This window comes from Staurois parvus, unplaced genomic scaffold, assembly GCF_062004578.1.
Source record: "Staurois parvus isolate SC_StPar_1 unplaced genomic scaffold, SC_StPar_1.0 ptg000967l, whole genome shotgun sequence".
In the NCBI taxonomy this organism is placed as follows: domain Eukaryota; kingdom Metazoa; phylum Chordata; class Amphibia; order Anura; family Ranidae; genus Staurois; species Staurois parvus.
Genome location: NW_028318763.1, coordinates 175,980 through 464,337, shown reverse-complemented (window position 1 = coordinate 464,337; position 288,358 = coordinate 175,980).

The window sequence follows — 288,358 nt, the reverse complement described above, 5'->3', positions numbered from 1 at the left end:
GATTTTGCTACTCTCCTGTATTTAATGTACAAATAAAGGCTCTTGTTTGACAGTCTATACCAGCCTTTCTCAACTAGGGTTTAATGGGGCCCTAAGGTTCCTCCAGAGGTTGTTAGGGGTTCCTTGAGCAATGAGCAACTTTTGCCTTTCAGATGAGTAAGCACTGACAAGAATGGCCTTTTTAGGTATTTGTAAGGAGGATAATTCTTCCCAATTAATACAAATGTAAGGCACAATCTTCTTACTGGCCACCAGGCTAATGTACTGCGAGCTGCAGATATAAAAATTAGCAGGGGTTCTCTGAGCCCAGAAAGTTATTTCAAGGGTTCTTCCATGTATAAAAGATTGAGAATGCTGATGTAGACAGTTGGTTTCTGTTATTATGGCATGCATGCGCCTCATATACTAAACAAAACACTCACCTTTACCTAATCTGACTGCATAAAGTTCTCCTTCATTTTTGTTTCACGTGCTCCCCCTTCCAGGCATTGCAGCTCTCAGTAGGATGATTTCGAGGCCTAGCTGTCAATCTAGAAAGCAGTTTTAAGGACTAGGTGTGGTCAGGTGCTGACTGACAAGCTAGAGGCTTGTCAATCAGCTTGACAATGATGACAGCCGCATTCCCAGCAACATTTTCTCATCAGGTAGTGCAAGCAGGCACTACATACATCAGAGTGGCAATACTGTTGTAAATTCAGGAGCAGTGCAGCATTGTTGCCACACGATAACAGAAAGCTGAATTAGGTGGGCTTCAGTCACAGGATCAACAAGTATTTATGTGACTTTGCAGGGGGACTGCAAGAGGAAACTGTAAGTACTAATGCATTTATAATTAAAGAGGAACTTCAGCCCCCCTCTTTTTTTCTTTTATACCCACCTATTATCCAGAGTTGTCCTCCATACTCACCTGTGCAGCAAATCCAGAATTGTCTTGCTGCCATCCTCTGATTGGGTGCAACAGCCTGGGTTCCACGGTGGCATATTGGTCCTCCTCAGGCATCAGAAGCCAATTGTCTCCTCCAGGTTCATACAGATGGCCCCTGATGATTCATGCCAGCTCCACCTGAAGGTCACTGCATGTCCCTGCAGTCTCCTGGGATATGTGATGTCCTGTCAGCCTGAAGGATCATTCTCGTCTAGGGGAGAATATTGGCAGGAAAGGGAGTGGGAAATGGGCTGGACACATATAGTAAAAAAAAAAACATATTCATATTGCAGGGAGAGGAGGAAATGCAGGTAGCTAAAGCAGATCTGAGGAGTCAAGGTCTGCTTTAGGTACTGTAACACACATTTCCTTTTGAATAGAGGGCCATAGTTATACTTTAAAGCAGTTATTAACAGCTTTTTTTCCTTAAAATAACAAACATGTTATACTTACCTGCTCTGTGCAGGAATGGAATTGCACAGTCCCCTGCTGGGTGCCCCTGCTGGTGCTCTTGTCTCCTCTTCTTCAGTGTCTTCCTCATAGCAAGCTGCTTGCTGTGGGTGCAGATGTGCATGCTTGCTCCTGAGCTGGGCTGTGTGTGCCCGTAGACACACACAGTGCAGCTTGGCCCTGCTGCTGCTATGTGCTAAAACAATTTGATTAGCAGCAGCAACCAATTTGAATAACAGAAAATGTATATTATATAGGGCGCTCTTGTTGGAGCCCAACCTCTGTAGCTGTAAGATAAAGGTGCCAGATGGATATCAGGGATGGATGGATGGGAGCAGTAACACTGAGGCAGCTCTTCTTAGAGTGGAAGCAAGGCTCTAATGCAGTAACAAGAAAAAGAGAGGAAGGCGCCTCTAAGTGCAGTATTAACAATTTATTAGTAAACAATGGAAAATTTGCACTTACAAGATAAACGGTTAAAAAGACTCATCGTGTGGTAATTGGATCCAGGTGGGACATCCAGCCGTCCAGCAGCAAGCTATGCCTATAGGATCAGATAGTAGAGTCCAGGATGTGCCTGTGCATCAAAAATAAAGCTTGGAGAGCAGAGTCAGATGTAGCAGGTGAAAGGGGCGGTAATGCATTTCGGAGCATGCTCAATAGGCTCCTTTCAGACCTCTGAATCCTATAGGCATAGCTTGCTGCTGGACGGCTGGATGTCCCACCTGGATCTAATTACCACACGATGAGTCTTTTTAACCATTTATCTTGTAAGTGCAAATTTTTCATTGTCTACTAATAAATTGTTAATACTGCACTTAGAGGCGCCTTCCTCTCCTTTTCCAATTTGAATAACAGCAGCATCTAGGCAGCCAATGGCTCCCACTGCTTTCTCTCTGTCCTATGAATGCAGGGAGAGGGAGCAGAGAGCCACTACAGATGGGCATAGTGCTGGATTGAGTGAGGACTCAGGTAAGTATTTAGGGGGTGAGGGTGCGATACCACTATTGTGACATGGCATTCCCTGCATTAAGGTAAAAAAATGTCTTGGCTTTAGAAGCACTTATGGAAGTAGGAGTAGGCTTTTCAGCCAAGCTATCTTGTACAATGGGTTGAGTCCCTCATATCACCAGAACTCCAGTAGAGACCCCATTGTACAGTAGTGCTGTATGACATTCCATCTAATGGATTCCTGACAGTAATACTTAGAAAACACATGGTGAAAAACACACTACCATCCTCGAATGGGAGTCAAAAAACCCTGCATTCACCATATATAGCAGGAGATCTTCCCAAATGGAGAAATCCTGTGAAATAAATATTTAACTAAAAATTTTGTAACATTCATCTGTTGCCATTCTAGGCATATCCAGGTTGCAAAGAATAAGTGTTGATTATGTCTTTTATTTACATGACAAATTGGAAAATGTCTGCGACTGAGAATCTCGTGTTCATACTATGGATGCCTAAAGCTGACTATTTTACCATAAAGAGCTTTGTGAATTTCTAGTACACAGAGGTACAATCCCAGCAGCCAAACACCAGTACAATTATATTAAAATGTTGACAATTATGTGACTGTAACAAGCACCCTGGGAGTAGCAGTATACATATATGCTTCCCCAATGGAGCAGCGTGTTTCTGTGCTGATCTTTCATAAAACAGCAGCCAGAAATGTTGTCAGCCATCCAAAACGCTCTCATACAAATCCGGCCTGACATGAAAAGTTAATGTATTATGTGAATAATGGTCAGTGGAGCTTAAGTGCTGCTGCATGTGGCAAGCTGCCTCCTTTTGTTCCTTCTTTTCTTTTAGAGGCAAACTACGTTGGAGTAGCAATTAGTACATGGAGAGCTTATTGTGACAAATGAACAGGGAGGCATTTCTCTAGTAATTTTCACATAATATAGCTGCCTCCAAGCACTTTAAAACATTTAATTACTGAAACATAATGCTTAAAGGACGGTGCTGTTTAGGTAAATCTACTTAACAGCATACTGCCTCGAGCAGTGGGCAAGTGAATTCTGGTTGGCTTTATGATATTTTTTTAATATTGTTTATTGTTGAGGGCATTATTATTACTATTATTTGCAATTATTATTTTTAACAATTCAGAAAAAAATGCAGGCTTATTTAGCTATAGCGCTTGATGTAATGGTGTGCACAGCAGCCCCTAACAATCAATGAGAAATCTGCTTTCAATAGTCGGCTGGGAGCGGATAAATGAAAGCTGGGCTATGGCTGGTTGCTATGGCTACCTGCTCCCATTTAATAAGTCTATGGGTGGAATAGGTATGGAGGAGGTGAATTTAATTTATTTTGCACAGAGAGCCCATACAAAGCAAGGGCAGCATCCAATTTTGCAAAAGGGCAGAACTACCTGAGAGAATGTTCAGTCATGCTGCTGAGGCTGCTGAGCAATCAGCGGTCAGCTCATTTGGAAAACATTGATTTGCCAATATTTGTCATACATTTGCCAACAAATACTTCACCTCTTTGTTCAAAACACATTTGCCATCGTTAATACCTGATTCAATTACCACTTCAATTAACGATTTGCCAACATCTAGATTTGTTCTCGTTTTCTTCGTATTTAAACCCAAAAGCGAAAATGTAATTTACTGTACTCCATAAAGTGGAACTTTATTCAGAAAATGAAGTCCTGGTAGATCACTTCAGGGTGGCCACTTTTGTTGGTATAGCTATGTAAAGCATTCAAAATGACTGCCTATACTGATTAAAATCCAGTAATACACTGTTTCACTCTGATCTGCACATGCTTAGTTGCTCTCTATTTGTAGGTATTGTGTTGAATTTATAGAGGCCAATTTGCTGACAGTCTAAATATTTACTGCTGTTCAGGGGCTCTGGGCTTCAGCAAAATGGCAGTCTCCAGTAAGAAGAAACAGGAGCAATGCTAGAGGCAATTTACAGCACACACAAAATTTGGTAGCATAATTATTAATGTTCCTTGCTAAAGAACATTATTTTATATCAAGTTGTTATATGTAAAGTTCTGCTTTAAAGAACTCTGGGATAGGCAAAAACATTACCCATTAGAACACCCCCTACACAGAACACTAAACAGTCAATACATTTGTAAAATGCCTTACCACTGAAGAGAAAAGTCTAACTGAATTTACAGGAAGTCATCTCTATAGTTCAAAAGATAATAGCATCTACTCTGCCAAGGAGGAGGTGTAAAAGCAAGGATTGCATCATATACTCTCTTCTCTCTCTACAGTAAAAGGAAACTACAGTTCCCATCAGCCTCTGGGAATTGCACTGAATGTGAGTGGGTACACTAGGCCTGTACATGTTGAATGTGTCTGAGAGTCTTGGTCTGCCCACCACTGCAAGTGGGGTTGAATAACATGACTGCGTCCTGGAGAAGGAGCTACAGAAGGGATGTGCCAAGACCAGTGGCTGGGGGAATAGGAGGTATAGCAGCCACTGGTCTTACAAACAGGAAACCAAAGAGGATTAACGGTTTGATTTGAAAACAAATAGGCTATTTCAGAGCAACTGCTGAGTGAACCAGATGATGGATGACATATTTAGTGAAGGTAGGAAATCAGCAATAAGGAAATGTAAAATAGTTTTTGCCTGGAGTTCTGCTCTAAACTTGAAGTAAAGGCTAATATACAGTAAGACTGGTCAAAAATGTTGCCTCCCCCCTCCTCCTATTCTGTGTACCATTTGTAAAAGAGAGAAACATAAATACTTTTTTTTTTTTCTTTCAACTTGGGTATGGTCACATGATCCAAAAGCAGTAGCTCCTCATATCAGGGAGCGCCTAACAGGGCTGAAGTCACAAAGCTGGCTGTCAGTTTCAATTGCCCCTTTTTTGACAGAACTCTCTTCATTTACTTGCAGCAGCTGCTCACTTGAATGGGTCACGCTCGGCAGGCACTATTGCCAGCTGAACGAAATAGAGGGGACCATTTTTGCAGCACTGCAATGCAAGGGATTGCAGCTGCAGCATGTGTTTAAAAATACCTTTGCAGCTTAGGGGGGCAAACACATCAAGTGAAATTATGAAAGTGAAAGTTAAAGGCTAAGTTCACTTTTTCGGGAAAAAATAATAAATGCACATATTTTTGCAGAAAAAAATGTGCTTTTATTATTTTTTCTCCACTGGTGCCTGCAAAGCATTTTACCCATGATCAGTGGATCAAGGGTGCAATGTCAGGCACCTGCAGACAAACAAGACACCTTTCAGCCTGTAACTCTGTACCGGCTGTCAGTTTGAAAACTGCAAGGCTTGTGAATGAACTCATCAGTGTCCTTGCAGTTTATTGTGAACTACAAAATGTCTGGGTCTAAATATGTGTGTAACGTGTAACATGCTCCAAGAGTTGAACATCCTTTAAAGGGGATCTTTACTCCCAACAAAAATGTTGTTTCCTTCAAACACCCCCTTACCCCTTGGTATCTTAAAAGCCTTTGTTAATTTACCTTTTTTACATTTTTTGTTCTGGTCACCTCTGCTCACCTGGCGTCACAATAGTAGGGGGTCAGCTGCAGGAACCAGGAAGAGACAACTGGCTCCCAGTGACAAAAAGAAAGAAGATGGTTGCTTGGGACCTGATGTGCAATGGCAGAGCAATAGATTACTACAGGACAATGCTGAGTTTACTGGGTGTATGAGTATTTTTTTTTTAGTATAAGGGTGCTTTCACAGTGCTCCATCAAAAAAAAAGCGTTCAAAATGCAAATGCGTTTTTATGCATTTCCAGTGCATTTTCCGGTTGCCATGCATCTGTGGAACATGGACATGTGACTTAAAAAAACCCACCAAAAATGGAATGTGATGTGTTTTTGATGTATTTTTCATTTATTTCAGTGGGGAGCTGTGATTTTGGTGCAATTTTAAAAAGCACAACAAAGAGATAGCATGCAGGAGCTTTCAAAATGCACCGAAGAGCAGCGGTGTGATGAACACCATAGTATTTAAAAGGAAATATTTTTAATGCATTTTGCTTGCATTTTAGCAAGGTTAAAATGCAGCAAAACTCATTAGTGTGAAAGGGCCCAAACCCAATAAAAAAGGTAGGGGTTAAAAACAAAATTGATCCAACAGACGATGTGAAGCTCCCTTTTAAGATTTGTTTTAATTTGCAGCTATCATTTGAAATTAATTGCTGCTCTATTTATACTGCTCCTGTTTAATAAGTTCTCCTTTGCCTTTTTGGCTTGGAAGAATCAAAAGTTCATGATCGTAATGTACAATACCAATATAAGGCTTTTGTTTAGAAAGCTCAGTGTGAAACATGCTGGCAGAACATTTTCATTATATCTAAAAGCTTAAAGTGCATCAAGAGGAATAGAGCAGGCAAACATTTCTTGGCTTCTTTTCTGTTTACTTGGAAAATGAAAGGCATTGATGCAATATTAATTCACGGGCTTCATTTAGTTTTTGGCAACCATCTTTCAGCTATGAAAACCTTGATTGTAACAGTTTGGATGGCATACAATGGAACAGCAGGAAATAAATCCTAACCTGTAAGGCATTAAAATACAGATTGCCCAAAGTAAAAACATTTATCAGAGGAATAAAAACTGTGAATAAACCCGCTTATCCTTTACTATGCAGAACCGTAGGCACATAGATTTGAATTGAAAGTGGCAGTTTTCCAAAGGGCTGAGTCACTTTTCTTGAATTTAAAGGGCAACTCCAGTCAAACTGGTAAATACACATAGTGGAGACACATTGGGGGAGATATACTAAAAGTGAAGAGCGAAATATCTGGTGCAGCTCAGCATAGAAACAAATCAGCTTCCAAGTTTTATTGTCAAAGCTTAACTGAACAAGCTGAAGTTTGAAGCTGATTGGCTACCATGCACAGATGCACCAGATTCTAAGTGTTTTGGTAACCCCTCCATACTGCACAGTATATACAATTATTCTACTTATCAGAATACTCATTAAGGGTCTGTTTAAAGCCCACTCCTTTTTCACTTACATTCACCTTTCCCACACTTCCCCTTGGGTGTGCTGCTGAATCTGATGTGAAATACCCAGACTAAACCCCAACTAAAAGTAACAAATTAAAAAAGTGACTTATATTTGCTAGTCCTGGCTTTTGGAGTTGTGAAAAAGACTATAAAGTCATTATGAGAAGTCTCATGTTGACTTTTCCAGGCAAATCAGCATACCATCTACTTTATATTTGTTATACTCTATACTCCAATTTACAGAGCATAACTTAAAAAGAATATTTAAAAATTGCTGCTTACATTTTTATTGGCTCTTTTCTGACAACTCCAAATTTTTTGCACTGCTATTCAATGTTAAGGAGGCTAGGGAGGTAATATGTACCATAATTTACCATGTCTGTACTGTGCTGGCAATCTCATTATCAGTTCTACAGTAGATGTGGACAATGTCTGTCCTAACAAAGGGTTAAAGATCTCAAATCTTGGATTCTGCATACTATGTTAATAAGGGAAACAGAGTCTGTCCCCACTTAGTCCCTCCATGTTCACTTTGAAATTGATCAGAGTAGCTTGCTGTCTTCCCAAAAGCCTGTTCAACAGAAACATCTAGAGAGCAGGGGCGGACTGACAACTCATGTGGCCCCCGGGCAATAGGGGATCATGGGGCCCCTGTGTCCTTGCCCAAACTCAAAAAAGCCTATGAAAAAGGTACCAGGGGCGTCTCATGGGGCCACCTACTGACCCCGGGCCCTCGGGCAGTGCCTGAGTTTCCAAATGGTCAGTTCACTCCTGCTAGAGAGGAATGACATGGTAAAAACATTTATGTGTATATACTGTGTGTGTGTATGCAATGTACTAAAGGTAATTATAGTGCACATATATTATCCAATTTTTCATTAAAATATAAAAGATGAGGTTGTGCCTTATCTTACGCTACATATCAAGCCTAAACATTGAGCATACTTATGAAACTTACTAGCTAGGGGAGATCATCGAATGGACATTCACTGATCTCCCTCACCCCTGTTAGGGCAGCACCTGTCATGCAGTTACTGAGCTTGCAATTAGGATAGCAGAACCATTTACTCCTATTGCTGTCAATCAAAACTTGTGACAGGGAAGTGGGGGAGCAGGACCAAGCCATACTCTGTGCATCGATAAACACACACAGCAAGGCTCAGGAGCAAGCCTGCATGTGGGCCCCTATTGAAAGTGGCTTCCTATGGGGGCCCCTGAGAAGGGAAAAAGCAAGGGGGACCAATTACAGGAAGCTCTGGGCCACTCTGTTCCATACAATTACATATAGCAGGTAAATATTCTATATTTATTATTTTAATTTAAAAAAATAACTTTTGCAACAACTTTAACTGCCTCCCGCCATATAAGGAAATGACAGGTGGGCGGTAGTTCTCTCGTTCTGGGAGGACATCATACGACATCCTTCCACTCTGACTACGCATGTTCCCCCCTTGTTCTCAGCGGTGTAGTGTGTCCCTGGGACACAGCGGATCACCGATCACACTAAAGAGCTGATGACATCGGCTCTGTCATGTGATCAGCTGTGTCCAATCACAGCTGAAAGCATGTAAATAAGGAAATGTCGATTATCTTCAGTCCTTTCCTCACGGTGACAGCGTGTGAAGAGAGGAGAGCCAGTAATAAGCATTCCTCAGAGGGGACATCTACACTGATCATCAGGGCACTGATGATCAGTGTAGCCCCGTCAGTGCCACCTGTCAGTGCCCATCAATGCCAAATACAAGTGCCCATCAGTGCACATCAAAGCCACATATCAGTGCCTACCAGTGCACATCAGTGCCACATATCAGTGCCCATCAGAGCTGCCTTTCAGTGATGCCTATCAGTGCCAGTCAGTGACGCCTGGCAGTGACACCTATCAGTGCTGCTTATCAGTGCCAGCCAGTGCTGCCTATCAGTGTTGTCAGTGCCGCCTAACAGTGCCAGTCAGTGCCGCCTAACAGTGCCGCTTATCAGTGCCACCTATCAGTGCCATATATGAGTGCTACCTTTCCGTTCCCATCAGTGACACCTGGCAGTGGCACCTATCAGTGCTGCTTATCAGTGCCAGTCAGTGCCGCCTATCAATGTTGTCAGTGCCACCTATCAGTGCCATATATGAGTGCTGCCTTTCAGTTCCCATCAGTGCCACCTATCAGTGCCATATATGAGTGCTGCCTTTCAGTTCCCTTCAGTGATGCCTGTCAATGCCCATCAGTGCTGCCTATTAGTGCCTCCTCATCAGTGCCCATCAGTGCAGCCTATTAGTGCCCATCACTGCAGCCTCATTAGCGCACATCAATGAAGGAGAAAAATTACCTATTTACAATATTTTATAACAGAAACTAAATGAAAAACCCCAGTGGTAATTAAATGCCACCAAAATAAAGCTCTATCTGTCTCAAAAAAAGGATAAATATTTTGTTTGATTACAGTGTTGCATGACTGCACAAATGTCATTCAAAGTGTGACAGCACTGAAAGTTGAACATTTGCCTGGGCAGAAAGGGGGTAAAAGTGCTTGGAGTTTGCATGTTCTGCCTGTGCCTGCGTGGGTTTCCTCCCACACTCCAAAGACATGCTGGTAGGTTAATTGGATCCTCTCTAAATTGGCCCTAATATGTGTATGTATGAATGTAAGTTAGGGACCTTGGATTGTACACCCCTTGAGGGTTAGGGACTGAAGTGAATGTACAATATATATGTATATATGTGTGAAGCACTGTATAAATTGACAAAAATAGAGCTTTCTTTTGGTGGTATTTAATCACCTCTGGGTTTTTTATTTTTTGCACTATAAACGAAAAAAGAGCAAAAAATTTTGAAAAAAAAGAGTTTTTCTATGTTTCTATTATAAAATTTCACAAACAGGTAATTTTTTGAGGCTGCACTGATAGGCAGCACTGATAGGCATGGATAGGCAGCACTGATGGGCACTGATGAGGCTGCACTGATGGGCACTGATAGGCTGCACTGATGAGGTGGCACTGGTTGGAATTGTCAAGGAGGTACTGATGATGCTGCACTGATATGCAACACTGATGGGCACTGATAGGTGGCACTGCTGGGCACTGCTGGGCACCGCTGCTGGGCACTTTTGGGGCTGCACTGATAATCAGGGTACTGATTATCAGTGAAGATGTCCTCTGTGACACTTGCCGGTTATCGGCAGTACTTTCCACATGCTGTGACAGCGTGAGGAAAGTGCAGCCGATAACCGGCAATTGTATTTACTTTGTGATCAGCTGTGTTATTGGACACAGCTGATCACGTGGTAAAAGGCCGCTGTGATTGGCCTTTTACTCTATCATGTGATCAGCTGTGTCCGTGAGGTTACCCTTTAAATAGCAACATGACCATTCTTTACAATAAAGAATGTTGTATTTGAATATTATTGTATTGTGTCTTTATTATTGTATGTAAAACTCCTTTGCGCTATCCCATGTCTTGACCATGTGCATGGCATTATGAAATCTGAAGACTACCAAATAGTAACAATGACCCAAAACACCTTGAAATGGTTTCAGACAAAGCACTGTAGAGCACTGAACTGGCCAGCAATGACTCCAGATCTCAATCCCATAGAGAACCTGTGGAGAGATCAGAAAACAACAGTTGGAAAAAGGAACCCTTCCAATCTGAGAGACCTGGAGCAGTATGTGAAATAAGAGTGGTCCAAATTTCCAGTAGAGAGGTGTAAGAAACTCATTGATGGTTACAGGAAGTAATTGATTTCAGTTATTTTTTTTCCAAGAGGTGTGCTACCATATATTAAATTGAGGGTGCCAATAATTTTGTCCAATCCATTTTTGGAGTTTTGGGTGGAATGTGTCAGATTTGGCTTTTTGTTTCTCCACTTTTTTGTGTCATACCAATACAAACAAAAGAAATAAACATGAAAATGCCTAAACATTTGTAACTGCAACATTTTTCTGGGTGAAGTGGTGTATTATCTGACAGAAATGCAGGGGTGCCAATATTTTTGGCCATGACTGTAGATAAGGACAGTCTATGCAAAAGTCCAATGAAGAGTATCACCTTCTAATGAAGACATTACTACACTTACCAAATTTCCAGCTGCTAATGCAGCCCACAGCGCATTTCTGTCCATCAATCACTGCCTTTCCTGTATGGACCTCCAACTGCATCCACACTTGTGTGGTTTCTTGATGCTAACAACACATACCATTTAAGGATGCTGAACCATGTGAGTGGGGTGGAGCTTATGTTATCTTTGTAAGTGCATTGTGATTTGTTTTTACTATTTTGGCATCTGGATGCTAGATTTTACCAGGCAGCACAGTGGCTAAGTGGTTAGCACTTCTGCCTGGCAGTACTAGGGTTGTTGGTTTGAATCCCAACCATGGCACCACCTGCTTGTATGTTTTATGTATGTATATGTTTTAAAGGATAAAGCACCATTGTGTTTTGTCTTTTGGCATGTATGCTGAGTGGAGGAGGAAGGAGTAAAGGGATTGTGATCTTTTGGAGAAAGAGTCCATTTCCAGGATACAACTGCCACTTTATGTCCATCTCAAGGAACACATGCGTTTTTTGACCAAACTATATAGTGAGGTCAAAAACTCCAGGTGATGGCACATCTGGTGTTTGTGGTGGAGGATGCATGAAGACATGAAATTGTGAAGTTTTTTTCAAGTTCAAGAAATAAGTTATATTTTAGAGACTTTTTTTACACCTGTGCATATATTTTTTCACGGCTGTTCACTATACTTTAATTTTATTTATTAGCAATTACATATTGAAAGAAGGCGCAGCACTGTATGTTATATATTTTAACATTTTTCCAAAAGCATTTTGGCTTCCTCAGATAAGTTTTGCCAAACTCCAATCTGGCTTTTTTATGTTTCTGTGACAGCAGTGGGGTCCTTCAGGGTCTCTTACTATAGCGTCCTTTTTCATTTGGATGGCGACGTATAGTGCAAGCTGACACAGTTGTACCCTGTGCCTAAAGGTCAGCTTGAATTTGTCTGGAAGTTGATTGAGGTTCTTTATCCACAATTGGAACAATCCTTCATTGCAATGTTTGGTCAATTTTTCTCTTTCATCCACGTCCAGGGAGATTAGCTACAGTGCCATGGGCTGTAAACCTTTTGACAATGTTGCGCACAGTGGACACAGGAACATAAAGATCTCTGCAGATGGACTTGTAACCTTGAGATTGTCCTTGCTTTTCCACAATTTCTGTTGTGTGCCTCAGACAACAGAGACACACAACAGAAAGGTTGAGTCGATTTTCCACCATTTTAACTTGGTGCTGATGTGATTTCAGCACCTGTTAATTGCTACAAGTGAGTTTAATTACAAATTACAGGAGCATCACAAACTTGGAATGCAATTATTTCTTACAATTTTGAGAAGGGGCCAATCATTTTGTCCAGTCCATTTTTGGGGTTTTGTGTGGAATGTGTCAGATTTGGTTTTTGTTTCTCCACTTTTTTGTGTCATACCAATATAAAAAAAAGAAACGAACATGAGACTGCCTAAACATTTGTAATTGAAACAATTTTCTAGGCGAAGTGGTGCATTATCTGACAAAAATGCAGGGGTGCCAATATTTTTGGCCATGACTGTATTCATTATATACACTTATTGTGCACTTTATTTAAGCACATTTTATTATATTTACTAGCTGTGATTTACTTATGTTATATCACTTTGAGATCATATTTATTTATAGGAGCTGCACTTAGCCGAGAAAGCCCCTCCTCCAAATGAAGGAAAAAATGCCTATAAAGACCCCTGGGATGTATGATATCATTTTGTCCTGAATCAGAAACCAGGAAGAAACTGAAAAAAAAGGCTAAAACATGTAAATATAATATATTGTACCTTTTTATCTAATTACTAAGGATAGAAGCTTATCTTAAAACCAGCGGATTGAGATAGTTTAGTTCCACTTTCAGGAAGATACAGCTCTTGCCATGATTTTTGCTTATTTTAACTTTTTACAGCTCACTAATTCTAAATTTCACAATGCATAATCAAATTACTTTGCTGCCAATATAGCTTCCCAAAAAAATCTCACCTCTCCTGTACTTTTAAATAACATACGGTGTGATAGCATGTTTTACGCTTTAATTGCATGCAGTGCCATTTCAGCTTTTAGTACAAATATTTTATTCCTTTAGTCTGGAACTCCATTCAAGGAAACAAGAAGCTTAAATTAGTTAATACATGAGAGAAGTTTGCCGATATTAACCACTTGCCTGCAGGGCACTTTTACCCCCTTCCTGCCCAGGCCAATTTCCAGCTTTCAGCGCTGTCACATTTTGAATGATAATTGCGCGGTCATGCAACACTGTACCCATATGAAATTTTTATAATTTTTTTGTGACAAATAGAGCTTTATTTTGGTGGTATTTAATCACCTCTGGGTTTTTTATTTTTTCTTATACAAACCAAAAACCACTGAAAATTTTGAAAAAAACTAGAGTTTTTTTCTTAGTTTTTGTTATAAAATTTAGTAAATAAGTGATTTTTCTCCTTCACTGAAGTGCGCTAATAAGGCTGCAGTGATGGGCACTGATAGGCTGCACTGATGAGGAGGCACTGGTAGATGGCACTGATGGGCATTGACAGACATCACTGATGGGCACTGAAAGGCAGCACTAATATATGGCACTGTTAGGTGACACCGACTGGCACTGTTAGGTGGCACCGACTGGCACTGATAGGCGGCACTGATGCGCACTGATAGGTGGCACTGATTGGCAGCACTGATAGGTGGCACTGACTGGCACTGACAGGTGACACTGAAAGGCAGCTCAGATGGGCACTGATATGTGGTATTGGTGTGCACTGGTAGGCACTAATATGTGGCACTGATGGGTACTGGCATGTGGCACTGATGAGCACTGACAGCTGGCACTGATGGACACTGACAGGTGGCACTGCTGGGGCTACACTGATCATCAGTGCCCTGATGATCAGTGTACATGTCCCCTCCACGGAATGCTGATTACCGTCTCTCCTCTCGAGCTGTCAGCATGACAGCTCGAGAGGAGAGAAATGTCGATAACTGGCATTTCCCTGTTTACATGTGATCAGCTGTGATTGGACACAGCTGATCACATGACCGAGCCGTCATGTTCGGCTCTTTCCATGGATCGGTGATCCACTGTGTCCGAGGGACACAGCACACCTCCTATCGCCGCGCTGCGTGCTTCCTGAGCTGTGCATGGGCTGTGAGAATGGGAGGACGTCACATGACGTCCTTCCAGAACGAGAGAACCACCTTGCGTCCGTCATTTTACTATATGGCGGGCGGGAGGTGGTTAAAAAGGACATTCCTAACAAATCAAAATAGGATCCGAACAGACTGCACTACTACATGTATATAAATATTATGAAAGTATACCATTTATTAGAGGTATCTGTGCTGCTCCCCTAGCTGAGGACAAAACTATTGAATGTATCAACAAAATATCCCCATTGAACACAAATGGATACAAATGTAACACACTACAACACTTTTCAGTTCAGTAATAAGTCACAGGTTACTAGCAGCATGCAGGTCTAAAAGCATTTGAAAAAAGGCCATCAATAGAAAAGGTCCAAAGGAGATCACTCTTGCAACTCTGCAAAAGAAGTGGAATGCTTTTATTCTACAGAACAAGAAAGGACAGCAAAGGTATTGTTAAGTGATCTTCTTTAATCCTGAAATATAAATGTATGTAGAATAAACTCAAAAGTAAAATCCTTGTGTCGATTGTATGTAGCTGAAATCAGACTGCTTCTCCGTTCTGGTGCACATGGCCACTGGCATCAGGAATTCACCTAGGCGAAAAGCCTAGCCTTCCTTTACATGACCAGGGATTCTGTTCTTCTGTATCAGATGTTCTTCATAGATGGGGGTTAATTGGGCCCCCCACCAAAAAAAAAGGCCTTGTGTTATCCCATAATTCCTACCAGGCCCTAATGTCTGGTAGGTATTTTAAGGAGAGCCCTACCAAAAAATTAAAAGTGAGGTATCACCAAAATTCCATATCAGACCCTTATCCAAGCATGCAGCGCCCTGCCCCCATTCCTGAACCATATCAGGCTATATGTCCTAAATATGAAGGGTTATTTGCAAAGAACTTAGTGCCCCTACTCATTCACAAAAACAAATCTAAAAATGTAAATAAGCACACATTTTTTGACCTTTATTAAAAGTCCTTTATTAAAAAATGTTCTGCGATGTATATCTGCATCAATCACAATGCTCCAAAACTGCCAAAAGAAAAACTATGACACGCAAAGGTGATGACACTACTAGCCGAATGGCAGCTCCTAGAGCTGTCATTGGCAATGTAAGGGAAGGGCAGTGATAATGATGACATAATTGTGTAAATATTGCCATGGCTATATTTAGGCAATGTTATGTGCACCCAGTTATGGTCAGAGGACTCTTCATACCCTCTCTCCTCATTGCTGAAATCAACTTGGCAGTACGCTGTGACTGTGGGAACATCACTGCCAATCAGTTCTCCCTGTCTGGTGTCCCCTCCATCTAATCTACTATTACTCCCCCCCTCAATCTCAGAACCCGTTAATAGCTGCACATCTTCTTGAATCAAGTGGCTGTTGTTATGCTCAAATAATTCAGCAGACTTCTCACAAGAGACAGACAGTTGGGGCAACAACATGAGTTGTGTCCCTCCAGACTTTTTCAAAGGTAGCAACCCTTGAAAGAGTCTGGAGAGATGCAATGTGCGAGTTGGGAAGAGCCTATGATATCATCACTGTAATCCCACTCTCAGACAGACTGAGCTAACAGTCTGGTAACAGGGAGTGTTTTTCTGATGCACTTTTTTACTTCATGTCGATATGAGTGCATTTTAAGAGATTTTTTTTATCATAAATAGCCCGTGAGCACTATATAGTCTCTCTGTTTTTTTATGAGTAAACAGGATCTTGAGAGTTTTTTTAAAAGTGGACCCTGACTCTGGACAAGATCAGAGAAAGCTATGATATGATGATCTCTCTAACAGTGAGGTCCATCAGATGAGGTACAGGTACATCTGATTACAGTTGTGTTCAAAATAATAGCAGTCAGACATCACTAACCTGATCAACCACTATTTTTGGTAGAAATGATATTTCTACATGGCAAATAATTTACTAGTAGGTGTAGTAGAGTAATAGAAATCCAACAGACCCAACAGTCATGACATGCATGCTGCTGATTCTGTGTAATTGAATCACTAATTGAAAGGGGCATATTCAAAATAATAGCAGTGTGGAGTTCTATTAGTGAGGTCATTCAGTCTTTGAAAAACAGGTGGTAATTATTGCCCTTATTTAAGGAAGGAAGGCTGTACATGCTGGTTACAATGAATTTCTCTCTGAAATTCTGAGGAAAATGGGTAATTCCAGACATTGTTCAGAAGAACAGCGTACCTTGATTAAAAAGTTGATTGGAGAGGGGAAAACATATAAAGAAGTGTAGAAAATGATAGGCTGCTCAGCTAAAATGATCGCAAATGCTTTAAAATGCCAACCAAAACCTGAAAGACGTGGAAGAAAGCGAAAAACTACCATTTGAATGGATAGAAGAATAGCCAACATGGCAAGGACTCAGCCAACAATCAGCTCCAGGAATATCAAAGAAGGTCTAAAGTTACCTGTGAGTACTGTTACAATTAGAAGATGCCTATGTGAAGCCAAGATATCTGCAAGAAGCCCCCGCAAAGTCCCCCTGTTGAAAAAAAGACGCGTTGAAGAGGTTACAATTTGCCAAAGAGCACATTGACTGGCCTAAAGAGAAATGGTGCAACATTTTGTGGACTGATGAAAGTAAGATTGTTCTTTTTGGCCGGAGACAGTTTGTCAGACGACCCCCAAACACTGAATTTAATCCATAATACACTGTGAAGCATGGTTGCGCAAGCATCATGATATGGGGATGTTTCTCATACTACGGTGTTGGTCCTATTTATCGCATACCAGGGATCATGGATCAGTTTGAATACATCAGAATACTTGAAGAGATCATGCTGCCTTATGCTGAAGAGGAAATGCCCTTGAAATGGGTGTTCCAACAAGACAACGACCCCAAACACACCAGTAAACGTGCAACATCTTGGTTCTAGACCAACAAGATTGACGTTATGGAGTGGCCAGCCCAATCCCCAGATCTTAATCCAATAGAAAACTTGTGGGGTGACATCAAAAATGCAGTTTCTGAGGCAAAACCAAGAAATAGAGAAGAACTGTGTTATGTAGTCCAATCATCCTTGGCTGGAATACCTGTTCACAGGTGCCAGAAGTTGGTTGACTCCATGCAACACAGATGTACAGCAGTTTTCAGAAACAGTGGTTATACAACTAAATATTAATTAAGTGATTCAAAGGAAAGCAAAATCTTCAAACATTTTTCAGTTTATATAGTGAATGTTTGAGTTTGTAAAGAAGAATACAAACGCTGCTATTTTTTTGAACAGTCTAATATTCACGAATCTCTGAGGAAGTGTTTTTACACTAAACATGTCAGGGAGGTGCCCCTGACCTGTGTGCATATACCGCAAGGCCATCCTGATTGGTTGACTTATCAGATCTGGATGTAAGTTTTATTTCTCTGTTTATGCTGGAATTTTGACAATTAAAGACCTACTACACTATCAGAAGCTTTCTTGGGGCTCATTATTTCCATGTGAGCCCGTTTTTGAAGGTTCCTGAGGATTTGGAAGATATATGACTTCCCCTTTTCCCCTGCTGACGATGGCCCTGGTGGAATGTTTAAGAATACACCTAGACTGATGACATCTAGTGGCCGACTTGCTGATGACATCTGCCTGGTATCACAAGTCCAGAGCACCAGGAGCAGGTCTTAATTGCTCCATGCGCAATTTATGCGCTATCTGGTTAGGGCATTATTTGTACATTCACAACAACACAAGAGTCACGGTTTTCTTGATCATGGACTGTTGGAACACCTGTACTTAATTACTTTATTATAAGGACTGAGTTATCTAACATATTTAACATATGTTATTGTGCATTATTTAATTATTCATTACTTAATTATTCATTTTTTCCATCACTTTATTATACATATATAAGCGCTACATACTTATTTTATATAGACACCCTAAGCTATTTGCCGAGAGGCATGTTGAGTCCATGGAAGATTTATTTTTTTCCACACTTTTTTTTATAAAATTGCAAACTTTTTTTTTTTTACACATAGTTGTCATTTAAATGGTATATTGCTCACACATGCCATGGGCATATTTGGAATTACACCACAAAATATATTCTGCTACTTCTCCTGAGTATGGGGATACTTGTGAAAGACTTTTTGAGAGTCTAGCTGCATACTGGAGCTCGAAATCCAATGACCCCTTGGAAAGCCTGAACGTGTGTAATTTCCTCATTTCACTTCCTCACTACCTATCACAGTTTCAGAGGCCCTGAAATTCCAGAATAGCACCAACACCCCCCGCCATGATCCATTTTTGGAAAGTATACTTGGAATAAGAGAAAATAAGGAGTGCCCAATGAGACAAGTACATCAAGCCAATGTTTTGCAGGAGAAAAGACTCCCTTCTTCAGGGTGAGGAAAAAATGAGTGAGAGCTGTCATTCCAGGGGAAAAAAAATTTTTTGGAAAGTAGACACCCCAAATAATTTAATAAGAGGCATGGTGAGTATTCTTGCAGATCTCATTTTTTTTCTCACAAGGTTTTGAAAAAATAAGTAAAGAAAAAATACATTTTTGCTTTCTTTCTTCATTTCCAAAAACTTGGCAACAAACAAGACCTGCAAAATACTCACCATGCCTCTTACCAAATTCCTTAGGGTGTCTGCTTTCTAAAAAACGGTCATTTGGGGGGGTGTTGTACTATTCTGCCACTTCAGGGCCTCCAAAAGCACGGGGTCCTGTACATGGTTAGACTGCCAAAAAGTCTCTTACATGTGGTATCCCCATATTTGGGAGAAATAGCAAAATGTATTTTGGGGAGCAATTCCACATTTACTTATGTCATGTGTGAGCATTATATCTATTAAGTGACAACTTTGTGTAAAAAAAAAAAAAATATTTTGTCATTTTCCAAAAACTTGTAGTAAACAATAAATTATTCTATTGACTCAACATGCCTCTCAGAAAATAGTTTGCGGTGTCTACATTCCAAAAATGGGTCGTTTGGGGGTGGGTTATCTTGGCATTTTATGTCCAGCATTAGAAGCTTAAGCCACTTATCACCCACTCTTCTAACCACTTGAAGACCAAGCCTTTTCTGACACTTTTCTTCAAATGAAAATATCTGTATTTTTTGCTAGCAAATTACTTTTTTTTTTAATGCAGCCTGTGAAATGTGCAATCTCATCCAGCAGTACTGCACCCACTGATGCATATCCCCCTGTTGCTGTCAGAATAAACAGATTGGTGCTGCAGCTGAGTGGCGTTCCTGCAAAGAAAACAGCAACAGTTAACAATAAAACAATAACTCAATAAAATGACAACTATTTTTGTTTATTTTATTTTATTTTTTTACGATTTTTTTTACTTTATTTTTTTTTACTTTTTTACCTTTTCCGGAAACTTTCCAGGATGTTAGGGTCTCTCAAAATGCAATAACCAGTTTCCTGACTACCTAACATCTTTCGAGATGATCCTGTGTAAATATGTGCCCTAGACTGTGCCGTGCTGTACCCTATAATAATACTCCACTAGTGTGTGGTAGCAATGGAAGCAGTCCGTGAGGCAGAGACCAGGTTGGCCAGGACAGGAGGGACAAAAAAAGCGAGTGGGGATACCAGCAATGGCATCAGGAAAATGCCTTGGGTTGGGGATACCAGCAATGGCATCAGGAAAATGCCTCTCATGCAGCCCGGTCACTGCATTTGGGTTGGGGGTTTAGGCCACAGCACCTTCTGGATACAAAAGGGTCATGATGATCTCTTCTTGAAATTTTAGGAAGGATCTACTTCGTCCAGTTGCTTTGTGAAGCGTTGTACAGAGCCAATTGGAATAAATATACAGACACTTTTTTGTACCTGCATCTGGCTTTATGGGAAATTAGGTACGGCTTCATCATCTGGTCGTTGAAGTCCACTCCTCCCGTGTTAAGATTATAGTTGTGGACACAGAGGGGCTTCTCATCAACATCAGCTGGCTTGGAAATTTGGATGGTCGTGTCTGCGTTAATGGAAGAATGGAAGAAAACATCCCATTTGTCCTTAATCTTCACTGTGAGCAATTCATCATTTTTCAAGCAGGCTTTCTCCCCATTCTAAGTCAGGTATTTAGAAGACATTGGGAGAAGCCCCGGTGATTAGGTTGCACTGTAACATATGCGCCAATTCAAAGATTGTACAAATGTCTAAATAGTAGCATGCTTGTAAAAAAATTGTCCACGTATAAGTGGTACTCCATATGGAAAAAGGGTGACACCAAGTCCCAAATTATGTTGCCACTGCTTCCCATGACATCTGGGCATCCGGGGGGGGGGGCTCCATGTGACTATCTTTTCCCTCAGTCCAAAAATGACATGTATTGCCCTCTCACAGGTCTTATACATTTTGATATATCTGGCATGCTGGCTGGGGAGAAATTGTTTGAATGCAAGGTGGCCATAAACATTAATGAGGGACTCAGCAACACAGATGTTTTGCTGGGGAGTAAACAGATCTGCAAATTTCTGGTTCAGGTAATTTACGAGGGGGTGAATTTTGTGGAGCCGGTCATATTCAGGGTCACCACGAGGACGACAGAGTATATTGTCATTTAAATGAATAAATCACATTATAGTCTCAAATCTATGCCTGGCCATGGCAGCAGAGAACACGGGCATATGATGAATCTGGTCTGTGGACCAATACAACCGTAACTCATTCTTATTAGTAATGCGAATGTTGAGGGTTGGGCCCAAAAAAAATAAATTCAGAAATCGTAATAGGTTTCCATGCAAACGGTCTGGCAAGGTTTGAATTTGGGTTGGCAGCAATAAATTGTTGTGCATATAAATTGATTTGATCCACAATCAATCCATACAGATCTTCCATGAAAAACAGCTCTAAAAAATCAAGGGAAGTAGTTAAATTTGCTGTTTCCACCTGAATTTCAGGATGGGCAGTGAATGGGGTAAGTACAGGTGCTGCAGAATTTGTGGGTTGCCAATCAGGATTTGCAAGCGCATCCGGAAAGACACTATGGACACTATGGGCCTGTGTTTGAATTCTTGGTGGCTGCAGGACAACAATTGTGTTAGCCACTGCACCAGCTTCTACTGCACTTATGGGACTCGTCACATCACCATATGATACTGCAGTGTTGGTATGTAAAAGACCAGGATGTATTAGGCCTCTGGTGTTCACCACTTCAGCAATATGTAGAGCGGCACTTGTACTGGCACTCTGCTGCATATGAGAATCATCATGCAATTGTAACACCTAAGCAACCTGGGAACAGGGTCAGGTACGCCTGACCTTAGCAGGGATCTCTAATCCAATGTCCGAGCTATCTGTCAGGGTGCCGCTGCTCTCTACCGATTCATATTCTGAGCCTGATTCTGTCAGTGAGGCTTCCCCTTCACTCTCATCTGACATATTTAGAATCCTGTAGGCTTCTTTACTAATGTACCTTTCATTGGACAGTTGGCCACTAAATGTATAGGTACCTAGTGCGACTCATGTGAAAAAGAGCATGCCTGGCTTGAACTGCTACAAAAATAAAAATGATCTGCTAGTGCTAGCAGAGATCAGGTCTGATCTTGCTAACCCTGCAGTTTTGTGTATAATATATCAAGTGACAGTGATCTACTGACACTGAACTTGCTGGGGGAGAAGGGGGGGTTAAGCATAGGGGCTAAACGCAGGTGCTGGCAGGTGTTGGGGCTGATCCTGCTAACTCTGCATTTTTAGATATACTATACTATTGTGAACGCTGGTATAGATATTGGACACTATACTAGCAATAGAGCTTTATTGTGTAGTTGAGAGTGTTCCTCACAATCAAAGGGTTAAATGTGATGAATTATGTAGTGACAGGCAATCTGAAGCTATCTGACGTTGCATGTGACTGTACAGTAAAATAATCTGTACACTGTGCTAATGACACTGGTGACGGGGCAGAGAAAGTGTTAAGCGGGGGGCGATCAGGGGGTTAAATGTGACCTAACAGTGCTTTTACTGTGTAAGTGTGCTGCTTTTATTCACGCTGATCTGCTTTCTTCTCTCTCTGAAACGGAATATGCTCCAGGGAGAGAAGATTACATCATTTTCTGTGCTTATGTAATGTAAAACAAAGGAACAGGCTGAGCTCTGATTCAGTACACCTGATTAGCAGGTCCAGGCCAAACATCATTGTTCAAAATCAAATGAGTGACTGGTGCTGTACCAAATCACAGCCCTGACGGGCTTGGGCGCGACCCCTGCCCGTGTGCACAGTGGGAGTGTCAGGGATCTCCTCGATCCCTGCCGCGATGGTCCCGGCGCAGGCGCACTGCTCCGCCCTGTACACGGGCACTAGGTCCGGGCCGGCTGCGGCGTTCGAGTTCGCGCATGCGCAGTAGAAGCAGCGGCCGCCCGCTGGGCACCAATGGCAGCGCAGGGCGGGATATTTAAAGGTCCCTGAGCTGTCATTTCCTTGCCTTCTGGTCTTTCCTGCTCCCTGTGATCCTGTACCTGTGCCTAGTAAGTTTATTGACCCGGATTGTTTATTGACCTGCTGATTTCTCCTGCCCAGACCCTTGCTTGCCTGACCTCTCTCCCTGGATGCCCCCCATTAGATCTGACCTCCTGTTGCTGACCTGGCGTGTGACCCGACGATTCTCTGCCTGCTCCCTTGTACCTTACCGTCCTCTACTTTACCGACTCGGCCTGTCTGACTACGCACTTGCTCAGCCATCCATCCATCCATCCCATCGGGGTCACCCGACCTCCTCACATCTGGCTCTCCCTGGTTGGAGCCCCTGGCGAACACCCCTACCACTGACAGGTGTGCTCAGTAGAGGCGACCTGGTCTCGGGGTACTACAAGTCCATCCCCACCATCAGGGGCCCTGGTGAACAAGTACCCCGGGGCTTAGACTCCGCGCTCTGGGCACGCCTGACCAGTGGAGTGCTAGTGGTGCCGCTCGGCGGTCCCTCACAGTACCAGAAGGCCATGACTGAGCCTCGAGGAGGACTCTCCCCGTTGGACGAGGTTTGCAGGCACCTGGCTACCCTGACGCAAGCAGTAAACACATTACAGGACAGATGTCTGCAGATCGAGAATCGGTTTCAGGCCTGCACCATATCTGTTCCTGTTTCACAGGCCCCGGCTCCTGCACCACCGGTCGCAGCAGCCCACGAGCCGGCTCCTGGGCCTTCCACATCACTCCCTATGGCGGAACCCCGAGTACCCTTACCCGAGCGCTTCCATGGGGATCGCACACGCTTTCGGTCATTCCGTGACTCCTGTCTGCTCTATTTTGAACTGCAGCCACGGACCTTTTTGACAGAATCGGTGAAAGTGGGGTTTGTTGTCTCCCTGTTGCAGGGTGAACCCCAAGACTGGGCCCACCGACTAAGGGGAAACAATGATCCTCACCTGGTTACGGTCGACAGCTTCTTTAACGCCATGGCCATCTTATATGATGACCCACAACGGGCGGCATCGGCCGAGGCCACATTATACGCACTCCGACAAGGTCGGCGGGCGGCTGAGGAATACGCCTCTGACTTTAGGCGCTGGATGGGTGACACTCGTTGGAACGAGTTCGCACTTTTGCACCAGTTTCGTATGGGCCTTTCTGAGGCTCTGAAAGACGAGCTCGCCCGGGTGGAGGTGCCCGAGACATTAGAGGACTTGATTGCACTCACCATTAAAATTGACCGTAGGCTACGGGAGCGCAGATTGGAGAGGTCTGGCCAGGGTCGCGGAAATCCCTGGGGGTCATTTCAGGGATCCGGTCAACTTGCTAAGCCAAGCATCCAGAACCTGCCGTTTGAAGATGCTCCCGAACCCATGCAGCTAGGCCTGGCACGGCCTAAACTATCGCCTGAGGAACGCCAGCGCAGACGCTCCCAGAATCTGTGTCTGTACTGCGGCGAAGCTGGTCACATGGTGCGTTCCTGCCCGCAGAAACTGAGTAAGTTCACCTCATCTTCTTTATCTGTTGGCAATATGAATCCATCCCAGTACTTAGTTGTTCCCCTCTCCTTTCAGCTTTCAGAAAGGACCGTGGAGGTGACGGCCATAGTTGATTCGGGGGCATGCAGCTGTTTTGTGGATATCAATTTTGCTCACCAGCAGTGTATCCCCCTCCGCCCAATGGAGAAGGGGTTTCACATCTTTTTGGCTGATGGTTTCCGGATAAAGTCAGGAGTAGTTAACCAGGAGACCCCTTCCATTGTGACTTCCATTGCCGGTCAGCACCGGGAACTCCTCCGCCTGGATGCTATTGCATCACCCCTTTTCCCAGTCATTCTGGGGCTCCCTTGGTTGCGGGCCCATAACCCCCAAATTGACTGGGAAACTGGGGTTGTCTCGTTCCCTTCCCCATATTGTCGGGAACTGTGTCGAACTTCGGGCCCGGAGGTCCCCCAGGTCCTCCTGTGCTCTGAAGGGGATGACAGTCTAAAACAAGTGATTCCTGCAGCCTATCATAAGTTTCTTGATGTGTTCAGTGAACGGAGAGCAGATGCTCTACCCCCCCACGAATTTTTCCCCTTTCTGAGCTAGAATTAGGGGCCCTGAAGGACTATATTGAGGACAGCCCCCGAAAGGGATTCATCCGTCCCTCCACTTCCCCAGCAGGTGCAGGGATCTTCTTTGTAGAAAAGAAGGACAAGACTTTGAGGCCATGTATTGACTATCGGGAGCTGAATAGGGTCACCATTAAAAATCGTTACCCGTTACCACTGGTACCTGAATTATTCCAGAGCTTAAAAGCTGCAGTAGTATTTACCAAGCTGGACTTAAGGGGAGCCTACAATTTGGTTCGCATAAGGGAGGGGGATGAGTGGAAGACGGCCTTCCGCACCCGTTTCGGCCATTTTGAATACCTGGTCATGCCTTTCGGGTTGTGCAATGCGCCAGCCACCTTCCAGCACTTTGTAAACGACATCTTTAGGGACTTCCTGGACATCTTTGTCATCGTCTACTTAGACGACATTTTGATTTTCTCATCCTCCCTGGGGGAGCACAGGGTACATGTAACAAAGGTGTTGGGGCGGTTGCGGCAGCACGGGTTGTACGCTAAAGCAGAGAAATGCTGCTTTGAACAGGCTAGCGTTACATTTCTGGGTCTGATTATCTCCACCACGGGGGTCGCAATGGACCCTCAGAAGGTCTCAGCGATCCTAGATTGGCCTGAACCCACGGACAGGAAAAGCGTCCAACGTTTTATTGGGTTCGCAAATTTCTACCGGAAGTTCATCAAGAACTTCTCGGGTCTGGTCTCCCCCATCACTCAGTTAACTAAGCTTGGGACGCGATTCAGATGGACGCCCGAGGCACAGGAAGCTTTTGAAACACTAAAAAGGTTATTTACCTCGGCACCCATTCTGGGTCATCCCGACGCCTCCCTGCCCTACATCTTAGAAGTAGATGCATCAGAAAACGCGGTTGGTTCCATCCTTTCCCAGCGGAAGGGCGCCAAGGAATTACTTCACCCAGTAGCCTTCTTCTCACGGAAACTTACCCCTGCGGAGAGGAACTACGACATTGGGGATCGCGAACTACTGGCTATCAAAACCGCTTTAGAAGAATGGAGGTACCTGCTGGAAGGTGCCTCCCATCCCATCCTGATATTCACGGACCACAAGAACCTGGAATATCTGAGGACGGCCAAATGTCTACGCCCACGACAAGCAAGATGGGCATTGTTTTTCTCGAGGTTCCAGTTCCACATCACATACAGGCCCGGTTCGAAAAACACGAAGCCTGACGCGTTGTCGCGCATGTACGAGGACACCAAGGAGATCCCAGTACCCGACACTATTCTTCCTGCAGGAAATTTCTTGGCCCTCCAGACGAACCTTCGCTCCGAGAACCTGAGAGCGTCCACAGCGATGTCTACCTCCGATGGGGCCCCCCTCCAGAACAAGGAGGGACTCCTATGGAGGGAGGACCGGATTGTGGTGCCGGAGGATGCCCGAACCTTAGTCTTGGGACATTGCCATGACCATCCACTGGCAGGACATTTTGGGCCAGTCAAGACCCTAAAAAACTTCTCCGACGTTCCTTCTGGTGGCCGGACATGGCCAAGGATTGTAAGAACTACGTGGGCTCCTGTGCCATCTGCCAGCGGAACAAGCCTTCAAGAAATAAGGCGTGGGGCCTGCTACGTCCATTGCCCATCCCTGAACGGCCCTGGCAGAAAATCTCTATGGACTTCATAGTCGAGCTTCCACCTTCACTGGACCACACAGCAATTCTCGTGGTCGTGGACCGCTTATCCAAGATGGCCCATTTCATCCCTTTACGGAAGACTCCATCAGCAGCCGAGACGGCGCAAGTCTTTATTCGAGAGATCGTTAGACTGCATGGGGTTCCCGAAGACATCGTCTCGGACCGAGGGGTGCAGTTTACCTCGCGGTTTTGGAGGGCGTTGTGCAAAGCCCTGGATATCAAGCTGTCCCTTTCCTCGGCATTTCACCCTCAGACCAATGGTCAGACCGAAAGGACCAATCAGACCCTGGAACAATACCTGCGATGCTACACATCATTCTCTCAGGACGACTGGGTGCCACTTCTCCCTTTGGCAGAATTCGCGTACAACAACGCTTGCCATTCAGCAACTGGGCAGTCCCCGTTCTTCGCCAACTATGGGTTTCATCCTGTCTTCCTCCCGGACTTAGTCCCGGAATGCCCGATTCCAGCGACACAGGATGCACTGACCTTCTTCACCTCCAACAATAAGAAACTACAGGAAACCATCCGTCAAGCCCAAGAAGACTATAAGAGGGCTTTTAATAGGAAGCGAAGAGGGGACCTGGTGTTGCAGCCCGGAGAGAAGGTTTGGCTGGCTACGTCAAACTTGAAGATGCTCTGCCCGTCAAAAAAGTTGGGACCTAAATTTATAGGCCCTTTTTGCATCAAACGGATGGTCAATGAAGTGGCCTATGAACTTGTTCTCCCTGAGACACTCAAGATCCACCCTGTCTTCCACGTGTCCCTGTTGAAACCGGTAGCCCCTGATGCCTTCCCGGAACGGGAATCCAGGCCCCCGGAGGCCGTAACGGTTGAAGAGGAAGAAGAATTCGAGGTGGAGGCAATCTTGAAGTGCCGACGAAGGGGGGGCCAGACCCAATTTCTCATCAAGTGGAAGGGCTACGGCCCTGAGGACAATTCGTGGGAACCAGCCCATAATGTCCATGCACCTAGACTTGTCCGGAGGTTTCTTTGTGATCACCCGTGGTGGAGAGATCGGGTGGGCATCCGGAGGTTGCCCGTAGGGGGGGGGCAATGTCAGGGATCTCCTCGATCCCTGCCGCGATGGTCCCGGCGCAGGCGCACTGCTCCGCCCTGTACACGGGCACTAGGTCCGGGCCGGCCGCGGCGTTCGAGTTCGCGCATGCGCAGTAGAAGCCGTGGCCGCCCGCTGGGCACCAATGGCAGCGCAGGGCGGGATATTTAAAGGTCCCTGAGCTGTCATTTCCTTGCCTTCTGGTCTTTCCTGCTCCCTGTGATCCTGTACCTGTGCCTAGTAAGTTTATTGACCCGGATTGTTTATTGACCTGCTGATTTCTCCTGCCCAGACCCTTGCTTGCCTGACCTCTCTCCCTGGATGCCCCCATTAGATCTGACCTCCTGTTGCTGACCTGGCGTGTGACCCGATGATTCTCTGCCTGCTCCCTTGTACCTTACCGTCCTCTACTTTACCGACTCGGCCTGTCTGACTACGCACTTGCTCAGCCATCCATCCATCCCATCGGGGTCACCCGACCTCCTCACATCTGGCTCTCCCTGGTTGGAGCCCCTGGCGAACACCCCTACCACTGACAGGTGTGCTCAGTAGAGGCGACCTGGTCTCGGGGTACTACAAGTCCATCCCCACCATCAGGGGCCCTGGTGAACAAGTACCCTGGGGCTTAGACTCCGCGCTCTGGGCACGCCTGACCAGTGGAGTGCTAGTGGTGCCGCTCGGCGGTCCCTCACAGGGAGTGTGGATCACCTATATATGTGATTTTGAGCAGGGAGTCCTCTCTGTAGCAATAAAACTGCAATAGAGCGGAGGGAAACTGGTTAATACATTTATGTAGAACATCTTTAAAAACTATAATGTATAGGAAAATATTATATTGTAAATATAAATAAATACAATTGTGAATAGTGTTTTTTATAGAGCATATTAAATAACTTTAACAAAATATGGTAAAAAAATTGGTATTATAAAAAGCTATAAGTAATAAATATAACAATTAATATATTACAATAGTGGACTGTAGCAGATCTAAATTAAAAATATTATTGTAAAACTGAAAGCTAGAAGGGGAAAATTTGGGGAAAAATCAAGTGTGCTCTTTTGCCAGGCCAATGATGGGGAATGCTTCTCTGAATCACGTCCCAGTAATGGAAACCAATGATGTGTGGGTGTAAGGCGGAGATTGTTGATTAGGGTTGCCACCTCATCCCTTTAAAACTGAACATATTAATTTACACAGGTTCTGTGGCTAATGTAATGGAGTTAAAGCACTAAGTGATTTTAACCGCCTCCCACCTGCCATATAAGGAAATGATGGGAGGGGGCGGCAGTTCTCTCATTCATATGACGTCCTCCCACTCTAGCTGCCCATGACTGCCCCTGGGGGTGCGCAATGCAGTGATTGGTGGTGCGCTGTGTCCCTGGGACACAGTGGATCACCGATCGCAGTAAAGAGCCGATGACATAGGTTCTTTCCTGTGATCAGCTTTGTCCAATCACAGCTGATTGCATGTAAATAGGAAATGCCGGTAAGTGTCATTCCTCAGAGGGGACATCTACACTGATCATCAGTGCCCTGATGATCAGTGTAGCCCCATCAGTGCCACCTGTCAGTGCCCATAATTTCCACCTGTCAGTGCGCATCAAGGACACATGCCAGTGCCCATCAGCGCACATCAATGCCACATATCAGTGCCCATCAGAGCTGTCTTTCAGTGCCAACTATCAGTGCCAATCAGTGCCACCTATCAGTGCCAGTCAGTGCTGCCTGTCAGTGCGCATATCAGTGCTGCCTGTCAGTGCGCCTATCAGTGCCATATATGAGAGCTGCCTTTCAGTGCCCACCAGTGATGCCTGTCAATGTCCATCAGTGCCACCTATCAGTGCCTCCTCATCAATGCAGCCTATCAGTGCCCATCACTGCAGCCTCATTAGCGCATATCAGTGAAGGAGAAAAATTACTTATTTACAAAATTGTATAACAGAAACTAAGAAAAAGCTTTTTTTCTTCAAAATTTTCAGTCTTTTTTAGTTTGTTTAGAAAAAAATAAAAAAAACCCAGTGGTGATTAAATAACATCAAAAGAAAGCTCTATCTAAAAAAGTGATAAAAATTTAGTTTTGGTACAGTGTTGAATGACCGCGTAATTGTCATTCAAAGTGCGACAGCACTGAAAGCTGAAAATTGGCCTGGGCAGGAAGGGGGTAAACATGCCCAGTAGGCAAGTGTTTAATTACCACCTTAATCAGTCACAGAACCAGGAAGGAAGGATGGAAGGAAGCAAGCACTCAGTTCCTGCTGCTTAGCTCAGCCCTGATGCTGGTGGCCATGTTCTTCAGGATGGTGAGCCATTCTGGGTTTACCTACATGTGATCCACACAAAGTTTTAGCTTGTGAGTGTATTATATAGTTTTATTCTAAGAATAAAGAAGGTCATTGCACAATGCCAGCGCGCTCTGTTTTCTTTTCCTGTTTTCAACCATTTATTAACTCCACAACAAGAAAAACAAAGTGCACTCAATTGTGTAGAGCCCTGGTGCTCAACCTGTAGTCTGTGGGCCACATACAGCTCTTGGGCACTTATTGTGCAGCCATCAGAGCCCCTGAAGACAGTAGTCTGCACCAAGTGCTAACTTAGAACAGAGAGGAAAAGCATTCTCTAGACTGGAAATAATATATTCCCTACAACCCTGCTGTCAACAAGTCAAGCATCTGTGATTAAATGAATTTAATATTATATCCACACATGCAACCATCTCTAAAGTTCAAATATAGGCTACAAATAATAGATACAATGTTGTAAAGGCAACACATTTTCTTTGTTCCTGTGGTTCATTTTGCACACAAAGAATGGCCTTGGAAATGGATCCACTGCATTTAACCAGGTAAATTATCCACCTGTATTCTAGACTCCATATTAAATGTGCTCCAGCTGTGTTATGCATCTTCACCTTCTGAAATACTCACTCACCAGATGGGAAGGATCTCAATTTGTAAAGGTCAGATCTGCATTTTCACCTGTATCTCCATATCTCTTAAAGGAAAAAACATTTGACTCATACTTAAATTTGGCGTGAGAGACTTGTGATCCGTGCGCAATTCCAGCACCACATTCAAACAGCACTGCCCTTGTGATCTGCAGCAGGTGTCAGTGCAATGTTAACACAGAAATGCAGGTCACAAACGCAGTGCGTTTACCTACAGCAGGTACAAAAAGGACCATGCATTCCGGATTGAGTGCATTTCTACAATTGGTCCATGCATGACTTTGGTGCAATGCTATGTAATTTGAGCACATTCAAAATGAATGGGTTCAAATTGCACCGCATTGAATCTCATACAAATTGCACAAGAATGCAGTGCGCTTCCTATGTGATTCATATGTGATTAATAGTGTGAACCAAGGCTTGGGAATATCCAATTATTTCATAAAGCATCTTTTTCCATCATTCCAACTCTATCTTCATAAATTTTCGCAATGTTTGAAGGAAATAAACATAAAGTACAATCCAATAAATACTATTTATTTAAAAATTATTAAGAAAACATATGGTTATGCTTACAATATACATAAGTATATACATAATATACTATGATAAATATACTATGATAAATCACATGCAAGTATTGAATGATTGCCATCTGTATTGGGCTCTTTTAGCAATAAATCCCAGGCTTTTCCTTATACTCAAGTTAGGTACTGTGAACCAGCTTGATGATATCACCTGCTTAACATCATTATATATTGTTGAAAGAGGAAGTCATCATTCAGTCTCTGACCATCACCTGTTGCATGACAGCTTTATGTAGTATTACTTTCACTGAATATACAGATTAGGAAAGTTGACCACCACTGGTAAAGATTACTGTAATATAGAGTAAATACAAATTTATTGCACTTACATGTAGAAGGTGAAATATAAATATGCATAATTCAAAGTGAATAGTCATGCTACCCTTTAGGGAATTAAATCATGGTAACTGGTTTATGCGCCAAAGGATTTATAATTCTTTTCAGCTAGTCTTGTGCTATAAGCACCCCTGCCAGATAGTATATCCAGGTCCCTGACCTTCACTGCAGCAGCATCATAGCTTGATTACACTCAGGTCCTTCTTAATGGATAATGAATGAGTCACAACACACCAATGAGACATGAAATCTGCATATTTTCTCTCCCTCCTCCATCAGTGTTATCTCTGTAAGCACATATGCACTTCAACAGAGCCTTAGCTAGCTTCTACTGTTGGTTCTCACTATTCCAGCTTGATTTGTGCTGTGCATGAGATTTCAAGATACTAGGATCAACACAAATTCAAGTACTTAGACTAATGGCATGCAAATGGAATTTATAGTATATTTCCAATGAGAACATACAGTATAATGAGTTTTTATTGTAGGATTCACTTTATTGTCGTTCTGTAACATGACATTTTACACGTCTGTTCTTCCATATATTTTTAATTATATTAAAAATAATAGATTTCTTTGTCTCTCAAAGGCCCTTTTAACACAAAGAGTACAATCAGGTCCACCTGTCAGTTTTTCAGGCAGACCTGACTGGATGGTCCATTCATCCCTATGGATTGGCGGGTGTAAACGGACTTGTGTTGGTATCAGGGGTGGACTGACAACTCATGGGGCCCCTGGGCAATAGGGGATCATGGGGCCCCTGTGTCCTTGCCCAAACTCAAAAAAGCTTATGAAAAAGGTACCAGGGGCATCTCATGGGGCCCCCTACTGACCCCGGGCCCTCGGGCAGTGGCCGAGTTTCCAAATGGTCAGTCCGCCCCTGATTGGCATACACTCATCCACCTACCAATCTGATCCATTTTTTTTTTTTTTGCAGATGAAAGGGGATCTGTCTTCCATCTAGGTGGATCAGAATCAGGGCAGTCGATTGTAAATGGACAGCAGAGTCTGTTTACACATGGCTGCCCATATAGCAGAGTGGGCTCAGTCCATGTCCGCTCTGCAGAAACTGAGAGGAGACAGTCATGTAAGCCACCCGCGCTGCTCTGATCAGCAGTGAGTGCAACCACATGGAATGCCTTAATTTGATAGAAAGTGTGAGAAACTTCAGTAAAGCACTGAAATATACACTATATTGCCAAAAGTATTGGCACACTGGCTTTTACATGTACATGAACTTTAATGGCATTGCAGTCTTAGTTCGTGGAGTTATAGATTGAGTTGGCCCTATAACAGCTTCAGCTCTTCTGGGAAGGCTGCCCATGAGGCTTAGGAGTATGTCTATGGGAATGCTTGACCATTCTTCCAGAAGAGCATTTGTGAGGTCAGGCACTGATGTCGGATGAGGAGGCCTGGCCCACAGTCTCTGCTCTAATTCATCCCAAAGGTGCCCTATCGAGTTGAGGTTAGGCCAGTCAATTTGCTCCACACTAAACTCGCTCATCCATGTCTTTAGGGACCTTGCTTTGTGCACTGGTGCACAGTCATGTTGGGATAGGAAGGAACCATCCCCAAACTGTTCCCACAAAGTTGGGAGCATGAAATTGTCTGAAACGTCTGGTATGCTGACGCCTTAAGAGTTCCCTTCACTGGAAGTAAGGGGCCAATCCCAACCCCTGAGAAACAACCCCACACCGTAATTTCCCCTCCAGCAAACTTTACACTTGGCACAATGCAGTCAGGCAGGTACCGTTCTCCTGGCAACTGCCAACCCCAGACATGTCCACCAGATTGCCAGACAGAAGCGTGATTCATCACTCTAGATTACATGTCTCCACTGCTCTAGAGTCCAGTGTATCCAACGCTTTGCATTGCACTTGGTGACGTAAGGCTTGGATGCTGCTACCCAGCCATGGAAACCCATTTCATGAAGCTCTGTATGCACTGTTGTTGTACTTTGAAGGCCACACAAAGTTTGGAGATCTTTAGCCATTGACAGTTACAACTGTGTGCTTCAACATTCACTGACTCCGCTCTGTCATTTTACATGGCCTACCACTTTGTGGCTGAGTTGCTGTTGTTCCCAGTTGCTTCCACTTTGTTATAATACCACTAACAGTTGGCAGTGGAATATTTAATGGCAAGAAAATTTCAAGGATGGACTTATTGCACAGGTGGCAACCTATCACGGTACCATGCTTGAATTCACTGAGCTCCTAAGAGTGACCCATTCTTTCACAAATGTTTGTAGAAGCAGTATGCATGCCTAGGTGCTTGATTTTATACACCTGTGGCCATGGAGGTGAAAATCCACTGAGTGGGCAACTCTTCTGTTTCAAAACTTTTCTTTAAGTTTGTTTAATTAAAGTGGGCTGGCAAGTCTTAAAACTACAGTTCAGATTGGTGTTGACTCATTACAAATGCTTCTATCATTGAGCTGAATTCCCCACATATCACAAATATTACAAATGTTCAATTCCTTTAAATAACATGCATAGATTTGTGTCCTAATCCTGCCTGTAAAGTGCTGCATCTCTGTGATGTACAGAAGGTGCTTCAGCAGCAGGGACATTTACAAAAGAAAATATAGTTTTAAAATTGTCAGCAAATTACTTTGACAGCTGTCATTGCCAGCTTCTGTGTTTAAAGCACCTGCTGCAGAAAGAATGAAAAAAGAAAATATAGCACAGAGTCCCTACCAAAATGATAACCAGACCATTAAATGTGTGCAGTTCCCCAGGAAATCCATGCCATTAAAACTGGGGGGGGGGGGCTTGCTGATGAGGACAAGAGCCTCACCCCCACAACTTTTGCCTGGCTGTTTTACGGATCTGTGGGTGAGGAGATCATTAGAATATGGAAGCCCCTACTCATTCAGATAAAAAAAGCCTAGAAATATATACTCAGAGGTTTGACAGGTCTCTTATTAAAAAAAATAAAATCCCAAAAAGCATCTCTTTTTGTAAACCCATCATCAATCATGATGCCCTCCCCCACCAACTGGATGGAAAAAAAAAACTGACAACCTGAAGCACACAACCAAACCCTGATGGTAATGCAAACTGAATGAAAATGAATGAATGTACAGTGAGGCAGGTATCGTGGTGACATATTTGGCCAAATATTGCCATATGGCCATATTTTGGCTATTATGCAAGTGTCCTTTCCCTGCTTATTTTCTTATGTGGCTGGTGGTTACCAGCCATGTAAGTGAACAGGCCACCTGACAGTGGCTGGCAAGGACCTGGCAGTTGCCGGCAGGCACTGTTTCCTTAGCAACCATTGACAGACGGAAGCTGTTATGTTTGTCTGTGCTGAATGCTCTAAACGTTCAGTGTTCAGACGACATTTGGACTAAACAATGAGCTTATCTCTAATAGTGAGCAAAGAGCATTAATTCAGTGGTATCTCTAGGGTTGGTGTCACCTGGTGTTACCCTCCCCCCCAAATATTCATTCCCTGTTTTCCGAAAGGGCACCAAAGATGCAGCTCATGGGACTTTTGGTGTGCTTTCAGAAAAAGCAGAAAAATGCTCAACCTAAAAGAACTGCAGGACTACAGCTATAACTGCGGGTAAAATACAGGAAAACCCCCTTTACATTCCACATTCCCTGAACCTCTGACCCCCCCTTACATTCCACAGCCCTCTGCACCTCAGGACCCCTTTACATTACACAGCCCCTGCACTTCTGTACCCCTTTACATTACACAGCTCCCTGTGTAAGCTGTGTAAGTAGCAGACATGGGTGGCATGGGGGAGGGCTTGACAAGTGTTTCCTAGGATGGCCTATGTAATTGTGAGTTAGTATTGATGTTTGATTTTTTTTTCATATTTGACAGATCATCACAGGAGACTTTATACCAACTTGATTGGCAAACTGTAAAAATCAAGCAAGAAAAAGGGACAAGGTACAGTAGATTACAATGAAGATTCCCTGTTATCAGGACAATACCTGACACACAAGTCCTTTATTGCTATGACTGTAATCAAAGAAGCAAGGTTCAAACTAATGGATCACCCTCTCTTCTCACCAGACCTTGACCCCAGTGACCACTACCTCTTCATATAGAGGTAGTGGTCACTGCTCACTTGAAAGGTCACTTGTGAAGAAGGAGTTTTTGAATGATGATAAAGTAATGGATGCTGTTGTGAATTGGTGTCAGCATCATCTGAGGATGTTAAATTGAAGAAAATATGTTGAAAAATGAAAGTGGAATTCCAGACTATAACTATCTACACTTATAGCTGCTCCCACACTCCTTCTAATTTATTATTCTAATAATAATCCATATTCTAACTACCCTGTAGAAGGAAGAAGGTGATGATCGTCCCATGTTTAACAAGGTGTAAAGGTAAAATCAGTAAGCCTTCAGACAAGTGTCCAATAAATGCACCTCCTTGGGTGGATGATAAGGGTTCCTGCTTCTTAGGTTCCCATGGCCAGTCTGACTGGTATATGTGATTTTTAATGTCTATACTGTTTGGGCACATGAAAAAATATGATTTTTTTAACAGCGGTTTTGGTCTTTTACTTTCTAAGAGGGAACACCTTTAATGTCCCACTTTCTGTCCTTTCATTTTGTATATATAAAGCTTCAGCTTAGACCCACTGCATCCTTATTAAGAGAAAGGTGGGAGCAACTCTACTTTTAAAGAAAAAGTTTGGATTTGCATGTAAGGCTACATGCACATGGGTGTAAAAATTAATCTATGTATGTTTATGAATCTACGTACGTGCATTTATGTGCATTTACATACACATGGCATTTAGAAGTGCATATATTAATTATATTGGCTAGAATATTCATTTATTCTAGCCACTGGAATACATTTGCGCATACATGCATGCATTTATGCACTTTTAGGCATGTTTATGTGCATATAGGTATAAAATACACAAGGGGTCTCTAAACTTTACAAACAAAGGGCCAGTTTACTGTCTTTCAGACTTTAGGGGGGGCAGATTGTGGCCATTGGGGGTAGAAAATGTCCTTGGCTCAACATCAATGAGAATAAACATTGCTACAGGGTTGGTAGTCAGTTACATAGCACATGTGGTCAGTAGGAGAAGGAATAGTGGCCCATCATTGGTATTACTGGGAGGAACAGTATCCCATCAGTGGTATCAGTAGAGGAAATAGCACCTTACTGTTGGTGTCAGTGGGAGGAATAGTGCCCCAACATTGATATCAGTGGGAGGAATAGTGGCCCATCATTAGTATCAGTGGAAGGAATATTGGTCCGTCATTCGTATCAGTGGAAGGAATAGTGGCCATCATTGATATCAGTGGGAGGAATAGTGCCCCAACATTGATATCAGTGGGAGGAATAGTGGCCCATCATTGATACCAGTGGGAGGAATAGTAGCCCATCACTGGTATCAGTGGGAGGAATAGTAGCCCATCATTAGTATCAGTGGGAGGAATATTGGCATGTCATTCGTATCAGTGGGAGGAATAGTGGCCATCATTGATATCAGTGGGAGGAATAGTGCCCCAACATTGATATCAGTGGGAGGAATACTGGCCCATCATTGGTATCAGTGGAAGGAATAGTGGCCATGATTGATATCAGTGGGAGGAATAGTGCCCCAACAATGATATCAGTGGGAGGAACACTGGCCCATCATTGGTATCAGTGGGAGGAATAGTGGCCCATCATTGGTATCAGTGGGAGGAATAGCGCCCCACTATTAGTGGTAGGAATTATGCCCCACTGTTGGTGTCGGTGAAAGAAATAGTGCTTCAATATCAGTGGGAGGACTATTACCCCAAGTGCCAGATAAAGGCTAGTAAAGGGCCTCAATTTGGAGACCACTGAAATACACTAAAATGCTGCTCTTTGAACACAGGTTTGGAGCATTTTTTTATGCCCCTGAACGCTGCTCTTATATACGCCTTTAAATGACACAATGTGTATATGCACATTAGATAACCTAGTTCTGCTTTTAGGGGCATACAAAAATTACTTGTTTGTTACATATTCAGGTTGAAACAGACACATCCAATGATCTATTTTGACGTGTGGTTTTCACTGGAAGCAATCTATGTTTATACATTTCTATGTTATATGCATGCATTGTGTTTAATTTGAATGTGGTATGCCTCGATCACCTAAATCTGTGCGATAGATGCATTTCCTCCTTATATGTCGTCCACTATGATTTTTATCTGGCAGTAGCTGAATCTTCTCATTTACACAGTGAAAGCTTCTATAACTTCACAGTGGGAAGAATGGTACGAGGAGCTGTGTGCTTTTTTATTATGTATGCTCTGAATGGCTCAGCAGTTACATAGCAAGCTGTGAAAACATTAAACAGTGAAATGCATGGCAAGAAATTGCAAGTGAAATGGATGTACACTAATCACTGTTGCTGTTTTCGGGGGCTTCCTCTGACTTTTGTCAGTTGTCAAAATTCTGCTGTGACAAGCCAGGAGAGGAGAATAATGAAGCATCCAAAAGTCCTAATTTTCACCTATTTATACATTAGTTTTCTAACCTGCAACATACAATATACACATTGGCTTTAATACCCTGCTTGCAGAATGGACCATCATTGATAAATCTATAAATCTATGTTCCAAGGAACAGCCATTGTTAAAGTAAAACTCCAGGCAGATATAAAAGACACAAATAATGCACTGGTGTAAACAGTATATTTTTAAGAACAAGCAGTGTTACCTGAATTTGACTTCCCTTGCAATCCCCTGTACAGCAGAGCTCAGCACTAGATAAACCGGACATCATTTTTCCTTCCACTTGCAATGAAAACTGGGCATTTGTTTTCTTCATTTGTTAACCTTTTATTATACGTATTTTTAGGGTTACACCGATACCGGTATCAGTGCCACTTCTAAGCACGAGTACTCATGCAAATGCTCTGATGCCTGAAACTAAAACCTTTGCAGTGCAATTTGAGCCTGTTCAAAATGAATGGACTCAAATTGCACTGCAAAGGATCACATGTGATTTGAAGGAAAACCGCCCTACTTCAGCTAAATTAGCAGTGCGATTCCTGTGTGAATCACATGCGATTTCCCTGCAAAGAGGTGCGATTTGAGCCATTTATGTTGTATGGCTCAAATTGCACCCCCAGGGAAACCGCAAGTGATTCGGCAGGAATCTCATTGCCTTCTTATTCAAATCACATGTGATTCTTTGCAATGCAATTTGAGCCCATTCATTTTGTATGGGCTCAAATCGCACTGCAAACGTATCGGTAATTGGTAATAGCAAGTACTTGAGAACCAGTTTCAGTACTCTTATTTGCAGATAAAAAAACAATATCGGTGCAACCCTACTTTTATTTATTAACTTCCCATTCCCCAACCACCATTTTTGCCTAGGTGAGAATGATATCTCCTCTGCTCTGGAGCCTCCTGGGATATGAATGTCTCATATCCTAAGATGCTTCCCATTCCACTCACTGTTGCTGGAGAAGGTTGGACCCAGCATGTCATCAGGGTCCCAGGGTGCCTGAACCAGCTGCCTCCTGTTATTCTCAAAACAAAGATGGCAGTTTAGGACAAGGCACGTGGCAGCAGCGTAGCAGATCACAGCAGGATATTTCTATTTTCACTAGCTGGATAAGAATGTTAATTGTGCATAACACTAGAGAAAAAAGGTAAAAGGGGAAAACTTCATGGGCAGGGGATGAATTCCTCTTTAAAATCAGCAAAGAAAAATTAGGATGACTGCCTCCCCAGACCATTACTGACCCACCACCAAAATGGTCATGTTGAACAAGTGCTCAGGGTGAACCTGCTCTTATCTGTGAAAAGCACAGGGCACTAGTGGCAGACCTGACAATTCTCGTGTTCAATGGGAGACATAGCAAACCTTCTGGCAATGGTGCAAATTATTGTGCCATCCTGGAGGAGTTGGACTGCCTGTGCAACCTCTGCAGGGTCCAGGTATTGCCTCATGCTAGCAATAGTGATACTGACCAAAAAATAGTAAAAAAACAGTCATAAAAGATGAGTAGGGGAAAAAAATGTCAGTGACTTCCACCTGTAAAATGATTCCTGTTTTGGGGGTTGTTTCATTGTTGCCCATCTAGTGCACCTGTTGTTAATTTAATTAACACCAAAGCAGCTGGAACTGATTAACAACCCTCTCTGCTACTTAACTGATTAGATCAATATCCCAGGAGTTTAATTGACTTGATACTATACTCTGATTAAAATGTTTCCCTTTAATTTTTCTGAGCAGTGTAGTTTGATGCTGGAAGAGTCATGTTGAAAGAGACTACCAAAGACCATCAAGGAATTGCAACAGATTACCGGAGGCCAGTAACATGGTAAAATGTAAATAGAGACCATCAATGTGTTGAAAAAACACTTTTATGTTGAAAGAGAGAATTAAAAATCTTAAGACTTACTCGACCAAATGGTTAAAATAATGCTGCTGGGAATTGGAGTTCAACAGCAACTGACTGTTTCCTCCACAGCTATCGGATAGTTTGTGAAGGTTGTCTAAGGCTGCCCTGTAACAAGCAGCATAATAATATACTGCAGAAAATGAGAAAGTTAACAGGAAATAAAGATGAGATGACAGAAGAGAAAAACCTTTAACTTTGCTGCAATTAATTATTATTCTATGGCGTTAGATGGCATTAGACAACCTCAACAAACAATTTGCAAGCTGTAAAAATAGCACTTATTGAAGCCACAGTAGCATAAGTAAAAGTAAATTGTGCTATTACAACAAACGATGCCAAGAAAAATACATCAACCAGCAACAGAAAATATCACACCACAAAAGCCTATGAAATCCTCATCCAGAAAGAACATATTATTCTACAAAAGAAGTTTATATTAATTGGAAGTCCTTTTTGGAATTATGAAAGTAATTAAAATGCAAAAATAATACTAATGATGCCGCTACTAAAAAAGGTGTAGCTGTCTAATCTTTTTCAAAATGAACATTTGATTTCTTTAGGATCTGTCATGAACATTTATAGATGGGACATAATGGGGATGCCATTAAACTTCTGCTTGACAAGGGTTAACACAACTCACATTGCTACCTGAACCAGAAAGTATCCTGGAGGTAGGGGGTCACCTGCTTCTGGTTATGGGGTAGAGCATGCTTGTGAATTGCAAGTATGCAATGGAGAGCTGATGGCAAAATGCCAGCCAAGTGTGTTTTTTATATTCAGGCTTGATGATGTCACAATGCATGGCACATCACCTTAGATCAGCTGATCTTGAATTGTACATGTGCAGGACTATATATAGTAAATAGAGAGAGTTAGAGAGCCCTGAGCATCATTCATATCACATATATCAAGGCCTGCGGACAGCCGAGACTAATATGAGGTTTGATTGGTAGGTAAGATCAATGGTGCATTTAGGCTTTGTGCTGCCCTAGGCAACACAAAAATTGGCTCCCCCCATGGAGAGACCTTGACACCGACCAACACCCCTCTCCCCCAAAAAGAAAGCCTGACATTGACCAACAACAACCCAGTCCCCCCCCCATCACCCGAGAGAGCCTTCCACTACCACTGCCCCCCATAAACTGGCAACCCCCGACACAGTGACAAGAGATAAGACACTCACCTTCACAGCTCCAGACATCCCCAGGAACAAGAGTCAGGCTCTGCATACACCATCAAGCAGCCCGCAGCCTCTCTCAGATGCCACTAGGTCCCCATGCTGCGTGTGTCCCTTCTTCCTTTCCTTCTTTTGGGGGATGGCTCTGCCCCCCCTGAAAAATGCTGCCCCCCTGAAAAATGCCGCCCTAGGCAAATGCCTTGTTTGCCTTGTGGTAAATACACCCCTGCGAAAGATATAGACCTAAGAATGAAGGCTTTATCTCACCCAAAGCTATCCAAATTGTCTAGGCTCGAAGAACAAACTTATTTAGATCTGAAAAACACAAAGCCTATTTTTTCCACATCAGCCATAAACACTGGAGCTCCTTCTCACCATCTGCTTGTGAGAAACCTAGGTGACACATGCATATAAACATATTCAAATGTAATGCTGCTCAAAGGTATAATAGAGTTTAGCCAGTTCAGTTTTAGCACAAACCTGGAGCATCCCCACTGTGCACGAATGACATGCTGTTCTGACCTGACTACGTTTTTATAATGTAAAACCTATAGGTGCCTAACCATTTCCTACACAAAAATGTTGGCCAAGAAGATAAGCCATCATTATGTAGTCAGGGTCAGAGCTTTTCTCTTCTAAAACCGCTTGGTATTTGGCCAGAGTAGAAGGCACCTCTACATCAGCAGCATTTTTTTAATTAAAGTGACAGAGTAAATTTAAGATACAGGGAACCAAGGCTATGGTGACAGATATAAAAAAAGTACTTACTATATAACAGTCTTGAGACTTGTCAGGTCTTGTAAACCGCTTCATATTTTAATTCTTAGAAGACTCTTCTTACTGGCCGCTAGAGCAATTATACTAAAACATTGGAAGTCACCTTCCTCACTACGTATGAAGAAGTGGATTAATGAAATGCGACATCTACAAAGAATGGAGGAGATATCTGCTATCTTCTACGATAACCATGCTAAGTTTTTGGAAATGTGGTCCCTGTGGAGAACTTTGTGTTAATTGTCTAAATTTAGGGAGCTGTGTTAAATATGGGCCTTGTTGTTGAAATATAGTAGACTAGGAGAGGATGGGGGTGTGTGATGGGGGCATCTCCCCATGTGGAGGAAATATATACAATACATATATATATATATATATATAAAATGTCTTCCTTCTTTTATTTTTCCTTTTGTTCTTTGTTTGTTTTCCTCCCCCTTTTTTTTCTGGGTGAATGAATGTTAGGGGGTCTTCTCTATATGGAGAGACAATGCGAATATCAGACATTACAAGTTGATCTATTTTTTTTGTTGGAGTAGTTGCATTTTTTTGTACATGTGCAAATCAAAATTACAAAAGATTCAGATGTATCCTAATCTCTGAATCACAATAGTAATGAATTTAAATGAATCCAAAATAAATGATAATGAAACAAATTATTCACATTCCAGAATAAATTCAAATTTGAAAATGAACTTAAATTTGAAATGGAAACATATTGCAATAACTACAGTAATGTATATAGAATAGAATAGAACAACAAAGAATATAATAGAATAGAATAAGACAATAGAATAGAACATAAAGGAGTAGAATAGAACAGAGTAAAACAGAACAGAATAGAATAGAAAATAAAAGAATAAAATAGAGAAAAAAAGGATATAATAGAATAGGTTAGAAAATAAAAGAATAGAATAGGATAAAGTAGAAAAGAATAAAAATTTTTTTTTAATAATTTAGCCATCTTCTGAAACTTGAATTCTCAATCAATTTGAACATATATATGTATGTATATGAATATACAAAATAAATACCAATATACAAAACAAATTTATAAAAAGAACTTATTAACGTAATGAACTAATCCGAAACAAAACAAAAGGAATTTTTCAGTTGTGCACATCTCTATTAATTTTTAGTTGATTAATGGTTTTTATTGGCAATAAGATGCCAGAATCATATTTCAAGTGTTACAAAACCCTGGACACAGCACTCACTATATCTGGTCTCCCACAGCACACAGAACATAGAAGTGCAAATATTCTAGTAAACATAAACTGCTGAATACCTTTTGTCATGTACCTGATTGGAGACTGAAATGACGAGGTCGGCCTCACTTGTGTCAGTGGCCCTGACACCACTGGAAGTGGAACAGAGGGTGTCTAGGGACCAGGGGGACAAGAGCGCCAGTAAATGTTGTTTGCAGCTCTTGCAGTTGGAGACTTTGGAAGACTGATGAACCTCCGATTCAGGATCAGTAGTGATATGCAGAGCTGGTATGGTAGATTGCCAGGTGTGCACCAGAGCAAGGCAGGAAGCTGGGATGGGAGACAGGAGCAATGTCATAGGAATAGCCGGGGTCATCGACGGGTGGACAGCGAGGTACCAAATCAGAAGCAAGCCAAAGTCAGGAGCAGAGCCGAAGTCAGGAACCAGTATCAAGCAGGAGAGTAATCAGAGTCAGGTCAGGAACAAGCCGGGTCAGCAACAAAGAAATCACACAGGAACGAGCAGGAAATGGGGAACAGCTGAAGATCAGTCAGCACTCAGCACAGGGGTAGAGGCACCTTTTAAATAGTCCGTCTGGCGCCAATCTTCACCATGCATGTGCATGTGCGTGTGTGTGATCGTGCATTTCTGTGCACATGCACACGTCTATTCACCAGCCATCTCACGGGAATTCCCTTACACCTTTTCTCATCAGCAGGTAGAGCAGTCTTGTGACTTCTACCATTGTCCAGCAGAGCACATGTTAAAGCTTGTAGGAGGAGTTTTAATTCTGCTCTGGGAGGATACAGAACCCCTGACCTCTGTCTGGACAGTGCTGATCACATGCACTCTCCCACAAAAAAAAATCCTCTCTAGCAATGCACACCAAAGTGAGCATGTGCAGAGTGACTCCACATGATATGTCTTATCAGGATACAAGAGGGAGGCACTGGAAGAAGGGGAGGATCAGAGAAGTCAGTATCACACAGCATTTTTACACAGTGCGATTAACCCCTTAGGTTCCACAGTGAGTATAACAAGCATGCTTTACTGCATATACACACTAGTTTTACTGTTGTGGGTTTAGTAACACTTTAAAGATAATCTGTAAAAGACTGTGAAAACTTTTCAAAAATGTAATAAGAAGTATAATTTTAAAAAAGTGAGAGGTATCTAAGTTATAAACCACACTATACTAGGTAAGCAAATGTCAGTTATGGCTCTAAGGGATTTGTGTATGGAGCCTTTGGTATAATTAATTTGGGGGATATAAGTTCTGAAGCTAAGCTGAACATCCTGGATAAGTAAATATTGTCTAACTAAAAAAAGGGAAAAAAAACACTTTTCTTACAAAATGTGTAAGTTCCTGTGTCATAATTACAGAAGAAGTCATAGCACAAGAAAAATCTTTGCGAGATCAGTTTAGATGTGATATTGCTGCAATATCTGAAAACTTGATACCTAAAATGCCCCTAATTCAGTGAGCATTTTCTGAAAAAGAATTCTGGAGTTTCACAAAAAAGGGGGGGAATACATATTTCTCACAATTTTTTTTTCTTTTTAGATTAGTGACAGAAATATACACCAAGTGCACTGTTACCCCACAACTTTGCATTAATGCAATTCCAACCATTGCCCTCCCTTGGGACAGGCAACAATGTATTTGACAGTCACTTATAATCATGCATTGTATAACTGTGATGTATTTCAAAATGTTTTAGTGTCATCAATTTTGAATATAAAGCAACACTGAGTAACTGCAGATCCTTTTACTTGATGAAACCTGACAGCATTCTGAATGCCTCTATGATTAGGGTAATGAAAATACAGGTGAAAGCAGCAAGGCTACTAGAATTCCTGCCGGAGTACACACCATATTCCACAGGGGAAGAAGAAGAACATAAATATGCAGAATGGAAATGAGGATGAGTAATGTAAGCTGCTTTCTTCTTGACAATACAAACCAATGAATTTCAGATGATATGTTTAAAAGTGATTAAAACCAGAAGGACGATGGGACTTGCAAATGTTTAGTCCATTAGATTCAACTAATTCTTTAAAGCGGAGCTCAACCTAAAACAAAATCCCATTAAGGATTGGCACCTTTGGGGAGCGGGTAACCAAATTTGCCAGGTACCCACTCCCAGTTCCGCTGCAATTGCTTAAGGCTATCGGAAGCTGAATTTGTCCTCCCGCCTCCGTTCCAGTAGTCTTCTGGGACACGTGCCAGGTTGCAGAAGACTACGGGACTATTCACAAAAAGTGCAGCGCTACTTGCACATGCTCAGTGGGCACCCGGCTGTGAAGCCGCAAGCTGTCACAGCCGAGTGCCGACACTGAAGATGCCGGCGCCAGGGAGAGAAGATGGCTGGTGAAACCAGCCATGGTAAAGACACCGCTGGACCGAGAGACAGGTAACTGTCTGTATTTTAAAAGTCAGTAGCTACTACAGTTTTTGTAGCTGCTAACTTTTATTTTAGTTTTAAATCAGCTGGAACTCTGATTTAAGTCTAGGCTCATACCTATGCATTTTCCGTTGCACTTTGTGTTTTGCTGAAACACACAGCAGTCCATTTAACATGATTTCCTATGGGACAGGTTCACATCTTCGCTTTTTCACCCGGTGCATTTTTTGGAAAGGGTAAAGGACTTTTTTACATTTTTGGTTCAATAGACTTCAATGAAGAAGCTGCAGAAAAGCATGCAGTGTGTTTTTTATGCGCCTTTGACACGCTTTTGATGCATTTTGCTTTTTTATCTACACAGCACCAAGTTGGAAAAAAAACCAGCAAAATGCATTAAAAACATATCAAAAGTACGTAAAAAATGCATGTGCAAAAATGCAAAATACACCACAAAAAAGCACTACAGAAACGGATCAAATGCAAACTGCATAGGTGTGAACCTAGCCTTAGTCTTATAGTTAGAGATATGAATAATCAACAGCACCACTTGGTTTCTGCAAAGGTTAAAAGAGAAGTTTGGGATATTAAAAAAAAAAAATTCATAGTGGATGCTGCATTAGTCTGATGCTGCATCTGTCCCCAGTCATCTCTAAGACAGAGAACTGTGCATTCAAAGACCACTGATTGCTCAGTTCTCAGTCCTCAGTGAGCAGAGAGTTGGTGACTATCAGTCACCTGCTCTCTGCTCTGCCCCTCCAGCAATGCAATTGGTACACTAATTAGGAGGAACTTGAACAGTCGGTCTATCTAGCTGGGACGTGCATCCGGTGCTCTCTGTGAATGCGGTGTCCTTTGGGCACAGCTGATTACAAATCACAGTATAGGGCCAACCACAGTGGCCCATTATTATGTGATCAGCTGTGTCCAATCACAGCTAATCACAATGAAAACAAACATTTCTTTCCTTATGCGCTGTCACACCGTGAAGAGAGGAGAGCTGGTAACCGGCAATTCTGACAGAGGACTTTTTCACTGATAATCAGGGCACTGGTCATCAGTGCCCTGATTATCAGTGCAGTCCCATTAGTGCTCATCATTACTGCCTATCAGGGCCCACCAGTGATGCCCATCAGGGCCCATCAGTGTCACCTATCAGTGCCCATCAGTGCAACAAATCAGTGCAGCCTCATCGTTGCCTCCTCATCAGTGTCCATCAATGCAGCCTTTAATTGCCTATCAGTGCAGCCTCATCATCGTACATCAGTGAAGGAGAAAAGTGACTTATTTGCAAAGTTTTATAACAGAAACTAAGAAAAACCTTTTTTTTTTAAAGATTTTGTTCTTTTTTATTTTGTTTAGCAAAAAAACTGTGGTGATTAAATGCCACCAAAATAAAGCTCTATCTGTTTCAAAAAAATTATAAAAATGTAATTTGAGTACAGTGTTGCATGACTGCGTAATTGTTATTCAAACTAAGACAACACTGAAAGCTGAAAATTGGCACGAACAGAAATTTAGGTATTTAGGTGGTCAATGTGCTTTTCTAAACAAGAATTCTGTACATACAAACGGCTTACAATTTTAGGAAAACAATACATGGCATACAGAGTATTACAAATAATATATAGTATACAATATACACATGCACAAGCTATCTATCCTTTCTAACATATGAGCATGGACAATGTGTGCGATACGGATACACTAAACAGTTACTTAACTGGAGTTGTAGATTTAGTGTCATCCCCAGGTGAAGTTTCCTCCTTACACAGACTTTCTTTGGTCTTATGTAGTCCTCTTCCTTCTTTTTTCTTCCTGGTGATGGGTAATGTGGAGTCATCTTCCTTCTACCGAGGATCTCTTCCAAAACTCCTACTTGCTTCTCAGAGGCCTCTTAACTAGTGCTTCCTTTGTGCTTAGCACATGGCTGTGTTCAAGTAAAAAAAAACTAAAGCTATACCCAAACACATAAAATCCTGAAAAAAAATGTTGAGGCCCCACTACCCCTACATAAATGGAGGTATGAATGTAAATGCATGCCTAGGCATGAAAACATTGATTGTGATACACATGTTACATATTGCCATGCATGCCAGAATGAGAACAATAGTTTTAGCACCAGAGCGCCTGCTTAAATTGTTACTAAACACACAACAGTAAAATCAGTCTGTATATGCAATAAAGCATGCTTGTTATACTCACTGTGGAACCTAAGGGGTTAATCATCTGCGTTGTGTAAAAAGGCTGTTTGATCCTCACTTCTCTTCCCCTTCTCTTGTTCAAATGTCCATGCTGATAAGACAGGCTGAACCCGTAGCCCTTCTGCACATGATCAGTTTAGTGTGTGTTGCTAGAGAGGTTTTTTTTTCCTTGGGAGAGTGCATGTGATCAACACAGGGCCAATCAGCACTGTCCAGACAGAGGTCAGGGGTTTTGCATCCTCCTAGAGGAGAAAGAAAACTCATCCTACAAGCATTAACCAGTGCTCTTCTGGACACTGATTGAAGTCACAAGACTGCTCTAACTGCTGATGAGAAAAGGTATTTAGCAGTTTATATTTACTAAAATAATTGCTCTTCCATGTTCTGTGTACTGTGGGAGATCAGATATAGTGAATGCAGGGTCCTGGGTTTAGTAATACTTTAACTTTAAACTTATGACCTGTAGGGGTTTTTAAAGGAAAATATAGGGGAGTGAAGTTTGTTGCCATTTCACAGGCACACACAATTTTAAGGTTTGACATGTTGAGTATCTATTTACTTAGCACAACCTCATATTTTTTATTTTACCACAAAATTGTTAATTTATTGCTTATGTGTTACCAAAATTAACTTTAGTGTATTTTTTACTGAAATTTTGTGTTTCCTAGATCTTTGCACTAATATCCCGTAACATACAATATTGGAACTACCACTATTTTATTCTCTAGGGTATCTGACTTCAGAAAATATAGAATATGTTGGGGGTTTTGTGCAATCTTCAGGGATTAAATTAATTTTTGTACGTGTGCAAAAAAAACTACAAAAACAGGCAGCAAAAGGGTTAAAGTATAATCTGATATTGTAGAAAACAGTGAACATTTCATAATTTTAAATATCTATCTGGTGAAATGTTACACAGGTCAGTGTCATATGTATTATATTTCTGTTTGCAGCATGTTTCAATATTCACTGCTATTAAGTAACAGTTTCAGGCATTAGGCACATATCCAACATTATTTCTTTTATGTATACATTATAATTCATCAGCACAATCTCCTTTGAAGTATTGATTTTCTCTGGGTTTATTTACTACTTTTTATGCTACATTGGCATCCCTCTTCAGTCCATATGTAGTCTTTTGTCTTCTCACAGAGGAGTTCATGTGATATTTAGAAAAGCTTTTCATTTATTACTTGAAAGCTAGTAAGGCTGTCAGGCTGTGTTCATCCATAAAACAGCACATTTTCTGGTATATTTTCATACTATATTTGCCTTCACAGCACATCATGCATTGTGAGAAATTTAATTATAAAAGTTTATCTTTTGTGCACATTAATTACATAAGATTGAACAAAGATAAATAGTTCTTTCATGAAATTACATGGAGTTTGTTTTGTAATATGACATGTAAATTACAATAGCTTTCACATTTATTTGAGATACTATTAAAAAAATTCTAAAATCTGAACCTGTCTTTATGAAAAACATCTTTAACCTTAAGCAGTTTGCAAAAGAAGAAATGTTCTATTTGCTCCTTCTGCAAATGCTATCCAACTCTTTGGTACTGTAATACTTCCTACCAGCTGCTGCATCTGTACAGTGCACAGTGGTTGCATAGCATTCAGCAGGAAGGACAACAGCAAATGGTAGGGAAAATGCTATCTGATACATCTAGGTGTGTTGGATAGAAGCAGCAATAGTCAGGGCCATCTTTAATATTGGTTGGACCTTGGGCAAACATTTTCTTGGGCCCCCATGCAATTTTGCTCTCCACCTGCTCTGAGACATACAATAAATAGCAGCTAGACTCAAAATCAGTTTATTTAGCAGATCAGTCAGCAATTGCAATTGGTTACAACACATCATTACAGCTCCCTAACTGGCTGGTAGAGGTTACAGCACACATTATGGCTCACTGATTAATTGCTAGAGGTTACAGCATGTGATTTTTGCTTGCTGATTGGTTGCTAGAGGTTACTGCACATCATTACTGCTCACTGATTGGTTGCTAGAGGTTACTGCACATCATTACTGGTCACTGATTGGTTGCTAGAGGTTACTGCACTTCATTATTGCTCACGCATTGGTTGCTAGAGATTACAGCAGATCGCTACTGTTCACTGATTGGTTGCTAGAAGTTACTGCACATTATTACCGCTCACTGGTTGCTAGAGGTTATTGCACTGTGCATCATTACCACTTACTTATTGATTGCTAGAAGTTACAGCTCATCATTACAATAATAAAAACCTTTTTGTGATATACCATCAATAAAAATAAATATAAATAAATAAAATTTTACCATAAAGTGTCTAATTCCAATAAAGTCTCAAATGTGTCCAATAAAGTCCAAAATTCCAAACTTTCATCCAGTAAGAAGGATTGGCTCCTATTAATCCAGCAAAAACCTAAAAAATAAAAAAATATATATTCTCTAGTGCATTACCTTTTAAATATACAAATAAACCAATTTGTGCAAACCACTCCAAATTGTGCAGAGAAGGAAAAAAAAAAAAAAAACCTCTCTATATATATATGCACATAAAGCACAAACTGTGAACACTCTGTGATCACTGCAACACTGTGTACACTCCGTGGGCCAACACCCAATAGTGCTAAATACTATTACCCTCTGTGAGTATTCATACACATATCAATACTATGGAACCAGAATATTCCATTCTCTCTTCAAGGATAATTCTTCCAAGGTCCTCATAAAGACAAGAAGACTCTTAAGACGGATCTCAAAGCATAGGGACAAATTTAATAATAACTTACATTAAAATAAAGAACTTCCAGCTCTGACAATGACTCTTGTAAAGGCTTAACAAAACTGGTTGCCAGAAGTTAACCCCTTCCCGCCAACGTCACACAAATATGCGGCCTCATGGAACTGGGCTTTTTTCCATGGGGCCGCATATTTGCGTACCTGTCTTTGTGCTGGGAGCACGCTGCTCGGCGCGCTCCCAGAACAGAGACCGCAGTATCATTGAGAGCACCGGGTCCCATTCTAACGATCGGGACCCGGGACTCCCGATTCCGGGTCATGTGATCGCTGTGATGGCCTCTGATTGGCTATTACAGTGATCAGTCACTGTGCAGCTCGGCCCCCTTGTTTTTTCTCACTCTATGAATGGAGAAGAGAGATAAATTATATTTCTCTTAACTCCTGGCATAGAGAGGAAAAAAATGTTTGTAAAAAAAAAAAAAAAAAAAAGAAGATAAATAAATATTAAAAAAGAAAAGAAAAAATTTAGAAAAATACCTAGATCAAGGTTTGATCTAGTTCAGTGCCAGGGTGAGTGTTTGGGTCAAGGTCAGGGTCAAAGGCCAGGGTCAAAGGTCAGGATTTAAAAAATATGGCATCAGTGTCAGTTACTGTTAATGTCACTGTCAGTGTGGTTTAGGCAAAAAAAAGACAAAAACAAAATGTGCACTATTGTTTCTGGGCTGTACTATGGGTACAAACAACAAATAACATACACATATATGGTATTGCTGCAATCTTCAAGAGCTGAAGAATTTATTTTATTTTCTTTTTTGGTGGTAGGTTATGGTCGTAACAAGAAACACTCAGCTAAATAAAAAAAATGATTTTTTTTTTTACTATCTTGGGCCAGTTTTCCTTCGATAATAAAAATAAAATTAGGAGCTATCCATTACCATTTACCACCAAATGAAAGCCCAATTTGTCCTGAAAAAATCAAGATATAATCCACCTGGATGTACAATGTAGTTGTGATGATATTGACGGTTTTACTAACACATGTCAACATTGCAGAATTGTGCTTAGGCATTTAGATTTGTTTTACCCTTGGGTGTGAAGGGGTTAAAGCACTTAATCACGTCTCATTAATTGGTTGCTGAAGGTTATAGCACATCACCTCCTCACTGCCTGCACACCATGGACTGGGAATGTGATGGGACCCACTAATAGACAGAGAACTCCTAAGGATTCTAGGATTCCTGGAATCAGTGGGAATGCTGAGGAGAGAGCATGATAAGTGACAGTGCTGGCGGGTTGACAGGATCAGTGGCAGTGGTGGGGGGATGGGATCAGTGGTAGTGTTGGGGGGATGGGATAAGTAGCAGTGCTGGGGGATGGGATGAGTGACAGTGATGGGGGATGGGATCAGTGGCAGTGCTGGATGGGGATGGGATCAGTGGCAGTACTTGGGGGGGGATGGGATCACTGGCGGTGCTTGGGGTGGATGGGATCAGTGGCAGTGCTAAATGGAGGTAACTTTCTACATGAACAACCAATGTAAGAGGGGATTTACACTGACCACCAGTGTAAGAGCAATTCTACACTTACCACCAATGTAAAGGAAAATTTACACTGACCACCAATGCAATGGGGAATTGGCACTGACGACCAATGTAATGAAAAAATTGCACTGACAATCAATGTACTGGGGGATTTTACACCAACAACTAATACAACCAATGCATTTCTACACTGGCCACCAATGTAGGAGGGAATTTACAGTTGCAATAAAAAGTATGTGAACCCCTTGGAATTACGTAGAGTTTTGCATGAATTGGGCATAAAATGTGCTCTGAACATCATCTAAGTCACAACAATAGAAGAACACAGTCTGCTGAACATAATACTACACAAACATTAGATGTTGCCATGGTTTAATTGCACATAACATGTAAACATTCACAGTGCAGGGAGGAAAAAGTATGTGAACCTTTGGATTTAATAACTGGTTGACCCTCCTTTGGCAGCAATAACCTCAACCAAACGTTTCCTGTAGTTGCAGATCAGACCTGCACAACAATCTGGAGTAATTTTGGACCACTCCTCTTCACAAAACTGTTTCAGTGTAGCAATATTCCATTGTTGTTTAATGTTTTCCTTATTGTAGATGTGTCAACAAAAATGTTAGCATGTGCCAGAGATTTTTGTAGGTCTTTAGCTGACACTCTGGGATTCTTCTTTACCTCATGCAGCATTTTGCGCTGTGCTCTTGCAGTCATTTTTACAGGACGACCACGCCTAGGGAGAGTAGCAACAGTGCTAAACTTTCTCCATTTGTAGACAGTCTCTTTTCTTGCTAGTCTGCCATATTTTGTTTTTGTCATTCCTTCCAGCTTGGATCATCAATACACAGCTCAAGATGATAGAGACCTCATTAGGTCACATCACCAACATTCTTCTTCCAGATTTAGAAGCCATAGGTCACCATCAAGGTCCAGACATCACAGGAAAAGCTCTGATCCCTCTTTTAGGCACCACACCCACTGCCATCCGATCTGAAGAAGGAGCCTAGTGGGGATACGGGACTTGGTCCTAGAGCACAAGTCTCTGTGAGCTATGCTATGCCGGTGTGGTTGGGGAAAAGGATGGTGATAACCAGCAAATGGAATCTCTGATGAGGCACATGGTGCAGAAGTCCCTTAAAGAGTGGGGTGCAAACAACATGCAAAGTCTGACAGCTGTTATGGCATGCTGTCCCGCTAATCATGGCCAGTAAGAGCAGGAACCATCCAAACCAAGCCATCAATCTGTGAAGACCTCAAACAGAGGTAGTGAGGCAGTGGGATATGAGATTTACTTTGCCCTATTAAAGCCTTTGGTCAAGGCAATAAAGGGGACATTAAAATGCCTGTAGAGTCTCCTGCAAGCAAAAGGAAGTTCTTCAAGCACCTCAAGAGGGAGCGCTCTAATTTCCCATTCCTAACAAAACTAAGGGTTGTCATTTTGGATGAGTGGAGCAAGGTCGCAAGAAATACCTCCATTATGAGCAAGTTGGCCAAGCTCTACCCATTCAGGGATAAGGATGTGAAGTATCTAAAGGATGCCTCTCTAGTTGTTAAGGCCTTTTGTGGCTATCAAAGTATGTCACTCTTCTTTGGGAAGGTGCAGTGAATGGCCTATAAGCCAACCTTGGCTCTCACAGCCATGTTCAAAGCAATGGAATTTTTCAAGGAAAATGTGGACACAGTATTTAAAGAGCATTCTCAGTTTTTCATGAGAACCAGGAGATTGTCCAACATTTAGGTCCCCTGGGAGTACCAACATTCACCCACTGGGTGTGGGGGAAACTCTAAAGCTGTACCTGCAAGCCACAGCCTCCTTCCGATGGTATGACCGTCTGTTTGTTCATTTTCATGGGAACCAAGAAATGGTTTGGCTTACCTTTAGAGTGCCTGAGCATACTAACACACATTCTTAGATCTGGGAAAGATTGCACTTTGGCTTAGTTGGCTAAAACGCCTGTCTAGTAAACAGGGGATCCTGAGTTTGACTCTCAGCGGAGCTTTTCTTTGGTTCAGTTTCTAGAAGCATGAGGTTCTAGAAATTGCTATGAGATTCTGAAGTTATATCTACACACTATAGTTTCTTTCAGGCTTTCAGATCACCTGTTTATTCTTTTGCAGAAAAAAAGGGGAAACATGCCTCATCTAGGACAATTGTGGCATGGAGCTAAAGGCTTGGCTCCTCTGGAGGTAATGACTGCTCACTGAACCAGGAGTGTGTCTACATCTTGGGCGGCTTCATGGCACATAGCTCCTGATGTAATCTGTAGGTCGGCCTCGTGGTCCTTGATCAACATCTTTATGACTCATTGTTGTATACAGCCTGCCTCTTTATCCTCTGTTAAATCTGGTTTTAAAGTCCTGTCAGTTGACGATGCAAGTTAAAACCCTTTGTTCAGCAACTGCCCATCCAGGTGTGTATGTTTAGTTATTTCCCATATCAATGCTGCCATGGAGTCTGTCAGGAAAATGGAAAATTTCCTGTCAAATTCTTAATGTAATTTTCCTTTCCTGATGGACTCCATGACAGCGGGAGTACCCTCCCAATGTCATGAGTAGGCTATTTATGGAATGCAGCCTCTGTCTCTGAGCAAAGATTTATGGGTGTAGGGTTCTGTAGGATTGGAGAGGGCAGGCTAAATCTATATGAATGCTGCTATGGAGTCCTTTAGGAAAGTAAATTATGGTAAGTATTTAATAGGAAATTTTCCATTGGCCATACCTTGCATTGCACTTTAGGCTTCACACAATAGAAGAATCTAGTCCCAGAAGGAAGTAACAATTGCAATTTTGATAATTTTAGTTCATTTTTTTTTCAGTTCTGGTATTTTTTTTTTAATTTTAAAATTTGAAAATGTAATGGCATTTCTCTAATTGAATAAGAACAAGGAGGCTGTTTGTTAGATATTCTTTTTCTTAATTTTTATTAAGGATGATACTAGCAATAGACAGATAACAGATGCTTACTGTTACACAATATTTAACATTATCATTATTATTATTATTATTATACAGTATTTATAAAGCGCCAATAGTTCGCTCAGCGCTGTACATTACAAAGGGAGACAGAACATGTGACAGAACAATACCAATACAATGCAAAACATGAGGGGATCAAGGGCCCTGCTCTTTCGAGCTTACAATCTAGGAGGGAGGGGGTGGTGGCACAGGAGGAGATAGCTGTGGGGGATGGAGTGGTAGGAAGAGTGGAGGAGGGAGGCAAGTTAGCAGGGGGTGGGGTAGGCTTCCCTGAAGAGATGGGTTTTCAGGGTGCGCCTAAAGGAGAGGAGAGTAGGTGATAATCTGATGGGTTGGGGCAGGGAGTTCCAGAGGATGGGTGACACCCTGGAGAAGTCCTGGAGGCGGGCATGGGAGGAGGAGACCAGGGAACTAGAGAGAAGGAGGTCTTGTGAGGAGCGGAGTGTGCGTGCTGGGCGGTACTTGGATATTAGGTCAGTGATGTAGTTCGGGGCAGTATGGTGGACAGCTTTGTACGTCAGCGTTAGGATTTTGAATTTGATCCGTTGCGCAATCGGAAGCCAGTGGAGGGATTGGCAGAGGGGGGTGGCGGAGACAGAGCGGTTGGAAAGGTGAATGAGTCTGGCAGCCGTGTTCAGGATGGACTGAAGAGGGGATAGCCAGCGGCGAGGCAGGCCAGTGAGGAGGGAGTTGCAGTAGTCGAGTCGTGATATGATGAGGGAGTGGATGAGCTGTTTAGTGGTTTCTGGGGTTAGGAACGTGCGGATTTTGGCGATGTTGCGGAGGTGGAGTCTGCACGAGTTTGTTAAAGATTGGACTTGGGGCTGGAAGGATAGGTTGGAGTCCAGAATGACACCCAGTACTCTGGCCTGCAGGGCGGGTTTGATGGTAGCGTTGTTGGATGTGACGGAGAAATCAATGGGGGGTGGTGTCCGGGCTGGGGGTAAGACAAGAAACTCGGTTTTGGAGAGGTTCAATTTAAGGAAGTGGAGCGACATCCAGTCTGATATGTCGCTCAGTAGGTGTGTGATTTGGGCTGAGACCAAGGGGGTGAGGTGGGGGGTTGAGAGATAGATTTGTGTGTCGTCGGCATAGAGGTGGTAGTTGAAGCCGTGAGAGTGTATGAGTTGGCCAAGGGAGGAGGTATAGATGGAGAAGAGAAGGGGCCCAAGGACAGAGCCTTGAGGGACCCCAACAGAGAGGGGGAGTGAGGGGGAGGTGGTAGCATTATAGGTAACGCTGAAAGAGCGTTGTGACAGGTAGGATGAGATCCAGGAGAGAGCAGAATCTCTGAGGCCGAGGGAGTGTAGTTTTTTGAGGAGGAGGGGGTGGTCGACTGTGTCGAAGGCCGCAGAGAGGTCAAGGAGTAGGAGCACTGAATAGTGTCCATTAGCTTTGGCGGTTAGCAGGTCGTTGGAGAGTTTGAGTAAGGCAGTTTCGGTGGAGTGTAGGGGACGGAAGCCGGACTGTAGGGGATCGAGGAGGTTGTTGTCGTTGAGGTGAGAGCATAGGCGGGTGTAGACTAGGCGCTCGAGGAGTTAAGATGTAAATGGGAGCAGGGAGATGGGTCTGAGGTTGTTCGGGTCATTGGGGTCCAGGGAGGGCTTTTTAAGTATGGGGGTGATGTGTGCATGTTTCAGAGGGGAGGGGAAAGTGCCTGAGGAGAGGGAGAGATTGAAGATGTGGGTGAGGGAGCGTAGGATGGAGGAGGAGGAAGGTCGTAGGAGTTGTGAGGGGATAGGGTCGAGGGGGCAGGTGGTGAGGCGGGCATCAGAGAGGGTCTTGGAGACTTCCTCGATGGTAGTAAGGTCAAAGGTGTGGAGTGTTGGGGGAGCTTCAGTATGAGGAATGTAGGGTGGGGTGGAAGAGGAGGTCAGAGCAGTGGTGGGGCCGTGGGAGTGGGGTGATGAGGGTGTAGCTGAGTGAGGGTGAAGGGGGTTGGAGAGAGTTTGAGCAGCGACGAAGTCCCTGCGGGTTATGTCGAGGGGGAGGGGGGATAAGGGGGTAGCTGTGTGAGAGGGGACAGGTTGAGAGGGCGTGTGAGTTGCGGCAATGTCCTTGCGAATTGTGTCAATTTTGTTTTTGAAGTGATTGGCAATCTCAAGGGCAGTGAGTGAGGTGCTGGGTGGAGGTGGGGGTGGAGAGAGTAGAGAGTTGAAGGCAGAGAAGAGTCGGCGAGGATTGGAGGAGAGGGCCTTGATGAGGGTCAAGAAGTAGGCCTGTTTGGCAGCATGGAGGGAGGAGGTGTAGGTGCGGAAGGCAGATTTGTAGCGGGTGAAGGCTTGTTTGGATTTGGTTTTGCGCCATAGTCGCTCTAGGGCACGACTTTGTCGTTTGAGGGTTTTGGTGTGATCAGTCTGCCAGGGCTGGAGCGGTCGGGGTCTGGTGTTGCGTGTGGTTAAAGGCGCTAGTGAGTCAAGGGCTGTTGAGAGCGCATTGTTGTAGGCGGTCAAAGCCAAGTCGGGGCAGGACAGGGGGAGGATGCGGTCGTGGAGTTGATCAGCTGCAGAGTGGAGGGAGGCAGGGTTAAGGTTGCGGAGGTTACGGCTGGTACTAGTGTGACATTTGGAGGGGTAGGCGTTGGAGGACGAGGAGATAGAGAAGGTGATCAGGTTGTGGTCAGAGAGAGGGAAGGGGGTGTTAGTGAGGTTGTGGGGAGCGCATCGGTTGGAGAAGACAAGATCAAGGATATTTCCGTCGGAGTGGGTGGTGGATTGTATGCACTGTGCAAGTGCAAAGGAGGAGGTTAGGTGGAGGAGACGGGCTGTGTCCGGGTTGTCGAGGTTGACAGGGATGTTAAAATCCCCAAGAATTATGGTGGGTAGCTCAGAGGAGAGAAAGAAGGGTAGCCAGGAGGAGAAGTCTTCCAGGAAGCGGGGTATGGATCCAGGAGGCCGGTATATCACAGCAATCTTCAGGGGGGTTGGGGAGAATAGTCGGACGCAGTGGGCCTCGAAGGAGGAGAAGGATAGGGAGGGGGGGTTTGGGAGGACTCGGAAGGTGCTCTGCGGTGACAGGAGCAGACCAACCCCACCACCTTTACGACCGTTAGGCCTGGGTGAGTGGGTCCAGGTGAGACCTCCATAGGAGAGTGCAGCAGGGGAGGTAGAGTCAGTGGGCTGGATCCAGGTTTCCGTGATCGCCAGGAGGTTGAGGGAGCGGGAAACAAAGAGGTCGTGGATGGCGGTAAGCTTGTTGCACACCGAACGGGCGTTCAGGAGTGCACATGAAAACGGGGGGGAGATTTTAGGGAGCAGGGAGACAGATACTAAGTTGCGGGGGTTGCAGTAGGACGTGGAAGTGGGAGGGTGTTGAGCGGGTGAGGGAGGTGGAGGGCCAGGATTTGGGGAGATGTCCCCCGCGGCTAGGAGGAGGAGAAGGGTGAGAAAGGTGGCATGGGAGCGGGATGTGCAGGAGCGTGAGAAACTCCTAGTGGAGGTGTTGGGGTCAGTGGGAGAGCGGAGTAATAGGAGGAGGTGGTGGGTGCCATAGAGGGGTGAGGGAAGCAGTGAGGACACGATATACAAATGTTTGGGAGGGGCAGAGGGATATAGTGAATGGAATTTGGGAACGGAGGAGAGGAAAATGAGAAGGAGGAGTGGAAGAGACATTTTGGGGAGGTGAAGAGAGCAGTAGTAGGGAGATGATAGCAGTGAGGGGGAGATGTACAGGTTGTGGGGTGGAGCAGAGGGGTAGAGAAATGAGATTTGGGAACAGAAGGTAGTAATATGATGAGAAGAGGGGCGTATTATATAAAGGTACACAGAGTGGGTCTCAGGCATGTAAGAGGTTTCCCAGGGTGTTTGCTTGCAGTCTTCCAGCATGCAGTAGAGCTTCTTACTGTTGTTGTGTCTTCCTGCTGCTTGGGTTCTCCTGCTTTAGTTCAACTGCTGCGTTTAACTGCTTCTTCTATGCACTCGTTCGAAGCCGCACTCAATCTGAAGCAGCACCCCATCAGAGACTGTGCCCCCCATCAGAGATCTCCCCCATGAGCTGATCTAAATTTATCATAAACTAATAATATGACTATAAGCGTCCAGGGGCAGCGACATTTTGTCACAAAAAAGCTTGATATCTGTAAATGTGTGTAATTGTGCCTAAGTACTAGGAGCATTTAGTGCTTGCACGTGAATAATTTCAATGGCCAGAAAAAACATTATTCAGGCCAATGAAATGAATTAATGCCCAAGTACTTGACATGCCTAAATGCACCTAAAGTGTTTTTTCTGCCAAGACACTGCTGCCAGGAGGAAAGGCATCTAGTAAATATAGCAAAATGTCCAGTGTCCAGCCTTAGGCAAAAAAACTGAACCAAACATTTAGGACATTTTAAATCCCAACTTCTACTTTGGGTTCAGCTTAGTAGACTGATAGTCCAGCAGTTATCAAAGCTTTAAGATAACAAGGTTCTCCACCAAGAAAGGTATGAAAACCTATTTGTTTGTTTGGCCTGTTTAGGGTAGTCACTCTAAGCTTGCTTAACAAGAGGTCCATTCCTCCATCCTTGATGATGTTCAAATCTTATTACCATGTGTCTACAAGTAGTTAATGATTGTTTTATGTTTTTTTACAATCATGAGTTGTAGTCTTAGTGCCATTGGAGAAAGAAACCCAGGGAATGGGTGTTAAGTGCAGAATGGGTGTACTCCTTTACTTCAGCATAAGGCATTGCAAAACAGGATTATAACACCCAAAGCTAGGTAACCTGATTACCATAACAAACAATGTTCATAATATGAGTGTTAAAATGAGATCATTTTCAATAGTCCCCAACTGGAGTGAGAGTATATGTTTGTCAATAGGCATTCCATTCACTAAAAGTAGCTTGTGGTTATGGAGAAACTCTGGTGAGACAAAGGAAATTAAATAACATGAACTTTAAAGTTTTATGGTGGAGTAGCCAGAAATCCAAATAAAGATTAAAGAGAGGGGTTAATTCCATGACCTAGTGAGAAGGAACTGGTGTATGTAAAATTTATTTTTTTCTATCCTCCTCTGCAACAAAAGTTTACCACCACTTTTAGACAGAGGAGGATGGAGATTTAGGAGGAAGTATGTATTCCAAATCATGGCACTGCGCAGTTGCTTTGTGATTAATGATTACCATTATCGCCAACCACTGAAAGCTGACCATTATGTATGTATATTGTAAGGGAAAATGGGTCACACATCCTGGCAATGAGCAATGGCTGCCCACCTGACACCTAGGTCAGAGTGTAGGAGCTTATGTGCAAAACGCCAAGTCAATTTTCTAGTAAAGACATATATATATTGTACATATATTTATTAGAGTGATTTATACATAGTATATAGATTTTAGTGGAGGAACATTCAGTATACTGTATGTTATATACTGTATCTAGTATATGCACTGGAATGCACATTGTATATTAATCCTATAGTATAGGCAAAGTATCAACAGTGAATCAATTGTTGGACTAGAGTAAGGTAAGTCAGCTTTTTTACAGGTGGCCAGAGCTTTAGGGGTTGAAGGAAGAGGCACAGATTTCCATGGATTTGATCAAGGACAAATAAATATAAGTTGCAGAGATCCCTTCACATAAGGACAGGAGGGAGATAAAAGCAATGCTTCACTTTAAAGTTAGTTAATACCAGGGGCGGACTGACCATTTGGAAACTCTGGCACTGCCCGAGGGCCCGGGATCAGTAGGGGGCCCCATGAGATGCCCCTGGTACCTATATCATAGGCTTTTTTGAGTTTGGGCAAGGACACGGGGCCCCATGATCCCCTATTGCCCGGGGGCCCCATGAGTTGTCAGTCTGCCCCTGGTTAATACACAAGTTAGTTAATGGCAAATGCACTGAGGAGGCCACAGTGCGCCCTTTCTTCTAGCAATGAAAGAAAATTTAAAAAGCAAAGGTTTAGGGGTGGACCTGTTTTGTCGCATCTTCCAGGCCAGATGTTAAAATAACTGAATTCCATTTCTCACATCCCAATGTATAAGCTTTCTGTTTTTCTTCCTTTTCATATAAACAATACATCCTACATATTACTCTTTGTGCTGCTGTATCTCAGTGTGACTATATATTTTTAACAAATACTTGTGGTAATTTTTCGGCAGTGTAAATCCTGACATTCTTTTGTTCATAATAAAGTAGATAAGGCATGGAATCTCTGTGAGGCATTTACTATTGTCAGATTCCCTCCTGGGAAGATTTACAAGTCTTTGTGTCTCTGACAGGTATCACATGAAACTGCTGGAATTCTCCTCAAGAGTATAAACTCTCTCTAAATTCTGAGCATTTGCTGCTTTATGTTAAATAAATAACCTTAAATAACTAGCTTATTAGTTTGAATGGCAACATATGCTGCATGCATTAAAGTGATTGTAAACCCTCACCTTATAAAACAATCCATTCAGTTTAAAATATAAATGAAAGGCAAAACATTTGTGTATATATATATAAAACATTCTAAATACCCCTTTTTAAATAAATTATTAAATTCCTTTAGCTTCATAGGGAGTTGAGGAAGGAGAAACAACAGTACACTGATTTGTCCAGTGATAGGCTGTGCAGAAGGGAGGGGGACTGTCAAGACAAGTCTGATCATTGGAGGAGAGCAGGCTAGCCAGCATAGCTAGAGAGTTGGCCAAGGTGTGTTCTCCTGCCTAGTTTAGTCAGTTTTTAATAGGAAAGCAGAGGGACTGGCAGGAACACCAGGGATTTCACACAAAGGAAGCAATACAAAGAGAACAGGATACTTTTTCATACAAGTATATGGTACAGCAGGCACATATCAGGAATATGAAATGTTGGGTTTGCAAAGTCTTTTATAAAGTTCTTTCATAAGTTTCAAACAGCTTTCAAAGCACAATTTATCTAGGATATGAGCAATAAATACAGAAAATGTTGGCTGTAGCTTTCAATGGCTTTCACAAGCTAGTGGAAACCCAAAAAAGCACCCATCTACTCTGCAGTCCAGAAGAAAGTAGACTCAGGACCCAGTGATATAGATTTACTGGTGCATTTGTGCATGGTAGCCAATCAGCTTCTAACCTCAGCTTGTTCAATTAAGCTTTGGCAATAAAACCTGGGAACTGATTGTTTGTTATGCTCAAGTGCACCTAATTTTGCACTCTCCAGCTTTAGTAAATTAACCCCAGTGTGTCAAGGGATCACAGATTTAGGTAAGAATTTGGGCCATTTAATTTCATTTGTATTTAATCTTCTATGGCAATTCACGCTGGAGAAGGGAGTGGAGGTTCCCAGGATAGAGAGCATCTATAACATTTCATAAACAGTTTAGAAAACTCATGATCATGACAGATGTAAGTATTCAAAAAGTTACTTGATGCTTGGTAAATACTGTGCTTGTTGATAAAAATATTCTTCTAACTAGATCTTTCAAGCCAGAGCTGCATCCAGGGGTTTCTCCTACCAACCCCTATGTTACTGTTATATTCAGTAGTGATTTGGAGGCCAACAAGGTAAACCACTGAGTGCATAGGGCAACCAAAAGATTGAGTGGATGATTTCTATTCAGTATACTGGCATTCAGTGGTGCGGTTATGGAATTATAGAGAAGTATTAAAAAAAATGTCATTGATCCAATTCCTATTCTGCAAGATCCTCCTTAACTTCCTGTTTTTTTTTCATCAAAACAAAGACATAGTTCTAACCCTAGCATATATTTTTCAGTTGTCTGGAGAAATGTTAAAAACAAAACATTATTATTATTATTATTATTATACAAGATTTATACAGGGCCAACAGTTTGCTCAGCGCTTTACAATATAACGGGAGACAATACAGCAACAATACAGTTTAATAAAAGAGGTTTAGGAGGGCCCTGCTCCTTGGAGCTTACAATCTAAGAGTGGCTATTTACTAATGAGAAAGTTACAAATATCATTGTATAGAAAAAGGATCGGAGACATTTGAACAGTGTCAAATAATACCATATAGTCTGACCTCCTGTCCCATCTAATCCCTAATACTGTATAAATACCCCAAAAAGGTACAAAAGTAGATACAGTATTTATAAATACAGCATTAAAAAATAAATCATGATAATAATTATATAAATATATAAAAACAATGTGCAATGAGTGTGCAATTAATTCATAAATACCAAAATATAAAAATGGTGTATATAAAAAGTATGGTACATAAAAATATGTATTTTAAAAAATTCTGAGAATACCTTATAGAACAAATATATATTACACCAAAACAATGCAGTAGCTATCAATTAAACAGGCCAGGCTGTGAATTGGAAATTAAGCATGGTTTGACAATGTGAAGAAAGATACAGTTTAGGCTTTGGATTGCAGTCAAGGTTTAGGCATCAAGCCAACTTACACAACTGCTCCCAAGTGTCAGTGTGAGGAATAGTGCCCCATCATTAGTGTCAGTGGGAGGAATCGTGCCCCATCATTGGTATCAGTGGGAGGAATCGTGCCCCATCATTGGTATCAGTGGGAGGAATCATGCCCCATCATTGGTATCAGTGGGAGAAATCGTGCCCCATCATTGGTGTCAGGGGGAGGAATCATGCCCCATCATTGGTATCAGTGGGAGAAATCGTGCCCCATCATTGGTGTCAGGGGGAGGAATCGTGACCCATCATTGGTATCAGTGGGAGGAATCGTGCCCCATCATTGGTGTCAGGGGGAGGAATAGTGCCCCATTATTGGTATCATTGGGAGGAAGTGCCCCATCATTAGTTTCAGTGTGAGGAATAGTGCCCCATCATTAGTGTCAGTGGGAGGAATCATGCCCCATCATTGGTGCCAGTGGGAGGAATAGCGCCCTATCGTTGTCAGTGGACGGAGCTCTAATAGGAAGAGGTAGAGCGTAAAGAGGAAGGGGTGGAGTTTGCAGATGAAAGGGTGGGGCAAATTTAGATCCGGGGGGGTGCCCGATTTTAGTCTAGCCTAGGGCAGCACAAAACCAAAATACACCACTGCCTTTACTGCATGCAGGTTAACTGGAACTGTTTTTAGGGGAACCAATGCTATTAAAGGGCCACAAAGATAGCTGGCAGAAGAAAATCTCAAAAGACTGCCCCTCCCATAATAATTATTCTTCAAGCCCCTTTTGTTCCCTTGCCCCCTCCACTGCAATCCTTCTTTTCTTATGAGCAGTACCCAGTCAGTCTATGACTAGCATTGCTGCCATACATGCATTCTGGCAGTATAGTTCCAGCACTCAATAGATCAAACATTACCACTTCTCACTGCTGCAATCGAGGTTGCCTTGCTACTGTTCATGCTGATCTGGACCTTAAATGTCATCCTTTGCCTAGTCCCTATTGGTAATCACTTTGTATGCTAAATTGTATTACCATTGTTATTCAATTTTTGCTTGCATAGTTAACAGTATTACGTTTTCCTTTACTATGTGGTTTGGTGCCTGTTTTCTCTGATACAGCCTACTACCAGGTACTATGTACCTGCTAGTGATTTTTTTCAGTGATTTCCTGTGGTATAGTATGTTTGTACACTCAACCTGGTGTGTTAGAGGAGCTGAGGTTTTTGGAAAATGCTGAGGCAAGCAGCAGAAGACCCATCCTAATCATCAGCTCCTATGGAGGTACATTTGGTTCTTCACTGAATCTATAAACAAGGAACTCAGTCCAAACATGGGTTTAGACTGAACTGAGTGCTCCTCTAATTATGGCAAGTGTGGCATAAGAAATTTGGAAGGATCACCTGGAGGATGGAGGGAAAGCCTGCTTTTTAATAGTATTGTTGTAATCCTCTTTGTGGTGAGAAAGGTTGCAAATGCTGCTCTGGACAGGTTCTAGTGCGGTTGGTATTACTTGCTTACATTTGAACTCTGGTAAAAGTAAAAACCCTTCTTTGCAGTGGGGCTGCGCCAGAACTGCAAATGAATTTTTCCTTTATGTCTAGGGTATGGCAAAGGTACTTTTACTTACCCAGACCTCTGCTCCCCAGCACATGATGCATTCTCACGCTTCAGTGGTGGATTGTACCTCGTCATCACCATTTTCAATGTACAATTATGAGCACTGCATCAGTCTTGAAGATACCAGATTGCATCCATCCACCAGAGTGAAAGAAAGAAGAGACTGCTGGAACCCGACTAGAAATGTGGATTGGCCTGTGGAAGTGCAAAAAAATGAAATAAGAAAAACTGTTCCAAGTTCCCTAGACATAAATGTAATGCTTGCAGTGCAGGTGCAGTCCTGCTAAAAGGAAGGGATTTTACTTTTCCTGGAGTACAGCTTAAACAGGAAGGAAAAGCCTTACTAACTATTCTTAAAAAACATGCCCTCACCCCTCCTCCTAACTATCCTGCATATCCTGTATAGAAAAAAATCTGGTCCTGTCTGGGCATTGGATCCTGCAGCTTCGGTCTCCTGTGTCAGTGAGAGACTGCTGCAAGGGAGATGAAGGAGTCAAGCAACTGAAGGTTCATGGAAGCCTATGGGTGTTGTTATGGCTCCTGGAATTCACACCTTTGCTGAGCGCACCCTTAAACAGGGGGATTGAAATGCAGGATCACATGATCTGACAGGACTAAAAATATATAATCATAGTGGCCTTTTTTATACAATTTATCCAGGATAGGTAAGATGGGGATTTTTTTAAGAATAATTAGTGTTAGCCTTTAATACCACTGTAAGTATATTCTACATACAGTTGCAAGAAAAAGTATGTGAACCCCTTGGGATTACGTGGAGTTTTGCATGAATTGGGCATAAAATGTGCTCTGAACATCATCTAAGTCACAACAATAGAAGAACACAGTCTGCTGAACATAATACTACACAAACATTAGATGTTTCCATGGTTTAATTGCACATAACATGTAAACATTCACAGTGCAGGGAGGAAAAAGTATGTGAGGCCCTAGCTTAATGACTTCTCCCAGAGCTAATTGGAGCCAGGAGTGAGCCAACCTTGACTCCAATCAGTGTGATGATATTGGATGTGTTGCTGACAGCTGTCCTGCCCTTAAAAAACACACACCTGTTTTGGGTTTACTGGTTTCAAGAAGCACTGTCTGATGTGAACCATGCCTCTCAGAAAAGAGCTCTCAGAAGACCTACGATCAAGAATTGTTGACTTGCATGAAGCTGGAAAGGGTTACAAAAGTATCTCCAAAAGCCTTGATGTTCATGTGTCCACGGTAAGACAGGCTGTCTACAAATGGAGAAAGTTTAGCACTGTTGCTACTCTCCCTAGGCGTGGTCGTCCTGTAAAAATGACTGCAAGAGCACAGCGCAGAATGCTGCATGAGGTAAAGAAGAATCCCAGAGTGTCAGCTAAAGACCTACAGAAATCTCTGGCACATGCTAACATTTTTGTTGACACATCTACAATAAGGAAAACATTAAACAAGAATGGAGTACATGGGAGGACACCACGGAGGAAGCCATTGCTGTCCAAAAAGAATATTGCAGCACGTTTGAAGTTTGCAAAAGAGCACCTGGATGTTCCACAGCACTACTGGCAAAATATACTGTGGACAGATGAAACCAAGATTGTGTTGTTTGGGAAGAACACACAACACTATGTGTGGAGAAAAAAAGGCACAGCACACCAACATCAAAACCTCATCCCCACTGTAAAACATGGCGGAGGGAGCATCATGGTTTGGGGCTGCTTTGCTGCCACAGGGCCTGGACGGATTGTTGTCATTGATGGGAAAATGAATTCCAGAGTTTATCAAGACATTATGCAGGAAAACGTACGACCATCTGTCCGCCAACTGAAGCTCCGCAGAGGATGGGTGATGCAACAGGACAATGACCCAAAGCATACAAGTAATTCAACAAAACAATGGCTGCAACAGCACAGAATACGCCTTCTGGAGTGGCCCAGTCAGAGTCCTGACCTCAACCCGATTGAAATGCTGTGGCATGACATTAAGAGAACGATTCACACCAGACATCCCAAGAATATTGCTACAGTGAAACAGTTTTGTGAAGAGGAGTGGTCCAAAATGACTCCAGATCGTTGTGCAGCTCTGATCTGCAACTACAGGAAACGTTTGGTTGAGGTTATTGCTGCCAAAGGAGGGTCAACCAGTTATTAAGTCCAAAGGTTCACATACTTTTTCCTCCCTGCACTGTGAATGTTTACATGTTATGTGCAATTAAACCATGGCAACATCTAATGTTTGTGTAGTATTATGTTCAGCAGACTGTGTTCTTCTATTGTTGTGACTTAGATGACGTTCAGAGCACATTTTATGCCCAATTCATGCAAAACTCCACGTAATCCAAAGGGGTTCACATACTTTTTCTTGCAACTGTATCACATGTTGTATTCATGTGTGACTCTATATTTTAACAAATACCTGTAGCAATTTTTTTACAGCTTAAATCCTGACATTCTCTTGTTGTAATGAATTTGAAAAGACATGGAATTTATGTGAGGCATTTACTGTTATCAGGTTCCCCACTGGGAAGATTTACAACTCTTTGTACTTCTTACAGGTATCTAAAGCACACTGCTGGAATTCTCCAACAATACAAACCTTACAAAAGTCCAACTTCTGAGCCAATGCGGGTCATGTGACCTAGAACTAGCGCATCACTGGTCCCGCTATTTAAAGATCAGAAGTACAGTTTTTAAAGATTTTGTGGCCCCCAGCCTTTATCTTTACAGCCTGACTAATCTTTTAAAGTGGATCTAACTTGACATTTCAGTCCCCCTCAGATGTTTTGGTAAAGAAGGCAAGGTTTCACTATTCATTATAAAAACTATAGGTGGACACAAGGGGATGGATGAAATGGATCTTATTGTCCTCAGGCATCTATGCACATCCTCACACAAAGTCTTATCTGGCTTCTGTTCATCTGAAGACTATAGAGAATAGATGTCACAATGCAGATGCTTTCATTGTGGTTAACAAAAAAAAACAAAAAACAATAGTAATTGCACAAGCTTTTCTAACCTACCCAGTCACTATCCTACTACTGAGCCTTGGCCAGCAGTACTGTATATGTGAATGTGTCATGGACATTGATCTTCTTATATCTATAGGCAAATTAAGAGACAATTGCTAAATTCAGACACCTATATTTTATATATTGTAAATCTAATTCTAATAACTCTGTGGAAGTAAACTTTAATCCCTTAGGACTTAAGACAAGTAAACTGCTAAAACTATTTGAGTTTTAGTTTCTATTTTATTATTAAACTACAAAATTGTTGATATGAAATGACTAGAAACAGGTTTTGACATGCCATTTTAGATTGTGTCACATTTACACAACCCCAGCTGCAAAAAGAAATAGGAAATTATTGGCTGAACCATAATCAGAACTGAAGATGTGTTTTTGCCTTAAAAAATGTATAGTGCCCAAGTGGCTTTTATAAAGGTAACTATAGGGATATATTTGGATAATGGTTCCTAAAATGTTCCATTTATTAACTAGAACACCAAAGAAACATTTAGTACCATGTTATGCTCTACTTATCATCTATCTTTTATTATTACATATATTTTTCTAGAGAAATAAAGTTAACAAAACAGCAAAGCAGAAAGTGTGAAATAGCACAAATAATAAAAACAGATCAAAAGGGATTCAAAGAAGACATTTTTTCACACATAGAGATAGATAAAATGTAGTTGTTGGGAGTACTAATGGAAAGAAGGAAAAGGTTCTGTCTCATAGCAAAGCACTAGTAGGGAGTGAAGACATAACTTCTGTTGGAGTTCACCTACCTAGAGCACAGCAATCTGGATGTATATGAAATAAACTTGGGTTTAATTGCTTATATCTACATTGTAACTAAAGATAATTTTTTTTTTACTTTTGGATAGAATGGAAATGGATTAGAATATCTGTCAGTTTTTATTGCTGTCTGTGCCCATGTTAGGGAGATTGACTCTCTGTATATGTCCTGTTTATCATTATCATCATAAGTGAAAGTAAATTAAAATCCCAAATTGGGTTGACATAAGAACACTAATAGAGGGGAAATATGCTAGTGGGGACACTAGTTCTAGTGACCCTGGTAACACATCAGGATTCCTTCACATTGGAGGAATTTCCTCTCACTTCTTGTTTTGGCTATGGGACAGGAAGTGAAGGGAAATCTCCCCAAAGGGACACAGATGATTAAAAAAAAAATTGATGGAGGTTATAAGTTCCTTATTATTTTTTTCCCTTATTCTATCCAAAATGGAAAAAAACACAAGTTTTGCCTTTAGTTACTCATTTAGAGCCTCATTCTATATAGGGGGGCGCATGCATGAAGTGGACCAAGATGGCTGCAATTTGATTCAGCTCCACCCATCCCGAACACTTTGCCTCCTCTCCCTCTGGCTTGAAGGCACCCATAAGGTCCCTGCTAGTCTCTGCAGGTGTCGGAAGGTGTGATCGGTGGCCATGGCTCCTCTTGATCAGGTCCAGTCTAAGCAGCAGGCTGATCCTAAGCCACAGCGCCGGCACCCTTCCAAGATGGCGCTGGCACCCCATGCAGATAAGGCCACAAGGCAGTCATTAGGAGACTCAGAGGATTCAGTTGACAACTCTTCACAGTTCCCCACTGCCCTGCAGCCATCCTGCATGGATCAGGATTCAGTTCTGTTGGGTAAGATTCGAGGGATTGTTCGGGAGGAACTTGGCAGCAGATTTACTCAAAGAACTTAGAATTGTGGGTGAGAGGGCTGCTCTTCTAGAACATAGAATGGATGATGTTACTACAGTCCTGGATGGCCATGAGGGTGATATAGAGAATCTACAGGCAGAATTACACTCTATTAAGAATCAGCTGGGGGATCCCCTTCAGATTGTCCTTTACGTATAAGAAGTCTTAGTATGATGCCTTTAATCCATCTGATCTTAAATGCTGTCTGTTGGAGCTTAGTCTCCTAAATCCCACTTCTACTTCGCAGATTTCTTCAACAAATTCATAAGCACATCTACCTTGATTACTTCACAGCCCAAGAAAGTCTTCAAATCGAGAAGCTGACAGAAGATCTCTAGCAATGGCCCGGCTTCACTCTCAGAACGTCCAACCGATTGGAACGGGCTGACCTGCATGTTCTTTTATTGTTTATTGTTTCTCTTTTTGCCATCCCAGTGGCCTCTTTTTGAAAATTTGGCAGCTAGGTGAACCTTCCTCTTTCATTTTATGTACGAGCTGGGTGCATGGGAGAGGAAATGGTGGTTTGCTGAGGTTTGTTTTTCTGTGGGGTTTTTTTTTTTCCTACTCAGGTCAAAGCCCTCAAATGAGTTGGTTCAGGTGATGCTATGTTGGTTTATTTGTTTGGGAAGCCTCCAAGTTGATGGTCGCATTGTGCCCAGTTGGGTATGCGTTGGTTGACTCTAGGTTTCCAATTAAGGGTGGTATGCATAAGGGTTGCCCCCTGCCTCCTCTTCTTTTTATCATGGCCCCCTGATGGCATGCTTTCTTGGGTGAAACGGCGGACTTGCGGTCTCGTTCTAGAAGCATAATTTGTTATCTGTTGTTACAAGCAGCCAGCTCCTGGGAGCGGGCGACTCCTCCCGCTCATTGCTGAGGTATGGGGTATTATCCACCCATTCATCTACACACTGCTTGTTTATGTGTTTTTGACTGGGCGCTATGGTTTGACCCCTTGTTCACTTTTTGTCTCCCTTTGACAAGATGTTGCAATTGTTACTATGTTATTGTGTCTCCGTTTTATCCTCATATGCCTGGTTTCCATGTATGTGACTGTCTTCCTTTTCCTTTGAGGGTTCTGGGGTGTTCCAGGGTGCTACATGCCACCTTCTTTTGTTCCCTGATCTGGGGTAATGTTTTATGTGCCCCATGGGTTCCATTTGATGCACATGGTACATCGCTCTTGCTCTTTGTGGCATTCCATGGGTGTTTCCATTTTTTTTTTTACGGAACTCCCATTAGTCCATGGGGTTCTTTCTCTTCTTTTCTGGTTCCCTCCATCTTGGTGCTAACCCTTTTCTTAGCTTTCTTATTTTCCCTTTTTTCTGTTCACCTTGGGAGGAGGGGGGGGGGGGTGCATTTTTGCAATGGTCAAGTGATTTTTGTCTGTTGTCATGACTCTCACTTGGTTGTCACTTAATGTTCAAGGTGACCTCACCGCAGAAACGGACTAAAGTTTTTAAGTATGTTTGCTCCTCCAAAATTCATATAGTGTGTTTGCAGGAGACTCACCTGACCTCCTCTTACAATCCCTGTTTTTTAGATGGTCATTACGCTCAGTTCTTTTTTGCTTCTGCCCCTGTTAAGAAGAGGGGGGTTCTTTTGGCAATTCGTAAATCCTTGTCTTTTCAAGAGCACAAAGTAGCTGCAGACCCCCAAAGGTTGCCCAAGTTGTAGGGATCCTACAGGATGTTGAGGTTACAATCTGTACATACTATGCCCCTAATCATAGACAAACTAATTTTTTTTGCGCATCTTTTGTCGGTTCTTCAGACCCATCAGAAAGGTCAACTTATGCTGTCAGGCGATTCCAATTTAGTCCTCAATCCTAAATCAGATAAATCTCCAGTGGGCTCAACGGCCTCCTCTTCACTCTCTGTGGAGTTTGGGCATATTCTTCGTTCCCATAATCTGGTCGATGCCTGGTGGGAATTACACATCACTTCTAGGGATTATACCTTTTTCTCCAATCCCCACTAGAGCCATTCTCATATTGATCATATTTTTGTGACTCCTTCTTTTCTTCCACATTTACTCTCGATGAGGATTCCTACAGTTCCTTGGTCTGACCATGATCCTATTATCACGCAGTGTTCAGTTCCCTCTGTGTCCACGAGCTCCCTCCTGGTATCTTAATGATTCCCTTCTCTCTTTTTTCTCTGTAGTTGAGGATGTTTGGATCCACTCCTTGGATTACTTTTGGAATAATCTGGGTACAGTCTCTTCATCTGTTACTCTTTGGGAAGCATATAAGGCGGTTATTAGGGGCCATATCATACAGTTGGCTTCCAGGCGGGGTAGTGAACTGGACCAACATCGATGGAATTTGGAACGTGAGCTTGAAAAGGTTATGGCGCTGTTTAAGAGGTCTCCAATGGCTGAGCTCTGATGGAAGGTAGATCGTCTTCACACATATCTCAATCTTTGTTTGATTGACGAGGTTGAGCGCCATTTGTGATTGTCTCATCAGAAGTTTTATGCAAATGGCAACAAAATTGGGACTATGTTAGCCAATAACTTACGATTGTTTGCCCCTCGACGACATCATTATACTCTGAAAACTAGGAAGTGTCTGAGAAGCTCTAATCCCAGGCATATAGTGGATGAGTTTTCTTAGCATCTTTCAAAATTTTACACTGGCTTGAGGGATGCCCCAGCTGATGTTATTGACATCCTTCAGGAGACTCCTCTACCCCATATAACAGACGATCAAAGGGACATGTTGGGGGCTGATATTTCACAGGATGAGCTTCAACAGACGATGCAATCTTTGAAGGTGCATAAGCGTGCTGGCCCAGATGGCTTTACGGCTTTCTTGTATAAAAAAATGTAGCAATGTTATAGTTCCTGTTTTGGCCCAGGTATTGAGTCAGCTTAAGCGGGATGGTCAGCTGACTTCAGAAAATCCTAAAGGACCAGATCGTGATGATTCCTAAACCAGGGAAAGATCACCAATCTTGGTCAAATTACCACCCTATTTCTTTGCTGAATGTGAACGTGAGAATTCTACCTAAGACTTTGGCAAATCATTTGAATGTGTTAATCCCTACCTCAATTGATAAGGATCAAGTGGGTTTCGTACCTTGGGTACCAGGCGGCCGATAGTATTTGATGCTCTATTTGAATTAGTCTTTTCGCTGGAATGCGGTCCCGTGACCTTATGTTTCTGTCCTTGGATATGACCAGGGCCTTTGATACTCTTTCCTGGACTTATTTACAGAAGGTATTGCAGAAGTGGGGTGTGGGAAATGATTTTCTTCAGTGGATTTATAGACTTTACAGTATTCCGTCCACTACGGTCTATTATCATGGGGTTGAATCCTCTAGGTTTCCAATTAAGGGTGGTATGCGTAAGGGTTGCTCCCTGTCTCCTCTTCTTTTTATCATGGCCCTTGAACCCCTCGCCGTTTGCATTCAGCTTCACCCGGATATTTCACGTCTTGAGTTGGTGGGATTACATCATAAGATTGCCATTTTTGCAGATGATATTCTGATGTATCTTTCGTCTCCACTTATCTCTCTCCCCAATATCTTGTCGCTTTTGACTGATTTCGCTCATCACTCGGGATTACATGTAAACCCTACTTAGTCAGTGACTATGAATGTTTCCCTCCCCCAACCGCTTGTGACACACCTTCAATCTCAATTTCCATTTCAATGGACCTCCTCTCTTCCTTATTTGGGAGTTAAACTTACACCTTCTTATGATTTGTTGTACCAGGTGAATATTCCTCCTCTACTTTCTCTGCTAACTCAGTTGCTCTCTTCTTGGCAGTCCATGTCCTTATCCTGGTTTGGTAGGGCCCAAGCGATTAAAATTACATCTTCCCAAGCTACTTTATCCTTTTCAAGTGCTCCCTGTTTGGATTCCGCCCCATATACTCTGTATCTTACAATGCCAAATTTGTATGGGCTTTGGGAAGTCCTCGTTTGTCTAAGCAGTTGCTTTACTTCCCACGTATTCGGGGTGGTCTTGGTCTTGCGAACATTCATCATTACTATATTGCGGTCCAAGTTACTCCCTCATTCAGCTTTTTTCTTTAAAGGACATACACTTGTGGGCACTGATAGATACTTTGGACACACATCCCCTTCTGCCTTCAGCCTTGCCTTGGCTTCCTGCGTCCTCGCGGCCTAAATTGATGAATCCTGTCTTGACTCACTCCTTAAAAATTTGGGACTCGTGTAAGTACTCAGCGGGTCTACTTTCCCAGCATTTACCTCTTACAATTATTCGATTGTCTGCTTTTCTCCCCAGGGAACTCTGATAAGATGGCCTGTTGTTGGTGGATAACTCATGGTTTTACGAAGGTTCACTCATTAATTACGAGTCGAGGTATGCGTACATTTGCGCAGCTTCAAGAGAGTCATTCTATTCCTTCCTCGGAGTTATTTCGTTAATTGCAACTGCATCATTTTGTTGTACCTTTCGATTCATAGACGGGATTCCCCTCGCACCTTATCAGGTTTTAAATCGCTTTGTAAGGCATTGGTTTCCACTAAAGGTGCCCTATCTCAAATTTATCTATCAATCCAGAATCATATGGCTGCACCTTTGCCTGCTTATTGTGCGCAATGGAATGTGGAGCTTCAGACAGAAATTTCTGCTGAGGATTGGGGGTCTATGTGGCAAGGAGTTTCCCGCTGCTCTATACCGGCATTAGAGAATTCCTATAAAGTGATCTCAAGATGGTATTTTACCCCATGTCGATTAGCTAAATTTATACCGGATTATAATTCTCAGTGTTTTCGAGGCTGCTCTCTAGAGGGTACGATGTATTTGGTGGACCTGTCCAGTGGCCCGCCACTTGTGCACTAGAGTTTATAATCTTATTTATTCAATTACGTCCATTAACTTTAAAAAGGATCCTATTGAGGCCTTACTTTTTAAGCCACTTCGTGACCTACCTTGTGGACCATGCTCATTGGTCAATTTTTTTTTATGGCTACTAAGCAGACTGTTTCTGGTTCTTGGAAATCCCCTACTCTACAATTTGAGGAGGTCAGATCCAGAATCCAAGGTTTCTTTATCAATGAGAAATTGACAACAATATTGGAAGATAAACATAAGTTTCTCTCTGTTTGGCAACAATGGGTGGATTACCAACCGGTTTCTCGTTTTACCATGAAACTTACTAATCTATGATGTGTTGGGTTTTGCCTCTCCTCTCCCCTTATGTGGGGATTGTGTATCCCAGCTCTCCCCCCTCAGGCAAACTCCTCTTCTTTGCTGGCCTGTCTCTTTTTTCTCTCTGCTTTTTTTCTTTCTTTTGTTTTCCTGTTTTCTCTATTTGATTCTTTTTTTTTTCTCTCCTCTTTCATATGGTTTGTTTATATTAGACCGATTGTTTATCATTTTATTATTGTCATTCTAAAGGTCTATGATTCTCAGGGACAACATTGCCTCATGGGAGCGTGGCTCTCTATGTGTTTTCTTTTTGTTGCCTTCTTGTATGTAGCTTTTATATTTCTGAAAGTGGTTGCGGGCCTTGTAACCCTTTACCTTCCATAGTGTTATCTGGACCCCAGCGTGGGTCTTGTACGTGTATCTCTGTGTTTGTTGTGTGATGTTTTCCTGTCCTTTATTGTTTGTTGTTGCTTTGTATCATACGATTTGTCATGGTTTGTATGTTTCTTTTAACAAGCTTAGTAAAATCTTTGGTAAAAGAACCTCATTCTATCCAAAATGGAAAAAAACAAGTTTTGCCTTTTAGTTACTTTTGCCATTAGATATCATTTTAAGAGATCTGGAGTTTCCTTAGGCACCTAGATGACATAAGATTTTCCTTGAGATTCTGTGGTATTTATAAAATGTAGAATTACTTCCATTCTGAAGACATTTACTGGCAAGGAAAAAAAATTATACAAAAGTTGGTAATCATTTCACTTCTACAGATTGAAATGTTGCTATCCTGGAAACAACGTTTGTAGTGATATGTCAATTTGATTTAATGGAATATTTTATTGTTGAGTAAAGGGTAGAGTAGGTGGATATCAGGTGTACTCCTAGGTATTTTAATTGTGCTAGTTGCTAGCATTATGAAAAGTTTAACTTGATTTGGTCTGGCTATATGGATATACTGTAGGTGAAGACAATTTTTAAGCATCTTCATTATATTTTTATACTAAGAATGTATCATTGCTTTAAAAAAACAAAAAGCATTACCATAACTGAACCACACAAAGTTGGTAGGATTATGAATTTTCCTGTTAATTGAGAGATAAGAATTCTTAAATGCATCTTTCTGATTCATGTAAAGTGTAAATCTTAATGACAAGCCCTTTTTATTTGAATATACAGTACAATTTAGCAGTTTCTTGTTTTATGCAGCATTTTATTAATAGTAAACCTACTCAAAATTCAGTTCTTTGATTTTAATATATGTCAGAATTTAAAAGTCTTAATACCATATTTCTTTCTGTTATCTGCAGCTGTTTTGTAAATGCAAAACTATGCTAATGTTTTATTATCAGTCCATAAATTTAAGAGCTTCATTTGTGTGCTGACTTTAAATAACATGTACTGAATTATTTACACAAAAATTAATGTATTCTTATTAGCAGACATTAGTTAGGTTATGTTATCAGTCAATGTTAAAGTACACACATTATAATGTAGGATAGGTTATTTTAAACCAGTATTATGTATTCAAAACACGGACACTAATGTCTGACATTAAAAAAGGTTACCCACCTAATAAATAAGATGAACATCTAAATGTATTTGTTACCAGCATAATATGACAGATTGTTGCAAAGTAAGCTTTGGAAGGAGGTTTAGAAAACTGAAAAAATGTGGCAATACTGCACAAAGCAACATAGCAAAGTTTCAATTTGTCACCTTTGCTATGCAGTTCAGAATGAGGACATATTCTTTCTTTTCAATTAATTTTTATTAGATTTTTAAAGAGTAACTCCACTTTTGCAGAGAAAAAAACATTTCCCTCTGGGCAGTGCTTCTGCTAGGCAAACTAGGTGGCTGCCTAGGGTGCACTGCCACCTAGGGGTGCCTGGGCTCAGCATAGGCAGCCATTCTCTCTTTGTGAAACACCACCACGTCATGAATGATCCTCCAACTGAGGGGAGGAAGAAAGGACAGAGGAAGATGCCCGGTGTATGAGCCAGTGTAGCAGCTGGGCTGCCGTTCCTTCCAGTGTTCCTCTCAGACTCAGTCCCTTACTACAAGGCAGCTGCTGATCGCTGTGGAGTTCCAGCCCTTCTCTTCCCATTCATCAACGGAGGCAAAGCTGTGCCTGAGGAGGAAGGTAATGTCTGACTCTGATGTCTCATGTTTGTGTGAGTGTGACCTGGCCGGCCAGCCGGTCGGCCATCCATCACACGTGCAATGTATCAGTGAGTGATGACATCATCACGATCCCATGGTCTGCTCTTCTAGTGCCTGCTGGGCCTGCTTATCTGTGTCAGTGTTGTGTGGTGTGTCTGGAATCCAATATATTCCCTTCAATGGTCCTAGAAGCTGTTAGTAGGACATCAAGATGATCCAGGGATCCCTTCAGGTGATAGCTCAGGTACTGCCTTATAGGGGTGGTAAGGGCTCCCTCTCTGGTGGTCAGGTGGGTGGCTTTCTGCTTCTTTTCTTCTTGCTTCTGTTCTCCTTTTTCTGAGACTGCATGTGTTCTGTACACTCGCTGCCTGTATTTGGAGAGGAGCCACCACCTGAGTATTGACCCCTAAGAGGGAGATCTGTTTGTGGGGAGAGCAGACCAGTGGAGAGGCTGTATGCTTGAAGGATCTGAGGGTGTGATCCCAAAGTACGCTTTAAACCACACGGCCGTTGTGCAGCCGCTAGCCTAAATAAACAATTTACCCAGGCAGTGCAGGTGCAGCCCCAGTGCAAGAGAAGGTTTTCAGGTTTCCCAGGCTTTAAGTGGGCTTTACTTCATATATATGATTTTTCATGTTAGATAAGTGCCTGCTTAGTAATGTGTAAAACTCACATGTAGTTCCTAAGTCTCACAAGATCACATTATTCTCATTATAATGGTTGTGCACATTTAGCACATGAAAAGCTGTATATGACAGCCATTTTGTTCAGGTCTCAGTTCATCCAAACCATTTTTTCAGAAGAAGCCACAGTGCAATTCCCCCTCCCTCCTCCTTCAGTTCATACAATACACAAACTGTTAGCTGATGCCAGAACCTCCTTATCAGATCCTGGAGAGGACAGATGCAGACCCCCTCATGCCTTTTAGCTGAATCCACATATCAGTCTAGAACAGTGGTCTCCAAACTGTGGCCTGAGGGCCAGATGTGGCCTTTTGCTAGCCTTTATCTGGCCCTTGGGGCACTATTCCTAACACTGACACCAAAAGTTGGGCATAATTCCCCCTACTGACAGCAGCAATGGGACACTATTCATCCCACTAATATCAATGATGGAGTCCTATCCCATCCACTAACAGCAATGATGGGCCAATATTCCTTCCAGTGATAGCAATTATGGGGCACTACTCCTCCTCCTAGTGACCACAGGCTCTATGCAACTGACCACCACACCTGAGATCTTGTTTATTCTTACTGATGTTGGCCCTGAGACTTTTTCTTTCCCTGCTGGCCACAATCTGCCCCCCTAAAGTCTGAAGGACAGTAAACTGGCCCTTTGTTTGGTAAGTTTGGAAACCCCTGGTCTAGAAACCCTAATAAAAATGTCTGACTTGCCACCTTGAGTAACTGGAGTTTCAACAGATACTTGGTCTGGTCCCAGGCACATCAGTCATTTACCAGCCATAAATACCTTATGTCACAAGTTAGCCTGCAGTTTCTTGCTTGTGTATTCTTACATCCTTGCTGTGGTGCTTTTCCTGATTCCTTTCACATGTGTGGTTTGTCTATGCTCACCTATGGGTGTCGTCTGCTATCCTCTGGGTTTTATTTCCTTCCCTTCTATAACTTCCTGGCCATCCTCTTAGTTTGCTTGTCTATATAAGACATGCTCAGTCTAGCCCACTTTGCCTGAGCAACTTCTTAGTTCTCTGAGCTCCTGTTTGTTGCTACACTTGTATCTGACTACCTATGCACCGACACTGGCTTCGTTCACCGCCTGTGTTTGATTTCCACCCATCCTGATCTTGGCTTGTTTATTGGATTTCCTGTTGCCTCCTGCCATGTACTCTGCTCTCACGAGCAGTCTCCGCATCCTCAGCTGGGCGTACCTGGGGGCTGCAACCTGGTTCTAGGTTGCTGCACGCTCATCCCCACCATCAGGGGCTCTGGTAAAGAAGCAGGCTGGGACTTAGACTCCGTGCCCTGGGAAATCCCGAGTTGGTGATCTACAAGGGCTCACTACCTCAGGTACGTGACACCTTAGCTAAAGTAACAATACACATTGCTCTCTCTTTCCTCTGAGTAGAACCCATAATCCCAGTGTGTTTCATAACTCATGAAATAAAAACAGCACAGTCAGAATAAGGACATATTTACCTCCCCCAGTTAATTTTCAGTGTTTTAAGTCCAAACACCGCTATACTGGAACATATGGGGAACCACTGGAACACCTTATCCCTCCTGGGTAAAATAGACATCTGAAACATGCCATATTTATATTCATTTCAAAGGTCATTCAATGCTGAACAATAATATATATGTTAGCACAGTGCAACCTGTAGGCATTCAAATATAATAATACCTACAGAAAACTGTAGGTGTGACATAGTCCTAAACGTAGTGACATCCCTGCAGCCACACCTTAGACTGGATGATTGGTCAAGTAATTTCTTTCGACACCCCCCTTACCTACAAGAAAAGCTCTCGTGTAACATCAAACCAAGGAAAATCTGTCAATTCATATGAGAGCCAATGTACCATCTTGCTTGATTGATTGGACTCTGCTGAACCAGGACATTGTTAAGTATTCTCACTCTCAACTCCTTTCTATTTCTCTGTTGCATTGTTGTGTCTCTATTTCTTTGCAATACCTTTTTTTGTGAATATTTTACTTGCACCATTTTTAACCTTTTCATTATTAAGTGTTAAAACTGTCTCTAATGCCCTAATGCAAACCTAAGAATCCCTGTCTCATGAAGAGCGCTACTGTAGTGTAAATCTCTGAATATACCTGTCTGTGGTGACAGCGTGTCACAGACATTTATTCTAAGATCATAAATTACTATTGCTAATCTTGTGAACGTTTATTACTTCTCTGTAAAAGTAGTTGGTGGTGGCAGTTTAAAGAGTTAATAGCTAAGTTAACTAAACCAAGTGACAATCGCTCTCAGGCTCTTGGCACCTAGATTGTGGTCCCACAAGCTGGAAAATCTCTGTGTAGGGTAGGGCTGATAGTGTCAATGTTTTGAATCAGTGACAGTGTGGTATGGGGTCGACCAGTCACTTGTCACAAGTTAGTGAAAAGGGCAGTGGTCTCCCATATAGAAGAAAAATATATTTGAAATATATTTTAAAAACATTCTTTCCAAATACATTGCCATATATTTGAAATGCTAAAATTTTGGCCATATTCGGTATATTTCAAAATATATTTCAATAACTATGTATATATATATATATATATATATATATATATATATACTGCATGTTGAAATTTTTAAAAATACATTTCAAATATTCTGTATGTCTTTAAAAATATAATCTACATTTCTGGAATGCATTTACAAATATATGTAAAAATATATGTTAAAATGTCTTTTTTATATGTTAAAAAAACTCTGAAGAATATATTTAAAAAAAGGGGGTAGTGCTATACACATTATAAAATTAATTAATCTACTTACACTAAACAGACTCCGATATTTGTCACACTCCATTATTGTTTAATCTTACTCAGCAATTTAAGATTGAAACGCGTTGAACCTGACAGTTCTCAGAGCTGAATGCTTCAGGGTTCATTCTTCACAGGGTGGATCAGGGAAAAGAATGTTCTCTGATATCCTGCCACTCCCCATCCTAAAACCTGCCATTGAGGCGCCAGAAACAAAAGAGGGACAGGTGAGACCAGAACAAGAACTAGGAAGGCTTTTGAGATAACACAATAAGTGCAGAAATGTTACAGGGGATCTCTGAATTTCTGACAGCATCCACATTTCAACTAATCAAATAGATTTTACAAACTGCTTCAAGTGTATATTGAGCAGACCAAATGGGAGCAAATAGGAGAAGATTGCTGTTAGGGTTTACATAAACCAATAAATCATATGCTTTATATTCACCTAAGTCCCTATCTACAGTAGGTCCTTTTTTCCAGCAACTCTTCTGGCTTTGGAGAACAGTGATCCAACTGTGTTTCTCTGAAATCTTCTGTAGGATCTCACCACAGGACAGCTATTATAAAGTGTTCTGGTCCTGCAGGCAACAGTGTGGACAAAATAAGAAGAACGTTCTAACCTTTGCATAAAGGAACAGAAAGCTTTTGGTCTAGTGTGTCATTTGGCCATAGATTTAGGTATGTTTTAGTTTTTAGACTACATTTTTTTTATTAGTGGGTGCACCCATTCGTTTTTTAAAGCTCCCTATGTATCCTTCCAATTAAAGAGATTTCTTCCGCTTCCCATATCAGTGATCTCTAACTCTATCCAAAATTAAAAAAAAAGGTTTTTGCTGAGATTACACTATAATCACATTTGTCAGTGAATTTACCTATTTATCTGTTTTATACTTAGCCTAGCTCTTATTTTTATACTACACATACCCTACAATACACATTAATTCAGTATTCATATAATATTTAGTGAATTATGAATTTTATTTTGCTGTACTTAAGATAGAAATGTTCTTAGTAAATAATAACAGGAAATAAGCAGACTGTATAGAGGTGTTTCCTTAAAAAATTTGGCAAATGTGTAAGGTGATTGTAGCTGTTTCTGTTGCAAATGTGTAAAAATGTTCTCTTTATAGCAGTGAAATAACACAAAAAATACACAATTCTGCTATCCCTGAGTCTGGTCCTCAATATATTCATGACATTAAAAATAAAAATTCCAGAAACAGAATTAAAAATTTATTTTATACTTATTCTGTACAGGAGACCACAAGTTTCATAAAAGATGACGATGATCATGATTCTGAAGTTTACATTTGTCCCATTGTAGTTTTTAATGATATAGTTTACAAGGTAAGTAATTCATATCATGCAATATATTGCCACATAGTAAAGAAAGTGCTATTTATTTAAAATCAAATTAGCATATCTTTTAATGAAGCCTGCTGCTTCATAATTCATGTAGCCTAAAAAATCCAGTATAAAACTGCCAGGCTATTTAAAAAAAAGAACATCTTAAAAGTAAATTGCTTAGTATGCACAATAAACAACTGCCTCCATCTGTCATATAATTAATGTTCCTGATTAAATCAGTTTTCAATAAGTTGCATGCAATGTTTTATGAGTTGTACCAAACATCAACTTTATTGTAGGTGCCTTTTTCCTTGTTTATAGTATATGACAAAATATAAAGGTGACTATAGCATTTTTATCATATTCTACCTGCACAAGCCAGTTAATGATGATGAAAGTAGATCAACTTACCTTAAATCACAACTCCATCTAGTTTGTTTTTTAGATTTGGGTAGAATGGAGAAGAACTTCAACAGAATGGCGGAAACAGACATCAGAAGTTGTAGCATTTTCCCATCTACTAAAAATGTTTTTTATTTCTATCTGTGTTCCCATTGGAGACATTTTCTCTAAATTCCTGTCTTAACAGGAAGTTAAAAGAAATCTTCTCTATAGGGAAAAAACCCTGACAAAAATCCTAACTTTTCTCTGCTCTTTCCAATAGAAAATAAAAAATAGGAGGAGTAAGGCTTTAACATAGTGTGCAGCATGTTGTCATTAACATTACACAGTCTTTTAAATGTTTTTGACACCCTGGTGGGAGAGTATTTAAGACCCTGTGAGGGTGCTAGTCCTCAAGATCCTGACTTTACCCAATTGCAGGGTCAGAACATATCTTATTCAGCATAATAATGAGCAATGTTGTTATCTAACGCTTTAAGATTTACCCTAGGAATATATTGTTAATTTTAGTAGAGTTCTGGCGACATCATTGTCAACCAAACACCTGAAACGAAAAATCCATCTGCAGTGGAGTCTTGTGGGGTCATGTTCAATTTCTCTGAAGGTCATCAAAAAGGTTAAAAAATGGCCAAAACAATATAGTTATTGTAAGGGACCGCCTGGCGGTACCACTAGCACTCCACTGAATAGGCGTCCCCAGCGCACGGAATCTAAGTCCCAGGGTGCTTGTTCACCAGGGCCCCTGATGGTGGGGATGGACTTGGAGCTCCCCGAGACCAGGTCGTGACTACTGGGTGCGTCCGTCAGTGGTAGTAGTATACGCCAAGGGCTCCCACGGGGAAGAGTCTGATGTGAGGAGGTCAGAAGACCCCACTGCAAGGGATGGATGGATGGATGAGCAAGGTCAGACGGGCCGGGTCGGTAACAGAGAGGACGGCAAGGTACAAGGCAGCGGGCATAGAATGGTCGGGTCACACGCCAGGTCAGCAACAGCAGGTCAAATCCAATCAGGGGCATTCAGGAGAGAGGTCAGGCAAAGCAAGGGTCAGAACAGGAGAAAGCAGCAAGGTCAGGTATAATCCGGGTCAAAACTTACAAAGGGTACAGGTTCACAGGTTCACAGGATGCAGGGAAGACCAGAAGGCACTGAATGACAGCTCAGGGCCATTTAAATATCCCGCCCTGCGCTGCCATTGGTGCCCAGCGGGCGGCCGCGGCTTCTACTGCGCATGCGCGAACTCGAACGCCGCGGCCGGCCCGGACCTAGTGCCCGTGTCCCTGCACAGGGCGGTGCACTGCGCCTGCACCGGGACCATCGCGGCAGGGATCGAGGAGATCCCTGACAGTTATTAATGAATGGACTTACGTTTTTGACTTTTCATTAAAGAAGAGCTATCACAAAACTGGACAAACAATACTAAGCAAATGGTAAAGTATAGATTACTGTTGCCTTCATTGAAAACCACATATCAAAATACTGAATAGGGTGAGAAATATAGATGGCTGAACCATTATGCAAATCATCCCCACCTCCTCCCACCCCCTGAGGATCCCTATTAGCCATTCAGTGTGATGGACAGGTTTCTGAACAGTTGTGAGTCTCAAGAGACAACAGAGAGATCAAGCATTATTTTAAAGTACATGTAAAATGTTAGTAAAATCAGTCTTAAGATGACCACTAGGTATCTTTCCTTTCTACATAATTATATATAACTACAATAGTTTGGTTAATAAAAAATTTAATACACTTAAAAGGATCACCAGACAACTGTGCACTAGCTACAGTAGAGCAGAGCAGTTAGCTTTAAGGCACAATTTGCCTGATTAAAACTTCAGACTGAACCGTCTGGTAAGGGATTCCCTGCTGGTGAGTCACTGAGCAGTGGAAGTAACAGGCTTCTTTAATTATAGAAACAAACTGAGAGCCTTTAAAATGTAAGGAGCCCAAAGCACCGTCTGCTGGTTTAAGTGTTAGATATTAACATATATTTCATATTTATCAGACTTAAAAGCGAAAACTATTTTTTTTATGATTTTTTAATTCCAGCTAAAATAAATAACAAACTAAGCAGAACATAATTTTTACATTCCCTTTAAACAGTTCAACTGTTGTTGTTTGTGTAGGAGCTACACATGCATTTTATTTATTTCTATATAGGACCATCTTAAAGTGATGTTAAAGCTTCCCGTTTTTTTTTAAATAAAATAACAAATAAGGTACTGTATACTTTCCTGCTCTGTGCAATAGTTTTGTACAGAGCAACCCCAACCCTCCTCTTCTTGGGTAACCTGTCGACACTTTTGACTTGTCCTCTTCTATGTGAGCCAACACAGGAAGCCATTTCCTATGGTGACATACATGTGGGCTTGCTCCCGAGCCCTGCTGTCTGTGTCATAACAAGTTGAAACTTGTTATGACACAGACAGCGGGGCTTGGGCCCACCTCTGGCACCTTCATCATAGGATTTGATTCACAGGAATGGGAGCAAATGGTTACTACTGCTATCAATCTGAGAGAGCTGGGAGAGTCGCTGCTCTCCTGTACATTGCTGTATTGAGATCAGGCTCAGTTAAGTATAAGGGGGGCTGGGGGGATCCTCTGCACCAGAAGGTTTTTACCTCAATGCATAGAATGCAATAAGATAAAAAAAAAAAACCTAAAGTGATTCTAAAGAATGAAGGTTTTTTTTCCTTCATGCATTCTATCTATGGAGGTAAAAGTCCTTCTGTGTTCAGGAGCCCCCCCCCAGCCCCCCAATACCCACCTGATCCCCCTCTCAATCCAGCAATATGCACTGGAGTCTCAGCTATCTCGGGACTCCCTCTCCTCATTGGCTGAAGCAGCAGCAGGAGCCATCACAGCCAGTAAGCCAATGAGAAGAGAGAGGGGGGCAGGGCCGAGCTGTAGCTCCATGTGTGAATGAACACACAGAGCACAGGAGGCCAGGAGCACCCGTGGATTAACCTGGCTGCAAAACTACTGCACACAGCAGGTAAGTATAGACATGTTTGTTATTTATTTATTTATTTTTATTTAAGCCTTTAGAATCACTGTAAGGCTTTAGAACAGCTTTAGCTGACATAAACATTTATTTCTTTCTGTATTGTGTCCCATTACATTGGAAGAATGGATTGACTGATTGATGTACAATGATACAATTCATCTGCTATTTTTACTTTCCAGATCTGAAGTCATCCTAGGACAGAAAATACAGTATTTGTTATAAGACTTAAATGATTTCTTTACAGCTGACTGACACATATTGATTTATTTTATTTTTTGTTCAAAACTGTGTGTTCTCAATATCTGATAACAGAAGCGTGTTATTTTACAGAACTACTTGCATGATACTCTTTAATTTCAAGAAGTCTGCATTCAAAGGAATGTTACAGGATTATAAAGTTTAGTTTCCAGCTATAGAACTGTTTAAAAGTATTGTACCTATAAGTGATAATTGAACCAGGCAAAGTTCATCTGGAAGTTTGATGAACCCGGCAGGAGGTTCAGGATCATTTTGAAACTATTAAAATCCATGGAAGTTGAAACTTATTTTGTTGTGGTGACTCTGAAGGGGTTCTTATCCATGTATTTGCTTTTATAGAGCACTAAAAAAAAAGCATATAGATCTGCAACAGAAAGAGAATGTTGGTAATGACAAATTATTCTTTATACAGACATACAATCAAGAGTGGGATTGGAGTAAGAATGCTAAGTCTTCTTCAAGCTGATCAGTCCTTACATCCAAGGTTCAAATACCAACCTTTACAGGCTTATAGATCTAGCAGAATTATTTGTTCATCCATGTCAAAAGTCAGTCCTGTACAGAAGCATAGTCATCAACCATTCAAATTGTCTAATAAAACCCGCCGCTACAGATGTTATACATGTAATAGTTGTGATTTGATTATTTTGGTGATACGTTTTCCCATCTCCATAGGAAATTATATAATTTTTGTTTGCTTTTTTTTTTTTTACATACTGTCACCAGTGCAGTACAGTGTCATCATATGACTGGAGTGGCAGTGATTAGAGATACTGACTGTTGACACTATGTAAAAAAAAATGAAGATATTTTCTATTCAATCTTTTTTGTTTTTTTAACACATAGTAACACTGTACTATTCTGGGAAAAAGTAGGCTGGGGAATTTTACACCGTTATTGTTTATAGCAGTGATCACTGTTATAAGCAATAGTTTTAACTGTCATGAATAGCTTTCATTCATGACAGGTTGCTTATTATAGTGGGGATGTGATTGGCTACAGCCAATCACATGGTGCAGGGTTTAAGGTACCATGTGATAGCTGTGGTAATTCATGACAGTTTTGATTACATGTATTCATGTGAGCTCTATGATTGGCCATAGTGATCACTTGATACACTGAACAGAGTGGTCACAGGATTGAGCTGTTGCACGCATGTGCATAGAAACGTATTGGGTACATTGCTGTGCCTGAGGATGTTGCCCGCCAGCAGTAAATGTACTGTTGGCAGGCAGCAAGTGCTTGATTTTGGAGGGCCTATAGCATCCACACACAATTAATTTACCATTTGTTTCATCTCTTGAAGTTCTAGCCACAAAGACTCCTCCTCCTCCCCAGCCCGTTGGCATTGTCATCCCTCATATTCACTTTCAAATTGCTCTTTACATAATACATCTTTCCCCTTGTTCTACCCACCTTGTCCCTCTGATGCAGGAAGTACCCCTGGACAGATGCAAGACAGTCATCTGAGCTGTCAAACCAGGTTTATGATTTTCCCACAAAGTCAAAATCCTCCTCATGTATCAAAAGTTCTATTTCTTCTATTTTATTAACGAGACTTCTAGCATTTGTGTATACACCTTTCATTTTTGTACACATGCACATTTAATCCTTGCACACCTTTTGATTCCCTTTAGGTTCTGCTAATCGACTGTAAAGTAAGCCCAATTCTCTTTAAACCTAAAACCCTCCTCTGGTCTCTTAGGCACTTGTTTACCTCCCTGTGCCTTTGCTGCTTGTCTAGTGTGGCTCGAAGTTATGAGAATACTTTATTGGAGGTCATTTTCTTTACAATAGCACCTAAGTCCCTGAAATAATTTTAAGGATGCTCCATCTTCCTCTGACTTTGTTATTTTATCCTCCCCAGCCTCACCCAACAACCTGATCCCAAAAAAGTAAATCATAGATAGCTTGAATGACTATAGGCCTATAGCTCTCACTTTAGTGATAGTGAAATGCCTAGAGAGATTGGTCCTAAGTTATGTTGAAACAAGTCTGCCAAGCAAGTTTTGATCCCCATCAGTTTGCATATTGAGCAAATAGGAGCACAGAAGAAACCATTGCTTTAGCATTGCATGTGGCATTGAATCATCTAGAGTGTCTGCAAAATTATATAAGAATGGTATTTATAGATTATAGGTCACCATCATTCCAGACCTATTATTTGGGAAACTGTTGAAGCTGGGTCTGCAACTTTCCATTTGTTCCTGGATAAAGGATTTGGTGGTAAATCAATCACAGGCTTTTAAAATTGGTGATTACTCTTCTTTCCAGCCTACATTAAGCACAGGATCTCTGCAAGGCTGTGTGTCGAGAGCCCTTTTTATGCCATTTACACCTATGATTGTACTGTATTATCATACCAATGCCATAATTAAATTCACTAACAATACTACAGTAGTTGGCTGTATTAAAGGAGGGGATGAAAAAGTTGGTAAGATAGTGATGTGCTGCAAATATTTTGATTTTGAACACTGGGAAAAGGAAAATAATTATTATAGATTTCAGGAAAATATGACTCCTTTATCTCCACTTTTTCATAATGGGTGAATGTTTGAAGTGGGTTTCTGTCTTCAGGCATCTTGGTATAAAGATTTATGACACCTGACCATTGTCAATAAATATGAATGCTGCTATTAAAAAAAACGACAGCAACTCCTATATTTTTTTATATTACTTAGGAGCATTGGTCTAGAAAAGCAGCTATTGGAGACCTTCATGCATTGGGAGTGTATTGGTGTATTGCATCTCAGTATGGTACCCCAGTTGCCCAATGGCTGATAAGACTGCTCTATAGAAAAAAATCTATATCATACAGAAAATCACAGCCTGCAAAATTAATTCCCTAGCTGAAATGTATCAGTTCTGTTACCTTTGTAGAGCATAGAGAATACTGAGTGATTCGTCCCCTTCTGCCAATCATTCATTTGAATTATTTAAATTATTTGTGTCCAGTAAATGTTTCAAAAATATTGGTGAGGATAACTAGATTTTAATAAAGTTTAAAGGGCCTTTAAGTGTATAACAGTCACTAGCAGAGGACTAATCTGATTTCTCACCAGAGTGCTCCTTCTTCTATCCAGCCAGGGGGTGTAGGTGTACTCACTCAGATCCACTCCTGTACTGCTTGTGGAATGGCTGCTGCTACCTGTCCTATCAGCTGGTCTGCTCCTTTCCTGCCATGCAGATGGTCTTCTCTCAGAGGCCAAGAGAGTCCTGAGATTTCCTCCTTTCCAACTCCAGACAGGCCCCATCCCATTAGGCCTCTTCCAGCCTCACATGTTCCTGCTCCTCACTTCTCCCCAATCACCACTCTCCTGCTACTGAGCAGGCTCCAACACTTTTAAGAGAGTCTAGCTGCTTGCCAGGCCTTTTGTTGGGGATTGGCTAAGGTCCCTTAAAAGTGCAGCCAACCATTCCTCAGAGCCACCCACTGCCTCCAGGGCCCTCCTCTTAAAGCCTGAGAGCAGGGGGAAATTCCAGAGGGGCTACCCTGCAGAGTCTCTCAGTCCTGACCAAAATGTTACCCCTCTGACTATCTCATCTGAGCTGCTAATCAGCTCCTCTCTAGTCATTAGGGTATAGCTCCCCCTAGCTAAACTAGGAGGGTGCTACAAGTAAGAGTTGAATTGTCCTCCAACACCAGTGTAAAAGTTCCTAAACAGTTCAATAGTCTATCCATGCACCAAAGAAACAAAAGCATGCGATCCACTTCCAATCACCATACTCCTCTTTCTCCCTTGCATTCAACGACTCCAAATGCTTATCTAGATGAAAAGCGCTTTTGATGTTTTATATAGTCTCCAGCTATACCACAAATCCCCAGGTCAAAAAGAAAAGAATCACAATGCATTCCTGTGAAAATCACTTGTAATTCTGTGTGGTGTTATTTGAGCCCATTCAATTGGTATGGCTCAAATTGCACATCTGCATGGAAAAGATGCAGGCACCTTTTTTTTGTAGCACTGGAATCAGATTGCATGAGTGTTCATACCCATGTGATCAGATTCAGGCAAATGCACTGCATTTTGTGACCTGCTTTTGGGGTGTCGGTAACTTAACACTGATACCCACAGCAGATCACATGAACACACAGCAGAACATGAAACAAAAAGCAGTTGCTGCATTTCCCGCACTGCATCAGTGTGAACCTGGGCTTAATGCCTCTGAAATATAGCTAATTTATTTAAACTAAATGTTCAAATGGGCTTCAAACCTGTACAAGGTGTATACTTTACTATTATATACCAGAGTAGTGCGGCGCTATTATAAACAATATATCGGAACAAACTAATCAAACATAAATACATGCATTGACAGTGTTGAATAAGTTCACACTCCCCCTCTTCAATCCTCATTCTAGGGATCATAACAATGTGCAAACACAATATGTGCATCCCCTGGGGGATGTGGAAATAAAGTGAAACTGTGCGAAAAACATGCAAAAATACTAGTACATGATATCTAATAATGTGCTACGTTCCTTATTTTAAGCAGTCCACACACATGGCATAACATCACATAGCATGCAAGTGATTCTCTGGTGCTTGTGCAGCTAATGTGCCAAATCCTCAAAAGCTGGGGTGCCCCCTCACCTTCCTGCCCAGGACCTGTGGGACCAATGAGCCTTATGAATCAATGCTACGGTCCTCCCCGTCCTGGGTAATCTTCTCATCAATGGTGGTGATACTCTTTCCCTCCTTAGTATATTTACACCTCCAGCCACTCGTGCCACTCCTGCGCAAGTGTCTCTCCTTACACAGCCCCAATAGTGAGACAGAGAATGGCCAACAGAGTGTAAAATCATTTATTGATAAAAGTAATATAAATAAAATTGCCCAATCACGTTTAACAAGATGTATTAGGCAAACAGCTTTAATGTAAAGGATCTACTTTTGAATTTTGAAGGACTAGTACATCCATCCCGACCAGATGTCCTGAAAATTCTGTTTTTCTCTAACCATATATATCCATTGTTCAGACTCCATAATCTTATCTACCTCCTTTTTCCATCCTTGAATTGTGGGGCAATGGTCCTGTAGCCAGAACCCAGAATTCAGACATTTCACTGTGTTTAAGAGGTGCGGGGTAACATTATTTTATGTACACTTTCATGGATGAAGGTACATCATGAATCAGGTAATGAAAGGGTATGAACTGCATAAGCCTGCAAGGGTTTTTTGTATCCATGGTGAGATATCGTTCCAAAGCTTTTGAATCTTAGGACAAGACCACCAGAGATGTATAAAAGAGCCATTTTATGGGCATCCCCTCCAGCAGGAGGGATTCAGGAGAACTTCAGGTTTTATATAAGTTCTCTCCTACTCCTTGAACTCCCCTCCTACAGATATTTTTTAAGAAATTGGGTTAAAGCATCCCTTAAATAGGTCATCTGGTGCTAATACTGACTGTAGGCATGCACACCCATCAGTGCACATGTACATGAACAAACAGGTGCATGCAGGTGGGTGCCTAGCCACGACTTTAAGGGGTTTATTTACTAAAGCTGGAGAGTCCAAAATCAGACTCCCTTCTGCATAGAAACCAATCAGCTTCTAACCTCAGCTTGTTCAAAGAAGCTTTGGCAATGAAACCTGGAAGCTGATTGGTTTCTATGCAGAAGGGAGTCTGATTTTGGACTCTCCAGCTTTAGTAAATAAACCCCTAAGTGTAGAGCTGTGAGTAAAGTTTTGTATGTTTCCAAGCCTCGTTGCCATCAGGAGTTCCCTGGTAGCTTAAAAAAATACTTGAGATCTGATACTGTTATCCTTTGGCTAACAGGGCAAAAACACTATCTATTTGATGGTACGCAGATTGGAAAAATGAACACAAATTGGCCAGTTTATAATTTGAGCTAAGTAGGAGGATCACCCAGGAGCTTTCTATTTGAGCCCACTCTATAGCACCTCTGTTAATGGTTGGGTTGAGAATAATGATCTTTTTCAAAGGCAGCTTTTTAGCTTTGCTTTCTCTTAAATATCTTATTTAGCAGCTAATGGTGTTCCTTTTTGCATAACAACGTTGATGTTGCTTTCTACAGAACATGCCGTGGAGCAGGCCTTACTACAAGTTAATGTAAATTAATGTAAATTACTATAAAGGGTTGCTATGCCAACCTTCCACATAATAGATGATAAAAAGCTTACTTCTGATATGTTAAATTGCTCACAGAATATGATAATATCAATATGCTAGTTAAATTGAAAGGAAACTGTTGGTGGTTTCCTGTCTCGTATTTTTTTCAGCATTTCAATGTGCTTGCATAAACATGGCCTAGTCAGTGTTAATTAAATTTGCTTTATTTATCATGATGCTTGGGAAATTGAGCTCTGCTAAGAACATTTTTAAATTCTGTGAAAAAACCTGAAGTCTGTGCAAAATGGTCTTATATGTATTTAATATGAGGCTGAATTACTTAATGATTTGAGAATTCTCACTCAGATAAGAGTGAAAATAAAATTTATGTTTATTTATTTCATTTGCATATGATGGATATTTAAAGTGGATCTTCACTAATTTTTCACTTCTTAGAAAAACAGACAACTTTTCTAATATTTGCAGTCCATAGATAGGAACAAAGAAAAGAGTATTGTGAAACCAGCACTTGCCATGGCCTATATATATGTTTTAATTTGTACTTACCTTTACTGCTGACTTTATTACAGCTTATATTCTATCATTAATGCTTTATCTGCCAGGCACTGGCTTCCATGATGCACCTCAAATGGCTGACCAGTTTTGCTGTTTTTCGCATCCATGTTTTCAAAATGTACCTTTTACCAAACTATATATGTTTTAAAGGATAAGTTCCCCTTTCGTAACATGTTACACCCATATTCAGGGTGTAACATGTTATGAATGGACCGGACCCCTCTCTTCCCCACTCCCCACTGTGACAGCTGGCGGGGGCTCTTCTCCTCCCTGCTAGCTGTCACAATATAAAAAAAAGCACGGTCGTATGGGGCTTCACCTACCCGACCACATCATTCATTCATAGTGTTCTGTGAATGAATGAGCTACAAGTCCCAATAGCCTTGTGGAGTGCCATGGTAGTTCATTGATTCTTCCTATCAGTATATCTGCTTGCCCATACATCCTGTATGGGCAAATAGATATACTGACAGGTCTTCAGGAGACCTGCATTGCACCAGCAATCTGGTTATTGCTGGTGCCATGCTTTAGTGGCTCCTGCAGCAAAAAATAATAAACGCACATTTTTTTACCTGCAAAAAAATGTGCATTTATTACTTTTTGTAAAAAGGTGAACTTATCCTTTAAATGCTCAGTTCCTGCTAATTCCATAGGTCTTATGATAGTTGCATAAATTATATATTTTTTCTATTACAGGTACTTATATTGCACTATCAAACATATACAGTATTTATTGTACATTCACATCAGTCCCTGCCCTCAAGGAGCTTACAATTAAGGTCCCTAACTTACATTCATACATACACATATTAGGGCCAATTTATACAAGAGCCAATTAACTTGCCAGCGTGTCATGGAATGTGGGAGGAAACCCATGCAGGCACAGGGAGAGCATGCACACTATGTGCAGGTAGTATTGTGCTTGGAATTCGAACCAACAATCCTAGTGCTGCTAGGCAGAAGTGCTAACCATGTAGCCAATGTGCTATTCTGGGAAACCAGAGTTTCAAACCAAAGTTATTATGGACTGAGATGTTATAGATGCTGAGTAGAATTGTGTGTATATTGAGTATATTGTGTAGTCCATACGATCCGCGCTATGTAAACAGCTTTAATATATGTAGATTAGTCTGCAGAATACAGTATAACCAATCAGGGGCAATTGGGCTATATAAAATTCTCTTGAAAAATGGTGGCTCTGTGGTTTCCTGAAGACGTGATCAACGAAACCAGTCGAGGTCCTAGGACAGTCGTCCCATCCGGTTCACGTCTAGCCCGCTCCTTTCCAGATGGTGGAACGCACGCTGATCCCGATGGGGATCGTGGTCCACATTAGGCTGTTTACATCTGTACTGATCTTGGGCACAAGTTCATGTGAGTGCAAATGTTTTTGCCTTCATATACCTTTAATACAAATATAATACTACACTATAAGCTCTTTTCTTTCGGTCTGGTGGTATGGGTATTTTCTGGAGGGAAGCTTTATAAAGGGAGAAAATTATGGAGGAAGTAAAGAAGATGGCCATTATCCAGTGTGGAGGATACTATATGACTCACAGTGCTTTCTGACCTTTAGTAAAACAGAGGTCACTGGAGTGTCGGTAAGTGTGAACTTCTCACAGTGGAGAGATTGTGGTGGCACTGTTACAAGATGTATGGATAGAGACACGGAAGATTTAACACATGGTGTTGTGTTGGACTTTATTCAGAGACTTTAATTTATTTATCAAATTAATTATTATTGATGCTTATAGTGGTAGTTCCTATAACCCCCCATTTTTCCTTATTTTCCCATTTGGAGTGATTTAACATCACTGCAGGAGGGCAGCTTCACTATATATATATGTATAGTTTTAGTTCATTTGATTTGGTGTAGTAGGCACCTTTATATATCATTTATTAAATTTTTTATGTGAATACAGACACAACATGATCTCAAAAATTACCATTAAATAATTAAAAAAATTGTATTGAATTATAAATATGTGTAAATGTAAAAATCATGTAGCAGTCACTGTGAAAGTCAAAGGAACACAAACTATAAATAAGTAACCTACACTAAAAGCACTAAAAAAACACTTTAGACTGCAATCACACATCTGTGCGAAGTGCTAAAAAATCCTATTTGCTACATTGTTGGTGTGGTTTCCAGCAAAATGCACCTTCCAAATGAATCAATTATGCTGTGTAAAATGTGTCTAAATTGCACTGTACTGCAAAAGGCAAAAGGTGTGAATGCAGCCTAAATACTTCATCTATATAAGGCACAACTCATAAAGCTTTAACATAAGAAATATGATCTTTTTGTAACCAGATGACTGAGATCTTTAAATCTCAAGGGACTGAAAATAAGTGTCACTTTTAAAAATAATAAAGATGCATGCCCTGGTGTATTAGTTTTGTAAATAAAACTTTTAGTGTTTAGTGAAAATGATAATTATAAAATGTTTCTTAAACCTGTAAAGCTGACCAGACACATTATAGTCTACCAGTACAATGTCCTTTAGATATGTGTGGGTGTATTTTTTGTTTGTATGCATTCCTTGCTTTTCTTATACAGTTTACTTATATGCTTTAATTTTTACCAAGACAGTGTACACAGCTGATGTCTAGTCGCTGCAGATGTCTACACTATATGCTGCATACAGATCAATTTGAACACATCACCACACTGTATTTAAGTCTAGGCTGTATAGGACTTAGTGGAAAATAAAAGCCTGGTCCAGACCGCAATAAAATACAACACTTCTACTTAGACAAAGCACATTAAATAAACAGTCACATTTATCTCTAATCTAACTTTTTTATTTTCAATCTGTGTCCCACTGGGGAGCCATCTCATTACTTGCTGCACTGGTGACAGTGCTGTCATTGTGGCAGCAAAGTGGGAGGAGACACAAACAAATAAAAAAGCTTTTTTTCCTTACCCACTTAGTGTTTTATTGCCATTTCAGTACTTTTACTGGAGACAATGGGGTTGATTTACCAATGGCAAATAGACTGTGCACTTTGCAAGTGCAGTTGCACTCATTTTCCTTTGTAAATATAAACATTTTTTAGTGTACACGACTGGATGATGGAAATCAGCAGAACTTTGCCACATTTACTAAGCTCTGGTCAAAATGAGTGCAAGTGCACTTGAAAAGGGCAAAGTCTATTTGCCTTTAGTAAATCAACCCTATTGTTTTTAAGACAAGAAGAGAAATAAAATCTCTTAGTTAGGAACAAAGACAGTTAAAATTTTGCTTGGGTTCTAACCTTTCCAAGTTTTGTCTTGAGATATTCTTTTGTTGCCGAACATCTTTGTAGATGCTGCGATCAACTGAACATCAAAGACAGCAGTAGTTTGTTTGTAGACTTTCTTCAGAACAAACCAAACCACTTATTCATATACAGTAAATTGAACATACTGCACACAGCAGCTTTAAAAAGAACTTAAAATTCATGCAGTAACCAAATGTTTTTCATCTATTAAACTGCTAAAACTTACCAGATGTACTTATCCTGCTGCAAGGATGAATTTATTTTAAAGTCACTATAATTCCTTTTGTGTTATTTTTGCACCATGGATTGCTTTATATAATGATAGATTATTTGCTTCATTGTTTGAATATTGTAATTCAAAGTCACAACCTGTAAATGTGTGTGTTATTTTTGTTCAATGTATTCATTACCACAAGGCTTTAAGTAGATAAAAAATAATAATAATAATATGAAAATGTAATAAAACAATACAAAATATATTAATTTGGAAAGATCAGAAACTGATAGCAGCCAATCAAATATTTAAAGGATAATTTAATATATCTATCCAATTCTGAACCCCACTCAAACCTTACCCACTTGACCTCCGGAAGATTTACCCCCCTTCATAACTAGGCCATTTTTAGCTTTATGGTTATGGAACTGCGGTACTTTAAAAATTGCGAGGCTATGCAACACTGTACATAAACAAAATGTATATCATTTTTTTTCACACAAACAGAGCTTTCTTTTAGCGGTATTTGATCACTACTGGGTTGTTTTTTTTTTGTGCTATAAACAAAAAAAAGACCAACAATTTTGAAAAACAAACAATATTTTTTACTTTCTGCTATCAAAGATATCCCATAAAAAAATTTAAAAAATCATACGCAGAGCTTTGTTCTGTTTTTCTCCTCACTGATCAGTTGGTGCTGGTAGTCATCCATTGGCTGGCACCAAAAATACAGAAAAATACTAATTAATTGAGATCAAATCAAACTGGCGCTAGTGGAAAAAAGATTAAAAAGACCCCATATATCATTTTGATATTGTTATTCAATATTAAAGATGAGAAAAAACATGTAAAGCTTAATTCTAAAGTCTAAAATAAAGTAACTACACTCTTTATATTTTCTGAGTGATTTTATTTCTTTAATGCAACCTAATAACTTTACAAACAATGTAAACATTCCTTTATTAAGCTGAATAAACAGCTTTTATTTTTCAGAACTTATAATATTACAATAAGCAGTGTGCTAGTGTATGTGTATTGTGGCAGTGCGGTGTCCTGCCACGGTCAAACTCAAGTTGAAAACCCTGGATTCTCAACCAGGCAGGTTGAGGGGCTCCAGAGAGTTAATTTATTGCAGAGGAAACTGACTTTTCGGTTTCCTCATTTATTCATTAAGTTTGTTTTGGGATCTGGAGCCTGGAGATTTCAAAGAGATCTGGGAGGGATGAAATCTCCAATCCGGGGTCCGTGTTTTGAGAACCCCCAGCACACTGATTGCACAGGTGTGTGCAGGCCTTTTTGTAGAGGCCTAACCAGGAGGGCTCCACCCCGGCAAACGGAGTCAGGAGGGCTCCACCCTGGGCAGACAGGGGGTCTCTGCCTTGGAGTCAGGCGGAAGCCAGACTAGCTGTGTGCTAGTGGCTATAATTTGGGAAGAGTCTGCAGGAGACAGACAGTGAACTGTGTACAAGCCAGGAGGCTGAATCTTTGTTGGTATTTCTTGATGGTGGATACCCCTGCGTGGGAAGCATTTGTGTTATGTGAACTTTCTTTTAAATAAAATTGGGCAAAAAGGCCCTTAAAGAAGCGAGTTGCTGTGTGCTTTAACGAGAAGAGCTCTACCACTTGAAGCGAGTTCCCACATATGGTGGAGGATGCAGTGGGCAGAACTAGAGATCCCAGCAAGGAAGTAAGTTCATGTGTTGAACTGTGTTTGGTGCATGACTCTGCACTATCTGTGTGTGCAGGTGAGGAGATCCTGCAGAGAAAAGGAACTTTCCTTAAAGAGACAGTGCTCCATTGTGTTGCTGGACTGTGCAAAAGTGTTGTGTAGTGACTGCAAAGATGGGGCGGTCAAAACTCAAAGAAGCAAGATTTTCTGAAATGAGAGACAGAGCCCTGTGGCTGGAGGGGTTGTTATCACCAGAACAAGCCCCCTATATGGCTGCACAGAGTTTGCCACAGTGGGAAGTGCATGCTGTTGTCCCTGGCAATGCTGCTGAAAGGAAACCAGTTTTCTGTGTGCAGAGTACTAAGCCTGAAAGAGGATGCAGTGTTGGAAGTTCGGCCTAGATACCGCCGCAAGAGCGCTGTTTGCGGTGCAGTGAATGGGGGCACACTGTCTCCAAGTGCCCTTTATCCCAGCTTCCAGTGCAAGGTGACACAACCAGACAAAGGTCTGGGTATGCAATTGGGAAGCCTGCTTGGAGTTCCAGGAAGGAGCAGCAGGCTGCCCAAAAGTTTCAGAAAAATGTGGTTGCCCATAGCAACACATGTGACTTCAGGCCTGTGGACCCTGTGAGAGAAGTGTCGTCTGCAGAGGATTCTGGCAATGCAGAGATGAGAGTTCAGCACATCTGGAGGAACCTACAAAGTTCAGCTGGGAGAGTGCCATCTCCCATAGCAACAGGAGAAAACCTGACAACCAGGAGAAGGGGCTACAAGGGAGATGTGGTTCCTTATCCCAAGAAGGTTATCTGTGGAACCATACCCTGCCTGGAATGTGGTCAGTTTGGGCATGGTATCTTTACCTGCCCCAGATTATGGAATACCACTGATGAGGGTGCTACTGGGCAAAAGTCTTCATCTGCAAGCCCAGATTTGTGTTTAAAAATGTTGGCAGCCACCTCTAGCAACAGTGAGGAAGTACCTGTTGTGCCTGCAGGGGGTGCCAAGGAGTCAGAAGTGCCTGCCACAGTATCATCCTATAGCTGCATGGATGAACTGGCTGGCCAAAGCCAAGCAGAGGAGATGACCAAAGGGATCCAGATCCCACGCACTCAAGTGAAGGTGAAGCCTGTTGAAGTGGTGGGTAAGACTGGTACTTTTGAAAAAAATGTGAGAGATATTAATGCAATGATTGAGACTGACTTTGAGACTCTCTGCTATAAATTTGGGATACTCCCAGTTGGGAAACCCACTGCTGGTGATTGTGAGAAAGACTTGCCTCTGTATAATGCTTTTAGTGGGGAGGCAACGGTTAAAAATGTCAATGTGAAGAGTACTGATATTGGGGTTGCACCAATGTCATCTAAAGAGAATGCTGAATTAAATGTAGTAGGGGTGACCACTAAGCAGGATGTGTTATCTCCCCTAGCAACGGTGGTTAAGGTAACCCAGGATAACTATGGTGTTGCTCGGGTGGATCAGAGTGTATCTGAACTGAATGATGAGAATTTGTTATTTCAGTGTGGCAATGGGGAATCTAAAAGGTATGAACGTATTCATAATGATGATGGGTTAATGCAATCCACTAATGCTAAAGTTTTTGTAGTGAATGACACGCCACTAGGTCACGGTGGTGAGAGTAGGAAATTGCAACCTGCTGTGCCTAGAAAAGGAGTCTCCCATTGTGATATGGATAATGAAGATATAGGTAATGGGTCTGATACAGAGCCACTCTGTCCCTCTGTGTCTCCTTCAGCGGTTGGAGTGGTACTGCGTAGTACCTCTGATGGGATCACAGGGACAATGGACTGGGACAGATGGGCAACAAGCTTGTTGGCATTAATAAAAGATACCTCTGTTGCCAACAATGAAGTGGACACAACTTCTGCTGTGCTGAAAAGAGGGACTGTGGAGCAGCTATTAGTCCAGGGCGCTCCTGTCACTGCCAAAATTAACCCACCGCTGGTAAAAGGCACCATTGAGAATAAACGCTCAGCAGGAATTTTGCCCACAGCCCATAAAGGAGTTAATGGTGTGGTGTACCAAACTGATATCCATAGAGAAGATGTGGAAGAGCTCATTGACACTGAGCCCCAGAGTATTTGGGTGAATCCCACACCTGGTTACGCTCTGGGAGAGCCCCAGGTTATTGTGTTGGGTACCTCCAGCCGAGAGGAAGCCTCGTTAAGAAGCACCACCTCTGAGGCATCAGTAAATGAGTGCCTCCATGTCTCCAGGAAGGTCTTATGTGTAGAATCGGGCTGTCTATTTATAACAGACCTGCTGAGGGAAATGTTAGCCTTCTGGAGTGTACAGCCGGTGTATACCTTGCTGTCTCTTCCAAGTTCGGGAGAGCTGGTACAGTGGAGTCCCACTAATTGGAGCTGGGTATTACAGGCTATACAAAACAAACATGGTCAATATAGGAATTCTGTGATACCATCCTTGTTGGTAATGGTGAAAATTGTCTTTCAGTGCATGGCTGGGTTGCTTCATAGCAGTAATCTGTATGAGAGGCACACCAGAGTACTGTTGGACAGGACAGAGGTTTGGGCAGAAGTGCCAGAAGACACATGTATATGTGATGTGGTTGGGGTCGTCTACCCAAATGCAGAATTATGTAAGGTTGGTTTGGCATCAGGACAGTTGCTGGCAGAGTCTTTTGTGACAGCGAAGTCAATGGGTAGTGACGTTTCCATGGGAGACACCCACTCCGCTGTGTGTAATTCCTCTCCAGAAACTGCCCTGCCAACTACTAGTGAACTGAGTTCTGACAAGAGTCTTTTGGCTAATGATAAAAAGGGAAATGTGTTGATGAATTTGTCTGATTACTATGTATGATAACAAAAAGAATGGTAGACCTGGAGGTCAGGTTGACATGGTAGCTTGTCATCCTGAAAGAGGTAATGAGTGCTTAACAGGCACAAGAGAGGTTAAGAGTCTGGAAATAGGCCCCCTACAGGTTCAGGAAGGTCACTCTGGAAAAGTTTTCCAAAGGTCCAGTAAACGCCCAAGTTGTAAGAATGAAAGGTCTAAGGGAACTGGCCCAAAGCTTAACAAGGGGATGTTAAAAGTGTTTGATTCCCAAATAAAAGAGCCCACCTCTATTACTCAAGTGTCTAAAAATATAACCCCATCAAAATTAAATAAAGCAAAAAGGGATGGTCTAGAGGAATTTGAGGGAGCACGTTGTAATATTACAGGTACCAGGCACTTAAAGCTTAGGCGGCAACCCCAGGTTACAAAGGGTACTGAGATTTGTAAACCCCCTAGTGGTAAAAGGACTAGCATAGTCTTAAGGAAATTAGAAAGACTGCGCTTTTGGAAGCGCACTCGTAAAAAGGCATGGGGAAGTAGTAGAGCCCAAGTAAGGGGAGACAGGGGAAGTCACCTCTTGGGGCAGGGAGTAGTGTCTCCCTTTGATGAAAATGAAGTCGGCCAGGATTGGACCTTTACAGGTGATAGCCCGCACAGAAGGTATAAAGCAAAGGTTTTAGGTTTGTGTGTTCCGCCCCCTACGGGGTCAAACAAAGGGGGGGGATATGTGGCAGTGCGGTGTCCTGCCACGGTCAAACTCAAGTTGAAAACCCTGGATTCTCAACCAGGCAGGTTGAGGGGCTCCAGAGAGTTAATGTATTGCAGAGGAAACTGACTTTTCGGTTTCCTCATTTATTCATTAAGTTTGTTTTGGGATCTGGAGCCTGGAGATTTCAAAGAGATCTGGGAGGGATGAAATCTCCAATCCGGGGTCCGTGTTTTGAGAACCCCCAGCACACTGATTGCACAGGTGTGTGCAGGCCTTTTTGTAGAGGCCTAACCAGGAGGGCTCCACCCCGGCAAACGGAGTCAGGAGGGCTCCACCCTGGGCAGACAGGGGGTCTCTGCCTTGGAGTCAGGCGGAAGCCAGACTAGCTGTGTGCTAGTGGCTATAATTTGGGAAGAGTCTGCAGGAGACAGACAGTGAACTGTGTACAAGCCAGGAGGCTGAATCTTTGTTGGTATTTCTTGATGGTGGATACCCCTGCGTGGGAAGCATTTGTGTTATGTGAACTTTCTTTTAAATAAAATTGGGCAAAAAGGCCCTTAAAGAAGCGAGTTGCTGTGTGCTTTAACGAGAAGAGCTCTACCACTTGAAGTGTGTGTGTGTATGTGTGTATGTGTGTATGTGTGTATGTGTGTATGTGTGTATGTGTGTATGTGTGTATGTGTGTATGTGTGTATGTGTGTATGTATGTATATATATATATATAGACACATTCACTCTTTTTCTTTATACGCACAGATGGTTGATGCTGTTTTTGTACAGACAGAAGGAAAGACGCATGCTGTGTGCAGAAGAAGGAAGGGATATCAAACTGAAAAAGTTGCACAAAGTATTTTTTTACTTCCTTTTTGGCCACTGGCCAGTTTAAGAATTTGAACTGAATGGGGCTCTAAGCTGTTTTTTAGTTTTCAATGCCAAGCTTTTTTTCCATAATTGTATTTACATATTTCAGAATACATTTCTGCTCCCTTTCTTGCAGTTGCTGTTATTATGTTATTTCCTGAAATGCTGTAATCTGTCTTTTAAAGAGGGCACATTCATAAGTCGCAAAAAGAATAAACAGGAGTGCACAAACGTCTTGAGCATTACCAACAATTTATTGTTCACAAAACATAGATGCCAAATGGATACTCACAGAAGTGGAAAATAAAATCACATAAAAACCACAATATGCCACAGCAAGGGGAATCATGTGTGTCCAGGCAACCCAGCTGGACTGGAAATTTGATGCGTTTCGGAGGCATACCTCCTTCCTCACAGCTATGCTATCCAAGCTTGCTATGGCTTTCACAAGACTACCCCAGCTGAGGAGGGCAGCACCTACTATACATTTCTAGCGAAGTTTATTATCCATTGTATATCATACATCATTTGCGGTGGTCTTTCTCTTTGGTAGACCTCTGAGCACTGAAATTTACAGAGTTTTTCATGTGTGTACACATTCCTAAGTTGACTTACAGTTGTGTTTCTCGCAGATGTAAAAGATTTATTTATGATACTTATATAGCACCATCAATTTACGCAGTGCTTTACATGTATATATATTGTACATTCACATCAGTCCCTAACCCTATAGGGGCGTACAATCTAACATACCTAACTTACATTTATACATACTAGGGTCAATTTAGACTGGAGCCAATTAACCTACTAGCATGTCTTTGGAGGTGGGAGGAAACTGGAGTACCCAGAGGAAACCCATGCAGGCACAGGGAGAACATGCAAACTCCAGGCAGCAGGTGCCGTGGCTGGGATTTGAACCAATGGCCCTAGTACTGCCAGGCAGAAATGCTAACCATTTAGCCACTGTGCTGCCCATAAAGATACAAATTAAAGCCCAACTAAACTCCTTGTTAAAATTGACTAAATACATTCCAACTGTATTAAAACAAAATGTGTGAAAAGCAGCCTTAGTAAAAAAGGCCTGACTCCAACTAGCGTAATGCAAAGAAGTACCCATGCTCTCTGTGGAGAAGCTGTAGTTTCTATACAGAGGTGTGGCATACCCCTTGGTGAGTCAGCACTAGAAATCACCAATCAGCATAAAACATTATTGTTGCTGAATGCAGAGTTACAGATCATAGGCACTAGGGGTATGTTTTGGACCACTGATTCCACACAGAGTATAATGGTATTTATTTAAATGTGAAGAGTGTAAACCTGGCATGAACATTTTGCAACCACTTGTACAGCAGCACTGGGCTGTCAATAAAAACAAAGTCAAGCAAAAACAGGGGGCCATTGAGCAGAGGCGAGAAGCAGAACAAGTGAAGTAATATAAATATTGTTTCTTTCAAGCTTAGCAATACACTGAAACAAAAGCTTGTCGGTCCAAAACACCCAACACTCAAACACGTGAGAAGCAACTTGGTATGCACAGATCAACATGGTGAGGAATTAAAAGATCTGTAAATTGCAGAAGCAAAACAAGTTCTCAACAAATGAATGGACCAACAAAGGATAGGAATTCTACAGGTCAGGTCTACAGTGAGATGCAGATAGAGATAGATAGAGAGGACAACTCATTCACAAGAGATGTAAAAGAGACCATCCACAGTACTGTGCAAAAGTTATAGGCAGGTGTGAAGAAATCCTGTAAAGCAAGAATGCTTTCACAAATATGTATTTTAATTGTGACCGAATACAAGAGTAATCTAAATCAAATCAATATTTGGTATGACTATCCTTTGGCTTCAAACCAGCATCAATTCATTTTATTAAGCTTTTTTCAAGAGGCACAAAGAAACAGACAGCGCTGAGGACCGTAGACACAGTGGTTGGCCTAGGAAACTTAATGCAGCAGATAAAAGACACATCGGCCCTGATTCACTAAGATGTGAGTCTATCAGCAGAGTCTGACCATTCAGGCAGACTCCGGTCAATCAGTCGTCTGACCAGCGTCTAGCAAGCTCATTAACGAGCGTCTACTGACTACTTTGCTATTACTAAATGTGGTATCCCGTCTGGCACATGTTTAGGTGCAATACCGGATATGTTCGCTAGATGGCGCACAAGCGCGGGCTTTATTAATATTGGCGTTTTTATGATGGCAAAAGAGAATTCTTAGAATGTAATAAATAGTACACCTGTATTAGAATTTTCTATTTTCTTCTATTTCTTTTTTTTGCTGTGTCTCCAAAATGATCAGGAAACTAATGCATTTACTAATGAATGTCATACATTCTGTATTCAAATGTTAAACATTTTCACACTTATATCTCAAATCATTTATATACTTCTAATTTCCCAATATAATTTTATATCTTCATTCTCTTTAATCACATAACTATTCTATGTTAAAGACAAGTGCAGCGCTATAAATGCATGTGATCAATAATGAACGCATGTAAAAACCAAAAAGTGCAAAGAATTGCAACAATGATGTAATATTGTAAATGGTGCTAAAATAAGTTCATAGAATCATTCCTGAATAATGGAATGTCCTTCGTGTGAGAGTACCAACTCAGAGAGTGCCTATGAATGGCACGTGTGGTCTCTCCATGACGGACAGTAGTGCATGAACTCGTGAAAGGTAAACCACCCTTGGGACTGGTCTACACTCACCAGAACAAAAGTATTAATGTGCATGGGTTATACACATCACACATCTGGGGGTGCAGCGGTATGCTGGCAGCTATGGGTTAGTCATCCAGCTCAATCCATCCATCAGGGTGGGTGCCCAAATGGTCCTGGGGAGGAATTAGCTCAGCCACAGGAGCCAGAAAGGTGCTCAATAGTGTAGTACACTGTCACAGGGGTGGATGACCTTTCACGAGTTCATGCACTACTGTTCGTGGTTATATTTATCTTGTGTAATACCATTTTACTAGTTTATATCATTTGACCAGCGCTCGCTCTATCATTTTTAAACAATGTAACTATTCTACATTATAGTTCAAACTGTGTCTCCCACAGTGGTTTAGTGGTTAGAGCTCAGAACTTACAGCACTTGGGTCATGGGTTCTAATCCCAGTCATGGCTACATCCTAAAAAATGGAGATCAATTTTCTGGGTTGTGTCAGTGCCAGGAATATTGATCAATCAATTATGATTTTGCCTAATGACTAGAAAGTGGATGAATGTTACCTATGTACTGTTCTTCTGCCAGTTAGGAAATGTGCAAGTTTCATGCCATGTATATTTCATTGTAACATTTTTCTCTTTTAAATCTGTCTCCTTATACAACTTGACCCCCTCCCCCACCCCGTCACCACCTGTCCCATATGAAAATCTATGGATCACCGCCCCACTCTTTAACTATCTATTTACTGATCAAGTGAATGTGTCTCATTTTCTATCAGCTACAGCTCAGATCTCACATTATTATACAATTGCTGATTGTATTTCACCACTAGTCTAATTGAATTCACAATTCCTGGTCAGTCCCGTTCCCTGACCTCTAATAACCTTTATGGCCAGTTCACACTACATGTGTTTCAGTTGCTTTTTCGGCATCACAAACGCACAGAAAGAAGGTTATGTGGTTGTCAATGTCATAGTTCACATCAGCGCTTGCATTTTCAGTGCATTGCAGGTGCTGTAAACAAAGCTGACCACGCTGCATTGTTTCTGCACAGAACTGTACTGGAACACATTGAAACGTCCTTGAATCTACTAAAACGCACATGTCCCTAACTACATTGAATACAAAGAAAATAGAAAAAAATAAGTGGAAGGGATACAAAAATGCAATGTAAACATGTCCAAAACGCATCCAAAATGTACTGGAACACACTAAACATGCATGCCAAAAGGGCATGAAAAAAACCCATCAGGAACACATCTAGACTGTTTCTATAGTGTGAACCGGCCCTTAGGACTTGTTCACACCATTGGTGGTGCAGAAACGCATGCAAGAACACACATTTTCCAGCACAGCAAAGAAATGCAATGCCCTATGTAGATGTGCGCAGGTACCATGATGAAAACGTTGTTGCACCTACACACGTCTATTAAAAACAGCCCCATTCACAGCCACAAATACGCATGGCACCACACTACTGTGCGGTTAGGTGCGACACACTTGGAAAATAACATAAAAATAAGCCAACATGGCTAAAACATATCTTGAAAATATGGGGACTCTGATATCCGGCGACAGTCCGTTCACGAACGAGAAGCAATTCTGCACCCCTAAAACCAACATAGAGAAAAGGGATGGTCAAATTGCTGTGCTGCTTCCAAACCACCTCTGTCATGCCAGGGTCATTATACAGGTCCTCGATGCCAGTTCTTGCCTGCGGCCACAAAATATCCACTGGCCACAAGTGAAGGTGAGTGGAGGACGTGAAGGTGGATTTCTACCAGCTTCAACCGCAAGCAGTACCACTCCTGAAAAATGAGAGCAAATAATCATTGACACGTCATCATGACAGTCAATTCTCAGTGCAGGCTATCTAGAGTCTTTCCTTTTTAACCATTTCAAGAGTTCAAGGAAACATTCTTGGAGCATCTACTGTGTTTGGAAAGGCCAAAGGTCCTCCCCTCCCCCAGGCACACTAATGCTTATGCAGGCCATAGACGGGGAGAAAAACGGCCGATTTTTCTTTTAAAAAATGAAAAATCGGTTGTTCAAGCGGCCGACGTTACCAGCAATGGTAAAAAAAAAAAATCGGCCAATTTTCATCCCGTCTACAGCCGGCAAAAAGTGTCCCTGCAGAGAGCTCCGCTATTTCTTTGACAGTTCTTTGACATTTATAGCGGTTGCAACAATGTATTTGTATCCATTTAGGATACAGATGTTTTTATTCGGAAACAAATAGATACAATGTTGCAACCGCTGTAAATGTCAAGGAACTGTCAAAGAAATAGCGGAGCTCTCTGCAGGGACCCTTTTTGCCATACTGGAATTCCTCTCATTTTTCATCCTTCTTCCTCTTCTTCTTCTTCTTCTTCTTCTTCTTCTTCTTTTTCATCATCATCCTCTTCTTCTTCATCATCATCCTCTTCTTCATCATCATCATCATCTTCTTCTTCATCATCCTCTTCTTCATCATCTTCTTCTTCTTCATCATCATCTTCTTCTTCTTCATCATCATCCTCTTCTTCATCATCATCATCCTCTTCTTCTTCTTCTTCTTCATCATCATCCTCTTCTTCTTCTTCATCCTCATCTTCTTCTTCTTCTTCTTCTTCACCATCATCCTCTTCTTCATCATCCTCTTCTTCTTCTTCATCCTCATCATCATCCTCTTCTTCTTCATCATCATCCTCTTCTTCTTCTTCTTCTTCATCCTCTTCTTCTTTTTGTCTTCCTCTTGCAGGTCACTGCTCATGTGCAGATTTTTTATCAGTAAAAAATCGGCCGATTTGCCCATCATTGCCGCGAAAATCGGCCAATCGGCAAATTCGGCCGTTTTTTTTCCAACTTTACAGAAAAAAAAAAGTCTGCCAAAATACCAAAAAACGGCCGAACAAATAGCCCACTAACGATCCGAAAATCGGCCGATTTTATTTTCGGCCGAAAGATCGGCCGATTTTCGACCCATCTATGGCCTGCATAAGATATGGTGTGGCCCTAGGGTCAATGTGTGTTTAGAATACTTCCAAAATGCACATACAAAAACACTACATCCAAATGCATGTTGCATTTCTATAGCATGTTAAACAGAAGAAAAATGCACTTCCATAATGTTAGCAGATATCTGTGTGACTTGCGAGCCAATTTATATCCACCCAATGTTAATCCCCCAAGATCATCAAAATAATGGACACACACTGTCCCAGATGTTGATAGGATCGCAAACACTTAACACACTACTACCTCTGTGTCCCTAAAGTTAATAATTCATATTGTGTTGCGCTCCCAGTGAAAATATCTGTGATGTAAATAACTCTATTTACCCTTGGTAAACAAATATATAGTCCAGTGATTGTGCAAGAAATAAAAAATATATATTACTAAAAAATCATGTATATTTTCCACTAATATATGTGGAAATAGTATCCCCAAAAACAATAAGTGATAAAATAATGTGTACTATAACATATCTATAAATAAATCAATATGCATCATGATTAGTAAATATTCAAAAAAATATATAAATAACTTAAAACATATATATATATGATCTGCAAATTAATTAGTGATATAAATGTCCTTTAAATTCAGTGACTTTGTGCTTGATTAAATCTTGATTTGGAGACTTATTGTGAATCCGTGACTTTCTTTGAATCCTTAATTAGTGAAGATGTATGCTCACCTCCTTCTTAGCCTGCAATTAGGCTATACACACTTGTGGTTCACCTCCTATGGAACCTGCTTAGATGGAATTCCTCCTTTACAGATTGTGAAAACGTGGATATCCGTTATCCTCAATTAGCCCATATGCATTTTTCCATATGTGGGGAAAAAATTGCCAGACATAGTGTTTTATCCTTGTAGAAAGGTTTCTGCTTTATTGCTTTCCAACAGGTACACTCACATAAACAATATGCGGTATAGGATGAATTGCTCAGCTCAAGTAACCATACGGCCTAATGTTAACATGCGCAAGTAAAAATAGACAAAATCCACATCCTTTTATTGTGGCTTCACATACATGCATTGTGGTCTAACACCGCACTCCTGGGCAAATCACATGCAATTTGTGTGCGTTGCAATTAGAGACAAACATTTTGCACACCTCAAATTGCACCGCATCCGGGCCAAAAATGTGCAGGACCCTTTTTCAGGGTATGCACATGGGTGTGAATAGGCATGCCATCCAATTTGGCAAATCGCAATACGCTTTGTGTACCAATTTTGGTGTGTTGTTAACTTCACCTAGAAAGCCGCAGCAGGTGGCATGAAGGGGTTGCGGTTGTGATGCGGTGCAGCGCTTGCACAGAAAACACTGCAAATTTCACATCGCATCTGTGTGACACCAGAATGTGCCAATATGTGGCTTGACAAAGCACAGTGGTCAGTGCAGATTATTTTCAATCCATGTTTTTTTACACTTTTCTTTCACTGGTTTAACTCAGGTGATCGTTAATCACAATTATCTCCGGAGATCACATGCAACCCCTCAACCATCTACACATATCTCGGGAAATCTATACAGATCTCCTTGAAAAAATGTCTCCTCTCTTCTTCGGAAAACAATTGTCCTCCACCTCATAAACAGGGGGACAGAGAAGACTTCTCCTTGATAACTAAAATCAGATGAATTATCTGTGCTTAATAAACATACACCAATACTGCAAATGCATTGTACTGTCCAAGGCATTGCACACTAACGCATTGCACACTAGAAATGTCAAATGCGTTAGTGTGTACAGTGCATGAGTGTAAAATGCTTTAGTGCACACTGCAGTGTACAACGCATTGCACACTGTAATACACTGTACAATGTAATACCGTGTACACCAACACATTGTAGACTGTAATGCAGGCCATAGATGGGTCGAAAATCGGCTGATTTTTCCGCCGAAAATAAAATCGGCCGATTTTCGGATCGTTAGTGGGCTATTTGTTCGGCCGTTTTGCGGTATTTTGGCAGATTTTTTTTATCGGTAAAGTTGGAAAAAAAATCGGCCGATTTTCACGGCAATAATGGGCAAATCGGCCGATTTTTTACCGATAAAAAATCTGCGCATGAGCAGTGACCTGCAAGAGAAAGACAAAAAGAAGAAAAAGAAGAAGAGGATGAAGAAGAAGAAGAGGATGATGATGATGAAGAAGAAGAAGAGGATGATGATGATGAAGAAGAAGAAGAGGATGATGATGAAGAAGAAGAAGAGGATGATGATGATGAAGAAGAAGAGGATGATGATGAAGAGGATGATGATGAAGAAGAAGAGGATGATGATGAAGAAGAAGAATGAAAAATAAGAGGAATTCCAGCCCGGCAAAAAGTGTCCCTGCAGAGAGCTCTGCTATTTCTTTGACAGTTCCTTGACATTTACAGCGGTTGCAAGATTGTATCTATTTGTTTCCGAATAAAAACATCTGTATCCTAAAAGGATACAAATAGATACATTGTTGCAACCTCTGTAAATGTCAAGGAACTGTCAAAGAACTGTCAAAGAAATAGCAGAGCTCTCTGCAGGGACACTTTTTGCCGGCTGTAGACGGAATGAAAATCGACGATTTTTTTTACCATTGCTGGTAACGTCGGCTGCTTGAACGACCGATTTTTCATTTTTTTAAAAGAAAAATCGGCCTTTTTTCTCCCCGTCTATGGCCTGCATAATGCACTGTACACTGTCATGCAGGATAGAGCTACGCATTGCACACTGTGATACCGTGTACACCCACACATTGTAGACTGTAATGCACTGTACACTGTCATGCAGGCTGGAGCTACGCATTGAACATTGTGATACGCTGTCCACTGTCATGCAGAATTCAGCAACGCATTGCACACTGTAATACCATGTACACCAACACATTGTAGAATGTAATGCATTATACGCAGTATACATGTCCAGATATTCAAAGATTAGCCATGAAGGCCTAGCTGGTTACCTATTTGGCGACCGCAGATAGCCGAATAACGCTACACTGCATCCAGGCAGCTCTGGGAGGGCGTCATATGACATCCTGGCAGAACGCGCTCTCCGTGATTGCTGTGTCCTAAGGACACAGCTGATCACGTGATGTGGTAAAGGCCAATCACAGCGGCTTTTTACCATGTGATCAGCCATGTCCAATGACACGCTGATCACCGGGAAATGCATTTGCCGGGTCTTGGCTGCACTTTCATCACGCTGTCAGAATGTGTGGAAAGTACTGCCGAGAACCAGCAGTTATCAAAGCAGGGGTCGGCCCCGATGATCAGTGCCCACCAGTGCCACCCAACAGTTCCGCCCACCTGTGGCCAGCAGTGCCACCCACCAGTGCTGCCTCATCAACGCACATCAGTGTTGCTAAATTACCAGTTTACCAAATGTTATAATATAAACAGACTTTTATTCATTATGAGCTATTTTGTGGTTTATCGAGCAAAAAGTAAAACTCACAGCAGCAAGTCAATACCACCCAAAGAAAGCTCTATTTGTCTGAAAAAACTGATACAAATTTAAGATGGGTACAATGTGGCATGACCGCACAATTGTCATTCAAAGGGTAACAGTGCAGAAAGATGAAAATTGGCCAGGACAGGAAGGGGGTATGAGTACCCAGTAGGCAAGTGGTTAATATCATTGACCCATCAATACCCAGGCGCTAATGTACAGATAAGTAGCATGTGCACCAAGTGAGATTCTGCTAGGCCCCACCCACAAAATTGCAATTACCTGTCCCTCACATGTTATAAACATATTTGCAATGGCCACACTTACTTTACATATAAGGATCATCTCCTCAGTTGAGAACTGTGCTCTCGCCATGTCCAAATGCCAATAAAGTTATCAAAATTTTCAACCAACACAAAACCTCCAACCACTTGTCATCCACTTACACTCCCCACAACCACTTCCGGGTGCGCGCGCACGTGATGACGCACTTCCAGGATAGCCGTTCATGCGCCATGCGGACACCCGTTTGGTGCTTATTTGTTTGTAATCGCGCATTTCTATGCACGGCTATGATAGCTTTCGCAAATGTGTGTTTCTTATTGATTTGTTTTTTTAACCTTGGCTAATATTTGTTGCCAAAGGCCAAAAATCAACAAAGTGTGGACTATTTTATTACTGTAAATCGAATTGTAGAAAACCTGTAGCTGGCTGCACAGTGAATGTGACATTCATTAGTACATAACAATATTGTGGTGCAAGTGGGTTTTTTTTTTTTGGTTTTGAAAAAGCCAGTTTGCACCCACTTGCATATTCACGCTCTTACAAGCTACATTTGAGCAGATTATATAAGTATACAAAGTAACTATTAAGGTTGTTCATATATTGAACATAAAATAAACACAAAAACATCGGTCAAACATTTATTGATCAAATATATCTTCATTTATTTGGTCAGCAGGAACAAGTAGGTACAGTCAATATCTTGGTGAGTCACAAAAAAAGGATTGATGTGGCAAAAATAAAACTCCTGCTCATAAGAGCTTACAATCTAAAGACACTTCTAGTGAACTGTGTGTGCACAGGTTATAGCAGGAAACAAAGGGGAAGATGAATCAAGTAACATTTTCGTGCACATAGGATTTACTTACACAATCACTTAGTATGAAGATCCATTCACAAAAAAAAGTCTACAGATCAAAATATCAAGAAAACAAAGCATGTGAAAAAAAACCCTCCCACCTCTACAAATCCCCTACACATACATTTGTCAGCAGGTTTGTCAGAAAAATGCATTGGAGTCTAAATAAGCAAGCAAAATTAAAACAAGAGCAGATTTTAAACAAAACGAGTGACATGTGTGAGGCTTTCAATGCAAAGAGAAAAAACACAATCATTGTGCAATAACACACAAACACACTTTACAAGGCCAAAAATATGCAAACATTTCCAGACCACTTCCAAACACAGCCTGAGTGGTGTCTGGGGCAATTCAGCACAAAATCTCTTCTTCCCCCAAACCACACCATGCAAGGACTTAGGGCTCGTTCACACTAGGCTGTTTTGCCAACGCTTGCCAAACGCCCCTATAGCGTTTGGCAAGCGTTGGTCCGGTGTTTGCGGAGCGATTTTAACGCTCGGCAAACGCTTCTGCAAACGCAGCATGCGTGGTTTAGCGGCGGTTGCTAGGCGTTTGCCGAGCGTTAATAACGCCCCACAAACGCCTATAATGCATTTGAGTGGTGTTACCGCTCCGCAAACGCCCCGCAACCGCACCGCAAACGCCGGCCGGGCGTTTGCGGAGCGGCACCATAGACGAGAATAGGAGGCTTCAAAGCCTCCTGACTCGACCAGAGGCGTCCGTTTTGCCGCGACGCGACGCAAACGCTCCTGTTAGAACAGCACCATGTGCTGTAATGTGCAGAGTTGGCAGAGGTGTTTGGGAAGCGGTAAAAACGCTTCCCAAACGCCTCTCTGCCGCCTGCACACAAGGCTAGTGTGAACGTAGCCTAAGTCACAAACCACACGGCCTAGTAACAGGCCAAATCACTCACTACTGCACATCTTTATATAAGCTAGGTTGTATTTGGAGCGCGCCAAACAAGGCCCCACACCCAATTAAGCCACACCCACCACTGACCTTAATTTGGTCAGTGAAAGTGTTTTCACCTGATGAATCCTCTTCCTACCTGCATTAACCCTTGGTATACAGGCCACACAAATCAGATATATACAGTGAAATGTACGTGTGCAGCATACCACAGAACATTGAGCAGGGATGTAAAAGGGAACCCCAATTGGAACCTTTATTGCTACTATGGTCACAATTCCCTCCAGATTCTCGCATGAGTTAAGACAGTCACATGACCACATCTTGTATGCAATACTGAAAATGACAAATCGATTTGACTAGTATGGTGAATTTCCCATCAATTGGCAAAACACTCCAGAAATCAAACATCACCAAACATTACACTCTGGGCAAAGCTGATTTACAAATCCTGCGACTTACAGTAAAGTTGACCATTTCAATGCAATTTTCAAGACATCTGACACAGATCTCTATGCAAATTGCCACTAAAGTAGTACATGTACTACTTAAGAAATCAGTGTTTGAAACGCACCCATGTGGTCGCTCTAATAGCAGACAATAGGGTGCGACTTTGCAGACAATTTACAACTTGCATGTTGTGCAAATCACATGCCAAGTCCCACTCAATGTGCACGCTATTGGAGCGTTCGTATTGTTGTGGTTCAAACTTGGTAGGAGCCGCAAGTAATAATAGAGTAATGAATACACTACTTTTCATGCAATTTGCTGAGAGATCGGTGTCGAATGTCTTGCAAATTGCACTTGAAATCACCATGTACCCTAACTTTGAAATCATGCAACTTCTATGCAAGTCACATGATGTGACTGTGGTGTCAATTAGAGATGAGCGAATCGAACATGACGAAGTGGAATTCGTTCCGAAGATTTGGAAAAATTCTATTCGCGACGAATCCGAAGATTAGCAAACTTCAGATGCACGAATCGAATTTTCCCAAAAATGGCGGCGACATGTGTGGCGACGGAGAAAATGGACAGAGAAGATGGGGCGGGGATCTCTGGGAAGGCGCGCAGACAAGGCACGCTGACCCATAATGCATTCATGACATGTGATCGCATTAGCCAATCAGCAGCCAGCCAGCACTGTGTAATGGTGGAGCTATAAATCGCGGCCATCTTAGAATTCTCCATTAGCCTCCGGTCATTCAAGAGAGACAGACCTGTGTGTATTAAGGGACAGAGTTAGGGCCACAGAGACTTTAGGGCCACAGAATCGTTACTCAGGGACACAGAATCGTTACTCAGGGACACAGAATCATTACTCAGGGACACAGAATTGTTACTTAGGGCCACAGCTATCAAAGAATCGAAAATTTAAAGTGACATACACCCTTTTTTTTTTTGGTGGCTGTCGTGCACAGTTGGTGCTGCAGTTTGCCGATTGTGCAAAATAAACTGACTTTCTGCTTCACAACCACTATTGTACGTTCAAAGAGTTAAATCCATTTACACGCCGGCTGGCGGTAATATTTTTTGGGTGATTAGTGCATTCCAGTGACATAAACGTACAGTTTCCAGCCAACGGCAAGCTGCAATTGACCGATTGTGTACAATAAACTGACTTTCTGCTTCACAACCACTATTGTACGTTCAAAGAGTTAGATCCATTTACACGCCGGGTGGCGGTAATATTTTTTGGGTGATTAGTGCATTCCAGTGACATAAACGTACAGTTTCCAGCCAACGGCAAGCTGCAATTGACTGATTGTGCTAAATAAACTGACTTTCTGCTTCACAACCACTATTGTACGTTCAAAGAGTTAAATCCATATACACGCCGGGTGGCGGTAATATTTTTTGGGTGATTAGTGCATTCCAGTGACATAAACGTACAGTTTCCAGCCAACGGCAAGCTGCAATTGACCGATTGTGCTAAATAAACTGACTTTCTGCTTCACAACCACTATTGTACGTTCAAAGAGTTAGATCCATTTACACGCCGGGTGGCGGTAATATTTTTTGGGTGATTAGTGCATTCCAGTGACATAAACGTACAGTTTCCAGCCAACGGCAAGCTGCAATTGACCGATTGTGCTAAATAAACTGAATTTCTGCTTCACAACCACTATTGTACGTTCAAAGAGTTAGATCCATATACACGCCGGGTGGCGGTAATATTTTTTGGGTGATTAGTGCATTCCAGTGACATAAACGTACAGTTTCCAGCCAACGGCAAGCTCCAATTGACCGATTGTGCTAAATAAACTGACTTTCTGCTTCACAACCACTATTGTACGTTCAAAGAGTTAGATCCATTTACACGCCGGGTGGCGGTAATATTTTTTGGGTGATTAGTGCATTCCAGTGACCTAAACGTACAGTTTCCAGCCAACGGCAAGCTGCAATTGACCGATTGTGCTAAATAAACTGACTTTCTGCTTCACAACCACTATTGTACGTTCAAAGAGTTAGATCCATATACACGCCGGGTGGCGGTAATATTTTTTGGGTGATTAGTGCATTCCAGTGACATAAACGTACAGTTTACAGCCAACGGCAAGCTGCAATTGACCGATTGTGCTAAATAAACTGACTTTCTGCTTCACAACCACTATTGTACGTTCAAAGAGTTAAATCCGGTTTTATTTTTGGGGTGCTTATTGAATTAAAGAGTATGTCAGACAACACGCAGAGGAGTGGCAGAGGAGGCAATGTTTCAGGAGCGAGCAGACGTGGCAGCAGAGGAAGGGGTCGAGGCAGCACTAGTCGCAGCCAGAGGCCAGTGCTCCCGGTGTCATCCAGCGGTCGTGTCTCCACCGACAACCCTGCCGTCATCGATTGGTTGACTCGGTCGTCTTCCTCTTCCCAGGTCACCTCTGACACCTACAGCCAACGGTCGGTGGGTACGTCAGACACAACCGTTAGTTGGCATGGCCCGGGAGCAAGCCCACTGAAATCACGTGTCCTCGACCTGCCCCTGTCCTTTGGTGTTACCTCACCAAGCGAAGTATCGCATGCTGTGGGCTCAGCCCCACTGTACAGTGAGGAAGAGCTAACAGAGGGCGGTAAGGAACGGGGGGAGACATCCGCCTCTTCAGCAGCCAGGCGAAGAAGTACTGGCGAGGAGAGTGGCTCGGTAGCCGGTCTAGAGACAGGTCTGTCTCCTGACCCACATGCAGCCGAGGGGGCTAGTAGTGACGCGGAGACCCTAATTGATGATGATGAGGCTGATCGCACTTGGCAGCCTCGTCGTCATCAGGCTATTGCTTCCGCATCATCAGGAGAAGAGGGTGGCAGCTTGGCAGCGAGCAAAACAGTCGGTGGGTTGCCCAGGAGGCAGCAGGGTCGCAGCAGTGTCAGTGGAGCCAAACGGCCACGGAGTAGAGCACCAGCTCCACTGCAGCCTACCACCACGGCCAGTAGTGGTGCCGGGGTGCACGGAGGAAGTAGCAGTCAGCCAGTGAGGAGTAGCGGGGGCAAAGTTTCCTACTCGTCGGTGTGGCAATTTTTCGTCAAGCCGCCCGAGGAAGTAAACGTAGCCGTATGTCGACTATGTGGCCAGAAAGTCAAGCGTGGCCAGGGGGCCAATGTTGGGACTACAGCGTTGCGTCAGCATATGCAGCGTCGCCATTCGGTGGCCTGGGAAAACCGTGATAAAGATACGGCGGTTCTGCCTGCCCCAGCCCCCGCTCCATCACCCGCTCCGTTACTTGCTCCGTCACCCGACGTCAATCGCCCTCTATCAGCCAGTCAAGGCTCCAACACCTCTGCTGAGGGGAGTTGTCGCTCGTTGGCATCTTCCGCTCGTTCAGATGCTCCTTCTCCTGCTACTCCTCTTCACGGATTCCGTCAGCAGTCTTTCTTGGAATCCGTTTCCAAGAGACAACAGTTTGCGAGTACGCACCCGATGGTGCAGAAGCTGAACGTCCTCCTGTCCAAGTTGCTGGTGCTGCAGTCCCTCCCTTTCCAAGTGGTGGACTCAGCACCTTTCCGAGAAATGATGGCTTGTGCCGAGCCGCGGTGGAGAGTGCCAAGCCGGCATTTCTTCGCCAAAAAGGCAGTGCCAGCCCTGCATTCACATGTAGAAGAGATGGTGGGCCAGTCTTTGAGCATGTCGGTCTCTGCCAAAGTGCATGGCAGCGCCGATGTGTGGAGCTGTAACTACGGTCAGGGACAGTACATGTCATTTATGGCCCACTGGGTGAACGTGGTGCCGGCACAGCCGCACCAGCAACTTGGACAGGTCACGCCGCTTTTGCCTCCACGTTTGCACGTCCTTGGTCCAGCAAAGATGTCCGCCTCTACCACCTCTTCTTCCGCCGTGTCCTCAGCCGCCACCCCCATGCCAAGTCCCATTACCCAACCGGCATATCACATGTGCAGGGCGCAACGGTGTCACGCTGTGCTGCACCTGGTATGCCTTGGCGAACGTAGTCACACAGGGGAGGAACTTCTGAGTGTAATGAATAGAGATGAGCGAATCGAAGTAGGCGAAGTGGAATTCGTTTCGAATATTAGGAAAATTTCGATTCGCGTCGAATCCGAAAATAAGCAGACTTCGGATGCGCGAATCGAAATTTTTCCTAAAATGGCGGCGACATGTGCGGCGACGGAGCGGGGATGTCTGGGAAGGCGCGCAGACAAGGCGCGCTGACCCATAATGCATTCATTCATGACATGTGATCACATTAGCCAATCAGCAGCCAGCCAGCCAGCACAGTGTAATGGTCGAGCTATAAATGGCGGCCATTTTAGAATTCTCCATTTGCCTCCAGTCATTCAACAGAGGCAGACCTGGCTGTATTCAGGGAGAGAGTTAGGGACAGAGAAACGTTACTTAGGGACACAGAAACGTTAGTTAGGGCCACAGAAACGTTACTTAGGGCCACAGAAACGTTACTTAGGGCCACAGAATCGTTAGTTAGGGCCACAGAAACGTTACTTAGGGACACAGAATTGTTACTCAGGGACAGACAGAATTGTTACTGAGGGATACAGAATTGTTACTGAGGGCCACAGAATCGTTACTTAGGGCCACAGAAACGTTACTTAGGGACAGACACAGAATTGTTATTGAGGGACACAGAATTGTTACTGAGGGCCACAGAACCGTTACTTAGGGCCACAGAAACGTTACTTAGGGCCACAGAATTGTTACTTAGGGACAGACACAGAATTGTTACTGAGGGACACAGATTTGTTACTGAGGGCCACAGAAACGTTACTTAGGGCCACAGAAACGTTACTTAGGGCCACAGAATCGTTAGTTAGGGCCACAGAAACGTTACTTAGGGACACAGAATTGTTACTCAGGGACAGACACAGAATTGTTACTGAGGGATACAGAATTGTTACTGAGGGCCACAGAATCGTTACTTAGGGCCACAGAAACGTTACTTAGGGCCACAGAAACGTTACTTAGGGCCACAGAATTGTTAATTAGGGACAGACACAGAATTGTTATTGAGGGACACAGAATTGTTACTGAGGGCCACAGAACCGTTACTTAGGGCCACAGAAACGTTACTTAGGGCCACAGAATTGTTACTTAGGGACAGACACAGAATTGTTACTGAGGGACACAGAATTGTTGCTGAGGGCCACAGAACCGTTACTTAGGGCCACAGAAACGTTACTTAGGGACACAGAATTGTTACTCAGGGACAGACACAGAATTGTTACTGAGGGATACAGAATTGTTACTGAGGGACACAGAACCGTTACTTAGGGACACAGAAACGTTACTTAGGGCCACAGAAACGTTACTTAGGGCCACAGAATTGTTACTTAGGGACAGACACAGAATTGTTACTGAGGAACACAGAATTGTTACTGAGGGCCACAGAACCGTTACTTAGGGCCACAGAAACGTTACTTAGGGACACAGAATTGTTACTCAGGGACAGACACAGAATTGTTACTGAGGGATACAGAATTGTTACTGAGGAACACAGAACCGTTACTTAGGGCCACAGAAACGTTACTTAGGGCCACAGAAACGTTACTTAGGGCTACAGAATCGTTACTTAGGGCCACAGAAACGTTACTTAGGGCTACAGAAATGTTACTTAGGGCCACAGAATCGTTACTTAGGTCCACAGAATCGTTACTTAGGGCCACAGAAACATTACTTAGGGACACAGAAACGTTACTTAGGGACACAGAATTGTTACTCAGGGACAGACACAGAATTGTTACTGAGGGACACAGAATTGTTACTGAGGGCCACAGAACTGTTACTGAGGGCCACATAACTGTTACTTAGGGCCACAGAAACGTTACTTAGGGCCACAGAAACGTTACTTAGGGCTACAGAAACGTTACTTAGGGCCACAGATATGTTACTTAGGGACACAGAAATGTTACTCAGGGACAGACAAAGAATTGTTACTGAGGGACACAGATTTGTTACTGAGGGCCACAGAACCGTTACTTAGGGCCACAGAAACGTTACTTAGGGACACAGAATTGTTACTCAGGGACAGACACAGAATTGTTACTCAGGGACAGACACAGAATTGTTACTGAGGGACACAGAATTGTTACTGAGGGACACAGAATTGTTACTGAGGGACACAGAATTGTTACTCAGGGACAGACACAGAATTGTTACTGAGGGACACAGAATTGTTACTGAGGGACACAGAATTGTTACTGAGGGACACAGAATTGTTACTGAGGGACACAGAATTGTTACTCAGGGACAGACACAGAATTGTTACTGAGGGACACAGAATTGTTACTGAGGGCCACAGAATTGTTACTTAGGGCCACAGAAATGTTACTCAGGGACACAGAATTGTTACTCAGGGACAGACACAGAATTGTTACTCAGGGACAGACACAGAATTGTTACTGAGGGACACAGAATTGTTACTGAGGGACACAGAATTGTTACTGAGGGCCACAGAACTGTTACTTAGGGCCACAGAAACGTTACTCAGGGACACAGAATTGTTACTCAGGGACAGACACAGAATTGTTACTCAGGGACAGACACAGAATTGTTACTGAGGGACACAGAATTGTTACTGAGGGCCACAGAATTGTTACTTAGGGCCACAGAAATGTTACTCAGGGACACAGAATTGTTACTCAGGGACAGACACAGAATTGTTACTCAGGGACAGACACAGAATTGTTACTGAGGGACACAGAATTGTTACTGAGGGACACAGAATTGTTACTGAGGGCCACAGAACTGTTACTTAGGGCCACAGAAACGTTACTCAGGGACACAGAATTGTTACTCAGGGACAGACACAGAATTGTTACTCAGGGACACAGAATCGTTTAATTAAAGAGTATGTCAGACAACATGCAGAGGAGTGGCAGAGGAGGCAATGTTTTAGGAGCGAGCAGACGTGGCAGCAGAGGAAGGGGTCGAGGCAGCACTATTCGCAGCCAGAGGCCAGTGCTCCCGGTGTCATCCAGCGGTCGTGTCTCCACCGACAACCCTGCCGTCATCGATTGGTTGGCTCGGTCGTCTTCCTCTTCCCAGGTCACCTCTGACACCTACAGCCAACGGTCGGTGGGTACGTCAGACACAACCGTTAGTTGGCATGGCCCGGGAGCAAGCCCACTGAAATCACGTGTCCTCTACCTGCCCCTGTCCTTTGGTGTTCCCTCACCAAGCGAAGTATCGCATGCTGTGGGCTCAGCCCCACTGTACAGTGAGGAAGAGCTAACAGAGGGCGGTCAGGAACGGGGGGAGACATCCGCCTCTTCAGCAGCCAGGCGAAGAAGTAGTGGTGAGGAGAGTGGCTCGGTAGCCGGTCTAGAGACAGGTCTGTCTCCTGACCCACACGCAGCCGAGGGGGCTAGTAGTGAGGCGGAGACCCTAATTGATGATGATGAGGCTGATCGCACTTGGCAGCCTCGTCGTCATCAGGCTATTGCTTCCGCATCATCAGGAGAAGAGGGTGGCAGCTTGGCAGCGAGCAAAACAGTCGGTGGGTTGCCCAGGAGGCAGCAGGGTCGCAGCAGTGTCAGTGGAGGCAAACGGCCACGGAGTACAGCACCAGCTCCACTGCAGCCTACCACCACGGCCAGTAGTGGTGCCGGTGTGCACGGAGGAAGCAGCAGTCAGCCAGTGAGGAGTATCGGGAGCAAAGTTTCCTACTCGGCGGTGTGGCAATTTTTTGTCAAGCCGCCCGAGGAAGTAAACGTAGCCGTATGTCGACTATGTGGCCAGAAAGTCAAGCGTGGCCAGGGGGCCCATGTTGGGACTACAGCGTTGCATCAGCATATGCAATGTCGCCATTTGGTGGCCTGGGAAAACCGTGATAAAGATACGGCGGTTCTGCCTGCCCCAGCCCCCGCTCCATCACCCGCTCCGTTACTTGCTCCGTCACCCGACGTCAATCACCCTCTATCAGCCAGTCAAGGCTCCAACACCTCTGCTGAGGGGAGTTGTCGCTCGTTGGCATCTTCCGCTCGTTCAGATGCTCCTTCTCCTGCTACTCCTCTTCACGGATTCCGTCAGCAGTCTTTCTTGGAATCCGTTTCCAAGAGACAACAGTTTGCGAGCACGCACCCGATGGTGCAAAAGCTGAACGTCCTCCTGTCCAAGTTGCTGGTGCTGCAGTCCCTCCCTTTCCAAGTGGTGGACTCAACACCTTTCCGAGAAATGATGGCTTGTGCCGTGCCACGGTGGAGAGTGCCAAGCCGTCATTTCTTCGCCAAAAAGGCAGTGCCAGCCCTGCATTCACATGTAGAAGAGATGGTGGGCCAGTCTTTGAGCATGTCGGTCTCTGCCAAAGTGCACGGCAGCGCCGACGTGTGGAGCTGTAACTACGGTCAGGGACAGTACATGTAATTTACGGCCCACTGGATGAACGTGGTGCCGTCACAGCCGCACCAGCAACTTGGACAGGTCACGCCGCTTTTGCCTCCACGTTTGCACGTCCTTGGTCCACAAAAGATGTCCGCCTCTACCACCTCTTCTTCCGCCGTGTCCTCAGCCGCCACCCCCGTGCCAAGTCCCATTACCCGACCGGCATATCACATGTGCAGGGCGCAACGGTGTCACGCTGTGCTGCACCTGGTATGCCTTGGCGAACGTAGTCACACAGGGGAGGAACTTCTCAGTGTAATGAACAGAGAAATCGACAGATGGCTGTCTCCGCGCAAACTGAAAATCGGAACCATGTTGACCGACAACGGAAAGAACATGGTGTCTGCTCTGCGTCAAGGAAGGTTGTGCCATGCGCCATGCATGGCTCACGTGTTCAATCTGGTTGTCAAGCGGTTCCTAAAATCCACCATCCCACTGCAAGACATCCTTAAAATGTCACGTAAACTTTGCATGCATTTCAGCCATTCCTACACCGCAAAGCACACCCTCCTTGAGCTGCAGTGGCAGAACGGAATTGCACAGCATCGCCTGATCTGTGATGTTGCAACAAGGTGGAATTCAACCCTACACATGTTAGGCCGCCTTTACGAACAGCGAAAGGCCATCACAGATTTCCTGATGTTACAAGCGGATAAAGGTACTCCCCTGTGTAACTTCGATGTCAGCCATTGGCAGCTCATGCGTGACACCTGCCGCTTGCTCAGGCCCTTTGAGGAGGCCACGCTATTCGTGAGTCGGCAGGACTATGGGATGAACGACGTCATTCCTCTGTTGCACGTCCTGGAACAAATGCTGTTAACAATGGCTGGTCAGGGTGCGGTCGACGTGGCGCACAGATCTCAACGCCACATGACCCCTGTGGGGGCAGGACAGGAAGAAGAGGAGGAGGTAGAGGAGGACATTTGTGCTCAGGAATTATTGAGTGAAATGGGTGGTTTTTCCACTCAGCGGACAGGAGTGGAGGAGCAGGAGCATCTGGTAGAGGAGGAGGAGGAGGAGACAGAGGACCCAGACGCACCGTGGCAGTATGCTGTGGAGATGGAGGCAGGGAGACCCTCGCATTCCTTGGCATAAATGGCCCATAGCATGCTCGGTTGCTTGCGTAGCGACAGCCGAATAATAACCATCAGACAGAGAGATGACTTTTGGCTGTCCACCTTGTTGGACCCTCGCTACCGTTCAAAAATGGTGGCCTTTTTCACACCTGCTGAGAGGGAGGCCAAAATAACGTACTATAAAAACCACCTATGTAGTCAGTTGGTCTCTGCCTTTGTGTGCCAACGTCCATCCTCAGACACTGTGGGCCCTGTGCGCTCGCGTTCCGCTGCCATGGCAGCAGGGGAGGGGTGGGGTGGTAGGAGCAGTGGTAGCTCCACCAGCAGCGGCTGCCTCAGTCTGCAGTCGATGATGAGTAGCTTTCTTCACCAGCGCAGTGAGGAAACTACTAACCAGCCGCAGCAGCAGCAGCATCAGGTGGACCTGGAGCAGGACCTCAAACAACAGGCTTGGGCCTACTTGGACAGCACCCTGCCAACCGAGGTAGACAATCCCCTTGACTACTGGGCAACGAAACTTGACCTTTGGCCCCAACTAGCTGAATTTTCCCTTGAAAGGCTGTCATGCCCGGCCAGTAGTGTGGCATCGGAGCGCGTGTTTAGTGAGGCAGGAGGTATTGTAACTCCGCGGAGGACACGACTGTCCACCCAAAGTGTGGAGAGACTCACGTTTGTGAAAATGAATCAGGCGTGGATTAGTCTTGATTTCAAACCACCAGTTCCTGACACAACTGACTAAATCCGCCATGAATCATGCCCCTGCCATGTGCCACTTTCACGTTTCCTCACACTGCTGGTGTGTTCCATTTTTTGTCATAGGGTGCTGGCAGATTACGGGCCTCCCATAGCTGCTGCCAGGCCCCTAATCTGCCATGGGCCCCTATACCGCCTCCTCATGCTGCTGCCAAGTCCAGAGTCTCTCATGGGTCCCTGTACGGCCTCCCATTGCTGCTGTCTCCATCGCCACACTCTGCCATGTGCCATTTTCAGGTCTCCTCACACACTGCTGGTGTGTTCAATTTTTTGTCATAGGGTGCTGGCAGATTACGGGCCTCCCATAGCTGCTGCCAGGCCCCTAATCTGCCATGGGCCCCTATACCGCCTCCTCATGCTGCTGCCAAGTCCAGAGTCTCTCATGGGTCCCTGTACGGCCTCCCATTGCTGCTGTCTCCATCGCCACACTCTGCCATGTGCCACTTTCAGGTCTCCTCACACTGCTGGTGTGTTCAATTTTTGTCATAGGGTGCTGGCAGATTACGGGCCTCCCATAGCTGCTGCCAGGCCCCTAATCTGCCATGGACCCCTGTACCTTCTCCTCATGCTGCTGCCAGGTCCACAGTGTCTCATGGGTCCCTGTACGGCCTCCCATTGCTGCTGTCTCCATCGCCACACTCTGCCATGTGCCACTTTCAGGTCTCCTCACACACTGCTGGTGTGTTCCATTTTTTGTCATAGGGTGCTGGCAGATTACGGGCCACCCATAGCTGCTGCCAGGCCGCTAATCTGCCATGGGCCCCTGTACCGCCTCCTCATGCTGCTGCCAGGTCCACAGTGTCTCATGGGTCCCTGTACGGCCTCCCATTGCTGCTGTCTCCATCGCCACACTCTGCCATGTGCCACTTTCAGGTCTCCTCACACACTGCTGGTGTGTTCCATTTTTTGACATAGGGTGCTGGCAGATTAAGGGCCTCCCATAGCTGCTGCCAGGCCCCTAATCTGCCATGGGCCCCTGTACCGCCTCCTCATGCTGCTGCCAGGTCCAGAGTCTCTCATGGGTCCCTTACGGCCTCCCATTGCTGCTGTCTCCATCGCCACACTCTGCCATGTGCCACTTTCAGGTCTCCTCACACACTGCTGGTGTGTTCAATTTTTTGTCATAGGGTGCTGGCAGATTACGGGCCTCCCATAGCTGCTGCCAGGCCCCTAATCTGCCATGGGCCCCTATACCGCCTCCTCATGCTGCTGCCAAGTCCAGAGTCTCTCATGGGTCCCTGTACGTCCTCCCATTGCTGCTGTCTCCATCGCCACACTCTGCCATGTGCCACTTTCAGGTCTCCTCACACACTGCTGGTGTGTTCAATTTTTTGTCATAGGGTGCTGGCAGATTACGGGCCTCCCATAGCTGCTGCCAGGCCCCTAATCTGCCATGGGCCCCTATACCACCTCCTCATGCTGCTTCCAAGTCCAGAGTCTCTCATGGGTCCCTTACGGCCTCCCATTGCTGCTGTCTCCATCGCCACACTCTGCCATGTGCCACTTTCAGGTCTCCTCACACACTGCTGGTGTGTTCCATTTTTTGTCATAGGGTGCTGGCAGATTACGGGCCTCCCATAGCTGCTGCCAGGCCCCTAATCTGCCATGGGCCCCTATACCGCCTCCTCATGCTGCTGCCAAGTCCAGAGTCTCTCATGGGTCCCTGTACGGCCTCCCATTGCTGCTGTCTCCATCGCCACACTCTGCCATGTGCCACTTTCAGGTCTCCTCACACTGCTGGTGTGTTCAATTTTTGTCATAGGGTGCTGGCAGATTACGGGCCTCCCATAGCTGCTGCCAGGCCCCTAATCTGCCATGGACCCCTGTACCGCCTCCTCATGCTGCTGCCAGGTCCACAGTGTCTCATGGGTCCCTGTACGGCCTCCCATTGCTGCTATCTCCATCGCCACACTCTGCCATGTGCCACTTTCAGGTCTCCTCACACACTGCTCGTGTGTTACATTTTTTGTCATAGGGTGCTGGCAGATTACGGGCCTCCCATAGCTGATGCCAGGCCCCTAATCTGCCATGGGCCCCTATACCGCCTCCTCATGCTGCTGCACAGGTCCACAGTGTCTCATGGGTCCCTGTACGGCCTCCCATTGCTGCTGTCTCCATCGCTTCACTCTGCCATGTGCCACTTTCAGGTCTCCTCACACACTGCTGGTGTGTTCCATTTTTCGACATAGGGTGCTGGCAGATTACGGGCCTCCCATAGCTGCTGCCAGGCCCCTAATCTGCCATGGGCCCCTATACCGCCTCCTCATGCTGCTGCCAGGTCCAGAGTCTCTCATGGGTCCCTGTACGGCCTCCCATTGCTGCTGTCTCCATCGCCACACTCTGCCATGTGCCACTTTCAGGTCTCCTCACACACTGCTGGTGTGTTCCATTTTTTGTCATAGGGTGCTGGCAGATTACGGGCCTCCCATAGCTGCTGCCAGGCCCCTAATCTGCCATGGGCCCCTATACCGCCTCCTCATGCTGCTGCCAGGTCCAGAGTCTCTCATGGGTCCCTGTACGGCCTCCCATTGCTGCTGTCTCCATCGCCACACTCTGCCATGTGCCACTTTCAGGTCTCCTCACACTGCTGGTGTGTTCCATTTTTTGTCATAGGGTGCTGGCAGATTACGGGCCTCCTATAGCTGCTGCCAGGCCCCTAATCTGCCATGGGCCCCTATACCGCCTCCTCATGCTGCTGCCAAGTCCAGAGTCTCTCATGGGTCCCTGTACGGCCTCCCATTGCTGCTGTCTCCATCGCCACACTCTGCCATGTGCCACTTTCAGGTCTCCTCACACTGCTGGTGTGTTCCATTTTTTGTCATAGAGTGCTAGCAGATTACGGGCCTCCCATAGCTGCTGCCAGGCCCCTAATCTGCCATGGACCCCTGTACCGCCTCCTCATGCTGCTGCCAGGTCCACAGTGTCTCATGGGTCCCTGTACGGCCTCCCATTGCTGCTGTCTCCATCGCCACACTCTGCCATGTGCCACTTTCAGGTCTCCTCACACACTGCTCGTGTGTTCCATTTTTTGTCATAGGGTGCTGGCAGATTACGGGCCTCCCATAGCTGCTGCCAGGCCCCTAATCTGCCATGGGCCCCTATACCGCCTCCTCATGCTGCTGCCAGGTCCACAGTGTCTCATGGGTCCCTGTACGGCCTCCCATTGCTGCTGTCTCCATCGCTTCACTCTGCCATGTGCCACTTTCAGGTCTCCTCACACACTGCTGGTGTGTTCCATTTTTTGACATAGGGTGCTGGCAGATTACGGGCCTCCCATAGCTGCTGCCAGGCCCCTAATCTGCCATGGGCCCCTATACCGCCTCCTCATGCTGCTGCCAGGTCCAGAGTCTCTCATGGGTCCCTGTACGGCCTCCCATTGCTGCTGTCTCCATCGCCACACTCTGCCATGTGCCACTTTCAGGTCTCCTCACACTGCTGGTGTGTTCCATTTTTTGTCATAGGGTGCTGGCAGATTACGGGCCTCCTATAGCTGCTGCCAGGCCCCTAATCTGCCATGGGCCCCTATACCGCCTCCTCATGCTGCTGCCAGGTCCAGAGTCTCTCATGGGTCCCTGTACGGCCTCCCATTGCTGCTGTCTCCATCGCCACACTCTGCCATGTGCCACTTTCAGGTCTCCTCACACTGCTGGTGTGTTCCATTTTTTGTCATAGAGTGCTAGCAGATTACGGGCCTCCCATAGCTGCTGCCAGGCCCCTAATCTGCCATGGGCCCCTATACCGCCTCCTCATGCTGCTGCCAAGTCCAGAGTCTCTCATGGGTCCCTGTACGGCCTCCCATTGCTGCTGTCTCCATCGCCACACTCTGCCATGTGCCACTTTCAGGTCTCCTCACACTGCTGGTGTGTTCCATTTTTTGTCATAGGGTGCTGGCAGATTACGGGCCTCCCATAGCTGCTGCCAGGCCCCTAATCTGCCATGGGCCCCTATACCGCCTCCTCATGCTGCTGCCTAGTCCAGAGTCTCTCATGGGTCCCTGTACGGCCTCCCATTGCTGCTGTCTCCATCGCCACACTCTGCCATGTGCCACTTTCAGGTCTCCTCACACACTGCTGGTGTGTTCAATTTTTTGTCATAGGGTGCTGGCAGATTACGGGCCTCCCATAGCTGCTGCCAGGCCCCTAATCTGCCATGGGCCCCTATACCACCTCCTCATGCTGCTGCCAAGTCCAGAGTCTCTCATGGGTCCCTGTACGGCCTCCCATTGCTGCTGTCTCCATCGCCACACTCTGCCATGTGCCACTTTCAGGTCTCCTCACACACTGCTGGTGTGTTCAATTTTTTGTCATAGGGTGCTGGCAGATTACGGGCCTCCCACAGCTGCTGCCAGGCCCCTAATCTGCCATGGACCCCTATACCGCCTCCTCATGCTGTTGCCAATTCCAGAGTCTCTCATGGGTCCCTGTACGGCCTCCCATTGCTGCTGTCTCCATCGCCATACTCTGCCATGTGCCACTTTCAGGTCTCCTCACACTGCTGGTGTGTTCCATTTTTTGTCATAGGGTGCTGGCAGATTACGGGCCTCCCATAGCTGCTGCCAGGCCCCTAATCTGCCATGGGCCCCTATACCGCCTCCTCATGCTGCTGCCAAGTCCAGAGTCTCTCATGGGTCCCTGTACGGCCTCCCATTGCTGCTGTCTCCATCGCCACACTCTGCCATGTGCCACTTTCAGGTCTCCTCACACACTGCTGGTGTGTTCCATTTTTTGTCATAGGGTGCTGGCAGATTATGGGCCTCCCATAGCTGCTGCCAGGCCCCTAATCTGCCATGGGCCCCTATACCATCTCCTCATGCTGCTGCCAAGTCCAGAGTCTCTCATGGGTCCCTGTACGGCCTCCCATTGCTGCTGTCTCCATCGCCACACTCTGCCATGTGCCACTTTCAGGTCTCCTCACACTGCTGGTGTGTTCCATTTTTTGTCATAGGGTGCTGGCAGATTACGGGCCTCCCATAGCTGCTGCCAGGCCCCTAATCTGCCATGGGCCCCTATACCGCCTCCTCATGCTGCTGCCAAGTCCAGAGTCTCTCATGGGTCCCTGTACGGCCTCCCATTGCTGCTGTCTCCATCGCCACACTCTGCCATGTGCCACTTTCAGGTCTCCTCACACTGCTGGTGTGTTCAATTTTTGTCATAGGGTGCTGGCAGATTACGGGCCTCCCATAGCTGCTGCCAGGCCCCTAATCTGCCATGGAACTCTGTACCGCCTCCTCATGCTGCTGCCAGGTCCACAGTGTCTCATGGGTCCCTGTACGGCCTCCCATTGCTGCTGTCTCCATCGCCACACTCTGCCATGTGCCACTTTCAGGTCTCCTCACACACTGCTCGTGTGTTACATTTTTTGTCATAGGGTGCTGGCAGATTACGGGCCTCCCATAGCTGCTGCCAGGCCCCTAATCTGCCATGGGCCCCTATACCGCCTCCTCATGCTGCTGCCAGGTCCAGAGTCTCTCATGGGTCCCTGTACGGCCTCCCATTCATGCTGTCTCCATCGCCACACTCTGCCATGTGCCACTTTCAGGTCTCCTCACACTGCTGGTGTGTTCCATTTTTTGTCATAGAGTGCTAGCAGATTACGGGCCTCCCATAGCTGCTGCCAGGCCCCTAATCTGCCATGGGCCCCTATACCGCCTCCTCATGCTGCTGCCAAGTCCAGAGTCTCTCATGGGTCCCTGTACGGCCTCCCATTGCTGCTGTCTCCATCGCCACACTCTGCCATGTGCCACTTTCAGGTCTCCTCACACTGCTGGTGTGTTCCATTTTTTGTCATAGGGTGCTGGCAGATTACGGGCCTCCCATAGCTGCTGCCAGGCCCCTAATCTGCCATGGGCCCCTATACCGCCTCCTCATGCTGCTGCCAGGTCCAGAGTCTCTCATGGGTCCCTGTACGGCCTCCCATTGCTGCTGTCTCCATCGCCACACTCTGCCATGTGCCACTTTCAGGTCTCCTCACACACTGCTGGTGTGTTCAATTTTTTGTCATAGGGTGCTGGCAGATTACGGGCCTCCCATAGCTGCTGCCAGGCCCCTAATCTGCCATGGGCCCCTATACCGCCTCCTCATGCTGCTGCCAAGTCCAGAGTCTCTCATGGGTCCCTGTACGGCCTCCCATTGCTGCTGTCTCCATCACCACACTCTGCCATGTGCCACTTTCAGGTCTCCTCACACTGCTGGTGTGTTCAATTTTTGTCATAGGGTGCTGGCAGATTACGGGCCTCCCATAGCTGCTGCCAGGCCCCTAATCTGCCATGGACCCCTGTACCGCCTCCTCATGCTGCTGCCAGGTCCACAGTGTCTCATGGGTCCCTGTACGGCCTCCCATTGCTGCTGTCTCCATCGCCACACTCTGCCATGTGCCACTTTCAGGTCTCCTCACACACTGCTCGTGTGTTACATTTTTTGTCATAGGGTGCTGGCAGATTACGGGCCTCCCATAGCTGATGCCAGGCCCCTAATCTGCCATGGGCCCCTATACCGCCTCCTCATGCTGCTGCACAGGTCCACAGTGTCTCATGGGTCCCTGTACGGCCTCCCATTGCTGCTGTCTCCATCGCTTCACTCTGCCATGTGCCACTTTCAGGTCTCCTCACACACTGCTGGTGTGTTCCATTTTTCGACATAGGGTGCTGGCAGATTATGGGCCTCCCATAGCTGCTGCCAGGCCCCTAATCTGCCATGGGCCCCTATACCGCCTCCTCATGCTGCTGCCAGGTCCAGAGTCTCTCATGGGTCCCTGTACGGCCTCCCATTGCTGCTGTCTCCATCGCCACACTCTGCCATGTGCCACTTTCAGGTCTCCTCACACACTGCTGGTGTGTTCCATTTTTTGTCATAGGGTGCTGGCAGATTACGGGCCTCCCATAGCTGCTGCCAGGCCCCTAATCTGCCATGGGCCCCTATACCGCCTCCTCATGCTGCTGCCAGGTCCAGAGTCTCTCATGGGTCCCTGTACGGCCTCCCATTGCTGCTGTCTCCATCGCCACACTCTGCCATGTGCCACTTTCAGGTCTCCTCACACTGCTGGTGTGTTCCATTTTTTGTCATAGGGTGCTGGCAGATTACGGGCCTCCTATAGCTGCTGCCAGGCCCCTAATCTGCCATGGGCCCCTATACCGCCTCCTCATGCTGCTGCCAAGTCCAGAGTCTCTCATGGGTCCCTGTACGGCCTCCCATTGCTGCTGTCTCCATCGCCACACTCTGCCATGTGCCACTTTCAGGTCTCCTCACACTGCTGGTGTGTTCCATTTTTTGTCATAGAGTGCTAGCAGATTACGGGCCTCCCATAGCTGCTGCCAGGCCCCTAATCTGCCATGGACCCCTGTACCGCCTCCTCATGCTGCTGCCAGGTCCACAGTGTCTCATGGGTCCCTGTACGGCCTCCCATTGCTGCTGTCTCCATCGCCACACTCTGCCATGTGCCACTTTCAGGTCTCCTCACACACTGCTCGTGTGTTCCATTTTTTGTCATAGGGTGCTGGCAGATTACGGGCCTCCCATAGCTGCTGCCAGGCCCCTAATCTGCCATGGGCCCCTATACCGCCTCCTCATGCTGCTGCCAGGTCCACAGTGTCTCATGGGTCCCTGTACGGCCTCCCATTGCTGCTGTCTCCATCGCTTCACTCTGCCATGTGCCACTTTCAGGTCTCCTCACACACTGCTGGTGTGTTCCATTTTTTGACATAGGGTGCTGGCAGATTACGGGCCTCCCATAGCTGCTGCCAGGCCCCTAATCTGCCATGGGCCCCTATACCGCCTCCTCATGCTGCTGCCAGGTCCAGAGTCTCTCATGGGTCCCTGTACGGCCTCCCATTGCTGCTGTCTCCATCGCCACACTCTGCCATGTGCCACTTTCAGGTCTCCTCACACTGCTGGTGTGTTCCATTTTTTGTCATAGGGTGCTGGCAGATTACGGGCCTCCTATAGCTGCTGCCAGGCCCCTAATCTGCCATGGGCCCCTATACCGCCTCCTCATGCTGCTGCCAAGTCCAGAGTCTCTCATGGGTCCCTGTACGGCCTCCCATTGCTGCTGTCTCCATCGCCACACTCTGCCATGTGCCACTTTCAGGTCTCCTCACACTGCTGGTGTGTTCCATTTTTTGTCATAGAGTGCTAGCAGATTACGGGCCTCCCATAGCTGCTGCCAGGCCCCTAATCTGCCATGGGCCCCTATACCGCCTCCTCATGCTGCTGCCAAGTCCAGAGTCTCTCATGGGTCCCTGTACGGCCTCCCATTGCTGCTGTCTCCATCGCCACACTCTGCCATGTGCCACTTTCAGGTCTCCTCACACTGCTGGTGTGTTCCATTTTTTGTCATAGGGTGCTGGCAGATTACGGGCCTCCCATAGCTGCTGCCAGGCCCCTAATCTGCCATGGGCCCCTATACCGCCTCCTCATGCTGCTGCCTAGTCCAGAGTCTCTCATGGGTCCCTGTACGGCCTCCCATTGCTGCTGTCTCCATCGCCACACTCTGCCATGTGCCACTTTCAGGTCTCCTCACACACTGCTGGTGTGTTCAATTTTTTGTCATAGGGTGCTGGCAGATTACGGGCCTCCCATAGCTGCTGCCAGGCCCCTAATCTGCCATGGGCCCCTATACCACCTCCTCATGCTGCTGCCAAGTCCAGAGTCTCTCATGGGTCCCTGTACGGCCTCCCATTGCTGCTGTCTCCATCGCCACACTCTGCCATGTGCCACTTTCAGGTCTCCTCACACACTGCTGGTGTGTTCAATTTTTTGTCATAGGGTGCTGGCAGATTACGGGCCTCCCACAGCTGCTGCCAGGCCCCTAATCTGCCATGGACCCCTATACCGCCTCCTCATGCTGTTGCCAATTCCAGAGTCTCTCATGGGTCCCTGTACGGCCTCCCATTGCTGCTGTCTCCATCGCCACACTCTGCCATGTGCCACTTTCAGGTCTCCTCACACTGCTGGTGTGTTCCATTTTTTGTCGTAGGGTGCTGGCAGATTACGGGCCTCCCATAGCTGCTGCCAGGCCCCTAATCTGCCATGGGCCCCTATACCGCCTCCTCATGCTGCTGCCAAGTCCAGAGTCTCTCATGGGTCCCTGTACGGCCTCCCATTGCTGCTGTCTCCATCGCCACACTCTGCCATGTGCCACTTTCAGGTCTCCTCACACACTGCTGGTGTGTTCCATTTTTTGTCATAGGGTGCTGGCAGATTATGGGCCTCCCATAGCTGCTGCCAGGCCCCTAATCTGCCATGGGCCCCTATACCACCTCCTCATGCTGCTGCCAAGTCCAGAGTCTCTCATGGGTCCCTGTACGGCCTCCCATTGCTGCTGTCTCCATCGCCACACTCTGCCATGTGCCACTTTCAGGTCTCCTCACACTGCTGGTGTGTTCCATTTTTTGTCATAGGGTGCTGGCAGATTACGGGCCTCCCATAGCTGCTGCCAGGCCCCTAATCTGCCATGGGCCCCTATACCGCCTCCTCATGCTGCTGCCAAGTCCAGAGTCTCTCATGGGTCCCTGTACGGCCTCCCATTGCTGCTGTCTCCATCGCCACACTCTGCCATGTGCCACTTTCAGGTCTCCTCACACTGCTGGTGTGTTCAATTTTTGTCATAGGGTGCTGGCAGATTACGGGCCTCCCATAGCTGCTGCCAGGCCCCTAATCTGCCATGGACCTCTGTACCGCCTCCTCATGCTGCTGCCAGGTCCACAGTGTCTCATGGGTCCCTGTACGGCCTCCCATTGCTGCTGTCTCCATCGCCACACTCTGCCATGTGCCACTTTCAGGTCTCCTCACACACTGCTCGTGTGTTACATTTTTTGTCATAGGGTGCTGGCAGATTACGGGCCTCCCATAGCTGCTGCCAGGCCCCTAATCTGCCATGGGCCCCTATACCGCCTCCTCATGCTGCTGCCAGGTCCAGAGTCTCTCATGGGTCCCTGTACGGCCTCCCATTCATGCTGTCTCCATCGCCACACTCTGCCATGTGCCACTTTCAGGTCTCCTCACACTGCTGGTGTGTTCCATTTTTTGTCATAGAGTGCTAGCAGATTACGGGCCTCCCATAGCTGCTGCCAGGCCCCTAATCTGCCATGGGCCCCTATACCGCCTCCTCATGCTGCTGCCAAGTCCAGAGTCTCTCATGGGTCCCTGTACGGCCTCCCATTGCTGCTGTCTCCATCGCCACACTCTGCCATGTGCCACTTTCAGGTCTCCTCACACTGCTGGTGTGTTCCATTTTTTGTCATAGGGTGCTGGCAGATTACGGGCCTCCCATAGCTGCTGCCAGGCCCCTAATCTGCCATGGGCCCCTATACCGCCTCCTCATGCTGCTGCCAGGTCCAGAGTCTCTCATGGGTCCCTGTACGGCCTCCCATTGCTGCTGTCTCCATCGCCACACTCTGCCATGTGCCACTTTCAGGTCTCCTCACACACTGCTGGTGTGTTCAATTTTTTGTCATAGGGTGCTGGCAGATTACGGGCCTCCCATAGCTGCTGCCAGGCCCCTAAACTGCCATGGGCCCCTATACCACCTCCTCATGCTGCTGCCAGGTCCAGAGTCTCTCATGGGTCCCTGTACGGCCTCCCATTGCTGCTGTCTCCATCGCCACACTCTGCCATGTGCCACTTTCAGGTCTCCTCACACACTGCTGGTGTGTTCAATTTTTTGTCATAGGGTGCTGGCAGATTACGGGCCTCCCATAGCTGCTGCCAGGCCCCTAATCTGCCATGGGCCCCTATACCGCCTCCTCATGCTGCTGCCAAGTCCAGAGTCTCTCATGGGTCCCTGTACGGCCTCCCATTGCTGCTGTCTCCATCGCCACACTCTGCCATGTGCCACTTTCAGGTCTCCTCACACTGCTGGTGTGTTCAATTTTTGTCATAGGGTGCTGGCAGATTACGGGCCTCCCATAGCTGCTGCCAGGCCCCTAATCTGCCATGGACCCCTGTACCACCTCCTCATGCTGCTGCCAGGTCCACAGTGTCTCATGGGTCCCTGTACGGCCTCCCATTGCTGCTGTCTCCATCGCCACACTCTGCCATGTGCCACTTTCAGGTCTCCTCACACTGCTGGTGTGTTCAATTTTTGTCATAGGGTGCTGGCAGATTACGGGCCTCCCATAGCTGCTGCCAGGCCCCTAATCTGCCATGGACCTCTGTAACGCCTCCTCATGCTGCTGCCAGGTCCAGAGTCTCTCATGGGTCCCTGTACGGCCTCCCATTGCTGCTGTCTCCATCGCCACACTCTGCCATGTGCCACTTTCAGGTCTCCTCACACACTGCTCGTGTGTTACATTTTTTGTTATAGGGTGCTGGCAGATTACGGGCCTCCCATAGCTGCTGCCAGGCCCCTAATCTGCCATGGGCCCCTATACCGCCTCCTCATGCTGCTGCCAGGTCCAGAGTCTCTCATGGGTCCCTGTACGGCCTCCCATTCATGTTGTCTCCATCGCCACACTCTGCCATGTGCCACTTTCAGGTCTCCTCACACTGCTGGTGTGTTCCATTTTTTGTCATAGAGTGCTAGCAAATTACGGGCCTCCCATAGCTGCTGCCAGGCCCCTAATCTGCCATGGGCCCCTATACCGCCTCCTCATGCTGCTGCCAAGTCCAGAGTCTCTCATGGGTCCCTGTACGGCCTCCCATTGCTGCTGTCTCCATCGCCACACTCTGCCATGTGCCACTTTCAGGTCTCCTCACACTGCTGGTGTGTTCAATTTTTGTCATAGGGTGCTGGCAGATTACGGGCCTCCCATAGCTGCTGCCAGGCCCCTAATCTGCCATGGACCCCTGTTCCGCCTCCTCATGCTGCTGCCAGGTCCACAGTGTCTCATGGGTCCCTGTACGGCCTCCCATTGCTGCTGTCTCCATCGCCACACTCTGCCATGTGCCACTTTCAGGTCTCCTCACACACTGCTGGTGTGTTCCATTTTTTGTCATAGGGTGCTGGCAGATTACGGGCCTCCCATAGCTGCTGCCAGGCCCCTAATCTGCCATGGACCTCTGTACCGCCTCCTCATGCTGCTGCCAGGTCCACAGTGTCTCATGGGTCCCTGTACGGCCTCCCATTGCTGCTGTCTCCATCGCCACACTCTGCCATGTGCCACTTTCAGGTCTCCTCACACACTGCTCGTGTGTTACATTTTTTGTCATAGGGTGCTGGCAGATTACGGGCCTCCCATAGCTGCTGCCAGGCCCCTAATCTGCCATGGGCCCCTATACCGCCTCCTCATGCTGCTGCCAGGTCCAGAGTCTCTCATGGGTCCCTGTACGGCCTCCCATTCATGCTGTCTCCATCGCCACACTCTGCCATGTGCCACTTTCAGGTCTCCTCACACTGCTGGTGTGTTCCATTTTTTGTCATAGAGTGCTAGCAGATTACGGGCCTCCCATAGCTGCTGCCAGGCCCCTAATCTGCCATGGGCCCCTATACCGCCTCCTCATGCTGCTGCCAAGTCCAGAGTCTCTCATGGGTCCCTGTACGGCCTCCCATTGCTGCTGTCTCCATCGCCACACTCTGCCATGTGCCACTTTCAGGTCTCCTCACACTGCTGGTGTGTTCCATTTTTTGTCATAGGGTGCTGGCAGATTACGGGCCTCCCATAGCTGCTGCCAGGACCCTAATCTGCCATGGGCCCCTATACCGCCTCCTCATGCTGCTGCCAGGTCCAGAGTCTCTCATGGGTCCCTGTACGGCCTCCCATTGCTGCTGTCTCCATCGCCACACTCTGCCATGTGCCACTTTCAGGTCTCCTCACACACTGCTGGTGTGTTCAATTTTTTGTCATAGGGTGCTGGCAGATTACGGGCCTCCCATAGCTGCTGCCAGGCCCCTAATCTGCCATGGGCCCCTATACCACCTCCTCATGCTGCTGCCAAGTCCAGAGTCTCTCATGGGTCCCTGTACGGCCTCCCATTGCTGCTGTCTCCATCGCCACACTCTGCCATGTGCCACTTTCAGGTCTCCTCACACACTGCTGGTGTGTTCAATTTTTTGTCATAGGGTGCTGGCAGATTACGGGCCTCCCATAACTGCTGCCAGGCCCCTAATCTGCCATGGGCCCCTATACCGCCTCCTCATGATGCTGCCAAGTCCAGAGTCTCTCATGGGTCCCTGTACGGCCTCCCATTGCTGCTGTCTCCATCGCCACACTCTGCCATGTGCCACTTTCAGGTCTCCTCACACTGCTGGTGTGTTCAATTTTTGTCATAGGGTGCTGGCAGATTACGGGCCTCCCATAGCTGCTGCCAGGCCCCTAATCTGCCATGGACCCCTGTACCGCCTCCTCATGCTGCTGCCAGGTCCACAGTGTCTCATGGGTCCCTGTACGGCCTCCCATTGCTGCTGTCTCCATCGCTTCACTCTGCCATGTGCCACTTTCAGGTCTCCTCACACACTGCTGGTGTGTTCCATTTTTTGACATAGGGTGCTGGCAGATTACGGGCCTCCCATAGCTGCTGCCAGGCCCCTAATCTGCCATGGGCCCCTATACCGCCTCCTCATGCTGCTGCCAGGTCCAGAGTCTCTCATGGGTCCCTGTACGGCCTCCCATTGCTGCTGTCTCCATCGCCACACTCTGCCATGTGCCACTTTCAGGTCTCCTCACACACTGCTGGTGTGTTCCATTTTTTGTCATAGGGTGCTGGCAGATTACGGGCCTCCCATAGCTGCTGCCAGGCCCCTAATCTGCCATGGGCCCCTATACCGCCTCCTCATGCTGCTGCCAGGTCCAGAGTCTCTCATGGGTCCCTGTTCGGCCTCCCATTGCTGCTGTCTCCATCGCCACACTCTGCCATATGCCACTTTCAGGTCTCCTCACACTGCTGGTGTGTTCTATTTTTTGTCATAAGGGTGCTGGCAGATTACGGGCCTCCTATAGCTGCTGCCAGGCCCCTAATCTGCCATGGGCCCCTATACCGCCTCCTCATGCTGCTGCCAAGTCCAGAGTCTCTCATGGGTCCCTGTACAGCCTCCCATTGCTGCTGTCTCCATCGCCACACTCTGCCATGTGCCACTTTCAGGTCTCCTCACACTGCTGGTGTGTTCCATTTTTTGTCATAGAGTGCTAGCAGATTACGGGCCTCCTATAGCTGCTGCCAGGCCCTTAATCTGCCATGGGCCCCTATACCGCCTCCTCATGCTGCTGCCAAGTCCAGAGTCTCTCATGGGTCCCTGTACGGCCTCCCATTGCTGCTGTCTCCATCGCCACACTCTGCCATGTGCCACTTTCAGGTCTCCTCACACTGCTGGTGTGTTCCATTTTTTGTCATAGGGTGCTGGCAGATTACGGGCCTCCCATAGCTGCTGCCAGGCCCCTAATCTGCCATGGACCCCTATACCGCCTCCTCATGCTGCTGCCAAGTCCAGAGTCTCTCATGGGTCCCTGTACGGCCTCCCATTGCTGCTGTCTCCATCGCCACACTCTGCCATGTGCCACTTTCAGGTCTCCTCACACACTGCTGGTGTGTTCAATTTTTTGTCATAGGGTGCTGGCAGATTACGGGCCAACCATAGCTGCTGCCAGGCCCCTAATCTGCCATGGGCCCCTGTACCGCCTCCTCATGCTGCTGCCAGGTCCACAGTGTCTCATGCCATGTGCCACTTTCAGGTCTCCTCACACTGCTGGTGTGTTCAATTTTTTGACAAAGGGTGCTGGCAGATTACGGGCCTCCCATAGCTGCTGCCAGGCCCCTAATCTGCCATGGGCCCCTGTACCGCCTCCTCATGCTGCTGCCAGGTCCATAGTGTCTCCTGGGTCCCTGTACGGCCTCCCATTGCTGCTGTCTCCATCGCCACACTCTGCCATGTGCCACTTTCAGGTCTCCTCACACACTGCTGGTGTGTTCAATTTTTTGTCATAGGGTGCTGGCAGATTACGGGCCTCCCATAACTGCTGCCAGGCCCCTAATCTGCCATGGGCCTTTATACCACCTCCTCATGCTGCTGCCAAGTCCAGAGTCTCTCATGGGTCCCTGTACGGCCTCCCATTGCTGCTGTCTCCATCGCCACACTCTGCCATGTGCCACTTTCAGGTCTCCTCACACTGCTGGTGTGTTCAATTTTTGTCATAGGGTGCTGGCAGATTACGGGCCTCCCATAGCTGCTGCCAGGCCCCTAATCTGCCATGGACCCCTGTACCGCCTCCTCATGCTGCTGCCAGGTCCACAGTGTCTCATGGGTCCCTGTACGGCCTCCCATTGCTGCTGTCTCCATCGCTTCACTCAGCCATGTGCCACTTTCAGGTCTCCTCACACACTGCTGGTGTGTTCCATTTTTTGACATAGGGTGCTGGCAGATTACGGGCCTCCCATAGCTGCTGCCAAGGCCCCTAATCTGCCATGGGCCCCTATACCGCCTCCTCATGCTGCTGCCAGGTCCAGAGTCTCTCATGGGTCCCTGTACGGCCTCCCATTGCTGCTGTCTCCATCGCCACACTCTGCCATGTGCCACTTTCAGGTCTCCTCACACACTGCTGGTGTGTTCCATTTTTTGTCATAGGGTGCTGGCAGATTACGGGCCTCCCATAGCTGCTGCCAGGCCCCTAATCTGCCATGGGCCCCTATACCGCCTCCTCATGCTGCTGCCAGGTCCAGAGTCTCTCATGGGTCCCTGTACGGCCTCCCATTGCTGCTGTCTCCATCGCCACACTCTGCCATGTGCCACTTTCAGGTCTCCTCACACACTGCTGGTGTGTTCAATTTTTTGTCATTAGGTGCTGGCAGATTACGGGCCTCCCATAACTGCTGCCAGGCCCCTAATCTGCCATGGGCCCCTATACCGCCTCCTCATGCTGCTGCCAAGTCCAGAGTCTCTCATGGGTCCCTGTACGGCCTCCCATTGCTGCTGTCTCCATCGCCACACTCTGCCATGTGCCACTTTCAGGTCTCCTCACACTGCTGGTGTGTTCAATTTTTGTCATAGGGTGCTGGCAGATTACGGGCCTCCCATAGCTGCTGCCAGGCCCCTAATCTGCCATGGACCCCTGTACCGCCTCCTCATGCTGCTGCCAGGTCCACAGTGTCTCATGGGTCCCTGTACGGCCTCCCATTGCTGCTGTCTTCATCGCTTCACTCTGCCATGTGCCACTTTCAGGTCTCCTCACACACTGCTGGTGTGTTCCATTTTTTGACATAGGGTGCTGGCAGATTACGGGCCTCCCATAGCTGCTGCCAGGCCCCTAATCTGCCATGGGCCCCTATACCGCCTCCTCATGCTGCTGCCAGGTCCAGAGTCTCTCATGGGTCCCTGTACGGCCTCCCATTGCTGCTGTCTTCATCGCCACACTCTGCCATGTGCCACTTTCAGGTCTCCTCACACACTGCTGGTGTGTTCCATTTTTTGTCATAGGGTGCTGGCAGATTACGGGCCTCCCATAGCTGCTGCCAGGCCCCTAATCTGCCATGGGCCCCTATACCGCCTCCTCATGCTGCTGCCAGGTCCAGAGTCTCTCATGGGTCCCTGTACGGCCTCCCATTGCTGCTGTCTCCATCGCCACACTCTGCCATATGCCACTTTCAGGTCTCCTCACACTGCTGGTGTGTTCCATTTTTTGTCATAGGGTGCTGGCAGATTACGGGCCTCCTATAGCTGCTGCCAGGCCCCTAATCTGCCATGGGCCCCTATACCGCCTCCTCATGCTGCTGCCAAGTCCAGAGTCTCTCATGGGTCCCTGTACAGCCTCCCATTGCTGCTGTCTCCATCGCCACACTCTGCCATGTGCCACTTTCAGGTCTCCTCACACTGCTGGTGTGTTCCATTTTTTGTCATAGAGTGCTAGCAGATTACGGGCCTCCTATAGCTGCTGCCAGGCCCCTAATCTGCCATGGGCCCCTATACCGCCTCCTCATGCTGCTGCCAAGTCCAGAGTCTCTCATGGGTCCCTGTACGGCCTCCCATTTCTGCTGTCTCCATCGCCACACTCTGCCATGTGCCACTTTCAGGTCTCCTCACACTGCTGGTGTGTTCCATTTTTTGTCATAGGGTGCTGGCAGATTACGGGCCTCCCATAGCTGCTGCCAGGCCCCTAATCTGCCATGGGCCCCTATACCGCCTCCTCATGCTGCTGCCAAGTCCAGAGTCTCTCATGGGTCCCTGTACGGCCTCCCATTGCTGCTGTCTCCATCGCCACACTCTGCCATGTGCCACTTTCAGGTCTCCTCACACACTGCTGGTGTGTTCAATTTTTTGTCATAGGGTGCTGGCAGATTACGGGCCTCCCATAGCTGCTGCCAGGCCCCTAATCTGCCATGGGCCCCTGTACCGCCTCCTCATGCTGCTGCCAGGTCCACAGTGTCTCATGCCATGTGCCACTTTCAGGTCTCCTCACACTGCTGGTGTGTTCAATTTTTTGACAAAGGGTGCTGGCAGATTACGGGCCTCCCATAGCTGCTGCCAGGCCCCTAATCTGCCATGGGCCCCTGTACCGCCTCCTCATGCTGCTGCCAGGTCCATAGTGTCTCCTGGGTCCCTGTACGGCCTCCCATTGCTGCTGTCTCCATCGCCACACTCTGCCATGTGCCACTTTCAGGTCTCCTCACACACTGCTGGTGTGTTCAATTTTTTGTCATAGGGTGCTGGCAGATTATGGGCCTCCCATAGCTGCTGCCAGGCCCCTAATCTGCCATGGGCCCCTATACCGCCTCCTCATGCTGCTGCCAAGTCCAGAGTCTCTCATGGGTCCCTGTACGGCCTCCCATTGCTGTTGTCTCCATCGCCACACTCTGCCATGTGCCACTTTCAGGTCTCCTCACACTGCTGGTGTGTTCCATTTTTTGTCATAGGGTGCTGGCAGATTACGGGCCTCCCATAGCTGCTGCCAGGCCCCTAATCTGCCATGGGCCCCTATACTACCTCCTCATGCTGCTGCCAAGTCCAGAGTCTCTCATGGGTCCCTGTACGGACTCCCATTGCTGCTGTCTCCATCGCCACACTCTGCCATGTGCCACTTTCAGGTCTCCTCACACACTGCTGGTGTGTTCCATTTTTTGACATAGGGTGCTGGCAGATTACGGGCCTCCCATAGCTGCTGCCAGGCCCCTAATCTGCCATGGGCCCCTATACCGCCTCCTCATGCTGCTGCCAGGTCCAGAGTCTCTCATGGGTCCCTGTACGGCCTCCCATTGCTGCTGTCTTAATCGCCACACTCTGCCATGTGCCACTTTCAGGTCTCCTCACACACTGCTGGTGTGTTCCATTTTTTGTCATAGGGTGCTGGCAGATTACGGGCCTCCCATAGCTGCTGCCAGGCCCCTAATCTGCCATGGGCCCCTATACCGCCTCCTCATGCTGCTGCTAGGTCCAGAGTCTCTCATGGGTCCCTGTACGGCCTCCCATTGCTGCTGTCTCCATCGCCACACTCTGCCATGTGCCACTTTCAGGTCTCCTCACACTGCTGGTGTGTTCCATTTTTTGTCATAGGGTGCTGGCAGATTACGGGCCTCCTATAGCTGCTGCCAGGCCCCTAATCTGCCATGGGCCCCTATAACGCCTCCTCATGCTGCTGCCAAGTCCAGAGTCTCTCATGGGTCCCTGTACGGCCTCCCATTGCTGCTGTCTCCATCGCCACACTCTGCCATGTGCCACTTTCAGGTCTCCTCACACACTGCTGGTGTGTTCCATTTTTTGTCATAGGGTGCTGGCAGATTACGGGCCTCCCATAGCTGCTGCCAGGCCCCTAATCTGCCATGGGCCCCTATACCGCCTCCTCATGCTGCTGCCAAGTCCAGAGTCTCTCATGGGTCCCTGTACGGCCTCCCATTGCTGCTGTCTCCATCGCCACACTCTGCCATGTGCCACTTTCAGGTCTCCTCACACTGCTGGTGCGTTCAATTTTTGTCATAGGGTGCTGGCAGATTACGGGCCTCCCATAGCTGCTGCCAGGCCCCTAATCTGCCATGGACCCCTATACCGCCTCCTCATGCTGCTGCCAGGTCCACAGTGTCTCATGGGTCCCTGTACGGCCTCCCATTGCTGCTGTCTCCATCGCCACACTCTGCCATGTGCCACTTTCAGGTCTCCTCACACGCTGCTCGTGTGTTACATTTTTTGTCATAGGGTGCTGGCAGATTACGGGCCTCCCATAGCTGCTGCCAGGCCCCTAATCTGCCATGGTCCCCTATACCGCCTCCTCATGCTGCTGCCAGGTCCACAGTGTCTCATGGGTCCCTGTACGGCCTCCCATTGCTGCTGTCTCCATCGCTTCACTCTGCCATGTGCCACTTTCAGGTCTCCTCACACACTGCTGGTGTGTTCCACTTTTTGACATAGGGTGCTGGCAGATTACGGGCCTCCCATAGCTGCTGCCAGGCCCCTAATCTGCCATGGGCCCCTATACCGCCTCCTCATGCTGCTGCCAGGTCCAGAGTCTCTCATGGGTCCCTGTACGGCCTCCCATTGCTGCTGTCTCCATCGCCACACTCTACCATGTGCCACTTTCAGATCTCCTCACACACTGTTGGTGTTTTCCATTTTTTGTCATAGGGTGCTGGCAGATTACGGGCCTCCCATAGCTGCTGCCAGGCCCCTAATCTGCCATGGGCCCCTATACCGCCTCCTCATGCTGCTGCTAGGTCCAGAGTCTCTCATGGGTCCCTGTACGGCCTCCCATTGCTGCTGTCTCCATCGCCACACTCTGCCATGTGCCACTTTCAGGTCTCCTCACACTGCTGGTGTGTTCCATTTTTTGTCATAGGGTGCTGGCAGATTACGGGCCTCCTATAGCTGCTGCCAGGCCCCTAATCTGCCATGGGCCCCTATACCGCCTCCTCATGCTGCTGCCAAGTCCAGAGTCTCTCATGGGTCCCTGTACGGCCTCCCATTGCTGCTGTCTCCATCGCCACACTCTGCCATGTGCCACTTTCAGGTCTCCTCACACTGCTGGTGTGTTCCATTTTTTGTCATAGAGTGCTAGCAGATTACGGGCCTCCCATAGCTGCTGCCAGGCCCCTAATCTGCCATGGGCCCCTATACCGCCTCCTCATGCTGCTGCCAAGTCCAGAGTCTCTCATGGGTCCCTGTACGGCCTCCCATTGCTGCTGTCTCCATCGCCACACTCTGCCATGTGCCACTTTCAGGTCTCCTCACACTGCTGGTGTGTTCCATTTTTTGTCATAGGGTGCTGGCAGATTACGGGCCTCCCATAGCTGCTGCCAGGCCCCTAATCTGCCATGGGCCCCTATACCGCCTCCTCATGCTGCTGCCAAGTCCAGAGTCTCTCATGGGTCCCTGTACGGCCTCCCATTGCTGCTGTCTCCATCGCCACACTCTGCCATGTGCCACTTTCAGGTCTCCTCACACACTGCTGGTGTGTTCAATTTTTTGTCATAGGGTGCTGGCAGATTACGGGCCTCCCATAGCTGCTGCCAGGCCCCTAATCTGCCATGGGCCCCTATACCGCCTCCTCATGCTGCTGCCAGGTCCAGAGTCTCTCATGGGTCCCTGTACGGCCTCCCAATGCTGCTGTCTCCATCGCCACACTCTGCCATGTGCCACTTTCAGGTCTCCTCACACACTGCTGGTGTGTTCAATTTTTTGTCATAGGGTGCTGGCAGATTACGGGCCTCCCATAGCTGCTGCCAGGCCTCTAATCTGCCATGGGCCCCTATACCACCTCCTCATGCTGCTGTCAAGTCCAGAGTCTCTCATGGGTCCCTGTACGGCCTCCCATTGCTGCTGTCTCCATCGCCACACTCTACCATGTGCCACTTTCAGGTCTCCTCACACACTGCTGGTGTGTTCAATTTTTTGTCATAGGGTGCTGGCAGATTACGGGCCTCCCATAGCTGCTGCCAGGCCCCTAATCTGCCATGGGCCCCTATACCGCCTCCTCATGCTGCTGCCAAGTCCAGAGTCTCTCATGGGTCCCTGTACGGCCTCCCATTGCTGCTGTCTCCATCGCCACACTCTGCCATGTGCCACTTTCAGGTCTCCTCACACTGCTGGTGTGTTCAATTTTTGTCATAGGGTGCTGGCAGATTACGGGCCTCCCATAGCTGCTGCCAGGCCCCTAATCTGCCATGGACCCCTGTACCGCCTTCTCATGCTGCTGCCAGGTCCACAGTGTCTCATGGGTCCCTGTACGGCCTCCCATTGCTGCTGTCTCCATCGCCACACTCTGCCATGTGCCACTTTCAGGTCTCCTCACACACTGCTCGTGTGTTACATTTTTTGTCATAGGGTGCTGGCAGATTACGGGCCTCCCATAGCTGCTGCCAGGCCCCTAATCTGCCATGGGCCCCTATACCGCCTCCTCATGCTGCTGCCAGGTCCAGAGTTTCTCATGGGTCCCTGTACGGCCTCCCATTGCTGCTGTCTCCATCGCCACACTCTGCCATGTGCCACTTTCAGGTCTCCTCACATACTGCTGGTGTGTTCCATTTTTTGTCATAGGGTGCTGACAGATTACGGGCCTCCCATAGCTGCTGCCAGGCCCCTAATCTGCCATGGGCCCCTATACCGCCTCCTCATGCTGCTGCCAGGTCCAGAGTCTCTCATGGGTCCCTGTACGGCCTCCCATTGCTGCTGTCTCCATCGCCACACTCTGCCATGTGCCACTTTCAGGTCTCCTCACACACTGCTGGTGTGTTCCATTTTTTGTCATAGGGTGCTGGCAGATTACGGGCCTCCCATAGCTGCTGCCAGGCCCCTAATCTGCCATGGGCCCCTATACCACCTCCTCATGCTGCTGCCAAGTCCAGAGTCTCTCATGGGTCCCTGTACGGCCTCCCATTGCTGCTGTCTCCATCGCCACACTCTGCCATGTGCCACTTTCAGGTCTCCTCACACACTGCTGGTGTGTTCCATTTTTTGTCATAGGGTGCTGGCAGATTACGGGCCTCCCATATCTGCTGCCAGGCCCCTAATCTGCCATGGGCCCCTATACCGCCTCCTCATGCTGCTGCCAAGTCCAGAGTCTCTCATGGGTCCCTGTACGGCCTCCCATTGCTGCTGTCTCCATCGCCACACTCTGCCATGTGCCACTTTCAGGTCTCCTCACACTGCTGGTGTGTTCAATTTTTGTCATAGGGTGCTGGCAGATTACGGGCCTCCCATAGCTGCTGCCAGGCCCCTAATCTGCCATGGACCCCTGTACCTTCTCCTCATGCTGCTGCCAGGTCCACAGTGTCTCATGGGTCCCTGTACGGCCTCCCATTGCTGCTGTCTCCATCGTCACACTCTGCCATGTGCCACTTTCAGGTCTCCTCACACACTGCTGGTGTGTTCCATTTTTTGACATAGGGTGCTGGCAGATTACGGGCCTCCCATAGCTGCTGCCAGGCCCCTAATCTGCCATGGGCCCCTGTACCGCCTCCTCATGCTGCTGCCAGGTCCAGAGTCTCTCATGGGTCCCTGTACGGCCTCCCATTGCTGCTGTCTCCATCGCCACACTCTGCCATGTGCCACTTTCAGGTCTCCTCACACTGCTGGTGTGTTCCATTTTTTGTCATAGGGTGCTGGCAGATTACGGGCCTCCCATAGCTGCTGCCAGGCCCCTAATCTGCCATGGGCCCCTATACCGCCTCCTCATGCTGCTGCCAGGTCCAGAGTCTCTCATGGGTCCCTGTACGGCCTCCCATTGCTGCTGTCTCCATCGCCACACTCTGCCATGTGCCACTTTCAGGTCTCCTCACACACTGCTGGTGTGTTCCATTTTTTGTCATAGGGTGCTGGCAGATTACGGGCCTCCCATAGCTGCTGCCAGGCCCCTAATCTGCCATGGGCCCCTATACCGCCTCCTCATGCTGCTGCCAGGTCCAGAGTCTCTCATGGGTCCCTGTACGGCCTCCCATTGCTGCTGTCTCCATCGCCACACTCTGCCATGTGCCACTTTCAGGTCTCCTCACACTGCTGGTGTGTTCCATTTTTTGTCATAGGGTGCTGGCAGATTACGGGCCTCCCATAGCTGCTGCCAGGCCCCTAATCTGCCATGGGCCCCTATACCGCCTCCTCATGCTGCTGCCAGGTCCAGAGTCTCTCTTGGGTCCCTGTACGGCCTCCCATTGCTGCTGTCTACATCGCCACACTCTGCCATGTGCCACTTTCAGATCTCCTCACACTGCTGGTGTGTTACATTTTTTGTCATAGGGTGCTGGCAGATTACGGGCCTCCCATTGCTGCTGCTAGGCCCGTAATCTGCCATGGGCCCCCGTACCGACTCCTCATGCTGTGACGTTGCAACAAGGTGGAATTCAACCCTACATATGTTAGACCGCCTTTACGAACAGCGAAAGGCCATCACAGATTTCCTGATGTTAAAAGCGGATAAAGGTACTCCCTGTGTAACTTAGATGTCAGCCATTGGCAGCTCATGCGTAACACCTGCCGCTTGCTCAGGCCCTTTGAGGAGGCCACGCTATTCGTGAGTCGGCAGGACTATGGGATGAACGACGTCATTCCTCTGTTGCACGTCCTGGAACAAATGCTGTTAACAATGGCTGGTCAGGGTGCGGTAGACGTGGCGCACAGATCTCAACGCCACATGACCCCTGTGGGGGCAGGACAGGAAGAAGAGGAGGAGGTAGAGGAGGACATTTGTGCTCAGGAATTATTGAGTGAAATGGGTGGTTTATCCACTCAGCGGACAGGAGTGGAGGAGCAGGAGCATCTGGTAGAGGAGGAGGAGGAGGAGGAGACAGAGGACCCAGACGCACCGTGGCAGTATGCTGTGGAGATGGAGGCAGGGAGTCCCTCGCATTCCTTGGCACAAATGGCCCATAGCATGCTCGCTTGCTTGAGTAGCGACAGCCGAATAATAACCATCAGACAGAGAGATGACTTTTGGCTGTCCACCTTGTTGGATCCTCGCTACCGTTCAAAAATGGTGGCCTTTTTCACACCTGCTGAGAGGGAGGCCAAAATAACGTACTATAAAAACCACCTATGTAGTCAGTTGGTCTCTGCCTTTGTGCGCCAACGTCCATCCTCAGACACTGTGGTCCCTGTGCGCTCGCGTTCCGCTGCCATGGCAGCAGGGGAGGGGTGGGGTGGTAGGAGCAGTGGTAGCTCCACCAGCAGCGGCTGCCTCAGTCTGCAGTCGATGATGAGTAGCTTTCTTCACCAGCGCAGTGAGGAAACTACTAACCAGCCGCAGCAGCAGCAGCATCAGGTGGACCTGGAGCAGGACCTCAAACAACAGGCTTGGGCCTACTTGGACAGCACCCTGCCAACCGAGGTAGAAAATCCCCTTGACTACTGGGCAACGAAACTTGACCTTTGGCCCCAACTAGCTGAATTTGCACTTGAAAGGCTGTCATGCCCGGCCAGTAGTGTGGCATCGGAGCGCGTGTTTAGTGCGGCAGGAGGTATTGTAACTCCGCGGAGGACACGACTGTCCACCCAAAGTGTGGAGAGACTCACGTTTGTGAAAATGAATCAGGCGTGGATTAGTCTGGATTTCAAACCACCAGTTCCTGACACAACTGACTAAATCCGCCATGAATCATGCCCCTGCCATGTGCCACTTTCACGTTTCCTCACACTGCTGGTGTGTTCCATTTTTTGTCATAGGGTGCTGGCAGATTACGGGCCTCCCATAGCTGCTGCCAGACCCCTAATCTGCCATGGGCCCCTATACCGCCTCCTCATGCTGCTGCCAAGTCCAGAGTCTCTCATGGGTCCCTGTACGGCCTCCCATTGCTGCTGTCTCCATCGCCACACTCTGCCATGTGCCATTTTCAGGTCTCCTCACACACTGCTGGTGTGTTCAATTTTTTGTCATAGGGTGCTGGCAGATTACGGGCCTCCCATAGCTGCTGCCAGGCCCCTAATCTGCCATGGGCCCCTATACCGCCTCCTCATGCTGCTGCCAGGTCCAGAGTCTCTCATGGGTCCCTGTACGGCCTCCCATTGCTGCTGTCTCCATCGCCACACTCTGCCATGTGCCACTTTCAGGTCTCCTCACACTGCTGGTGTGTTCCATTTTTTGTCATAGGGTGCTGGCAGATTACGGGCCTCCCATAGCTGCTGCCAGGCCCCTAATCTGCCATGGGCCCCTATACCGCCTCCTCATGCTGCTGCCAGGTCCAGAGTCTCTCTTGGGTCCCTGTACGGCCTCCCATTGCTGCTGTCTACATCGCCACACTCTGCCATGTGCCACTTTCAGATCTCCTCACACTGCTGGTGTGTTACATTTTTTGTCATAGGGTGCTGGCAGATTACGGGCCTCCCATTGCTGCTGCCAGGCCCGTAATCTGCCATGGGCCCCCGTACCGACTCCTCATGCTGTGACGTTGCAACAAGGTGGAATTCAACCCTACATATGTTAGACCGCCTTTACGAACAGCGAAAGGCCATCACAGATTTCCTGATGTTAAAAGCGGATAAAGGTACTCCCTGTGTAACTTAGATGTCAGCCATTGGCAGCTCATGCGTAACACCTGCCGCTTGCTCAGGCCCTTTGAGGAGGCCACGCTATTCGTGAGTCGGCAGGACTATGGGATGAACGACGTCATTCCTCTGTTGCACGTCCTGGAACAAATGCTGTTAACAATGGCTGGTCAGGGTGCGGTAGACGTGGCGCACAGATCTCAACGCCACATGACCCCTGTGGGGGCAGGACAGGAAGAAGAGGAGGAGGTAGAGGAGGACATTTGTGCTCAGGAATTATTGAGTGAAATGGGTGGTTTATCCACTCAGCGGACAGGAGTGGAGGAGCAGGAGCATCTGGTAGAGGAGGAGGAGGAGGAGGAGACAGAGGACCCAGACGCACCGTGGCAGTATGCTGTGGAGATGGAGGCAGGGAGTCCCTCGCATTCCTTGGCACAAATGGCCCATAGCATGCTCGCTTGCTTGAGTAGCGACAGCCGAATAATAACCATCAGACAGAGAGATGACTTTTGGCTGTCCACCTTGTTGGACCCTCGCTACCGTTCAAAAATGGTGGCCTTTTTCACACCTGCTGAGAGGGAGGCCAAAATAACGTACTATAAAAACCACCTATGTAGTCAGTTGGTCTCTGCCTTTGTGCGCCAACGTCCATCCTCAGACACTGTGGTCCCTGTGCGCTCGCGTTCCGCTGCCATGGCAGCAGGGGAGGGGTGGGGTGGTAGGAGCAGTGGTAGCTCCACCAGCAGCGGCTGCCTCAGTCTGCAGTCGATGATGAGTAGCTTTCTTCACCAGCGCAGTGAGGAAACTACTAACCAGCCGCAGCAGCAGCAGCATCAGGTGGACCTGGAGCAGGACCTCAAACAACAGGCTTGGGCCTACTTGGACAGCACCCTGCCAACCGAGGTAGACAATCCCCTTGACTACTGGGCAACGAAACTTGACCTTTGGCCCCAACTAGCTGAATTTGCACTTGAAAGGCTGTCATGCCCGGCCAGTAGTGTGGCATCGGAGCGCGTGTTTAGTGCGGCAGGAGGTATTGTAACTCCGCGGAGGACACGACTGTCCACCCAAAGTGTGGAGAGACTCACGTTTGTGAAAATGAATCAGGCGTGGATTAGTCTGGATTTCAAACCACCAGTTCCTGACACAACTGACTAAAACTGCCATGAATCATGCCCCTGCCATGTGCCACTTTCACGTTTCCTCACACTGCTGGTGTGTTCCATTTTTTGTCATAGGGTGCTGGCAGATTACGGGCCTCCCATAGCTGCTGCCAGACCCCTAATCTGCCATGGGCCCCTATACCGCCTCCTCATGCTGCTGCCAAGTCCAGAGTCTCTCATGGGTCCCTGTACGGCCTCCCATTGCTGCTGTCTCCATCGCCACACTCTGCCATGTGCCATTTTCAGGTCTCCTCACACACTGCTGGTGTGTTCAATTTTATGTCATAGGGTGCTGGCAGATTACGGGCCTCCCATAGCTGCTGCCAGGCCCCTAATCTGCCATGGGCCCCTATACCGCCTCCTCATGCTGCTGCCAAGTCCAGAGTCTCTCATGGGTCCCTGTACGGCCTCCCATTGCTGCTGTCTCCATCGCCACACTCTGCCATGTGCCACTTTCAGGTCTCCTCACACACTTCTGGTGTGTTCAATTTTTTGTCATAGGGTGCTGGCAGATTACGGGCCTCCCATAGCTGCTGCCAGGCCCCTAATCTGCCATGGGCCCCTATACCGCCTCCTCATGCTGCTGCCAAGTCCAGAGTCTCTCATGGGTCTCTGTACGGCCTCCCATTGCTGCTGTCTCCATCGCCACACTCTGCCATGTGCCACTTTCAGGTCTCCTCACACTGCTGGTGTGTTCAATTTTTTGTCATAGGGTGCTGGCAGAATACGGGCCTCCCATAGCTGCTGCCAGGCCCCTAATCTGCCATGGGCCCCTGTACCGCCTCCTCATGCTGCTGCCAGGTCCACAGTGTCTCATGGGTCCCTGTACGGCCTCCCATTGCTGCTGTCTCCATCGCCTCACTCTGCCATGTGCCACTTTCAGGTCTCCTCACACTGCTGGTGTGTTCAATTTTTTGACATAGGGTGCTGGCAGATTACGGGCCTCCCATAGCTGCTGCCAGGCCCCTAATCTGCCATGGGCCCCTGTACCGCCTCTTCATGCTGCTGCCAGGTCCACAGTGTCTCATGGGTCCCTGTACGGCCTCCCATTGCTGCTGTCTCCATCGCCACACTCTGCCATGTGCCACTTTCAGGTCTCCTCACACACTGCTGGTGTGTTCCATTTTTTGTCATAGGGTGTTGGCAGATTACGGGCCTCCCATAGCTGCTGCCAGGCCCCTAATCTGCCATGGGCCCCTATACCGCCTCCTCATGCTGCTGCCAAGTCCAGAGTCTCTCATGGGTCCCTGTACGGCCTCCCATTGCTGCTGTCTCCATCGCCACACTCTGCCATGTGCCACTTTCAGGTCTCCTCACACACTTCTGGTGTGTTCAATTTTTTGTCATAGGGTGCTGGCAGATTACGGGCCTCCCATAGCTGCTGCCAGGCCCCTAATCTGCCATGGGCCCCTATACCGCCTCTTCATGCTGCTGCCAAGTCCAGAGTCCCTCATGGGTCCCTGTACGGCCTCCCATTGCTGCTGTCTCCATCGCCACACTCTGCCATGTGCCACTTTCAGGTCTCCTCACACTGCTGGTGTGTTCAATTTTTTGTCATAGGGTGCTGGCAGATTACGGGCCTCCCATAGCTGCTGCCAGGCCCCTAATCTGCCATGGGCCCCTGTACCGCCTCCTCATGCTGCTGCCAGGTCCACAGTGTCTCATGGGTCCCTGTACGGCCTCCCATTGCTGCTGTCTCCATCGCCTCACTCTGCCATGTGCCACTTTCAGGTCTCCTCACACTGCTGGTGTGTTCAATTTTTTGACATAGGGTGCTGGCAGAATACGGGCCTCCCATAGCTGCTGCCAGGCCCCTAATCTGCCATGGGCCCCTGTACCGCCTCCTCATGCTGCTGCCAGGTCCACAGTGTCTCATGGGTCCCTGTACGGCCTCCCATTGCTGCTGTCTCCATCGCCACACTCTGCCATGTGCCACTTTCAGGTCTCCTCACACACTGCTGGTGTGTTCAATTTTTTGTCATAGGGTGTTGGCAGATTACGGGCCTCCCATAGCTGCTGCCAGGCCCCTAATCTGCCATGGGCCCCTATACCGCCTCCTCATGCTGCTGCCAAGTCCAGAGTCTCTCATGGGTCCCTGTACGGCCTCCCATTGCTGCTGTCTCCATCGCCACACTCTGCCATGTGCCACTTTCAGGTCTCCTCACACTGCTGGTGTGTTCAATTTTTTGTCATAGGGTGCTGGCAGATTACGGGCCTCCCATAGCTGCTGCCAGGCCCCTAATCTGCAATGGGCCCCTGTACCGCCTCCTCATGCTGCTGCCAGGTCCACAGTGTCTCATGGGTCCCTGTACGGCCTCCCATTGCTGCTGTCTTCATCGCCACACTCTGCCATGTGCCACTTTCAGGTCTCCTCACACACTGCTGGTGTGTTCAATTTTTTGTCATAGGGTGCTGGCAGATTACGGGCCTCCCATACCTGCTGCCAGGCCCCTAATCTGTTATGGGCACCTACACCGCCTCTTCATGCTGCTGCCAGGTCCAGAGTCTCTCATGGGTCCCTGTACGGCCTCCCATTGCTGCTGTCTCCATCGCCACACTCTGCCATGTGCCACTTTTAGGTCTCCTCACACACTGCTGGTGTGTTCCATTTTTTGTCATAGGGTGCTGGCAGATTACGGGCCTCCCATAGCTGCTGCCAGGCCCCTAATCTGCCATGGGCCCCTATACCGCCTCCTCATGCTGCTGCCAGGTCCAGAGTCTCTCATGGGTCCCTGTACGGCCTCCCATTGCTGCTGTCTCCATCGCCACACTCTGCCATGTGCCACTTTCAGGTCTCCTCACACACTGCTGGTGTGTTCCATTTTTTGACATAGGGTGCTGGCAGATTAAGGGCCTCCCATAGCTGCTGCCAGGCCCCTAATCTGCCATGGGCCCCTATACCGCCTCCTCATGCTGCTGCCAGGTCCAGAGTCTCTCATTGGTCCCTGTACGGCCTCCCATTGCTGCTGTCTCCATCGCCACACTCTGCCATGTGCCACTTTCAGGTCTCCTCACACACTGCTGGTGTGTTCCATTTTTTGTCATAGGGTGCTGGCAGATTACGGGCCACCCATAGCTGCTGCCAGGCCGCTAATCTGCCATGGGCCCCTGTACCGCCTCCTCATGCTGCTGCCAGGTCCACAGTGTCTCATGGGTCCCTGTACGGCCTCCCATTGCTGCTGTCTCCATTGCCACACTCTGCCATGTGCCACTTTCAGGTCTCCTCACACACTGCTGGTGTGTTCCATTTTTTGACATAGGGTGCTGGCAGATTAAGGGCCTCCCATAGCTGCTGCCAGGCCCCTAATCTGCCATGGGCCCCTGTACCGCCTCCTCATGCTGCTGCCAGGTCCAGAGTCTCTCATGGGTCCCTGTACGGCCTCCCATTGCTGCTGTCTCCATCGCCACACTCTGCCATGTGCCACTTTCAGGTCTCCTCTCACTGCTGGTGTGTTCCATTTTTTGTCATAGGGTGCTGGCAGATTACGGGCCTCCTATAGCTGCTGCCAGGCCCCTAATCTGCCATGGGCCCCTATACCGCCTCCTCATGCTGCTGCCAAGTCCAGAGTATCTCATGGGTCCCTGTACGGCCTCCCATTGCTGCTGTCTCCATCGCCACATTCTGCCATGTGCCACTTTCAGGTCTCCTCACACTGCTGGTGTGTTCCATTTTTTGTCATAGAGTGCTAGCAGATTACGGGCCTCCCATAGCTGCTGCCAGGCCCCTAATCTGCCATGGGCCCCTATACCGCCTCCTCATGCTGCTGCCAAGTCCAGAGTTTCTCATGGGTCCCTGTACGGCCTCCCATTGCTGCTGTCTCCATCGCCACACTCTGCCATGTGCCACTTTCAGGTCTCCTCACACACTGCTGGTGTGTTCCATTTTTTGTCATAGGGTGCTGGCAGATTACGGGCCTCCCATAGCTGCTGCCAGGCCCCTAATCTGCCATGGGCCCCTATACCGCCTCCTCATGCTGCTGCCAGGTCCAGAGTCTCTCATGGGTCCCTGTACGGCCTCCCATTGCTGCTGTCTCCATCGCCACACTCTGCCATGTGCCACTTTCAGGTCTCCTCACACTGCTGGTGTGTTCCATTTTTTGTCATAGGGTGCTGGCAGATTACGGGCCTCCTATAGCTGCTGCAAGGCCCCTAATCTACCATGGGCTCCTATACCGCCTCCTCATGCTGCTGCCAAGTCCAGAGTCTCTCATGGGTCCCTGTACGGTCTCCCATTGCTGCTGTCTCCATCGCCACACTCTGCCATGTGCCACTTTTAGGTCTCCTCACACTGCTGGTGTGTTCCATTTTTTGTCATAGAGTGCTAGCAGATTACGGGCCTCCCATAGCTGCTGCCAGGCCCCTAATCTGCCATGGGCCCCTATACCGCCTCCTCATGCTGCTGCCAAGTCCAGAGTCTCTCATGGGTCCCTGTACGGCCTCCCATTGCAGCTGTCTCCATCGCCACACTCTGCCATGTGCCACTTTCAGGTCTCCTCGCACACTTCTGGTGTGTTCAATTTTTTGTCATAGGGTGCTTGCAGATTACGGGCCTCCCATAGCTGCTGCCAGGCCCCTAATCTGCCATGGGCCCCTATACCACCTCCTCATGCTGCTGCCAAGTCCAGAGTCTCTCATGGGTCCCTGTACGGCCTCCCATTGCTGCTGTCTCCATCGCCACACTCTGCCATGTGCCACTTTCAGGTCTCCTCACACACTGCTGGTGTGTTCAATTTTTTGTCATAGGGTGCTGGCAGATTACGGGCCTCCCATAGCTGCTGCCAGGCCCCTAATCTGCCATGGACCCCTATACCGCCTCCTCATGCTGCTGCCAGGTCCACAGTGTCTCATGGGTCCCTGTACGGACTCCCATTGCTGCTGTCTCCATCGCCACACTCTGCCATGTGCCACTTTCAGGTCTCCTCACACTGCTGGTGTGTTCAATTTTTTGTCATAGGGTGCTGGCAGATTACGGGCCTCCCATAGCTGCTGCCAGGCCCCTAATCTGCCATGGGCCCCTGTACCGCCTCCTCATGCTGCTGCCAGGTCCACAGTGTCTCATGGGTCCCTGTACGGCCTCCCATTGCTGCTGTCTCCATCGCCTCACTCTGCCATGTGCCACTTTCAGGTCTCCTCACACACTGCTGGTGTGTTCCATTTTTTGACATAGGGTGCTGGCAGATTACGGGCCTCCCATAGCTGCTGCCAGGCCCCTAATCTGCCATGGGCCCCTGTACCGCCTCCTCATGCTGCTGCCAGGTCCACAGTGTCTCATGCCATGTGCCACTTTCAGGTCTCCTCACACTGCTGGTGTGTTCAATTTTTTGACATAGGGTGCTGGCAGATTACGGGCCTCCCATAGCTGCTGCCAGGCCCCTAATCTGCCATGGGCCCCTGTACCGCCTCCTCATGCTGCTGCCAGGTCCACAGTGTCTCATGGGTCCCTGTACGGCCTCCCATTGCTGCTGTCTCCATCGCCACACTCTGCCATGTGCCACTTTCAGGTCTCCTCACACACTGCTGGTGTGTTCAATTTTTTGTCATAGGGTGTTGGCAGATTACGGGCCTCCCATAGCTGCTGCCAGGCCCCTAATGTGCCATGGGCCCCTATACCGCCTCCTCATGCTGCTGCCAAGTCCAGAGTCTCTCATGGGTCCCTGTACAGCCTCCCATTGCTGCTTTCTCCATCGCCACACTCTGCCATGTGCCACTTTCAGGTCTTCTCACACACTGCTGGTGTGTTCCATTTTTTGTCATAGGGTGCTGGCAGATTACGGGCCTCCCATAGCTGCTGCCAGGCCCCTAATCTGCCATGGGCCCCTATACCGCCTCCTCATGCTGCTGCCAGGTCCAGAGTCTCTCATGGGTCCCTGTACAGCCTCCCATTGCTGCTGTCTCCATCGCCACACTCTGCCATGTGCCACTTTTAGGTCTCCTCACACACTGCTGGTGTGTTCCATTTTTTGTCATAGGGTGCTGGCAGATTACGGGCCTCCCATAGCTGCTGCCAGGCCCCTAATCTGCCATGGGCCCCTATACCGCCTCCTCATGCTGCTGCCAGGTCCAGAGTCTCTCATGGGTCCCTGTACGGCCTCCCATTGCTGCTGTCTCCATCGCCACACTCTGCCATGTGCCACTTTCAGGTCTCCTCACACACTGCTGGTGTGTTCCATTTTTTGACATAGGGTGCTGGCAGATTAAGGGCCTCCCATAGCTGCTGCCAGGCCCCTAATCTGCCATGGGCCCCTGTACCGCCTCCTCATGCTGCTGCCAGGTCCAGAGTCTCTCATGGGTCCCTGTACGGCCTCCCATTGCTGCTGTCTCCATCGCCACACTCTGCCATGTGCCACTTTCAGGTCTCCTCTCACTGCTGGTGTGTTCCATTTTTTGTCATAGGGTGCTGGCAGATTACGGGCCTCCTATAGCTGCTGCCAGGCCCCTAATCTGCCATGGGCCCCTATACCGCCTCCTCATGCTGCTGCCAAGTCCAGAGTATCTCATGGGTCCCTGTACGGCCTCCCATTGCTGCTGTCTCCATCGCCACATTCTGCCATGTGCCACTTTCAGGTCTCCTCACACTGCTGGTGTGTTCCATTTTTTGTCATAGGGTGCTAGCAGATTACGGGCCTCCCATAGCTGCTGCCAGGCCCCTAATCTGCCATGGGCCCCTATACCGCCTCCTCATGCTGCTGCCAAGTCCAGAGTCTCTCATGGGTCCCTGTACGGCCTCCCATTGCTGCTGTCTCCATCGCCACACTCTGCCATGTGCCACTTTCAGGTCTCCTCACACACTGCTGGTGTGTTCCATTTTTTGTCATAGGGTGCTGGCAGATTACGGGCCTCCCATAGCTGCTGCCAGGCCCCTAATCTGCCATGGGCCCCTATACCGCCTCCTCATGCTGCTGCCAGGTCCAGAGTCTCTCATGGGTCCCTGTACGGCCTCCCATTGCTGCTGTCTCCATCGCCACACTCTGCCATGTGCCACTTTCAGGTCTCCTCACACTGCTGGTGTGTTCCATTTTTTGTCAAAGGGTGCTGGCAGATTACGGGCCTCCTATAGCTGCTGCCAGGCCCCTAATCTGCCATGGGCCCCTATACCGCCTCCTCATGCTGCTGCCAAGTCCAGAGTCTCTCAAGGGTCCCTGTACGGCCTCCCATTGCTGCTGTCTCCATCGCCACACTCTGCCATGTGCCACTTTCAGGTCTCCTCACACTGCTGGTGTGTTCCATTTTTTGTCATAGAGTGCTAGCAGATTCTGGGCCTCCCATAGCTGCTGCCAGGCCCCTAATCTGCCATGGGCCCCTATACCGCCTCCTCATGCTGCTGCCAAGTCCAGAGTCTCTCATGGGTCCCTGTACGGCCTCCCATTGCTGCTGTCTCCATCGCCACACTCTGCCATGTGCCACTTTCAGGTCTCCTCACACTGCTGGTGTGTTCCATTTTTTGTCATAGGGTGCTGGCAGATTACGGGCCTCCAATAGCTGCTGCCAGGCCCCTAATCTGCCATGGGCCCCTATACCGCCTCCTTATGCTGCTGCCAAGTCCAGAGTCTCTCATGGGTCCCTGTACGGCCTCCCATTGCTGCTGTCTCCATCGCCACACTCTGCCATGTGCCACTTTCAGGTCTCCTCACACTGCTGGTGTGTTCCATTTTTTGTCATAGGGTGCTGGCAGATTACGGGCCTCCCATAGCTGCTGCCAGGCCCCTAATCTGCCATGGGCCCCTGTACCGCCTCCTCATGCTGCTGCCAGGTCCACAGTGTCTCATGGGTCCCTGTACGGCCTCCCATTGCTGCTGTCTCCATCGCCTCACTCTGCCATGTGCCACTTTCAGGTCTCCTCACACTGCTGGTGTGTTCAATTTTTTGACATAGGGTGCTGGCAGATCACGGGCCTCCCATAGCTGCTGCCAGGCCCCTAATCTGCCATGGGCCCCTGTACCGCCTCCTCATGCTGCTGCCAGGTCCACAGTGTCTCATGGGTCCCTGTACGGCCTCCCATTGCTGCTGTCTCCATCGCCACACTCTGCCATGTGCCACTTTCAGGTCTCCTCACACATTGCTGGTGTGTTCAATTTTTTGTCATAGGGTGTTGGCAGATTACGGGCCTCCCATAGCTGCTGCCAGGCCCCTAATCTGCCATGGGCCCCTATACCGCCTCCTCATGCTGCTGCCAAGTCCAGAGTCTCTCATGGGTCCCTGTACGGCCTCCCATTGCTGCTGTCTCCATCGCCACACTCTGCCATGTGCCACTTTTAGGTCTCCTCACACACTGCTGGTGTGTTCCATTTTTTGTCATAGGGTGCTGGCAGATTACGGGCCTCCCATAGCTGCTGCCAGGCCCCTAATCTGCCATGGGCCCCTATACCGCCTCCTCATGCTGCTGCCAGGTCCAGAGTCTCTCATGGGTCCCTGTACGGCCTCCCATTGCTGCTGTCTCCATCGCCACACTCTGCCATGTGCCACTTTCAGGTCTCCTCACACACTGCTGGTGTGTTCCATTTTTTGACATAGGGTGCTGGCAGATTAAGGGCCTCCCATAGCTGCTGCCAGGCCCCTAATCTGCCATGGGCCCCTATACCGCCTCCTCATGCTGCTGCCAGGTCCAGAGTCTCTCATGGGTCCCTGTACGGCCTCCCATTGCTGCTGTCTCCATCGCCACACTCTGCCATGTGCCACTTTCAGGTCTCCTCACACACTGCTGGTGTGTTCCATTTTTTGTCATAGGGTGCTGGCAGATTACGGGCCACCCATAGCTGCTGCCAGGCCGCTAATCTGCCATGGGCTCCTGTACCGCCTCCTCATGCTGCTGCCAGGTCCACAGTGTCTCATGGGTCCCTGTACGGCATCCCATTGCTGCTGTCTCCATCGCCACACTCTGCCATGTGCCACTTTCAGGTCTCCTCACACACTGCTGGTGTGTTCCATTTTTGACATAGGGTGCTGGCAGATTAAGGGCCTCCCATAGCTGCTGCCAGGCCCCTAATCTGCCATGGGCCCCTGTACCGCCTCCTCATGCTGCTGCCAGGTCCAGAGTCTCTCATGGGTCCCTGTACGGCCTCCCATTGCTGCTGTCTCCATCGCCACACTCTGCCATGTGCCACTTTCAGGTCTCCTCACACACTGCTGGTGTGTTCCATTTTTTGTCATAGGGTGCTGGCAGATTACGGGCCACCCATAGCTGCTGCCAGGCCCCTAATCTGCCATGGGCCCCTGTACCGCCTCCTCATGCTGCTGCCAGGTCCACAGTGTCTCATGGGTCCCTGTACGGCCTCCCATTGCTGCTGTCTCCATCGCCACACTCTGCCATGTGCCACTTTCAGGTCTCCTCACACACTGCTGGTGTGTTCCATTTTTTGTCATAGGGTGCTGGCAGATTACGGGCCTCCCATTGCTGCTGCCAGGCCCCTAATCTGCCATGGGCCCCTGTACCGCCTCCTCATGCTGCTGCCAGGTCCACAGTGTCTCATGCCATGTGCCACTTTCGGGTCTCCTCACACTGCTGTTGTGTTCCATTTTTTGTCATAGGGTGCTGGCAGATTACATGCCTCCCATTGCTGCTGCCAGGCCCCTAATCTGCCATGGGCCCCTGTACCGCCTCCTCATGCTGCTGCCAGGTCCAGAGTGTGTCATGGGTCCCTGTACGGCCTCCCATTGCTGCTGTCTCCATCGCCACACTCTGCCAATTGCCACTTTCAGGTCTCCTCACACACTGCTGGTGTGTTCCATTTTTTGTCATAGGGTGCTGGCAGATTACGGGCCTCCCATAGCTGCTGCCAGGCCCCTAATCTGCCATGGGCCCCTGTACCGCCTCCTCATGCTGCTGCCAGGTCCAAAGTGTCTCATGCCATGTGCCACTTTCAGGTCTCCTCACACACTGCTGGTGTGTTCCATTTTTTGTCATAGGGTGCTGGCAGATTACGGGCCTCCCATAGCTGCTGCCAGGCCCCTAATCTGCCATGGGCCCCTGTACCGCCTCCTCATGCTGCTGCCAGGTCCACAGTGTCTCATGCCATGTGCCACTTTCAGGTCTCCTCACACACTGCTGGTGTGTTCCATTTTTTGTCATAGGGTGCTGGCAGATTACGGGCCTCCCATTGCTGCTGCCAGGCCCGTAATCTGCCATGGGCCCCTGTACCGCCTCTTCATGCTGCTGCCAGGTCCAGAGTGTGTCATGGGTCCCTGTACGGCCTCCCATTGCTGCTGCCAGGAGACAGCAGGGTCGCAGCAGTGTCAGTGGAGGCAAACGGCCACGGAGTACAGCAGCAGCTCCACTGCAGCCTACCACCACGGCCAGTAGTGGTGCCGGTGTGCACGGAGGAAGTAGCAGTCAGCCAGTGAGGAGTAGCGGGGGCAAAGTTTCCTACTCGGCGGTGTGGCAATTTTTCGTCAAGCCGCCCGAGGAAGTTAACGTAGCCGTATGTCGACTATGTGGCCAGAAAGTCAAGCGTGGCCAGGGGGCCCATGTTGGGACTACAGCGTTGCGTCAGCATATTCAGCGTCGCCATTTGGTGGCCTGGGAAAACCGTGATAAAGATACGGCGGTTCTGCCTGCCCCAGCCCAGGGTTCCATTTTGTCATAGGGTGCTGGCAGATTACGGGCCTCCCATTGCTGCTGCCAGGCCTTAATCTGCCATGGGCCCCTGTACCGCCTCCTCATGCTGCTGCCAGGTCCACAGTGTCTCATGGGTCCCTGAACCGCCTCCCATTGCTGCTGTCTCCATCGCCACACTCTGCCATGTGCCACTTTCAGGTCTCCTCACACTGCTGGTGTGTTCCATTTTTTGTCATAGGGTGCTGGCAGATTACGGGCCTCCCATTGCTGCTGCCAGGCCCGTAATCTGCCATGGGCCCCAGTACCGCCTCCTCATGCTGCTGCCAGGTCCACAGTCTCTCATGGGTCCCTGTACGGCCTCCCATTGCTGCTGTCTCCATCGCCACACGCTGCCATGTGCCACTTTCAGGTCTCCTCACACTGCTGGTGTGTTCCATTTTTTGTCATAGGGTGCTGGCAGATTACGGGCCTCCCATAGCTGCTGCCAGGCCCCTAATCTGCCATGGGCCCCTGTACCGCCTCCTCATGCTGCTGCCAGGTCCAGAGTCTCTCATGGGTCCCTGTACGGCCTCCCATTGCTGCTGTCTCCATTGCCACACTCTGCCATGTGCCACTTTCAGGTCTCCTCACACACTGCTGGTGTGATCCATTTTTTGTCATAGGGTGCTGGCAGATTACGGGCCTCCCATTGCTGCTGCCAGGCCCCTAATCTGCCATGGGCCCCAGTACTGCCTCCTCATGCTGCTGCCAGGTCCACAGTCTCTCATGGGTCCCTGTACGGCCTCCCATTGCTGCTGTCTCCATCGCCACACTCTGCCATGTGCCACTTTCAGGTCTCCTCACACTGCTGGTGTGTTCCATTTTTTGTCATAGGGTGCTGGCAGATTACGGGCCTCCCATAGCTGCTGCCAGGCCCCTAATCTGCCATGGGCCCCTGTACCGCCTCCTCATGCTGCTGCCAGGTCCACAGTGTCTCATGCCATGTGCCACTTTCAGGTCTCCTCACACTGCTGGTGTGTTCCATTTTTTGTCATAGGGTGCTGGCAGATTACGGGCCTCCCATTGCTGCTGCCAGGCCCCTAATCTGCCATGGGCCCCCGTACCGACTCCTCATGCTGCTGCCAGGCCCGTAATCTGTCATGGGCCCCTGTTGTCGCTTGTTGGCATATTCCGCTCGTTCAGATGCTCCTTCTCCTGCTACTCCTCTTCACGGATTCCGTCAGCAGTCTTTCTTGGAATCCGTTTCCAAGAGACAACAGTTTGCGAGCACGCACCCGACGGTGCAGAAGCTGAACGTCCTCCTGTCCAAGTTGCTGCTGCCAGGCTCGTAATCTGTCAAGCGCCCCTGTACCGCCTCCTCATGCTGCTGCCAGGTCCAGAGTGTATCATGGGCCCCCGTACCGACTCCTCATGCTGCTGCCAGGCCCGTAATCTGTCATGGGCCCCTGTACCGCCTCCTCATGCTGCTGCCAGGTCCAGAGTGTGTCATGGGTCCCTGTACGGCCTCCCATTGCTGCTGCCAGGCCCGTAATCTGCCATGGGCCCCCATACCAACTCCTCATGCTGCTGCCAGGCCCGTAATCTGTCATGGGCCCCTGTACCGCCTCCTCATGCTGCTGCCAGGTCCAGAGTGTGTCATGGGTCCCTGTACGGCCTCCCATTGCTGCTGTCTCCATCGCCACACTCTGCCATGTGCCACTTTCAGGTCTCCTCACACTGCTGGTGGTTTCCATTTTTGTCATAGGGTGCTGTATGGCCTCCGATTGCTGCTGCCTCCACCGCCACACTCTGGTTTTGGCCCCGTGACTGCCCAAATGAGTGAAGTGTGCGGTGATTCTAAGATCGACGGCACTCATCTGCATGTCATACTGACTGTCAGTATTATTTCTCTTCCCCAGCAGACTCCAAGGGCATTTAAATTAAAGGTACAGTGTTCTGCACTAATATAAAGGCTCTCTGAAGCCTAGAAACACCCTTTTATAAGTTAAATTCGCAGCAAATATATTCGACTCGAATCGAAATTTTTTCACGAATTCGCGGAATCAGTCGAATCGAATTTTTGAATACTTCGCTCATCTCTAGTAATGAACAGAGAAATCGACAGATGGCTGTCTCCGCGCAAACTGAAAATCGGAGCCATGTTGACCGACAACGGAAAGAACATGGTGTCTGCTCTGCGTCAAGGAAGGTTGTGCCATGCGCCATGCATGGCTCCCGTGTTCAATCTGGTTGTCAAGCGGTTCCTAAAATCCACCATCCCACTGCAAGACATCCTTAAAATGTCACATAAACTTTGCATGCATTTCAGCCATTCCTACACCGCAAAGCACACCCTCCTTGAGCTGCAGCGGCAGAACGGAATTCCACAGCATCGCCTGATCTGCGACGTTGCAACAAGGTGGAATTCAACCCTACATATGTTAGACCGCCTTTACGAACAGCGAAAGGCCATCACCGATTTCCTGATGTTACAAGCGGATAAAGGTACTCCCCTGTGTAACTTAGATGTCAGCCATTGGCAGCTCATGCGTGACACCTGCCGCTTGCTCAGGCCCTTTGAGGAGGCCACGCTATTCGTGAGTCGGCAGAACTATGGGATGAACGACGTCATTCCTCTGTTGCACGTCCTGGAACAAATGGTGTTAACAATGGCTGGTCAGGGTGCGGTAGACGTGGCCCACAGATCTCAACGCCACATGACCCCTGTGGGGGCAGGACAGGAAGAAGAGGAGGAGGTAGAGGAGGACATTGGTGCTCAGGAATTATTGAGTGAAATGGGTGGTTTTTCCACTCAGCGGACAGGAGTGGAGGAGCAGGAGCATCTGGTAGAGGAGGAGACAGAGGACCCAGACGCACCGTGGCAGTATGCTGTGGAGATGGAGGCAGGGAGTCCCTCGCATTCCTTGGCACAAATGGCCCATAGCATGCTCGGTTGCTTGCGTAGCGATAGCCGAATAATAACCATCAGACAGTGGGATGACTTTTGGCTGTCCACCTTGTTGGACCCTCGCTACCGTTCAAAAATGGTGGCCTTTTTCACACCTGCTGAGAGGGAGGCCAAAATAAAGTACTATAAAAACCACCTATGTAGTCAGTTGGTCTCTGCCTTTGTGCGCCAACGTCCATTCTCAGACACTGTGGGCCCTGTGCGCTCGCGTTCCGCTGCCATGGCAGCAGGGGAGGGGTGGGGTGGTAGGAGCAGTGGCAGCTCCACCAGCAGCGGCTGCCTCAGTCTGCAGTCGATGATGAGTAGCTTTCTTCACCAGCGCAGTGAGGAAACTACTAACCAGCCGCAGCAGCAGCAGCATCAGGTGGACCTGGAGCAGGACCTCAAACAACAGGCTTGGGCCTACTTGGACAGCACCCTGCCAACCGAGGTAGACAATCCCCTTGACTACTGGGCAACAAAACTTGACCTTTGGCCCCAACTAGCTGAATTTGCCCTTGAAAGGCTGTCATGCCCGGCCAGTAGCGTGGCATCGGAGCGCGTGTTTAGTGCGGCAGGAGGTATTGTAACTCCGCGGAGGACACGACTGTCCACCCAAAGTGTGGAGAGACTCACGTTTGTGAAAATGAATCAGGCGTGGATTAGTTTGGATTTCAAACCACCAGTTCCTGACACAACTGACTAAATCCGCCATGAATCATGCCCCAAACATGTTATTAGGGACAAATGGAAGACCTCCACCTGATCCGTACATTTGTATATATATTTTATTGAGAGGCTGCTGGTCGGCCGACTCATGTTTTGCACATTTTTAATGACTTATACTCTGCAGGTCGGGCCCCTCATGAATTGGGGTTTTTAAATTATTTATACTTCGCTGGACGACCGTCACATGAATTGAACCTTTTTAATGACTTATACTCTGCTGGTCGGGCCCCTCATGAATTGGTGTTTTTAAATTATTTATACGTCGCTGGACGATTGTCACATGAATTTAAACTTTTTAATTATTTATAGTCGACCAGTTCCAGACCGATGGAATAGCAATTTTTTAAAATATTTATTTGACACGTGTTGTCCATCTCATCAATGAGGTGGACTGTTTATTTATTGGCCACGGTTTGGCCCCCTCCTGTTTCTTACATTGTTAACTTGTTGTATCGGTCACGGTTTGGCCACATGCTTGGTTGTCTTGTTAAGATTTTCTGTAATGTACACAGTTACTCTTGACTTGTCGACTTTCCACAATCTACTAAGGTATAGCATCGCATCAAAGTTTTTTTTTTTTTTTTTGGTCTAAACCATTTCTTATAATGTCAATTTGTAGGATACGCCGCTGTAAGGCGACCTACTTTTTTGTCACTGTGTAGACATCTATTTATAGGCCGATGTTTGGCCAGAAAGATATATTTAGTAATAACCTAGCCGTTCAAGCCGCTCACTGAACACCTCGGGAATTGCTTTGTATATCTGTCGCCTTAGGGGCCGCTGTCTGGCGACATAATTTTTTGTCACTGTGTAGACATCTATTTATCGGCCGATGTTTGGCCACAAAAATATATTTAGTAATAACCTAGCCGTTCAGGCCGCTCCCTGAACACCTCGGGAATTGCTTTGTATATCTGTCCCCTTAGAGGCCGCTGTCTGAACAGCTCATGAATTGCTTTCTATATGTGTCGCCTTTGAGGCCGCTGGCTGGACAGCTGATGAATTGATTTGTATATATGTACTTATTGTCCGCTGTCCGGACAGCTCATGAATTACTTTTTGTATATAGCCTTCCAAACCACTCTCAGAATAAGTCATGATATTCATGCTGTGTATAGCCTTATAGGCCAATGGTCAATCAAGTCATGATTGTTATAGTGTGTATAGCCTTATAGGCCGCTGTCTTTACAACTTTATAATTCCATGCAGTATATAGCCCTATCGGCCACTTTCTGGCATCCAGTTGCTGTAGCCCCCATCACCACACTGTGCCACGGGCCCCTGTACCGCCTTCTCATACTGCTGCCAGATCCATCCTCTGCCATGTGCGTCTTTGTCGTCTGCTCACGCTGCTGGGTTCCAGTTTTAAACCTAGGCCTGTGTATGGCTTCCGAATACTGCTGCCTCCACCGCCACCCTGCGCCATGTGCCTCTGTCGTCTGCTCACGCTGCTGACGGCTTCCGCTTTTTAACCTAGGCCTGTGTATGGCTTCCGAATACTGCTGCCTCCACCGCCACCCTGCGCCATGTGCCTCTGTCGTCTGCTCACTCTGCTGACGGCTTCCGCTTTTTAAACTAGTCCTGTGTATGTCTTCCGAATACTGCTGCCTCCACCGCCACCCTGCGCCATGTGCCACTTTCGGGTCTCCTCACACTGCTGCCAAGTCCATACTGATTCATGGCCCCCTGCACCGGCTCCTCATGAACGTGGTTCAGCGGGTTTGCATCACTTAACGGCAAATCGTTGACAAATGCTGGGACGTTCAGTGTTGTGCGCATTAAGCCAGACACCAAAGGGCAGCACAGACCTGTTATTACTCGCTCAAGCATGGCTGAACAAAACCAGTCTCTACCACAAATTGGACCCAGACCTGCCCAGGGTCTCGTAACTAGATTGCACGGAGGAGTAGAGTCCGTTATCGGAATTAAATAGACAAAACGCCACACCAAAAAGAGTGGCCATTTCCAACACTTATTCCAGAAAGAGGAACAACCCGTTTCATATACGGCCCGTAGACGTTTCACGTCTGCCACATTCAGTCGATTTAAGACGCAAGCTCCACTTCCTGTGGTCTCTGACCGTCGATATACCTTTAAGTGTCAGCTTTGAAGCTATATTCCCTCCGGAGCACTGACACTGGTGCCCTTCCGTCAACATGCCTTTAAGTTTCAGTTTTCAACCATATTCCCCACAGAAGCCAAACTCTTGGGTATCCCAGAAGCTGCTCAGCGGGTCAGGGCAATAAAGCTCCCGGTTCGCAGGTTGTTCCGTCTTATGGATGGAAGTACGACGGTATATGATCTTCTTCGCACCCACGGCATTACCTCATAAAATTTCTGCATTGCATCTGCAATCACAACGCTGACTTCCCGGATCGCCACTCAGCCATTGGACTCTTGATAGTCGTCTCCCCACGCTGCTGCTGGGGGGACTTTTTAACATAGGCCTCTGTATGGCCTTTAATTGAAGCTGCTTACGCTCCGCCACTCTGCCATGGGCCTCTTGGGTATCCCAGAAGCTGCTCAGCGGGTCAGGGCAATAAAGCTCCCGGTTCGCAGGTTGTTCCGTCTTATGGATGGAAGTACGACGGTATATGATCTTCTTCGCACCCACGGCATCACCTCATAGAATCTCTGCATTGCATTTGCAATCACAACGCTGACTTCCCGGATCGCCACTCAGCCATTGGACTCTTGATAGTCGTCTCCCCACACTGCTGCTGGGGGGACTTTTTAACCTAGGCCTGTGTATGGCCTTCAATTGAAGCTGCTTCCGCTCCGCCACTCTGCCATTGGACTCTTGATAGTCGTCTCCCCACGCTGCTGCTGGGGGGACTTTTTAACATAGGCCTCTGTATGGCCTTTAATTGAAGCTGCTTACGCTCCGCCACTCTGCCATGGGCATCTTGGGTATCCCAGAAACTGCTCAGCGGGTCAGGGCAATAAAGCTCCCGGTTCGCAGGTTGTTCCGTCTTATGGATGGAAGTACGACGGTATATGATCTTCTTCGCACCCACGGCATCACCTCATAGAATCTCTGCATTGCATCTGCAATCACAACGCTGACTTCCCGGATCGCCACTCAGCCATTGGACTCTTGATAGTCGTCTCCCCACACTGCTGCTGGGGGGACTTTTTAACCTAGGCCTGTGTATGGCCTTCAATTGAAGCTGCTTCCGCTCCGCCACTCTGCCATTGGACTCTTGATAGTCGTCTCCCCACGCTGCTGCTGGGGGGACTTTTTAACATAGGCCTCTGTATGGCCTTTAATTGAAGCTGCTTACGCTCTGCCACTCTGCCATGGGCCTCTTGGGTATCCCAGAAGCTGCTCAGCGGGTCAGGGCAATAAAGCTCCCGGTTCGCAGGTTGTTCCGTCTTATGGATGGAAGTACGACGGTATATGATCTTCTTCGCACCCACGGCATCACCTCATAGAATCTCTGCATTGCATCTGCAATCACAATGCTGACTTCCCGGATCGCCACTCAGCCATTGGACTCTTGATAGTCGTCTCCCCACACTGCTGCTGGGGGGACTTTTTAACCTAGGCCTGTGTATGGCCTTCAATTGAAGCTGCTTCCGCTCCGCCACTCTGCCATTGGACTCTTGATAGTCGTCTCCCCACGCTGCTGCTGGGGGGACTTTTTAACATAGGCCTCTGTATGGCCTTTAATTGAAGCTGCTTACGCTCTGCCACTCTGCCATGGGCCTCTTGGGTATCCCAGAAGCTGCTCAGCGGGTCAGGGCAATAAAGCTCCCGGTTCGCAGGTTGTTCCGTCTTATGGATGGAAGTACGACGGTATATGATCTTCTTCGCACCCACGGCATTACTTCGTAGAATTTCTGCATTGCATCTGCAATCACAACGCTGACTTCCCGGATCGCCACTCAGCCATTGGACTCTTGATAGTCGTCTCCCCACACTGCTGCTGGGGGGACTTTTTAACCTAGGCCTGTGTATGGCCTTCAATTGAAGCTGCTTCCGCTCCGCCACTCTGCCATTGGACTCTTGATAGTCGTCTCCCCACGCTGCTGCTGGGGGGACTTTTTAACCTAGGCCTGTGTATGGCCTTCAATTGAAGCTGCTTACGCTCCGCCACTCTGCCATTGGACTCTTGATAGTCGTCTCCCCACACTGCTGCTGGGGGGACTTTTTAACATAGGCCTCTGTATGGCCTTCAATTTAAGCTGCTTACGCTTCGCCACTCTGCCATGGGCCCCTGTACCGCCTCCTCTTGCTGCTGCCAGGTCCAGAGTGTGTCATGGGTCCCTGTACGGCCTCCCATTGCTGCTGACTTCATCGCCAGACTCTGCCATGTGCCACTTTCAGGTCTCCTTACACTGTTGGTGGGTTCCATTTTGTGATAGGGTGCTGTATGGCCTTCCATTGCTGCTGCCTCCACCGCCACCCTGCGCCATGTGCCTCTGTCGTCTGCTCACGCTGCTGACGGCTTCCGCTTTTTAACCGAGGCCTGTGTTTGGCTTCCGAATACTGCTGCATCCACCGCCACCCTGCGCCATGTGTCTCTGTCGTCTGCTCACGCTGCTGACGGCTTCTGCTTTTTAACCTAGGCCTGTGTATGGATTCAGAATAATGCTGCCTACACCGCCACCCTGGGCCATGTGCCTCTGTCGTCTGCTCACGCTGCTGCCAGGTCCATACTGATTCATGGCCCCTGTACCGGCTCCTCATGAACGTGGTTCAGCGGGTTTGCATCACTTAACGGCAAATCGTTGACAAACGCTGGGACGTTCAGTGTTGTGCGCATTAAGCCAGACACCAAAGGGCAGCACAGACCTGTTATTACTCGCTCAAGCATGGCTGAACAAAACCAGTCTCTACCACAAATTGGACCCAGACCTGCCCAGGGACTCGTAAGTAGATTGCACGGAGGAGTAGAGTTCGTTATTGGAATTAACTGTGAGGGACTTTTAAACCTAGGCCTGTGTATGGCCTTCAATTGAAGCTGCTTCTGCTCCGCCACTCTGCCATTAGACTCTTGATAGTCGTCTCCCCACGCTGCTGCTGGGGGGACTTTTTAACATAGGCCTCTGTATGGCCTTCAATTTTAGCTGCTTACGCTCCGCCACTCTGCCATGGGCCCCTGTACCGCCTCCTCATGCTGCTGCCAGGCCCGTAATCTGCCATGGGCCCCCGTACCGACTCCTCATGCTGCTGCCAGGCCTGTAATCTGTCATGGGCCCCTGTACCGCCTCCTCATGCTGCTGCCAGGTCCAGAGTGTGTCATGGGTCCCTGTACGGCCTCCCATTGCTGCTGTCTCCATCGCCACACTCTGCCATGTGCCACTTTCAGGTCTCCTCACACTGCTGGTGGGTTCCATTTTGTCATAGGGTGCTGTATGGCCTCCCATTGCTCCTGCCTCCACCGCCACACTGTGGCTCCACACTCTGGTTTTGGCCCCGTGACTGCCCAAATGAGTGAAGTGTGCGGTGATTCTAAGATCGACGGCACTCATCTGCATGTCATACTGACTGACAGTATTATTTCTCTTCCCCAGCAGACTCCAAGGGCATTTAAATTAAAGGTACAGTGTTCTGCACTAATATAAAGGCTCTCTGAAGCCTAGAAACACCCTTTTTATAAGTTAAATTCGCAGCGAATATATTCGGCTCGAAGCGAATTTATTCGGCGAATTCGGCGAATCAGCCGAACCGAATTTTTGAATAATTCGCTCATCTCTAGTGTCAATAACACCACTTAGAAATCTGCTTTAATGTGACCGGGTAGCCCCCAGTAACATTGTTTGCGATTGCCATGCAATTGGCATGACAGGCGACTTGCAAATCGTAGACCAAGTCGCACCCTATTGGCCACTGTAGGCTCTGTTCACATCCAATTGGATTGTGAACTCGTGCAACTTCACTGTAAGTTGGGCAATTGCCGCATCGGATTAGATGTGACAGTGGTGTTAGCCCCCAGTAACATTGTGTGCAATTTGCCATGCAAAGGGCAAGTTGCTGGCCATGCCAATCGCATGACAAGTCGCATCCAGGGTGTGCAATTTCAGGTGCGATAAGTGAATTGACATCGTACCTGATATTGGATATAATAATGTGAATGTGAGTGTATTAACGTACGCCATTTGTTGCAGTGAGAGTTCAAAGGTATTTGAAGATTTTGGCCATTTATTAGCAATTTAACATCTAGACTCAAATAGAAATCGCAATGCTACACACAACTGAAAACACAACTAGTTAGTAATTCTCTAGAAAACACACTAAAATTGGCAACTTAAACAGTAATTTTCAATTGCATATAGTGTGAACGAAGCAGGAAAATCAACAAAGGAAATAAATCTTTGAAGGCGTGCGGTACCTGCCTGCTGGGATAAGGGTCTGTTTTGTATTTGGTGGAAAATTCCATACCAGTATTTGTGACAAGTTTGATGTGTGGATTCTCCAACCAAGTCTTTTCTCTCTCGCTCACTCTTCTTTGTCTCACTGGCTCGCTCTTCTCTCTCGCTCATTTTTCTGAATGTTTCTCTTTATCACTCTTCAGTATGTATCTCTCGCTCACTCTTCTTCGTCTCACTGGCTCGCTCTTCTCTCTCTCTGTCAGCTCTTTGCTTGCCAAATCCTTCACAAAAGTGGGTGGAGTGTAAACCATCATTATCAAATCTATTAGTGCTCCAGGCCCTTATCTTACCCCATTGTATGACATTCACATAAGGTGCAGCTTTGAAGGTGTTTCAACAGACAAGGCCTCATTCTAATTCACATTTTAGGGATCATTTAGACAGAAAGCAAAGATGTTGCCAGAACATCTATTTGAAGACAGCCACACACAGAGATCATGCTACTTCCTTGCCGTGGTTGGGATTCAAACCGACAACCCTAGAGTTGTGAGGCAGTAGTGCTAACCACTAATCCACGGAGCTACATTGCTAAGCCAGCCTGTATTTCTGTGCTGTGAATCAATCTTAGGTCCCTGGGCAAGGTCAGTGTAACTAGCCAGATATCTCCAATGTGACACAAATGTTGTGCTATGTTGCCAATTCAGATGTATGTTGGTTCTATGTAACCCAATACAAAGGATTGCAATACTAATACAGTCATACCTCGGTTTACCAATGCCTCAGGGAACGTCATATTTGGGGTACAAATGCCAAACCATTTCAGTTAATTGGTCTGTTTACAAATGTTTGAATAATTTGGTATGGGCATGTGGCCTGGTATGGTTCAGGAGGGGGGGAGGCGCTCGCTTGTCCCCCCCCCCCTTTCCTGACCTGCTGGGCTGCATGCTCAGATAAGTATCTGTTATGGATTTTGGGGGGTACCCCATGCTGTTTTTTATTTAATTTCAGCGTGGAGTTACCCCTTAACATCCATACGAGACCCGAAGGGCTTAGTATGGATGGGAGGGGGGACCCCACGCCGGGTTTTTTACAAATTGTTTATAATTCCCTGCAATACTTTTACATCAACTGTCAGTGGGGAACTCCGCCGACAGCTGAAACATGAGCGCTGCATTGGTTTTCGCTACTAAAATGCTGCATGAGTTGATAACATAACTCATGCGGGATTGTAGGAGCGACAGCCATGTGTTAATGTTTCAACTGTCAGCGGGGTTCCCCACTGACAGCTGAATGTAAAAAAAAAAAAAAAAAGCGTGGGGTCCCCCCTCCCATCCGTACCAAGCCCTTCGGATCTGGTATGGATATTAAGGGGGAACTCCACGCTGAAATAAAAAAAAAACAGCTTGGGGATCCCCCCAAAATCCATACCAGACCCTTATCCGAGCATGCAGCCCAGCAGGTCAGGAAAGGGGGGGGGGACGAGCAAGCGCCCCCCCTCCTCAACTATACCAGGCCACATGCCCTCAACATGGGGGGGTGCTTTGGGGAAGGGGGGCTCCCCCCCAAAGCACCTTGTCCCCATGTTAATGGGGACAAGGGCCTCTTCCGTTATTGGGATAATTGGTCGGCCATTTTTTGGGATTTTAGCATATTTTGTTTACCAGTAAAGTTGAAAGTTTTTTGTTCCAAATTTACTGATAAAAAAAATGTGCCAAAATCCCGAAAAACAGCTGACCAATTAACCCACTAACGGCCCGTTCGATTTTTTTTTCGGCCGATTTTAGACCCATCTATGGCCTGCTTTATATGGGTCTAAAATCGTCCGCAAAAAAAATCGGCTGATTTTCGGCCCATTAGTGGGTTAATTGGTCAGCCATTTTTGGGGATTTTGCAACTTTTTTTAATTGGTAAATTTGGATAAAAATTGGCCGATTTTGCAGATCGGCCGATTTTAGCTGCAATGATCGGCAAATTGGCTAATCTTTTAACAGATAAAAAATCTGCACATGAGCCATGACCTGCAAGAAAAGGAAGAATAAAAAAAAAGAATAAGAAAAAGAAAAATGCAGGCCATAGATGGGGCAAAAACTGACCGTTTTAAAAAAAAATAAAAAATCCGTTGTTCAATGGGCTGACGTTACCACCAATGGTAAAAAAATTGTTCGATTTTCGCCCCATCTACGGCCTGCAAATATAATAGCAAAGTAATTACTTATGTCCCTGCAGAGAGCTGCGCTATTATATTTGACATTAAAAAGTATAAAGGTTGCAACATTGTATCTATTTGTATCCGAATAAAAACATCTATATCCAGAATGGATACAAATAGATACAATGTTGCAGTCTCTATACTTTTTAATGTCAAATATAATAGCGGAGCTCTCTGCAGGGACAGAAGGAATGTTTCAGCTGTCATCGGGGTTTCCCACTGACAGCTGAATTATAAATTATTTCCGTGAATTAAATAAATAATAAAAAAAACAGCGTGGGTCCCCCCTCTCATCCATACCAAGCCCTTCAGGTCTGGTATGGATATTAAGGGGGAACTCCACACTGAAATTAAAAAAAAAACAGCGTGGGCCCCCCTCAATATCCATACCAGACCCTTATCCGAGCATGTAGCCCGGCAGGTCAGGAAAGGGGGGGGGGACGAGCGAGCGCCCCCCCCTCCTGAACCATACCAGGCCACATGCCCTCAACATGGGGGGGTGCTTTGGGGCAGGGGGGGCTCCCCCCCAAAGCACCTTGTCCCCATGTTGATGAGGACAAGGGCCTCTTCCCCACAACCCTGGCCCCCCCCCCCCTACGTGAACGAGTCTGCGGTACATGGTCCAGCAGACTTATTCACAAAAAAACTAAGTGTGGTGTAAAAAAAACACAGTACAGGGTCTTTGACAAGTCCTTTAATAAAACAATGTCCCCCGAAGTAGATCCAACGTCAATCGCGGCGGCGGCGGCAGGGACCCGAAAAAAGAAAAAAAAAAAAAGGTTCCGCTCCCGTCCGAGGCTTCCAGCCTTGTGAAGAAGAGGCTAGCTGACATTTCTTATATAGGTATGGGGCGGGGCCAGCCGGGCACATCATCCCCGCCCCTTACCTATTTGAGAAATGTCACCCTGTCTCTCCACTGAGGCTAACTAGCTGAATGCAGGAGGCAGTCTGACATTTCTTATATAGCTATGGGGCGGGGCCAGCCGGGAACAGCAAGCATGTGACATGGGGCGGGTCACTCGGATGATGTCCCCGGCTGGCCCCGCCCCATACCTATATAAGAAATGTCAGCTAGCCTCTTCTTCACAAGGCTGGAAGCCTCGGACGGGAGCGGAACCTTTTTTTTTTTTTTTTTTTTTTTCGGGTCCCTGCCGCCGCCGCCGCGATTGATGTTGGATCTACTTCGGGGGACATTGTTTTAATAAAGGACTTGTCAAAGACCCTGTACTGTGTTTTTTTTACACCACACTTAGTTTCTTTGTGAATAAGTCTGCTGGACTTGTTAAAGGGAGCTTCCAGATTCTGATAAGCCCCCCGCCTTGTTAAAGGGGGCTTCCAGATTCTGATAAGCCCCCTGCCCGCAGACCCCCACAACCACCGGCCAGGGTTGTGGGGAAGAGGCCCTTGTCCTCATCAACATGGGGACAAGGTGCTTTGGGGGGGGAGCCCCCCTGCCCCAAAGCACCCCCCCCATGTTGAGGGCATGTGGCCTGGTATGGTTCAGGAGGGGGGGGCGCTCGCTCGTCCCCCCCCCCTTTCCTGACCTGCCGGGCTGCATGCTCGGATAAGGGTCTGGTATGGATATTGAGGGGGACCCACGCTGGTTTTTTTTTTAATTTCAGTGTGGAGTTCCCCCTTAATATCCATACCAGACCTGAAGGGCTTGGTAAGGATGAGAGGGGGGACTCACGCTGTTTTTTTTTTTTTTTTTTTGCGGACCTTTATTATTACATTCAGCTGTCAAAATAAATATTATCTAGACCTTTGAAATAAGTAAAATCATTACAGAAATAATTATAAAGGATAAGAAACAAAAATAGAATCACTAGAACTAAGGAAATCTAGTTAGATTATATGAAGATATGCTTAGTGCTGTTTATTAAACACAATAGACGCGACCGAGTGCTGGCTGTCAGAGGAATCCACAGTAAGATTCACTATTAGGCAGTGGCTAAAAAGCAAACGCCCATGGCAGAGGTCTAAAATGTGTTCTGCACATGCTCAGTTGTATCTGCCAAAGACACTGCACGGGCGTCTAGATTTTTACTGTGTCGATTTCCTTCAAAAAAACGATTTTTAACACATTCTTAATTTTTTTGGAAATAGCAGATATTGTTTAAAGTGAAGTCCTGATATTTGGCAAAGCAAATTTCTAAGTGAACATGTCTCTGCAGTGATTTTTCATGGTGTTAGACGTGCTTCTTAGCAAGTCTGTTTTGTGAGTCTGATTCCGGGCGTGTGTCTTTTTGTGAATTAGATTGGACATCTGCTTATGGGCGCTGGTCAATAGTGAATTAGGTTGCAGGGTAAAAAATAGACAGACGCCTATGAAAATTAGGCTTAAGCCCATGAATATGCGCCCACGCCCAATAGTGAATCAGGGCCATCATGTTTAATTCCCTTCAACATTGGAAGATGTGTAGTAGTGCCATTAGCACAGAACTGGTGGAAACCAGTGGGTACATCACTCTACTGTTTGTAGACGCCTAGCCCGAAGTGATCTTCATGGAAAAATGTGGTCAAAAAACCATACCCCTGACGTGGAAATATGGCTAAGTGACTCAATTATGCATGAAAAATGGCAGTGGGTGCTCTGGAGTAGTGAGTTAAAATGTTAAATATTTGGCTGTAGCAGGAGGCAGTTTGTCCACCAAAGGGCTGGAGAGTGGTATAATAATGAGTATCTGTAGGCAACAGTGAAGCATGGTGGAGGTTCCCTGCAAGTCTGGGACTGCATTTGGAGTTGAAGATTTGGTCAGGATCATTGGTATCCTCATTGCTGAGAAATACAGGCCGATATTTATCCATCATTCCAGGGAGGTGTGTGATTTGCTCCAAATTTATTCTGCAGCAGGACACTGACCCTAAACATACTGCCAATGCTATTTGGATCTACATTCAGTGTAAAGAATAACCTGAAGAAGAGTCCTGGAAGTGATGGTTTGGCCCCCACAGAGCCCTGATCTCATCATCAAGTCTTTCTGGGATTACATGAAGAGACAGAAGGATTTGAGGCAGCCTACAACCACAGAAGATCTGTGGTTAGTCCTCCAGGATATTTGGAATAACCTACCTGTGTGCACTATGTGTACCTAGAAGAATTGATTTTGTTTTGAAGGCAAAGGGTGGTCATACCAAATATTGATTTGATTTGGATTTCTCTTTTGTTCATTTACTTTATAATTTTCCATCACAACTGCCTAAAATTTTCTACAGTACTGTGTGTCAAACTGAAAAATCCTGAACAGAAGTTGGAGCCTTGTACATCATCTGCCTTCCACAAATATTGCTGTTTTAACAATTCCACCTTGAGGATTCGACAGCAATTCACACCTTAAACCATTTGACTAAAAAAATTAACACATTTGCAGGCTTCCTGCCACCAAGGGTAGGATTATGCAACTAGAACAAAGTAATTCCAAAACATCCATGCCTCCCAGCCTGTTCTTGGACAATTAACATTTGTCCTGACACTTTCCATGGTGACTGGATTTAAGTGTCTATGCTACCTATGTAGATGCTGAGGTATGTTACTAACACTGATTAGAGCTAAAAAAATAGTCTTCAAAGTGATTGTAAAGATGTATTTATTTTTTATTAAGATAATAAATATGCCATACATACCTGCTCTGTGTAATGGTTTTGCACAGAAAAGCCCCGATCCTTCTCTTGGGTCCTTGCTGGTGCTCCTGGCCCCTCCCCCCTTTCCAAGTGCCCACCATAGGAAGCTGCTTCCTATGGGGACAGTCTTATTTGCTTGATCCTGAGCTGGGCTGTTTTCATCTGTTTAGACATACAGCTCCTCCCTCCCCACTCTCTGTTCACAGGTTTTTACTGACAGCAATAGGAGCCAATGGCTCCCGCTACTCTCAGCCAAGCCTGTGACAGTGCAAGGGAGAAGAGCTGCTGAAGATGTGCAGAGCGCATAGGGTGGCTATTGGGGAGCTACTATTAAAAGGTTTTTTACCTTAATGCAGAGCCTGCATTAAACAATACGTTCACCTTTTGGTAAAAAATAATAAATGTAAATTTTTTTGCAAGTAATTTATTATTTTGTCTGCAGGAGCCTGGAAAGCATTGCACCAGTGATCAGTAGATTGCTGATGCCATGCAGCTCTCCTGCAGACCTGTCAGAACATCTGCTTGTTTTACGGGATGTACGGTCAAGCAGATATACTGACAGGAAGCTTCAATGAACTACCATGGCGCTCCACAGCACCATTGTAGTTCAATGAAAACTACAAGCCGATAGTCGCTAAGGCTGCCGGGGCTTGTAGGCACTCATTCACAGAGCTTCTCCCCGTACTATCTGTCAGAAGGAGGGGGGGGCGGCAGGCACTGCTGCAGCTATAAGAACATGTTACATGTTCCATAAGTGACCACCTTAAAACTGTTATCCAAATGTCCCTATAACGCTCCTGATGCAGATAATTATTGTCTTCTAAATACAATATTATATATATTGCTGCCACTATACTCTACCTCAAAAATCAAAAAATATTAGTATCACCCCTAATCCAGTGAATACAAGCAGCGCATACATTTCATAATGCTATCATTAAACATCAATTATCATTCATATATTATGTCATTATTTGTCTTCACCATTATTGCTATAACAAAAATATGTAAATGAATAAAATTATAATGAATTAAAATTATAATTATAAAACAACTTAGTGAATACGACACAAAATTGTGATAGTCCACATTTCCCGTGACTAAAAATATATATAAAGACTCAAAAAAAGTCCCGTGATAGAAAAGAAATCAAAGTCCAGTGTTAAAATGAATTCATGTGAAGTAAAAAAACATGAAAGTGTTGAAACTCTGTGCTGAGCCCACCATGCACCCCCACTCAGGTGTGCACTCACCAGAAATTGCCTTTTAAAACATAATCAATTGCACATTGTTTCAATGTCAGTAGCATCATAATATTTGTCATTTATATGACATATGGTATTGCTGTCATTGTTATATTAAGAAGGTAATTATAGTTTTAATGTTGTATAATGTTTGATCTTTTTTGCCCTGTTATAATACACGCATGGAGTTTGGTGGTTGCCAGTAATTGGTATAACTTCCTGTGAGATGGTAGTGAAGCAATTAAATACAATTACAAGTCTGGTGATCCAATTAATGGCTCCTGATATAAGCGGTAAGTCGCACCGCACCATCACCCCTATGAGTAAGTCAGGATATGACAAAACACGTCAGACGTGATGGTGCGGCAGACTGGAAGTGACTTAGATCCGTAACCGGAAGTGATGTGACAGCGTTATGTCCGACAGTTCCGGAGGTGGTGAGAGCACCATGTGGTATCTGCGTGACACTAGGATTGATCATTTGGGCTTGTTGATGTTTTTAATGTTGTAAGTGCATTACTTGGAGCAAATAAAGTAATTTTTCTTGGGTAACATACTATATTTTTCTTCTCTTTCCATGATATGGTGGAGTGGAGTTTTTCAATTATCCTGAAGGGAATCCTTGGAGGAACCTCCTGGTCTAATTAATGGATATCCTCCTGATTATGTTTTTAAAAAGGCAATTTCTGGTGAGTGCACACCTGAGTGGGGGTGCATGGAGGGCTCAGCACAGAGTTTCAACACTTTCATGTTTTTTTACGTCACATGAATTCATTTTAACACTGGACTTTGATTTCTTCTTTATGAATTATTTTCAATACTGGACTTTAATTTATTTTCTATCACAGGACTTTTTTGAGTCTTTATATACATTTTTAGTCACAGGAAATGTGGACTGTTACAATTTTGTGTCATATTCACTAAGTTGTTTTATAATTATAATTTTGCTTAATTATAATTTTATTCATTTATATATTTTTGTTATAGCAATAATGGAGAAGACAAAGAATGACACAATATATGAATGATAATTGATGTTTAATGATAGCATTATGAAATGTATGAGCCGCTCGTATTCACTGGACTAGGGGTGATGCTAATATGTTACATAGCCACCCTAAAAACATTGGAACCTTTAACATGTCCCAAAGGTGAACTTATCTTTTAAGGTGAAAATGTATACCTTTACAACCATTTTAACAATACAGAACAAATTTATTTGAATGAACTAGCTACTAGCTAGACAATGTCTTGAATAAATGAGAACCTTCCCAGACATACAGTATGTATCCAAAGTATATTTTGCAAGCTGCAAGAAAAAAAAAATTAATAGATTAACATTATCATCTTAGTTTCCAATAGGACAACAATATATTGTCTTACATTGTTAGAATGTTTCCAGGAACATATTTTTAGAAATGGTTGCCCTCACTTATGAGAAAACATTGAAAAATAAAGTGGTTGAAATAAAAATACTCAGTAAATGGTATGAATAAGAAATGAAGAGCCTCACTGAATCACTCATTAGTTTATAGAAAGAGAATCCCTGACCTTGAATTTTATATATATATATATATATATATATTTTTTTTTTTTTTTTTTTTTTTTTCTTTAAGTTACGTAAGCTTCAAGGTTTTATAGCATTTTAAACAGCTTTTAGCTGTTGATGACTAAAATACAGTGAATGGTATGAATAAAAGATGAATAATAAACACATATGTAGTAAGAGAATTTATGTCCTTGAATTATTTCTTTTTTTCTAAATCACATTAAATTCAAGGTTGAGGTTGAATAGTGTTTAAAACATCACAATGTAAAGTTGTAGATGATAAATATATTTACTATGTGCATTGTACTACTAAAGTTTGTAATACCAGATACACAATATATTTTGATATATTCTGTTTTGAAAAAATATGCTGTAAATCAGGATGCTGTGTGTTACATGGTGGCCCTTTCTGGTAAAATTCTTCCATTCAGTGAGTCCTTCAGTCCCTCTGGATACTGTCCTGGGGAGCTTTCTTTCTTTTGGCACTTGAAAATTTACCAGCAGCCGCTGCTACTGAGAAAAGTGATGCCACTTACCTGCCATCATCCTCCCTCTTCATCTTTCACATAACCCCAACTATTACTGTCCCACGAAGCATCATGACCTCTGGATGGAGGAGGAGCAGTTGAATGACAGGATCTACCCTGTATATTCATAAAAGGCAATGCATTGTGGGTGCATCATCCATGGATGCAATGTGTGTGGTGCACACAGGCCCCAACGAGGGGAGGTGCCCCCTGTGCCCTTACACATTGCATACATGGGGAGATGCTAGTTTTCTATCTGGAGAAGAAGCCAGGTGAGCCCCACATAACTATTAACCTGATGTCTATTAGAAAAGGAATCAAGGGGGAGTCAAACCTTACAGCTGCCAGGCACTACCAATGTGCCCAGTAGTTAATTGACAGCTTTCATCTCACATGGAGAGGAAGGGATGTTTCATTTATTCTTTTCTCTCTGCAGCTCCCCCAGTGCTCAATCTCCTCCACATCAAAAGTGCTATATGGATCTTTGTTGAACCTCTAGCTCTGGGGATGTGGAGGAGGTTGGATGCCGGAGGAGCAGTTGGGGTGAAGACTGGATGAAACATTCCCTTCTCTCCTTGTGAGATGACAGCTGTCAAGTAACCAGTGGGAGCTTTGGTAGCACCCGTAAGTTGTGTAGTGAAGATGCCCAGCAGCTGTGGAGTTCGACTCCAACTTGGCTCCTTTCCCAACAGACATGGGGTTAATTGTTATGTAACCCCTCTACAAAAAAGCCTGGTTAGAGCTCAACAAATCCCTCCAACATTCTGCTCATAATACATGGAATATAAAGAATGGAGAATGAGAGGATGAGGCTGCTGTGGCTATTAAAATATAGCATATACACTTTATATACACAAAAATTCCTAAAGTGGAAGTAAACTCTTTAGATTTAAAAAAAAAAAGTCCCCCTGCAGGTTAATGTCATAATGTGCTAGTATGCTCTGCATAATAGCACATTATGACAGACTGACCTGTAAAGTGGATCCCTCCAGCAGTGCACTGTCACCACCAACAGGGCTTCTGTCACATACCTGGTTGGGGAGCCTGACGTGGAGAGGAGGAGTGCTCTTACTACTCCTGCTCGGAGCCCCTGATAGTGGGAACAGAGGGCGCGGAGCCAGGAGTGGCATGAGTGCCAGGTGGGTCTGGAGCTGATGGTAGGCAGATGAAGACCCAGACGATCCGGATGCAGGCCAGGTGCAGATTCAGGAACGTGGGTGTAGCAGCAGGTAGCTATGGCGGCAATCAGGATGCAGACCGCGAACGGACACAGGAGCGTAGATGCGGCAGCAGGCAGGTATGGCGGTAACCAGGATGCAGGCCAGGTGCAGGACCATAGGTGCAGCATCAGGTAAGTATGGCGGCAACCAGGAAACAGGCCAGGTGCAGATACAGGTATGTATGTGCAGCAGCGTCAGACAAGCCCGGTCAGGATCAAACGAGCTAATCAGGTACAAGGGAGCAGGCAAGCGGATAGTCAGGGATAAGCCAGGGTCGGTGTAGGTGGAGTTCTTTCTTAGTCAGGGTCAGACCAGATACAGGCAACAGAATCAGGTTATGGAGTGCAGAACATTATAGACCAGAAGGCATAGGCTAAACTCTACTCGTGGTTTAAATAGCCTGCCTTGCAGTGACGTGTAAGCTAGTGCGCATACTCGCACTTGCACGTTCCTGTTCATGCGCACCCGCATGCTCCCGCGCATGCATACTTGCACCGGCGTGGCCAGAAGGGATCCGGTGCCAACGTACGGCTGCACAGAGGAGGAATCCCTGATAGCTTCCATCTTCACCTCATCTTCCTTCTGGGTCACATTTGAGAGTGCTGTCCATTCAAAGCACAGTGTGCATGCACCGGTGAAGCCAGTGAACGTTTATGAGATATTCCCTGTACCTACAGGTAAGTCTTATATACTGTATAGTATATATATGGTATAAAAACAAACAGCACTTTTTGCATTTACCACCCCCTGATGAAGCCATGTGTCCTGTGGAGCAACGCGTAGGGGAGGGGTTACGACGTCAGTCGACACCAGAGGATAACGGCAAGTACACATGCTGTGAGGCACACACAAAGATATTGATTTTACAAAGTGCTGTTTGTTTTTATACCACGTGAGTGCATTTTTTGGGCACCTTAATAAAGGTTTACTTATAAAGGATAAAGCACTATGTCCATATTTCTTTTTTTGTTCTATGACATCGAGGAATATCTAGGAGAGGATTAAGGAGGAGATCCATAGCAGCTGAAGGAGGAAGAGATCCCTGCAGGGACAAGGAGGCAAGTGCTGCAGAGCACTTAGAAGACACCCAGCACCTACAGTATGTTATGCTGCAGCAAATCATAGCAGGTTCCATTTATGTGAACAAAAAGCGCATTAAGCCTATCTGTTAGGCTTGTAAGGAGGTGAGTGTACATCTTTACCCTTACAAGGATTCACAAAAAGTCACAATTATTGCATTTTGGATCACGCAATCACCTTTTTTTTGGGACTTTTTTATATATTTAATTTTTTCTTGTATTTTTTGAATGATCAAAGGGAGGATTTCTCTAATAACACATTTCTTTCTGGGGATTATTTTGAGATTCACTTTTTTTATATTAGTGTTATAATTTAATCAAGTTGGTATTTAGTTATTTTTGATATACTTGTTTTATTGTTTATTTTGATTTGATTGATATTTGTAGTATATTGGGAGCGTGACATGTAGAGCTTTTTGTTTTTTTTAAAAAGGAAAACCTTTACACTATGCTCTAACCCAGGGGTGGGCAAACCTTTTGACTTGAGGGCCGCAATGGGTTCATATATTGGACCCGGGGGCCGGACCAAGAGTAGATGAATGAGGTGTATGTGTCATCCATAGTAAGTGAAAGAATCTAGATAACTTCCATTTTGTATTATGTACGCCATTTTAAGTATTAAGTATTAAGTTAGCTTTTTGTAGAAATATTAGAAGTTTAATGAAACTGTTTTCGGTTGTTCAAGGATGTATCAACAGAAGCTAACACGACCCTGACAATGTCTTTGTCTGTCTGTTTTCCCAGAAAGTTAGCCAAAATAATTTGTACCAAGAAATGTATATGTTATGTTTCATGTAGTTAGCTCATGATGGAAATTTACAAGTTACAGTTTTGAAACTCGCTCCCCCCTCCCTTATGATTATCTGTAGTCTATATAATCTTATTAATGTCTAATAAACTTTGAACATCTCTGAACATTAGCTGTCGTGATTTCCGTGTTCAAGGGGTGTTCCCAGAATTCTGCTGATAAACCAGGAATCTCTCCACAGACCGGGGGTCTCTGAGGGGAAAAGAAAATCATTCCTTTCAGCTGGGGGCTCGGCCCGGGATGACCACCCACCTCACTTGGTAAGTAAACCTTTTGTCTTTTTATGACTAAAAGCTCTTTCTTGCCCTGTGTTGAGGGAAGGTCTTGAATCATTCTGTATTGTCTATATAGACCCGTGATAACCTGTAGCTGCTTTTGGTAAAGCAGACTTAACTCTTTGGTAAGAGTTACAAAATAGTGCACTATAATATAAAAAAAAGGTGTTTTGGTAAACACAGTTCTCTGTTTTTGGTAAAACAGTGAAGAGATAACTTTGGGAAGTTATCAAGAGGTTAATAAGTCTGTGGAGCAGATTCTGGTTTATCTGTCTTTTGCTTTTTCTTTCTGTTGCGTAGAAGTATAAGATAATTTGTTGTGTGGAACAAAATAAGATTTTAAGCTAAAATTGTTTTATACACTGTCTAAATATGGGTCAAGGAGGTAGTTACCCACCAGGTCCCCCAGAAAAGGGAGAAAATTGTAAGGATTATGTTGCTAGAGTTTGTGGATCGGACTATTATTTAATAAATCCCTGGGTGGATTGTATGGCAGGCTGGACAGAAGCTATGGGGAGTACAGACCCATTCCCAAGAAAGGGGGAGAAAACTGGTTAAAATGGTCACCGTATTGGGTTGATAATAGCAAGGGAAAGTTCAATTTGATTTTCTCTTTAAAACAAAAGAGGAAGTTGAAATTGGATACATTAAAAATATGCCAGGAAAAGCATCAATCTGAAAAGACATGCAGACCCAAGATTGGACTGAAAACAGTTCAGACACCAACCCCACCCCCTCCGTATAATATATATCCTTCATTAAGTGGTTTTAAAAATGCTGCTGATGATGATTTTTTGATTAGTTTGGGGATGATTACACCCCAGCCTAATGCCCCTCCAGCCCCTGCTCCTGTCTCTGCAGCTCCAGCTCCTGTCCCTGCGCCACTTCCCGTCCCGGATCTACAACCAATACAGCCAGGCCCCTCCACTAGACCCAAACAGATCATTAGTATAAAATCACCAGAGGAGGGTAGCCAAGTTCAAGGCATCCTTACAGAGAATAATGACAACGAAGGAGAGTTGGAATACGAAGAACAGGGACAGGTAAATATAATAAAATTACAGAAAAAGGATGGTCAATGGAGAAGAAGTGACACCAGTCATAGAAAGGGCAGAGAGGTGGAGGAATTTAGAATGCAGCTTAGATCCATGGATAAGAAACAAGAGGGAAAAAGAGAAGATGAGGGGGCCGTAGGAGGAAAGGAGTTGGCTATAATGACACTACCTTTTCTCACAGCAGGAGAACTAATTCTAAAAAAACCCATAGAATTAGAAGATATTAATAAGATTGTTAAACATTGTCCCAAGCCTACAGTATCTCCTGGAGGTACACTTGCTTATTTAAAAAAGGCATGTTTAGGAAGAAATTACACACAGGAAGATATGAGATTGATCATTGATGGTATTCTGGGAAATAATCCAGCTTGGGATTGGATAAATGTAAAAAGCATTAGTCACATAGAACCAAGTAATACACAGGCTACTGCCTATAAACTGAATACCACAGAAGGGAGAGAAACTATGTGGGGGGAGCTTGACACAGAACTAAAAAGGGTTTTCAAGAATAAGGCTTCCCTCCCTATTGCTACAGCATGTAAACAGAAGGCAGAAGAAACTGTTTCTCCTTACAACACACCTATCAATCCTGTTAAGAAGCCGGATGGCTCTTACAGGTTTGTACAAGATTTGAGGGCCATAAATAATTTGGTGGTTCCATTAGCCCCAATAGTGCCTGATATGCCATCACTCCTCACCTCCATTCCGTCCGATGCAGAATATTTTACAGTGATTGATTTAGCAAATGCATTTTTTTCGGTTCCTGTGGACCACCAGACGAGGGCGCTATTTGCATTTACGTTCCGTAACCGCCAGTTGACCTGGTGTAGATTGCCCCAGGGCTATGTAGATTCGCCTGCAGTCTACTCACTTGCCCTCCAGACCACACTGAGGTCCTGGACCCCTCCCAATGGTTCGGTCCTCATTATATATGTGGATGACCTATTGATTTGTAGTTCAAGTCAGGAGGCCAGTCAGGAGGATAGTTGGTCTCTGTTAGAATGGTTGTCAGGGAATGGTCACAAAGCATCTAAAAAGAAATTGCAATGGTGCCAAAAACAGGTTGAGTACCTTGGTTTTATTCTAAGTCATGGTGAGAGGAATGTCAGTCACAAAAGAGCTGCGTCTCTCGTGGGTCTGCCCCGCCCACAAACAAAAAAGGACATGCTAACTTTTCTTGGTATGATTGGTTACTGCCGCCAATGGATACCTGATTGTTCATTCTATGATCACACTCTGAGGTCTGCCACACTTTCAGAATCACCTGACATTCTCACATGGTCAAATGAAATGGTTGATGCCTTTGTGTACCTAAAGAATGCTATGGTAACGGCCCCTGGTCTTGGACTACCTGACTATAAGAAAATGTTTTATCTGTATGCTAGGGAAAATTGTACAACTATGGGGGGGGTCCTGGCTCAGGAACATGGAGGCAAGCTCCGCCCTGTAGTTTTTTTTTCCAAAGTAGTGCCAACTCAGGTTCAGGGCATGCCTGCTTGTCTGAGAGCTGTTGCATCGTGCGCAATTCTGGTGGAGATGGCTATTTCTTTCACATTGGGACATGAAACTACCCTACACACCACACACCAAGTGTCTTTACTACTGAAAAACATACACACTCAACACATGTCAGCACAAAGGTTGAGCGGATATGAAGTGATTCTTCTATCTGATCCCAACTTGATTATTAAATATTCTTCAGCAAATTCAGGTCCTGCTCCAATTTTGAATGCCCTACTGGGGCTAAAGGGGGAACAGGATGAAGTGGCACCAGAACACAATTGTATAACCCACATACAGCAAGACACTTCCCCTAGGTCCGACATGTCAGCTGTGGCTCTTGATGGGGCCCCAGATGTGTTTGTTGATGGTTCATGTTCTAGGCCAAATGATAGTACTTACCATGCAGGATACGGCATTGTGCAACTTCCTGACAAAATACTCGAGGCAAAGCCAATTCCATATCAGTCAGCCCAAGCAGCCGAACTGATTGCCCTTACAAGAGCATGTCAATTATTTGCAGGACAGGACGTCAACATTTACACAGACTCCAAGTACGCCCATGGTGCTGTACATGATTTTGGGGTCATTTGGGAGAGAAGAGGATTCATTGCTGCTGATGGCAAAACCATATCTCACTCTTCTTTGATATCTGATCTACTCAAAGCCATACAGTTACCAAAAACATTAGCCATTCTACATTGCAGGGCACATACAAATCGCAGAGATCATATTGCCAAAGGAAATGCATTAGCAGATAAGGTAGCAAAGGAAGCCGCATTACAACAGGTGGCCAGTGAGCAGATGCCTTTGCTCACTTCAGGTGTCACAACCACCCCACATGACCAGATGTATGCAGATTTACAAAAATTTGCTACAAAAATCGATTTAGCAGACTGGGATGGTTCTGGAGCACAACTAGATCCAGCTTCTGGTCTATTGTGCTTAGAGGGGAAACCATGCATTCCCATGTCAAGTGCCCCATTGTTCATTGCACAGTACCACGGTCTAGGACATAGAGGATGGAAAACAACATGTGAAACATTATTGCAGGATTTTTACATTACAGGCTTATCTAGGTTGGTGAAAGAATATGTTTCTAGGTGCATTACATGTATAAGGAACAATCCACAGAACCCAAAGAAATCACAACACCAGCATCTAGTGTACCCAACTACACCTTTCACCCATTTACAAATAGATTTTACCCACATGCCAAAAACAGGACAGAGGCAAGAGTTTTTGTTGGTAATGGTGGATATGTTCAGCAGATGGGTGGAAGTATTTGTCACTAATAAAGAAGATGCGCAAACTGTAGTCAGAATTCTCACACAGGAGATAATACCTAGATGGGGATGTCCGCTGCAGATAAATTCTGATAACGGACCAGCCTTTGTGGCCAAGGTATGTCAAGATTTGGTAAAGGTACTTAAGATAGATTGGAAGTTTCATATTCCCTATCATCCTCAAAGTTCGGGTATAGTAGAAAGGATGAACAGGACGATTAAGGATAAGTTGAGGAAGGCCACTGGAGGAACCTATACCCACTGGAAGAAGATGTTACCTGCAATTCTAGCAGAGGTAAGAATGACACCTAATAAGACTACAGGGTTATCTCCTTTTGAAATATTAATGGGAAGACCGTTCCCCACTCCTTGGGCTAGACAGCCACTTATGTTAGAAAGAGGGGACCTTGACCTGGTACAACAAGAACATGTGAGAAAATTGATTCAGAGTTTAGATAAGGTTGAAAGAAATGTTGCTCGCACCTCTCCTTTATCTTTTCAGGAATCAACACACCTTTTCCAAGTGGGAGATGTCGTAGTGGTCCGCCAACTCGCCAAAGACAAGAAGCAAGGCTACCCCTTTGGACCACCTACTACGGTGATAGCGGTTACCAGAACGGCTGTTCTGGTGGAGAATTCCCAGTCCTGGATTCATGCTAGTCGAGTGAAGAAGGTGAACCAAACACCTGAGAAATACGAAACGGAAAAAGGAGGTGAAGGACAAGTAGAAAATCCTCGAAGAGCGGGTGAAGTCGGTGAGAAAGACCCTGAAGATGACATTCCTTACTGCCCCTCATGGTGTTTTGAAACTCTGGGTCCTATTGGGCACACTGACTGCTCTTTTTCCTGCCAGTATGGATCCTAACTAACTGTATTTATCACCCTGAGGACTTGGGTCTAATAAAAGGTATCTGTGGTCAAGGACTAGTTTTAAATGAGACCCAGATAACCAAAAGTGAAAGAAAGTCAAAAAGAAAGTTTTGAAGAGAACAATCCTTTTTCAGGAAAAATGTTGATGATGCAGTTTAAATATGCTTATGCTCAAAAGTCCGGTTCTGATAAATGTTGGATCTGTAGTAAGTTACATCCCAGCACATATGAAATTCCTCTTCTGGCCGCTCCAGTCAAAATATTTTTGTTAATAAAAGGGAATGTAAGTATTGGTTTGACCAATATTACTTCTAATGCCACCATATCTTTTCCAACTCTGGGAGTCACTCAACTCCCCGATTGGTGTTTTAGACTGGGGAATACTTCCCACAAGGGAAAGGGAATGTGCTCTCAGTCCATATTAAACATATCTGATCCTGGAAGGAGGGATGGAACTTCTTCTGTGAAACTCTGGCAAGTAAATGGTAAAACCCTGAATGAAAGTTTAGAAGGGATACAAGATAATGTGGGGAAAACTATGTTTGGAAAACTTCTTTTTTATTTTACACTTGTTGTCACCCCTGAATTTCATTCTGCAATACAAAAATTGCCGATCTCCTTGGGAAACAATACCTATATCTGTTGTGGTAAGATCTGTTACCCTTGAATACCGAGTAATGTCCAGGGCTGGTGCTATGTAGCCCAATTAGTGCCAATTATGGCAGCTATAGACCAAAAGGAACACCAGGTAAAAGCCAGTACATACCCAAAACACCAACTAACTCTGAGACAGAGAAGGGAAACCAAACAAGAAAAGGTAGATCTATTCTCTACAGGGGATAAGGTTTGGTCATGGTTCCCTACCTACACGGGATGGGGAATAACACTTATGAACAAAATAAATAATTACACAAACATTATTGATGACATACTGGAGAGGAACTCTAAGGACATAGGGTTGCTAAATACTGAGACCAGAGCTATTAGAAAACAGCAGGAGATGCAAGAATTAGCTATTGAAAGTATGAGTGCTGCTCTGACAGGTTTGTGTGAGATGACAGAGGATTATGAATGTTGTACTTGGATATATAATACCACAATGACTGTTCCAGATTATTATGAAATAATAAAGCAACACAGGGAACAGGTAGATGGTTTGATGGAAGAAGCTAGAGCTATAGGAAAAGATGGATGGACTCCTTTTGATTGGTTAGGATCAGGATTTGGTTCCATCTTTTCATGGAAGAAAGGTATCGCTGTAAGCATAGTCATGATATTGTTTTTTGTTTTATTTTTATATCTATGGTTTAAATGCTCATTTTATTGCATTGCTAGAGCTACAAAGCTGCAAAATACAAATGAAGGTTATCTAGCTATGTAAAGAATTGAGATCATGTTCATGATCTTAGAGGGGATTGAAAGAATCTAGATAACTTCCATTTTGTATTATGTACGCCATTTTAAGTATTAAGTATTAAGTTAGCTTTTTGTAGAAATATTAGAAGTTTAATGAAACTGTTTTCGGTTGTTCAAGGATGTATCAACAGAAGCTAACACGACCCTGACAATGTCTTTGTCTGTCTGTTTTCCCAGAAAGTTAGCCAAAATAATTTGTACCAAGAAATGTATATGTTATGTTTCATGTAGTTAGCTCATGATGGAAATTTACAAGTTACAGTTTTGAAACTCGCTCCCCCCTCCCTTATGATTATCTGTAGTCTATATAATCTTATTAATGTCTAATAAACTTTGAACATCTCTGAACATTAGCTGTCGTGATTTCCGTGTTCAAGGGGTGTTCCCAGAATTCTGCTGATAAACCAGGAATCTCTCCACAGACCGGGGGTCTCTGAGGGGAAAAGAAAATCATTCCTTTCAGCAAGTATAGTAATATTCCCCCATAGTAAGCATAGTAATTCATCCCCCATATAGTAATTCATCCCCCATATTAATTCATCCCCCATATAGTAATTCATCCCCCATATAGTAATTCATCCCCCATAGTAATTCATCCCCATAGTAATTAATCCCCCATATAGTAATTCATCCCCCATATAGTAATTCATCCCCCATAGTAATTCATCCCCCATAGTAATTCATCCCCCATATAGTAATTCATCCCCCATAGTAATTCATCCCCCATATAGTAATTCATCCCCCATAGTAATTCATCCCCCATATAGTAATTCATCCCCCATAGTAATTCATCCCCCATATAGTAATTCATCCCCCATATAGTAATTCATCCCCCATATTAATTCATCCCCCATATAGTAATTCATCCCCCATATAGTAATTCATCCCCCAGAGTAATTCATCCCCCATATAGTAATTCATCCCCCCTATATTAATTCATCCCCCATAGTAATTCATCCCCCATATAGTAATTCATCCCCCATATAGTAATTAATTCCCCATATTAATTCATCCCCCATATAGTAATTCATCCCCCATAGTAATTCATCCCCCATATAGTAATTCATCCCCCATATAGTAATTCATCCCCCATAGTAATTCATCCCCCATATAGTAATTCATCCCCCATAGTAATTCATCCCCCATATAGTAATTCATCCCCCATAGTAATTCATCCCCCATATAGTAATTCATCCCCCATAGTAATTCATCCCCCATATAGTAATTCATCCCCCATATAGTAATTCATCCCCCATAGTAATTCATCCCCCATATAGTAATTCATCCCCCATATAGTAATTCATCCCCCATAGTAATTCATCCCCCATATAGTAATTCATCCCCCCTATAGTAATTCATCCCCCATAGTAATTCATCCCCCATATAGTAATTCATCCCCCATATAGTAATTAATTCCCCATATTAATTCATCCCCCATATTAAGTCCCCCCTGTGTCAATTCACTTACCTTTGCTTCGCGCGTTCCACTCGCCGTGTTCCCGCGCCGTTCTGGTGTAGCATGAAAATCTGTCTCCCTTGAGGATCTGTCCCTCCTCGACGTATCTGCGCATGTGCCAGTTTCAGGCATTAGCAGCCGATCGGCGATCTCCGGCACATGCGCAGAAACGTCGAGGGGGGACAGATCTTCATAGGAGACAGATTTTCATGCTACACCGGTCTTCAGGGCGGACTGTGAGAGGAGCCTAGCGGGAGCCTAGCTCCGTGGATCGGATTAAAAGGTCCGCCGGGCCGTATACGGCACGCGGGCCATAGTTTGCCCATTGCTGCTCTAACCTTTACACCTACACTTGTAACTGGGCTTTTTTGTGGCATTGGAGCAGTAAAGGCTTCTTTCTGGCAGCTTGACCATGCAGCTCATTTTTATTCAAGTATTGTCGTATTGAGTTCCATAACCACACCATCTTTTTCCATAGCAGCCCGTATTTCTCCTGAGGTTACCTGTGGGTTTTTCTTTATATCCTGAACAATTCTTCTGTCAGTTGTGGCTGCAATATTTCTTGGTCTACCTGACCTTGGTTTGGTATCAAGAGATCCCTGAATTTTCCACTTCCTAATACGTGATTGAACAGTACTGACCAGCATATTCAATGCCTTGAATATCTTTATATATTCTTTTCCATCTTTATAAAGTTCTAGTACCTTGTTACGCAGGTGTTTTGACAGTTCGTTTCTGCTCTGCATGGCTCAGTATCTAGCCTGCGCAGTGCATCCACGTGAGAGCGAACAATTTCATAGACTATTTATACACTAACACTAATTGCAATTTAAAAAGCCACAGATGTTGGAAATTAACCTTTAATTGTCATTTTAGGCTGTGTGTCTGTACAAAGGTCAAACATTCCAGGGTATATAAACTTTTGATCAAGGCCATTTGGGTGATTTCTGTCATTATTGTGATTTAGAAAGGATAATAAATGGCATCATTTGATCACAATACCTAAATAAAAGACAGTTTTTTGGCACAATCAGTCATACTTTCAATATAAATGCCAAAATTTCATGATTTCTGCCAGGGTATGCAAACTTTTGAGCACAACTGCACATGGACTGCACATATTGCACACTGTAATAGCGGTTGCTACTAGATACCACATTGAAAGTTTACACATGTTTGCATGGCATGCATTGCATTTTGCATTTATGTTTACTTACTTATATATATTTATTCTCTATAGTATTGGCTTTCAGAAAATATATAATATTTAGGGGGGTTAGGGGGCTTCAGGGTTAAAATTAGTTTTTTAACCACTTCCAGACCGGACACTTTTACCCCCTTCCTGACCAGGGCAATTTTCAGCTTTCACCGCTATCACACTTTAAATGACAATTGCGCGGTCATGCAACACTGTACCCAAATGAATTTTGGTGGTATTTATTCACCGCTGGGATTTTTATTTTTTTTGCTATGTAAATGGAAATGTCCCAAAATTTTGAAAAAAAGGTTTTTTTTTAATAAAATTTTGCAAATAAATAATATTCCATCATAAATCTTGGCCAAAATTTATTCCGTTATCTTTTTAGTAAAAAAAAAAAAATCCAAATTAGTTTATAACCAAAAATTATAATTTTTAAACATTTTGTTTTACATTTTTATTTTATTTTTTTATATTATTATTTTTTATTTATTTTTTTTTTTTTACATACTGTCACCCTAGCATTACAGTGTCACCATGGTGACACTGTACTACTTGTGGGGGGTGATGAAGATTTTTTTTTTTTTTTACACTGATTGCTTTTACACCCATATAGGATGTAAAAGCAATAATTTCTCTTTCTCTCTGTCTGCATTCTTGCACTCATTGAGAAGTACTGAGTGAGCTGTGATTGGTCACAGCTTGTCACATGGTACAAGGCTGTTGTGAATAGCCTTGTACCATGTGACCTCTGTGATCATTCACAGATTTCACACGTTGTAAGCAAGGATGTCACAAGTGACATCTTGCTTACTACTTTGCATGTGATCACTGATTGGCCAATCAGTGATCACATGATCTGGACCTCGTACAGATATATATGCAACGGCCAGTTGGGAAGTGGTTAAACAGATGTACCAAAAATACAAAAACGGCTCTGGCATGACCCTGTTTAATATTTATCACATATGAATTGTAAATATAGCACAGAAGCTTAGTACACATGAGAGATAGTTTAGTTTTTAGCGCAGAATAATTTTATATATATTTAAACGTTTTATCCAGTATATTTTAGTAATATAATGGATATAAGCAGGAGCAATCCTAGCCTTTTTGCTGCCTGAGGCTAAATATGAAATGGCACCCCCTCCGGAGTTATATTAGTGCAGAGATTTAAGTTTTCAAGGAAACATAATTTATACTTGAAAACTTCTGCAAACAATGAAACCATTAACTTAAAATGGTATTATACCTAAAACCAAAAATATAATATATTGCAGCTTATAAATCATTAGATGTGGTGGTTGCAATAGTTTCTTTTTTTTAAGAGTTTTTCCCTCTGTTTTAACCTGTCAACTCTAAGAGCTTGTTCTGGGTTTTTTGTTGACATTTTTGGTCTGTTTTTTTTCGGTTTAGGCGGGTGGCAAGATGATGGATTTACAATGAGAGACATTTGGGGGGAATTTTTAATTCTTTTAATAAAGGACTTGTCGAATGTTTAGGTGTCTTTTTTTCTAGGTTAAAAACTTTCTTTTTTTGTGAGTGAGGAGAGGTACTACTGTATATAAGCTCCAATGAGCAGGGCCCTCTTATCCCTCTTGTATTGAACTGTATTGTCTCCCTTTATATTGTAAAGCGCTGAGCAAACTATTGGCACTATATAAATCCTGTATTATAATAATAATAATAACAACTCACATGTTCATTCACATGGGAGAAGTGCAGTAACTGGGGACTTACCTATTATTTAATGGGACTTCCAGATTCCAATAAGCCCCGTCCACAGAGCCCCACAACCACTAAGCATGGATTGTGAGGAAAGAGGCCTTCATCAATATAGAGGCACATTGAGGGCATTTGGCCTTGTATGGTTCAGGAAAGGGGGGACACTCATCTCCCCCTTTTCTTGCCAACTAGGCTGCATTCTCGGATTAAGAGCATGATATGGATTTTAAGGGAGACCTAATTTTTTTTTTTGCATGGACTCCTTAAAATCCAAAACTAGACCCAAGGGTATTTTGCAGGGGGCTATACACAATTTTTTTTAAATGTTTGCAGAATGATATTCTACAGCAAAAGTGACATTTATAACACAAAATGATACATTTTAAATTGCTGGCAAATTGCAAACTGCCAAAAAACATGGAATGGGATGTTAAAAAAAATTCCAAGTTTATGATTATTACTATTTTAATGATTGTAATATCATTGTGTTCTCTGAGCTGCAAGAAACACTCTTCAACAGTCTGTGGTCTGTATTGCACAGTCTAGGACATAGAAATTGACTCTTTAAAAAGCTGGTTTGGGCCCTTTATCTGTTCATCCTTGGCTTCATTGTTTTTTCTGTGGTGTATTCATCCTACCTGCACCAGTGGAAAGTTATTATTATTATAATACAGGATTTATATAGTGCCAACAGTTTGCTCAGCACTTTACAATATAACAGGAGACAATACAGTAACAATACAATCCAATACAAGAGGGTTAGGAGCAGGGACGGACTGACCATTTGGAAACTCGGGCACTGCCCGAGGGCCTGGGGTCAGTAGGGGGCCCCATGAGATGCCCCTGGTACCTTTTTCATAGGCTTTTTTGAGTTTGGGCAAGGACACAGGGGCCCCATGATCCCCTATTGCCCGGGGGCCCCATGAGTTGTCAGTCCACCCCTGGTTAGGAGGGCCCTGCTCCTTGGAGCTTACAATCTAAGAGTTGTTATCAATTGTAATTTCTTGACCTCATTTCTGCGCAGATTTTAGAATAGATTTACACTCTTCCTCTAAATGATATTTTTGTAGAACCAGCTTTATCTTGTACAGTTGTTGAAGTGTTCAGAAAGATCAAATTAAACATCTTGGAGTTTTTCAAACAATATATATATCAAACCTTCACACCAAGCCACATAGAAAGTTGAAGCTGCATATCTTACTCTACATACCCCATGCTTCTGCAACTTTATTTAGAATGAGAAATACTAAGTAAAGCTGGATCTTCCCTAACAGCACTAATGGCATCATATATCTATGATTTGATTCCATAAAGTTTTTACAAAATCTAGTGCGACTTTCCTCACGAGTGATACTTAATGGTTTCCATGTTACATATCGAAATTGTTAGGTAAGTTTTCAGAAATTGATAATGAGGGTTAGAGGCTGACAAAATACATGGATGCCCCAAGTGATAGAGTTATCAGTTGATGTTATTGATATGGGAGGGCATGACTATGATAATGGACAAACATAAAAGGAAAAATCAGTGCACAGGCACATGTGAAAGAAGTGAACCTTCAGGCTTTTCTATACCTTGCAGTTCTCATTTCTTACATTTTGTAATTAGTGATGCTGCTTCAACCTTTGAGAATGATGTGGTATTCTTTAAAGTTGTTTTTAAAAAAACAAGATCATTCTGTCTCCTAAGGTGCCATCTGTTTTAATGAACCCCAAGAGTGCTCTTTAATATTACAATGGCAAGTTCACTCCCAGTACTTTACTTCATTGTAACGCACCTTATCATTAATGTAATTTATTCAATACAATCCAGTATTTTGCTGCATTTAGCTCTGTCATTATTTTCTGCCTGATTTGTTGGGCAATTAGTTGGATAATCTGATTTGGTATTCAGTTGCCAAGGTAATGATTGTGCATTTTATTGTTGGTTACTCTGTAGATTACATGTTTTTAAATACTACATCAAACTCACTTATCCCTTTCACAAATTTCAGGAAATTTTCATTATTAAGTTGGAAAGTTTGACTTAACTTTACCTAAAAAGCTAAATTTTATGCTGCCACTTGTCAGGATTCTAATCAACTTTTTTTTTACATTTTGCCTGTACAAATTTTAGTTAACTCTACATTTGTGTCCCCAACCAGTCTCTTAAAGTAAACTCTCTACAATGATTTTTACCTAAAGGTAAGCTTACAATAGAAGCTTACCTGTAGGTAAAATGAATATCTCCTAAACATGCATCATTTAGCAGATATTCCAGCTAGCAGCAGCTGGTGATGTTACCGGAGCATGGACTCTGAAGGAACGGCATACCTGTGCCATTCCTTTAGAGTTCTGTGCCATGCCTGGTGCTCCCATGGGAGTGATGTCTAGAGATGAGCGAATCGAACCAGGCGAACCGGAATTCGAGTCGAATTTCAGGAAATATTCGATTCGCGGCGAAACCGAAATTTTGCCTACTTCGGGTGCGCGAATCGAACATTTCCCGATCAGCCGGCAAAAGTGTCCCTGCAGTGAGCTCCGCTATTTCTGACAGTTCTCTGACAGAAGGAACACATGTTTAGCGGTTGAAACATTGTATCTATTAGTTTACATTTAGGATACAGATGTTTCAACCACTGTTCATGTGAAGAAGCTGTGAGAGAACTGTCAGAAACATCTGTATCCTAAATGGAAACTAATAGATACAATTTGTATCTATTAGTTTCCATTTAGGATACAGATGTTTCAACCGCTGTACATGTGAAGAAGCTGTGAGAGAACTGTCAGAAATAGAGGAACTCTGCACATACACTTTTTGCCGGCTTGGAATTATTCTTCTTTTCATCCTACTTCTTCTTCTTCTTCTTCTTCATCCTCATCCTCATCCTCTTCTTCTGAGGATGAGGATGAAGAAGAAAAAGAAGCAGTAGGATGAAAATAAGAATAATTCCAAGCCGGCAAAAAGTGTATGTGCAGAGTTCCTCTATTCTGCAGATACACTTAGAGGAGCTCTGCAGATACACTTAGAGGAGCTCTGCACATACACTTTTTGCCGGCTTGGAATTAATCTTATTTTCATCCTACTTCTTCTTCTTCTTCTTCTTCTTCATCCTCATCCTCAGAAGAAGAGGATGAGGATGAGGATGAAGAAGAAGAAGAAGAAGAAGTAGGATGAAAATAAGAATAATTCCAAGCCGGCAAAAAGTGTATGTGCAGAGCTCCTCTAAGTGTATCTGCAGAGCTCCTCTAAGTGTATCTGCAGAATAGAGGAACTCTGCACATACACTTTTTGCCGGAAACCGCTGTATGGAGGGAATGTCCCAGAACTGTCATAAATAGTCTATTTCTGACAGTTCTGGGACATTCACTCCATACAGCTGTTTCAACCGCTGTATGGAGGGAATGTCATAGAACTGTCAGAAATAGACTATTAATGACAGTTCTGGGACTGTCCTTCCATACAGCGGTTGAAACATTGTATCTATTTGTTTCCATAAATGGATCCATTTATGGAAACAAATAGATACAATGTTTCAACCGCTGTATGGAAGGACAGTCCCAGAACTGTCATTAATAGTCTATTTCTGACAGTTCTATGACATTCCCTCCATACAGCGGTTGAAACAGCTGTATGGAGTGAATGTCCCAGAACTGTCAGAAATAGACTATTTATGACAGTTCTGGGACATTCACTCCATACAGCGGTTGAAACATTGTATCTATTTTTTTCCATAAATGACATTCTGCAGATACACTTAGAGGAGCGCTGCAGATACACTTTTTGCCGGCTTGGAATTATTCTTATTTTCATCCTACTTCTTCTTTTTCTTCTTATGAGGATGAGGATGAAGAAGAAGAAGTAGGATGAAAATAAGATTAATTCCAAGCCGGCAAAAAGTGTATCTGCAGCGCTCCTCTAAGTGTATTTGCAGAATGTCATTTATGGAAAAAAATAGATACAATGTTTCAACCGCTGTATGGAAGGACAGTCCCAGAACTGTCATAAATAGTCTATTTCTGACAGTTCTGGGACATTCACTCCATACAGCTGTTTCAACCGCTGTATGGAGGGAATGTCATAGAACTGTCAGAAATAGACTATTAATGACAGTTCTGGGACTGTCCTTCCATACAGCGGTTGAAACATTGTATGTATTTGTTTCCATAAATGGATCCATTTATGGAAACAAATACATACAATGTTTCAACCGCTGTATGGAAGGACAGTCCCAGAACTGTCATTAATAGTCTATTTCTGACAGTTCTATGACATTCCCTCCATACAGCGGTTGAAACAGCTGTATGGAGTGAATGTCCCAGAACTGTCAGAAATAGACTATTTATGACAGTTCTGGGACATTCACTCCATACAGCGGTTGAAACATTGTATCTATTTTTTTCCATAAATGACATTCTGCAGATACACTTAGAGGAGCGCTGCAGATACACTTTTTGCCGGCTTGGAATTATTCTTATTTTCATCCTACTTCTTCTTTTTCTTCTTATGAGGATGAGGATGAAGAAGAAGAAGTAGGATGAAAATAAGATTAATTCCAAGCCGGCAAAAAGTGTATCTGCAGCGCTCCTCTAAGTGTATTTGCAGAATGTCATTTATGGAAAAAAATAGATACAATGTTTCAACCGCTGTATGGAAGGACAGTCCCAGAACTGTCATAAATAGTCTATTTCTGACAGTTCTGGGACATTCACTCCATACAGCTGTTTCAACCGCTGTATGGAGGGAATGTCATAGAACTGTCAGAAATAGACTATTAATGACAGTTCTGGGACTGTCCTTCCATACAGCGGTTGAAACATTGTATGTATTTGTTTCCATAAATGGATCCATTTATGGAAACAAATACATACAATGTTTCAACCGCTGCATGGAAGAACAGTCCCAGAACTGTCATTAATAGTCTATTTCTGACAGTTCCATGACATTCCCTCCATACAGCGGTTGAAACAGCTGTGTGGAGTGAATGTCCCAGAACTGTCAGAAATAGACAGAAACTGTCACAGAACTGTCCTTCTTCTCATCCTTCTCCTTCTTCTCATCCTTCTTCTCATCCTTCTTCTCATCCTTCTCCTTCTTCTCATCCTTCTCCTTCTTCTCATCCTTCTCCTTCTCCTTCTTCTCATCCTTCTCCTTCTTCTCATCCTTCTTCTCATCCTTCTCCTTCTTTTCATCCTTCTCCTTCTTCTCATCCTTCTCCTTCTCCTTCTTCTCATCCTTCTCCTTCTCCTTCTTCTCATCCTTCTCCTTCTCCTTCTTCTCATCCTTCTCCTTCTCCATCTTCTCATCCTTCTCCTTCTCCTTCTTCTCATCCTTATCCTTCTCCTTCTTCTCATCCTTCTCCTTCTCCATCTTCTCATCCTTCTCCTTTTCCTTCTTCTCATCCTTCTCCTTCTGCTTCTCCTTCTCCTTCTTCTCATCCTTCTCCTTCTTCTCATCCTTCTCCTTCTCCTTCTTCTCATCCTTCTCCTTCTTCTCATCCTTCTCCTTCTTCTCATCCTTCTCCTTCTCCTCATCCTACTCCTTCTTCTCATCCTTCTCCTTCTCCTTCTTCTCATCCTTCTCCTTCTCCTTCTTCTCATCCTTCTCCTTCTCCTTCTTCTCATCCTTCTCCTTCTCCTTCTTCTCATCCTTCTCCTTCTCCATCTTCTCATCCTTCTCCTTCTCCTTCTTCTCATCCTTCTTCTTCTTCTCATCCTTCTCCTTCTCCTTCTTCTCATCCTTCTCCTTCTTCTCATCCTTCTCCTTCTCCTCATCCTTCTCCTTCTCCTTCTTCTCATCCTTCTCCTTCTCCTTCTTCTCATCCTTCTCCTTCTCCTTCTTCTCATCCTTCTCCTTCTTCTCATCCTTCTCCTTCTTCTCATCCTTCTCCTTCTCCTTCTTCTCATCCTTCTCCTTCTTCTCATCCTTCTCCTTCTCATCCTTCTCCTTCTTCTCATCCTTCTCCTTCTTCTCATCCTTCTTCTCATCCTTCTCCTTCTTCTCATCCTTCTCCTTCTCCTTCTTCTCATCCTTCTCCTTCTCCTTCTTCTCATCCTTCTCCTTCTCCTTCTCATCCTTCTCCTTCTCCATCTTCTCATCCTTCTCCTTTTCCTTCTTCTCATCCTTCTCCTTCTGCTTCTCCTTCTCCTTCTCCGTCTTCTCATCCTTCTCCTTCTCATCCTTCTCCTTCTTCTCATCCTTCTCCTTCTTCTCATCCTTCTCCTTCTCCTTCTTCTCATCCTTCTCCTTCTTCTCATCCTTCTCCTTCTCCTTCTTCTCATCCTTCTCCTTCTTCTCATCCTTCTCCTTCTTCTCATCCTTCTCCTTCTTCTCATCCTTCTTCTCATCCTTCTCCTTCTTCTCATCCTTCTCCTTCTTCTCATCCTTCTCCTTCTCCTTCTCATCCTTCTCTTTCTTCTCATCCTTCTCCTTCTTCTCATCCTTCTCCTTCGTCTCATCCTTCTTCTCCTCATCCTTCTCCTTCTTCTCATCCTTCTCCTTCTCCTTCTTCTCATCCTTCTCCTTCTCCTTCTTCTCATCCTTCTCCTTCTTCTCATCCTTCTCCTTCTCCTTCTTCTCATCCTTCTCCTTCTTCTCATCCTTCTCCTTCTCCTTCTCCTTCTCTTTCCTCATCTCCAAGGGCATTTAAATTAAAGGTACAGTGTTCTGCACTAATTTAAAGGCTCTCTGAAGCCTAGAAACCCTTTTTATAAGTCATCTTCGTAGCGAAGAAATTCGCATCGAATCGAATTTCACACTGGAATTCGCCGAATCAGCCGAATCGAATTTTTGAGAAATTCGCTCATCTCTAGTGATGTCATTGCTGCTCAGCCAGTCACATGACTGGAGCATGCGAACCGGAAGAAAGACCCGGTGAAGATGGAGCAGTGAGCGCTGGAGGGCTTAGTTTTAAGGTATTTTATAATGTGCTAGTATGCAATGTATGTAGCGCAAAAAGGTTTTGAGCTTAGGAAAGTGTTCTTTCCTTACTCAAAATAATATACATTGAAAACCTAATAAGTCAAAAGAGTCAAGAGTACTGTGTTTTTTTGCAGGTTCATGTTCAAGAACTTCCTAAACATTCAGTGTCATTCACACAGTTAATTCCTTCCAATTGATTAAGACCCAGGTTCACACTATGATTCGCACAGGAACACGCTGTCTGTTCCTGTGCAATTTACTTGCGATTCAGCAAGGTACGATTTCAGCCCATTCATTTTGAATGGGCTCAAATCACACTGCATCACACCAAAATTAGTGCTTGCACTACTTTTGGAAATGCACTGCAACCAGATCAAATGGTACTTTCTTTACCATGCAGATCGCAATTGCAGTACATTTTGGGAAACGAGCATGGATCATGGGTGAACCTAGCCTATAATATATGTAAAATCAAAACTTTTTATTTTTGTTTTGGGTTAGGGAAGTAGGGAAAAAATAGCAACCCTGTGAAGTTTTCATTGCTATCTGCATAACTCCAATATAGAAACCAACTCTCTATCTTACATTTTGAGCTGTCACTGGAATGGGAATAGAGGAGATATCTTCCAGTGGGGTCACCTGTTCTGTGACAACTAAGAGGGCATTTCTCTCACTTTGCAGAGTTTATGGAACAGGAAGTGACCTCCACAATGGAAGATAAATGGAGAAACACTGGACTGGGTTTTAACCTTTTGTCTACGCTATCCTCAATTAACAAACAAAAATGTTTTGGCTTTAGATAGGCTTTAAGACACAGACAATACATCTTATTAACATACATACTCAAAATACTATGGAATGAAAACCTAATATGTCAGGGAGTCAAGAATTTTTTTTGTGTTTCGCACATTTACAACATGGAGGGTAATTGACCCTAGCTGAAAAAGAGAAAATCAATTGCTTTCCTAATCCACACTAGCAGCATGGATGGAGGACTTATATTCATGCAGCCATGGCACCTGGCCAACAATTTTCCACGAAGCTCAGTCAATTTTGGCTTGAATTTCAGCTTCATCAGCAGCCATTAGACAAAATTCAAGCATCTATGGGAGGCTTTAGATATCCATAGCAGGTTGGCCCACACAGAAAATATGATATAGCAGGAGAAATGTAAAGCTGAGCCTGGGATCAGCATCTTTGTTTCCACTATCATAGTAATTTGCACCACAAATTTCATTCTGCTAATATCAAAATTCATGTATGCATTACATCATCTATTAAAAGACTATAATGTATTGATCAGAACCCACAAGATGACTTGTGTTAATGAAAGATAACCTGAATATGCTATGTGCATTTTTTACTGGCAGTTACCATTTATAGTTATGCATTAAATGGAAAGGTTAAAAAGACCTGTCAGCATTTTTACTGCAAACAATGGTCACACTGAAACCACAGGAATGAGGTTCATAGGAATAATACATCTCTCATGAACATATCCTTGCCAAGAAACAAATTCTCTATAGCCAGGGACATTAAGATGATATTAATATACTGTTCACCACATACAACAATGGTCCATAGATTTGCAAACAAAGGGCATCCTTGATCATTTAACATATTAAGCAATAGTAATGTTTTATTGTATAAAAATGCTAATGGTATTAAATATTCTCAATTTTTTCCCATTTTATATTCCTGTATTGAAGTGCAATATTGAATTCCATCATTATATTTGTTTTGACTATCAACAAATATGGGAACATTGTAACCACACATGAAAAATGCAGAGTCTTGTTCCCTACAAATTGCACATGCAAATCCTGACCTGTTTTATGCATTCTAAAGGGGGTTTTCTTTAACCTGGCACTTAACACAACTGCTTCTATATATTTACTCTTAAACCAGTTGAATAATCAGCAGGTATAATAAGGGCAATAATGAAGTAAACTGATTACTCTTAGTTTTGTTCTATTTCAATTAGCATATAAGTTATCAAGATGAATTTGTGCAGAATAATTATATTTTTACATATTTACTATTATTCACATATATTTTGAATAAAATGCATATTCTCCACTGTTTCCAATCTTTGTAATACTTTGTTGATTTGTAATTCGGTAGAGATCAAGTTATAATAAATATTTTTGATGGAAATAAAGGTTTTAATAGGATAAGCACTATTCAAATAGTATTGATACTGCAAAATGTGGCAGTGTGGCCTTAATTCACAGCTAAAAAAGAAAAATAAGCATACACCTGTAGTGATTTGGCCTGAATTCAATCCATGAAAAAAGTATGTAGAATATGAAGCGGGCAGTAAGTGCACCCAACTGGACTTAAAATAGGAGGAATTTTCAAACCTACGTAGTTAATCAATGTCAATATTTTTGCAGGGCATAGCCCACCTTTTTAAAGATGGGCCCTGCCCTTACGAAATGTTGACATTAAATTACATTGGAATTGAATCAGGATATTATGATTATTGGTCAATCAATCATCCACCTGGACAGGTTTAAAGTGTAACTAAACCAAAGAACAAAAATGTAACATATGGCTTTTGTAAGGATATATACATATATATACTATATATATATATATATATATATATATATATATATTTGTTACCCAAGCAATTCTTTTAGTTTAATGTTATTAAAAATTACTGTCTCATGTAAATTTGTAGCTCGCTGTTGTATTATTGTAAGTGAGAAAACTTAATATAAAAACACTCATTGAGAGACCTCCACAATATTGTCCCCAAATCCTGAAACTAACTCAGCACCAGACTATCATAACCCCTCAGAGTGGTAACATAAATAAGGTTTTTAAATAGGACATGGCTTAGTTTTATTTTTTAATTTATTACAAAAGTCAAAAACAAAAATATAAAAAAAATTTAAAAAATGACCACCACCCTCCATCAAAATATAAATGACAACTTTGTCAAAACACCACCATTCATACCAACAATAATGAAGCCAAATGGTACTCTCTACCATTGTAACACAGGTCTTACTTTTTTCCCTATATCAGCCAGAATTGACTGTATAGGTATGTAGCAAATGGGTCAATGGGAATGGGCTGGACTTGTGATGTCAATGTATTTCACCCACCCCAAATGTGGGCTTCGTCACAACAGAGGCTAGCAGTTTGAATAGGGCGCTCAGTCTACCTTGGCTTGATAAGAGCTACTAATTGAGTGATTGTGCTGCATGTTAAATCCTATAAAATCCAATATTTGTGATAATTAGGAGAATATGTGTGACTGGAACTTATGAGAAATTTGGTTGCTGCTTTGGTGTGGATTCCTTCACAACTAGAGAGATGCACCACCGAGATACACAGGAAATAATTTTTGCCTGTGGCCATCAAACTATATAATTCTTCTCTGTGAGTGATGGATGTGAGGATTTATTCTGGTTTATGCTCCAAATTTTTATCAAGTTTTCATAGTATGCTGATATTAGGTTAATTATGATTTTGGGTAATGCTAGAGAAAGTGATGTACTATTTGCATTTTGGTAGTTTGATTTTCTGTTATTTTTAAATCTGTGTTATTTATTCAATGTTGTATTTGTATGGATGGTTTATTAGAGTATAGTTTTAATTTAGTTTTATTGCTGGTTTTGGTAATTTTATTGTGTCATTGCATCTTTTTCCGTTGTTTTGTTCTTGTGTTGTCTTCATTGGATGCGGTTGTATCTTAATAATTTCCCTTTGGTATTAATAAAGTATTCTTATTCTGATTCCTATTCTTATTCTGATTCTGAAGGTGGGTCTAGGAGATACCTGCTGTACATATAATGATACCGCAGCTATACAGGTGGAGTTCTATCTGACTCAGTAACTTATTTCTTAAACACTTTTCAACTTACCACCTGTGATCCAATGGAATTGAACCTTTGGAGAAGTACAGGGACAATCTGCATACTACAGCTTAACTATGACCCAGGCCAGGGGTGGACTGACAACTCTTGGGGCCCCGAGCAATAGGGGATCATGGGGCCCCTGTGTCCTTGCCCAAACTCAAAAAAGCCTATGAAAAAGGTACCAGGGGCATCTAATGGGGCCCCCTACTGACCCCGGGCTCTCGGGGCAGTGCCCGAGTTTCCAAATGGTCAGTCCGCCCCTGACCCAGGCATTTTTATAAATGAGATGTTGGTGTGTTGGTGTGAATGGTCTGGACTTATGGTGGAGTTTTGGCAATGCTATCATTTTAATTATGGTGAAGTGTGGTGATCATTTTTATGACCCTAAATTTTTTTATACGTGACCACATTTTGGTGTTATATTAGTCGGGTGTTGCCTTATTCTACTATTATTGTACTATACATTCTTTAAAACTCCCCCAGAATCCTTTGTTTATGCTCATGTGTCTTGGCTTTTCCAGATTTGTACACTGTCGCGGTATGGGAGCCTGCCAATTATTAATTCCCTTATTAATGCCTTGTATCACATGCCCTCAGAGTCCTGCTCTGTATTGTTCCAATTGTCCCCTGTGTCACTGGCCTAATGGCCTAATTAAATTACTCTGGACCCCTCCTCCCTTCCCCCTCATGCCAAATTCTTGAACTCTCTGGACAGGACCCATTGCCATGGTAACCCGACAGGAAGTATCAGGTTACCAGCTCAATACTTAAGAGAGAGCAAGGAAACCCCCCTGTGTGTTCTCCTGGCTGTGTGTGTGAGGGACGGCTGTGCTGAGCGCCAGCTCCTCTCATCCCCCGTCCTCCTCCTCATCTCCTGGACTGTCTGTGTTGCCTGCAATCCCTGCACTGTGGAGGAATCTTCTGCTGTCCCCATGAATCTGCCTGGATCTATCCCCTGCCTGGACTGAACCCCTTGTTCTCTGTGAGTACCTGCTTCCTCACTGCTACCTGAACTGTTACGGTGGTGACTCCTCGCACCCCTCTCCTGTGTCGGACTACCCCTGTTACAGGGACACCCCCTTGGCTCTCCTAGTGGACTATAAGTGGGTGGGGACCCTCGTTACCATTGAGTGGCAAATCCACCCTGTCTGCCACCCCCGTATTGAAGGACTGCCATCTGTTTGTCTCAATAAAGCTTTGTGCATCTGTCATCCTCTCTGTGTGTTCTGTCCTGCCTTTCCTCCGTCACATACACAAAAATTTAAGTCTGATTGTATGCATCCCCTGCAAAGGGAATTTTATTTTTGCTGAGATACCTGCTAAGGCTCATTACCACCTACAATAATGCAAAACAGACCCTGTAGCCATCATCTTACAACACTGTGATTATTCAGTTCCTAGTAAAGAATGTGAATACCATAAAGTGACTGCTGAGCATTTAAAAAAGAATGACAGTCAACCAGGGACAGAATATTTACTTTGGTTTATTAAATCATTTATAAAATCACATCCTCATATCATGTACAGTTTGTAAGTACAGATAATGTAGATGGATTGTCATCTGATAAAAGGACCATTTGCTTGGCTAAAGCACAGTTTTTAGCAGGATAATCTGTATTACGCTACATCAAATAGTATATTTTCTGAATACTGATGCATGTTAAACAGATTTGCTATAGATTTTGTGGCATTTCAAAACATCTGTTATTCTTAGGAAAGTTCAGCAATATAACATTTGTTGGTATATATATTGACTGTGCATGCTCCCTATTTTGCATTGAATTATATTTCTCTTTTAGATTATTTCCAAAGATAGAACTGCTGAAGGCAGAGTTTTTACGTATTTACACCTTTATAATGAAATGTAATTGCTAAATAAGGTGAAGAAGAACAGACACTTTAGTAAGCAGGATAACTGAGAATTTAGAAGATTAATCACACACATTTCCATGTAAATAATGGCCAAATAACTAACAATTGTCATATATTGATTCTAAAATTGAAGAGGTCCATCTGTTGGCCTGCTTACACTACTGAGATTAATTGCATCAAGAAAATAGATAGAATACCCAGCAAACACATGTAAAATGTAGTTCTAGCTATTTTTTTTATATCCTGGATAGCAGAACCATGTGAAGTATGTTAAGCGTCCTTGTGTATTAGGAGAACAATTTTACAAAAACTGCAAGCGATTGTTATGTAAGATCAGGTAGAAGCCAATCTGTTCAGTTGCCAAAGCCAAGCCTTATTGCTTTCATTTGAATGTTAAAAATTGGTTCTAGTTCAATTTTAATAATGCAGAAAATGAAACAATAATCTTCCTGTGAAGTGCCTCATCTTTTTGATGTATAAAGCCATTTACAAAGAAAAAGTCCAAAAAAAAAAACAGCTTCAATTTCTCCTGTATGTAAACAAACAGCTGGGAATGGATTCCCTTAATCTATAGCAGGCCTTTATCTTTGATGAGGGTCTGGTATGGATGTCAAAGGGGACCCCAGGGAAATAAAAACAAACAAAAAAAAGGCATGGGGTCCCCTTGTCCCAGTGTGGTCAATGAAATCACCTATAATACCTTGCCTTCTTGGTAATATTAGCTGTCATATGTGGGAGATGTCATTCATCAGCAACCAGGTTTTTCTGTTCAAGAGCACTCCTGGGGGTTACTCACATCATCCTCTGGAAAATCTCTGGAAAACCCTCAGAACCCATGTATCTAGAATGACCTTTCAGCGCTTACATGTTGAAATCATGGCATGGGTTATTGTCACAAGGATTATACCTTGCACTTTGAAACATCTTGTATGTTTTATGATAATGCTATAAGTTCCATCGCCAATGTTCTTTCTATGTTAGACATATTATCTCACAATGCAGTTATTACCGTTATGGTTTACAATTTTTGTACACCCTTGATTTCTTCAATAAAATATTAGACCAAGAAAAATTTCCTGGAGATTCCCATGGTCACAGAAGATCTAATATTTTACATTCACAGAATGATGAACATATAAACCTTTCCAATATAGCATTACCAGTGTAATGTTTGGCCATCTTATAATCAGGATAAAAGGCTTATGGTATACATCTGGAAGAAATAATCCTGAGGCTCATCTGCTTTTATGAATTTATCCTATCAAGTTAATACTGCACAGCTTACAGTGGCAGCACAAACTTTCCAGCACAACTTGCTTCTTCTTCATACATGCTATATTTGTGTTGATAAAAGTAAAGAGACCATTGTATCAGGACAACAGAGAGACAAATAACATTTTTTAAGGATACATCGGTAAAGGCTTCCTTTATATTTCCTTTTGAACATTTTCCCTTTAATAAATAATATATAAAAAAAATAGTAGAACATTCCACAAATATGCTGGCACATCAATAAATAAAGTCACTCAAACAGCAAAACACATGTCTGAACAGAGACAGAACAGAGACTACTGCCATCCAAATGGAAATTGTGAGTAAGTAAAGAAAAGTACAAACCAAATACGATTATGAACACACATTTTAGATCTTCATACAAACTAAAATATCTTGCAGTATAAAAGTCTTAGAGTCAGTGTCTTGAAGTTGATCTCTGATGGGTGAAGCCCCCAAAAACTGATTTTAATGCTTAAATGCTTAACTATCATATGGGCTTGTTTCCATCTTTATGCATGTTTTGCATCTTTATTTCAGAGTGAGAGGGTCCTTTTTTGGGTGCCTGCATCACTGTTTTGTGAAATAGACACCTTCCATTGTGTCCATTACTGGGAGTTCTCTTAAGGTCCTGAAGACCCTGCATTATAATGTCATAATGAGCGATGACAACAAAATCTGTTGGTGGCAGGCACAGACTGCAGTGGTAGATCAATGATGTTCACTCTTGGAAGAGGCATTTTGGATGGTCATCTTAATGGCATATTAAAGTGAGTAAAGAATGTCCTTAGGAAGTGTTTAGGGAAAAAAATGAATAGGTTGAAGGGAGAGTGAGAAGTGCAATTCAGCCCAGAGATGGGCTTTGCAGTTGTCATCTTATTAAATGACGAACAAACAGGGGACCCAAGATATATGTTGACTTTCCATGTCATGCTTGCCCAGTGAGGTCATTTCTTTTTAATTCTTAAGATTCTGCTTTCTCAGTTAAGGGGGCATATTGGTTTTAATTGCATACAATAGAGAAGCAAAATAAAGGTGCATTTGAATCTTACAGTAGCGTGATATGTATGTATCCATCTGTCATAAAAAAACAGCCAGTTGCCATATCTCTTAGACATTTTGCTTAAGATATGCATGATGGTATGATGGTACCCACAGACATTCCAGCTGCAATCTGATTATGACAAAAAGTAGAAAAATTGGTCATTGTTCTGTGGATTTCTTTAAGCATCATGTTGACATATATGTGATCAGGAGATCATTCATATGCAATCAACAGATGTTTAGATATGTGACCAAGAGATGTTCATTCTGGGACTATTGATAACATTGTGTTTATATTCTATCAGGGCACTAATGTGTTCTGGATACAGAATCTACAAAAGCTGTAGAAATCACCAATTGACGTGCACAAAATGTTAAAATTCTATTCTTTATTTATTTTTACCTCTATAAAGGTTTTCAGTGTGTATTACACTACATAGTGAGACATCAATCATTTAAGAATAATAAAAATAAATGATTGAACACCAAGAATAGATGGTAACTCATTTCTAAAATCACCTGTTTATGTCAGTTCCATGACGAACTTAATTGCTAAAATCAGATTGGCTTCACAATTGTAGGAAACACATTACTCCAAGCCAAGTATTAATTTATTTGTCAATATGTGGTGAAAACACATATCTATTTGTTCTGGCTTAATGACAGGCATTACCATCACAGTGAGATGTGCTCAATATACTATCAGCATGCAGATAGACTGTAATGGAATAACAGCTTGAACAAACTCCACAAGGCTATCAAGTGACTAACTGCTATTTTAATTTCACAGACAAGTTCTGCATCTCACCAGCAGTCCCAATTATACTCATTTTATTATACTCAGGCCTGATCCTTTAAAACTACTCTTTTATTTTCTAACCTCTTCAAATAAGTATTGGCCTCATACATAAATGCATTGTCATATACAATGAGGATAGTTATGCTTTCAGACTGGAATGTTAAGATATTATCACTTCTTATTATATCATTAAACTTTTAAACGAACTGCAAGGAGTTTGAATATGTTTAATTATAAGTAGAGCACATAGCAATGAAAACATGATTATTCTGGTGTGGGTGAGAAAATGCACCTGCATAGAGAAAACATTAAAGAAATGCAAAGCACAATCAAATGGAAAATAGACAAAGTACAATGGGGTTGCAGACAGATTTTGAAAAAGTTTTTAAAATTTCCATTATTCAAATCACAATTCATGGTATTAAAAAATAGAACACAATCATAAATATTTAATGTAATAGTTTACTTATCAGAATGAACTTCACTGACATCTCTGTAGCACAATCTTACTGCAATGCAGAAACAAGAGATTGGTCCACTTGCCTATACAAGCATTCTGAAAGTCAAGAAAGCCATCGGTGAGGCAAGACTTGCTACGATCTGAAACAACAAAGGTGCTGCAGCTTCTCCAAGTACTGTTTAATTAACGGATAGAAAGGTTATTTAACCTGAGTCTACCAACAGACTAAAGTAATGGACACTTATTATTTTCCTAGAGCTCAGGTTTCAGCTGTATGGAGTTTTAGGAGACACACTTCATAGAAATTAATCATTCTTCCATGACATTGTCAATGTCCTTAGCCAGATTAAGAAATAATTTTCTCTTCCAGACAGAAAAAACTCATATATTTAGACCATAGGCTAAGAGAACTAACTTTATTTATATTTTCAAGTGATAATAATGTTATAAAACCCACATATGTGTTGGGACAGAATTCTAAGAAGTGTTTGAAACACTCTTTATGAATTCCAAATGTGTTTTTTACTCTCATGCTTTGGAACACCAGGATAGAGATTCCATTAGAACCTTGATCTGCAAGAAGTTCTGGGTGTGTATTCCAGCCAACATAGCTGTGTGTGACAAGATAATGAGTGTAAAAAAAAAGTGCAGAAAATTGGGGTATATGTTCTGTCAACCAACATTCAAGTATCCTACATTTCCTCTATCCTCTGTTCCTTCTTCAATGCATAATACATTGTTCAAGTTCATCTTGAACTACTTCTCTACTCAGTCAATTCTGACATTTCTCTCCTACATGTAAAAATGATAATGTTTTTGCTAGAAAATTACTTAGAACCCCCAAACATTATTTTTTACTAGAGGCTCTATATAATATAATGTTGGGATTTGCAATTCTTTATGGTATTTGTGCAGCAGATTTTCAAACACAAATTTTTGGGAAAAAATACAATTTAATGAATTTTAGTGCACACAAACATAATATAATTTTTGGTAAAATATAAAAGATGATTTTACAATGAGTAAATAGACACCTAACATGTCACGCCTTAAAATTGTGCACGCCCGTAGAAGTGCTCACATTTACTGTACCTAAAAATCTCTGTATGCGACACTTTAAAAAGCCTTTACAGGTTATCATTTTAAAGTTACACAGGAGGTGTGGTGTTAGAATTATTGCTCTTGCTATAATGCTTGCGGCAATAGCTCATGTGTGGTGTGAACACCATCTATACACGTGTCCGTGACCAATGTATGTGTTCACCTTTGCAGGCAAGCACGGGCGGATAAGGGCAATTCCAATTTTTAAATGACTATTTATCTTGTTATTTTGTAATTTTTACACTGATACTTGAAATTTTTTTCTTGATCACTTTTATTGCTATCACAACGTAAACATCCCTTGTCATAGCAGTAAGTTGGGACAGGTACTCTTTACTGAGAGATCTGGGGTCTAATAGACCCCAGATCTCTCCTCTGCCATTAAACGCTTTTGAGTACACCAAGGTTGGTGTGCCTAGATAGGTTCCCAAACCAAAAATGGCTGTGTTTACATCCGGAGAAAAACAGAAGTGACAAAATAATTGTTGCTTTCTGTTTCTTATATCATGAGATGATCTGGGGCATTCCGGTCCCCAATCAGCTCTATGCTAAGGCAAAAGTTCCGGCTCCAGTCTTGGGGTCTCCGATAGAGCCCAGGAAGGCAATAAAAAGCAGTGGGGAGCATCTCTTCTGTCGCTTGTAAAAGCAATCCAGCAGCTAATTAGCTAGAATTTCTTTTACATTACAGAGAATTGCTGTCTGAAAAAGAAGATACCCGGATTATGCATGTAGCTGCAGGCATCATCCCTGCATCTCCACTCAAAGTCCAGGACTTCGTATGACGTCCTAAGGGTGGGAAATTATTACAGTGACTGGCCTCCACCCTTCATTCTATCATTTGGAAAAGCACCAACCATGAAATGAATGTGTCTAGGATTCTACTGCCAAGTAAGTTTACCTATAAAATGCACAATGTGGCCTTTTAATCAGCTGAATAAAATTCATGGGTAAACTTTGTACCCTAAATTTTTCTTTCTGTGTAAGAGGATTTTCTTCTACCCATTTTGTACAGCTAAGACAACATAATACACTCTGTTTAACTTTCTACTTTCTTTAACTTTTTATTAACATGCATTAGATATGCACATCTATGCGCCTGTCTGTGATCACGTTTTGTTACAAGGAGTATTAATCACAGTCTCTTCCATAGCACGTGCTGTCACATACTTCTGTTTTTTTTTAGTGACTCTACCTAATCCATACATACCAAAAGGTAAGAGCTCAGTCATAGATTCAGGCTGATATGATAATTCATGTTACATTAATAAATAAACAAACCAATTAGATTTCTTAACGCCTTGAGCCCCAGGCCATTTCTGACATTTCACTGCTACATGTAAAAGTCAGCATTTTTTGATAGAAAATTACTTAGAACCCCCAAATATTTTGCATATATTTTTAATCAGAGGACCTACAGAATAAAATAGTGGATGTTGCAATTTTTATGTGGCACATGGTATTTGCGCAGAGGCATTAGCCATTCAGGTTGATTTTACTTGATTCAGCATCACTGGCTGGAAAAAATATACCGGGATCATGACTGCAGCTGCAGGTAGGTCATTGAGCGGCAAGTGGTTAAAAGCAAGGAAATCTAAAACTCCTAATACTCCAGAATGACATTCTGAAAACATGAAACTCCAATTACTTATGTTTAATTGAGCCCAGGAAGGCAATAAAAAGCAGTGGGGAGATGTTGCTCTAACACTGGAGAAGCTACTGAGTAGTTGGGTCATTCTGTCTTCCCCCAGTGATGATTCATCCTGACACATAAATGGTATAAAGTGAGTTTTATTAATAGGCCCAGCCTTGAAGAGGATTATTATTTAAGAGAGTAACAATGGCTCATTAACAATTACAGCACAACATGGACAAGACAGTATGCAGGCCTATCTTTAATATTGGCATCTTAACCATACTCCAGTCCAGTAGGTCTATAACCAGTCTGTCAGTGTAGAAACTGGTTCTCTAGTTGAAACACTGAATTGGGGTATAGAAAACTCAGGTGGTCAAGACGTTTCTCATTACAGATGTTAGTCCCAGCTGGTTCCATGAAGGCCAGGAGAGAGGTCACACCAAACACACAGACCCCTTTTTCGAGCTGTCATCAATTATGCAGCAGTACAGTCCAACTCTTTCTACTAGGAGTCTGCAATCTCACACTTTGAAATCCTGAACACTGTTGCACAGCTCAGGTTTCTGTTCTTGTAGATTTACCCAGTAATGCTATGAAGCTGTCTACTGCAGTTGGTCTTTCTCTCCTGGGGTCCTCTGCAACTTTTTCTATATATACAGTTGCAAGAAAAAGTATGTGAACCCCTTGGGATTACGTGGAGTTTTGCATGAATTGGGCATAAAATGTGCTCTGAACGTCATCTAAGTCACAACAATAGAAGAACTCAGTCTGCTGAACATAATACTACACAAACATTAGATGTTGCTATGGTTTAATTGCACATAACATGTAAACATTCACAGTGCAGGGAGGAAAACGTATGTGAGGCCCTAGCTTAATGACTTCTCCCAGAGCTAATTGGAGCCAGGAGTGAGCCAACCTTGACTCCAAGCAGTGTGATGATATTGGATGTGTTGCTGACAGCTGTCCTGCCCTTAAAAAACACACACCTGTTTTGGGTTTACTGGTTTCAAGAAGCACTGTCTGATGTGAACCATGCCTCGCAGAAAAGAGCTCTCAGAAGACCTATGATCAAGAATTGTTGACTTGCATGAAGCTGAAAAGGGTTACAAAAGTATCTCCAAAAGCCTTGATGTTCATGTGTCCATGGTAAGACAGACTGTCTACAAGTGGAGAAAGTTAAGCACTGTTGCTACTCTCCCTAGGCGTGGTCGTCCTGTAAAAATGACTGCAAGAGCACAGCGCAGAACGCTGCTTGAGGTAAAGAAGAATCCCAGAGTGTCAGCTAAAGACCTACAGAAATCTCTGGCACATGCTAACATTTTTGTTGACACATCTACAATAAGGAAAACATTAAACAAGAATGGAGTACATGGGAGGACACCACGGAGGAAGCCATTGCTGTCCAAAAAGAATATTGCAGCACGTTTGAAGTTTGCAAAAGAGCACCTGGATGTTCCACAGCAAAATATACGGTGGACAGATGAAACCAAGATTGAGTTGTTTGGGAAGAACACACAACACTATGTGTGGAGAAAAAAAGGCCCAGCACACCAACATCAAAACCTCATCCCCACTGTAAAACATGGCGGAGGGAGCATCATGGTTTGGGGCTGCTTTGCTGCCTCAGGGCCTGGACGGATTGTTGTCATTGATGGGAAAATGAATTCCAGAGTTTATCAAGACATTTTGCAGGAAAACGTACGACCATCTGTCCGCCAACTGAAGCTCCGCAGAGGATGGGTGATGCAACAGGACAATGACCCAAAGCGTACAAGTAATTCAACAAAACAATGGCTGCAACAGCACAGAATACACCTTCTGGAGTGGCCCAGTCAGAGTCCTGACCTCAACCCGATTGTAATGCTATGGCATGACCTTAAGAGAGCGATTCACACCAGACATCCCAAAAATATTGCTACACTGAAATAGTTTTGTGAAGAGGAGTGGTCCAAAATTACTCCAGATTGTTGTGCAGGTCTGATCTGCAACTACAGGAAACGTTTGGTTGAGCTTATTGCTGCCAAAGGAGGGTCAACCAGTTATTAAGTCCAAAGGTTCACATACTTTTTCCTCCCTGCACTGTGAATGTTTACATGTTATGTGCAATTAAACCATGGCAACATCTAATGTTTGTGTAGTATTATGTTCAGCAGACTGTGTTCTTCTATTGTTGTGACTTAGATGACGTTCAGAGCACATTGTATGCCTAATTCATGCAAAACTCCACGTAATCCCAAGGGGTTCACATACTTTTTCTTGCAACTATATATATATATATATATTCAACATATAGCACTATCCTTTTACAAATAAAATCCCCACCAAGTTACTAACACAATCCTTCCCCTGAAGTACAAATAACATCGGAAAAAATATATATAGTAACCTTGATTACCCTCTAATCAATATTAGTGTATAAACATAAAGTCCAAAGCCCAAAAGAAATAGTAAAACAAAAAAACAATAACTATCCAAAAGAAAAAACAAAAAGTCCAAAATAAAGTCCCAAATTATTATTTCAAAAAAATCTTTATCTGTGATATCTTAATTCTTCATATCTTCCGAAATCTTTGTGATATACTTCAAACCAAATCTTCATATACCTCAAAGAAAAAAACTGACGACATCTTGGTAGTATGGGAGGGGACTGATGTAGAATTTAACATCTTTGTAGACTATATTCACACAAATAAATATGAACTAGGTTTTTCGATTGCTAAGAGTAGGAAATCGGTGAATTTCCTAGATCTACATATGTTTAAATCTGAAAACAAATTGTGTTTTAAAACCTTCTTCAAAGATACAGACAGGAATGGGTTCATCCCTACTAATAGTTGCCATCACCCTTCATGGATTCAAGGAATCCCAAAGGGCCAATTCATACGTGTTATGAGGAATTGTTCGAGGCTGGAGGATTACATTATACAATCAGAGTTGATAAAAAATCGGTTTGTGTCTAAAGGATATGATCCTATACAATTGGAAAAAATTAGATATAAAGTGAGTCAGAATTATATAGGGGATAGGAAGATAAAGTACACTATAAGTAAGAGATACCGTGATGGTAAAGAATACAAAGTAGTGGATTGTGCCTTCATCTCAAAATTTAGCTGTCAGTACAAAGGGGTAGAAAATATTATTAGGAAGCACTGGCCTTTATTACATAAAGATCCCATGTTGGGAAAGATTTTACCTGAAAAACCTCGGTTTATCTATAGAAAAAGTGAGAATTTGCGAAATTTATTGGTAAAAGGGGTGATTTCTCCCCCTAGGAAGCCGAAGATGTTCGGACTCCAAGGTTTTTTTCCTTGTAAAAAGTGTAAAATTTGTAAAATCACAGGTATAAAAGAGAGGAAAATCACTACATTTATATCTTGCGTGACGGGAGAATCTTTTGCAATTAATAAATTTATTACTTGCAATATGAAATATGTGACTTATCTATTAGAATGCCCCTGTAAAATTCAATATGTTGGTAGAACTAAAAGAGATCTAAAAATTAGATTGAAGGAACATGTTGAGAATGTAAAAAAAGGGAAGAAAGAACACAGTGTGTCCAAACATTTTCGTGAGTTTCATGGTTCGGATCCGAGCCTTCTAAAGTTTTGTGGTATCGATGTCCTGGAATCCCATTGGAGGGGGTGCAATAGGGTACAGGAGATATCCAAAAATGAAACTTTTTGGATTTATAGGCTGAATACTCTAAAACCCAAGGGTCTTAATATTGAATTAGACCTAAATTGTTTTATTTCTGACCAGTAATTGAATGCTCGATATAACGGGGAAAAGTTTTTTTTTTTTTTATATTTTATTTTTTATTTTTTATTTTATTCAGATTATTTTATGATTATTTTTTTATTATTTAGGATTATTTAGTATTAATATTTATTAATCTAGATGAATTTTAGGGGATGGAATACATTTTAAAAGAGGGTATATTTGTTTACATTGCTATTTGGGAGGGAACATAGTTTAATTGATATAATTTTTAATCTATATATTTTTATAATATTTGTCTGTATATGGGTTTATCATTGGACCCTTATTGTTGACATTAGTTCTATGAAGTGTTATGATGTTTTGGTGGAAAATGTGGTTTATAGATTGGGGGGTGTGTTGGTGACAGTTTTGCCGTTTTTGATAATGGCTTCTCTGTGTTCCGTCTCACCGGCCCTAATATGCCTCATATAGGTGAGTGAGGATATCCAGTGTTCCAGGATGTAAGATGGCCGCGGCAATTATTTCCCCGCCCTGGTTGGTACTTTAAGGGGAATGAGGAGACACGTCCGTATCCCTGTTGACAAAGTCCGGATGTGACGAAACGCGTCCGGGGCACGTGACGTGGTGACGTAGTGACGCTCTTCCGGAAGTGCGGCGACGGCCATTTTTGATCCTGGTACATGCGGCTGTGGCTTCCTGGAATCCTCATGGGGCTTTGAGGTACTGGGGACTTACCACAGGCAATCGGTTCCCCCTTGGGAGTGAGATAGTGTGGAATCTATACACTTATGAGGAGAGGCAGGATTGTGAACATATCGTTTGTGATGTGGAAGCTGATGTCATCTTATTTGAATGTAAGTTGCTACAATAAAGTGCTATAAGTTTTATGATACATACTGATCCCTGGTCTGTTTATGAGGTCTGTGGGAAGTGGCTGGAAAGGCTGAAGGAATATTTAAAGGTTGGAAAGAAGTACTCAGACCCTTGATACCATTCTGAGGGTAACTATGCACTTCCTCTAGTGGTATGCAGTGGATTGACTCCTAAGGCTGAGGGATTTCCTCTTTCACGGTTGTGGTGGCACGTTTATTTTTTATGTGCATGAAACACGTGTGGCACGTTTTATATACCCCTTTCTTTGAAGATATCACACATGTTGACTTTTTTTCTTTGAGGTATATGAAGATTTGGTTTGAAGTATATCACAAAGATTTCGGAAGATATGAAGAATTAAGATATCACAGATAAAGATTTTTTTGAAATAATAATTTGGGACTTTATTTTGGACTTTTTGTTTTTTCTTTTGGATGGTTATTGTTTTTATGTTTTACTATTTCTTTTGGGCTTTGGACTTTATGTTTATACACTAATATTGATTAGAGGGTAATCAAGGTTACTATATATATTTTTTTCGATATATATATATATATATATATATATATATATATATAATTTTTTTTTTTTTTTTTTTTTTTTACCACTGAACCTATGCCAGGCTATGATGTGGCCCAAAAAAGGTCATGTTAGGTAACATGTTTGGTAACATGTTTGCAGCTCTATTAAAATTTTACAATTTTAATAGAATAAAATAAGATTGCTTAAAATGCCAGTGTTCTTTGGCCTGTAGACTGACTGGTATCCAGATCTATTAAGAATAAGCTTTGGGGTATAAAAATGTTAAATGTATTATTTATTTATTTATATTGTAAATAATTTGTGCTTATTTCCCTCTCGAACCCGTTTTTTTCCCAGGAGTTTTGGCTGATATTAGTTGATGTAACTTTTTGCTTTGGGTACATCATCATTGCCCTGGACTGCCTTATTACTTGTTTTCATCTTTTTATCAGCAGGCAACATTTATTTTAAAAAGTTTAAATCTCCATTCTGAATTACTTGCTCAAGGAATGGACACACATTTGCAAGTCTTTATTAAAGACAGGATAGGAGGAAATGAACAGGAGCTTGAGCCAAACATATTTCTATAAACACTAATTTCGGAAGAAGACAAAAAACATCTGCTAGCATTGATGTTTTAAAGCTTGTACAAATATAGAGACTGTGCCAAAGAATGGAAAACAGCTTGTCTATAGCAAATTTGATTTCATCAGTACTTACTACTTTCTATTCCTAAATAGTTTAGCATTTACAAAGTTTATATTGTGATTAGACTGTATATGCTTATATAGTGCACATGCATACTAGTATACAGTATAATTATATTTTATATTTTTAAATTCCTAAAAAAATCTTGTCTAAAAATGAGCCTTTGCTGCCATCCTCAGCTGCACATACTAGTCTTCTTTTTTTCTTTCCCACCACTTCTTTCATTTGCAGGAAGTGCAGAGAGGAAACCCTGCACAAACTCCAATTGATGACTGATGTGTTATACTTTTTATACAAAATATTCATGTAGTTATGATCCTGATTTTGAATAGCATTATGGGCTTTCTAGAAAAGAAAGAAAAAATGTATTAGCATTAAACAAAATTGACATGTTAGGAAAATATAAAAAAGTACATTTAATTTTTTACAGCAATAGAATCTGCCAGCCTTTATATAATGGTCCAGTGGAGTGTGCCAGCATTATTATTGCTGTAGAGTTATTATTAGTCATCAAGCCAACCCATCTTTGATGAGTATTTATAATTTCATTTGTGCTCAGACCACACAAAAAAATTGGTCCAAAAAAATGTGTTTTCACATACAACTTCCTTCTGTTTCTACTCATTATGATGGGAAGCTTTACTTGGTGGAGGCATCAAGACATTTTATCACTAGTAGGAATTGTCAAGAATAGTGGTTTACATCAACCATCTTCTTGAACTACCTTCATAGTGTGGAAGAGTGAGTGATTGTTCTTAGTGATCCACGGCATTAAAATTTCATGAACTGAAATGAGTACGGTAGGTAGAGAACAATTTTTAGCATTTGTGTCTGGTGTTGGAGCATGAACAATAAGTAGAGCAGCAAAATTTATAACTGATAGTTTGCCTTCATGGTAATGACAGATTTATTTTAAGTTTTCTCAGATTGTAGTAAAGAGTACATTAAGGGCCTCTGTAAAACACTTTTATGTTGAATTCTTCATAAATGCTTATTGAATATGAGACTTAACTGTGATCAGCACTGATGAAAGAGAGTTTTTTTCAGGTAGGTGCTGACTAAGATGCTCATAAATAGAATAGATATCTTTGTTAGCAGTTGTAGTAATCTAGTCAGAAGCTTGTAGATTTCACTTGATTCTCCCATCCAAGCTAAACAGAATAGAAGAATCTACACTGCCGACTGTTGTCTTCAGATATCTGAAACACTCACTGCTGTCTGAATACGTGAGCAGTGACTGCATCTAATTGGACAGTTACATATAATAAAGGTTTATCCAATGCCAGAATGTGCCAACATCCTGTGTAAATACTATTGAAAACCATACCTGGTATGAGAATTTGGGACTTTATGGGCTTAAAAAAGCCTTAATTAGTACAATAAATTCGTAAAATTGAAGACATTTTATTAAAACCACGTTAAAAAGATAATGGCTGATTTGAATACAAAGAAACTCTGTATAACTCTTGCTCAAGACAAATATATCATCCCAGGGGCGGACTGACCATTTGGAAACTTGGGCACTGCCCGAGGGCCCGGGGTCAGTAGGGGGCCCCATGAGATGCCCCTGGTACCTTTTTCATAGGGTTTTTTGAGTTTGGGCAAGAACACAGGGGCCCCATGATCCCCTATTGCCCGGGGGCCCCATGAGTTGTCAGTCCACCCCTGCATCATCCTCATCTTCTTATGGTAACACAATTCTTATAACTATGCACTACCATGACACTATTCATGTGGAGTCACGGTTTTAAGAGTTGTGCTATTATGTGGAGATAAAGATGGTGTATTTCTCAAATCAGCTATTATATTTTTAACATGCTTATGAATAAAATGTCTTCCCCAGAAGATATGCAGACATCTGGGTCAACCAATCTTGTGAAATAGCAATCAGCCATGTTAGACCTTTTGCACTGATTAATGCAGTGGCACTGTGGATGTATTTCTCCTTTTTCTACATCATAGCTTTTAACATACACATTTAGGAGATGTAAATATAAATATTTTTGTAAAATATATTTCATACACAAACTATATTAAGTGAAACAATGCTTTTTGCCCTCTAATGGTGTAAAATGTATCTAAACTCCAAAACAAAAATTAAATATATTGCAGGTACCAGTCTTTAGATGTAGTTGGTGCATTAGTTTTCTTTTTTTCCAGGCTTTGTTCCTTTATTTTCACCTGGTGATCCTGTGAGGAACACAGTTCCTGTGTTAAGATGACAACACTAAGATGATACATTGCTAAGTAGGAGAGCATTGTCACACTAGGCTGCTCTCCTGATTTGAACTTCTCCTCCACATAGTGTGAGGGGGATTGACATTTAGAGAAGAAAGCTGAGAAAGCTGTTAATATTGTTTGGGAATTCATTTCAGTGCTAAGTAAGTTGCAAGTACCCACACACAAAAGATATAAAATAGTGCCTTGCATATATCTCTATAACCTCATATGAATTAAAGCATTCAAACCATGTGATTATGCAACAATGGTGAATACACTGAATACAACTTAAAAGTCCATAATTTGTGCTTGATCCATGCTTTTATAATTTGTTCCCCAACAGGTGCTCTTTATTGCTTATATCCACATATATTCCTATAGGTGCTCCTCCACCAGAGACATACATATATACTCTCACCTCCTTTTATGACCCAAATTGCATAGATCAAATACCCCTTTCCCTTTTAACCTGGGTAGGTATACTGCATGGATGGCTCCACTTTCCTCCTCTGCTGCAAACGGTCCCGTCTCCTCTTTATCCCATATATCCTCCGCATATGTAAACAGAAATGCTTGGCATAGTGTAGTATATAAATATAGCATGATTTATTTAAAAAAACAAAGTGCACTCACATTTAAAAGTGTCCTCCTGGGACACCACAGTAAAAAAAACCTTGTTATAATGTATTTTCAATGTGTTCAGGAATTTCCAAGATGGTGGCTTGGAAACTTCCTGTTTAGCAGCTTGACGTCATTGGCCCACCCTACACTTTACATCACATCACTTGACTACCTTTTTATGTAATTATATTTATTCTGAAAAAAAGAAACTAAAGCATACAACACACTAAGGACTAGTAGACTGAAATGTGTGACATTTTGTTCTTGGGTTCAGATCCTTTTATGAAAAAAGAATCCAACTCTTTCCTAGAAAATGTTTTTTAAATTCCAAAATACTGGTTAAATAATATATCCTTGTGTCAAAATGAACTCTGCCAATTGTCCAGAACATTGTGAATGTTTTCATACATAATTGTTGTTAAGTGTGTATTTTCTGAAAATTATTCTTTTGTTGTCTCGATTGGACTTCCAGAACATTAAAAATATTGCATTCTACATAAGTGTACTGAATTGGGTATTTTCTACATTTACTATACTTTGGTTGCCTGAATATATGACATTGCAAATCACTGTGCATATTTGGATCATTAAACTATAATTGCATTGGTATGTAAATACAAATGATGAGATTAACATTACATGATCACTTAAGCTGTGTCATAACATCTCTGCATTTCTGCGATTACAAAAATCATTTAATTTGTTCCCACTTTAACACTGGCAACAGAATAAAAAACTGAAGCCATGCAAATTACTTCATTTTTACTCTTTTGCTTTTCTTGCAGGCTTTGCAGAAGGTTTGAAAATACATGAGTGTAAATCTGAACATTTCAGATTTATTTTCTAATATAAATTGCAGTTCTTTAAGGATATACTACTGGGGTGATGCATAAAATCAAATATTTATTACAGTTTACTGTATTGGAAAATATCTTATCACATGTTAAATAATAAAGATGATGCATATGTCAACATCAAAAAATAAAGAAAGAATATGATCAATCTAAAGGTATTTCATTAAACCTGAACCCCAGTTTAACTCCAGTTATAGAAGCTCTTCATCTATACTGAAAATGCTTAATCTGAATTCTCTGTACACTGTGAGCTTCTCACAATGTGCATTAGAAGCGGTAGCAAGTCAAATAGAACCTGCCTCGTTTCCAGTCTGGAGGACATCCAGCATCACCTATCAATTTTCTAGTCATTCTGATTGCCCCTGGCCCATCCTTTCCATTCATTGGATTTCAGTTCTTTTAATCAAGGGAGGCTCAGCATCACATGTGGTGGTCCATATAGAGTGCCTAGGAATGACCACTGCTCCATACTGACACCTACCCATGAAGGAATTTTGATATTTGCATAACTTTACCAAAAGCCAGGGCCACTACTTGCATAGGGTTAAGGGCTTTTGAGAGGAATACTGAGACAGGGTGCTGAAACTAATACGAAAAGGAAGACTTCTGGACCCCAAAAATAGCTTAAATTCTTTCACCACTCATCCCTATATATGCTTCTATTGATCGTACACTGCTCAATGTTTATTACATTTCTTGGTTAAAGTGTTGTGAGAAAATCCTCTTTTTTTTAAATTAATCTTTATTATCATTTGTCAAAGTCTAACAAGTATATATTAACAAAATTCTCTTTTAAATTTCACAATTTCATTTTTTATAAGCATCAAAATACTACAGCTATAACCACTTTTTTTTACCTCTTATTCATGTATCTCACATAATAGGTCTACTGCATTTAGCTTCTAAACAATTCCAAACATAGTAGAAAATAAAAAAAATACTAATTGCAGTTCACTCTTAGACTAAAAATATTTCATAGACAAAGAAAAAAAGAAAAACACTCCTCAAATATCCACACTCACCAAAAAATGCACCTCATAGAGCATCTCCTTTAATCACCATTTTATAAAATATACAGTATCTTGAAATATCAACCTGTTATCTATTCTATAAAAGATCTCAAAATATCAGAGTTCATAAACTCAACCCAAGGGGACCAAACCGACAGATAGTTCTGATAATATTCATGTATAGTTGCTGTTTAGTTCTTCCAATCTATTTATTCTATTTTTTTCATCTATCCACTCCTTAATAGAGGGGAGAACTTGAACATTCCTATATCTTGGTATTACGTGCCGCAGAAAATAGAAAGCACGATAATTGTCTTTTTGATGCTCTCTCAGAGTCTGGAAATATAGATAATCATGCTATTTTTGGGGACATCTAATAAGATTATTATTATTATTATACAGTATTTATAAAGCGCCAATAGTTCGCTCAGCGCTGTACATTACAAAGGGAGACAGAACATGTGACAGAACAATACCAATACAATGCAAAACATGAGGGGATCGAGGGCCCTGCTCTTTCGAGCTTACAATCTAGGAGGGAGGGGGTGGTGGCACAGGAGGAGATAGCTGTGGGGGATGGAGTGGTAGGAAGAGTGGAGGAGGGAGGCAAGTTAGCAGGGGGTGGGGTAGGCTTCCCTGAAGAGATGGGTTTTCAGGGTGCGCCTAAAGGAGAGGAGAGTAGGTGATAATCTGATGGGTTGGGGCAGGGAGTTCCAGAGGATGGGTGACACCCTGGAGAAGTCCTGGAGGCGGGCATGGGAGGAGGAGACCAGGGAACTAGAGAGAAGGAGGTCTTGTGAGGAGCGGAGTGTGCGTGCTGGGCGGTACTTGGATATTAGGTCAGAGATGTAGTTCGGGGCAGTATGGTGGACAGCTTTGTACGTCAGCGTTAGGATTTTGAATTTGATCCGTTGCGCAATCGGAAGCCAGTGGAGGGATTGGCAGAGGGGGGTGGCGGAGACAGAGCGGTTGGAAAGGTGAATGAGTCTGGCAGCCGTGTTCAGGATGGACTGAAGAGGGGATAGCCAGCGGCGAGGCAGGCCAGTGAGGAGGGAGTTGCAGTAGTCGAGTCGTGATATGATGAGGGAGTGGATGAGCTGTTTAGTGGTTTCTGGGGTTAGGAACGTGCGGATTTTGGCGATGTTGCGGAGGTGGAGTCTGCACGAGTTTGTTAAAGATTGGACTTGGGGCTGGAAGGATAGGTTGGAGTCCAGAATGACACCCAGTACTCTGGCCTGCAGGGCGGGTTTGATGGTAGCGTTGTTGGATGTGACGGAGAAATCAATGGGGGGTGGTGTCCGGGCTGGGGGGAAGACAAGAAACTCGGTTTTGGAGAGGTTCAATTTAAGGAAGTGGAGCGACATCCAGTCTGATATGTCGCTCAGTAGGTGTGTGATTCGGGCTGAGACCAAGGGGGTGAGGTGGGGGGTTGAGAGATAGATTTGTGTGTCGTCGGCATAGAGGTGGTAGTTGAAGCCGTGAGAGTGTATGAGTTGGCCAAGGGAGGAGGTATAGATGGAGAAGAGAAGGGGCCCGAGGACAGAGCCTTGAGGGACCCCAACAGAGAGGGGGAGTGAGGGGGAGGTGGTAGCATTATAGGTAACGCTGAAAGAGCGTTGTGACAGGTAGGATGAGATCCAGGAGAGAGCAGAATCTCTGAGGCCGAGGGAGTGTAGTTTTTTGAGGAGGAGGGGGTGGTCGACTGTGTCGAAGGCCGCAGAGAGGTCAAGGAGTAGGAGCACTGAATAGTGTCCATTAGCTTTGGCGGTTAGCAGGTCGTTGGAGAGTTTGAGTAAGGCAGTTTCGGTGGAGTGTAGGGGACGGAAGCCGGACTGTAGGGGATCGAGGAGGTTGTTGTCGTTGAGGTGAGAGCATAGGCGGGTGTAGACTAGGCGCTCGAGGAGTTTAGATGTAAATGGGAGCAGGGAGATGGGTCTGAGGTTGTTCGGGTCATTGGGGTCCAGGGAGGGCTTTTTAAGTATGGGGGTGATGTGTGCATGTTTCAGAGGGGAGGGGAAAGTGCCTGAGGAGAGGGAGAGATTGAAGATGTGGGTGAGGGAGCGTAGGATGGAGGAGGAGGAAGGTCGTAGGAGTTGTGAGGGGATAGGGTCGAGGGGGCAGGTGGTGAGGCGGGCATCAGAGAGGGTCTTGGAGACTTCCTCGATGGTAGTAAGGTCAAAGGTGTGGAGTGTTGGGGGAGCTTCAGTATGAGGAATGTAGGGTGGGGTGGAAGAGGAGGTCAGAGCAGTGGTGGGGCCGTGGGAGAGGGGTGATGAGGGGGTAGCTGAGTGAGGGTGAAGGGGGTTGGAGAGAGTTTGAGCAGCGACGAAGTCCCTGCGGGTTATGTCGAGGGGGAGGGGGGATAAGGGGGTAGCTGTGTGAGAGGGGACAGGTTGAGAGGGCGTGTGAGTTGCGGCAATGTCCTTGCGAATTGTGTCAATTTTGTTTTTGAAGTGATTGGCAATCTCAAGGGCAGTGAGTGAGGTGCTGGGTGGAGGTGGGGGTGGAGAGAGTAGAGAGTTGAAGGCAGAGAAGAGTCGGCGAGGATTGGAGGAGAGGGCCTTGATGAGGGTCAAGAAGTAGGCCTGTTTGGCAGCATGGAGGGAGGAGGTGTAGGTGCGGAAGGCAGATTTGTAGCGGGTGAAGGCTTGTTTGGATTTGGTTTTGCGCCATAGTCGCTCCAGGGCACGACTTTGTCGTTTGAGGGTTTTGGTGTGATCAGTCTGCCAGGGCTGGAGCGGTCGGGGTCTGGTGTTGCGTGTGGTTAAAGGCGCTAGTGAGTCAAGGGCTGTTGAGAGCGCATTGTTGTAGGCGGTCAAAGCCAAGTCGGGGCAGGACAGGGGGAGGATGCGGTCGTGGAGTTGATCAGCTGCAGAGTGGAGGGAGGCAGGGTTAAGGTTGCGGAGGTTACGGCTGGTAGTAGTGTGACATTTGGAGGGGTAGGCGTTGGAGGACGAGGAGATAGAGAAGGTGATCAGGTTGTGGTCAGAGAGAGGGAAGGGGGTGTTAGTGAGGTTGTGGGGAGCACATCGGTTGGAGAAGACAAGATCAAGGATATTTCCGTCGGAGTGGGTGGTGGATTGTATGCACTGTGCAAGTGCAAAGGAGGAGGTTAGGTGGAGGAGACGGGCTGTGTCCGGGTTGTCGAGGTTGACAGGGATGTTAAAATCCCCAAGAATTATGGTGGGTAGCTCAGAGGAGAGGAAGAAGGGCAGCCAGGAGGAGAAGTCATCCAGGAAGCAGGGTATGGATCCAAGATGTGCCATTAATATGTGAGCAAATGCGGTAACTGATTCCCAGAATGGTTTGATCCTAGAACAGGACCACCATATATGTGTCATTGTGCCTACATCGTCCCCACAACACCAACATTTTTTCAGATAGGTCAAAATTATCTTATGTATTCCCACTGGACATCTGTACCACCTTGTAAATATTTTACAATTTTTCTCTTGAATGGCAGTTGAAATACTAGATTTAAATTTTAGCCTAAAAGACCTTTTCCATTTCCTCTCAGTTACTATGTGGCCTAGTTCTCTCTCCCAGTCTCTGGTATAGTAAGGTCAGTGTGGATATGCATGAGATAATAATATACTATATATTGTTGAAATAGCACATAAACCAGTCGAGCTTCTCATACAGAGTGATTCAAAAGGGGTTAGGTCTCTATGTAATGAACCTTTTTTAGATAAATATTTGTAAAAATAATGGAGCCAATGGCCAGTATATAAATTATCTACAGATGACAATTCGTTAAGTGGTAAAAGTCTCTCAACAGCAAGAGCCCGTTTAATGGGAGAAGGGGCCACAGACATCCAGCATAAAAATCTAGTTACTGTTAGCCCCGGCTCAAATCTGGGTTCCCCATAATCAGGGTAAGAGGGTCAGGTATTGTAGAAATACCCAATTTTTGGACGGTCCCATCCTAGGTTTTCAACACAGATTGTGTCAAAAATTACATCTTTTGTCTGGGAGGACACAACCTAGGCTCAATCCATGGTAGGAAGGTCAATTGAATTGGGGACATTAGATGTGTAATAGATACCCACTGTTTTGAGTGGCTATGATAAAACCAGTCAAGAATCGAGTAAGTGTAGATGCTATATGATAAAATTCAATACGTGTTTTTAGATTCAATTTCTTTGCCTAAATTGTCAGATGACGATCTAGATTTTATAAATTCACAGTTTACGCTGTTGGAGATTAGTACACTCATAAATCATTTGCCACATAACAAATCGCCAGGCCCTGATGGATACTCTGTGGAATACTACAAAGGGTATCAGTTGGTTTTTCTGCCTCATATGATCCCAGTTTTTAATGTAGAACTGTTCAATGCTGAATTTCCATCTGAAATGTTAGCAGCAACGATATTTACCTTGCCTAAGCCTGGGAAAACACCCACGACACCTCAGAACTTTAGGCCGATATCATTATTGAATGTGAACCTAAAAATGTATTCCAAATTGTTAGCAAACAGATTGGCTAAGTGCTTACCAGCTTTGATACAAAAAGACCAGGTGGGTTTTGTTACGGGGCACCAGGAGGATGCTGAATTTGATACATTTGGCGGATGGCAGGAATAAGCCTTCTCTGCTTCTAGCCTTGAATGCAGAGAAGGTCTTAGACAGGATTCACTGGGGATACTTGGCAGAGGTGTTGACTAGATTTGGTATTCAGGGCTTTATGCATTCAGCGATAATGGTATTATACTCCAATCTCTCACATGTATTCATGGAAGGAATGTATTCAGAAATGTTTGAGAAAACTAATGGCATGCGGCAGAAGTGTCCACTTTCGCCACTAATATTCGCCCTTCTCATGGAACCGTTGGCAGAGAAAATTAAATCACTTCCACTCATTAAAGGATTCTCATCCAAAACTCGACAACACACTATTACGTTGTTCGCAGAAGACGTGTTTCTCTCCCTGGAGGACCCATTGAGGTCTCTCCCGGAGGTACATGATGTCATAGAAAAATTTTATAGAATTCCTTACTATAAAGCACATGCTTTTAAGTCCAATGTTTTAGGCCTACATGTAGATCATCAGACACAATGTCTCTAAGAGTCGAAATTCAACTACCATTGGGCTGCTGAATCGATCCAATACCTAGGAATAAAATTAAACCCACATATTATGGACATGTATGAAACTAATTTTCTACCATTAGTTATGGATATACAAAAAGAGATCTCACGTCTGAAAAAGTTTTATCTGTCTTGGTCAGGGAGACTGGCAGCATATAAAACAATGATATTACCCAAAATTCTCAATTATTTTAGAACTATTCTGATTTGCATCCCTCATTCCTTTTTTACCTACATGCAAAATATGCTGTTTAAATTTGTGTGGGGGAGTGTTCGCGAACAATCTTAATGAAAAGGAGGTCAGTGGGGGGTATGAGATTCCCCATATTAAAAGACTATTACACAGCGTCCCTATTAGATCAGGCTAAATTTTGGTTCCTACCCTCACACTTAAAACACTGGAGTTCATTGGAAAATGATTGGGTCTACCCCAACAATCTCTATAATTTACTAATGATTAGTAGAAACAAATCTCCATGGCAGGTGGTGAGACACTTGTGTATCTCGTCCATTCTACAGGCATGGCAAGACTTCAATAAATTTGGTGGTACACACGATGATTGTCTAGAGGTCTCTATCCCTATAGAATCCTTAAAATTTCTAACATCAGATATTTTTTTCATGAAATGAATAGCTAAAGGTTTGACAACCTTAAGTGACATTTCAAACAAAAAAGGGGTGCGTTCATTCGAAGATTTGTAAAAAGATCATTCTTTACCAAAGGGAGAAAGATTTACCTATATAAGAACTCTTTCCCTGTTAAAAATCTAAATATAAGTCCATTATCAGTACCTCTTAAGGCGTGGTTGTACTGGACTTCAGAAGGGACTAAAGCAAAAGGCATTTCTTTGTACTATGACCTGCTTAATGATAAATCATCCTTTAGTAAAACGCCACAGATTATCAAATGGGAAAAGGATCTTAATTGCGAATATTCAGACACACAATGGATAAAAGCATTTGCATCTAATTATCAATACTCAAAATGCTCTAACCATTGGAAACTAGCACAAAAAATTAATTCAAGATGGTATTTTACTCCATTTATGTTAGCCAAGTTTTACCCTAAGTCTTCTGATGAATGTTGGAGAGGATGAGGCAATACGAGCACGATATTCCATATGCTGTGGTCATGCTTAAATTTACAAAGATACTGGGCTGAAATATTTAAACTAATATCTAAAATAACAGGCTTTTTCATTACACTGTCAGTGGATTTAGCCATCCTGAGTATTAATATAGATTGAATCTCTACCAATCGTAGACCAGTTTGTTTACAAATACTGCATGCAGCTCCAGCAATAATTATGAGGAAATGGAAATCCAATGAATCCCCAAGCATAAGAGAAGTTATTAATCAAGTCAGAGATATTTATGAATATGAGAAAATTATGGCTTTTAAAGATGGCAAAATAAGTCACTTTGAAATACAGTGGAACATTTGGAATGTATATCAGTCTGGTCATTAAATTCTAAACGTGTTAAGTAATTCATGTCATGTTGATATGCTAATACTGCTCTAGGCTTAACCATGCAGTTTGAAAGTATGCTGAAATATATTCTTTTTTGCTACCTTTAAAATGGATGTCATTGTATATTGCTGACAATCTCATTTTGCAACATCCGATTTCTGTAAGGCCTCTTCTTTTGTATAACACTATTGATACCGTGATTTGATTCATAATGTCTGTAAAGTTTTTTAAAAATCCAATAAAAATATTTGGAAATAAAAAAATTCCATATGTGGTAATCCAGCTCCCCCCTCAATCTTCCTCATAACTAAAATATCATGCCAAGTTCTAACCAAAGTATTTAACCAGATATTTTGCAGTAAGCTAGATTGCAAGGAATGAAAGAACATCCGTGGAAAGGAGATAGGAAGTGCTTGGTATAGGGAGAGAAAACGAGGGAGAACATCCATCTTAAAAATTGCCATTCTCCCAAACCATGAATGTTTTCCCTTAGTTCTAGACTGAAACTCACTAATTATGGAATTTAATAAGGGTAAATAATTTAATTAATATATTTTTTCCTCTAAAGGCGTTATATTTACACCTAGGTATTTAAGGCATTGTGCCTCCCAATGAAATGGAAATTTGGCTTCTATCTTTTCTTTCTCAGTAAGATTTTGTTACTGAAGAAGCCAACTTGTTCCAGTTCTTTGAGGATATTTGAAAAAGCTATTTTTGGATTAAATACATATGAAAGTAAATCATCAGCAAAAATACTCAATTTATATTCCCTATCACCCATCCGTACTCCCTGAATAATATCATTAGACCGAAGGCCCATTGCCAAGTGCTCCATAGCCAGAATATATAGGTATGGAGACAAAGGAAAGCCCTGTCGGGTCCCATTTGAGATTTTTACAGGTTGAGATAAAATGCCATTAACCCTTATCCTAGAAGATGGGGCATTGTACAATGCTATTATTTTTTGTATAAATTCTTTTGTGAAACCAGCTTGCTCCAAAGTTGATACCATAAACCTCCAATCTAGGCGGTCAAAAGCCTTCTCCACATCTAATGATAATAGGCATAAGAGGATCTTATGTTTCTGAGTGTATTGTATTAGTAAATTTGTTTTTAAAATATTATCATGTGCTTCTCTATTGGGGACAAATCCCACTTGATCTAGTCCTATTAGAGAGGGAATTACTTTTTGTAACTGAAAAGCCAAGAGTTTAGAAAATATTTTTAAATACACATTTATTAAAGAAATGGCCCGATAGCTAAAGCATAAAGTAGGATCTTTTTGCTCTTTAGCTTTTAACACAATATGTGCTTTTTGTGACTGTTTGGGCAGAGGGCAAATTCATGAGGTCTCATGGTCTATAGAGTTTTCCAATGTCTCCAGAATGGCCTCCCTTACAAGATTATCTTTTAATAAATTCTCATTCAATTTCCACGTTGGACATGTATTAGAAATTTTCACTGAAAAATAAAGTAGGGAATGGTCTGACCACCGTTGCGTACCTATTTGAGACCATGGATCCCTATCTAATAGACAATGGGAGATTAAAAAATAATCAATCCTACTATATGTGTTATAAGTGGCTGAATAGCATGTATAATCTTTCTCAGATGGATGTAGAATACACCAACTGTAACGAGTGAAACGTGCTTTAGCTTCTTAAGGCGATATCTAGATATATGTGACTTTCCTCTTGACGTATCTAGCACTGGGTCTAATGTTAAATTTAAGTCGCCTCCCAATACCACCACTCCTTCCTGAAAATCTCTTAATTTAGATAAGACAGATGTTACCACTGAAGCTTGTCCAGAGTTAGGCGCATAAATATTAGCTAATGTAAATAATTGATGGAAGATCTTACATTTAATGAACACATATCTACCTTCTGGATCAGTAAGTTCCTGAACCTCAGAGACTGGGATAGAGGAGTGTAGACCAATAGCAACCCTCTTGATTTGCTCTTTGGGTTATGGCTCATAAACCAAGACGAGTAGTATCTGATTCGAGGAACTGACATAGATTTAAAATGGGTTTCCTGTAAAAAGAGAATATGAACTCTTTGTTTAATCATATCATATATTATCTGAGATCGCTTTTGTGGCATATTCATACCTCTGACATTCAGAGAGCCAAATTTAAGATTCATCTTAGTAATATACTAAAAAATTCAATATCTTCCTTTGCATTTGATTTTGGACAAGAAGATGCTCTCCCACACCACACATACACAAGAAGCAGACACAGTAAGTATCACTTGCGATTTCCATATCGCAGGGTACACATGAAGATCTGTGGCTCTGCAACCAATTGGAATAATAAAAAAATAATAATAAAAAACCAAACCCTAGGTATTTCCTAGTAACGTCACACCCTCAAACCTTAGGGGTTATTACCAATGGGTCAAAAGAGAAACTCCCACTGCCCCAAGTCATATAAATCCTCTACTAGTTTAATTATCCTGTTGTTTGCACAACATTTTACCATCAGATGGAATAGAGAATTGAGCAGTGTATCATCAAAAGAAGCATACATAGGGATGTTCGGTGAATGTATTTATATCACTTTTTGGGTCCAGAAGACCTCCTATACGTTTTAGTTTTTTAAAGTTTAAAACTCACCCTGGAATACTATTGGAGCAGCCTCTAAGGGTGAGCCTACCTATCTATCTTTTATCTTTTCACTGCAATGTTACATCTTTAGGAAGCTATGTACAACACATTGCTTTTCCCTCCCTTCACCCTCCTATGATCTGCCTGCACTGCAAAAAGAAGCATTGAGACCCAGTATTGATAACTCTGGGCCTAAATAAGGTATGTAATGTAAGTACAAAGGTTTTATTCAAAAATATACTGTAATTAGGATGGTGATAAAAGTATGAGAGTGGAACTGGGTAAAGAAAAATATAGACAGAATAAATATCAGCTTTAAAGCTTCACAAAACCATTCAGGCCATGCTGTTTCAAGCTTAAGAAGTTGCTGACAGGCTTAAAAGCATATCTTAAGGACTCCTACTAAAACACATCCCCACCCTAGGATTCCTAGTCCCATCTTGCTGCCACAGTCATTACATAGAGAGAAATTATCCATTGTGGGACGAAGTATATAACTGGAGTATGCCACTTTTTTTTAGGTCTACTGGGAGGAGGCAAGAAAACATGCTGTGGGGAATCCTTACCACTGGAGTTGAAGATCTTATGGATGATTGAGTCTATCATTCATTCTGAAAACATTGTGAGTAGATCTGTGATTTTTTCTATTTTGTGAAACACAAAAAAGTTTTCAACTGGCTCAGGTGAATACAATATACAGCTATTTCTTGATGTGACATCACAATTGCTGAGCCTTGCCTGTTTAACTACCATTTTACAGGCAGTAGCTTCTCTGACAGCACTTTTACTTTTATTTTGGGTGGGAAAAGTTATGGTTTAACCCAACGCTGGGTCTTTTCTACTGACTGAAACTTCAGTGAGGAAATCTCCACCGACCATTCAGTATTCTCCTACAGCATGTTCTGATACACTTGTCAATGACATAGTTATCTGTTAAAGAATATCTTCGCTTTGTTAATCCCCACGAAAAAGACCCTAACACTGGTCTCTTTCTCATAATAAAAAAAAAACATACTAGACAACCACCATTTTTATTGAAGATGCACAGACATGGCGCAAATCTCTGATAGTACTCTTCCAGCTCCCAGAGTATATCTGCCCATGCGCAACATCATTCAAATGACTTCTGGGATGCTTTGTCACACACAGAGTACTGGCAGGGACCCACAGTGTGTCTGCACATGTGGGAGGGCTGTGATGTCATCATGGCCTAAGCCAGGATTTAGGAAGAAAAAACAAAATCTAGGGAAAAAAAAGGTTTTGTTTTTTAAAGCTTTTTTGTTTTGCTAATGTGTAAGAGGGAGAAGGAGGAGATAGGAGGAAATACTTTACAAAAAAAGTTCTGCTTTAAAGTCAGTGGTTAGATTGGTGGGCAAGAACATGCAGATACATGTAATTTATATCTTTCTCTGCTTCACTGATCATTTTTTAAATGATCCTCTTTATAATTCTAAAAGAAAGGTTGCAATCTAGTATTTAGTAAATACTGGAGAAACCCATCCATTTAACATAATAGAAAAGACCTGCATCTTAATACTCTAAACCCACAATACATATGCCTGACTTGTAGCTATCTCAGTAGAAGAGCCAGCCAAAATTCTGATTAGAGTTAGGCTTGATGTTCGAGTTGAACTTGAACACCGGCCGCTCATGTGTTTGGCGAACACACAAACGGTAAGGACATGTTTGCCTGCCGCACCCCACAATGCACTGCTCCCTGACAGTGCATTGTGATTGACCAAAGCAATGCACCTGGCCATAGGTCAGGTGCAATGCTTTGGCCAATCACAGAACATGACATCATAAGGGGGTGGGGTGACCCTGCCCCCTCGTGACATCATCACACTTTTTAAGAACGGTGATCCCAGTGGAGCTGTCAGGTGGCAGGTGCCAGCATCGAGAGTGGAGCATTTGTTTTTCTTTTATCAGGTTGGCGGTGGTGATCCGCATCATGATTGATGTTGAATCAACTTCGGGGAACATTTTTTACATTTTTGTTTTTAATGAAGGACTTGTCAAAGACTTTCCACTGTCGTTTTGTACATTACACTTTTTATTCCCTCTCTCTTCTCTTACCTATCCTTGCTAACCTGTACACCTTTTTTCAATCAACTCTGGTTTCATTACATAATCCTGTGGATCTCTGTAAGGGTGTACTTGACAATGGCTGTGAATTTCAGAAGCTGTGACATTACCCATATGCTCCCTTGGCCCAGCCATTGTTGGTGATCCCTCCTCTCTCCTGCAACACCGTTCAGGGGAGCCGGAGCTGCAGGTTCACTTGACCGGACTTGAGAAAAGTTAAAAATAGGTAATTACACACATCTTTTTTATAAAGTTTAGGCAGGACAGGTAGGAGGAGTGGGGAGGGAACATTTCTAAGACTAGTTATTGTTAGATTTTCTTCCTCATTAGTTCCACACGTTTTTCTTTCCTTCTTAAATGTATTGCTGGGTTATCTTTAAAATACATACTCACCCACACAGTGGATCAAGTGTTTTCCTGCTGCAATCTGCTGTTTGAGTGATATAGCCCGATTCCAAACCCCCATCTTGGTTCTCTTCAGCTGGCTGTCTCTCTCAGGATCAGGCAGTCAGCTCTTGATGATATACCAGGCTCACTCTATGTCCAGTCTGTGATTGGTCCTTCAACCTACTGGAATTTGAGATATTAGTATCTCTGGAGGCTGCAGGAGCAGTGACATGTACTGGATCTGGATTTCTAAGTGGGGTACTCAAAGGCTTTGTTCTGGGACTAATTCGGTTTACTTTATTCATAAATACAGAAGTTGGTATAAATAGTTCAATATCAGTGTTTTCTGATGACACAAAGCTAAGCAAGGAAATAACTTCACAGCAAGATGTAGAAACTTTACAAAAAGACCTCAATAAAATAAAGGGATAGGCACTACATGGCTAATGAGGTTTAAAGTAAAAAAAGTAAGGTAATGCCCTTGGGGCTAAAAACATGAAGGCAAGCCACTTGCTAGGGGGAAAACCATTGGGGAATGGAAATGATAGATTGGATGGAAAAAGATCTGGGGATCTTAGTATATCACAGTCTCAGCAATAGCATGCAATGCCAAACTGCAGCAAGCAAAGCTAGTAGGCTATTAGCATGCATTAAAAAGAGTGTTTACTCAAGGGATAAGAATATAATTCTACCATCTTACAAAAATCTGGTATGGCCACATTTTGAGTATGCTATCCAGTTCTGGTCATCAGTCCTCAGGAAGGATGTGCTGGAACTGGAGAGAGTCCAGAGAAGGGGAACAAAGCTAATAAGGGGACTGGAGGACCTCAGTTATGAGGAATGACTACAAACATTAAACTTATTCTCCTTGGAGGAGAGACACTTAAGAGGAGATGTGATAGTGATATCCAAATATCTTAATGGTGATTATAGTATACGGAGGAAGCAATTCAGTCTCAGGGAGCTTAACAGGACAAGTGGCCACTCAAAGTTGAAGGAGAAGTGGCTTAACCCGTAATTGCATAGGGGCTTTTTGTCAGAGCGAAAAGGATGTGGAACTCCCTTCCACAGTGGGTGATGTCTGTGGGGAGTATTAAAATGTTAAAAAAAAACCCTCTTGGTTGGGCATCTTAAACTCAGCATACAAAAATATGGGAATTGGTATTAGCATAAACACACACACACACACACACGTTGAATTGGATGGACTGATGTCTTTATTCAACCTTACCAACTATGTAATTGACAAAATTGAACCGCACAGGACTGATAACATTGTTTGGGAAAACACTTTAAATGTAACAGGAACAACAGAATCAATAGATATTTTTGTGTACTTATCAAGCAGACATAAAACACTTAAAATGTTATATTTAACAGACCAAAAGGGAGAAAATAAGAGTTTATTGATGATGTTTACATACACTTTGATTATTTTTGCTTTTGTTACCAACTGCATAGATGTTGCATACAGCTAAAACTCTCAACCCTGCCGTGTGCCTAGTTACTGCAGATAATTATTCAATGTGGCTCCTTCCAGAGTGACTTTTGGTTATGTCTCATTATTGGATCTTACACTGTCTGCATATACTGTATTGCATATTACAGAGGCACCCTTGTGGGACTACGCAGCCTCTACATGTATTTTTAACTTTTTGAAACAAGCCCAAAGAAACCAAACTGGTCCTCTTTGCAGATTGTACTGTGATTTATTTATGTTTAAAAATGTATTACACTGTAGGGCTTGACAAAAATATTGCTTTATCCAGCCCAGGAGCTGTTGCATGGCCAAGAAATCTTTTGTAGATGTCCCTGTAACAGCTGAGAACTTTGATGTAATCATTTAAACTTCACTTTTAATATTTAATTAGGTACAAGATGCATTTCCTCAGAGAGTTTAATGATAAACAGCACAGACAAGCTTCTTAATTTTTTATTAATTTATATTTACTGGTCATATAGTCTGACAGAATGATAAACAGATAATCTTGCACATTTAGTAGTTGAACGTAACTTAAAAATGAGCCTACTGTGTATATTTTAAAATAAAATCTCTCAAAGAAAGTTGCAACCAGGGGCAGACTGACCATTTGGAAACTCGGGCACTGCCCGAGGGCCTGGGGTCAGTAGGGGGCCCCATGAGATGCCCCTGGTACCTTTTTCATAGGCTTTTTTGAGTTTGGGCAAGGACACAGGGGCCCCATGATCCCCTATTGGCTGGGGGCCCCATGAGTTGTCAGTCCGCCCCTGGTTGCAACTGATGGCAAACTTAAATTGTTACAAACAAATGTCATCCTGATTATAGAATGATGATATAAACATCATTCAATTGCAGTTATAAGCACTGCGGCACATATGGGTTTATGTATAAAATGTTTGGATGTTTTAATGTGAGGCTAAATACGGCTAATATTAATTATCCTTCCTCTCCCCTCTTCCTGCCTATCTTGTATACCCTGTATAAAAAAAAGATCTGTGTACTTACCTATTTTTAATGTGCTTCACTCGGGTCACACAATCCTGCAGCTCCGGAGCCCCTGTGACCCTGTGCTAGTGAGTGAATGCTGCAGGGGAGAGGCCATGGCCATGGAAGTGCTCACTTACACTGGGTTCCCAGAGCTGCAGTATCATTTTTAGGTTAGTATAGCCTTTACTACCACTTTAAGCATTCACATGGGCACCACAAATGTCTGCCTTTGTTAGTAATGCAAATATTTCCTTGATTGTCAGCTGCAGCTAGCGGCCATAATGCAATATTTTCCTAAAATACCCCAATAAACATGATTGCATTATAGTCATTAAATGGAGCTGACAAGTGTATTAAAAAACAAAACAGGAGATATTCAGGGTAGACGTGAATTCTTAGGACATCCACACAGTATTTTTTTTTACATAGACTCCTTAGTAATTAAATATTTGTTTATTAAAGTACCATTAAGACAATGTCCAACCCTGGCATCCTCATGGGTAGTGTTTATACAAAATGATCTGTCTTCTGTTTAGGTCCTCAGTTTTTACAACAGCATTTTCATACTTTCTGTAATTGTGTCCATCCATTTTATTGCTGCTGACCTCTTATTCATTTTCTTTTAAAAGTAAAAATATATATATTTATACCCACCTAGGTGGATGCAGCATCAATCCGATGCTGCATCTGTCCCCCGCCAGGTCTGTAGTGAGACCTGAGCAATCAAACACTGCTGATCATTCAGTTCTCCCTTCTGTTCTGAAAAGAGAGTTCTGTCAGTCTCCGGCTCTCTGCTCTGCCCCTCCAGCGCTTACTGCAGTGCTGGGTTATGCAGGGGTGGGGGAGGGCTGGCTCAGGCTCTCAGCAGCTCACTGAGAGGCTGAACCAGCTGCCTGTGGATCCCTACCATATAGTAAGGATATTTTCAGAGACTGCACTCCTGTGATATGCAGAAGAAGTATAGCCAAAATAGACTTTAACGTTTTCAACTAAAATTTACAAAATCCTAAAAATAAGACTCTTTTGGTGATATTCTTTAGAAAAAATAATTTTTTTAAGCAATCCGTTGAAAGAGTATAATTTTTTTCTACTATTTTTCCTGTGTAAGATGATAATAAAATTATGATTGGATGCAAAACACTGCAAAGGCATTTACAAATGAAATAAAGGTTTATTTTTTGTACTTTTTTTTTTTTATAATGCAACACTAAAAAGATTAATGAGCAAAAAGATTAATGAACAAAATGAATGAAAAAGGAAAAAAGAAAAATGATGGTTAGAGAAAAATAAATAAATGAAATACTGGCTTAGGGGGAAAGAGGAAGAAGGAGTTGATTTGAACTGATTAGGGCCAACCTATAAAGAATTTTCATAGCCATTTGTCCAGCGAAATTGCATGTACATTCACTCTGAGAGAACTGGGTAAAAAATGTTCTTAAAGTAGTTGTAAACTCTGTTTTTTAATTTTACCTACAGATGAGCTTATAATAAAGCTTACCTGCAGATAAAATTAATATCTCCTAAACGTTCACCGTTTAGGAAATATTCTCTTTTCATGTATTCCGGCACTTCTTTAGAGCTGTGTGTTGTAGCCTGGGACTCCCGCGCGCCCCGGCATGTCAGAAGGCTGGAACTCACGAACCTGGAAGGAAGATGAGTGAAGATGGAAGCCTCTACAGCGGTGACAATGTGCCACTGGAGGGCTTAATTTTATGGTATGATTTACAATGCATACTAGCACGGTATGACATTACCTTGCAGGGGATTTTTTTTTAAATTGTAACATTTATTGCTAATTACCTCTAGTATTCACTAGAATTGTTACATTGTACCTTGTTACAAAAACACATGTATTTTCTATGCTCCTCAGCTTTTAAATGCAGTGCCCATAACTACATTTGATTCAAAGAGAAATAGCCTAAAGAACAATTGTTTTGGCCCAATTTGTACAGAATAAATATACATGCAGATTCGCTGGATGGATATGTATTTTTTTTTAATGGACTTGTGATATTTAATAGGGGAGTTAAATAGGAACAAATCATATTAGAAAATTATATTTATTTATTTATTTTCAGGTTACTTTGCCTGACAACATATACAGATCAAAGCTAATCATTTTGATCTGCAGATGAATAGAACAATGTTATTTTGTATCTCTCATATGAGCGTATGATTTTGACATTGTGTCCTTTTTTTGACAACAGTTCCTGAATTTTAACTTGCAGCTATTATTTTGGCACTCTGGAATTGGCCATAAATGGGAGGGGGAGAGAGTCAGTGGGGTGCCCAAAGTCCTTGTAATGTTTTTCTGAAATTCTATTCTGCTTATATTATGTTGTGGATGCAAATAAAGCGTAGTGGACATTTTTGTTGAAGCATTTAAGAAGCACCACAAAGCTGCTAAATCACTCCCTGGTCATCTCTCGCCTCAACTACTGCAACTTACTCCACATTAGCTACTGTTACATGGGCTATCACCCCTTCAGTTCATCATGACTGCTGATGCCAGACTCATCCACCTTACCAACTGTGACGGAACCATTCCGCCTGGGCTTCCTCGTGCGGAGCGATGAGTCTCAGCCCATGGTCCCCTTGTCCTGCAAGTCTTCCAGTGCTCTGCCAAGGCAGGTATTAGAGCTCAAAACCAATCCTTCCCTGCTGTCCCAAACCACAAGTCGGAACTTCATGTAGGGTGAAATGAATCAATATTTATTTTACACAGTTCAGTATATACAGCTTCATCTCCACCCCCACCAGACAGCCTGGCACTGGGTTTTCCCCACCCACAACAAAACCCTACAACCAACAATACAGTATGAACTCTATTAGAAATGAAAGACTACAAGGTCACATTTCCCTAAACAAACAGTGTAGAATGCCTGTCTACATATCAGCTGCTAAATATATACAGCTTTACCAAGGGGAGAAAACTGAAACAGAAAGGGCAAAATGTTATCACAAAGGGACGGTTCGTCACACCAAGCATTCAGTGTCTGCTACTCCTCTATGCTAATCTCTCCACTGGTTTCTGCTCACCCTATTAATTCACTTCAAAATAATACCAACAGCTTACAAAGCCATCCACAACTTGGCCCCCAGTACAACAATAAACTAGTCTCAACATACAGTACCAACCAAATCATTCTCTTTGTTCTTCCCAAGACCTCCTGCTTTCTAGCTCCCTTGTCACCTCTTCCCATGCTCACCTTAAGGACTTCCCCTGAGCCTCTCCCATCCTATGGAACTGCCTACCCCAATCTGTCCAACTATCTCCTACTCTGTCCACCTAACTTTTTTTTTCTCCTTCAGCTCATCCCCAACAAGTATTACCTTTTGTATCATTTGACCCTCCCTTTTAGAATGTAAACTCTAATGAGCAGGGACCTCTGATTCCTCCTGTATTCAGTTGTATTGTAACTGTACTCTCTACCCTCATTTTGTAAAGCACTGAGCAAACTATTGGCGCTATATAAATCCTGAAATAATAATAATAATAATGATAATAATAATATGAAATTTCTAATTTTTATCTTAGCTTTATACTTGTGTTAGCATAGATCTATTTTCCTTATTATAGTGATTTGTTGTTATCTGGTTACTTATGATTGGTATTGGATATACTAATAACCACAATGCTGTCAATTTATCATCTCTCAGACTTTGGTGACTGAACCCATGTGCACCCTTTTTATAAAATATTGAACATCAAAAATGCACATTTAAAGCAAAATTACTGAACAAAATCATATAAACTATTTTTGTCATTTGGTCCTAACCTTTCCTCACGTTAGGCCATATTTTTCATACCTTTTGTCTTTGGACCCTGAAACATACATTATAAAACTTGATGTGATGTATGAGCTAAAAATACAAGTACCACATCCCTAAAATAACTAAAGGAAAAATGGCAGGCTTTTTGAGGCACAGCTTACACAAACATGCTTTATAAAATTACAAATATTTTATTGTGTAGTTTCATCCATTAAAAGTGAATTACTTGATACATTGAAATCAAACAAGTATAAAGAAAACCAATTGCCATATTCTATCTACCACCTATAGTAGGATTTGCTGAGCAATGGTTTAGGATAGACTCTGTATAGCTCTACGTGTTTCTTGGATATAATCCCACTTCTTCAGAAGCAAACAATGGCAATGGGGGGGGGGGGGGGGTAACTACTCTATAAAAGCCATTTTGAAATTAAATAATCACATAATATACAAATATAACAAATATACCATGAAATCCTCATATGTTAACCAAAGATACCTGATGATCCTCCATAACGATGGCAACCACCCAGCTCAAGCAGTCCAAGGAGGAGACCAAAATTAGAGACCAGGCATGTAAGCCCCAAAAATAGGGATTAACATCCTAAGCACACAACAGGTAAGGTGTGATTAGGATAAGGCATAGGTGATTTAAGGAGAGGGGGGAAGATGGCCATGATGGCGCAAGAAGTAAGCAGCCAAAATGCATTTGTGTATGCAAATGTGGACAGGGTGTGAACCCTTGTATGCTCAGTTAGAAGACTGAGTATGCAAATGATGGCAGAAGAATTGAACACAAACAAGGAAACAGTGCAGCAAATTATTACTGAGGATTTAGAAATTCAAGAGATTTCTGCAAAGATGGTGTCACGAATCTTGACAGATGATCAGCAAGAATGTTGTCTTCAAATTTTATCAGATCTTTTGAAGAATGCAGATTTTGTAATCTTTAAATTGCGGGAATTAAATTGTCACATCTCATATGCTGAAGTTTCACTTTAGTGTCACTTTAATAAAAGGTCAACATGCTTTGAGGGTTCTGAGCAGTCTCCCTCATTAAAGCTTGAATAATCTTGATGGTAAAGGCAAGGCTATTCTGAGGGGCAGACCTGACTTTTAGCAAACCCTGCTTCATTTGCTGGCTTGACAGCCTAACTAGGCCCAATAGACTAAATGTTCTGTTCAAATTGCCATTTGAGGTCTGTGTACTGAGCAGGAAAAAAAACTCACTGTGACCATCAAAATGAATTAAGCATGAGACATTAGAATATCAAAGTACCTGATTTAGGTTAAGTAATTTTTTTGTTGATTGGGTATATGAAGTATTTCCTGTTAGATATTTAAAATATAACTAAAGGCTAAACTTTTTGGAGTAGAGAGGGATTAAAACATCTGTTAGGTTTTTATTTCAGTCACCATTAGGGAGATTCAGCCTCTTTATTTGTCCTGTTTCCGATTATCATCAAAAGTGAAAATAACAGAAACACATTTTTGTTGTTTCAGAAAAGTAATAGAAGCAAAATTTTCCAAAGGGGACACTAGTTCTGGTGACTTAGGGGACCCCAAAAAACTCCCTTAATTTGCATGAGTTTTCTCTCACTTCCTGTTTTGGCTACAGGACAGGAAACGAAGGTAAATCTTCTCAATGGGACACATATGACAAAAAATATAATAACAAGGGTTATAACCCTCTCTTACTCTATCCAGAATGAAAAAAAAAGTTTTGCGTATAGTTCTACTTTAATGCAGCATGTAGATAAATGGTTTCGAAAGCATGTATAAGGTCTCTTTTACATGGATGATGAAAAACAGCAGGAAGACCTGATCAAAACCTCCATTCTCCTCTATGGAACAGCGGGTGTAAATGAACATCTGTCCGTTTACACCCCCTGACATCCAATCCGATCCGACCCGCAAAAAAGGGACCGATGGGGATCCAATTCCCCTTTCATCAGTTGGATTGGGTTGGATGGAAATGGACAGGTGGTCCGTTTTCATTTGACCACCCATTGAGGAAAGCAAGCTGCTCTGTGTCCGCTCTGCAGAAGCAGAGAGGACACAGATCTGTACTCTGCTTGCTCAGTGGGGATCAGCGTAGAGATCACCCTCTGAGCAAGTGGATCTGCTAAACAGGTCCATCTGAAAGGACCCTTTGAGTCCAGACAGGTGTTTTTTGTGAACAGTTTATTTGCCACTTTCTGTAATTGGTATATTTTATATCTATGATTTAGTAAATATTTATATTTTTAACCCTTTTAATTCTATAAATGCCAAATTACAAAGCATGAATTATTATTTCTATAAATGCTAAATTATAAGACTTTCCCACAGCACTACAATGGGAGAGGGGAACAGGGGAGAGGAGGGATGGAAGACATACATATGGGTAATAACTAGGAGTTTGGAAGATGGACTAACCTATTTCACCCAACAGACTTGCTGCATTTATGTCCTATACATTCTGTTGGAGAATTACACAGTAGTTCATTATTTTTTAACTTTATGGCAGTCATTTGTTTCATAAATGCCTTCTATGGCATGCTGCCAAACTTGTGTTTATTATAAAACCTTTTTTTGTCATTCCCTGAATGAGTTACAGTTTCTGATTCTGATTTTTGTTAATGGACTCTCAAGCTTCTGATTCATGCTTTTAACTGTTGTTAAGATTCTTAAGATTTGTGATTTCTTTGGTGTTCTGCTGGCTAGTGAGAAAACTGTTTTGTCTGTCTGCTGTTGAGATGGAATGGAATTTAGATTAGCCTTTTAGAGAGAATAGAAAACCTACTGCTGATTTGTTTTTATCTTAGGCAAAGAAAGGGGTTATTTAAAGAAATTCATTCTCTCTCTATACTGGGCCTTAAATTTTTTCCCAACTTTTCCCTATGTAAAGTTAAATAAGAAGTACATTTCTAATACATTTCTAATATTTGTAAAGAGGATATATTAGTATAGTTGTAATTTTAAGCACGTTTAATAAGAGATCGGTGTGGCAGGAAGAATTTTTTGTTGGTGAGGATTGTGAATTATTCATTGATGTTATGTCTTTTGGCTTTGCAATTTTGTTACAGGTAAATTGTGTTTAGATAATTAGCTAGCGGATTGGAACGGCTTTGAGAGGTTGTTAGAAACACGAGGTGATGGTAGGCGAGGCACCGCAAAAATTTATAAAATCCTCACTGAGTTAGACACTTACACAAAACCAATGTATATAGGTAAATGGGAAAGAGATTTGGGAATAGAGATTGACGAGGATAACCAAAGAAAAATATACAGATTAATACACGAGAATATAAGTATGAGAGAGGTGGAGGTAAATTACAAGTGTTTAACGAGATGGCACATCACACCGAACATTGAGTATAAGATATGTGGGGAAAATTCACTAGAGTGCTGGAGGGGATGTGGAAAAATAGGCACCTTATATCATATATGGTGGGAGTGCCCAAAAATTCAAGGTTTCTGGGAGATGATCGTTCAATTAATTGAGAATATCTCGGGGATAAAGATAGGACTGAACCCAGCAGTATGTCTCCTACATAGTACAGAGTTATCAGTAAATAACTACAAGGATTCGGGTATATGGTGCTATCTAAATGCGGCGAAGGGGTTGATACCTAAGTTTTGGCATAAACCAGAGGTGCCGAAGATAGAGGATTGGGTGGAAAGAACTAATCAAATTTATAAGATGGAGAGACTGTGCTATATGCAGGAAGACAGGTTGGGGTTGTTCTATAAGAGGTGGAGAACATGGGAAGAATTCATGGTGAAATATATGAAGTAACTATGTGAGAAAGATAGAAGGATTCGTACCCTATATTCGCGTATGAAGAGGGATAATAGAATTAGGCAGAGTGGGTGGGTTTATTTTGGGGGAGGGAGGTTTTTTTTTTTTTTTTTTTTTTTGGGTGGGGGGAAATTAGATAGTGTGGGGGTGGTAATTGGGAATAAAGATTGATAGAAATGTTATTAAAGATATGCAAATTTGTTTGTATGAGAACAATGATGAAATGTGCAATATATATGGAAAATAAATAAAAATTTAAATAAAAAAAAAAAGATAATTAGCTAGCACCTTGATTTAGGCATAAGTTGACAAGGATTATTGTTCTGTTGAAATTATTTTCAGATACTTGGCGGCTGTCGAGTTACCTTTTTTCAGAACTGAAGGATTTGGGATTGTATTTGCATTTGCAGTGAATGGTTTGTCCTTTCAGGTCATCTGATATTATTCTTTAATTTTGGTATTTTTTTTTCTTTCCTTAAAAAGTAAATTATGTATTAGGGCTCATGTACACTGCAGCTGATAAACCCATGTTCAGGAGCTTTTCTGCGTTTTTTTTTTTTAGCAGCCCCTGAAACTTCCCTAATGTTTTCCTATGTGACCATGTACACTATGTCATTTACAGTCATTTTTCAGTTTACAGTCGTTTTTTTGAACGTACCAAACATGCGTTCAGGAGTAGATTTTATCAGTGTTTTAAATGCTTGTAAATGCTTGTAAATGTGTGTAAATGCAGCTACCCGCGTTTATAAGCATTTGCGTTTAGAAGCATTTTTTAACTGTTCCATATCCAAATGCTGTCCAGAGCCTTTTTTCATCATCAGAAATGCATGCAAAGTGTACAGTACAGTACAGTCAGTTCCAGGTTTTGCGTGAAAGAAAAAATGGTAGAACGTGCTGCATTATGCTCATGATGGGATCCATAGTGAATACAACCAGAAAAGACAGATAATCTCAACAGATACTGATCTCTCTGCTTTTGCTCTCTCTATTTCTCTCAAAATGTCAAAAATAGTTAATTCTTTACTGCTGCTCAGTGCATTCTGGGCATTTTGGAAGGTCTCCTGAGGTTATCTTTAAAAAACGCTTCTAAACACAAACACTAATAAACGCGCATAACCACGGTATGCAAACGTGGCTAAACAGGCGTTTTTTAACCTATGTTTTCCAGCAATCAGTTTCCATTGTTCAGAAGTGTTTTCCAAATGTCCCGTGTACATGTGCCTTAAAGTTCAACATTTTGCTGGGAAACATAATGGTGTAGCAGATACTTCATACCAGGTGGATTGCTTAAAGTTGTTGGCATCTGAAGCGTTCAGGTTATAAGGTATCTTCAGTATTTATTGGGGTTAGTTTGAAATTATTTATGAAAATTAGGAACTCAGTAGCTTCTTTAACATGGGCTGTACCTCTTCAACATAGGTTGGGTAGAATGGTGTAAATATTCTATATTGGTGTGTCTTGTTTCAATTGTTCTGTAGAATTGTTTTTATAACTTGGTAATTATTTAATTCAGGAGTGCTTCCAGAATATTGGTATGTGTTTCTTTACTATGGGTGTATATTCATTATTGATTTACACAGAACGTGGTATTATTTGCTATGTTTTTAATTGGTAATTGTAGTTTAAAGGTAATAACTTCTGTGTGTGTGTTTGTGAATATATATATATATATATATATACAGGGCTTTCTTTCTGCCGGAACGCGGCGGTACTGCGTTCCGCCACCTTTTTCTTCTTGTCCCCGCTCACCGACTGCCTCTGCAGAGCTGACAAGCTATGCAGAGCAGCGAAAGTGACAGGTGCCGGACGCGGCTTGTTTATGTCATGCTTGCGCGTGCCCGGCACCTGTCACTGCCGCTGCTCACAGCCGGTGAGCGGGGACATGCACGCTTCACCCCCCCCCCTCTACCGCCAGCGTGTAAACATCGGGGGCGCGCGGCCACCCCCATAGGAAAGGTGTATCTTAGTACACCCGGCGGTGCGCGCTGACGTCATCACGCCCTCTGCTCGTCGATCCTACCATAGCGCGGATCGTCAGCATCAGGTAAGGAGCGGCGATACAATTTTTCTCGCTTTTCTTGCTAATGTGGGGGGGGGCAGTGTTACTCGCTATTCTTACTAATGTGGGGGGGGGGGCGGTGTTAATTCCATACATTTACTTTTATAGCCCCTCCCAAATTTTACTTGCATTCCTGTTCTCTAAAGGGGTGGTCCTAGGGTTTGATGGGGGCGTGGCCAGGTTTGGGTGGGGGAGTTCCACCACCTTTCCTCTGAGAAAAAAAGCCCTGTATATATATATATATATATATATATATATATATATATATACTGGTTATCACAAATGGAATGTTGCATTCATTACTTTACTTCTTTCTTTGCATACATTGATCTTTCTGACCGGTCCATAGATTCACAGGTGGTCATCTTCATTGTCTCAAAACTGTTATAGATATTCATTTTGTTAGAACTGGCTAAAACCAGTTTATTTAAGCTCCTTTTCTCATATATATATATATATATATATATATATATATGACACAAAGGCATTCTTCAGAGCCCCTTCTAGGACAGAAACTTGAATGTGCCTAGGATAAGAAGAGATTGTCATTATCAGGACCATCAGATGTTTGCAGAGGTTTCAGGGCTTCCCTGGTTTGAACTGATGCTGAATTTATCTTGTTTTATCATCTATACTCCATCTTTAAACAAAGCTAAGTAAATCTCTTTTATCACTATACTACCGTATTTTTCACTCCAAAAGACGCACTTTTCCCCCCCAAAAAAATGGAGGGAAATGTCTTTAAACAAAGCTAAGTAAATCTCTTCTATTACTATACTACTTGTGCGTTTGTAATAATCATTGTACTACATCCACAAATCTGAAAGGGTAAAAATATGAACCTGTCAATAAATAAATGTAACATGGAATTTAACCCTTTGTTACATTAATGATGCTGAGAGCAGAATTTTTAACCTTTTCAGTGCTGGTCTGAAGTTCATTGATTAATCCTTGTAATACTATTGTAAATTGTAATGATATTTGACAACTGGGAAACTGTATTATTAGTGTGTACTGTGACAGGAGGTTTGTTGCTAGCTTTGCTTTGGTGGCGTTATAGTGGTTTAGCATGTGGTGTACACATAGAAAAGAGGGAGAATGTTTAACTGGATAAAAAGAGCGAAGGGGGAAGACAATCAAAAGAGCCCCATCCTGGAGCTGGCAACTTCTAGACAATGGTCTATTCTGGCTTGTGAATTAATCAAGTATAAGGATGCAATTAATGTGGAAGACCCCTGCCACTGTGTCCTGAACCCTGATTTGTCTTGAGATTCAAAATCAGACCAGAAAGCTGCATCTTTATTAGGATAGATATTTTTGCCGGCTCTCATTGATGAGACAAAAAATAGAGAAGCACTTGTGATGGAACTGCAGGCAATAAAAGGCCAACTGCAAATTCTGAAGGAATATCTTAGATCTGAAAAACACAGGGAGGAAATGGAAACACAGTTTTCAGATTATTTAGTGAGAACTGTTAATAAACTGTTAATAATGTAGAAAGAAAGGTAGGAGATTACCTGGAAAAAATTCTGCAGTAAAAGTATGCACTCTAGTTACCAGGGGAGATTGGGAGGAATTAGCATACTGGTCTGGATCAGATACAGATGAGGAGATAGAGATCATTGATGAGTTTGAAGAAGGCAAGGCTTGTCCTATTGTTATGACTAGACAAAGAATAGAGGTAACTTAACATGCTACTACAAGTAGTGGTAATGCTCTTCCAGCTGAAGAGACATCACATGCAGCACAGGCTGCTGAACAACAACATGCTTAGGAGATAAGGTCTTACACAGCAGGAGAACTAGCAGAGCAGGAGCAGACTGACAAATCATGGGGCCCCCGGGCAATAGGAGATCATGGGGCCCCTGTGTCCTTGCCCAAACTCAAAAAAGCCTATGAAAAAGGTACCAGGGGCATCTCATGGGGCCCCCTACTGACCCCAGGCCCTCAGGCAGTGCTTGAGTTTCCAAATGGTCAGTCCACCCCTGTAACAGAGTAAAGACAAACGTTTTCACAGAGATCTGGTGAAAGACCTGGGGGGAGATGGAATTCTAATAGAGAGGCAGCGGGGTTGGCAAAGGACCAGAGTAAGATTATATCTGCACAGAGCTAGAGACACTGCTGTTGTATTCTTCCAACTGCATCTTATAAGAGATTCTATAATTCTGGTCCATAATACCCCTACAGAACTTATAGATGTAACTCCTTGGTGTACAATAGGAGTGGGAATTTGGAGACTGCGAGAGATTGGATGTGTAAATGGATTAGTTGCAGACCCTCTAGTAAAAACTCCTACTGTGCATGCTAACTGAACAGAATCTAATATGGCTTTGTTTACTGCACATATGAGAAACAAGCTGCTAGCTGGTGCCCCTTCACACTTAAAAGCTCCATTGTTTACAATGCTGAGTGCTATTGATGCTAAGAAGGAGAAGGTTCATGAGGCAGCTGTTTTATTGGGACAATTAGGGGAAATGTAGAGGGTCAGAGACAGGGTTAAACAAAGGAATGTGGAGGAGAAAAAGACTGCAGGGAGATTGAAGATTACATGAAATCAGTTGTTTTCAGATCTTTTGCAAAGTGGGGTACCAATATCAGATATTGATAATGTCCCAATGGGAAGTCTTTTAAAACTATGGAAAAAGTTGAGACAACAAGGGAAGTTGAAATCCAGTTTACCCAAGAGGGTGATGACCAGTGATGTGGAGGATGTCCCCACCCTGCCTTCTGCTCCTCTGGTTGAGGGAAAGCCAAACCCTTATAGGGTGGCAGCAGAAGAGTTAATGAAACAGAAAAGGAAATTTGGACTCAGAGGATGAGAGGTGCCCACTCCTCTTGAGTGACAGGAGAGTGAACCCTCTGTGCAACTGATTCACGTTAACATGCTGAAACCAGGGGATTGCTGCGCATATGTATCAGTGGCAATATATTGGCAAGGACAACACAGACCACAAAGAATTACTACACTGCTAGACACTGGAGCTGAAGTGACTTTGTTTTATAGCATTAAAAGTCAAAAACATCAGATCACAGGGGTAGTAGCAGTTTAAGGGCTGGGAGGACAACACACATGGGCTCACAAGGTGTACTGCAGATTGCAAATTGGAAAGGGCAACATATTTAAAGCACAGGTTTTAATATCTGAGCTACCTGATAACATACTGGGAATGAATGTCTTGAGGTGTCAGCCAATCCTATTGATGTAGGTGTGTTTTCATTTGGTAACACAGTGCATTCTTTCTTTGTGTCAGCAGTAAAACCTATCATCAGGGGACATGCCAAGTGGCTGCCATTGTATATCCTTCCACCCAAACACCCTGTCAATCTCAAGCAGTACCGCATACCTGGAGGAAACCAAGAAGTGACTGAAACAATACAGGCCTTGCTAATGCAGAGGTATTCTGGCCAGCAGTGAGCCCTGTTAACTTGCCTATCTTCCCTGTAGGATAACCAGCTGGAACTTATAGGATAACCATAGACCAGGGGCGGACTGACCATTTGGAAACTCGGGCAATGCCCGGGGTCAGTAGGGGGCCCCATGAGATGCCCCTGGTACCTTTTTCATAGGCTTTTTTGAGTTTGGGCAAGGACACAGGGGCCCCATGATCCCCTATTGCCCGGGAGCCCCATGAGTTGTCAGTCCGCCCCTGCCATAGACTATCGAGTGTTAAACAAAATGGCTCCACTCCTTGCAGCAGCAGTCCCAGATATGGTGTCACTTGTAGAGAATATTTCTCAAACTGCTGGAGAAAGACATGCTGTGTTGGATTTAGCAAATGCCTTTTTCTCCATTTCTATTGATGAGAAATCGCAAGACCTCACCTCGGAAGGAAAACAATATACAGTCACCGATGTTCCTCAGGGCTATTACATAGTCCAACAATTGTCATGGACTATTATCCAGGGATCTTTCTATGTTACCAAAACTGGACTGTAAACTGTATCATTACATTGATGATATTATGCTCTCTGGTAGTACAGAGGTACAAGTAAGACAAGACTTGAATACAGTGCAAGCTCATATACAGAACAGAGGATGAGCCATTAACCCTACAAGGATTCAAGGACAAGTGTCAAATTTCTTGGAATGATTTGGTTTGGGCCCAACAAGACCATTCCAAAACCTGTATGAGACTCTATTTCAGCACTGAAGCCTCCCAAAAATGTAAAAGAGGCTCAGAGTTTACTCGATTTATTGGGCTTTTGGAGACCGTTCATTCCTCACTTGGGCCTGATTCTGAGGTCAATCTACAATGTCACTCGGAAAAAGACTGTATTCTTACGGGGACCGGACCAGCAGTTGGCACTAAACACTGCCAAAGAGACTGTAAGAACACCTCATTCATTAGGCCCTTTGAAACCAAATCAGCCTTTCATCCTAGATGTGACTGCAACTGAATATGGAATGTCCTGGGGTTTGTGGCAGAAAGTTCACCACTGCACAGAAAAGTACATCCCTTTTTAGAAGCAGTTGATTGCTGTTTACACCGTCTTACAACATGTGAAAGCAACAAAAAAGCTGCAGTTGGTGACACTGAGGACTGACCCACCAATTTCTGGGTGGGTTAGACAAGAAGGCTTGCAAGCTCCCACCAGTGTGACACAAAAACAAACACTACAGAAATGGAACTTGAGTGAGAGGGCTAACATCTCATCCCAGGATCCCAGTCAGATATCACAACAACTGGCTGGAGACGTGGACTTTGAATCAAAGGTTCCTGAGTTGCCTCCATTGCAAAGGGGAGAATCACCTTTTAAGGAAGCCCCTCCTTTCGTTAAGCTGTCCAATGAAGACAAGAAAAATGCTTGGTTTACAGATGGGTTGGCCAAAATTACCCCTCGGGGTAAAATGTGGACTTCAGCAGCTTTTCAGCCAGGTACTGAAACAATAATCCACCAAAGTGGCCATGGTGGATCAAGTCGATATGCTGAGCTCCAAGCTGTATATAATGGTGGTGCAAGATATCCCAGGAGATTTGATAATCTATACAGATAACTGGGCATTTGTAAAGGACTACTTGGCTCAGAGCATGGAAACAAGAAAACTGGCAAGTGAATGGAAAAGAACTGTGGGATGGGCCTAATATCTGGGAGTTTCTGTGGCAAGTAGGTCATAATCGATTTAATCAAATCGGACATGTCAGTGCCCATAGTGGGAATCCTACCATGGCACAGTTGATGGTCTAGCACAAGTAGCTATTGCTAACCAAGAGAATGACACTATTCTGCGAATCCTGGGAAAATGGGCACACAGTCAATCCAGACACAGAGGTGCACAAAGTGCATGGCAATAGACCCAGCATAAAGGCATACCTCTAACTCAGACTCAGGCAAAAGACATTGTTACCCAGTGCCCCCCTGCTAAGAAGCAAAGAAATGGCCATGAATGACACCCATGCCAAGAAACATTTACAGAGGTCAACAACCAGGGCAAGTCTGGTAAGTAGACTTCATAGGTTCCCTTCCAGGAGGAAGAGGTGGTGTGAAATATTGTGCCACGGCTGTGGACACATATAGTGGACTTTTGCAAGTTTACACTTCTAAACATGCTGATCAGAAGACAACCTTGAAGCTTATGCAAATGCTGATACTGCATTATGGGGTACCTCAAGAAATCCAATCAGACAATGGCACACATTTTACAGCTGTTAAACAATGGATAGAGTACCATTGGGTTTTTCACATTCCCTATCATCCACAAGCAGCAGGTTTGATTGAGAGAATGAATTGTTTGCTTAAAGAGCAAATACAAAAACTAACACCTACACACACACTCAGAGGATGGGATAAGGTGGTACAGGAAGCAGTGTACATTCTGAATAACAGATTGGTAGGACAGGGCACTCCTATGCAGTGAATGTTGGGAAGTGGTGCTGAAAGTGCAGGAGAATGGGTAGTGACTGTAACTACTAAAGGTCCAACTATCCCCGTAACTCAACCCATACAAGTAACAACGTTCCAGGATGTGGAAGTAGGAGGGGGTGAGTGGGAAGTGAATCCTAGCCCTGACTCTCACATATAAGTACCCACTGGCATTTTACAGTTAGATTCCGCATGTGATATGCAGATATTCCAGACTCTCAATTGACTGAATGGTATGAGTGGGATACAGTAGTGAAAACAGATGCACTGGGAGAATATTGTGTTACAATAGTACCTTTAAAAATGAGTTGCCTGAAAAAAGGACAACAAAAAGGACAGATAATAATAATAACAATACCAAAACATCTGCGGGTGCATGGGAAAATGTATTTTACCCAATTAGGGACCAAGGTGTGGTTAGCCCAAAGTGTAGCTGAGAGTTAAAGGAAGGAAGGGACAGATTGTGGCCTGGGGACCTGGGTCCATAGCTTTAGTTTTAATTGAACTGGAAGATCAATCTATTTATGTTCTTATTCACAGATTGTTGCCATTGCCATGAGGACCTTACTACAGCTTCAGATGATGACCAGCCTCATTTTCAGTGGAACAGCACAAAAGAACTTCTTCTAGGAGACTCTGAAAGCAACAGCTCATGTCTTTAACATTACAAACTGCTGGGTGTGTGGACAAACACCTGAGGGCATACCATTATATGGACTACCAGTTAACATTAGCTGGTTGCCTTTGGATGATCCTTGGAGGTTAGCAATAGTAAATAGGGCTATGGACAGCTTAACTAATCCATCATGTAAAAACATACCAACTAATTTTGGAAAAGGAGCCTAGGTTCCTCAGAAATACAAGATATACCAGAGGAGTAGGATGTCACTGAAGGAGATAGATTAGCTATGATTTTTCTTCCTCAGTATAGAGTGGCTCAGGTAGTGCAATTGCTAAGGAAAATGTCTAAAATCATTGAATACTGTATGCATTCAACAAAACATTTGATAGTATTGATGCTCTTACAGAAGAGGTTAGGCAAATGAGAGTGGTGGTACTACAAAACAGAGCTGCTCTAGATTTTATTCTTGCTGCCAAAGGAGGAGTATGTGCCTTAATCGGGGTTGAGTGTTTCAGATAGTGTTTAAAACATTGAGTCAGAGTTAGTAAAGGCATGGAAAACTTTTTAGTAAACTTCATTCCATCTCTAATGATGGAATATTTGCTTGGCTTGCTTAATATGGGTAACAAGTAATTTTGTATACTGCATGGTTTATTTTATTAGCATTAGGAATTTTTATTATAGTTAAGATTATTGTTGTCTATATTAGTAAATGTACAACATACTATTGAGGCTTTACCTATATGTAAGTTTGAAAATTATGTGTATGACCTATGTTCCATGTAAATCAAGGGGTGGAAAGTAGTACAGGTTACAGTGAAGTTGTACGATTTCAAAGTCAGGTGAAATGCCGATTTCAGGTGGGTCGCTCTCAAGAGCTCAAGTGAATTAGTGAATTCAAGCATGGTACCATGATAGGTTGCCAACTGTGCAACTTCCTTGCTACTAAATATTCCACTCAACTGTTAGTGGTATTATAACAAGTGAAAGCAACTGGGAACAACAGCAACTCAGCCAAGAAGTGGTAGGCCACGTAAAATGACAGAGCAGGGTCAGCACATACTAAAGCGCACAGTGCGCAGAAGTCACCAACTGTCTGCAGAGTCAATAGCTAAAAACCTCCAAACTTCATGTGGCCTTCAGATTTGCACAACAACAGTGTGTAGAGAGCCTTATGGAATCAGTTTCTATGGCTGAGCAGCTACATCCAAGCCTTACATCACCAAGTGCAATGTAAAGTGTCGGATGCAGAAATCAGTGAGTCCTGACCTCAACCCTATAGAACACCTTTGGAATGAATTAGAGACTGCGAGTCAGGCCTTCTCGTCTGACATTAGTGCCTGACTCACAAATGCCCTTCTGGAAGAATGGTCAAACATTCCCACAGACACACTCCTAAACCTTTTTCTCAGCCTTCCCAGAAGAGTTGAAGTTGTTATAGCTGCAATGGGTGGGCCAAGTCAATATCGAGCCCTACGGACTAAGACTGGGATGCCATTAAAGTTCATGTGCATGTGAAGGCTGGCATTCCAATACTTTTGGCAATATGGTGTATATATATATATACTGGTTATCATAAATGGAATGTCACATTCATTGCTTCTTTCTTTGCATACATTGATCTTTCTGACCTGACCAAAGATGCACAGATGGACATCTTCATTGTCTCAAAACCGTTATAGACATTTATTTGTTAGAACTGGCTAAAACCAGTTTATTTGAGCCCCCTTTTTCATATATATATATATATATATATATATATATATATATACGGGACACAAAAGTATTCTTCAGAGCCCCTTCTAGGACAGAAACATGAATGTGCCTAGAAAAAGAAGATATTGTCATTACCAGGACCGTCTGATGTTTGCTGAGGTTGCAGGGCTTCCCTGGTTTGAACTGATGCTGACTTTATCTTGTTTCATCATCTGTACTCCATATTTAAACAAAGCTAAGTAAATCTCTTTTATCACTATACTACCGTATTTTTCACTCCAAAAAGATGCACTTTTTCCCCCCCAAAAAATGAAGGGAAATATCTGTGTGTCTAATGGAGCGAATATGGAGCGGCCATCCCTGTATTCCCCCTGTTGCCACAGCCATGTTAGAATACAGGGCCGGCCACTCGGCTCTTCTGGGGCAGGGCCCAAAGCAGCTGTCCCTTAAAGCGGAGTTCCAGCTGAAAAAAAAAGTCAGCAGCTACAAAAACTGTAGCTGCTGACTTTTACAGTTGCAAGAAAAAGTATGTGAACCCCTTGGGATTACGTGGAGTTTTGCATGAATTGGGCATAAAATGTGCTCTGAACGTCATCTAAGTCACAACAATAGAAGAACACAGTCTGCTGAACATAATACTACACAAACATTAGATGTTGCCATGGTTTCAGAGAAATTTTGCAACACAGTACATGGAGTTACAGGTTGGTGTATGAACATACTATGGTGTTAGAACATACTATGGTGATCTGTAATGCACTACGTGGCCATAGAAATATTAGATAACCAAGAAACAGTTCAGTTAAAAAAGCAATATGTTAAAGTATGGATGAAACAATAATACAAAATTGTTAATAATGCTTAAAAAAAAAAAACCTTAAAGATAATTAGTCTGACAGCAGTTTTGCAGCTGCATGAGAAAGGACGGTCTACTTGAAAAAAAAGGGCTCCCAAATTACAGGAATCTATCAACTGTATTATTTGCTCTCAGCTACCAATGACCTACTCATGTCAAGTAACAGCCTTGTTATCCCAAAATACTGGAGCTATGAACTGCTAATAAAACTACTTACAGCTCCTCGGGGGATTTATAACTCCAAACCAAGGACACCTATGATAATATGTTGACCTGGCATATTCAGGGACGTTAACTGCTGTTTGTTAATAAAGCAGGGGAGACCACTAAACATACATGACATGACATACCTGAACTTCAGTGATACAAACAGCCATGGGTATTTTTCATTAAGGCACACATTCTTGTTGTATAGTACTTGCAAAACATCAACCCTTTTGTGAGATATGTAACCTCATTGCCAAGCTTATATCTGTGTTTGCTAGACATGATATTCCAAAAGAGATTGTTTTAGACAGCCTTTCTTGCAGACAAATGTGCACATTTTTATCTCAGTGGGGGATTCAATTAGTTCTCTCTAGTTCTAAAAATCCTCATTCTAACAGCAATGCTGAGAGAATGTAAAGTTCCTGATCTGCACTTATTCATCAACAGAAAACATTCATCTCGGTAATGTTACACCTGCTTACCTAAGACGAGGAAAGTGTTAATATATACTTAAACCTGAAACAAAACAGATTCTTTAGCTTAATATGCCAGATAAAGCTAATGAAACATTTTTGATCTATAATGCAAAAATTAAGTTTCCCAACTGCCAATATGTAAATATGCCCATAGATGTAAGAAAACAAATATATAGAAAAAGATAACTAATACTGTGTATATGCCTCTATATAACTCTAACATAAAGATGGAAACATAGGATATATAGAAACCATTAATTACCAATTTTAAAATGTGAGATTTAAATCTTCAGGTCTGGGATTATTTTATGTAAAGTCTCAAAATCCAAGAACTCCTTCAATGTTCCTCTCTCAGGTGACTACCATTGATTTACTAAAAATAATAAATATAGAATACCTACATCTATATGTAAATTAGAGAACCTATGACATATATCTGAAGCCAGTTAAAGTGGAAATAAATACAATCTTTATTAAATAAAACCCATGAAAATCACCCCATTGTCTAACCAAACTACATGAAATATCCCAATATATTCTTGCCAATATGTAAATATGCCCATAGATGTAAGAAATCAAATATATAGAAAAAGATAACTAATACTGTGTATATGCCTCTATATAACTCTAACATAAAGATGGAAACAAAGGATATATAAAAACCATTAATTACCATTTTTAAAATGTGAGATTTAAATCTTCAGGTCTGGGTTTATTTTATGTAAAGTCAAAATCCAAGAACTCCTTCAATGTTCCTCTCTCGGGTGACTACCATTGCTTTACTAAAAAAAATAAATAAAGAATACCTACATCTATATGTAAATTAGAGAACCTATGACATATATCTGAAGCCAGTTAAAGTGGAAATAAATACAATCTTTATTAAATAAAACCCATGAAAATCACCCCATTGTCTAACCAAACCACATGAAATATCCCAATATATTCTTGCATCAAAAATACAATTCTTTATCCCAGAACTCATACATACAAAAAAAAAATCTATCTATCTATATATATAGGAAATATTATAATATGGCCCATTCATATGTGGTACTATGCAAATGTATATTGATGCCACAGATCAAAGTATAAAGGTCAGTTTATGGTATTGCCACAAACGTTTTCAAATATATGTTGCTTCCTATCTGCATCAAAATTGAAAAATGACCACAATAATATTGCATTTTGTGGAAAGCAAATTATTTTAATCCAGAAGGTTTCAGGATTTGTTGTAGTCAAAGAACTGTAAAAATCCACAATGTTAGTTTGGAATCACTTCCCAATTATTTGTCTCTATATGGACATTATCTGAAACCATAGAGATGGAAAATGTCCATACAGATCCACCTGAACTGGAAACCTGTAGGTCCTTGTACTGATATAGTTTCATACAAAGGCTCATGTTATAAATACTAGTTCAGTTCCAAACGAATAATTAGAGCACCAAACAAATAAATAGAGCATGATACATTCGCCTATAATGTATTGACACATTAGTATTCATGGAGCATTCCTATGACCTATGTTCATATAGTGTTGTCATTACAGGCAGAGCATGCTGGAAAAACCAAACATTATTTTAATTTCAGGACAATAACTTTCACAGTTAAAGTGTTTTAGATGCTAGAAAGATCAAACATTGCATCAGGTTTAAACCTCATATAATTTCCTAGAGAACAATCAGAAAATTCTTCAGTTCCTGAATCACCCTTATTAGTTCAATGCCCAACTAATCTATAGCAGAGTAATTGCAGATAACCTGACCTTCATCTAGTGTCCATACCCTACAGTATTTAGTATTACTCTAAATGTGTCATCGTTTGCTATGAAAAGAGATGTGTTATTATTATTATTATAAAACAGGATTTACAGTGGGGATCGAAAGTTTGGGCACCCCAGCTAAAAATTTGTATTAATGTGCATAAAGAAGCCAAGGAAAGATGGAAAAATCTCCAAAAGGCATCAAATTACAGATTAGATATTCTTATAATATTCTTATAAAAACTTATAACAAAAGTTAGATTTTATTTCCATCATTTACACTTTCAAAATAACAGAAAACAAAAAATGGCGTCTGCAAAAGTTTGGGCACCCTGCAGAGTTAATATCTTGTACTGCCCCCTTTGGCAAGTATCACAGCTTGTAAACGCTTTTTGTAGCCAGCCAAGAGTCTTTCAGTTCTCGTTTGAGGTATCTTTGCCCATTCTTTCTTACAAAAGTCTTCCAGTTCTTTGAGATTTCTGGGCTGTCTGTCACGCACTGCTCTTTTAAGGTCTATCCATAGATTTTCAATTATGTTGAGGTCAGGAGATTGTGAAGGCCATGGCAAAACTTTCAGTTTACGCCTCTTGATGTAATCCCCCGTGGATTTTGAGGTGTGTTTAGGATCATTATCCATTTGTAGAAGCCATCCTCTCTTTAATTTCAGCTTTTTCACAGATGGCATCAAGTTACCATCCAAAATTTGCTGAAATTTTATTGAATCCATTTTTCCTTCTACTCGTGAGAGGTTCCCTGTGCCACTGGCTGCAACACAAACCCAAAGCATGATTGATCCAACCTCATGCTTAACAGTTGGACAGAGGTTCTTTTCATTAAATTTTGTGCCCCTTCTTCTCCAAACGTACCTTTGCTCATTCCGGCCAAAAAGTTCAATTTTAACCTCATCGGTCCACAGAACTTGTTTCCAAAATGCATCAGGCTTGTCTATATGTTCATTTGCAAAGTTCAAATGATGATTTTTGTGGTGAGGACGTAGAAGAGGTTTTCTTCTGATGACTCTTCCATGAAGACCATATTTGTACAAGTATCTCTTTATAGTGGAATAGTGTACCACAACTCCAGTGTCTGCCAGATCTTTCTGGAGGGATCGTGCAGTCAAACGTGGGTTTTGAATTGTTTTTCTCACAATCCTTCGAGCTGTTCTGTCTGATATTTTTCTTGGTCTTCCAGATCTTGCTTTAACTTCCACTGTTCCTGATGACTGCCATTTCTTAATTACATTCTGAACAGAGGATATTGACATCTGAAAACGCTTTGCTATCTTCTTATAGCCTTCTCCAGCTTTGCGAGCGTCAACTATTTTCAGTTTCAGTTTTCTAGACAACTGCTTAGAAGAACCCATAGTGCTGATTGTTGGGGCAAGGTCAGATGAGTCTGGGCATTTAAAACCTTTGAGATTGACATCACCTGGTCTTCCCAGACAATGATTGAGAACAATCTATGACACTGGCATGTCTCAGCTTGGCAAAGGGGGCAGTGCATGCTATAAATTCTGCAGGGTGCCCAAACTTTTGCAGATGCCATTTTTTTGTTTTCTGTTATTTTGAAAGTGTAAATGATGGAAATAAAATCTAACTTTTGTTGACATATTATAAGAATGTCTAATCTGTAATTTGATGCCATTTGGAGATTTTTCCATCTTTCCTCGGCTTCTTTATGCACATTGATACAAATGTTTAGCTGGGGTGCCCAAACTTTCGATCCCCACTGTATATAGCACCAACAGTGTGCGCGGCGCTTTACAATATAAAGAGAAACAGTACAATTACAATACAGTTCAATACAGAAGGAAAAGGAGGGAACTGCTCATGGAGCTTACAATCTAAAGGAAGGGGAGCTGATACAAAAAGTAATAGCTGGGAGGATGATCTGGTGGAGTTGATTCAAGTACAGTACCTAGGTGAAGTTGGAGTAGGCTTCCCTGAATAAGTGGGTTTCCAAAGATCGTCTAAAGGTGGACAGGGTGGGGGCTGACTGGACATACTGGGGTAGGGATTTCCAGAGAATGGTAGAGGTTCTGGAGAAGTCCTGGAGGCGGGCATGGGAAAAAATGACAAGGGAGCTTGAGAGCAAGATGTCTTGGGAGCAGCAGAGCAGATGATTTGGACAATATCTGGAGATGAAGTTGGTGATATAGCTAGGGGCAGTGTTGTGAATGGCTTTGTACATTGTGGTTAGTATTTTTAATTTTATAAGTTGGGCTAGTGGAAGCCAGTTACGGGATTGGCAGAAAGGGGCAGCAGTCGCTGTTCGGTTGGTAAGTCTAGCAGCAGAATTCATAATAGACTAAAGGCGGATAGCCTATGTAAAGGTAGGCCAGTGAGGAGGGAGTTGAGGTAGTCAAGGCAGGCTATAACCAGGGCATGGATATGTTCTTTTGTGGTGTCGTTAGTCAGGAAGAGGTGAATTCTGGAAATGTTGCAGAGGTTGAGGCTGCAGGATTTAGCCAGTGATTTGATGTGGAGCCCAAGGAGAGGTCAGAGTCTAGGATTACACCTAGCACCCTGGCATGTGGTGAGGGATCAATGGTTGTGCTGTTGATCCTAATGGTAAAGTCAAGAGTGGGGGCTCGGGGAGGAGGAAATATTACAAGTTCGGTTTTAGAAAGATTAAGTTTGAGGAAGTGTCATGGCATCCATACTGATATGTCGCACAGTAGATTCATGATACTTGAGGAGATATCGAAGGGGTGAGAAGGAAAGTGGAGAGATAGATCTGGGTGTCATCAGCATAGAGTTGGTATTGGAAGCCATGGGAGGTTATCAATTGACACAGGGAGCAGGCGTAGAGAGAGAGAAGGAAGGGCCCAAGGACAGAGCCTTGGGGTACCCAAACAAAAAAAGGAAAAGGAGTGGAGAAGTTGGTGTTGTACGTGACACTAAAAGTGTGCTGAGAAAGGTAAGAGGAGAACCAGGATAGAGCAGAGTCACGAAGGCCTTAGGGAGTGAAGTTTACTGAGGAGAAGCGGGTGGTCATCTGTGCCAAAGGCAGCGGAAAGGTCTAAGAGTATGGCCATTGGTGTTAGCAGTTAGTAGGTAAATAGTGAATTTTAGTAGGGCAGTTTCAGTGGAATGTTGTGGGCGGATGCCAGACTGCAGGGGATCAAAGAGGTTGTTGCCACTGAGGTGGCAATTCATACGGTGTGGACAAGGTGTTCAAGAAGCTTGGAGGCAAACAGGAGCAGGGAGATGGGCCTTAAGTTATTAAAACAGGTGGAGTCCAGTGAGGGTTTTTTAAGTATGAGGGTAACCAGTGCATGCTTGAGCGGAGAGGGAAAGGTGCCAGTGGACAGGGAGAGGTTGAAGATGTGGGCTAGAGACTTTATGATAGAGCAGGAAGGAGGCCGCAATAATTGTGAGGGAACAGGTGGTGAGGTGAGCCTCAGAAAGAAGTTTGGCAGGAATGTCTAGGGATGTTTGGCCTTACATTAGTTTGATAATTAGAGGTTCTGTGAATCGGAACGTACAGAAATCTTCAGATCAAGGTACCAGCTAGGCAATTAGCATTTTCAAAAAGGAGACTTTCTTTTAAATTCTGTTCTGCTGAGAGGTTTCTTTTAAATTCTGTTCTGCTGAGATCTTTATTAGAGCCTAACCCTAACATGTAACCCTAACCCTAATATCTAACTCTAGCCCTTAACCCTAACTTGGGACTTTGTACACATAAAGGTTTCTGCTTTGATGCAATCTTAATGCTACTTTGATGCTACTTGAGTGCCAGAGAGTGTAAAGTTGCACTACATGAACTGAACTGTCATACTTTCCTATTAGCCCCAAAAAAAAAATAAACCGCAAAATGCATAAAAACCAAGTCAACAACACATCAAAAAATGTGCCGGAAAAATGTATCAACCGCAAGCTGTATAGATCTAAACATAGCCTAAAATCCAACAGGAGTTCTAAATCTTCCCCACTCTATCTAGAACTAGAAAAACATTTTTAGCTAGCCATGCACACTGAATCCTCCCTTACTAGCAGCACATACTCACCCTGTCTTCACTTTCCTGTCCACATTAGGTTGGGATTTACATGAACCCATTTATTTGCCCTCCACAAGTACAGGTTCGCTTTATTACACAGGCACATCATATAACATGCAAGAATGTGTGCAGTAACCCTCATAGAAGTCATGAGGTTAGATAGTTTTTATTTAAATGTTTTCAACACCTATTTACTCAGTTTTCTCTTATTCACACAGAACATTAGGTGTCATCTTGAAAGAGTCTGACTTTGAACATTTTAGAAACCAATTTGTGTGTGCATAAATATGCATACAAGTGATTTATATGAAGAGAAATATATATTCTGGTAGTGTTTTACATTTTAGATGAGAAATGAAAAGTTAATTTTATTACAATGATGATTTTATATGTATTTAGCAGCTTTCAGTTATGATTACTTTACTAAATGACATCTCTTGCAGAATATCAGTTTTTAAGACAACTAGTGAAATTTCGCTTGACACAACAAAATGCCCTTGGGAGTTTTTAGGCTTAACCCTTTTGCTGCTAGGTCCCATTGTCCATGTTTAAGCTCAAGTGACCAGATCGTTTTTGCAGTTTTTCACATTTTTAATCATTTTTCACAGTCCTTCAAACTGTACAATTTCTGAAAGCACTGAACTGATTGAATAAAAAGGTGGTGCTACTGATTTTTTAGGTCTCATGATTAGTGTACAAATGTTTACCAAAATAATATACTGTATGTGATAAAAACACATTACATTATTTTTAGAGCATACAAAAAATAACTTAAATTCTTACTAAATTTATAAAACTGTATGGAGTGAATTAATGACAAATATTTGTAAATTTCAGGTTGTACCTTTTTTGCAGTGAAAATTGGTAACTGTAATTAAATAATAAGGGATCCTCCTGCGCTCATGGGAATAATTGACAAAATACAGCTGCTGTCACTTAGCTGATACCAATAAGTGCAAAATAAAATTAAAAATTAGTGAAGCGCTTGTATCACATGAATACAATCATGTATCTCCATATAGTGTAATTATAAATCAAAGTGACCACTATATATAATAAATGTGTGTTGACTCCCTCTAGTGAAAAGAAAAAATAGTGTCAACCAAAATATCTAAATAACACACATTAGGAAACTAAATATATAGTGCATAAATCAAATATAATGAACAGAATATATATATATACGTGAAAACAGAATATTGGCCACATACAATGGTGTCTAAATTATACATAAATGATATATGCCATAGGTGAACAAGACAATATCAAAGGTGAAAAAAATATTCCATGCATGTGACTGTGCTTTAAGCTGGAACACACACGTGATCTCCACTTCTAAGTGCAAGTACTCTCCTTCAAATGGCAGCAATGCCTGCTCACCTCCCTTCCTCGACCCACACAGGGCCTCAAAGCAGTTACCACCTCAGTGGTGTATTCCTCTGGCAGACTCCTTATTCCTCCTCCTCTCTTATGCAACTCATAAAAAGACAAGAAAGCCTTCCATAGTGTAGTAAATTTAATAGGCAAAGTTAAAAATTACAAAGTTTTCCACTCACATGCTCCTTTCCATAAAAAAGCGTTTTTCCCAGCCCAACTGTAATTAAGCAATTTATAATAATATCTGGAGGCTGGTTAGTGCCTGATCTGCAGTGTGTACTGGGTTGGTGTGTGTTGCAATAAAATAATGAAGGCATACATTTTAAAGTAATGTAAAAAAGAAAAGTGAAATAAAAAAGGAAAAAATTAAGCGCCTTTTAACAATACTGACAGGGGACTATAGGGAAGCATCAGGGATCTGTTTAGATATTTTACTTTTGAGATAGAGAAAAAGATTAAAGACACAGAGTCCTCAACCTCCTTTTCCTTTGCAGCCCAAAAATCACTGACATTGAACACAGAAGTGATGAGTATTCAGCTCTAGTTCATTCACAGGATAGTAAACTTATTATTCATGTGTACCACCTCTTCAGTTATGAATGAATACCAGAGTAATCAGTACTGATTACACTGGTGTTTATTAAGGAAACAAAGGATCAGTAAACATAAGACATGTTTACTAATCCTCATCTTGCCATCCTGGAGTGGGGCTGTAGAGAATATGGGGCACATATGGGCCACGGAGGGGATTAAATTGCTGGCACACAGTGGGAGCATAGTTACTGGCAATGTACAGTGCGCGGTGGCAATGGCAGTATTCACATTTTTATTAAATAGCTGTGATCAGCAGCTTGTCAGCCCTTGGTCACAGCTATTAATCTAATCATAAGAGTCTAGGGGACCTATCCTCTATAAGTTTTTGTTTGCTGAAATGACCATGGGCTTTTAGCAGAAGGGAATGCAGCCAGTGTAAGGCTTTCTTGGTGGTAAAAGAAGGGTTACATTAGTATTAAAATCACCTTTTTGTGTTAATTCATAACAGTAATCAAGGGAAATTTCCCCAACAATAAATTTACTTCTAATATGCAGACAAGTACTTGCTTGTTGTACTCATGAAAACTCCTCATCCTTGTTCACTCATCACCGGTTTCCCAATTTTGTGGACTTATGGTTGCCTTGGAATAGAATCAGAGATGTGGCTTTATGTCCTGGGATTCAGTGCTGCCTGTGCATGTTGGAACATGCAGGATTGGAACATCTGTAAAAATATGACACAGTATGTGCCAAATGAAGAGAGATCACTGACACTGATATTAGCATATAAGGTTAAAAGTCCATATAAAGTCCATAAAATCGGAGGGAGTGCGGAGGATAGTCCACTTTTGGCAGTTGATTTCCAGAGTAGAAGCAAACTATATACACACAATGGAATAAAAAAGCAGAAATAGCAAAAAAATGTGTAGTATTGCAAGAGTATTTATTAAAACAGAAAAGAGGGGCTTACAAATGGCAACTCACATGATGTAAGTGGGTAACAGGCACATCATATAGACAGAGCTGGGTCCTGGCTGGCAGTGTAATCTTGCCACAAGTCACTACAGATGACTAGGAGTAAGAGATCACTAAATCACTATGTGGAAGATGGGTGCCGGAAGCTCCAATGGACGGTAGAGCGCAGCATGGACCACAAAGCCTGGAGCCCTACAGAGGGTTCAAGGGGGGAGAGGAAAGTCTAGACCTGTTTATCTGCAGTCCTCTCTTTTCCACAGCCATTCAAAGTCTAGAATTTATAATGCTTGTCTGAGAGTTCCTGAGAAGAACTCAGGGTGGCTATAAAGGGGCTTAATAGCACACTCCATAGTCACTAGAGATGAGCGAATTATTCAAAAATTCGATTCGGCTGATTCGCCGAATTTGAGGAAGAAATTCGATTCGATGCGAATTTATTCGCTGCGAATTTAACTTATAAAAAGGGTTTCTAGGCTTCAGAGAGCCTTTATATTAGTGCAGAACACTGTACCTTTAATTTAAATGCCCTTGGAGATGAGGAAGGAGAAGGAGAAGGAGAAGGATGAGAAGAAGGAGAAGGAGAAGGATGAGAAGAAGGAGAAGGATGAGAAGAAGGAGAAGGATGAGAAGAAGGAGAAGGAGAAGGAGAAGAATGAGAAGAAGGAGAAGGAGAAGGATGAGAAGAAGGAGAAGGATGAGAAGAAGGAGAAGGATGAGAAGAAGGAGAAGGAGAAGGAGAAGGATGAGAAGAAGGAGAAGGATGAGAAGAAGGAGAAGGATGAGAAGAAGGAGAAGGAGAAGGATGAGAAGAAGGAGAAGGATGAGAAGAAGGAGAAGGATGAGAAGAAGGAGAAGGATGAGAAGAAGGATGAGAAGAAGGAGAAGGATGAGAAGAAGGATGAGAAGAAGAAGAAGGATGAGAAGAAGAAGAAGGATGAGAAGAAGGAGAAGGATGAGAAGAAGAAGAAGGATGAGAAGAAGAAGGATGAGAAGAAGAAGAAGGATGAGAAGAAGGAGAAGGATGAGAAGAAGAAGAAGGATGAGAAGAAGAAGAAGGATGAGAAGAAGGAGAAGGATGAGAAGAAGAAGGATGAGAAGAAGAAGAAGGATGAGAAGAAGGAGAATTCCAAGCCGGCAAAAAGTGTATCTGCAGAGCTCCGCTATTTCTTAGTGGAGCTCTGCAGATACACTTAGCGGAGCTCTGCAGATACACTTTTTGCCGGCTTGGAATTCTTCTTATTTTCATCCTACTTCTTCTTCTTCTTCATCCTCATCCTCATCCTCAGAAGAAGAAGAAGAGGATGAGGATGAGGATGAAGAAGAAGAAGAAGAAGAAGTAGGATGAAAATAAGAAGAATTCCAAGCCGGCAAAAAGTGTATCTGCAGAGCTCCTCTATTTCTGACAGATACACTTTTTCCCGGCTTGGAATTCTTCTTATTTTCATCCTACTTCTTCTTCTTCTTCTTCTTCATCCTCATCCTCATCCTCTTCTTCTTCTTCTGAGGATGAGGATGAAGAAGAAGAAGTAGGATGAAAATAAGAAGAATTCCAAGCCGGCAAAAAGTGTATCTGCAGAGCTCCGCTAAGTGTATCTGCAGAGCTCCGCTAAGAAATAGCGGAGCTCTGCAGATACACTTTTTGCCGGCTTGGAATTCTCCTTCTTCTCATCCTTCTTCTTCTTCTCATCCTTCTTCTTCTTCTCATCCTTCTCCTTCTTCTCATCCTTCTTCTTCTTCTCATCCTTCTCCTTCTTCTCATCCTTCTTCTTCTTCTCATCCTTCTTCTTCTCATCCATAAATGGAAACAAATAGATACAATGTTTCAACCGCTGTAAAATGTGAATGTCAGAGAACTGTCAGAAATAGCGGAGCTCTGCAGATACACTTAGCGGAGCTCTGCAGATACATTTTTTGCCGGCTTGGAATTCTTCTTATTTTCATCCTACTTCTTCTTCTTCTTCATCCTCATCCTCAGAAGAAGAAGAAGAGGATGAGGATGAGGATGAAGAAGAAAAAGAAGAAGAAGAAGAAGTAGGATGAAAATAAGAAGAATTCCAAGCCGGCAAAAAGTGTATCTGCAGAGCTCCTCTATTTCTGACAGATACACTTTTTCCCGGCTTGGAATTCTTCTTATTTTCATCCTACTTCTTCTTCATCCTCATCCTCTTCTTCTTCTTCTGAGGATGAGGATGAGGATGAAGAAGAAGAAGAAGAAGAAGAAGTAGGATGAAAATAAGAAGAATTCCAAACCGGCAAAAAGTGTATCTGCAGAGCTCCGCTAAGTGTATCTGCAGAGCTCCGCTATTTCTAACAGTTCTCTGACATTCACATTTACAGCGGTTGAAACATTGTATCTATTTGTTTCCATAAATGGAAACAAATAGATACAATGTTTCAACCGCTGTAAAATGTGAATGTCAGAGAACTGTCAGAAATAGCGGAGCTCTGCAGATACACTTAGCGGAGCTCTGCAGATACACTTTTTGCCGGCTTGGAATTCTTCTTATTTTCAACCTACTTCTTCTTCTTCTTCTTCTACTTCTTCTTCATCCTCATCCTCATCCTCAGAAGAAGAAGAAGAGGATGAGGATGAAGAAGAAGAAGAAGAAGAAGTAGGATGAAAATAAGAAGAATTCCAAGCCGGCAAAAAGTGTATCTGCAGAGCTCCTCTATTTCTGACAGATACACTTTTTCCCGGCTTGGAATTCTTCTTATTTTCATCCTACTTCTTCTTCTTCTTCTTCTTCATCCTCATCCTCAGAAGAAGAAGAAGAATGAAAAGAAGAAGAAGAAGAATGAAAAGAAGAATGAAAAGAAGAAGAAGAATGAAAAGAAGAAGAATGAAAAGAAGAATGAGAAGAATGAAAAGATTATTCTTCTTCTTCTTTTCATTCTTCTTTTCATTCTTCTTCTTCTTTTCATTCTTCTTCTTCTTCTTTTCATTCTTCTTTTCATTCTTCTCATTCTTCTTTTCATTCTTCTCATTCTTCTTCTCATTCTTCTTTTCATTCTTCTTCTCATTCTTCTTTTCATTCTTCTTCTCATTCTTCTTTTCATTCTTCTTCTTCTTTTCATTCTTCTTTTCATTCTTCTCATTCTTCTTTTCATTCTTCTTTTCATTCTTCTTCTCATTCTTCTTTTCATTCTTCTTCTTTTCATTCTTCTTTTCATTCTTCTTCTTCTTCTTTTCATTCTTCTTTTCATTCTTCTCATTCTTCTTTTTATTCTTCTCATTCTTCTTCTCATTCTTCTTTTCATTCTTCTTCTCATTCTTCTTTTCATTCTTCTTCTTCTTTTCATTCTTCTTTTCATTCTTCTCATTCTTCTTTTCATTCTTCTTTTCATTCTTCTTCTCATTCTTCTTTTCATGAAGAAGAAAAGAAGAATGAGAAGAATGAAAAGAAGAATGAAAAGAAGAAGAAGAATGAAAAGAAGAATGAGAAGAAGAATGAAAAGAAGAATGAAAAGAAGAAGAAGAAGAATGAAAAGAAGAAGAATGAAAAGAAGAATGAAAAGAAGAAGAAGAATGAAAAGAAGAAGAAGAAGAATGAAAAGAAGAAGAATGAAAAGAAGAAGAAGAATGAAAAGAAAAAGAAGAAGAATGAAAAGAAGAAGAAGAAGAATGAAAAGAAGAATGAGAAGAATGAAAAGAAGAAGAAGAAGAATGAAAAGAAGAATGAAAAGAAGAAGAAGAATGAAAAGAAGAAGAATGAATAGAAGAATGAAAAGAAGAAGAATGAAAAGAAGAAGAAGAAGAATGAAAAGAAGAATGAAAAGAAGAATGAGAAGAATGAAAAGATTCTTCTTCTTCTTCTTTTCATTCTTCTTTTCATTCTTCTTCTTCTTTTCATTCTTCTTCCTCTTCTTTTCATTCTTCTTTTCATTCTTCTCATTCTTCTTTCATTCTTCTTCTCATTCTTCTTTTCATTCTTCTTCTCATTCTTCTTTTCATTCTTCTTCTTCTTTTCATTCTTCTTTTCATTCTTCTCATTCTTCTTTTCATTCTTCTTTTCATACTTCTTCTTCTTTTCATTCTTCTTTTCATTCTTCTTCTCATTCTTCTTTTCATGAAGAAGGAAAGAAGAATGAGAAGAATGAAAAGAAGAATGAAAAGAAGAAGAATGAAAAGAAGAATGAGAAGAAGAATGAAAAGAAGAATGAAAAGAAGAAGAAGAAGAATGAAAAGAAGAAGAAGAATGAAAAGAAGAATGAAAAGAAGAAGAATGAAAAGAAGAAGAAGAAGAATGAAAAGAAGAATGAAAAGAAGAAGAAGAATGAAAAGAAGAAGAATGAAAAGAAGAATGAGAAGAATGAAAAGATTCTTCTTTTCATTCTTCTTTTCATTCTTCTTCTTCTTTTCATTCTTCTTCTTCTTCTTTTCATTCTTCTTTTCATTCTTCTCATTATTCTTTTCATTCTTCTCATTCTTCTTCTCATTCTTCTTTTCATTCTTCTTCTCATTCTGCTTTTCATTCTTCTTCTTCTTTTCATTCTTCTTTTCATTCTTCTCATTCTTCTTTTCATTCTTCTTCTCATTCTTCTTTTCATTCTTCTTCTTCTTTTCATTCTTCTTTTCATTCTTCTTCTCATTCTGCTTTTCATGAAGAAGAAAAGAAGAATGAGAAGAATGAAAAGAAGAATGAAAAGAAGAAGAATGAAAAGAAGAATGAGAAGAAGAATGAAAAGAAGAATGAAAAGAAGAATGAGAAGAATGAAAAGAAGAATGAGAAGAATGAAAAGAAGAAGAAGAAGAAGAATGAAAAGAAGAAGAAGAATGAAAAGAAGAATGAAAAGAAGAAGAAGAAGAATGAAAAGAAGAAGAAGAAGAAGAATGAAAAGAAGAATGAAAAGAAGAAGAATGAAAAGAAGAATGAAAAGAAGAATGAGGAGAATGAAAAGAAGAAGAAGAAGAATGAAAAGAAGAATGAAAAGAAGAAGAAGAATGAAAAGAAGAAGAAGAAGAATGAAAAGAAGAATGAAAAGAAGAAGAAGAATGAAAAGAAGAAGAAGAAGAATGAAAAGAAGAATGAAAAGAAGAATGAGAAGAATGAAAAGATTCTTCTTCTTCTTTTCATTCTTCTTTTCATTCTTCTTCTTCTTTTCATTCTTCTTCTTCTTCTTTTCATTCTTCTTTTCATTCTTCTCATTCTTCTTTTCATTCTTCTCATTCTTCTTCTTATTCTTCTTTTCATTCTTCTTCTCATTCTTCTTTTCATTCTTCTTCTTCTTTTCATTCTTCTCATTCTTCTTTTCATTCTTCTTTTCATTCTTCTTCTCATTCTTCTTTTCATTCTTCTTCTTCTTTTCATTCTTCTTTTCATTCTGCTTCTTCTTCTTTTCATTCTTCTTCTTCTTTTCATTCTTCTCATTCTTCTCATTCTTCTTCTCATTCTTCTTTTCATTCTTCTTCTCATTCTTCTTTTCATTCTTCTTCTTCTTTTCATTCTTCTTCTTCTTTTCATTCTTCTTTTCATTCTTCTCATTCTTCTTTTCATTCTTCTTTTCATTCTTCTTCTCATTCTTCTTTTCATGAAGAAGAAAAGAAGAATAAGAAGAATGAAAAGAAGAATGAAAAGAAGAAGAAGAATGAAAAGAAGAATGAGAAGAAGAATGAAAAGAAGAATGAGAAGAATGAAAAGAAGAATGAAAAGAAGAAGTATTCCAGTACAGCAAAAAGTGTATCTGCAGAGAGCTCCGCTATTTCTGACAGTTCTCTGACAGTTCCTTCACATTTACAGCGGTTGAAACATTGTATCTGTTTCCGAATAAAAACATCTGTATCCTAAATGGAAACAAATAGATACAATGTTTCAACCGCTGTACATGTGAAGGAACTGTCAGAGAACTGTCAGAAATAGCGGAGCTCTCTGCAGGGACACTTTTGCCGGCTGATCGGGAAAAATCCGATTCGCGCACCCGAAGTATGCTAATATTCGGATTCGCCGCGAATCAAATTTTTCCTGAAATTCGAAACGAATTCCACTTCGCCTGGTTCGATTTGCTCATCTCTAATAGTCACCCCTAATTTATGAAGAAAAGAAAAATAAATTTGAAAAAGAAAATTGACATGCAACGACCGACTTCAAAAGGAAAACATACAGTACACATGGTAAGAGGTTTTCAGCACTATTATTTTTTAAGAAAGCTTGTTTAATAACACTTCAAACCAACCAGACTATTCTTTTGTTATGGCTATAAACCAAATAGGAAAGAGAGCCAAGTGCTTTTTCATGTTATGTGCACAGGGACTAAGTGAAAGTGCAACATTTACACTGTTACCTCTCAAAGAGGTGACAGTGCTACTCTCAAGAATTCTTTTATCATCTTTTCTCTAACAAGGTCAGTGACTTCCATCATCCAGGCTCAGCACCTGCTTTCAGGACAAAAATCCCCCTGTCCCCAGTGTAACACACATAAATTGAGGTTCTGGTGAAGTAGTTGTTATTTGTATTAATGTCTTTGCTGCTTTCTCACCATGTCAATTGCTACAAAGTTATAAATCTTAGTCTGTGTGATACCTTTAGGACAAGACATTCCGTTATATATTCCCTCTTTCTGCAATTGACTGATGACATCATGCTCCAAGACTCCACCATTGAACCTGAGCATCGTTATTTTTCTTGGGGAAATGGTCTGCATGGAGTGGGCACATGGTGTGCAGTATTTTGTTATTAATACATAGAGCTTGCTATAAAAAGTTATAAAGTCTGCTGTTCACAATCCCTCTCTTCTAATCCCTCCACTGGTTTTCAGTCACCAAGTCAACCACACCACTGCTCTAGGTTACACTGCCAACCTAGTCTCAAAATATTATCCAAACTGTCCTCTTCAAAGCTTATCCTGCCTTCAGCCAACAACTGAATATATTATTTCTCTCATCAGCTCATCTCTAACAGCTAGTACCCTTTGTTCCACTTGTCATTTTCTATTCTTCCATAGGGATTTAAATCCTTAAAGTGCGCCAACTCGGGCCCCATCAAGTGCACAGAAGATCTTATACTGCAGTTTAAAGAGACAGTGACCTATTTAATTCAAGATTTTTTTTTCTTCGCCTCAGAATTGAACCCTGTTCCCTGCTTCTGAGGGCCCAAAGTGAGCTAGCAGCTCTGTTTGGTAGTTTTATTCTGCTTACTGGGGAAAGACATCTCAAGGCTGGGGTTAATGGCTAAATTCTGAACTGAAGGACATCCATAGCTGATTGAGTTTTTACTGTGTTTCACTTTTGCTGAAATTAGTCCATGTGATAGCTATTATTTCATGCACAAATGTTTCTGTTGTTTTCTGTACATTTTACATTTGATCTCAATACAACCAAGATATCAGTTTACTCCAAACTCTCTGTGAGTCTAATTTGTGGTTGCAGCCCAAGGGTTTCTCTGACTGGAGGTTTAAAGTGGTGTCAGCAGGGAATGGGCTTTCAGAGAGGGGTCAGACAAAAAACCTGCAAATTACTCAGCGACCCCTGAGGGGGTAGCGCTACACCTGGATGTGTTGGCCACACAAAATTTGCCAATAGGTTGCCAACAAACAATATATTGCTAAGCATTTAATAAATATGCTGTTATGATTCATATCAGCTCCTAACATATTGCTAACATGTGGTGGAGGGAGGAAATTATTGTCATGGAATTGTACAAGGTTAATCAATAAACAAAAATTAGTTAGATGATATAAACATTACAATCAATATATAGATGGAGCGAAAGAATAAACATGATTGAAAACATCTGTCAGGTATGACCTTATAAATCTCTGCAGGGAACCTCATATCAAGTATAGTTAAAGATGACATTGCACAGGATCAATAGAACACATAAGGGAACTCAAAAATTTCAATTAAAATCAGAGTGCTGTCACTGTCTTCCCAAAACACAACAAAGTCCTGTGTAGAATAAATATCAAAGTGAAGTCTACCTAGGGAATGCATTAGAGATGAATGTCAGTGAAATAAAGATAATATTGTACAGTATGTAGAGACAAATACAGCATGTGACCACAACATTGTTTCTATTAGTTGAACTAGATGGACTGTCTTTTTTTTCAACTTGACTAACAATGTAAGAACAAGAGCAAAAAAAAAAACAAAAACGCTTTATAAAAAGAATATGTTCTGGTCAAACTTGAAATATTAGGATGACAGTGTGTAATGGAAAACTTATTTGCACAGGACTTTTCTCTTTATATCCTGTCATTACCTGAGTACACTATAAAGTTCTCTGTATTTCACTTAGCAGGTATTATGAAAATATCTAAACCCAAACTTATGATTCTGCAGGATGGGATTTCCCAGCTTGGGCAAAGTCTCCATTGTTTACTTTGCATACCTATAATCATTGCAATAGACATTTTTACCACTGATGGCCAGTGACGTGCAAAAGAATCATCATATACAATCCTGGACTGACTTAGTCATTTGAATAATATTACTTATTGCCTTGTTTCCTTTTGAGTGCTAGTGGTTGACATTAATATGTAGATAGTGGTGGTAATTAGTTCTGTAGTTTTCTTTGTATTGAATATAAATGTAATCACTACCGTGCAGAAAACATAAGTGAAAACCTTGCATAGCCCAGTTGATTGGGTACATATCAGTCAGATATGACTATATTAATGAAAGACACTTGTATAAACCTGTTGATGGACACATGAATCAAGCGTATTCAGTAAAGCAAGAGAAGGATCAATGAGGATGTATAAAGTGTAGTAATCCATGGCAGGCAATCAGAAGTGGTTTGTTAACTGACCTAGATTTAGTGAACTGAATGCAGGTTGATTGAAGTGTGTGCATTCTTCATGTTCTCATTTATCATCAGACCTTCATTACTAGATAAGCCCATAAATGTCCACATCCTGTAAACGGTGATTGTATTTGTATAATTTATTTATTTCACCTTAAAGAATATGTAAACCCAACATTTCATATTCCAGATATAAGCTTGCTATACCATGCACTTGTTTGAAAAAATATCCTGTTTTCTTTGTATTGCTTCCTTTGTGTGAAATCCCTGATGTTCCTGCCAGACCCTCTGCTTTCCTAATACAAACTGACCACACTAGGCATAAGAGCACATCATGGTCAGTTCTCTAGCTGTGCTGTGAATTCAGTGTGCTCTCCTCCAATGATCAGACATGTCCTGACACTCATCATCTGCGCAGCCTTTCACTGGGAAGATCAGTGTCCTGCTTTTTCTCCTTCCTCAGCTCTCAGACATCTGAGAAAAAAAGGGTATGTAACCACTTTCAGGACTGTCACACTTTGAATTATAATTACTCAGTCATGCAACACTGTACCCATATGACACTGTTATCATTATTTTTGAGACAGATAGAACTTTCTTTTGGTGGTATTTAATCACCACTGGGTTTTTTACTTGTTTGCACTATAAACAGAAAATAAATGCAAATTTTGAAAAAAAAAAAGTCTGTTTTTCTGTTATAAAATAGCTTCTGTTTTGCAATTAAGTAATTTGTCTTCATAAATTTGAATAAAAATTTATACTGCTTCATTTCTTTGGTAAAAAATAACCCAAATCAGTGTATATTATTTGGTCTGTGAGAACGTTATAGAGTCTACAAGCTATGGTACCAAACACTGAAAATTGATCATAACTGATGTACTGATGGCCTTATCTCATTTCTTGAGGACCTAACATACCAGGACAGTATAAATACTCCCCAATTGACCCCTTTTTGGAAAGTAGACAGTCCAAGGTATTTAGCAAAAGGCGTGGTGAGTTTTTTGAAGTTGTAATTTCTTCCCACAATATTTGCACAAAAATGTCATATTAACAAGTTATTTCTCACACACAGCATAGGTATACTTGCAAATACACCTCAAAACACATTCTGATACTCCTCCTGAGTATGGTGATACCACATGTGTGAGGCTTTTTCACAGCCTAGCTACATGGAGAGGCCCAACATCCAAGGAGAACTTTCAGGCGTTATCCACTTTAAGACCAGACCGCCTTCTGTCACTTTTTCTTTAAAAGTAAAAATCAGTATTTTTGCTAGAACGTAGAACCCCAAAACATCATATATTTTTTAGCAGAGGTCCTAGAGAATAAAATGGTGGGTTTTGTAAATAGATACCAAACATGTCACGGTTTAAAACTGCACACTTGTGAAATGGCTCCAAACTTTGGTAATTAAACATTTCCATAGCCAACATTTTATAAGATTTTACAGGTTACCAGTTTAGAGTTACAGAGGCGATCTGGTGCTAGAATTATTGCTCTTACTCTGAGGTTCATGGGAATACATCACATGTGTGATGTGATTTCCGTTTACATATGCGTACGGGAACAACACGTGTGTTCGCCTTTGCACGTGAGAAGACGGGGCGCATTCATTTTTTTAATTTATTCATCTGTGGACCACTGATACTGACAGATATTTTTGTGCACTTGTAAACTGTGACAGATGCTGTTCGTCCACCAGCGGACACCGACAGATGTTGATTTTGCACTGGTACACTGTGACAGATGTTGATGTGACACTAGTACACTTTGATAGATGTTTTTCTGCTGGTACAGATGTTGATGTGACACTGGTACAGACGTTGATGTGATACCTGGACAAGGACAGGGATAGATGGTGCTTAATGTACTGTGTGGGGATGGCAGCAATCCGCTATGCAGAGAACTGTTACAGTCTTGCAGCAAACCACCTCTCCCCCCGCCCCCCTGAACTGAGCTCTGGCTGAGCTCAGCGGGTAAATCCAACACAGAGACACATGTCTCTGTTTACACTGAATGATGGCTGTGATTGGACACAGCCATCATGTGACTGGGAGGGCCAATCACAGTGCCCATGCCCTGAAATGTGATGTGCTGTGTCCAAGGGACACAGCCATCAAAGGATTGCGTCCTGAGAGGACTTTCAGAAACGTCTTCTCAGAACGGGAAAGCTCCCACCTGCCCATTTATGTGCAGTTGCCAGGTAGGGAGCTGTTAAACTAATTAGATTGTTTTACAAGGTGAGGTATACAATTACTTTAAAACATAATTTGGATGAAAAATGTAGGGAAAATTAAGGGTCATGTTAGGAGTCACAGTTCAGGGCCACAGCTTAGTAGCACCACTCCAGGAACATTTGGGGTGAATGTTGAAAACAGGACCACAAGTGGAGCTTTCATCTTTCTAATGACCTAATGAACCATATTAGTTGTTGTAGGTGACAGGTGCATTTTTACTATAGTTTTAATAAATAAACATTCACTACACCAAATAATGCAAAACATTATGAGGGCTATTTGGTAATTTGGTCACCATCAGTTAATTTACACGTGGCTGAAACGCACAGAAGAGAGAATTGTGCTAATTTAAATGTGTGTTGGGACTTTACTTATTTTCTGTTATGATAACAGGTATTCCACTGCCTAAAAGTATTTATAAATAATATTCATTGAAATGTCTTTGGCTATTTACAGACCTAAAAATGTGCTGAAGGATGTTTAACTATAATAGGTACCTACATCCCAGTAACAATATGCTGAAAAGTGTGATTGAAGAAAAATGGACTTTCATTGTACCACCATAGACTTTACAGTTAATAAAATGTAAAAACAATATATTTTATTACAAATAATATAAGTATAAAAATATACAAGTATGCTGCTCAAAGCATCACATACAGTACTCTCTCAAAACTGGAGTACCAATGCCATAAAAAAAGGTGCTATTGAGAACCACAAGACAAATAGTATGGATTTAGATACATTTAGACAGTTCTTCTCAACATGTTTTGCAGTATCTACCGCTTCCTCAGGAGTGCTTTAGAGAGTGAATTACCTGTAAAGACAATAAGTGTAGAAATAATACACATACTGTATAAAAATACATAGGAATACATGGAAATAACCATTAAAATATCTAATTACCAATGGGAGACATTGGGTTACCTGAGTTGACCAGCACACATAGGATTGCAAACAGAGTCAGATCCCCTGGCAGGTGTGGAAACAATGTAAAAGAAGGGCTGATAATGGTAGAAAAATCAGATAATACCAATAAATCATCAAAACTTGACAATTGGCAGGGAGACTTATTCTGTAAGGGCAAAGTCCAATATATACATACACCATAATAATCAAGTTTCTAAAAGTACCCCTAAAATGGCAGTGGGCAGAGTGATTAAGCTACAAGTACAATGATCCAGATTATATTATTTCAAGATGAGTAGCTAGCTGAATACATAGATCTGCAAAGGTAATATAATAAACTAATGGGAGTATGTAAAAATGCTCATTGGATAAAGGCTATCATCCAGAGCCTTCACAGGCCCTATAAATTTCAGCTCAATAGAGTAGTGAAGGATAAATTCAGCATCCACATTTTCTGCTTAGCAGTTCCAAGTATAAGGGGCACCACCAAATTAAAATCTACAAGAGTGAAAGCATAAATGTATGGAGCTATAATAATCAATCAAATGAATGAATCCTAACATCAAAGATCATTCCAGCAGAGATTACATGAATATCACCCTGTAAGTGGAAACTCCTGCTCCTTCTATACCTCACAGGAAGTCAACAGAATAATAAAGGGCCCGTATACTATACTGCAACAATACCGCTGAGAATGGTAATGAGGTTCCTAAAGTCAAAGTGTGAGCTATAAGTTGTCAAATAATTAACACATACTGGTTGCCAGTAATCCAGAGGTATAAAATTTCAACTTACTTGTGGACATTCACATACACGGAACCTGCTCACTGTTAGAAACATTCTTCACAGCCCAGGTAAAAACACATCCCTTTAAATACATACTCATGCCCGGAGCGCCCCGCCGCATCACCCACGAGCAGTGGGTGACATCACCAGACCTGCTCCCAAACTGCACATGCACCAGAACCAGTGCATGCACAGTGCCAATTAGTCCTGCTCCCTGTGGCATGCAAGCACTAAGTGGCCATCCAGATAGCAAGGATACCACAAAGTGAGTACCAGCACGACATCATGGGATCACATGGCCACCGGATGAGCCGAACAAACAACGCCACCCATGTCCTAAGCCAATAGAACAAACAGAACAGCCAATGCCTACATTCATCCTTGGCCACTCAGTAATTACAAAATTTAATCATGAAATAAACTATAATTATACAATATACAATAATATAATCTAGAGCATTGTACTTATGGCTTAACCGCTCTGCCCACCGCCAGGGGTACTTTTAGAAATCTGATTGTTATGGGGCGTATGTATTTTGGACTTTGCCATTACAGGATAAGCCCCTCCTGACACTTATCAAGTATTGATTTGTCAAGAATCTGATTTTTACTACAGTTATCAGTCCTCCTTTTACATTGCTCCCATACAAACCAGGGGATCCGACTCTGGTGCTCTCCTATGTGTGCTGGTCAAATCAGGTTTGCTAGGTAATCCAATGTCTCCCATTGGTAATTAGATATTTTAATGGATATTTACACGATTTTCTATGTATTTTTGTATGTGTATTATTTCTACACTTATTGTCTTTACAGATAGTTCACTCTCTCCAGAGGAAGCGGTAGCTGTCGCAAAACACATTGAAAAGAATTGGGTTAATGTATCTAAATGCAAACTATTTGTCTTGTGGTTCTCAATAGCATCCTTTTTATGGCATTAGTAGTCCAGTTTAGAGAGAGTACAGTATGTGATACTTTGAGCAAGATACTTGTATATTTTTATACTTATATTCTTTGTAATAAAATATAATGTTTTTAAATGTTATTGACTGTCAGTCTATGGCAGTACCATGAAAGTCTGTTTTGCCTCAGTCACACTTTCAACATATTTACAGATCTCAACCAACAATCATGGCAGATGAATCTTGGAGGAAACGTCTATAACCGCACAGAAGTATGGTACATGGTTGTCTTTCTGTTAACATATCTTTACATGTTTTTTTTACCTCGTTTCACTTGTAGTTGCCACATTGTGCTAGCCCATACATATGCTACCCAATTGTTTGACAAATCTGCCTCATGGTTTCCACATATTCTATTTTATGAAATTTGCACAATATCCCTTAATGCTTTAACCACTTGCAATCCTGAGGATTTACCCCCCTTAATGACCAGGCCTCTTTTTGCTACTCGGCGCTGCACTAAATCAACTGATAATTGCGCGGTCATGCAATGCTGGACCCAAACAAAATTTACGTCCTTTTTTTTTTTACACGAATAGAGCTTTCCTTCTGTGGTATTTGATCACCTGTGTGCTTTTTATTTTTCATGCTATAAACAAAAAAATACTGAAAATTTTGAAGAGAAACAATATTTTTTACTTTCAGCTATAAAAAAGATATAGTAAACTCAAAGTTAGTTATAAATTTAGGTCAAAATGTATTCTGCTCCATGTTTTTGGTAAAAAAATCCCAATAAGTGTATATTGATTGCTTTGTGTGAACGTTATAGCGTCTAAAACTATGGTATAGATACTGCAATTTACGCCGTTTTTTTGCTATACAGCGCCACAATATTTTAACAGACAATTGTGCGGTCATGCAATACGGTACATAAATTAAATTTATGTCCTTTTTTTAAACAAATAGAGCTTTCTTTTGGTGGTATTTGATCACCTGTGCACTTTTTATTTTTGACGCTATAAACAAAAAAATGTTTGAAGAAAAATGTTTTTTTAAAAAAAAAACAATATTTTCTCATTTCATTCATAAAAAATATCCAAAAAAACTAAAAATGTCTTCATAAATTTAGGACAAAATGTATTCTGCTACATGTTTCTGGTTAAAAAAATCTCAGTATGTGTATATTTATTGCTTTGTGTGAAAGTTATAGAGTCTACAAGCTATGGTATAGATAATGGAATTTACACAGCTTTTACTTTCTGACTGCTCATCACATTTCTTGCGGTGCTAAAATACCAGAATAGTACAAACACCCTCAAGTGACCCCTTTTTGAAAAGTAGACACCCTACGCTATCTGCTGAGAGGCATATTGAGTCCATGTAATATTTATTTTTTTCCACAAGTTTCTGGAAAATGACAAAAACATTTTTTTTTACACAAAGTTGTCATTTAAATGATTTATTTCTCGCACATGCCATGGGTATATGTGGAATTACACCCCAAAATACATTCTGCTACTTCTGGGGATACCACATATGTGAGACTTTTTGGGAGCCTAGCCACATACAGGAGCCTGAAATCCAATGACCACTTTGAAAGCCTAAAGGTGCACAAATTCCTCATTTCACTTCCTCAATACCTATCACAGTTTCAAAGGCCCTGACATGCCAGGATAGCACCAAACCCCCCCCCAAATGACTCCTTTCTGGAAAGTAGACACGCCAAAGAATTTAAAAAGAGGCATGGTGAGTCTTTTGCAGATCTCGTTTTTTCTCACAAGGTTTTGAAATATAAAAAAAGAATAGAAAAAATATGTTTTTTTTTTCTTCATTTTCCAAAGATTTGTGGCAACAAATGAGATCTGAAAAATACTTACCATGCTTCTTATCAAATTCCTTGGGGTGTCTACTTTCCAAAAAGGGGTCATTTGGGAGGGTTAGGTGCTATCCTGGCATTTCAGGGCCTCCGAAACTGTGATAGGTAGTCTGGAAGTGTAATGAGGAAATAAAGTCCTTTAAAAGCCTGATGGTGCTTATTGGATTTTGGGGTCCTGTACTTGACTAGACTGCAAAAATGTCTCTCACATGTGGTACACCCATACTCGGGAGAAGTAGCAGAATGTATTTTGGGGAGTAATTCCACATATACCCATGGCATGTGTGAGCAGTAAATCATTTAAGTGACAATTTTGTGTAAAAAAAAAAAATTTCCAAGAACTTGTGGTAAAAAAATAAATTCTTCTATTGATTCAACATGCCTCTCAGCAAATAGTTTGGGGTGTCTACTTTACAAAAAGGAGTTGTCTTGGGGGGGCGTTTTATGCCCAGCATTAGAAGTTTATGGCACACATCACTCACTCTTCTAACCACCTGAAGATCAAGCCTTTTCTGACACTTTTTGTTCACATGAAAAAAATCAGTATTTTTTGCTAGGAAATTAATTTAAACCTCCAAACATTATATTTTTTTTTTAAAGCAGACACCCTAGTGAATAAAATGGTGGGTACTACAATTTTTTATGGCACATAGTACTCACGTAGCGATTTTTCAAATGAAATTTTTTAAAAAGAAATACACTTTTTTTTACTTTTAATGCACAAAAACACAATATATTGGCCAATTATTTGGTAAGATATAAAAGATGATAGTATGCCGAGTAAATAGATACCAAACATGACATGCTTTAAAACTGTGCATGCCCCGTGCAATGGTGACAAACTGCATAAATTTTTAATATCCATAGGCAACGCTTTAAAAGCCTTTAAAAGCTACCATTTTAGATTTATAGAGAAGCTCTAGTGTTAAAATTACTGCCCTTGATCTGACGTTCATGGCGATACCTCACATGTATGGTGCAACAACTGTTTACATATCGCCACAGGGTCAACGCTTGTGCACACAGGTGTGTGCGCATGGGAGGGGCGAGTTTTTTTTTTAAGTTATTTTGATTTTTTTACTTATTTTTACACTGTACTTTTCATTTTTTTTATCACTTTTAATGCTATCACAGGGAATGCAAATATCCCCTATAACTTCAATGGGCATTGTCATACATTCTTTTTTGAGAAATCTGGGGTCTATCAGGCTCTAGATATCTCCTCTGCCCTTACATTATCTAATCAAACCAAAATCGGTGTGATCAGATGCTTTCCCAATTTACAAATGATGCTGTTTATATCCTGCGAAACTGAAGTGATGAAATGCTTGTAGCTTCTGAATTCGTAGACTATAGAGATGATTGGCACCACTCTGGTCTCCAATCAGCTCTATGGTCAGCTGGCAGAAACACCAGCTGCATTCTCAGGTTCCCCCCAATGGCATGGGACTGCCCGAGAAGGCCGTGGAAGGCATCGGGGGAGGGGGGCATCATATCCCACTGCTTGTAAAAGCAATCCTGCAGCTAATTAGCCCCTAGGATTGCTTTTATATGAAAGCCGATTTCCGGCTGAAAAAAACAATCCCAGGATGATGCCTGCAGCTGTAGGCATCATCCTGGTATAACCATTCAAAGTCCAGTGATGTACCAGTACATCGCTGATCCTTGTTGGTTATATATGCTATGTTCTTTTTTTTTTGTATGCAGCCTGTGGACTGAATGAAAAAAAAAGAAATCTCTGCCAGAAAAAGTGTGTGATATACCCACCATTAGAATATTCCTCCCTGCATCCACCCACTTCTAATGGTGGGCACACATTAGGTCACACTTTGCCACAAGTGCCAGTTCCAAGATTGTACAAATGTCTAAATAGTGGCACGCTTGAATAAAAATTGTCCACATATAAGTGGTACCCCATATGGAAAAAGAATGACACCAAGGACCAAACTATCTTGCCACTGCTCCCCATGTATTCTGGGCATCCGGGGGGCTCCACGTGTCTTTTCCCTCATAAATCCTAAACCTATAAGTATAGCCTGTTGCCCTCTCACAGGTCTTCTACATCTTAACCCCATATCTGGCACGCTTGCTGGGGAGAAATTGTTTGAATGCAAGGCTGCCAGAAAAATGAATCAGGGACTCATCAACGCAGATGTTTTGCTGGGGAGTATAGACATCTGCAAATGTTTGGTTAAGGTGATTTGCCAGGGGCTGAATTTTGTGGAGTCGGTCAAATTCAGGGTCACCTTGAGAATGACAGAGTGTATTGTCATTGAAATGCATAAAACACATTATACTCTCATATCTATGCCTGGCCATGGCAGCAGAGAACACGGGCCTATGATGAATCAGGTCTGTGGACCAATACAACCACAATTCATTTTTTTTTTAGTAATGCCCATATTGAGGGTTAGGCCCCCAAAAAATGTAAATTTGGAAACCATAATGAGTTTCCATGCGACTGGTCTGGCAAGGTTTGAACTTGGGTTGGCGGTGATAAATTGTTGTGCATATAAATTGCTTTGATCCACAATCAACACATACAGATATTCCGTGAAAAACAGCTCCAAAAATCAAGGGGAGTAGTTAAATTTGCTACTTCCACCTGAATTCCTGGTTGGGCAGTGAATGGAGGAAGTACAGGTGCTACAGAATTTGTGGGCTGTCAATTGGGATTTGCAAGCACATCCAGAAGGATACTAAGAGCTCTATGGGCCTGTGTGCGAATTCTTGGTAGCTGCGGGACAACACTTGTGCTCGCCACTGCACCGGCTTGTACTGGACTTATGGGACTCACCAAGTCATACTGCAGTGCTGGTATTATTATTGTACAGGATTTATATAACGCCAACAGTTTGCTCAGCGATTTACAGTATAACAGGAGACAATACAGCAGCAATACAGTTCAATACAAGAGGGTTAGGAGAGCCCTAATCTTGGGAGCATACAATCTAAGAGGTATGTGAAAGACCAAGATGTACTAGACCGCTACATCGCCAATACATCAGTCATTCTCTGCAGAGCTTCTCATAACATACACATTCCATTATGTCTCAATAAAACATCCTTGGCTTTTTGCTGACTCTGTACACTTACTCCTCTCAATTACTTAGTTTATTCATTCTCTGTGTGCAACATTACATGTCCTCCATTATTCCTTGAAAAACCTTCCTGTTTGTAAAAACATCTTCACAATATAAACCACAATGTGCTCAAATACTCCCATGCTTCTTTGAACTCTCCTTCTTGACCAAGTTGCTACAGTTTCTTGTATCTATCTATCTATCTATCTATCTATCTATCTATCTATCTATCTATCTATCTATCTATCTATCTATCTCCATGGTATGGTGACTCCCTCTAAACTACAATTTCCTCTACAGTACCAGTCCTCATCCTTAGAACACATGTTATACTACAGTAATTTCTTGTAAAGAGCTGCAGTTTTGTATGAATGTGAGTGAAAAAAATTCTGACCTAAACAGGGATTTCCATACATTTAAAAATGCAATTTACTTCCACTCTAAAAATTGACAAAACAAATGGTTTTCACATGCATCTAATTAACAAATTCATTTTTTGCTACTTTAATTCAATCCCTACTGAACCATCTATTGATTTCACTGCCCTCACTACAAGTGGTTGTACCAAACTATGATGATTCCATCCTTCCCTAACAACATTTTCATCTTTGTCAGCATTGTAACTATTAGCTAAGTCACCTTTTTCTTGTCATATTCCCTCAAAACCTTTCTGCTTAGCCATGTCCCCTCTGACCTAATCCATTTCCACTGTTCTGCTTTTGCTTTTGACATGAGTGAATGTTTTAACCCTCATTACAGTTGTTTTAACCTCCAAATACACAATTATATTTTGGATAATAGAGAATCCTTTTTGTGGTCATTCTCTACTTTCTAGTTACACTGTTTCACATTTAATCTGTGCTTCTACACTGCTTGAATATTGTGTCTATAGCATACTAGCCATATCTCTTAAATCCACCTTTTTTACATTCTTCAATGTGGATTTCATCCTGCACATTCAGAAGTAAGCAATCCACACTACAGAGCCATATTGAAATATCTTCCCTGCTTCTATTCATTGACTGCTCCTCTCAATTTGTTCACTTTCTGCTACTTTAATCTGCTACGGTACTTTCTTGCCATTTCAGTTCCTTCCCTCTCGTAGTTTTTATCATACTTATTAGTAATTTTTCAAGCTCATTTTCAGTGGTGCATCATGCTCTCCAATGCCTTTATCTGATGGAACTCTCCGCAATTAAATTTTCAGCACACTGCTTTTCTCTGTTTATACTACTTCTCTTGATTTATTGATTGATCTAATCTCTTCATTGAACTTCCAGTAATGGCTATTCAAAGATGACACCCAGATATAACTATCCACTTCTGAGCTGTTTTTATGTTCGGATGCATTGGAAGTATCTAAAACACAACCTAGATAAAATTGAACTAATTTTATTCCAACCTTTGCTTTCTAAACAACTTCCTGACATCTCTTTTCTTGTAAATGGCACTGTCCTACCTCACAAATATCCTACCTTGGGTCACCATTATCTTGATCCCAACCTTTCTACTCACATCCAGGGCATCTAAAAATTCTGTCACTTCCATTTGTGCAACACTAACAAAATATGCCTCTTATTAAGTCAAGAGGAAATCAAGTTCCTAATGCACAGTCTTATACGTTGTTACCTGCAATCACCTTCTGTCTAAAATTCCTCTAATAGGATTTATCTCTACATCCACTATACATGTTACAGTAAGACTTATCTATTTCTTCCACTACTTCATATCTGCTGCCCATCTCTTTCAATCTCTTCACTGAAGTGCAATTAACCAGAGAAAAAAATCAAGTATCTTAACTTTCCCTTCAAAACACTTCACAACATGTCTTCCTCTTTTTTTTTGTGACCTTTACATATTCCCAAAATTGCCCTCTCCCCTCATTCACTGACCTACTAAGGTCATCTTCATGCAGACAGAGCTACAAAATTTAATTTGAGCAACATATAATCTTTGGAATTTTCTTCTCCATCCTATTAGGCTTACTCTTGCTTTTGCTACATTTAAACAGTCCCTTCAAACTCACACCTTTAAAAAAACATATATCATACTATCAATTGCAGCTTTTTCCATCTCCAGTGTCTACTGTATCTAAAATTTCTCAAGCTCTCAGCCTGTAGGCCCATACAGACAGTGCCCTCTGTTACTTCTGTGCCATTTTTTACTTATTTTTCTGTGGAGTCTTTTCTTTTTACTGTTTTAACATTATTCAGCACTTTGTAATATGTTAATGCTTTATACGCACATAAAGGATAATGAAAAAAATGTTAAGCAAAGCAGTATATTTTTCTATTTTCCTGAGGTGAGTCAGTGCTAGTCATACCGCAACAGGCTCATCATGTATTATCTTGCATAGAATGAAAATAATTCAACCACAAGGTCACATTTGGATTTCAAATGATAATTACTTTTTTTTCCCCAATGTGTTTGTATGAAGAGTACAATGTATCACATCTCATAAATAAGGGAACATTCTCCGTGAGATGGATGAACATTGAAATATGAAAATATGCATTATTATGCTATGTGATGTACACAAATTAGAATGTAACAAAAGTAGCAAAATGTAACAAATGTAACAAAAAAGCTAGACATGTTATAATTCTACATATGTAACAAACCTATGTTAACCCAAATTGTATCAAACTGTCACTGTAGTTATTTTTTTATGCTCACTCTGCAAAGAAAATAAATAATTCTTACCTGTCCTTCAGCCTATGTTGTTGAACTCCTCTGGGTTGAAGAGATAACCTTGCTTAAAGAATTTCCATGTAGGTGGCATAGAACTAAATTCTCAAGCTATTGGTTCAGGGGGCCTTAGCTCGGGCTATTTTGAAAACCTCAGTAAAGGTAAGTAACACCTTCAGTATGGTTATTTGTTTGGGAGCCAGTTGTGGCAAAGAAATAAATAGTAAATATTGGGTGATTTCCTCAATAAGCAATAACTATGTTTGTGTGTGTTGGAGGGGGAAGGGGGGGAGGGGGTAAATATACTGGGAGTTTAATACAGCCGTCTCCATGATCAACTATATCATATTGCTAAAAGAACAGCTATTTCTTGGCCCTAGCTAAGTGTATCATATTAGTAACCCAAAGTTGTAATTTAAGCAACTGTTCCTGGTCCAGGGATGGATCCCAAACAAAAGCAGCAGTGGCAGCCACCAGAGCCTAATCAGGATGTTGTTCAGCGAAGACAGATGTCTGTTTAGCGCAGCTTTAAATGTATATGCAAAAATAAATAGGTCATGTAAGTTATTTATCCTCACTTCTTCCCCTCGATTGTTCTGTTCAAATAGAGCTATCCAAATCTTAATTTAGAGAGAGCAAGTCTGAAAGCAAACAGCTCTTGCATTGTGCACTTCTATGCCAATATAAGTGGTTCCCCTTATTCAAAATTAATTGGTAAAATAAAAAAACAGTAAAAAAAACCCATAAAACATCAGTTTAAAAACATATACACTTAAAATAAAATAAACAATTTAAATAGATGCAAAAAAAATTGCAGTTTCCCTTTAATACACGACAAAGGCATCTTCTGAATATACAATGCATCTGATGCTTGTAAGAAACAACAGAAACACTGTTGATATTAGAACATTTTTGTTACGAGTTGCCTCCTTAATGCTAACCTCCCGAATAATCTTCAAAATATATCTATGTGCAATCAGTACTTGTTGGTTCAGCTAAGGGTACTCCATATTTGCAAAGCCAACAGAATCAATGGAGACACTCCATTTTATAGATATGTATCCCTTCATGCTGAAGATGCCTTGCTATTTACACCTTTGCTTGATGTCCACTTCACATGCAACTAACCAAATTAGCTCTGAACAGCCTATTTTTACATTTAATGATATTCAAAAAACACTGTAACCTTCAAACATAAATATATATACTGTATATTATACAGCTAATAAAGATTTTGCATATTGCAATGTATCAGCCCTTTTATATGATGGCTGCATTATTTTTAAGGCTTTTTTTTCTTTTTTTGCCTGTTCTAGGCTGACAATGTTCTTCTATGGATGATCAGTGTTGTCACCCTAAGAAAAGAAGTGTGTTGAGACTACAAAACATCAAGTGAAAGTCAGCAATGACTGTCTCATAACCTTCCTCTCTCCTTATCTCCATAGTATAGGTGTAGTGCTTAAGCCCATAGGACCCACTGGAAAATGGCCTAGGTTCTTCCCCAGTGGTTTGCAGCCAGGCACATGAACGCAGTCACTTTTTTCCCTCAATAACCAGTCTAGGGGTATTGTCTTTGTTGCATTTTATTTTTGGAGAACTTGGATGGTGTGAGGGAATTGAGTGGAATACTCCATAAACAGAAACTATGTACAAATTGAGGACAGTGAACTCCTTTCTGTAAGGATAAAGCAGAAGTCCTTGCATATAGCAAACTGTGGGCTTAGCTTGTAGTAGAAACAATAACAACACAGGCTTCTTTTCTTAGAGCAACAAGAGTAGAGTCCCTTTACAGTGGACTAGATAGACTAAACTCTTCAGGACACCAGCAGATGTCCCCTTTAGCAAACACACAGCTGACTATCTAGCACCAGAGGGGCAGGGTAGGCAGCAGCCCAAGTCTCTAAGATCTCTTAGCAGTCTGTACTCACAAAATGTCCAGGGACAGCTGGATTACTCCTTCCAACTTCCAAGTGACACTTTCCTTCAGTGATACCGGACTAGATGTTCAGTAGACAGCCCCTCAGTCAGCTCTTAATGGCTTCAGCATCCACACCCTCAGGCCTCTCAAACAGCAAGCATATGGCAGTGTTGCCTTGGAGGGCAGCCACCCTCCAGGCTGGACTGATCCTCAGCAGGAAAAGACCCCAAGCTCTCTGTGGTCAGGGAATTTATACAG